General features: G+C 39.6%; 2 protein-coding genes across 2 annotated transcripts; one reads left to right on the forward strand and one right to left on the reverse strand.

The window, feature by feature from the left end:
* Positions 1-18,071: 18,071 nt before the first annotated feature.
* On the reverse strand, positions 18,072-211,451 carry parp8.L (poly(ADP-ribose) polymerase family member 8 L homeolog). The gene is made up of 26 exons (XM_041569417.1): positions 211,014-211,451; positions 210,151-210,205; positions 133,176-133,213; positions 123,427-123,513; positions 105,862-105,932; positions 90,349-90,426; positions 85,044-85,138; positions 82,029-82,089; positions 76,306-76,396; positions 72,328-72,394; positions 70,634-70,756; positions 67,383-67,938; positions 63,535-63,588; positions 63,332-63,427; positions 53,181-53,273; positions 52,049-52,174; positions 51,738-51,803; positions 48,608-48,675; positions 40,141-40,189; positions 37,913-38,025; positions 36,438-36,510; positions 30,050-30,119; positions 21,674-21,750; positions 19,966-20,035; positions 18,492-18,576; positions 18,072-18,405 (listed from the first exon to the last, which is right to left on the reverse strand). The coding sequence occupies exons 1-26, from the start codon at positions 211,102-211,104 to the stop codon at positions 18,303-18,305; spliced, it is 2,556 nt and encodes an 851-aa protein (XP_041425351.1). The 5' UTR covers positions 211,105-211,451; the 3' UTR covers positions 18,072-18,302.
* A 37,355-nt stretch (positions 211,452-248,806) lies between these two features.
* On the forward strand, positions 248,807-266,139 carry emb.L (embigin L homeolog). The gene is made up of 9 exons (XM_018266188.2): positions 248,807-249,053; positions 256,173-256,259; positions 256,483-256,657; positions 257,917-258,005; positions 259,564-259,691; positions 261,987-262,269; positions 263,241-263,274; positions 263,349-263,427; positions 265,402-266,139. The coding sequence occupies exons 1-8, from the start codon at positions 248,963-248,965 to the stop codon at positions 263,404-263,406; spliced, it is 945 nt and encodes a 314-aa protein (XP_018121677.1). The 5' UTR covers positions 248,807-248,962; the 3' UTR covers positions 263,407-263,427; positions 265,402-266,139.
* Positions 266,140-288,358: the final 22,219 nt, after the last annotated feature.

Genomic DNA, 288,358 nt, shown 5'->3' on the forward strand with positions numbered 1-288,358 from the left:
TTTTTTTGGGAAAAACTTCGAATCGAAGACTGAACTCTGTCTATACTTACCTATTTTATTTATAAAAGTCTCTCTGAAGGAAAGAAGGCCCAGTCCCATTGTGTAGGGGCTTCAGCACAACCAAAAGCTTTCAATTGTCAACTCTACTCAGAGGTTCTCTCACCACTGTACCATTATTCATTAGAAAGGGCTTTCCTATGTTTGCTAAGGAATAGTAAAGTTCTCTGCCATCCTTGTGTCCCCACTTACTCTACACTCACTGGTTTCAGTTAACAATTTCTAGGTGGTGTCTCTGAATACAGAAGCCTTTTTGGTCATTGTTTAACTGCCAACATTTGACATGCCTTTATTGTCTTGTAAGCCGAAAAAGTTTCAAGATGGTACAAATGGCACAAATGGTATGCCGCCACCACCAGATGCAGAGAATCGATGTATGTGTTAGGAATATCTACTGATTTGGCTGACAGGAGGCAAGGCGCTGTATAACCATTACCATACTTGACACATACTGTGTGCTTCAAACACAGGTTCAATTAACAAAACAAACAGAAAAAAACACACAGACCTCTGTAGAAAAGTGTAAAGGAGCAGAAAAAGGAAGTCCTTGTAACAGGCCCAGGGTCAGGGCTGGAAGCAGGAATCAAGTCCATATAACAGGCTGAAGGTCAAGGGCAGGCAGCAAACATATAGAGTCCAAAAAAAGGTCAAAACCGGAAAACCAGATCAGCTGAAACATGGGCAGGAGCAGGGTCACCGGAACAAGGTTGCAAGAACAGGAGCAGCATCAAGGTTTCAGAATCAAGAAAAACTGGTGGCCAGGGTCCCCTTACAAGTTAAAACAACCCATTCATGTCCACCCCCCCCCCCCACAAGATTAAAAAAAACTATTGGTGGTCAGGGGCCCCCATAAAAGTTAAAAAACTTAATTAGTGCCCCCCCCCTACAGGGTAAATAAATTGGTGGCCAGCCCCCCCCTTTACAACTTTAAAAAACCTCTGGTGGTCAGGATGCCATAGAAAATTTAAAATAAATGCTCAGCCTCCCCCCCATAAAAGTTAAAAATACTATTGGTGGTCAGGGCCCCATAGAATTTTTTTTAAAAATGTTGGTGGCCAGGGGCCCATAAATGATTAAATGAAGCATTGGTGGGCAGGGGTTTCATTTAAAAAAAAAAACATTGGTGTTCAGTGGAACTTAACTCAGGTTCTTCTTCCTTGTTATCGGTGATGGAAGCTTCTTAAGTTTTCTTTGACGACTTTTGGCTCCTTTCGTGGTTTTGTTGGGTCTTTTCTCAGCTTTGGCTCCATTCGCAGCTTTGGGTTTTCAGCAGTTTGGCTCTTCTGCAGTTCGGCTCTTCGGCTCCTCGGTACTTCCATAGTTCAGCTCTTCGGTAGTTCGGCTATCCGGGACTTCGGCTTGCAAGCTGTTAAGGGGGCCCAGCTAATCTGAAAGTGCAGCACAGCCAGGTCCCCCTTTGACCTTAAATGTTGCCAGACCCAGGACAACTGTACCCCCTTTGCCCTCATGATGGTGGCCCTTGGAGTGGATCAAGTAGGATTGACAGGGAGAAGGGTCAGACATTCCATTATGGTCAGGTTGATGCCTCCCTGTCTCCTGTGGCTCAAGCAGGAGGAGCAGCTGCCACTATACAACAGGTCCCTGGTTCAAAACCAGGGAGATCCTGACAATATGTTACATTCTTCTACATGCTGTGAAGCCCCCCATTCATGTATCCCCCATGGCCCCATCTGTGGTCAAAGTGTGCTGGCTAAAAAAATGCGGTACTTTAAAACCATCCTTAGTAAACTTTGAAGTGAATATGCTTTTTTAATCATTTTCATATTAAAATGAAACACGTCATACATTGGGTGCTAGCTATAGTTCCTTTTTCCTAAGGATGCATCAGACAAACCTGAAAGATAGTCTAGAGAAAGCCATGAAGGGCCCACATTACCATGATTAACAACTGCAGGAAATTGGTTCTACTCGTCATTTCTAGCGTACATCAAAAATAAGGTGCTCAGAAGTCAGCTCTGTATATCGCTACTATTCCTTTCATAGTTTTATGACCCAAGTGAGAACTGCGGCCTTAGCAATATGTAGAAAGAGAAAACAATCATATAAAGGATCATAAATTTATACGAGTTGGCCGCAGCGAAAGTGACAGCTCACAACTTTAAACTTCTGCAGCTGTGATGAACCGGGAATATATTTTACAGTTCTTGACCCGCGAAATCCATCCTGAAGAGCTTCCAGTAAAAATACTATTATTTTATTCCTGAGTTATTGTGGCTGTAATAATAAAGTATTCAATATCCTCTCTATTTGCTCAGCATTTCAAATAGAATTCCGTGTTTTAGTTGTGCTCTTTCTTCTATTAAATGACTTCTATTGCAGTGATTAAACTGTAGTATCGGTAGACCACAGGATGTTTGTCTACAATAACCTGTGAATTATTTCTGGAAGTTGACGTTGGCTGTAATTTTAATTTATTCCTTGTTGGCATGTGCTAAAGCAGAAGGTGTGATCGGTAATGTCCTAGATAGAGCAGAGTGTCCCGTTTTATGATGTTATAATTAATACCTCCCCCACTACCACCACATCTAAGTATTTTATTGCCTTGAAGTAAAAAAAAAACACACACAATCATTTTTTAATATTTTGTTTTAGGTATGAAAATTGTCAGCTAGAAACAATTTAGAAAATTGCCATTGCAGGGAATTTTGCAGTAGAATGGCAATACTGAATAATGAAAAAGTACTGACAGAAATAACACTGTCATGCCTATTGAGAAATAGAATAACGTATTGTTTTTATTAAACTCCATGATGAAGCCATCACAGCTTCGTTAGCAAATAAGTAGCACTTGGTAGTGAAAAATGTCTTTGACAATAACTTTTATTGACGAGTCAGTACCAAACTGTGTGATATGAAGTTCCTATAGTTCTATTTTGTATTTAAAGGGGAGCTACCGCGAAAATTAAAATTTAATATTAGCTTTAGCATACTGAAAAAAGAGATTTTCTAAATATAATCAATTAAAAATTCGGTAAAGTTTCTGAAATAATCAAGTTTATCTTCATTATTCCTCTCTCAGCGTCTGTTTTTCCTCATTGATAGTGATGGGCGAATTTGCGGCGAATTCCCGCGATTCACTGCCGGTGAATAAATTTGCGAAAAAAAAATCCGCCGGCGTAAAAAAAAATTGGACGCCGAATATTTTGCCGTTTCACGAATTTAGTGGGAAATTCTCGAATTTTCCGGCGAAACGCGCCAAATTCGCCCATCACTTTTCATTCTGTCTTCATTCAGTTGGGTGTCAGATAACTGATTCAATATATCTTATAGGGGGACTCTGTTTGCCTAGAACAGGGGTCCCCAACCTTTTTCACCCGTGAGCAACATTCAGATTTAAAAAGAGTTGGGGAGCAACACAAGCACAAAAATGTTCCTGGGTGGTGCCAAATAAGGGCTGTGATTGGCTATTGGTAGCCCCTATGTGGACTGACAGCCTACAGGAGGGTCTGTTTGGCAGTACATCTGGTTTTTATACAACCAAAACTAGCTTCCAAGCCAGGAATTCAAAAATAAGCACCTGCTTTAAGGTCACTGAGAGCAACATCCAAGGGGTTGGAGAGCAACATGTTGCTCACGAGCTACTGGTTGGGGATCACTGGCCTAGAAGATGTATTAGGCAGTTATTTTGTTAGATTGTGTTTGTACTGGAATCAGTTATTTGAGTGAGCTCTAATTCATCTGCTAGAAAGGAAGCCTATCCCCATAAGATATATTGGATCATTCATCTGACACCCAACTGCTGCATGAAGACAGAAAAAGGAGAAACAGATGCTGAGAGAGGAATAGTGAATATAAACTCGATTATTTCAGAAACAATGCAGAATTTTTAATTGATTGTATTTAGAAAGTTTCTTACTTCAGTATGAGGAAGCTTATATTACATTTTTGTTTTTGCGATAGTTCCCCTTTAAGTTCTATAATATTTTTGAGATTCGACCAGATTCTTTACCAGCAATCGCCACTTTCTGAGCTAACTCAGATGACAGGGCTGTAGGCAGTCAGGACCAGGTACGTAGATAGGAAACACCCATAAATTTTGTACAACACACAGGACAAAGGTAATATACATGGAATTAGTACTTTATCCTGCCATGTGTTTGTGGAGATATTATCCATTAAACTGGAACTCTATTTATCAACTTACAATAAGTTCTTGGGTTATTGAAGTAAAGGAAGTTAAAGAGAGCTGCAAAGGAAGAACCTGTGTTCTGTCTATTACATTAGAAAATCTATTCACTCCAACCTTTATAGATGACATTTCCAGCTAATTAACTGTATTAAAAACATTTTTTTATTTACCCAGTTTTATTTTTGCACTGAACTGTTCCTTTAAGGATGAACTTGGTGTTGCATTTATCCTGTAGTGTGTTATGTTGTATTATACACAGGTAAGGAATCCGTTAAACAGAAACCCGTTATCCATAAAGCTTTGAATTACGGGAAGGCCATTTCCCATGGGCTCCATTTTAATTAAATAATTCAAATTTTTTAAAATGATGTCCTGTTTCTCTGTAATAATAAAACAGTTCTTTGCAATTGATCCACACTAATATATAATTAATCCTTGTTCAATATAAAACAATGCTATTATTCAAGTTAATTTTACTATAAAGTCCAAATTTTTTGTGAAAAAAAACCCCTAGAATTTTTAGAAATGTATTAAACACAGAGGGTGTTAAAAGTCAGAATAAAAAAGTACTCCAACTCAGACCTGCCTAGTCAATGGGAGAGGCCCTGAAGATATCCTGATCTGCCCTGGGTTTCGTGCAACAATCCAAAGATTTTGTGGTTTTCTGGCAAAAATACAAAAAGTTTTCGGGTGTCTAATTCAAAAAATGTTTACGATTCAAATTTTTCAAGATTTTATCAAGTTTTTCCCCCGCACAGAAAAATTTCAGAAATTATCAAAAATTTTTGAATTGTGATAAATAATCCCCTTAATGTAGAAAGGATAAATCTATATCATACTTACAGTGATTTTCCTTTCCTGGCCATCCCCCTGGTCAGCAGTAACGATCGGGTAGCCCCACCCCCAGCTCTGTGTAGACATGTCCCCTAACACTCATTTAAATACCCCTCCTCTCCTACCCACTGTGTCTATGTACAAAGCAAGTGAGTAAGGGTGGGCATGCTGACCAGGGGGATGGCCAGGAAAGGAAAATCACTGTAAGTATGATATAGATTTATCCTTTCCCTGGCCATCCCTGGTCAGCAGTAACGATCGGGAAATACCAAAGCAATAAGGGAGGGAACAATATGCTTAATGAATTTAATTTCTGTTTGTAGCATTTTGAATAATTTTCTGGCCAAAAGTAGCCCTACTTTTGGCTCTTGTATCAACATGATAATGCTTTATAAAGGTATTAGAACTGGCCCAAGTAGCTGCTCTACAGATGTCATCTACCGAGACTCCTGCTTCTGCCGCCCAAGACGCCGCCATACCTCTTGTTGAATGTGGCCGCACTCTCTCAGGTGTATCCTTTTCTCTTAAAGAATAAGCCTTCTTAATAACCGTCACAATCCATCTCCTGAGAGTTACTGTGGAAGCCATCTCACCCTTCCTTGCTCCCACAGGAATCACCAATAGTCTGTCTGACTTACGAATCGACTCCATAGTCTCCAGGTAAGCTTCCAGACAACTCTTCACATTTAATGCCTCACTACATCTGCAACATCCGCTGGTAAGTATATTGGCTCATTCATGTGAAAACTTGAAATAACCTTCGGTAAAAATTCCAGGACTGGTCTGAGTGTCACCCCTTGAGCATTAAAAATCGTATGTGGAGAACGAGCTGATAATGCTCGAATTTCTGAAATTCTTCGACCTGAAGCAATGGCCACCAAGAAGGTAGTCTTTAAGGTCAAATTCCACAAAGAAACCTCTTCTCTCGGCCAAAAAGGAGGATTAGATAGAACATCCAAAAGAAGTGGCAAATCCCAAGGAGGAGCATATCTCCTTCTTGGAGGCTTAATTCTTACTACTGCTCTCAGGAATTGAATGATCAATGGTTCTGCCGACAAACTTCTCTGTAATATTGCAGACAACGCCGATATCTGTACCCTCAAAGTGCTAGCACTGAGACCCTTATCCAAGCCCGACTGCAAGAATTCCAAAATTTGTTTTATTTCCGTTTTATGAGGATCAATCCCCTTGAGTACTGCCCAAGATGAAAAACAGTCCCAAATGCTCTCGTATCTCTTAGAGGTGCTGCCTTTCCTGGATTTTGACAAGGTCTGAATAACTGCCTCTGAATAACCCTGCTCTCTCAGCCTGCAGAACTGAGTCTCCAGGCCGCCAGTCTTAACTGTCCCGGATCTGGATGAAGGAACGGGCCCTGCTGCAAGAGATCCTCTCTTACTGGTAATCTGAACGGATTCTCCACTGCTAATCTCACTAGAAGCGGATACCAAGGCCTCCGCGGCCATTCCCGGCAAGATCGCTATTACTTACATCCTGGAACAGAGAATTTTCTTCAGGACCCTGAATATCATTGGAAGTGGAGGGAAGACATATGCCCAAAGATTGTTCCAACTCTGAGCTAAAGCATCCACTGCTCGTGCCTGTGCGTGCGGAAATCTGGAATAAAAGTTCTTCACTTTGCAATTCAGTGGAGTGGCCATGAGATCTATTAATGGTGTTCCCCACTTTCTCGTTATTGAATTGAACACCTGACCATTGAGGCTCCACTCCCCCTGATCTAAGCTCTGACGGCTGAGGAAGTCTGCTTGTTGATTCAACACACCCGGAATATGCACCGCTGTTATACCCATCAAAAAGCTCTGGGCAAAACACATTATTGGCTCCACTTCTCTCATCATTGTTGGGCTCCTTGTACCTCCTTGATTCTTTATATAGGAGACCGCCACCATGTTGTCTGACCTTACACAGACTTGCTCTCCCAAAATGAAAGGCTTGAGAACCTGCAAAGCTTGGGCTATGGCCCTGAGTTCTAGCAGATTTGACTGTACATGTGACAGATCTTGACTCCAGACACCTTGGACGAAGTTCCCTAGGACATGGGCTCCCCAGCCCAGCCCTGAAGCATCGGTAAATATATCTATTTGTTGCTCCTCTCGTAAAGGCATTCCTCTTCTGAGGTTTGCTGGTGTCATCCACCACGACATTTGTTCCCTTACTTCTCTGGACAGGTAAATAGGTTGTTCCCAGTCCTCTATCCTCCTGTCCCATTGATCCAAGAATAGATATTGTATGCTTCTCATATTCCATCTTGCCCATTTGACCATCGGAATGGTGGATGTCAAAGTGCTCAGGAACCTCATAAACTGCCTGGCTGGAATCCACTGCCGTTGTCTTGTCAATGCTACCATCCTGGTAATCTTGAAAATCTTTTCCCTCGGCAACGGCAAACTATTGTTTGAGTTGGATCCAGTTGACTCTTCTCCAAGTTGAGAATCCACCCGAATCTTCGGAGTTCCTGCATAACCAGATCCCGATGACTGCTTAATGTCTCCGACTCTCTTGCTACTACCAGCAAATCGTCGAGGTAATGATAGATCTCTATCCTCATCCTTCTTAGTCTTGCAATAACTACTACTAAGATCTTTGAAAAAGTTCTTGGCGAGGTGGAAAGGCCGAACGGCAAGCATCTGAACTGAAAATGATGGTTCTGGTAGCAGAATCGAAGGAAACGCTGATGATCTTGCGCTACAGGAACGTGCAAATAAGCGTCTCTTAAATCTATAGAGATTAGCCAATCTCCCGGGTTTATTACCACTTTTCTCCATTTTGAATCGTCGAGGCTCTATATATTAGTTCAATCTTCTGAGATCCAAAATAGGTCTCATTTCGCCTGATGCCTTTCGAACTAAGAAGAGTGGAGAATAGAATCCCCTTCCCACTTCTGCTTCTGGCACCTGTATCACTGCCTGCTTCAAAAACAATTTTTTTATGTAATCGAGCAAAATACTTCTCTTTTGCTCTTCCAATGGTGCTGGAGTATCTACAAAACATCTTTGCATGGGTGTCCTTGAAAATTCTATTTTGTAACCTCTTACTACTACCGACGTAACCCATGCATCTTCTGTTTCTTCTGCCCAGACCCCCGCAAACTGCAACAATCTTGCCCCTACTGGAATCTGGACAGGCGTCTCCTCATTGCTGTTTAGACTGAATTTTTGGAGACCTTGTCTCCGTGGACTTGTTTCCTCTAAAAAAATTAGATTGTCCTGCCTTCCAAGAGGCGGCTCGAAAAAACTGTTTACCAGGTCTGTAGGTCTTCACCTCCTCTCTGCGCCTAGATGAAAATCTGTCCTGGCGTCTCTGAACATTCCTGAAACGCCTCGGTGTTTGGGGTAGAAAAGTACTCTTCCCTCCGGAAGACTTGGATATGATTTCATCCAGTGACTTTCCAAAAAGCATCTTACCCTCAAAAGGAAGCTTGCATAGAACATTCTTAGATGCAGTATCTGCAAACCAAGCCTTTAACCATAAGGCACGCCGGGCCGCTATTGAAAAAGTCATGTTTCTTGCAGCTAATTTTGCCAAGTCTACAGACGCCTCCAAACAAAAATTGCACGCCATCTTGATATCATTGAGCCACTGGAGAGCCTGCTCACTCACTGTTGCTCCCTCCAGAACCTGAATAGCCTCCTCAGACCATAAAGACATAGCTTTAACAACTGATATCAAGGCCACTGCAGGCCTACACATGGCCCCTGCCACCATATACGATTTTCTCAGTTCCGTCTCCATTCTCTTTTCCATGGGTTGTTTTAATGCAGACACATCATCTATAGGAAGTGCTGTCTTCTTAGACAAACGCGCCACAGGGGCATCCACTGTAGGTGGTGTATCCCAGATTTCTGTACATTCTACTGGAAAAGGATACATCTTTTCAAACTTTGGTTCCACTGGAACCTTTCTAGGACCCTTCTGCCACTCAGATGATAGGAGATCCTGAACTTCCTTATGCACAGGAAATACCTGTTTCCTCTTTCTTGGAATAAACAAGGAGGTAGATGGCTGTTCATCCTCTTGAATTACCAGCGTCTGTTTAACTGCCCTAATAAGGGCTGGGATCAGCTTCATATCAAATGATCTTTCTGATTCCTCCTCAGAAGAATCCATCTCTGAGTCCTGCACCTCTGGATCTGTCTCCCTGTGCCTTGGCGACCCAGTCCTATCACGTCCAGTAGCCTCCTTAATGCCTTGTGCCACTGCCTGTGAAATCCAGGACAGAATCTCTCCAGAAGATGGATCCCCTGGGACTGCGTCAGATTTAGCAGAAAAGGATTGAGATTCCTGAGACTGAGACCTTACTCTCTTCCTATAAGGGGAAGACTGCTCAAGATCCCCATCAAGCAGTTCCAATATGCATAACTTGCATAATCTTTTTCCTTTGGCAGCAGGCTTACTACAAGCGTTACACAGGCTGATAACTTCAGCTTCCACCTCAGTAACCGACTTTCTCTTGCCGGATGAATCTTCCATCTGCCAAAATATAATAACCCCCAGTCAGTGAATGAACACCTCGCTCTTTTCGCAGAACACTTACCCAACATGACTCACCTTACACCTGAGAGGCGGCTCAATTCTCGGCAGCCAGCTCAACTCACACCGCAGCACAGCAAAAGTTGCAGCTTAGGCGTAGGAACTGACCGCCGGCTAATCTTTTAAAGGTTCGCGCCGCGGGCGCCTAGGGTGACGTCATCGGAACGCAACCCGCAACCTCTCCGTCAGCAAAGCTGTAAACTCTGTCCCCGGCCGCCACGAGGGACCCCAGCTTGAGGAGGCGCTATGGCCACCAGCTGAGCCTCGGGCAGAGAGAGCGCTGAACTGTGCCCGGTATCCAGCCCAAACGGACTGAGTGAGTCATAAAGAAAAACTTTCTCTTACAAACAGAGGACACATCTTACGTAGCTAAAAAAAAAAAGACACAGTGGGTAGGAGAGGAGGGGTATTTAAATGAGTGCTAGGGGACATGTCTACACAGAGCTGGGGGTGGGGCAACCCGATCGTTACTGCTGACCAGGGATGGCCAGGGAAAGTGTATTTAATTAGCCTCTACAAACAAAATAATTGCCTGTGACCTGATACAGTAGAACCCTGATTTTATGTTTTTCTGAAATTGAAATAGCTTTACAAAATGTGTTTTCTTTTACCCATAAAACCTGGAAAATCAACCAGACACAGTATAGTAGCACACCCGTGAATTTAGAAACTAAGACCTACAATTGGCAATGCATTGGTATATAGAAGGGACTTCCATTTTCCACACATGTGGGATGCCATGACATAATTTTCTTGCCAAATCCCAGCACGGCACAATGGGGGTCATTTATCAACACTGGGCAAATTTGCCCATGGGCAGTAACCCATGGCAACCAATCAAATTGCTGCATTCATTGTTCTACTTGCAGCTGGCTTTAAAAAGCTAATTTCTGATTGGTTGCTATAGGTAACTGCCCATCTGCAAATTTGCCCAGTGTTAATAAATGAGCCCCAATGTCTTAGCAATGAACTGTGATGTCATCATCTGTGCCAATCCCTTCGAATAAGATTTTTTGATCTTATTAAATATCCTTGAGCATTGTTGTACCACATACATAGTTTTGATGGCTTACCTGACTAACTGTGGTTCTGTTAATGGTTTTATGGTTTATTTGTATAATAAATTAAAGTGGACCTGTCACCCAGACATAAAAAGCTGTACAGGTATGGGACCTGTTATCCAGAATGCTCGGGACCTAGGGTTTTCCGGATAACGGATCTTTCCGTAATTTGGGTCTTTATGCCTTAAATCTACTAGAAATTAATTTAAACATTAAATAAACCCAATAGACTGGTTTTGCTTCCAATAAGGATTAATTATATCTTAGTTGGGATCAATTACATGCTACTGTTTTATTATTACAGAGAAAAGGGAAATCATTTTTAAAAATTTGGATTATTTGGATAAAATGGAGTCTTTGGGAGACAGCCATTTCGTAATTCGGAGCTTTCTGGATATCGGGTTTGCGGATAAGGTATCCTATACCTGTATAATAAAAGTATTTTTAAATTAAACATGAACTCCAAATTCTTTTTTTTATTAAAGCGTTCACAGCTGATGTAAATGAATTTAAAAATCTCAGCTGTCAATCAAATATTGGCTGCCCCTCCTCTATGCCTTAGTCATAGAGGCGGGGCAAGCAATTACTTTCACTTTCCATTCAGCACTTCCTAGATGTCACTGCTCTCCCCACATTCCCTCATTCTCTTTACTGTTTAATTGTGTAACCAGGACATGGGAATGGATATCGGGTCCCCCATTCTGGTGCACAAACAAGATTTTGAGATGATACAAGGTTTGTCTTAATAAGTGTCCACAAAATGGCTCCTGCCTGCTTGTTATAATTACGAGTTCCTGATGGAAACAAGATTCAAATAATTTATACAGTGTAATTAAAGTTCATTTTGCTTGATTTACATGATAAAATAGAATTTGAAATACTTTTTTTGGTTGACGGGCCCCCTTTAACCCCCAGAATATGTATTTTTCACAGTTTGCCAATGTATTAAGGCCTCATACACACAGACATATTATGCATTTGAAGTACATTTGAGACAATGATTTGAGTGCACCTAAATGTTAATAGACTCCATTATATTCTGCCTGATTGTACTCATAAGCGTTCAGTCCTTGACACATGTTCAGAATACAGTTAGCGATGGGCGAATTTATTCGCCAGGCGCAAATTTGTGGCGAATTCCCGCGATTTGCTGTCGGCAAGTAAATTCGTGAAACCGCAAATATTCGTAAAAAAAATGGACGCCGGCGTCAAAAATGAGAATTTCGAATTTTTTGCTGTTTAGTGAATTTCTCGGGAAATTCACGAATTTCATGGCGAAGCGAAATGCCCCAAATTCGCCCATCACTAAATACAGCAGAACAAAAGGTTGCATTTGGAACTGACAAAAACACACAAGTGTGTTAAGAAAAACTGTAAAAGCTCTTATAAATAATAGAGAAGAAAAGTATGTAAGGAAAACAATATGGAATAAAAAGAAGCCATTTTCCCCCAAATAGCCATTTTTTATTTGTATTTTCAACCCTTTCTTGCATATAACAAAACAAGGAGAGAAGATCTTTTTATTGTACAAAAAAGATTACAAATGTGTTACATTTGACCGTAAGCACACAGTTCGGTTTTTATGTTGTTGTTTTTTTCAACAACGTTCTTAAGCTTAGCTTTAGGTTACAGGTCCACGGATAGTACCAATAGCTATAAAATTAAAATTGTACAGAATCAGTAAAGAGTTTGTTTCAGAAAAATATGTTTATCAAAATTCTGGAATCATTAAACAGGTTGCCATAAAATACTTTTAGAGCAGATCATTATTGTACACGGCTGTCCGACAAACATATGAGTACATGAATAATATATACATATGTGTGTGTATGACAGGGGCTGGTTGTATGACTTTTATTTGGATTAATTCAACTGCAGGAGGCTAATTCTTTTCACTGAAGTTTTAAGTTTTTTTTTCCCAACGCTGTTGCCATCTGTCCAATAGGCAAAATGTATTTGTAAGCGTTACAAAATATTGTCATTAAATGTGCAAGCCTACATAACAGTATTATCTTGTTTGCCCCAATTTTAGAATGAAACATTTTATTTTTATTCGTATCATTATTCCAGAAGGGAGCCTGACACCATAATATCCTGCAAATGTCCAAAAACAAGTGTTATTTCCTTTATGGAATCCTTAGAGGTCGAAAAAATGTTCTGAAATTTTTTGATGAACGCAAACATAATAATGTTCGTATTTAATTTGGCAATATTTTAAAGGCATAATAACAGAGAAGAACTCTAGTTCCCTAGATAGCTTATAAAATGGATCTTGTACATAGAGAAAACAATGATAGTGCCTATTTATTTATTCCCAGTCGTACCATGTATTAATATAGAATACCAGCTTTTCACTTCAAATGGGATAACCATCTAAAAAATGATTTCATTACTTTGTAATTAAAAAAAAAACAATGTCATTCTAGTGCTCCTCTTGACTATTTGGTCCACAGGTCAAATGGATGGAGATTGTACAAGGGACCACATATGTTATGGCTCTTCACTTCCTTATCCAACAATGCATCATCCACTGGATAACATGGTGAATCAAACTTTTCATACCAAGCAGATCTCCAAATTGATCAATATCTAAGGTGCATGAATAGCAGTCAGGATTTGGAGGGCCATTATACATGTATGATATTATTGGTACTGTATGTGTACAGCTTTACACTTCTCCAACCAAGGGGCAGATTAACTAAAGGGCGAAGTGGCTAATGCTAGCAACAATTCACTAGCGTTACCGCCCGAAGGGACATCGAGTGGTCATTCGCACTCTATCGTCAGGTGAATTTTCGCTCTGGCGAATGGACGTAATTTTCCCTCTGACAAATGGACTTGCCTTGACCAGCTCAGAAGCTAGATCATCCTCAATCTTCCTCAATCTTCTGTCACAGACATTATATTCTGTGAGCCAAAAATGCATCAAAGTTCAAAAAACGCTGGTGACTTTTTTTTAGTAACAGGCCTCCCCCATACATTTTCCAATATATGGAACTAACTTTACAGTGGCCCAATGTGTAGGGCATTAGAAGGAAGGAACAGAGGAAAAAAAGTTTGAATTTCAAATGGTCGAATATGGCTACTTCGACCATCGAATGGGCTACTTCGACCTTTGACTTCGGATCGAACGATTCGAACTAAAAATCGTTCGACTATTTGACCATTCGATAGTCGAAGTACTGTCTCTTTAAAAAATTCTTCGACCCCCTAGTTCACCACCTAAAACCTACCGAGGCCAATGTTAGCCTATAGGGGGAAGGTCCCCATAGGCTTCCTAACAATTTCCTGATCGAAGGAATATCCTTCGATCGATGGATTAAAATCCTTCGATCGAATGATTATTTCTTCGATCGTTCGATCGTAGGAATAGCGCAAACTCCTTCGACTTCGATATCGAAGGATTTTACTTCGACGGTCGAATATCGAGGGTTAGTTAACCCTCGATATTCGACCCTAGGTAAATGTGCCCCGTGGTTTAACAGTGGAAATGTTAAGTATTTGAACCAACATTGACAATAAAGGCGTCCATACAGCTTTAAATTTCCCGCCCTATGCAAATTGATCGCTAGCAAATTTTTGCTAGGCAGAAATAAACGCTAGCGCATCTCCACTTTGAAATGCTCCCAAGTAAGATTTAATTTCTGTTGTGAAAATCATGCTGTTACTAGACTCATCTAATTTTGTCAAGTGAATGGCAGTAGAAAAGAAGATGATTTTGTTTACCAAAATCTGAAATATATTTCAGATGTTTTTCAGAATAGTTTTGGCACCTTATTTGTGCTACGTTTAACATAACCAAACCACAAACCAATGGTGTAAACAATAATTCTATACCGTAATTTTGTTTCAAATTCAACTAAAAAGTTACCAAAAAGAAAGGTATGTGAAGTTTGTTTTAGCGTTTTGCCAATAGTCACTTTTTAATTGATCATGTTTGAGTTTTGTCGCTTTCTATTGTAATGTGAGAAGTTTAACTTGAGATATTAGTGCCACTGACATTATTATCCAGGCAATAGCAGTCCCAAAGATAAATAAAAAAAGTTTGAATAAGTTTTTGTTCATGTTACTGAGCACAAAACCAGATAAAATTCAATGGGGCAGATTTACTAAAGGGTGAAGTGTCTAACGCTAGTGACTTTTCAGCAAAAATTACATCCACAGGGACATCGGCAATTCATCACCTCAGACCAGGCGAACTGCTAAAATGAAGCTAGATCTTCCTCAGTCTTATGTCAGTGACATCATATCCTGTCTGCCGAAAATGCATTAAAGTTTGAAAAAATGCTGACGACTTTTCCTTTTTTAAGCGGGATTGGCTGCAAAAGACCTAACTTGAGCTTTTTTTGGGTTAACATTTTTCCCCAGAAATTTGAGAGCCATAGACCATTCATTTTACAGTGGGCTCATGTCTAAGGCATTATATGATCTCTTTTGTCTTTATAAAGGTTCCTTGGACGTTTGTAATAAAAAGTGGCTACTTCAAGCATCTGCACCAACATCTCTAATAAAGACGTCCATACAACTTTCATGTACCGCGTATTCAAATTGACCTAAGCGTAACATCACTAGCAACTTTTCAGTAGGCATAAACAAACGCTAGCAAATCTCTGCTATGAAATACTCCCACTGAAGAAGAATCACTAGCGAAAAGTCACCAGCGTTCGGCGCCCAGGACGATACTTCGGATTTTAGTGAATTAGCACCTGAAGTGGTAAGTGGTACAAAGTGTATGAAGCGGTTGATGGCGACAATTTGCCCTTTAGTAAATCTGCCCCTATGTTGGAGACAGGAGGATAATCATTTTACATGAGTTGAGTAAAAGAATAAAAGCTCTGTTGCAGTCCAAAGTTACTTAGATTACTTTGGTCTACAAGATGCTAGAGGTTAATTGTAAAGGATAACTAAAATCTTCCTACTGCAAATTAGGAACAGGTTGGCTACCTGTGCACATGCTCCTGCTTTGTGACCACTGCAAAGAAACCAGTGATGGGATGTGGCTAAATGTGGTGGCTGTTAGCTCTACTGTGAAGTGTCGGATGCTAGATGTCCTCACTGTATAATGATGGAAAAGCTACATTTTTGGGAGCCTGACTAATGCAGTTAATGCAGACGCCATACAAGTTAAAAATCTGAGGTGGCTAGCTTATCTTTTTTTCAAGTTTGCCATTAAGGCAAATGGGAATTTAATATTAGAATTGGCAAATCCCACCTCTGTTGCATTCAATTATATATATATATATATATATATATATATATATATATATATATATATATATATATATATATATATATATATATATAGTTTTTAAACCCGATCACTAGCATATTTATGTATTATTTATGAAAAAACTCAAGTCTCCTAAATATCTAATAAAGACTCTGTAAAAAATGTTAAAACCTTCAAAAATAAAATTGCTTGGATGTTCAAATTAAACATTCTGTCGACTTTAGATCGCCAAGAGGTGTTGTCTTAAAAAAAAATGACAGTTTTTGTTTGATAAATCTCAAAAGTTCAAATTTGAAAAACTTGAATATTTTTTGCCATGATTTTCCCAAACCAGGGATAAAAAACGCAATTTTGAATTTTGATAAAAACTTTGCATTGAGTGCAAATTAGTGCAGGATTTGATCATAATATATGTATCAGTTGCTGGTAATGATTAAAAGCAGTAATAATTCATGCTACTTAACACAGATAAATGTGTTAACATCAGGGAGGTTATTTATCAAGGTCCAAATTTTTGTATTTCTAACATAAAAATCCGATCAACTCCGATTGCCTGAATGGACCTTATTTATTAAGAAAAAAGCCAAAAAAAATTGGGTCGGGCAAACTTTGGAGCTTTCTATGAAAACTCCGAATTGTTCGGAGTTTTGCGCAAAAACTAGGATTTTTCCGTAGTTTTCTGAGTAGTTTTACATCAGCACAGGCACTGGGACCTTCCCCATTGACCTCTACAGGACCTTGAGAGCTTTTAGATGCCGGGGTTTCGGATTCTGACTTTTAAGACCATCAGGCTTTAATAAATTCTGAAAACAATTCGTAGTTTTTTTTTAAATCCAACAACCACAAATTATTAAAATTTTGGATATTCGGAGCATAATAAATAACCCCCCAGGATCAACATCTAGGGGCACATTTACCTAGGATCGAATATCGAGGGTTAATTAACCCTCGATATTCGACCGTCAAAGTAAAATCCTTCAACTTCAAATATCAAAGTCGAAGGATTTAGCGCTATTCCTACAATTGAACGATTCGAAGGATTTTAATCCATCAATCGAAGGATATTCCTTCGATTAGAAAATTGTTAGGAACAACAGTTCAAAATGTTCGATTCGAAGTCAAAGGTCGAAGAAGCCCATGTGATGGTCGAAGTAGCCAAAAAAAAAACATTCGAAATTCAAACTATTTTTCCTCTATTCCTTCACTCGAACTAGGTAAATGGGCCCCTTAGAAATATCTAGAAACTCAGGTCCAACTCATGTCAGTGAACTTCTCTTATATCTATAGTATTAGTGGCTTATACACATATATATTCAAATATCAGTAAGATAGGACATCTTTACTCAGTCTTTATGCCAATAGGAATAGGCAATAGGTCTTGCTGGTGATGGCATTTGTTTTATTGGCCAGTATATAGCAGAACTTTTTTTTTAAGCTGGTTTTGCGTTGGTACTGGTACTGGTAAATGTCTTCCTATTCAATAATATTTTAGCAACAAGTAGGAATATCTCTTCATTACATACAAGTTTGAAAAAAATACATATAAGACCTACTGTAAAAGCAGCTTATTGGCCCCATTATTTTTTTTTTATTTTTTAATTAAGCTAATTTCAGTAGTAAAGAGAAACTGTGATATAAAACAATGTGTAATGTACAGTGTGTGACTTTGCAAATAAATTGGCATTAAGCAAAAAATTGTATAAAAACCATAGCATTGTTAAGGAAATTGCTGTTCACAAACTATAGCAAGGACAAAAGAATTGGGGAAAATCCCCCTTCTATAGTGAATAAAGCGGGGAATCGATACTGTGTTAAATTGCAACAGATCTCTGATACTGCAGCAGATGAGATTAAAAAAAGTACAACAGAAGACAAAAAAAATCCAGAAATCCAGATGTGACATCAGACCCCTGAGTGGACTTCATTATATCCTGTACATGAAGCTTCGGGGCCATGCCAATACTGATATTTCTTTCTTAAACATCCCTTTTGTAGCAAATTGAGTCAAAACAAAAAAAATCCATACGTAAGATCAACGTTGCACATTTGGATTGAACTTCCAGATACACACAGCACAGAATACAATTATATTTTCATTGTTCAACCTTACCGTAAGTTCCATAAAATGTGATCTTATTGTACTTATTGCAAATTAAACCACAGTTAGAATTCAAATATGACTAGTAGTATGTAGCTTGATTAACAACTGTCATGTTGCTTTTACTCTCTTTAAGCACGGTTGCCTTGGTTGTATACACAACAATTCTGTTGCAACAAAGTTTGTTATTTTTATGGTCCATTAGTAAAACATGAGCTTAAATAAGTGTGTTTGTGTTTTCAGACCTTTGATAATAAATATATTTCATTTTTTTCCCCAGCACAAAGTCCAGCTTTGAGACTGCAAATTCTGCCACCGCTTCCTTTAGCCAGTAGCAGTTTGGTTGCCAATAACTCGAAGGATTTCTTTGTGACTGCTTGGTTCTTGTGTGTTAATACTTGTATCCCCAACTTGTCCATCCTCATACCTATGGCAACCATGAGAAATTGGAAGCAGTTTAATAATTGGACAAAATAAAACATTCATAAGGAGTATGCAGTACGAAATACTCACACAAAAAAGAATCTTGTACAGACATGATCGGTGCTGGGTACAACCCAGATTTCACCATGTTTGTGCAGTTCTGGTGAAGTGATGACTGCAAATCAAGCAAAAACAATATAGTAGTGTTTGTTAGTTTACCATAACTGGTCATTAATATTCTGCCTTATTTATATATTGCAAAGAGTTACAGTATTAAACCAGCAAAGTTGAGATAAGGAGTCATCAACATAAGAACTATTCAACATGCAAAATAAAAATTTAGGGGGTTATTTACTAAAACGCTGCCAACCATTTAGGGCGTTATATACTGGGATGCCCATTTATCAAAGTCCAAATTTTTCTCAATATTTTCAGAAAACAACTCCGACCAAATCCCTACCGTTTTTTTTTTTCCTAATTTATCAATACACTTTTAAATTTTTCGGGATTTTTCCCAGAATCGCTCAATTTTTCTATTTTTTTCCTGAAAATCCAGAAAAAGACAGATTTTTGGGCTATACCCACAAAGACCCCGATTACTTCAATTTGGGATACTTGCATTTCCTATTGACTTATACAGGACCTCGACAAGTCTGAGATGGCGGATTTTTGGATTCCGGCTTTTTGCAGCATTGTGGTATAATAAAACTCAAAAATTTTTAGTCATTTTCCTCTAAAAATTTGAGTTTTCTAGTGAAAAAAACTTTAATTTTTTAAGATTTTACCATTCAAACTTTAAAAAATAACCCCCCTATATGTTGATAAATCTACCCCATATATTTTGGCCTTTTATAGGTATGACCCTCCACTACAGATTATATATAAAAATTTGTAGTGGTTTGTACATTCGTAAACATACTGTTTTGTAGAAATTGCTAAGGTTTTGTAAAATTTACAGGTGGGAAATGTTCAAGAAAAATTGTATAATGGAATGGTCAGTATTACATTTCAGTGGTCTGAAAACATTATCTTGTCAGTATGGCTGATTTAAAAAATGCAGGTTAAAATGCTGGTCTTGGAAGATAATTATAAGCAGAGGTTATTACTACCAGATTATTTATTTGATTGGAAAATGCATAAAATTGTCTTGATTATTCTTTAAGGAAGTGAAAGTCAATATTTAATACAATTATGGCTACTACTGTAGTGAACTGTATTACTATGCAAGTAGGGATGAGCAATTTTTTTGCGTGATACACATTTGAGGTGGAATTCATGATTTTGGTGGTAGCAAAAAGTTAGAATGCTAGAATTCCGAAAAACACTTTTAAAGAAACCCATAAAAATCAGGCTGGAACACCTAACCTATTCATAAAAGGTAATACATGCACACACCCTAGTCTGTTAACTTTCTGCCAGTTGCTGTAAACAAGAACCATAGGTTTTATTGATGTTTTATAGAGAGAGAATATATTTCTTTGTAATCGACTTTCAAAATGTACATGTATATAAATTTTATTAAAATAAGTTGGAATTATGCAACTACTATAAAAGAATATCTTACCTTCACATAAGGCTATACATTTCAAGTTACGGCTTTGTAAAAATTGAGATTGTTGTCCTTTTTTCTGCGACTAAATCACAAAAGAGACAAATGTACAATTTTATTGAAAAGGTCCAGTTATAAGTAATAGAAAACAATTTAAAAAATAAATTATTAAATTTGACTGCTAGGACAAGAATTTCCATGTTAAAACCAACTGATACAGCTTTTATACTGATGAAAAACTTTTATGAATGCCACTTAAATCCTTATAAAATGTAATAAATTCACCTTTAATTTCCTCATTTTTCTAAGGGGCAGATTTATCAAGGGTCAAAATTGAAAAATCGAATGTTTAAATTTGAATTTCAAGATAATTTTGAGGGTTATTTATCAAAGTCCAAATTAATTTCAATATTTTTTGCTACAAACTCCGATTAAATCCGCTCAGGTTTTTTACGCTTATTTATTATTACATTTTCCCGAAAATTATGGGTAAAATTCAGATTTTCACAATTTGTTCGTAATTTTGACCTGGAAATTCCGAAAACTTCTGGGTATTGCACGAAACCCAGCACACATCAAAAAAAATCTCCCATTGACTTATATGCAACCTCGACAGGTTTGAGATACAGGATTTTAAAATTCAGACTTTTCCATCCTCAGGGTTTATTAAATTCTGAAAAATTCGTGATTTTTTAAAAGTCTGATTTTATAACAAAAAATTCACAAATTTTTCATGATTTTTGCATTCGGAGTTTAGTAAATAACCCTCTAATTGTACTTCGACTAGGGAATAGTCTAAATTTGATTCAAATTTGAAAAAGAGATTGAAAATTCGAATATCGAAATTTTTCATGTAATGTTTCTTTAAAAATTTGACTTTGACTATTTGACATCTAAATCCTGATGAATTGCTGTTTAAGCCTATGGGGGACCTCCTAGAACCTATTTGGAGTCCTGGTGGACTTTGAAAAATCAAAGTTTTTTTTTGAAAATAATTCAAATCGAATTCGATCTAATACGATCCATATGCGATTCGAATACAGCCTATTCACTCGAAGTTAAAAAATTCAATCTTTTTAATAAATTTCAGTTGGTCTTTTTTTATTCGAATTTCAAGTTGAAGTTGATGATGTTTAAAAAAACTCCTATCACCTCAAAATTTGACCCTTGATAAATCTGCCCCTAAGTCTTTCGGCAAAGTAACATGAATTCTTTTTTTTAATAGTATGTGAAATATTACATACAACCATGTTTGCCATTTTTGACATATGGAAATACCCTTAAGATATTATACTTTTAAAAAATGCATACCTTGTTACTGAAACACAATTTTAATGCTGCATCTCAGTGGGATCAGTGAGTGTGGCATGAACAAGGCCTAAAATAGTGGATGAACTCAGTGCTTTAGTCCTGTATTAGTATAAGGTGACAATATTCATGAGAACATGAGTCACATTTCCCATTTAAATCCCCCCTTTATCAGATAGATTCTTAAAAATTGCACTTCAATGTGACAGACAGCATTATTTAACTTGGACAAAAAAAATATTACAATGTTATGGTAGAATCCATTTGAAATAGGTCAATTTTCATACATTGTATTAGGATGCAACAAAGCAGAATAATAAAGTTATGGAACTGCCAAATCTGACCTTTACCATAATATAGATAAACATGAAGTCTGATATGAAGAATGTTAAAATCAAAGTCATATTAAAACTACCTGTACTGTACTACTGCTTTTGCTGCTGGATGGGGGATCATCCTTAGCTGACACTTTCTGTTGCTTCTTATTCATCCCTGTTCAAAAAAGCACAATTAGTCAGATACATTTAGTCAGATTGCAAGCCATCAGACAAGGGCAATGATTAGTGATGGGCGAATTTATTCACCAAGCGTGAATTTGCGGTGAATCTATGTGTTTAGCCGCCGGCGAATAAATTTGCGATATTGCTGCAAAAATATTCTGACGCAGGCAACAATTCTGCCGCTGGCGACAATTCTGATGCGAGCGACAATTAGAGGCACCTATAGGCTTTATGGGTGTCAGAATTGTCGCAGTTTCACAAATTTTTCACCATTTCGCGTGAAATTAGTGAATTTTTCGGCGTATCAAAACGGGAGTAATTCGCCCATCACTGGCAATGATAAAAGTTTTACATTTACAGACAGTGGCGTAACTATAGGTTGGCTTCCTCTATATCAGTGATCCCCAACCAGTAGCTCGTGAGCAACATGTTGCTCCTCAACTTCTTGGATGTTGCTCTCAGTGGCCTCAAAGCAGGTGCTTATTTTTCCATTCCTGGCTTGGAGGCAAGATTGGTTGCATAAAAACAGTCCACACAGGGGCTACCAATAGCAAATCACATCCCTTATTTGGCACCACCCAGGAACATTTTTCATGCTTGTGTTGCTCCTCAACTCTTTTTACATCTGAATGTTGCTTATGGGTGAAAAAGGTTGGGAACCCTTACTCTAAAGTATTAAAATCCCCGATCCCCACTGCTCTTCTCTGCACTGCACTTTAAATTGACGTGCTCTTGCACCTTGGTGAGGATACTGCGGGGGAGGGGGCATGACCAGCAGAAAAGGAGAGATAATGCGCTCCTCCATGGTCTTGTTTCGGTGCTGTTCACAAAATTTTAATTTGTATGTAAATATGAAGCCATTCTATAAGTAAAAGAAGAAGAGAAAAGGAACCTTGTTTTGTAACTGTATCAAACACTACACTTCTGTAGTTCACCCACTTCTCTCCACATATAGTTTCGGTTTGTTGTATAATTTAACAGGGGAATCCTTAATTGTTGCAATAATCCAAACCAAAACTATGTTGGTAATCTTTAAATGAACTGATAACACCAGATAAGAATGTTACAAAGTTGCTTGTTGTTAAAATCTAGTGAATCTGACTCTTTTCTGCAAAATATGACGAGTCATATGCAGTATTCACCTTCAAACACCTTTAACCAGTAATTCTAATAAAGAAAAACCTTTACAATTGGTATCGTTTGTTATTTTATTCCAGTTTAACCCACACAGTCGATAACCAATAGATTAGGAGTTCATTACTCCCTATTCAATCACTAGTGATTGAAGGTGCCATTTATCTTATGAGGATTCAAGTTCATTCAGAAAATTCAGTAGATTCACTCTCAGTATTTTTAACCAATTTAACCAATAAAAGGTTTACTATTATAATTCATTAATATAAAGTGACCTGTGCAATTAATTCAAAGTTGATTAATTCTTATGTGCTCTGATTAATAAAGTGCCATGTGCAATCGATTAATTCACCATTCCATTTAGTGATTTGTGCATAAATTAATTAAGATCTGAGAGCTAATCCTTATGGTCACAATTAAAAAAAAAAAAAAAAAACCCCTGGTTATCGATCTCTGATTAAAATTTGAGAAAAGTGAAATTGTATAGAGGGTGGAGTTGCTCCCAAGATTGTAACTATAGTTTTTTTCTAAGTCCCTAGGAGCACCACAAAGATGTAGAACGACAGGACCTGTAGGGCTGCGGTCTCAAAAGTACCTTTTCTAACTGTTTGAGAGAGGCTATCTTAACCTGTAAAACCGCAAACCCCACAGTCCTTAGAAAGGAAAATAGATAAGTAAAAAGAGTCTGAGAATATTAAAAGGATTTTAAATTCAATCCCGCCCCACCATCCGATGGTTCAAAGCTAAAAACAAGGAGACCGTCAGTTGCCCTGACGCACGTTTCGCAATTCACTTTTTCAAAAGGCAAAAGAATTGGCCGCAGTCAGGATGTGGTTTAAATTTTTGTACTTTGCTCTTTGTCTTGGGAAAGGGCTTGCCCAGTATAAAAGTTGTTATGTCTTTTGTTACAGGTTGGCCTAATATTGCGCCAAGGAGCTTCGTCCCCTCCTCCCAAAATGATTGTATTACGGGGCATGTCCAGAAAATGTGGAGCCTATTTCCCCACACCCTCTCCAACAAGTATCCGGATGATCCGGGAAAAATCTGTTCAGTTGTTGAGGAGTATGATACCAGAACATCAGTATCTTGTATATGTTCTCCTTCTGTTTAACACGTCACCAAACTTTTAGCAATCTGCCATATAGCACTCCATTCAGCCTCTGTTAATGGTTGTGGCAATATCTTATTCCACTTCTGCATGTAGGAGTGTTGTATTCGGGTCTACTGTAGTATTTTGTAAATCCTGGATATCAGGCTTTTTTGTGGCAAGCCATCCCTAGCAACTTTTTCGAATTCCGTCGGAACCGTGATTTATGCATTAGTGCTGTTTGGGGCAACAAAATATCTAATCTGGAGATATTCAAATAAATGTAAGCGCATTTGAGGAGCACTCCTAGCAATATCTGCAAAGGGCAAAATCCTTGGAGTATTTGGGTCTAATAGATCATTAATGGTATGTAATTTAGTTTCAGACCATCTGGAGCAAAAGTCAAGCAATTGACTGGATGGGAAAAAGGCATTATTGAGATATATCGTGTCCAATGGTTTATCGGATAAGAGTTTCAACTTCCATTTGAGTCTTTCCCATACTTGTAAAGATAACTTAGTAGAGGAAACAAGTCCTTTACAGGTAAGGTGGTTCTTGCCGGATTTCATATGAGTTTAAGTGTCCATTTCCGTACCATGAATTTTCACTTTGTCCCCATGTAGTACAGGGTTCCCAGTGTGACCATGCTAGTATTTGTCTCAATTGAGATGCCTCATAATATTTAGCAAAATATGGGACCCCCAGGCCCCCTTTGTCAGTCCGGGAAGTCATTATTTATCTAGATATCCTATGCCTAAGATTGTTCCAAATGTATTGGTGGCTCATGGTCTGGATTTCCTTAAGTGTTCTATAGGGGCTGCCATTGGTAGGGTCTCAAATAGATACAAAAATTTGGGTAAGATACTCATTTTCATGGAAGCAATTTTGCCAAACCAGGATAGAGAGTGTCCAGCCCACTTTGTCAATAATTTCTTCACCTTCTGAATCAGTGGGATGTAGTTATATTTGTATAGGTCTGTATAACAGGGATTCATCTGTGTCCCTAGATACATTATGGATGAGGTCTTCCAGTTATAATTAAAATCTGCCTTCAGGTATTCCAGACTAGCTGGCAGGATATTTAAGGACAGAGCTTCAGATTTACTCACATTAAGTTTGTGGCCTGAGAGTGCCCCATATTTCAGTAATATTGTATGCAAGACTATTTCTAATATAGCTCGCCAGTGGTTGAATGCTTATGGCATATAGCAGTGGCGACAGTGGGCAGCCCTGTCTGGTTCCATTTCTGATTGATATTGGTTTATTCGTTTGACCTGGTAGTTTCAGATAGGCTGGAGAGCTATACAAACTTCTAAGGGAAGTTAGAAAGGGGCCTGATAGATTAAGGTGTTGTAACAAAAGAAAAAAAGATAAGGCCAACTCAAGCGGTCAAATGCCTTTTCAGCGTCCAAACTTAAAACAAGCATTTGGTTGTCCCTCTTATTAGCCAATTCAATGAGGTCTACTGTCCTTCTAATATTATCTCCAGCTTGTCGACCCTGTGTAAAACCCACTTGGTTATTATGTATGATTCTAGGAAGGATTGGGGCCAGCCTATTTGCCAGTATTTTAGAAAAAAGCTTCAAGTCAGAGTTGAGCAAAGCAATGGGTCTGTAATTGGAGCAGAATCAAGAGTCCTTGCCCTCTTTGGGGATAAGAGTAAGATATGATGTCAAAGCGGTAGCAGGTATTGCTCTTAATATTCGTTAAATAAGGGAGTTAAATGTGGTACCAGGATGCGATAAACAATTTATTTAATAACTATAGGGTAGCCCATCTGGACCCAGTGCCTTCCCATTAGGTAAATGTTTCAGAGTTGTAAGGACCACTTCTGCTGATATTTCTCAGTTAAGGTGTTCTAGATCCTCAGCACTAAACTGGGGAATGTCCGTATTAAGCAAAAAGTCTGATAAGGCCATCTGAAAGTGGGGCTGGTCCTGAGATGGTTGATTAACATCTAAGTTATATAACTTAGAATAGAAATTCTGATATTGTTCTCCTGATTTGGGTTGTATGTTAATTGACCAGAATCTGTATGTATAGAAGTAATTCGGGTTTGCACTGTCTGATCTTTCAACTTTTTAGCTAATAACGTGTGCTGCTTATCCCCTTTTTCATAATATGTTTGTCTAGTCCAGATAAGCGCTTTTTCTACCGCTTGTTTATTGTTTAATGCCTGCTAATTCTTTCCGCTGGGTGGTTAATTGGTTCAGAAAGGTCTCTGTCTCATGGTCATTATACTGTTTTTCCACTTCCTTTAATTTTTGTTGTGATGTTAGTTGTGCTTGTGAGTATTGTTTTTTCTCATGTGAGGATAATGTAATGATATGACCTCTAATAGTTGCTTTATGAGCTTTCCATAGAGTTGTTACGGATGGGACCAATCCTTTATTGAGATGGAAGTGTGTGTCTATTAAGCGAAATGACTCTGAGTCATGAAATAGCGTCTCATTCAGCCACCAGTGAGGCTCTTTTGAGGGTAGCTTGGCTATGTGTAGAGTTAAACTGATCGGGGCATGGTCTGACCATGTGATTGGTGCAATATCTGTATTAAATTGCAAATGGAAGCATGGATGCAAAATAAATAAGTAATCAATCCGGGTATGTACTTTATGTGCAGATGAATAATAAGTATATTTGCGTTGGGTAGGATGATCCTCCAAGAGTCAAAAAAAGAGTTTTGGTGTATAAATTTCCTAAATTCTACAGAGTGGGCTTGGGTTGTATGGTCAAAGGATGGATGGGACCTGTCCATATGTTGTGAATAAACTAGATTAAAGTCTCCCCCTAATATTGTATATATCTGTGGGTCATATAGTCTAGCTTCCACTATTTTCTTTACGAATCGTATCTTGTTATTGTTAGTCATATATACCTTAATCAACTGTACAGGCAGGTCTGCATATTTAGCTTTCAGTATTATATAATAGCCTTCTGGGTCAGGAAGAGTCGTCTCAATTGTCAACGGGCAATCCTTATGTATCAATATGGCTACACCTGCTTTTTTTAGTTACACCAGATGCATAATATGCTGTGCGGTAAAATTTAGAATATTTGGGGACCCGTTTTTTTGAAAATGAGTCTACTTTCAGGTTCCTTATCTCTTTGATCACTAGGTACTTTTTTCCTATGCTATTTAAGCCTTTAGCATTTTTATATATTATCTTAACCATTATTAATATATTTCTCCATGGAGCAGTTATATGTCCTATGCCGTAGACCCTTAGACTCTATCAGGCTGAAGTCCCTTATCGCGAAAACATATTTTCATACAATTACCATGTAACATAGCTGGCACGCTTAAAATCAGTGTAGACATAACATAAACAATATATTTGTACATAGTGTTATTGGAAACAAAAAGCAATGGTAACCATAGCTGAGAGAACAAAAACAGCAAATAAAAATATATAAAAAAAATCCAAATAAGACCTGTGCGTATGAGTTGCTTGTTTCCCTTGTTCTTGAAAGGGAAAAGAGAAATAGTGAGTCTCAATGGGGTATTAGGGCTCACAACTTTCTGTACAGGCCACAAAAAATCTACTCCCTCTCAATTTGACCAGCAAGAGAGGAAAAGGGGCACAAAAGGCTCCTTAAGTGGGGGAGTAGTGGTTTCACACTTAGAAAAAACTGTCCGCCAATCCAGAGCTATCACCAGGACGTGTTCAAAGTCTTATGAATTGGTTGACAGGGGGTTTTCCAGCAATTTGCATTATTTTGGTGAAGGTGTTAAGACAAGCCTTGGTGAACGAGATGATCTTGAAGATTTTGACCACTGTGGACTCAGAGGTGGTTTAGCCTGCTTTGTTCTCCCTGCTGATTCAGGGTCTTCAGGCCGGAGGCCCAAATAATTTAGGAACCTCTTCCCATTAGGCGAGTTATGTAGAGTGTGGGTACTTCCCTTATGCATAACCACCAACTTAAATGGGAAACCCCATCTATGGGGAATCTTTTGGTTCCTCAGGGCTTGAGTTACAGGGCGTAATTCCCGTCTTTTGGCTAATGTCATTGGTGATAGGTCTGCATAGACCTGGATCTTAATATTGCGAAATTCTGCTGCATTAAGTGAGCGGGTTTTGTTTAGTAATGCTTCCTTACTTTCAATAGTAATGGAATTTAATCACATCCCTTGGAGGCCTGGTATCTGGTAGGGATGTAGCGAACTGCCGATTTGGTGTTCGCGAACGCCGTTCGCGAACACCGGCAAAAAATGCGAACGTTCGCGAACAGTTCGCGAACTTCGAACACCGCTAAAATCGTTCGATTCGAACGATCGAAGGATTTTAATCGTTCGATCGAAGGATTTTCATTCGAATCGAACGATCGAAGCCATTCGATCGAATGCTTTTCATTGGATCGAATGCTTACAATCATTCGAACGAATGGAAATCGTTCGATTTTTAGCGGTCGAAGGAATTCGAATGGTCGAACGATCGAACGCGAACTCAAACTGCGAACGTTCCCAAACGTTCGCGAACATTCGGCGGACGCGAACGGTCGAAGTTCGCGCGAACTAGTTCGCGGGCGAACAGTTCGCTACATCCCTAGTATCTGGTGGTCTAGTTGCTAAAGACCTGTGTGCTTGTTCCAGTCTCCATGATTCCAATGGGAGGTCTGGGCATAAGAATTTGAAAAAGTCCTGTAGGAAGTGGTACAAGTCTGCTGAGTTTATGCTTTCAGGGATTCCCCTAAACCTCAGGTTTTGTCTCTGAGATCGATTTTCTAAATCCTCACAGTGGTTTTACAACTGTAAAATCTAATCTCTCAGTGTGTTGTTATCCTCTTCCATATTTGCCACCCTCTGCGCTATGTCATCAGTGAATGTTTCTAACTTATCCGTACGTTCTCCCAGCTCAGATATATCCCGCTGAAAATCTTTAACAGCTGCAGAAATTGTAGTTTGTACTGCCTGTGTTATAGTGTCTGTGAGCTGTACTTGTAAGTGCACTAATTGTGTGTGCAATACCTGAGCGGTCAGCGGTTCATCTCCGGAGTGCATGTCTGGGTCCTCCGGTTGTGGGATAAGTTCACTAGAGTTCTCTCGGTCCTCCAACTGTATGTTTTCCGGTGAGGGTGGAGGAGATGGCCTGTGTCTCAACGGGTCTTTAGCTGTCGGAGAGGTTGCGGCGCCATCTTGCTTCGCACGTCTGGAATCCGGGCCTTGTGTGCGATGCAGGTATGGAGAGATCAGGGCTGGGCCATGCCGGCCAGGCGCCCTAGGCAAACAGCCGGTCCGACGCCTGCAAGCCACTGCTAAAACTGCTGCTCCCGTGGGGTGTGCATGCGCGAACTCCCACTGACGCTCTCGCGCGCATGCGCCTTTTGACGTTCGCACATATGCGGCAATTGATGTTCATGTGCATGCACGGAACCACAACTACGGAGCCAAATAGAAGATCATTTTGGAGAGAGGCGACCGGATATGGGGTAGGTGTCAGAGAAGGCATTTTCCTGGCGCCCCCTAGGTTTTGCACCCTAGGCACGTGCCTACTCTGCCTACCCCTAGTTCCGGCCTTGGGAGAGATCATGGTTTTCGGTTCCTTCTGCTTTTTCTTAACCATTGCTGGTGTGAGAAGGTTCCCCAAGGCAGTAGAGTCCCAGTCTATCTTGAGAAGTTGCTTATATAAAGCGAATATTCAGGATTTTTAGGTCCAAGGCACGGAGCTCTTAGGTATTGTGTGCATTCAGTTTCCTGGCTAGCCACGCCCCCCATTATTGCTACTTTTTATTACTCATCTTTCTATTCAGACCCTCCCCTAATTATATTCCAGTCACTTATTCAAATCAATGCATGCTTATTAGGGTCATTTGGACCCTTGCATCCAGATTGTTGAAATTGCAAACTGGAGAGCTGCGGAATTAAAAGCTAAAAAACCCAAAAACCACAAATAAAAAAAATGAAAACCAATTGCAAATTGTCTCAGAATGTCACTCTCTACATCATACTAAAGAAGTTAATTTAAAGGTGAAACACTCCTTTAAATGACTGATATTTTCATACCAACCAGATACCATTATAACTCTGGTCTTGCAATGATATGAAATAAAAAGGCATCCAGTCTTACTTTACCTGAGTAGCCAAATGATATGCTTGATAAAGGACTTAGATATATTCCATTTCCATACATGGCACCATGTAGCTAAAACAAAAAAAGCAGAAAAACAGTAAAGTTTTAAGGAAAAAAATCATATTATAACCAAAATTATCTCACTCTTGCTGCAGTTTTAGGGGGAAAAATTCTAGCTAAACTTAAATATATTAAAGAACATCATTAGAAATATCTTTATATTAATTATTTGTTTTAAATGTTTTTCAATTAAGGTATTTTGCCGGATAGGATGAAACACTATGCTCCAGCGCTTGTAATATTATGTGCATTTGCTTTTGCACATCGATATCAATTACACTCGGAAAATGACTCTTCGGGAATTCTGATGAGAGCTTTTGAGGATGATGATATCTGTCAAAATATATCTATAACTATTAAAATCCCTGACAGCAATCATGTTAATCTGTTGAAATTCTTCTTGTTTGGCTGGGGTTTTGATGATGAAGTCATGAGCAATTCTTCTGTAATGTTATTTGCAAAATACATACATAATGCTTCTATATTTGAGCATCAACTTGACATTATTTCCCATTCTGCATATGTTTTTTTTTAAAAATGTCTATACTTAAAGTGATACTGACACTAAGGGACACATTTACTAAGGGTTGAAGGGAATTTTTGAATTTAAAAACTTCGAATTTCGAACTAATTATTGGGTACTTTGACCATCGAATAGGCCTAAATTCGACTTTGATTCGATGTAAAAAAGTTCGACATTGAAAATCGAAGTACTGTCTCTTTAAAAAAGTTTGACTTCGACACTTCACCACCTTAAACCTGACAAATTGCTATGTTAGCCTATGGGGACCTCCTAGAACCTAGTTTTTAGAAGTCGAGGTAAAATCGTTTGATCGATCGATTAAATCGTTCGAATCGTTAGTTTCGAAGGATTTCATCGTACAATCGAATGATTTTACTTCGACCGAATATGGCCAAATTCGATAAAAAAACCTTAGACTTCGAATATCGAATATCAAAGTAATGCAATTTGATGGTCGAATTTCGAAGTTTCGACCCTTGATAAATCTGCCCCTTAAAATCTCCTTTCCAAAATATTAATCTACATTAAGGGGGTTGTTTATTAAACTCCGAATGCAAAAATCACGAAAAATTTTTGATTTTTTTAAATAAAATCGGACTTTTAAAAATCACAAATTTTTTGGGAATTTATTAAACCACGAGGATGGAAAAGTCTGAATCAGAAAATCCGGCATCTCAGACCTGTCGAGGTTGCATCTAATAGCAAAAAATTAATACCTTGATCAAATGTGGGGTGTTCCCAGATTTATTGTAGTGCTCCAGATATGTGAGTCATGTTCATGAACATGACTCACGTGTCTGGAGCACTGCAATAAATTTGGGAACACCCCACATTTAATCAAGGTATTGGCTTTTCATTTTTTTGCTATACGTATAACTGGCGATGGAGGAGGCCAGTACCAATACCTTTCCCCATTACCTTGTATTTTTGCATAGAGGTTGCATCTAAGTCAATGGGAGAAGTCCCAATGTACGCTGGGTTTTGTGCAATAGAAGTTTCGGAGTTTTCGGGCAAAAATCTAAGTTTTCGGGTGAAAAATCGGAAAAAGTTGTGAAAACGGATATAAAATCTGATTTTTTCCCGCAAAGCAAATATTCGGGAAAATGTAATAATAAATAAGCGTAAAAAACCCAAGCGGATTTGAACGGAGTTTGTAGCAGAAAATATTGATATTCGGATTTTGATAAATAATCCCCTAAAAGTTACATATAGGTCACGTTGATCGTTTTTTTGCTGACAGTTCTGCTTTTGTAAGAAATTATTACTTAGGGGCAGATTTACTAAGCACGAGTGAATAGTTCGAATACAAAAATACTCGAATTTCGAAGTAATTTTTTGGGTACTTCAACCATTGAATTGGTCAAATTCGATCGAATCGAACGATTCAAAGTCAAAATCGTTAGACCATTCGATAATCAAAGTACTGTCTCTTTAAAAAAAACTTCGACTTCAACTTCGCCAAATTCCACAGCACTTTTCTACGTTTTTTCGATCGAATAGAAATCCTTCGATGGATTGCTTAAAATCTTTCGAATCGTTTGATTCGAAGGATTTTATTGTTCGATCAGACGATTTTTATTTGATTGAACCTTTGATTTTACTTCGAGGGTCGAATTTTTAACCCTCAAAATTCGACCCTTAGTAAATCTGCCCCTAAAAGTTCATAAACCCGACTGTTTTGCCAACTTTACTGTCCCTTCTCAGTCTGTCAGTTAGAGATTCTAATGCTAACTGACTACTGCTGCACAAATATGGCAGCCCCTCATAGAGGAATATGGGGGTAAGAAAGGTAATGTAAAAGCATCAGGCATATACTTTTATGACAAAATTATAAATAGCATTCAAAGAAAATGTTATGATAGATATAAAAAAAAATGTAGCCACTTGTATGTTGATTCTTCCTCTTTGGATAAACCTCCAGTTAGAAAGATAAAAATATGAGTACCGTATATACTCGAGTATAAGCCGACCCGAGTATAAGCCGAGGTACCTAATTTTACCTACGAAAACTGGGAAAACTTATTGACTCTAGTATAAGCCTAGACACAACTACAGCCCTGTCTCCCAGCAGCGCACATTCTGCCAAAGCGACCCCCCCAGCGATCAACCGGACTTCTTTGCAAAGTTGACGGTGACAGAGAATTGCCAAATGGATTACTGTGTGCATTGTCCCACTGTCCCACTACCATGTGCAGAGGGTGATGTTTGATATTGCCATCACTGTTAATCTTTCGTATAACCAACAGAGGGCGCTGTGTGATATTGCAGTCACTGTTATTCTTTCATATAACCAACAGAGGGCGCTGTGTGATATTGCAGTAACTGTTAATCTTTCATATAACCAAAAGAGGGCACTGTGTGATATTGCAGTCACTGTTATTCTTCCATATAACCAACAAATGGCGCTGTCTAATATTGCAGTCACTGTTATTCTTTCATATAACCAACAGAGGGTGCTGTGTGATATTGCAGTCACTGTTATTCTTTAATATAACCAACAGAGGGCGCTGTGTGATATTGCAGTCACTGTTAATCTTTCATATAACCAACAGAGGGCGCACTGTTATTCTTTCATACAACCAACAGATGGCGCTGTGTGATATTGCAGTCACTGTTATTCTTTCATATAACCAACAGATGGCGCTGTGTGATACTGCAGTCACTGTTAATCTTTCATATAACCAACAGAGGGCGCACTGTTATTCTTTCATACAACCAACAGATGGCGCTGTGTGATATTGCAGTCACTGTTATTCTTTCATATAACCAACAGATGGCGCTGTGTGATATTGCAGTCACTGTTATTCTTTCATATAACCAACAGAGGGCGCACTGTTATTCTTTCATATAACCAACAGAGGGCATTGTGGGATATTGCAGTCTCTCCCCAAGTGTACTGTTGGTATAGGAATGATTAAAAGTGACTGCAATCTCAGCTACTCGGGTCGGGTACCGCTGACCCGAGTATAAGCCGAGGTAGACTTTTTCAGCACATTTTGGATGCTGAAAAACTCGGCTTATACACGGTACTCTGTTATAGTACAGTTCTTTTAAAGCCATTCCTATGTTCCTAAGTGTTTACAAAATGCCCTCACAAAAAATGAATATATGATAAAGAAGAATGGGAGATGTCCAGAAAATATCCTGATCTGCGACCGGCAGTTTTCCGGCATCAAATCCTAAAAAATTCATACGATTCAAAATTTTTTCACGATTTTAAAGAGTTCCCACATGGGAATTTTTGTGGAAAAATGTATTGATAATTAGGGGGGGGAAAATCTGTGTGGATTTTGAGTATTTTATAGAAAATTATTAGAATTTTTTTGGATTTGATAAATAATCCCCCTGGAGTCCTTTGGGAACAGAGGGAGTGGCATTAGGGTGCATAAACACTGAGCACAGAGAGAGAAAGGACTAGGGAGATCCATTGAGAAATACTGAGAAACACTGGAGATAGATACTCTGTGATAAATTACAAAATGTGCCTCAGTGCATCTCAACTCATTGGCATCATCCTCATTTAAGGAATTATGGGTGCAAACATGCAATTTACTCCTTTATAAACCTGGTCAACAATGCATCCAGAGCCACAGGTTTAATAGCAAAGACACAGCTTCATAATTTCCAAACTTTTAAAGCCTGTTTTGACGTTTTTTGGATCTTTTTAGAAAAACATTGTGGAACGTTACTGTTGAGGCTTAGCAGAGCAACCCAATGGAAAAAACATCCTAATAGTATTTCCATTATGTTGCTGGTTGGTAAACCTGGGGTTTGAACAAAGAGATTACTTAAAACTAGCTAATAATAGATAAGTAGATATCAACAGTATTGTTCATATAATTTTTATATTTATTTGTATAACTGAAAACTAAGTCCATGCTTGGTCACCTTTACATCTTTACTCTTTCAGATTTTGATGTAGCTGACTTGCCTACTTTTCATATCTCTTAGCTTTGCATTTCAGCTACTCCTTGGCTTTGAAATAATAACAGTCTCTACCGTCCTCTGCTCCACTGTTAAAACATCTGAAGTAAACGCACTTTTTGATGAATGTGTTCCCTAATGCAGATCGACTGGTATTATCAACAGAATAACAGACTGTTATATGATATTACACTAGGTGTTTAAATTTTCCTTCTTTACTTTGGAGAATAATGAGCAATGGTGTAGTTGTAACAATGGGTGCTAACAATCTACTCATAGGTTTCTTTGCCCTGCTGATACAAAATATGTAGTTGGTACTTTAGTTTACCCCACTGGGAAGAGTATTTTTTGCCAGATAAGAAATGTTATGTTCTGTGATGTGCATTGAGAGCAAGTCATTGCTTCTAGGCTTCATTTGTTCAGGGCAGGCCATGGCACACATGGGGGTAAGGGGCATTTTATAGTGCAGTGGATTTTAAAAGTCCACAACCTTCTAGACATTAAGAGGGTTATTTACTAAACTCCAAATTCAAAAATAGTGAAAAATTTGTAATTAAACCCAGAGGATGGAAAAGTCTGAATCAGAAAATCCGGCATCTCGGACCTGTCGAGGTTGCATACAAGTCAATGGGAGAAGTCCCAATGATATTTTGAAGTTTTCAGAATTTTCGGGTGAAAAAAACGAAAAAAAAAACAAAAACGTGAAAATCGGATGAAAAATCAGAGAGAATCGGATGAAAAATTAGAAAAATTTTTGAAAATTAGATTTTTCACAATTTTTCCAATTTTATTTCCCGCACACAACATTTACAGGAAAGTGTATACATAAATAAGCCCAAAAAACCTGTGCAGATTTGGTCTGAGTTTTTTTCAGAAAGAATTGAGATAAATTCGGACTTTGATAAATAATCCCCCAAATGTAGAGTTTTGTATCATGCAACAACCATGCTTCTGCTGTTGAAATTTGAATTCACTTTTTATGGTGCAAAAATGCTTAAATCACGGTAAAAATTCAAATTTGAATTTTGGTAAATTACCCCACAATCAACTAGTCACAGAGTATAATTAAAGACAAGGGGGACTGAAGGGAAACAGCAGAAGCATGGAATATATATATATATATATATATATATTATATATATATATATATATATATATATATATATATATATATATATATATATATATATATATATATATATATATATATATATATATATATATATATATATATGTTACTAGGGGTCATCTTTTTGTACTTATTTTATAGCTCTTACAGAAGTTGATCACAAAAATTCAGGGTGATTTCGAAAGTTTAGGTTGTCCTAAAAATCTAATTTAATATGAATATTTTTCCCCCTTGGTAAACTAAATGTAATCAGCAATTCCCTTGAAGCGAATGAGCAGAAAACACTTGGCAACTGGAAAACCATCTGGCAGTGAATGAGTTCAAAGGAGAATAATATAAAAATAAGGAATAACAAATATAATGCAAAGAAAGTGTGAAAGAAAGAATATTGAAAAACCTTCAACTGCAAGCTGTCTTGGCACCCATAACTAGCTGGCTACCTTCCTAAACTAATAAAGACCACCGTGACTTCCAAGTTCTTTTTATTTTTGCCAGTTTGACTATTTCCCAATCTACAGAGCTGAGTGAATCAATAATTTAAATACAGAAAGAAATATTGATTTCAACAAAATGGGCAACTGCAAACATTTACCACTATGGCTAAATTAAAAAAAAAGTAAACACCTTCCACTCTGAGCCAAGCTCAAGTTTGATATTCTTTTTGGAATATTCAGAACATTAAAGCCATTGCAGCTGTATTGGAAGCAGATGGCTGCAAACTAGGGAAACACATTTTCTTATTCCATATTCTTACCTGCAGTCTTGTATTGGAAGCAACAACTAAACCATTCCTCAATATCGAGTGCCAGTTTTCAATGTGCGAGCCGCTAGGATAGAAAACAGAAAGGTTTAAATTGTCGGCAGAGTTGTAGCTGACATGCAAACCTCACAGAGCTTAGGAAAAACATAACTGTTAAACTGACGTATTTATCCACCTGTGCAAAGAACCAATAAACCAATTAATGCTACTGGCTTAAATACTATCCCTGCTGTAATAAAATAAATACCTTGTAGAAAAATTAATCCTCCTACCCCCAAAGGGGAAATAAAGAAGGAAAAAAAAGGAGGGAAGGGGAATAATGGTGATGACATAGTTCAACTTCTTTTGACATTTTGGATACATTTTTCAAAAATGATAAAACATAATGCATCACAATGAAATCAAGTTGTGTTAAGAATTCATTTCAATATGCATTGTCTACAGACTTGACTTTAATCATGAACAAATAGTATCAAAAGTCTGTATATTATATTTACAATCAATGTTGGCCACTGTCCACTGCTTGCAGTTGCAATGACAGGGGAGCACTTTCTGCATATTAATTACACTTTATGGGAACCATTTCTTGCCCTTTAACAACATCGTTCGATTCGAAGGATTTTAATCCATCGATTGAACGATTTTTCTTCGACCAAAAAAAGATTGCAAAGCCTATGGGGACCTTCCCCATAGGCTAACATTTACTTCGGTAGGTTTTAGGTGGCGAACTAGGGGGTCGAAGTTTTTTTTAAAGAGACAGTACTTCGACTATCGAATGGTCGAATATTCGAACGATTTTTAGTTCGAATCATTCGATTCGAAGTCAAAGTCGAAGGTCGAAGTAGCCAATTCGATGGTCGAAGTAGCCAAAAAAAATACTTCGACATTCGAAGTTTTTTTCCCTCTATTCCTTCACTTAAGCTAAGTAAATTGGCCCCCAAGGGGCAGATTTATCAAGGGTCGAATTTCGAAGTAATGGGAGTTTTTTTGGGAGATTTGAAAAAAAGATCAAAATGTATTTAAAAAAATCTAAGTTTTCAACTTCGGGTGAATAGTCTGTATTCGAAGTTTTAGCGCATTTGATCGAATTCGAAATAAAAATTATTTGCCCCAAAAAACTTTTTTTCAAAGTCCACCAAATGACTCCAAATAGGTTCTAGGAGGTCCCCCATAGGCTAAAACAGTAATTCGGCAGGTTTTAGATCGCGAATGGTCAAAGTAAAAGTTTTAAAGAGACAGTAAATTTTGATATTCGAATAGGCACATTTTTTTCAAATTCAAATCGAATGTTGGCCTATTCGGTAGTCAAAGTACACAAAAATAGCTCGAAATTCAAATTTTTTTACTTCGAATTTTTACTTCTGCCCCTTAGTTATTAATTAGTGCCATTCAATTCCGAGTTGTTTTTTTAAAATAAAACAGACTCGATTAAGCAAGCTGAAAACAAAATTTACATATTTGCTACTTACTGGAATGCAAATGTGCTCCCGAAGAGTTTTTTAGCAGTTCTAAAATTTGATTCTTTGGCTGGTGGACTGCTAAGAAGGAGGAACTGGTGAGGGGTGTGCATAAATTTAAGTTGCTGTGAAACATAAAATAAACATTTCTCAGAAAGCAAAATCAACAAATCAACATTTTATTGAAAGAAGTATATATATATATATATATATATAGCCAGACTCATCAATGGAACATTAACAAGCATTGTTAAAGACAACACATGTTTCCCAGACTCTAGGCAGCAAATAAGCATTACAATTAAAAAGTAGTGTGAATTTTCCATATGTGAATACTTTTAGGTTCAAATTCTTCGTTTTAGTCTTTTTTTTGTGTTTCCTCAGACATTCAGAGGAAAGATTTACTTAAATTTAAATTAGCCTTAAAATTCATTGGGAGTGTTCTCCACCATAAGTTTGCAGGCGGGACAAACGCGTCCCCTCTGAGTCTGGGAATAGTGCCTTAGGTCTGAGTCTCCCATTTATTGCTTTGGGATCCCTAATGGACAGGCCTTAAATTTGGGACCCTCTTTTGTGTACTTTCTAAGTGAATTTGAATATTTTGGGTATAATGAAAAAATTCAAGCAACATTTGTTGACAAAATTATAAATGATATTCTCCATATACACTTGTGAATATAGAAGATTTGTTTGAGAAACTGAAGTTCTCCTGCTAACTCTCCCATCTTTAAATATCCTTCTCTGTATTCTATCTTATTGAAACAGAAAATCTGATTACAGCATTGTTTTTGCCTGGATCTTTAAATTTCATCAAATTTTAACAGATTTTTTGTGGAGTCTTCCTTCTGTAACAGAATATTTATTTTATACCAAAAACATCTTGGTATCCATGAACTGAACTGAATTGAAGCAAAGTGCAACCATCACTATACTTTTTTTAGTAGATTCAATGATTCCGTTTATAGTTCGAACCTTGTCTAGTACAGATCTTCATGGTTCAATATACTCACCGCTTTTTTTAGTTAACACTGGAAACATATCTCATGCATGAAAAACCTATTTGCTCATCCAATCCTTTCTAATACTTTCCCAGAACTCCTCTAATATTTCCATTAGTCCCCATACTATGTGCATTGTTGTAAGGACCTTACTGTATCTCTGAAGGGCCCAGGTTATTGACCTACTGACTTGGACTTGGACCTGGAGATTGAGCCCTGTCCACTAAGCAGAAGATGGAACTGCTGAAACTGTAGCATTTGTCTTATAATTATTATATCAACTTTTCAGTTACCGATAGAAGAACCTGAAATCATGGGGTCCCATTCTAATTAGTTGGCAAGACTCTACTTCTAGGGGGCATGGGTTATTGGTCCACTGCCTTCCTTGGATCTCGGGGTTGATCTTGGGGTTGAGCTCTGTTTGGAAAATGCAGAATTTGTCCTGCAATCATGTCAACCTTCCAGTTATAAATATTAGAACCCACATTTGTCTGTCAGTAGGGATGCCATACTACTTAGGTGCCAGGGTCTTCCCTCTTATTGACCCAAGTTATAAGTCTGCAAGCCTTGGAATCTCCTGGAGGTAGAACCATGCCCATTTAGTAGAATGGGCAAAAATGCTTGACCGAATCATAAAATCCTTTTATTCTGAGGCTCATGAATCTGCATTGTTGCATCTGTCCAGATCACCACTTGGACTGGGCACCTTACATTACTTCCCCTCCCCTGCTATCCCATAACTATAATAATTTCCATTTTAATGTTTAACAGACCACCATCTCCTTAAGATTTGTGGGCTCGGAAATATAAACAGATTTAATATTTAAATCATTTTACTCACTGCTTCAAAGTTATACATGGAAAAATGGCATACAAGGTCACCATGGGCAGAAACGGGTTTCAAAACAACATAAAAATACTCAATCTATCTACTATTGATTTTACAATATAAACTACAGATGGTGGAATGTGATAAGCGCAAGTGGCCAGGAGCTTCGGCAAATACATGCCAACAAATAAGCAATCATTCTCCAAGCGTCCGCAAACTTGTCTGAGCTGTAGCTTTCTGGGCTGTCACTAAAAATGCCAGCCGCAACAATTTATTTTTGCTATTGCTCTAAAATGAAATTTGCCTATTTAATAGCAAAAGAAAAAATCAAGGTTAAAAGAGAAAATATACATATTTATTATGTAATCAATTGATAGGGTGGATAATGTTTCCCTAGTATACTGTCTACTTACCCTGTTAACTGGCAGTTTCACTATATGCGATCTGTTACTGGAAATAACCCTGAATAACAGACAAGAAATACACAATGAGCACTTTCATTTTTTTTTTATTAGTGACTATATTTTAAGTTGTGTGTGTGCAAGTAAATAGTCTGCAGAATGTATTTGTTTTAACGCGTTGCCCACTAGGCTTTCTCATCGTCGGTGGTGTTGCTATAAATCTAAGGATGTTATCATGCAGGAAGAACTGCGAGAAATAATTAGCACTTCGGTTGATTAGGAAATCCTAATATTGCAGAAGGAGAAAAATTCCTTCCTAACTAAAAGATGCCAATCGGACCAGTCCCTGGATCAACTTGTACTATGAGCTATCTTCCATAACCCTGTATTCCCTCACTTGCTAAAAAGCCATCCAACCCCTTCTTAAAGCTATCTAATGTATCAGCCTGTACCACTGATTCAGGGAGACAATTCCACATCTTCACAGCTTTCACTGTAAAAAACCCCTTCTGAATATTTAGGCAGAACCTCTTTTCTTCTTATCAGAATGGGTGACCTTGTGTTAGCTGGAAAGACCTACTGGTAAATAAAGCATAGAGGGAGTAGTATATGATTCCCTTAAATATACATAGTTATTATAATAGTTGTATAATATAACCCCTTAAGCTCCTCTTAACCAGCATAAACAACCCCAACTTGGCCAGTCTTTCTTGATTAGTAATGGGCGAATTTATTCGGCAGGCGCGAATTTGCGGTGAATTCCCGCGATTCGCCGCCGGCAAATAAATTCGCAAAACTGCCGCGTAAATTCGCCTTCGTCCATTTTTTAGGACGCCAGCGCATCAAAAAAAACAGACGCCGGCGTCAAAAACAAGACGCCAATACCGTTTTGCGAATTTCACGGGAAATTCACTAATTTTTCGGCTAAAAGAAACGCGCCAAATTCGCCCATCACTATTCTTTATAACTTCTCTCTCTAATTCAATTATGACTTGTTTAAACACTGGAGATCTGTATGGCATATTCTAGATGGGGCCTTACCAGTACCCTTAATACCCATTAAGTGTATAGATGGCTGCATATTTGTATTTCCCATGTGCATGACCTTACATTTACCAACACTGAATCTCATCTGCCACTTAGCCACCCAGATTGCCAGTTTGTCAAAAACATACTGGATTGGATTATATTTAGTCAAACACATGTGCATAGCTCAACTGGTCAGCAGATGGACCAAGCAAATGAATCAACCAAGCTCTTAAATATGTTGAGAAAAAAGGGCAAATCAGACTTTCAGCATTACAATGCTTGATTACTAGCCCCATTGTAGATAAAAACTTTATTTTTCACTTCTTACCCTAAGACTGCACAGTCCATGGGAAGTTCAATTCTCCATGGAAATTGACAGCCAAACAACTGTTAAAAAATTCTAGTTAAAATGCTACACTGAGCAAATTTGATCATAAATACTATTTATAGATTGTTTCTCTACGAAGTTGCATATTTCCCTTTACGTGAATGGGAATGTAGGCTATCATAAAATACACTGTGACGTCAGCTGCTGTTGGCTTTCAAGGCTCAAATATAGGGATGTAGCGAACTGTTCTGCGGCGAACTTGTTCGCGCGAACATCGGCTGTTCGCGTCCGCCGCAAGTTCGCTAACGTCGCGCGACGTTCGCCAATAGGCGTTCGCGTCAAAATCGTTCGACCATTCGACCATTCGATCGCTAAAATCGAACGATTTTCGTTCGATTCGAACGAAAATCGTTCGATCGAACGATTAAAAATCCTACGATCGTTCGAATCGAACGATTTTCGGATGTTCGAAGTTCGCGAACAGTTCGCGAACTGTTCGCATTTTTTGCCGGTGTTCGCGAACGGCGTTCGCGAACACATACTCGGCGGTTCGCTACATCCCTACTCAAATACTGTTCATTAAAAATACATTAAGAGATATTGTAATGGGCCCGAAGGCGCAGCAGTAATAGTGCGGACCAAAGAGGAGACAAAACCAGGTTCGAAGTACAAAAAGGGTTTATCCAGAAGAATAGTCAGGGAGGTCAGTTCAGGCGGCAAACAACGGAGACAAGGAAACAGGCAAAGATCGGTACACAGAAAATCAGAATAAGAAGCCACACCCAGGAACACAAGTCAATGGAACCTATAATTGGGCAAGGAAGAAAAGGGCAATGGGGTTTAAATAGTCCAAGGCTTGGCGCCGAAATGTTGACGCGCTGGCGTCAGACGCAGACGCCAGCGTCCCCACGCTGACGCCCTGACGCCGGCGTCCGTTCCGTCGCCGGTGACCAATCCCAGATCGAGAAGATGCCGATGTCACAGGACAGCGCCCAGCAGGAGCCATGCGGTGGAGCAGAAGGTCGCCATCTTGGACGCCATCTTGGGTGAGTGTCATAGTTTCCATTACAGTACCCCCTTCCCTAGGGGGGCCTCAGGACCACCGGGACCAGGACGAGAAGGAAACTGTTTGTGGAACCTGCGGACAAGGATGGGAGCATGAACGTCAGACTTCCTCACCCAGGAGCATTCCTCAGGACCGAAACCTTTCCATTCAATGAGATATTGGAGAGCACCCCTGGAAAAGCGAGAGTCCAAGATTCTGCTAACTTCAAACTCCGAAAGATCATTGACGACAACAGGAGCTGTGGAAGAAGAAGAGGGAGAAGAGACTGCGGGTTTAAGGAGAGACACATGAAACACATTAGGGATCCTCATCTCAGGCGGAAGAAGAAGACGGACAGCCACAAGATTGATGACCTCGATGATGGGAAAGGGACCGATGAACTTGGGACCAAGTTTAGGAGAGGGAATCTTGAGACGAATATTTCGAGTGGACAACAAAACCTTATCACCAAGAGAGTAAGTTGGCGAAGCAATCCTCTTTTTGTCGGCAAATTTCTTCTGGGAAGAAGCACTTTTTTCCAAATTAGCGGCCGTAGCATGCCAGATGGCCATCATATGGGCTGCTTGATCATTGGCGGCAGGCACGTTGGTAAGTAGGAGGTCCTGAGGAAATGCCAAAGGGTTTAAACCATAAACACAGAAAAATGGAGACTTCTGGGAAGAAGAATGAAGGGAATTGTTATGGGCAAATTCCGCCCATGGAAGAAGGTCCGACCAGTCATCCTGACACAAGGACACATGACAACGCAGGAACTGCTCTAATGCCTGATTGACACGTTCGGCGGCCCCGTTGGACTGAGGATGGTAAGCGGAAGAAAATTGAAGAGAAATATTCAAGGCTTTGCACAGTGACCTCCAAAACTTAGACACAAACTGAGGACCACGATCAGACACGATTTCAGCAGGAAAGCCATGGAGACGAAAAATATGTTTGATGAAGAGTTCAGAAAGTTCCGGAGCAGATGGTAGTTTGCGGAGAGGAGTGAAATGAGCCATCTTACTAAATCTGTCGATCACCACCCAGATGACAGTGTGGCCGGAAGAACTTGGAAGATCGACAATAAAGTCCATGGCAAGATGAGTCCAAGGTCTAGAAGGGATGAGTAAAGGCAACAAAAAACCCTTTGGGGGAGAATGTCCAGACTTAGAAACAGCACAGGTGGAAGAAGAGGAAACAAAGTCCTTAACATCCTTCCTTAGAGATGGCCACCAAACCAGACGAGACAAAAGTTCAGTAGTTTTTTTAATCCCAGGATGACCGGCCTGTTTAGAATTGTGAGAATAAGACAAAATGGCAAGACGAAATTCAGGAGGAACAAAAGCTAGACCCAGGGGAGTCTTTTCAGGGGCAGAAGCTTGAGCGGAGAGTAGCTGAGGAGCACAGGAAGGAAACAAGGCTGCGATAATCTTGGAAGAAGGAACAACAGGTTCAGGGTCCTCGGAGCAAGAATCCTCAGGAATAAAGCTTCTGGATAGTTCATCGGCCTTCCTGTTTCTGGACCCAGGGCGGAAAGTAATGACAAAATTAAAACGAGAAAAGAAAAGTGCCCACCTGGCTTGCCGGGGATTGAGGCGTTTGAGGGACTGAATAAATTCGAGATTCTTGTGATCAGTAAAGATCGTTACCGGAACAGCGGAACCTTCTAATAAGTGTCTCCATTCTTCTAAGGCCAGCTTAACAGCAAGTAGCTCCCGGTTGCCAACGTCGTAGTTCTGTTCTGGGGAAGAAAATTTTTTGGAAAGAAAAGCACATGGATGAAGTTTACCATCAGAAGAAGATCTCTGAGATAACACAGCTCCAGCACCGATGTCCGAGGCGTCAACTTCGATGAAGAAGGGTTGAAGAGGCTCGGGGTGTCTAAGGATTGGAGCGGAGGAAAATGCTTCCTTGAGAGATTTGAAGGCTTCCAAAGCTTGAGGGGGCCAGTGTTGAGGTTTGTTTCCACCACGGATCAAAGCAAGAATTGGAGAAAGTCTGGAAGAAAAGTTTTTAATGAACTGTCTATAGTAATTTGCGAAGCCAACAAACCTTTGAACAGCTTTAACGCTGGTAGGAAGAGGCCAGTCCAGGATTGCGGAGACCCTGGCTGGATCCATCTTTTGTTGAGTCCTCTGTAGTCAATGCAGGGCCGCAAACTACCATCTTTCTTTTCAACAAAGAAGAACCCCGCTCCTGCAGGGGAGATGGAAGGACGAATAAATCCTCTCTGAAGATTCTCCTGGATATAGGACTTCATAGCAGAAGTCTCCGAGGGAGAAAGTGGGTAGGTGCGGCCACGGGGAGGCATGGAACCGGATAAAAGTTCTATAGGGCAAATGCCAAAACATCCTCCACATGCGTTCGATATAAAGAGAATGTATACAAAATCCTACTTAATTGGTACTACACCCCGGATAGACTCCACGCCATATACCCTACCACAACGGACAGATGTTGGAGAGGCTGCAAACAGCGAGGCACACTAGCACATCTCATGTGGTATTGTCCCGTAATCGTCCCGTACTGGGAAAAGATGTCAACACTTTTAAGCAAGGTGCTTTTTCGGAACGTACCACTTGATCCTTGGATATATATACTGGGTAGACCCCTCGAGGGGAATCCCAAGGCAGATCAAAGGTTAATGAACCACATACTGACAGCGGCTCGGAGACTTATATGTTCAAAGTGGAAACAAAGATTAGCTCCTACTATGACTGAAGTGCAAGATAAAGTGGAAGACATACGTAGAATGGAATATATGTCAGCGATACATAATCACAACACTTCAGCTTACGATAAGGTATGGACGAATTGGATATATCATTTTCCCAACATTCACACAACAGCATAGTCACTATGATCTTCCAGAATTTAGGGGCCCAGAGCGCCTATACAGCATGCGCAGTTTATGACTGCAGAATATGGACACGACTACGTTCTTTGATCAGGGCCTCTTTGCACCAAGTCCTCCTTTCCATTTTTTTTTTCTGCGATACTTTAGACCTATACCTCCTACCTCCATATCACTCTTTGACTGGTTTACCCAGATACCATACTCCAAACCTTGATGTGGAGTGGGGCTGCACCTTGTGAAACCTTAAGACACTATGCTATTATATTGTATTTAGTCAATCATATCCACAACCTTGCATATTTCAGTTTCTCAACTGTATAATGTTTTTTTTTTTTTTTTTTTTTTCTGTTTTCTTATGTTTCTTATGTTTCCTATTTTGTCCTACTTATTATTTGTGTAAAATTCATAAAACTACTTAAATAAAGAGTTATAAAAAAAAAAGTTCTATAGGGCAGTCGTATGGACGATGAGGTGGAAGATTGTCGGCAGAACTTTTATTGAAGACATCGACAAATGCTTGATAGGCAGAGGGAAGAGAAGGGTTTGAAGACACAGAAGAAATTTTAACGACAGGAACAGCGGGTAAACAGTTCTGTAAACAAAATGGGCTCCACCTGGAAACTTGTGTAGAGGCCCAATCGATAACAGGATTATGGAGACACAACCATGGTAGACCTAGAACAACTGGAGTGGAGGGGCAATCGATAAGAAGAAAGGACAGTCTTTCCAAATGCATAGTGCCCACCTTGAAAGAGAGTTCTTGAGTAGACTGCGAGATGATAGCAGAAGACAAGGGACGATCATCAATCGCCAGGACTCGAAGCGGATTCGCCAAGGACTGGAGAGGAATGGAATGGTTTTCAGCGAACACTCGGTCCATGAAATTTCCAGCAGCGCCTGAATCAAGGAAGAAATCTTTTTGGAACCAAACTGGATCTGCACTGGGAGGAGGAAACGTTGAGCAGAAGAATGGGGAGAACGACAAATCCCACCCAGGTAAGTCTCCCCAAACTTACCTAGGCTTTGGCGTTTCCCGGCTTCACTGGGCATTCATGAGCAAAGTGAGCTTTGCCCCCGCAGTAGAGACATAACCCCGCCGCCCTTCTCCGATTCTTCTCCTGTTCGGAAAGACGGGCCCGTCCGATCTGCATCGGTTCCTCTGCTGGTAAAGAAGAGGAAGAAGCAGAAGCCGCAGGAGTTGGAGAGGGCGAGATGTAAGCAGGATCGTAGAGCAAGGGTCTCTGGAAACGGGGGGCCAGGATAGGCTGAAATCGGGAATTCCTCTTGGAGCGTTCTCGATCTAGTTCAACCTGGAATTCCCTCTGGCGGGTATCCACCTTCACGGCCAGGGCGACCAGGTCCTCCCATCTGGAGGGAATTTCTCGGGACACCAGGTCGTTCTTTATCCGCATAGCTAATCCATTGTAAAAGGCTGCATGGTAACCATCGTTGTTCCAAGAAGTCTCCGCCACCAGAGTGCGAAATTCTATGGCATACTCGGAGACCGAGCGGACGCCTTGCTGCAGTTGGAAAAGCCTAGCGGAGGATGCAGTGGCACGACCTGGAGCATCAAACACCATACGGTGTTCTTGGACAAATGCCCTGGCGTTGTCAATCAGTGGATCCTCCTTTTCCCAAAAGGGCGATGCCCACTCCAAAGCCTTTCCCTGTAGACGAGTGATTATATAACCCACTTTGGCACGTTCAGAAACGAACTGACCTGGCAGCAGGGCGAACTAAATCTCGCACTGGTTGATAAAGCCCCTGCACGCTTCCGGATCACCGCTGAAAAGAGGTGGAGCAGGAAGACGCGGTTCAGAAACCTGGAGCGGAATAGGAATGGCCGGAGCAGGCACTACCGCAGGAGCCGCAGGAGACAGAGCAGTCAACTTCTCCAGAATCGCCTCAAAGGCCTGGCCAAAATGGGATTGCTGAGCTTCATATGTTTTCATTCGAGAAGCCAATCCACGAATGGCCCCTCCGACATCAAGAGGTGCTTGAGCCTCCTCCGAAGGGTCCATGGCCCAATTATACTGTAATGGGCCCGAAGGCGCAGCAGTAATAGTGCGGACCAAAGAGGAGACAAAACCAGGTTCGAAGTACAAAAAGGGTTTATCCAGAAGAATCGTCAGGGTACAGGCAAAAGGTCAGTTCAGGCGGCAAACAACGGAGACAAGGAAACAGGCAAAGATCGGTACACAGAAAATCAGAATAAGAAGTCACACCCAGGAACACAAGTCAATGGAACCTATAATTGGGCGAGGAAGAAAAGGGCAATGGGGTTTAAATAGTCCAAGGCTTGGCGCCGAAATGTTGACGCGCTGGCGTCAGATGCAGACGCCAGCGTCCCCACGCTGACGCCCTGACGCCGGCGCCCGATTCTGACGCCGGCGTCCGTTCCGTCGCCGGCGACCAATCCCAGATCGAGAAGATGCCGATGTCACAGGACAGCGCCCAGCAGGAGCCATGCGGTGGAGCAGAAGGTCGCCATCTTGGATGCCATCTTGGGTGAGTGTCATAGTTTCCATTACAGATATAGTGACAAACTGGGGCAGAAAGTAGCTTGCTACTAGAAACAGAATAGAGCATGCCACTGTAAAAGAAGAAAGAGCTGCACAAGTTTGCAATGGAGAAGAGGCCATTACTGAGCAAATAGATTCAGTATACATAAGGGGTCCATTTAATAAGCTATAAAGAAACCCATTAAGGTATCCTATGGTTAATATGCAGATGTGGAAAGGGTATTTTACTGTTTGAACAGTGAAGCTGTGGGACAGGTACAGTTAATTTTTAAGGAAGGACAGGGAGTATATTTATCTGATAAAGAAATAGAAAGTGATACAGCCAATCCATTGCCTAAATTAAAAAATCAATACAATTCTTATATAATGATTCTTTGACTGAGGAATCGTTTATAAATGGAATGTCTTTGATTGTGTTCAACTGGAAGACCCATACAATGATTGTAGTTCCTCTCATTACATTAATATAATCTACCAGTAAAGACTGAAAAATCAAAGATCATAACACTAAGATCATTACATTAATCAGTGGATTCATGGGCATGCTGGGAGCTGTAAACCAGTAAGAGCTGAAAGATCAGAGCAGGAAGACCCCTGATCTGCCCCTAACTGAGGAGCAATAAAGAAGAAAATGTGATATTCGTTATGCAGATTTTAGTTTTTCATGTGAAGCTTTTGTGTTTATAAAAAGGAAAACAAACCATTGCAGCAATGGATGGGCTAAAGGGTCTTGCTTGTCCATCTGCTTCTTAATTTCCAAATAAGGTGCCTAGGAAATATTCCAAACATATTACGTGAATAGACGCAGAGAAAAACATACAGACAATATAAAGAACATAATGTACTGTTTGATCCTTATTAGCAAACTCTTCGTACAACACAAACAGCCATGAATATTTAACAGTAATTTCCCAGCTGAAAGAATATTGACTAATCCTATTCATTTTGCGCTTAATCATGTGGAACGGCAACATTTGTTCAGCAGAGCTGTGTTTGCCGTTATTATGATTATGAGACATGCCATCATTTCCTAATTGGGATTACAGATGAGGGTCGGCCAAGAGAGGGAAGGTGGGTCACCCACTGGGTGAGGATAATAGAAAGAAGGGCCAAGGACAGCATGAAACTCAAGATACTTTCCTTTGCATTATACAGAACATAAATATTGCTCATTATTGTAATAAGGCCCATTTAACTGGTAAAGCATAATAATGTTCCTACTTATTTATATATGAATTAACCTGGGTGGCACATTTATTAATTTTTTAAAGGCACATATTTTTTAAATGGACACATGCAATTGCAATAAAAACAGAGCCACCTGATTTTTCTATCCCAATTTATAAAACTTAAAGTTGACAAAAATTTCAGATGACATTTTTTGGCCGTGATTTCCTCAAATGATGGGAAATAAATGTGTGCCTTGGTGTCCTATGTGGACTATATGAGTTAGTGATGGGCGAAAAAACTTTTTATTTTTGCAGATGGCAATTTTTTTCTTAAAATTTTGGTGTAATAAAATTGGCCCCATGGCTCCTTTAGCCTAACACAACAAAATAAAATTGTCACACATGACAAAAAAAGACGAGCAACAAAAGTAAATGTAATTTTTTCCTTCCCTTTCCTTCCACATCAGCCAGTTGGATCTGAGCTTTCTCACTGTCTGTATAAGCAGGTTCAGAGGTGGACATTAGTGTGTTGTTGGTTGTAAATAGAGTAGGAGTTAAGAGCGTTTTTTTTTTTGTCTTATTTAGCTTATTTGCTGCTCACTTGTGAGACCCAAGAGTTCTTGTTAGGGCTACGTTTGTTTGTCTTTGTGTTCATCCCTTGTGGGTACACACTACTGCTGAGGGATTTTTTTTTCAATTTAGTTTAGTGTTTTATTTTTTATTTATCCTTTCCTTCCCCAAACCCCTCCCCTTATTTTTTTCTTTTCTATTTTAGGTGCGGTCCAGTATAAAGGGCCATGGTAGAGGAAGGATGGGATGGGGGTGAGGGTGGGAGAGGCTGTGAGACCCAGGGTGCCGGCTAAGGAGGATGACAGCAGCATTTTAGGGGGGACTATGTGTTGTTGATGTTAAAAAGCTGGCCCCACAGAGGCAGAAGACCCCACCAACCACTACTAGGAGGGACAGGCAATGGGGCAGCACTGCACCGGGGTCCAAATGCTCTGGGGGTATGGGTGGGGACCAACAGTCTTTGCATCCCCAGCCCTCCACAGCAGGTAATTTCATACCTCCCAACATTTTGGATATAAAAAGAGGGACAAAAAGTTGCTGTGCAAAGCGTGACAATTTTTTTGACCATGCCCATTTTGTGGCCGCACCCCCTAATTACCATGTTCATTTTACAAAATTTGGCAGGTTATGAAAGTTTGGACATATTTCTGTGTTTTTTTCTCCAGTTATTACAATTTTGCTAATGATGGTGAATTGCCCTTTAAGCTGTGAGTCTAACTTTTCCCAAGGGACCTGTTATCTTATTGTTACAATTTACTCATTTGCTTATCTCAGAAATTGTTACAAAAGTATCTTATCTGCAGCTGTGGCTGTTCTGGGCTCTCTGCCAAAAGCCAATTAACTCAGAAACATTGTTTCTTTTTCTGCCTGTTCTGTGCAGAGAAAAACAGGCCTTTCCAGTACAAACGAGAGACTGCGGGTTGAGCTGTCAAAAGAGGGACTCTAAAAACGGGACAGTTGGGAGGTATGGGTAATGTGGTGGCCCAGTATGGACATTTTTCACATTCCAGACTGAGGACCAGGCAGTAGCAGTGCGCCACACCATCCAACCACCCCAGCTATTGTCTGTGGCTGAGAGGGGACAGAGCAGGAGGAGGGAGATGACATGAAATAAAGAAGAGGTTGGTGGAGGTCTGTCTAGGGTCCCACTAGTGTTGCTGCTGTTGCTACTAATGTTGAATTGTCAGAATTTTTTTTCCTTATGGAGATCTCTCAGGGGTCCCACTACTGTAGATGCTACAACTGCTGGATTGTCAGCAATTATTTTGTGGTGGGGGTCTGTCAAGGGTCCCACTTGTGTTGCTGCTGCTGCTACTACTGCCGCATTGTTGGCAAATTTTTCTGGTGGGGATTTGTCAATTCTGTCTGCCATTTGCTGTCTGTAATATGCAATTTTCATCTTGGTGGGGCCTAGATGTCAGTTAAGTTGGGTCCTACTCTCTACTCCAGTTTGTAGAAAACGTAGAGAAACCTGCATTCATACAAATGACTCCTAAAGAAATGCTAACATTTTTCAAAGCTTTTGTTGTCACATGCCTAGTGGTAATAGTAGTAAAATCCTGTTGCCTATAAGTGCTCTCTAGACACCTGCAATTATATTGGCATTCTCTTAAATTTAAAATCACGTCTCTATGGCTTTTGCGGTTATCTGTGGCCTATGATGAGACTACTAGTCAATTCCTGCTGCCTCTAAGTGCCATGACAGTTATTAAAAAGATACAAATTTTTGTATAAATGGAAAAAAAACACTGAACAATCTAAAAAAACAGCAAATGTCTCTTAAACCTCTAAAAATTATATTCTCTTTTGGACAATTACACGTGAACAAAAATCTGAGAGGTTAAAAAAAAGGTCCAATAAGATCCCATTGACTTCCAAGGGATCTCGACTGCTTTCACTTTTTTTTTTACTTTTGTATTGGAGCTTTTCATGGTTTTTTCAGTTAAGAAATTTAGAATTTTTAGAGTTTTAGAGAAATAAAAATAAACACAATTGTTTAGAGAAAAATATTGTTCATATTAGACCCCTATATATACACATTTCACAAAATATCTAATATTAAGTATGTGAAGTATACAAGACATTTACTCACTTGAGTCATTTCTCTGATTGAAGCGATGCTGTCCAGTGCTTTCATAACTCTGTCATAATTTTTCTTCTGTTAAACAACAAATGCAAATGGTAGAGATAAATAAAAACAAGGCAGAGGAAGAAAACTGCCTAAAATACATTGTGTTCTCTCCCACCGTCAATAATGAAATACTGTTGTTCTGGCTACATAAATGGAGTATGCATGGTGGTGGAAGAGATATAGAGATGTAGAGCAGCTGGACAATAGGCTTGAGCTACATCGGCCTTATCTGAGAAGATTAGGACATGTAATAATGATAATAATATACATACTCTTGGATTAAAGGCCAGTGCCTGAGGGTCATTAGGATCTACTACAGAAGGATATGGCTCGAAAATGACGACTTTCCTTGGAGATTCCAAAGCAGATCGACACATAGATACTAAAAGGTCTACCACCTGTAATAACAAGCAGAAAAACATTCTTTCTGGCTCAAGTTTAATACATCTGATCTGGCAACAGAAAGGGGCAGATTTATCAAAGGTCGAGGGGAATTTTCGAATGAAATAAATCTAAATTTCAAGCTATTTTTGTGTACTTCGACTAGGGAATAGTCCAAATTTGATTTGAATTTAAAAAAAAATGTGAAAATTAGAATCTAAAAATTTATCAGGTACTGTCTCTTTAAAAATTTTACTTCGACCATTCCCCATCTAAATCCTGCCGAATTGCTGTTTTAGCCTATGGAGTCAATTGGTAGACTTTGAAAAATCAAAGTTATTTTGGGGAAAAACTTCAAATCGAATTTGATCGGATGCGATATTCCTTCAATTTGTATGATTGGAATTCGGCCAAATACGGACCTATTCGATTGAAAATGGACCTATTCGACCAAAAAAAAACCTTTGACTTAATTTCGGTTGGTCTTTTTGAATTAGAATTTGAAGTTTTTTCAATTCGAAATTCGACCTTTCATAAATATGCCCCAAAATGTCCTGGGTTCACAAACCTAGAGTTTTATTCCTATGCAGCTTACAACACAGGAGTTAATACGTCTCTTATAGTTGAGTTTCTTTCTACCTCCTGTTCCAAATCGAGAGTAAAAACAAAATTTTTCTTGCCATTTATGAAACAATTTGGAAGAATTCTAGAGAATTCCAAATTTGTATGTTCATTTCTACTGCTATATATAAGGTTTTGACACTCAAAGAAGCCCATGTAATTTATCAAGAATAGTCACCTAACTTAAATTATCTCTTATTTGGAGAAGTAGGACTTCACTATTTTTCAAAAATGGGTGGCTAAGGATTTGTTAGAATGTTCTCTAGATATTCTTGGAATCCAAACTATAATATAAAAACATATTGGATATCTCAATACGTATTCCTATGATATATTGCATACCTAAAGTATTTGTTACGATAATGAGTAGTATTTATACATATTAAAGATTGTCTAAAATACCTGAGCGCCAGTTGCAATTTCATCTGCAGCTTCATTCATTACTCCTAATGTCTGGAAAGCGAATACGCACAGTTCTCTTTCACACACCGTGGGCTGCCAAAAATAAAACATTTTCAAATGAGTCAACTTTTGACAAAACATTCTATGAAAAACATATTGAACATTCTGACCTTTTTTCCCTCAGAAGGTCTGACTACAGATGGGGAAAACTTCATGGCACATGTGCTTCAGATGGCTCCCCATGTCCCTCCATTTCAATTGGTCACTAATTTCACACCTTCTTCATTTAAATGTTTGCTGTATTATGTCATGCCATGGTATTCCGTTTGAGCCGCATTATGTCAACAAAATGTCTGCACCATTTATATAAAATTAGAGACATTTTCATTTGTCTTGTAGATAACATTTTTAAAAAAAATCAGTTGGCTGTATTTCTAGAAGATATACTGTAATAGAGTGATAACCAGAAGTATTTTTTTTTACTTAGATTTTTTTCCTTTATTTATTGACTTCCAACATAATAAAGACATTGTACATATAGGGACCGATTTATCAAGGGTCGAATTTCGAAGTAATGGAAGTTTTTTTGAACTCCCATAACTTCGAAATTCCAATAATAAAAGACCAATCGAAACTTATTAAAATTCTAAGTTTTTAACTTTGCGTGAAGAGGCTGTATTTGATTAGTTTGAATCACAGTTTTAGTGCATTCGATCGAATTAGAATCAAAGTATTTGCCACAAAAAGCTTAGATTTTATTCCAATTCCAATTATTCCAAATAGGTTCTATGAGGCCCCCAAAGGCTAAAACAGCAATTATTGGTCAATTATTGGCTATTGGTCAAAGTTTTAAAGAGACAGTACATGATAAATTTCAATATTCGAATAGTCACATTTTTTTTCAAATTTGAATCGAATTGTGGCCTATTCGATAGTCGAAGTACATAAAAATAGCTTGAAATTCAAATATTTTTAATTTGAATTTTCACTTCGACCCTTGATAAATCTGCCCCATATTGCTGTGGTATATCATGGTTAACATTGTACATTTTGTTTTCAAAGCGGTATAATAGGTTAGATATAATACGCTAAGACATGTAGTTTTATCTACTAAATACCAGTAGATTACCAAAACTGTGAAGATAAGTAAAATGAAAAAATAAAAATCGTAGGAAAATTAAAAAAAAGAAAAGAACATTTTAAACTTGCCTACTTATAGAATAGAGGTACAATGTTCCAGTTTTAGGTACTGACCAATAGACTAGAGATTAGGCAATATAGAACAGAATAAAATAAAACATTGGGTCCAATGGATCTTTTGATTTTAAGGAAATAGAAAAACATCTGAATAGTTTCTATTATTTCACAGCGTCCATTTGTTATGATATTTGTGCAGAGACTAAATATTTTTACCCAGAAGTATTAGGCTGCAATAACATCCTGTATCACTTTTTACTGTAGCATTGTTATTTATCTGTATTCTCTTAAAGGTTGATTTATCACCATTCAAGATGAACATTTTTTTTGTTTAATTAAAAAAAGAAAAGTTTCCCACTCCAAATGATTTGTGAACTTGAACCTGCTGAGACCCTTTCCAACCAACGGACACCCCAATATTTGAAAAAGACTTCACCTTAATAGTCATTCAATTGCTTTATCACAAAATCTATTAGAGATGTACGATTTCCCAAAAAGTTGTTCATGTGTGTTTCCATTTGTGAATAGACATGATAAATAATTAAGAGCACTTATATCCAGCTTGGTTGACTGAGCAGACAAATAATGGGATAAGCTGCAAAATAGCTAAAAGAAGAAATGATAAATGAGCCAGACTGTATTTTTTTTATATTTTAGAGAAACGTCTTGAAAAGTTTTCAAAATATTTTTTTCATATTGCATGTTTCGAGTAAAATGTAACCATTCAATATTGTGAGTTTTTTGGCTGAGAATTACATTTTTCATTCTGCTTTCCATGTTTTTTGTTAATTAAGCTTTTTTTTTTAAAAAATCTTAGAAAAAATTAAACATAAGTTTTGCCATTTGAAATTTGTCGAGATGCAGAAAATGGTAAACAAAGGGGAATTTAAAAAAAATTATAAAAAGACATGGCACCAATTTTTTCCCTGGCCAATGCATTTTTATTTACTAAAGGAACTCCAACTTAGGTAAAACATACTGATTCACTAGGGCATCGGGGAGTGTCTAATAAATTGGCACCTTCAGTGAATGTAATAATAATATTGTAATAATAATAATAATAATGTGACTGCTAGTGATGGAAGAATCAAGACCAGGCGTGAATTCGCTGCAAATAAATTTGCAAAACTGTTGTGAAAATTCTCAGGCAAAAAAAATTTGGGCACGCGTTGAATAAAAATTGTTGCGCGTCAAAATTATTCGGACGCCCATTGACTTTAATGCATTTGGACAAAATAGACGCGCGTATAAAAATTGTTGCGGGCATCAAAATTGACAAAATAAAATAATTTTGACGCCCATTGACTTCAATGCGTTTTGTGATTTTTTTCCCTGTTTCGTGAATTTTTCTGGAAACTTACCATTTTTTTTGCTAAAGCGAAACAGGACAAATTCAGCCATCACTAGTGACTGCTACTGATTTCCATTAAAGCTTTTAATAGGAATGTATCTTAAATACATACAACTGGAAGTACCAAAAATCTTTTGCAGGCAATGTGTCTGTACAATTTGTACCCACATGATGGCACTGTTACAACAAACCAAAAAAGAATGCCGATTGCTCATATTATAGGAGTAGGACTGCTTCTCTGCAGTCATTTTTTTTTCTGGTCCAATTCATAAAATACTTTTGCAGTTGTTCAGCAATTGTTAAATGAGCTGTTTTATAATTTGAGGTCTGGTAAGCTGGTGAGACACAGTATATGCTGCATTGAATTCTGTATGAGAACAGAACAGGCACTTATATTAGTTGAAGGATTTACAGTACATGGCAGTGCAATTATGATGAGATTATACTAATAATCAGCTCTGTAGCATCAGTTTATGTGACAGACAAACTTAATTTTCTGCCTGATGATTTAAAAAGACAGATTAGGACAGATACTCCTAACAAGATCCAAGATGGGGGGACCTCCTGTGAATATTTTAGAGTCCTGGCTCATGCCTGTTATAGAGAAAATTAACTTTTAGGCTGGTTCAGTAGGTTCAGGATAAAAAAAATATGGCGCTTCTAGCAATAATCGTTTTTAGTGCTGTGTTAGTGGGTACCAATACATAACTACTGCATTAGCACTACTCATATCTTTTTTTATTTTATTTGATTTTCACATTAAACAATAGAAATCAATATGACAGCAAATATTATGCAGACTAAGAAGACGAACCACTACTCATATAAAAACAGTGGCCCTCGTTTACTAAGATGGCAGGTAGTGGCGTTTGCCCCCTCCCCATGTGCAAAAACAAAAGAGGGTGACCTAAGATTTCACAATGTACTGTTGCCCTGAGTTATGTGTTTGCTTCAGAAACACTACTATAGTTTATATAAACAAGCTGCTGTGTAGCCATGGGGGCAGCCATTCAAAGCTGAAAAAGGGAAAAAGGCTCAGGATACACAGCAGATATCAGATAAGCTCTGTAGTATACAATGGGATTCTTCAGAACTTATCTGTTATCTACTGAGTATATTATTCTTGAATTGCTGCCCCCATTGCTGCACATTAGCCTGTTTATATACACTATAGTTGTATTTCTGAAGCAAACACACCATTTTACCAGTGCAGAGCAACACTTTATTGTATTTTTATAAAACACTTATTTTTTTAAAACACTTTATATTTTTTGTGTTACTATTCCTTTAATATGCTGCACCTCAGTTACAGGTAACACAAAGACAACCTTCCATATGGTGGTTTAACAAACATAGTTGCAGGCCCGAATTTGTGGCGAGGCCACAAGGGCCCAGGCCTAGGGCGGAAAATTATTAGTTGCGGCATGCCGCTCCCAGCCACTCTATGGGGAGCACTGTCTTTTAGGTAAACTACGTCAAGGGGCAGTTTTATCAAGGGTCGAATTTTGAAGTGTAAAATACTTCGAAATTCGACCATCGAATTGAAATACTTTGACTTCGAATATAGAAATCTAAGTATTTTTCACCGAATTTAGACATCCTGCGATCAAACGATTCAAACGATTTTAGCGTATGATCGAAAGATTTTACTTCGATGTGTAAAGACTTAGAAAATGGTTGTAGAAGGTCCCCATAGGCTAACATAGCACTTCGGCAGGTTTAATTTGGCGAAGTTTTTTTTAAAGAGACAGTACTTTGATTATCAAATGGTTGAATATTCAAACTATTTTTACTTTGAATCGAATTCGAAGTCGTAGTATCCTATTTGATGGTCGAAGTATCCAAAAAATTACTTCGAATTTCAATTTTTTTTACTTCGAAAATTCCCTCAAATTCACTTCGACCCTTGATAAATCTGCCCCCAAATGTATCAATTTCGTTCTTCATCACTTGGACTTTGTGTTTCAATTTTTGAGTTGATTTCATTCCCCTAATATGGACTCTAACTTTTAACATTTTGCAAATGGATTACAGAAATTAATTTTAGACCAGGAATCTTTGTAATATTTTTTCACGATATGAACCATGAACTTTGAATTCATAATATTACTATTTTGATTGTATTAATTCACATGCACTGGTTTTGTAATTGAATTCTATTACACTAATTGGTTTCCCTTGATCCACCTTGATCCACTATGCTTGACAAAGGGGCAGAGCCCGAAACGTTGCACGTCCGCAGTAAAAACTTTTACAAGGGCTTGCCCTGCAATTACATGTCTCGTGTGCCCGTGTGTTTCTTTATTACTAGTACTTGGAGTTTGCCGTATCCTCTAAACACTGGGCACCAGGCTTATCTTTAGTATCTGCACAAAGGGTGTGCTAGTGTGTTTTCTATTAGATGCACAATTTCTGTGCCAATCTAGAAAAATCCTGCCCAGTTTTCCTAATCTAGAAAACCTGGCAGGCAGTATTGACCCAGGCCAACCTTCCAAAAACAGCATTATTCGGGTCAAAACTGGACAGATGTCTACCCTACATCCCACACCACTTACCCATCCCTCGTAGTGTACATAAAAAGAACTATTTCAGCTGATTACAGTTCTATTACTAGGAGATGTTACTGTAATGACTGATGGTTGGCCCCCTTGTCCATACCGGCCTTGGACAATTTGCACATTTTGCTCATTCATTAAAGCACCGCCACTGATATATTTTTATAAAACCAGAAAGAGAAGGCAATGTCTCCTATTACCTTTTAAGCTCTAATGGATTAAAAGATTCAGTGCTACTATTAATTCTTGACCTTGCTTCACGCTCAGGAAAATGTGTATAGCAGTCTCTCCTGAATATCTGTACCTCTTCATTCTGCCAGACAGATTCCTGGCATGTGCCACCTGTTCTGAAAAGATGAATGTTCTGGTGTTTCACTTGTTCCACTTTCTAACTTCAGAGCTTGATCTCTTTTTCTACTTCATAACCTTATGACTGATTCTTTCATGGTGTGGTTCTTTATAAATCAACCCTCGTTCTCAGTCTCTTTCCGTTTCTATATGTGAGTGTTTGAAGGGTTCATTTACCAAGTGGCTGTAAAGATGTGGTTTTTGTTTTTGAAACCAGTATTCTGCTGGGGGGTTCAGCTCCTAAAGCCCCTTAAGCTCTACAGACAAGATTAAGCTTGCAAACAGCTACTTCAGAAGGGAGCACAGGAGATATCCTTTGGACTAATCATCCTACCCATATACCGTGTTACTTAAAGAACACAAGAAATGACTACAGCAGCAATGGATACTAGTATCCTAGTAGCTAGTATATACTTGGTACATTTTTTAGGCAAATTTCCTGATTTAAATTTTTAGCAAATCTGTTTTCACAAAGCTTTTTTTCACCCTGAAAAAATTACAAAAAACAGAAAAAAACTACATTGTTTTGCGTCTGAAAAAATGTCATTGTTAGAATTTTATGCAAATACAATACCTATTTTCCCCAGCCTCTCCAAAATGTCTGCCCGGTGTTTTCCGTAGGAAGAAATTACCAAACACACGAGGGCAAGTGTAACGGGCTCGTAACGGAAGGTCCCCATAGGCTTGGCTAACTGTTTTTGATCGAAGGATATTCCTTCGATCGTTGGATTTAAATCCTTCAAATCGTTCGTTTCGAAGGATTTAATTGTTCGATCGAAGGAATTATCCTTCGATCGTTCGATCGAACTATCTGCGCTAAATCCTTCGACTTCGATATTCGAAGTCGAAGGATTTTAGTTCCTAGTCGAATATCGAGGGTTAACCCTCGATATTCGACCCTTAGTGAATCGGCCCCCAACTGTGATAAATTATTCGGTAATGGTCATTTATATTTATTTTAATATGTTTATAATTTAACTAATGTATTCACTGGTTTTAGGATTTGACTGTTTTATGAGTATTAAACAACTGGATTTCACAAGGAATTGGATATTTTTACATTGGACATTACACGGAGCTTTGGTTTGTTTGGACGTTTTTTTGACATAAGGACTATAAATGAAAAAGAACAAAATAAGAAAAAGACAACAAAGTATGATATATTATGGACTCACACTGATTGGCACTTAATGTTTAATAGTTTGGATTATAACGATATGTTGGTACACTCTAATCTGTGGGGCCGATTCACTAACTTCGAGTGAAGGATTCGAAGTAAAACAACTTCGAATTTTGAAGTGTTTTTTGGGCTACTTCGACCATCGAATGGGCTACTTCGACCTTCGACTTTGACTACGACTTCGAATAGAAGGATTCAAACTAAAAATCGTTCGACTATTCGACCATTCGATAGTCGAAGTACTGTCTTTTTAAGAAAAAACTTCGACCCCCTAGTTCGCCATCTAAAACCTATCGAACTCAATGTTAGCCTATGGGGAAGGTCCCCATAGGCTTGGCTAAATTTTTTTGGTCGAAGGATAATCCTTCGAATCGTTCGATCGAAGGATTATTTCTTCGATCGTTCGATCTAACTATTTGCGCTAAAATCCTTCGACTTCGATATTGGAAGTCGAAGGATTTTAATTCCCAGTCGAATATCGAGGGTTAATTAACCCTCGATATTCGACCCTTGGTGAATCGGCCCCTGTATGTCTGACAAAGGGGTCCACCCCCGAAACGTTCACTGACGTGAATAAACATATAGGGGTTCACCCCGCTACACTTGCCCTCGTGTGTTTGCTAATTTCTTCCTACTATTATAAGAATTTTCCCATGTATTTTGTTTTTCTAGAAAAAAATTGACTCCTATGAAATTGGCAATGTTTCGGCATCAATTTTTCAAATTGTTTTAAGTTTTCGCTAATTCTTCGGCAAAACGAGCTCAACGCAAATTACCCATAATGATGAGCAAAACAGCCTCAATTTGCTTTGCTAAAAAATTTGTGTGTGGAAAGATGAGTGAAATGGTGAAATATTGCCAAATGTATTGGAGCCAATGGCCATTTTTTCTCATGGTCAATGCTTTAGTGGATTTTTTTCTCTGCATATTTTCTTACTACAAATGCATTGAAGTCATTGGGTATTTTCTTTTCAAACCAAATATGCTGCAGTTAGTCTGGGATTTTCCTGTAGTTTTTCCCACAAAAAAAACTTTTTTTTTTATAGTAAAATGCATGACAAAATTGTAGCACAGTGTTAGGCCAAAAAAATGCTCATCCTTATTCATCTGCCATAGATCATACAATATGGCACTAGGGGGCAGATTTATTAAGGATCAAATAGTATTTTGATTTGTAATTTTGGTCAAAACACTCTAATTCGGATTGGGAATAATCCAAACTTGATTCAAATTCAAGATTTATCAAACCTTGACCCTGGGAACAATTTGAATTTGACTATTCACCATCAAAAACCTGCCGAGTTCATGTAGAAGTCAATGACAGAGGTCCAGTGACCCATTTGAAGATGTTAATAGCCTTTCTAACATCAGGTTTTTTTCTGAGAAAAAACTCAATTCGAGTTTAGTCAAATTTGAATCAAATTTGATTCGAGTTTTTGAGTCGGTAATATTCGTTCGAGTTTTAGACGTTCAAATTTTTTCTTAAATAACCTCCCATTCGGATTTCAAGTATATTCAAATTTATTAGAGTAAAATAAACTTCACTTGAATTTGAAATTCCACCTTTGAAAAATGGGCCTCCCAGTATGGAGTGCTTACTACTAGGGATGTCGTGGACTGTTCGCCCGCGAACTAATTCGCGCGAACATCGACCGTTCGCGTCCGCCGAATGTTCGCGAACGTCGCGCAACGTTCGCCAATTTGGGTTCGCCTTAGCTGGCGCTTATTTTTGCCCTCTCACCCCAGACCAGCAGATACATGGCAGCCAATCAGGAAGCTCTCCCTCCTGGACCACCCCCACACCCCCTGGACCACTCCCCTTCCATATATAAACTGAAGCCCTGCAGCGTTTTTTCATTCTGCCTGTGTGTGCTTGGAAGAGCTAGTGTAGGGAGAGAGCTGTTGAGTGATTTGAGGGACAGTTGATAGTAACTTTGCTGGCTAGTAATCTACTTGATACTGCTCTGTATTGTAGGGACAGAACTCTGCAGGGATTTGAGGGACATTTTAGGTTAGGTAGCTTTGCTGGCTAGTAATCTACCTTCTACTGCAGTGCTCTGTATGTAGCTGCTGTGGGCAGCTGTCCTGCTGCTGATCTCTCATCTGCTGACTGCTGCCTGTAACCCAATAGTCCTTGTAAGGACTGCTTTTATTTTCTTTTTTGTTTCTTTACTTTGCTACTATAAGAGCCCAGTGCTATTAGTCTAGCTGTGTTGGGGAGTGGGACTGGTGTGCTGCTCCTCCTAGTAGTTCACCACTACCAGCACCAACCAGAGTCAAAATTGTTACAAAGTATCTTATTTGCACCTGTTAGCTGTTCTGAGCTCTCTGCCAAAAGCTAATTAAGTTAGAAACTGTTTTTTTTCTGGCTGTTCAGTTCAGAGAAAAGAGGGACTGGCGTGCTGCTCCTCCTAGTAGTTCACCACTACCAGCACCAACCAGAGTCAAAATTGTTACAAAGTATCTTATTTGCACCTGTTAGCTGTTCTGAGCTCTCTGCCAAAAGCCAATTAAGTTAGAAACTGTTTTTTTTCTGGCTGTTCAGTGCAGAGAAAAGAGGGACTTTCCAGTACAAAAGAGGGACAGGGGGTTGAGTGGTCAAAAGAGGGACAGTTGGGAGGTATGCAAGTGCCACCTAGCTGTGTGAGCTTTTTCACATTCTGTCTAAATAACAATAATAATTCCGTGTCCATAAACATCACCTGAGTGATGTTTTTACAGCAGCAATAATATATTCCGTATCCACTACTGTATACGTTGCCCTTGCAGGCATTGTTTGCCCAGTCTTTAACCAAGTGCCACCTAGCTGTGTGAGCTTTTTCACATTCCGTGTCCAGAAACATCACCTGAGTGACGTAGTGTGATTTCTGCCCTTTACAGCACAAAACGCAGCGCTGTGTCAACAATGTATTTTTCAGATACATTTTTGCCCTTGATCCCCCTCTGGCATGCCACTGTCCAGGTCGTTGCACCCTTTAAACAACTTTAAAATCATTTTTCTGGCCAGAAATGTCTTTTCTAGCTTTTAAAATTCGCCTTCCCATTGAAGTCTATGGGGTTTGCGACGTTCGCGAACCGTTCGCATTTTTGGACGCATGTTCGCGAATATGTTCGCAAACATTTTTTCCGCCGTTCGCTACATCCCTACTTACTACCAGTGCTACAGATTTTACATTTTGGAGTTCTCCAGCACAATAAAAGAGCACTGTCATGGAAAGGGTTAAGGAATATTTTAGAAATAAAGAAACCTGAAATAAATAACACCAGGGGGTGTTTAAAGACATTGGAAATATAGTTGCTGCTAAAGGGGAGGCATTTATTTCCTGTACACTACTCTTCAGGCTTCCTATCTGGTAGTCTATTAAGAACACAGCAGGGAGGCTCTTGTTCACAGAATCAAAAGGTTGGCTGTCAACAAAGTACAGTTACTAGTTAGAAGACCTAGACACATTTAAAAAAAAAGCAAACAATTGCACGAAAACAATAAGGAAACATTTATGAGATGGTAAGAATCACTCACCCTCAGCATTGGTCCATTTTGAAAGACATGAGGTTCATCACAAACCACACAATATTCATTTAAGACAGGTATTCTCTGTTCTGCAAATTCTATTGTCTGGAGAAATAAAGAAAACATTGATTAAACTGAAAATACTAAAACCTGACTCAAAACTAAAAAATAGAGGCTTGTTGTATTTATTCAAATCATTACTAATAACCTACCTGAACTAGAAAGCCGTGACCTCGCACCGGAGCATTTTTTGCACCATTGTTTGGCTAAAAAAAAAAAATCAATACACATATCACAGTTTTAATATTTTGCTTCTGAAGGAGAATCATTTTTGCAAATTAGACCTAAAAAAATGAACTACACATTTATTTATCTTCTCTTGCAAACGTAATTCCTCTCGATAAATCTAGACATTGATTTTCTTGATGGTACTGTATGAAGAAAGTAACTGGGAAACCATTGGGTGCCTATGTACAATATCATCTCATTGATCTTTTGTTCAATAGATGATGTAACAGAAGAGACAAATGGAACAAAACTGAAAAGCAGGTAAATAAATAATAAAAGCCCATAAATCAGGCAAGAAACCAACAAAAGTACTTGGCAGGAAAAATATAGAAATAAAACCTAGTAGCTTTGCTTACAAAGCATATTTCTTGTAGAAATTACAATAATTTTGGCTGCACATACTTTTTCCTGGCTAGGAGACAAGGGAAGATTTATTAAAGGTCAGATTAGGGATTCCTGACATTTTCATATCTGAATTTTATCACCGTTCTAAACACTTTCCTGACTATCAAGGAATTGGTCTATTTATCAAACATGCCCAACTTAATTTTTAACAAATGCTTTGCCAAAGAAACTGAATTCGATTCTTGTCTATGATCTGTCAACTTGTAAGGCAGTGCTAAATACTATCCACTTAATAATTATAATAGTGTACCAGAAAATATGATGATTTGAACAGTATGATGTATTGTAAACTGAATGGTACAGGTAAACATGATCTAGAACAGGCAAAGATGGAACAAGAAAAATGTCCTGGGTTTATATAAAAGCCATAATAGAAAACTATATGATTCAATTTCTAGTTCAATTTTTTCATTTTAAATGTCATCAGGGAAAAAATTATATATAGGAAAACTTGATCATGTTCAAGATGTAGGGGAGAATCCAATCACAACAAAATTACATTGTTGCATTCATTAAAAAAGTAGACTTTTTCTTTTAAAAAAAAATCTCAAATTGTAAAATATTGATTGTTAAAACTACACTTTCCACTGACATCTACAGAAGTTGCCAGGCTTTAGTTGCCAAGTTTTGTTTTTTGTTTTTCCTTTGAATTTTTTTGATTGATAAATCTTGAAAATTCAAAAAAAGTTCAGAAAACTCAATTTCCCCCAAAATGCATGATGCTGTTTTTTTTTTTGCCTTGATTTTTGTTTGAAGAACCAACTAAAAAAAAAGATTTGCCAAGTACAAATAAGTAAAGAAATGTTTGAGTTCTGAACATCTTTAAATGGGCAAAAACACCTGTGTCCACCATGAACCTCTTGAATGATAGTTGGTTTAAAATTGTGTTCTGAATACGCTTTCAATTAAATGATTTTTTAATATATTACAACTAAATTGTACAAGTCCTGCAAAGTTCAATTATTGACTACCTGGACTCCAGGCATTTGAATGAGAAGTTTATTATATAAAGGAATTAGTTGGGATCAGTGAGATAAAAGTTAGTACAGTACTAGGTACATGTCCAACACGTAAAAGCTATGGACTTCTAAGAAAAATAATATTAACCTCAATGTTTCATGATTAAATTTGTTGCTTCTTCAAAATCTCAGTCTCATATATCAAGGCCTATTTATTGAAGGTCAAATTTTAGTGGTATTAGAGGTTTTTGAAACCACAACTAAACTCACTTTCTCTAAAACAATGAATGTCATGAAATCGCCCAGAAAAAACCCTCCAAAAAAAAAAAAACTTGAACACTATGAAGGCTATTAACATCTTCAAATTGTCCAAAGGACCTCTGCCATTGATTCCTACAAGACCTGGGCATGTTTCAGATGATGTATTTTCAGATTCAAGCTATTTTCAGGGGCGGGGTATAATAAATCTAGAAAAATATGAGTTGTTTTTTCTTAAAAAAACGAGAATTAAATTTTTTTAATCCGAAAAATAGATTTTTGACCAAATAAATAACCTTGAAAACTCAAATTTTCATGGTAAATAGTGATGGGCGAATTTATTCGCCAGGCGCGAATAAGTGGTGAAATTCCCGCGATTCGCCGCCGGCGAATAAATTTGCAAAACTGCAGCGATAATTCGCCAGTGAAAATTTGCCGGCATCAAAAAAAAAATGGACACCGGCATCTGGTTTTTTTTTGGACGCTGGCACGTTTTCACCAGTGAATTTGTGGCAGCGTCAAAAAAATGGACGTTGGCGTTGGAAAAATGAAGGATGAGAAAGGTGGCACAAAATGCTATGGGAATCATGCTAGTTAATTGGTCACCTACAAAAAGGTAATTCAAAGAAGGTGATAAAAAAGGGAAATGCTTGGGGAGCAATGTCTTTGCATTATTTTTCCCTTATCCTTGTAGCTGCTGGGGCCCACAATACACAATTGTACTGCACTATAATCTCATCTCATTGTCACCATCAATCTTAGCTAAAGAATGGAAGAACATGCCAGGCAGAGGACAGGGTAAAATAGGTATAAATCAGTGCAAGCCAGACCCTTAAACTGATCATACTGGGGCTCATTTATCAACACTGGGCAAATCTGCCCACGGGCAGTTACCTATAGCAACCAATCATGATTAGCTTTTTAAAGCCAGTTGCAAGCAGTACAATGAATGCAGCAATCTGATTGTTTGCCATGGGTTACTGTCCATGGGCAAATTTGCCCAGTGTTGATAAATGAGCCCCACTGTTTTTCCTTCTATGCTAATGGAGATAAGTTAGGATACTTGTATTTCTGGGGGCAGAAACTTATGAAAAAGTTGTTCTAAAATCAGACTACCTTGGGAATCTGTAAGTATTCTGAGACATATGTCTCCTGGCTGTGGGCCACTCTCTAAGGAAGAATATAGGAGTAGTGATGGGTGAATTTGCGGCAAATTTGCGTGAATCGCCGCCGGTGAATAAATCGGTCGGGAAAATTCGCTGTCGAAAATTTGCCGTCGTCAAAAAAAAATGGCTGCCAAAAAAAAGGACTCCGGCATCAAAAAACGGATGCCGGCGTCAAAAACGAGACGCCAGTGCCTTTTCGCAAATTTTTTCACTAAATCCTCTAATTTTTCTGCACAAATTCGCCCATCACTATATAGGAGTACCTGAACAGCATAATTAGCTGTGTTTATTTACCATCTCATAGTGCTGCCTGTACTCTGTACAAACGTTGCATTAATATAAGCTTATATCTGTGGCAAGTACTTAGTTATTCATTTCCCTGTTGCACTCAATATATAAATTATACAACAGCTGATAAAATGAATGCATCGATATATAAAATGGACTAAAACACTCACACTTTGAAGAAATCTCATGCTGATTTATAGCATTCAAACCCCTGCCTGTTAAAATATTTCATTCTGATTTAATCCGATTAAAGGAGAAGGAAAGGTTAAACCTAAGTACGGTTCATCAGAAAGATCTATATAATTACACTAGTAAACCCTCAAAGTAATGCTACTCAAAGTCCTCTGTCAAAAGAAGCATCACATTTATTTCCTCCTTTTGTGTACACATGGGCTTCTGTATCAGACTTCCTGTTTTCAATTTAAACCTCCAGGGCTAGGGCTTGAGTATGCTCAGTTTGCTCCTCTCCCTCCTCCCCTCCCTGCTGTAATCTGAGCTCAGAGCTATGAGAGAGCAGGAAGAGACTGAGACAGGAAGTGATGCCACAGCAAGCTAATATGGCAGCTGCTATCTTAAACAGAGACAGTGTCTAGAGCTGTTTATTCAGGTATGGAAAAGCATTGTTGTGGCTAATCTATTGGCAATAAATTCTAGCAGCAGAAATTAAACAAAGAAATCCAATACCAATATACGCACAGCAGCTTGTGACGACGAAGCTGGCGTTAAGATACCAATCAGCCCTGAGGTAAGAGAGAGCCTCCTGCCCTCTGCTATAGGTTCTTTCAAGAGGTCCATTTTGGATGATTTAGGGGCATTGGAATATGATTTGCTGAGTAATTTGTGGTTCTTAAGTCCATCTAATTCTTCCATGCGAAGATTACTAGAGTAAGACCTGCTTAACAGTTTATGGGGCTTCAAGGTGCTGTTGTGCTCACATCTGGGATCTCCAGAACAAGAACGACTTAGCAGTTTATGTTGCTTTACTGAGATGCATTCCTCTTGCTTAATGGCTGTCGAACAGGGGCGGTTCAAAAGTTTGTGTGATTTTACACTAATTGTCTGTTCAGCTCTAGGATCACTTGACAAAGAACGGCCAAAGTTTCGGTGGGATTTTGTGTTACACACGTCGACGGGTTTCACTGTGCTAGAACAAGTCCTTCTCAGAAGCTTGTGAGTCTTTGAGATCCCATCGTGTTCAGACTTTAGTTTTACTTTACTTTTCCCACACCCAGGAGGAGGATAACTAGGCGACCTGCAAAGAAGCAATTAGTAAATATACTGGAATAATTACATTTGAAAGAAATCATTTTTATACATAATTTTGAATGGAACATTAGCGTAACCCAACAACAGAGTGTATGGACAAGCTATTGGTTTGAATCATTGGATTTGATCTGGATCAAGACAAAAACTCAAACAGATTGAAAGCAACATGGTCATACAAGCAGATCTTGGCTTGGTCTCCGAATAATCTAATCTTTCTTGATCCTTCCTGCCAAGTGGTGGGCTAAACCAGGATTACTACATTTTCCATCAAACAAGACCATATATGCACAGATCATTTCAATTGTTGACCTTTCCACATTGCCTTAAAGCTCTCAGACAGCCCCATTCCAATTTCTAAAGAAGTGGAGATCATGTTGTCTTAGAACAATCTGATAACATCTCAAAGGGAAGTAGCTAATAGATCAAAATCAACACAGCTATTGAGGGGAGAGACACACGCTCAGATTCAGGGGTGTTTAGTCGCCTGCCGATAAATCGCCTCTTCTTCGAGGCGACTAATCTCCCTTAATTGCCTCCTGCCGACTAGAATGTAAATCAACGGTGGGATGGCACTCGGATCGCTTCGTTTTCCAAAGTTGCCCAAAGTTTCCTTGTGAGGCAACTTTGGAAAACGAAGTGCACCTATTGCCATCCTGCCGGCGATTTATATTCTAGCCAGTGGGAGGCAGTTCCGGGAGATTACTCGCCCCGAAAAAAGAGTAGATTTGTCGATGGGCAACTAATCTCTCCGAATTTGAGTGTGTGTCTCTGCCCTAAAGGGACAATTCTAAGCAACTTTTCAATGGTTGTTCATTATTTATTTGTTTAGAGTGTTTTTATTTATTTGCCTTGTTCTTCTAACTCTTGCCAGCTTTCAAATGGGGGTCACTGACCCCATATTGTTACTGCTACTTGTTATTACTCATATTTCTATTCAGGCCTCTCCTATTCATATTCCAGTCTCTTATTCAGATCAATACCTGGTTGCTAGGGAAATTTGGACCCTAAACACCGGATTGCTAAAATTGCAAACAGGAGAGCTGCTGAATAAAATGCCAAATAACTCAGAAACCACAAATAATAAAAAATGAAAACCAATTGCAAATTGGCTCAGAATATCAGTCTCTACATCATACTAAAAGTTAGTGAACAACCCCTTTAAGCATGTTGGGGGAAAAAACTTCTTTTCTATATCTGCATATAAGTCAAATTGTTTTTTAAAAAAGACTGGAACATTAGCCACATACATTCCCCCACAACTGATTCAGTGCTGGTGGGTTATCCCACACTGTCCCCCATATTCTTATGCTGTTGGCTCCAATGTCTAGATAATGTTTACTGTATATCTATAGCTGGGGTTGAAGAATCCTCCTCTGCATTATGATTGACTCATGTAAAATGTACTATGCGCTCCATGATTTTTCGTGCACTGATTTCACCATTTGAGTGGGCACACACAAGCATATTATTTAGAGGGAAAATTGCTTGAAACTCAAGCATCCAAATCTGCAAACATGCTGGCACGTAGCAGCAATTGACAAAATACCGTTTATCTTTGGAAGGAAAATAAAGAAGACAGCAACAGAAAAGAGCTAACAGGTGCAATAACTCCAAAAACACACAGGACCTCATTGATCAGTTTGGGTAAAGTGGAAAAAAGGCTAAAATTGCACCTGCTACAAAATAACCATTTGAATGCTCAAGAATTTGAGTTTGAATTAGATTTGAATGCTCAAGGGTGCAATGAGTACCATTGTATTTAATGTCTGTTGGTCAATGACATGTATAAAGTACAGGATTTCCTTGTTCCCTGCACTCACCCAGCCTGGCAACTTACAGTATTTCCATTAATAAGTGCAAATGGTGCTGGTTGCAAGTCAATTTGGGTGCAACCCTTTGCTTAAGATGTTGTAATGCAAGAACAATTGTGCCCAGTTTTGCACCAACATTATTTAAAGGAAAAACATAGGGGATCATTTACTAACAGTGGGCAAAATTGCATTAGACCAGAAACTCATAGCCAAAAGATAGTTCAAAATTAAGTAATTCTTCCTGCAGCAGTAAGTGAGCCCCTACAGTCTCTATTTGTATTTTAACATTATTGTTCTACTAATAGCTTATGAGCACAATAATACAAGGGGATTTCTCACACTAACCCTATTAGGAAAGCCCCATTCAATTACTACTTTCTGGGACTTTCTTATACCACAAAACAGCTAAATGGGACAACTGTCTTTCCTGTAAGATTAACGCTATGCTTACTAGATTTCTTTTTGGTGGATATATTAAGGGGGTTATTTACTAAAACTTGAATTTCTCTGGTTGGCCCTTTTTGGGGCAAAAAAATCGAATTTTTTTGTGGAAAAAAAAAGATTTATTATACCCTGATACTGCAAAAAGCCAGAATTCGAAAATCGTCCATCCCAGACCTGTCGAGGTCCTGTATAAGTCAATGGGAGAGACACTAATCTCAATTTGAAGTTATCGTGGTTTGTGCAGGGTTTAGCCAGAAAATCCCAAAAATTTGAGTTTACTCTGAAGTTTTTTAATTAATAAGTAAGGTCAAATCGGGCATGGGAGTTTGGTCATCTTTTTTTTCCAATAAAATAATTGGATGAATTTGGAGTTTAGTAAATAACCCCCTAAGAGTGCATAAAGAAAGGGCATAGAGGATACATTACCTGCGCAATGTAGAAAAAATGTGCAGAGGGGACTTCACCTTCTTATCAGATACTTTCTTGTGCGAACAGTTGGATTTTTCTTTACTCTGTTTCCACTGCTGAGTTACAAATGTCTGCATGATTCTGCATAAGCACCAAAAGCAAAGATCATATTTAGTTACTAGGAAAGCATTTCTACAACGGGAACGTGGCCTTTACTCAAAGAATGCGGCACTCCGGATGAATATGAGGAGGTTTATTGTAGCATATCAAGGTAACAACATCGCCTTACGCGTTTCGGGAAAACATTCCCTTAATGAATGCTTTCCCGAAACGCCTAAGGCGATGTTGTTACCTTGATATGCTACAATAAACCTCCTCATGTTCATCCTGAGTGCTGCCTTTTTTGCTTATTTTGATCCATATTACAGCCAGAACTCTGGTGGCTGAGCACACGGAGCTTACGGAGCAGATGGAAGGGACATGCCGTGGTGGGGTGAGTCTTGAGCGGTCATATTTCCATTGACTGACCTTTACTCAAAGAAGCCCAATCAGCTATAAGATGCGTAACTCTGAGCTGACAAACAGATGTCTAGCAATAATGGGAGCTCAGCACATACTGGAGGAAGAGGAAATGTATTCATACTTTTGAAAATAGTGCATTATGTCTGTATGTGTATGGAAACCTGCCAATCTCAAGCTATATCAATGCACTATGGATATCAGTCTGTTCAGGAATCGGACAGGATTGAAAATGTCACCATGATTACCAATACATTGTGAAGAAGATGAAGAAGTAAAGAGGAGCCACAATGCCTCTTCCCTTCCTGCTGTTCATAATCTTTGCACAAATGATTGGAACAACACGAAGGTGGCCACTCCATGTGTGGCCCATCATACATTTTCCATCTGTTTGCCCCTTGCACTGATTGGGAGAAGACCAAAGTATGGCTGCCTTTATTTCCAGAGGTTCTCATTCTTCCCTGGTAAACATTTATTTGAGAGATTATGAGGGTGGCAAACCAAACGACTTGAAACCATCTTACTCAGGTGTTACATGTGAAGTGTTTCTATAGGTAACAAGAAGCCTCCACAGTGGAACCTAGTTTCATAAAAGGATCAACTACATGAAGGGTAAACATGTACTGATTGTAAGGGTAAACGTCTTCTGATAATGAGGCATGGACTTTTCGGAGTAGATTATATGATTGCTTAAAGGAACAATAACACCAAAAAATAAAAGTGTCAAAGTAATGAAAATATAATATACTGTGGCCCTGCACTGTTAAACTGGTGTGTTTGCTTCAGAAACACAACTATAGTTTATATAAACAAGCTGCTGTGTAGCCATGGGAGCAGCCATTCAAGCACAGGAGACACAGTAGATAGCAGATAAATTCTGAAGAATCCCATTGTATACTACAGAGCTTATCTGTTATTTGCTGTGTATCCTTTTTCAGCTTTAAATGGCTGCCCCCGTGGCAACACAGCAGCTTGTTATAACTATATAAATTATAATTGTGCAAACACACCAGCTATATCAGTGCAGAACAACTTTCATTTTTTGGTGTTACTGTTCCTTTAATGAAAAAAAGGGCTAAAGCTGGATCAACCAAAGCATGTAGGATGACCACAAGGTAAGAATGAGGTTCCAGTTATGATTTCACAAATAGCTAATGAAAAAAAGGACACATAATTGTTAAGAAAAGTCTTACTTTTTCAGCTGATGCCCCAAGCCAAATTTTTCCTTGGTGGAAATTTGAAACACATCCACTGTAGGAACTGGAAAAACAACAGAACATTGCATGAAACAACTAAGAGCATTAGTAGACAGGATACATATTTTATGATTTTATTAAAATGCTACAATCAAATTTTGGACCCTGCTTGATATCCATTTTTAAGGAAATGAAGAGATGACAATGGAGCTTAAGCACCAAACCTTCTGCTAGTATATTCTGGCTACAAAATGTCCCCAAAAAAAAACAATATTAGCTATTTTTACCCATCCAAATACAAACAAATAATAATTACAAGCAATAAGGCATATGGCACTTGTAGGGGCAGATTTATCAAAGGTCGAAGTGAGTTTTCAATTAGAATAAAAATTTCGAGCTATTTTTTGTGTACTTCGACTAGGGAATAGTTTAAATTCGATTGAAATTTGAAAAAGATTAAAAAATGTGAATATCGAAATTTATCCTGTTTTGTCTCTTTAAAAATCCAACCATTTGCCATTTAAAACCTGACAAATGACTGTTTTAGCCTATGGGGGACCTCCTAGAACTATTTGGAGTCAATTGGTGGACTTTGAAAAATCTTTTTTCTGAAAATGTTTTGGGAAAAACTTTGAATCTAATTCGATCAATTGCACTATTCCTTTGATTCGTACGATTCGAATTTGGGCAAATACGGACATATTCGATGGAAAACAGACCTATTCGACCAAAAAAACTCAGTCTTAATTTAGGTTGGTCTTTTTGAATTAGAATTTTGAAGTTTTTTCAATTCGAAATTCAACCCTTGATAAATATGCCCCGTAGTATTTTCAAGAAACAGTTATCCCCATTCCCCAGTCATGCTGCCTGCCATTGACTTGAATGACCAGTCTGACCACCAAGTAGTCAAGGAAGTTGTCAGGAGAAAGAAAGAGGCTGCTCTGATGTTCTTCTGCTTAGGAAAGATTTGAGAAAGATTTCTATTTTTTTTCCTAAGCAGAAGAACATCAGAGCAGCCTCTTTCTTTCTCCTGACAACTTCCTTGACTACTTGGTGGTCAGACTGGTGGGAAATGACCAGCAGGTGGCGCTGTTGTAACAAAACTCATTCATGTTTACAGCACATGTATCCTTGTGTAATATATTGGAATTAAAAATAAATAAATAATGAAAGTATATTGCAAAAGTGCCTAGTATAGCACCCTCGTTAATTTTACATTCACTTGTTTTTAAGGTTTACTTATCCTTTAAAGGTCATCTGAAGGTCAGAACTAAAATTGGTGCACAAAGTTAACTGGAGACACCATAGCTATTTCCCTTTATAGAAATCCACCCATAATGTTGTCATTGTGGCTGGAACTAGGGTTAGGCAGAGTAGGCGGCTGCCTAGGGCGCCATCAGTGAGGGCGCACTTTAAAAAGCATTTATGTTTTTGTTTGTTTTTTTTTTAAAAAAAAATAATTTTTAAGCGATTATTTAATTATTTTTTATCATTTTCATGGCACTCTGGCCTGGGGTGAAACCTCCTGCCTCCTGGCACTTCCGCCCACCCTCTCCCTCTTGTCGGCAACTTAGTACTGCAGCTTAAGAGCTGCCTGGTGGGGCATTGTGTCTTGCGTCTCACACACGTACGCACGTCACTGACGTCGACGCAGCAGAGAGTTGGTGGACAGGCGCGTTGGTGTGGCTCAGTGCTCACAGCCTTGCTCACTGTTTGCAGGCACTGAAGATTGGATTATGTTCTGTGAAGGTTCCTGCTGCTGGCACAGCCAGGTACAGATTTGGGGCCATTTTTTTAATGGTCTAATTTATTTTTGGCAGCTGCTGGCACAGGTAAAAATTAGTGCCAGGGGCAGTATGATGGCTGCTGGACCGGGGGGTGGCAGTAGTATGATGGCTGCTGGACCGGGGGGGGGGTGGCAGTTGCAGGTTGCTGGAACGGGGGCAATATGATGGTTGGCTACTGGCACAGGTACAGATGGGCAGTATGATGGCATATGATAGATAGCTGCTGGCACAGGTACAGGGGGCAGTAGGGATGGCTAGTGGCACTGGTACAGGGGGCAGTATGATGGATATGACTAAAGGATTGGCTGAAAACTTTGCAGCTACATATTAAGCTACCTCAAAAATGGGAGGGCTGGCAGTGTAAGGGTTATCTCATCACTGAGGAAGTTTTAGCTTATTGCACTTTTCTCATAGGAGTTGTGTTAAAAGTAAAATCTTGTGGCCATTCCAGTATTGGTGTTAAGTGATCCCTTCCAGTGCCGTAACTAGAGGCGGGAGGGCATTGGTGCGTGACGCGCAGCCGGGCCCTGCCCCCCCCTCCGTACACGACGGATTTCACTGGCGAGTGGGCTGCCGGGGGGCCTGAGGGGGTGCGGGCCCTGGTCCGCTCGCACCCCCTGCTCCCCCGGTAGTTCCGCCACTGAACCCTTCATTTGCACTTTGTTTAACAGGATCGAATTATCCCATTGTTTTGTTTTTCTGAGAAGGGGGAAGGGAAAAAATGCTCCATCAAACATAATAAAATATCATTCATCATATATTACAGTAAGACTGTCTGCAAGTCTGCCCCATACCCACTATGTGGCAGATTTATCAAAGGTCGAGATGAATTTTCAAATGAAAAAAGTTTGAATTTCAAGCTATTTTTCGTGTACTAGGGAATAGTCCAAATTCGATTCGAATTTGAAAAAATTTGGAAAATTTGATTATAATTCCATTGAAATTTGAAAAAGAATAAAAAATTTGAATATCGAAATTTATCATGTACTGTCTCTTTAAAAATTCGACTTCGACCATTCGCCATCTAAAACCTGCCAAATTTTAGCCTATGGGGGACCTTCTAGAACCTATTTGGGTCAATTGGTGGACTTTGAAAAGTTTTTTTTTGGGGAAAACTTCGAATTGAATTCGATCGAATGCGCTATTCCTTCATTTAGAGCAATTCAATATTGAACTATCAGATCGAAAACGGACCTATTTGACCCAAAAAAACTTCGACTTAATTTCGGTTGATCTTTTTGAATTCGTATTTCGAAGTTTTTTCAATTCGAAATTCGACCGTTGATATTTATCAAGGGTCGAATTTCGAATTGAAAAAACTTCGAAATACGAATTCAAAAAGATCAACCGAAATTAAGTCGAAGTCACACTCCCTTCCCAAATGTGAAGGGAGTGTGACTGTGGTATTGCAGCTATAGTAGGTAGATGTGGTGCCTATAGTAACAGTGGGAAAATAGTCTCTGGGAAGGGACTGTGGCTATGAGATAGCAGGTATAGTAGGGAGAGATTGTTTTATGGGATCTCTACGTACAAGCTATGAGCAAACTTAGGAACAGTTCCTGCTTAATTGTACTTACTACTTGCGAATACCTATACTGGCATAGTCTTATGGGATCTCTCTGTACAGGCTATGAGCAAACATAGGGGGCAGTTCCTGCTGAATTGTGCTTAGTACAGGGGAATACCTATGCTTCCATAGTTGTATGGTATCTCTCTGTACAGGCTATGAGCAAACTTAGGGACTTTTCCAGCTTCATTTTGTTTAGTACAGAGGAATATCAATGCTGCCATAGTTTTATAGTATCTCTCTTTGCAGGCTATGATCAAACTTAGGGACTGTTCCTGCTGAATTGGGCTTAGTACAGGGCAATACCCATGCTACCTTGTTTTATGGAATCTCTCTGTACAATATGCCCCTAAATCTCAAAGCAATAGCTATATAAGAGCGTTCATCTGATATAATACATCATCCAGTTAAATTCAGAGAAACTGTAACCTTGAACCATGAACCAAAAATCCCTAAATTGTCTCCATGGTCTGCTTTAGGTCCTACATGGAAAACAGGTGGCAGTAATAAAAATATTGAATATTTTCCAATGCAGTCCTACGTCTTTAGCTTAGCATTACGGCAGAAATCACTTGTTATTTATTTCTGTTCAAAATAAGCATGAGAAGCGCTGGTGCTTACCTGGGCCATTTAAATACTGAGTCAGGGAACAATGCAGACGCACAACTATAGGCTCTGTACGGATGACATCCCAAGCAACAGCAATTTCTTCCTGGTGAAGAATAAAAAAATATGGTAATTATTATTTGTAGTCAATCCTTGAATTTTCAAAAGAATAAAAATAAACAGATACCTTTACCTTATAATAAGGTCCCTTGCTTTTAAGACTTGCCTGTAAATTTAGTTATTCAACACTTGCTCTCCCATTATTGCAATAGCGGGTGTTATTTCCACAAGGGGTTGTTCACCTTTAAATTAACTTTTAGTATGATGTAGCGAGTGATATTTTGAGACAATTTGCAACTGATTTTCATTTTTTATTATTTGTGGTTTTTGAGTTATTTAGCTTTTTATTCAGCAGCTCTCTAGTTTGCAATTTCAGCGGTCTGGTTGCTAGGGTCCAAATTACCCAAGCAACCATGCAGTGATTTAAATAAGAGACTGGAATATGAATAGGAGAGGCCTGAAAAGAAAGATGAGTAATACAAAGTAACATTATCAATAAATGTGTAGACTTAAAGAGCATTGGTTTTTAGGAAGGGTCAGTAACCCCCATTTAAAAGCAGGAAAGAGTCAAAATAAGAAGGCAAATAATTGAAAAACTATAAAAAAAGAAAAAAAAGAAAAAATGATTTTCGATTAAAAAGTTGCTTAGAATTAGCCATTCTATAACATACAAAAATGTAACTTGAAGGTGAACTCTCCTTTAAAGGGACGTTTGTTAACAAATATTTTGTATGCATAGGATCAGCTTAGTACCCATGCAAATACATATATCTAAATATAGGTTTTTTTGAACATTAAAAACATATATTTAACATTAGAGGGCAGATTTATCAAGTGAAAATTCAAATTAAAAAAACTTGTGTAATTCGAATAGGGAATAGCCCAAGTTCGATTCGAATTTGAAAAAAAAATTAGAAAATTTGAATATCTAAAATTATCATGTATTGTCTCTTTAAAAATTTGACTTCGACCATTCGCCATCTAAAACCTGCCGAATTGCTGTTTTAGCCTATGGGGGACCTCCTAGAACCTACTTGGACTCAATTGGTGGACTTTGAAAAATCAAAGTATTTTTTTTGTGGAAAACTTCGATTCGAATTCAATCAAATACGCTATAACTTCAATTCGTATCAAAAACTGACCTATTTGGCCAAAAAAAACTTCGACTTAATTTCAGTTGGTCTTTTTGAATTCGAAAGTTTTTCAAATTTGAAATTCAACCCTTGCAGAATTAGCAAGGGTTGAATTTCGAGTTCATGAACTTCTAGGAACTCCCATGAACTCGAAATTCAAAAAAAATGACCAATTGACATTTAAAAAAAACAAAATCGAATTTTTCAAATTCGGGTGTATGGGATTGGCCCACAAACTCGAATCCAATTCGAATTGAATTTGATTCGAGTGTTTTCACCAAAAAAACTCAATCTTCAGGATGTCTCCAAACAATTTCAACTTGATTCCAGGACGTCCCCCATAGGCTAAAATAAAAATTCAGCAGGTTTAAGCAGGCCCGAATTTGTGGAAAGGTCACATATAGTGATGGGCGAATTTATTCGCCAGGCGCAAATTTGCGGTGAACTTGCGTAATTCGCCGTCAGCGAATAAATTCGCGAAAATTTGCGAAAAAAATTCGGCGCCGGCGTCAAAAACGAGACGCCGGCACCGTTACGCGAATTTTTTGCCGTTACACGAATTTCGCGCGACGGAGCAAATTCGCCCATCACTAGTCACTTAGGCCCGGGCCTAGGGCAGCAAAATTTTAGGGGGTGGCATGCTGCCCACATTGGTTCAAAAACATTGGGGATGTGCTGGAGCTACAATCATTTTTTAAATTTCCTGTGCGCCAATGCCCATTGCTCCAGTCCAAATGGGCGACAAACGGCAGTGGGCCTAGGGGCGCCCACTATGTAAATCCAGCCCTGGGTTTAAGGGGGCTAATAGTCGAATTTGAATTCTTAAATAGCCGGTACCTATTACGTTTTGAAATTCAAATTAAACTTTTTTTAAAAAATCAAATCAAATTTTAACTATTCCCTAGTGGAATTACACTGGGGGGTAGATTTATCAAGGGTCGTATTTCGAATTAAAAAACCGTCGAAATTCGAATTCAAAAAGACCAACCGAAATTAAGTCAAAGTTTTTTTTTTGGGGTTGAATAGGTCCGTTTTTGATCGAATAGGTCCGTATTCAGTCGAATTCGAAAGGAATAGTGCATTCAATCTAGTTCGATTCAAAGTTCCCCCCCAAAAAAACTTAGATTTTTCAAAGTCCACCAATTGACTCCAAGTAGGTTCTAGGAGGTCCCCCATAGGCTAAAACAACAATTCGGCAGGTTTTAGATGGTGAATGGTCAAAGTCAAATTTTTAAAGAGACAGTACATGATAAATTTCGATATTTTTCAAATTCGAATCGAATTTGGACTATTCCCTAGTCAAAGTACACAAAAAAATAGCTTGGAATTTTTTTGCATTTGAAAATTCACCTCAACCTTTGATTTAATCTGCCCCTAAAATAAATTTTCAAATTTGAAATTTGAACTCGAAATTATAATTTTTACTTCGACCCTTAAATCTGCCCCCAAGTGTTCACCTATAGTCCTTGTGCAGGCTTGGAACTAAACATATTATGGTTTTTCAAGTTGGAAATTGAGCCAAGTGGCCAAGTTAATGTTTCTGTGCCATGTTAGGAGAACAAAACAAGCTTCAATTGAATCAGCAGCTCAGCAATGAAAACTCGAGGGGGGTGTTGATAACCCCAAAGAATCGCTTTACCCAAATAGCAAACAAAGCATCCCATGCTATTGTGTAGTAGACAATAACAATATAAACATGGGAGATGAATAAAAATGATATATGCCCGCATTAAACGCGAACAAAAACATTATCAGCTAAGTGTAAAACGCACATTAACTGTAATAATCCAATGCCCCAAGGCTTCAGTACAAATCTGAAAAGCCTCTGGTTCCTGCTGATCAAACAGCAAATTCAATGACACTCAGAAAATCAATGCTAATTATTGTCATTACAATAATTGCTACATGTCTGATGCAGTCGTTTTTTTCTTCCGAGCTGGTTCAGGGCTTTTAGTGTTACCATTATGAGATGTTAACACTAGTTTTATTTCAAACGTAAAGGGGAAACTAGGACAAAAGATGAGTTGAATGTGGTTTGCCTTAAATAATCTCCTTTGTAAAGAAGTAATGTGGTCAGATCTAGAAGCAACCACCGTGGCCATTGAAATGAATATAATACTGCTTTTCCTTAGTCAGCTATGACCTGGCAGGGAACTGTTCTGTACAACATAAAAGAACCGTCACACTAGGGCTCATTTATAAACACTGGGCAAATTTGCACCTGGGCAGCAACCCAGGGCAACCAATCCGATGTCTGCTTTCACTGCTCAACCTGCAGCTGGCTGCTAAAAGCTAATCACTGATTGGTTGCTATGGGCTATTGCCCTGTTGCAAATCTGCCCAGTGTTTATAAATTAGTTCTACTGTATACAGAAGTAAAAGGAAGTTCTGCACACTGTTCTATTTCATATAGTTGGAAAACAGAACAAAGTGCCATGTCATACAAAGTATGAGATCGGTTATCAGGAAACCCGTTATTCAGAAAGCTCCGAATTACGGGCTCCATTTTATCCAAATAATCCAATTTTTTTAAAAGTGATTTCCTTTTTCTCTGTAATAATAAACAGTAGCTTGTACTTGATCCCAACTAAGATATAAATAATCTTTATTGGAGGCAAAACCAGCCTATTGGGTTTATTTCATGTTTACATGATTTTCTAGTAGACATAAAGGAGAACTAAACCGTAAAGTTAAAAAAACCCTACCCCCCTACCCTACACAGACGCTCTCTCCCTCCTCCCCCCCCCCAGCCTAGCTGCTACCCCGGGCAAATGGCCCTTAATCTTTACTTAATTCTGTCCAGCGGAGTTCACGGGCGCCATCTTCAGCCGCTTCAGTAATCTTCGGAATGAGACAAACACTTTGGCAATTTTCGTGAGTTTCGGTGCATTCGGCAACACCAAAAATTGTTCCAACTGTGCATGCCCCAATATGCCGGCATCATTACCGAAGAGAAGAAGATGGCTGCCGTCAACTCCGCTAGACAGAATCTGCATGGAGGGTTAAGTAAACAGTTAGGGGCATTTTCCCCTTTTGGTACCCCAAATATTGATAAAAATAATCTTAGACATTTATTTCAACTGTTTCCCTCAAGATGTGTGACCAAAATTGACGAACACAATCAGATTTAACTGGAATACCCCCTTGTTTTTAAACCAAGCAGGCTAGCGTTCAGTGGTCTGTTAGAAAAGTCTTCTACATTCAGAAGAGGGTCTGTTGAGAGCATTTGAAGGCAATACATTTAAAAGCAATAAACAAGGACCTGTTATCTAGAAAGCTCGAAATTACGGGAAGCTCATCTCCCACCATCTCCATTTTAATCAAATAATTCCGTTTTTTTTAATTGTTTCTTTTTTTTCCATCATTATAAAACGTTACCTTGTACTTGATCCTACTAAAGATATCACAAATCCTTATTGGAGGCAAAACAATCCTATTGGTTAATTAATATTTAAAAAAATTTTTAGTAGACTTTTTGTATGGAAATCTAAATTACGGATAACAGGTCCCATCTCGGTATTTTGGCTGTATACATTATAGTAGAAGTGATGTATCCTTGATGCAACATAACCATTTCAGACCAACTCTTAACACTGATGGATACTACACAGGGGGCTTCTAGAGCTTCCTCCAACTCATTGTCTGCCAAATGTAAAATACATCTAGTGATGGGCGAATAAATTGGTCTTGCACGAATTTGCGGAGATTTCCGTGTTTCACCGTCGGCGAATAAAATTGCGAAACTCCATTGAAAATTTGCCAGCGTCAAAATATTTTGGACGTGCGTCGCTCGCATCAAAATCGACGCGCATCAACACTATTCGGACACCCATTGACTTTAACACCTGCGTCAAAATTGACATGAGTGACTTTTCGGATGCGCGCCCAAAATGTGGGTGTCAATTTTTGAGTTTTACAAATTTTTCAGGAATTTTTTGGTGAAGTGGGAAAAGTTCGCCCATCATTTCATAGCTCCCATTTACTTCTGGAGTTTTTCTTCTGTTTTATAGTTGCTACTAGTGATGGGCGAATTTATTCGCCAGGCGCGAATTCGCGGCGAATTTGCGCGATTCGCCGCCAGCGAATAAATCTGCGAATCTCCTGCGAAAATTCGGCGTCGGAAAAATGGGCGCCGGCGTCAAAAAACGGGCGTCGGCGTCAAAAACGAGACGCCGGCGCCGTTTCGCGAATTTTTCGGCGAAGCGAAACGGCGCAAATTCGCCCATCACTAGTTGCTACCTTGTACCCCATATTCCCTTTCTTTACACGCAGAAACACTCTTCTAACTATACACTGAAACAAACAACAGCTAGAGGATAGCAGTCTCTACAATATTAAAGAAAATACTATTAGGGTTGTGGCCAGATGGGATTTTCTCATTGTATTTAATAGCTCAGACTGATATCATTTGGGGAATGCTGTAAGTACAATGTGCAGTAGAGACTATACCATTCCTGGAAAGCAAGAGGTTCCAGTGCAAGGCATATACAGATAACACCCCGTGATATGTAAAAAACAAAATACCCCAAACATTTTATAACTTACATCAAGGAAGCTAACATCAATATGTAGGTCAATATCTACATCATCGATTGCTCCATATTCCCTGAAAGACAGAACAACACAAAGTATTAATATTAGTCACCATATTTAAAGGAGAGCTATCATTGAAATACTATTTTACTTTAAGCTTCATCATTCAAAATTCTGACCCATTTCTGAAATAAACAAGATTATCTTCACTATCCCCCCCCCCCTCTCAGCATCTGCTTCTCTTCATTCTCTCTTCATTCTCTCTTCATTAAGGAGTTGGGAGTCTGATTTTTATTGTTAAATGCAACATATCTTTGGGGGGGAGCTCCTTTTGACTAGAAGATATAGCAAAATTCACTAGAAATCTTGTCTCTCTACATGCAAGATTTGTGCCAGTCAGGTATTTTGTCAGATTTTGTGCTGGAGTCAGTTATTCGAGTAAGCTCTAATACATCTGCTAGGAAAGGCAGCCCCCCTATAAGATATATTGGATTGGATGAGTGAAGATAAAATTTAGGAAACTGTACCAAATGTTTTATATTTATTTATTAATTATATCATTAATTATATTTAGAAAGTTTCTTTTTTAGTATGATGGAGCGTATATTACATTTTCATTTTTGCGATTCGTACGAATGCCATGTGTTATTGTTAATATTAAAGCACAATAAAGAATACATGTATTCATTTAACCAATGGAGCACAGTCGGAAAATGCTGATCTTATGATTTACAGATACCAAGTCAGTGAAAATGTAATGTGTTCTGTGTCACTTTCATTTTTTTCCTTTCATGCCAAAGCTCCATGGAAATACATGAAAGGGCTTGTGAGTCAATCTATACTGGTATCTTTTTTTCTGAAGGATCAACTGTTTTAACATATAAATGCAACGCATGTTGATATTTTCCATTAGCTTTAGTAGTTACATATATTTATATTTGCTGCTTATATAAGCAATGGCATAGGCATGCAATGCACTTTACATGTGTCTAATCCAAACAAGCTACATGGTTCTAAAGCTGGCCAGACACAGGAAGATCTGTGATGTTGCCACATTGAGGTGACCGATCCGATCGTGGGCCCTAGGGCCCAACAATCAGATCACAATGCAGTCCATACAGGTGGTCGGATCGCAGGACCACATCAGCTGACAGATGCAGCCGGAATCCAATGGGATTTTTTAACCTGCCCAATCAAGATCTGGCCAACTTTCGGCCAGATATCAATCGGGGGAAGCCCGTCGGAGGGCTCCACACACGGGCAAATAAGCTGCGGACTCGTCTCTTTTATCGGCCCGTGTATGGGGACCCTTAGATAAAGAAATAGCGGTAATTTAAGAGGGAAAAGCAATTCTTTATCTTCAAATGTGATGAAGTGTGATGGGCGAATTTATTCGGCAGGCTCGAATTCACAGCGAATTTCCACATTTCACCGCCGGTGAATAAATTTGCCGGCGTCAAAGTTTTTTTTCCACCGGAGACAATTCCAACACCGGCACACAATGAAAGGGACACCCATTGACTTCAATGCGCGTCAAATTGTCGCTGGCGCCGGAATTGTCGCCTGTTTGCGAATTTCTCAAGAAATTCACAAATTTTTGGGCGAAGCGAAATGGGACAAATTCGCCAACCAAGAACAAAGTAGCACAAAGATGAGTGGATCACTGGTTGAGTTTAAAATATGTTTTGGTGCATCTGTTGACTTAAAACATTTATGCCTATGGACCGGCAGCATTTAAGGGGAGAACAGTGACTGTCCAATGCTTAAAATAAATTACTTGGATGTATGGATGAGTTATAGATTATGTTCTAAGAGAGGAGCGTGGGCAACAAGAAGACTGGGAAGCAGCTGGGTGAATTAGTCCTGAACGTTATCATGACAATTTGAAACCCCTCTTAGGTAAATGAATCATCTTTCACCACTGAAGGGACCAGAATATCTCCCATTAATGCCCTTTGGACTTTTATGGAACCATCAGCCCCACTGTAGTGGTGTAATGTGAAGGAACAAAAAGATCAAGGCTTGCAGCAGAACATCGGTGGCTTGTCTACACATGGACTATCTGTCACTTTAGGTAAAGCCACTTTAGTGGAAATGACCATTATGAATATATGCTTAAAATGTTACCAACATATTGTGTTAAATTCTGAATCAAATTATTAAAAAAGCATATTTCTGAGGTCTGTTTTGTCTTCCCTGGTAAACATACTGTGTTATGGGCTATGTCACAATTACAAAGGCCAATTTAAAGCTGACCTTTGGATGGGGTGGCACAATTTATGGAGTCGTACTTGCTGGTTATGCAAAGTTGCAGGGCTATGGTTTCCGCTTTAATTCCAACCAGGGCACCATCTTCAAATGTATTTGTACAGGTATGGTATCCATTATCCAGAAACCCATTATCCAGAAAGTTCTGAATGACAGAAAGGCCTTCTACTATAGACTCCATTTTATCCAAATAATTCAAATTTTTAAAAATGATTTGCCTTTTCTCTGTAATAATAAAACAGTACCTTGTACTTGATCCCAACTAAGATATACTGTAATTAATCCTTATTGGAAGCAAAACCAGCCTATTGGACTTAGTTCATGTTTAAATGATTTTCTAGTAGTGTTAAAAAGTTAAAATGGAATATCCGGAAAACCCCAGGCCCTGAGTATTCTGGATAACAGGTCCCATACCTGTATTGTATGTTCTTCCATGTTTGGAAGATTAACTTTCCCGTGACCCTTCTGTGACTTGTGGGTTGTAATCTCCTCTATGGCTGGAACTACGTGTATGTGATACTCTTTAAACCTTTGTGGAATGTGTTATCAACCTTATTTTCTATATTACTATGTTGTGCTTAGAACTTGCATTTACATATTGTCAATGTTTTTGTGGCCATTTGGGACAGTTTATCAAACCCAAGTAATATAAAAGCTAGTATTGCTCATGCACAGTTATTCGTGATCACATAAACAAAATTATGCCTTAGAAATAAATTCAGCAGTTTAAACAACCCTGTTTATAACGTAGAGAATTACCTGAGAGAAACAGCACTGAGCCCATAGATCTCTCTCACCGCTGCCAGGTCAGCTTCCAACTGGGGGTGCTTGTGCAGTTCTCCATCATAGCTCACCTGCAGGTTGGGAGATAAATACCAACTGAATTCACAGGATTCTATAATAACTAAATCTTCAAGAAAGACAGTAGCTAAAAAAAGCTTTCCTTTATACAAGAGTGTTTTGTAGAATTTAGAAAGAAACATAAAATACACATGCACAAATATATATACTGTATATATAGATGTAGATATAGATGTTTGATTTGTTTCACCAAAACTCCCAGTGTTGCTGGTCTTTTTGAATGCTATGGCCTTGAATATATATATATATATATATATATATATATATATATATATATATATATATATATATATATATATATATATATATATATATATATAGATACCACAATCAATTTGAGTAATATAAATGATGAAGAATCAGCACACTCTTGTAAAGATGAATCAAGTGTTTTTATTTGTAACACAGCATTATGTCCAACGTTTCAAGGATCGTCGATAAAGGTCCCCAGGTGGGCCCGAAACGTTGGACCTAATGCTGTGTTACAAATAAAAACACTTGATTCATCTTTACAAGAGTGTAAAGATCTTATATAGTGGTTGGAGATCTGTTCTACTCTGCAAGTGACTCCTAAATGAAGGGGGCTGTTTAAGAAATGTAAATTTAAAATTTATGGAATTTAAATTTGCATAATCAAGTTGCTTGGAATGCACATTAGTCACTTCGGTTCCTTGGGCTGAATATATGTCTCACATGAGGAATCGATTTATAATTAGTGGAAACTTGTATATCACAGACGAAATTACATTTGCAGAATTCATGCAGATCATATAAAAAAATATATGCAACAGATAGTTCGGTTCTGTGAGCATCATATTTAAATAAAGTTATTGTCATGTGCCCTGAGTCATGGCCGGATATACATAGCGGGCTCCCCTAGGCCCACTGCCGTTCGTTGCCCCTGTCCCCTCCCCTTTATTTGTGCAAATTTTCATCATCTGGACAGGAGCAATGGGGATTGGCGCACAGGAAATCTAAAAAATTATTGTATCTCCAGCGCATCCCCAGTGTTTTTTAACCAATGTGGGTGGGTTGGACAGCATGCACCCCCCTAAAATCCTGCCACCCTAGGCCCGGGCCTAGGTGGTTTTTCCACAAATCCGGGCCTGCCCTGAGTGATACATAAGGAGTCATAACGAGATCACTGGGTGTTTCTTCAATAATCAGATTGTGTCGATTAATGAGAGAGAAAGACGGGAAGGGATCGATAGATAATTAGATAGAGAGAGTGAGAGATGATAGATAGAGAGAGAGGGAGAGAGAAATGGATGGTGATAGATAGATAGATAGATAGATAGATAGATAGATAGATAGATAGATCGATCAGATCAGATACTTGAGATATCTCTAGTATCAACCGATATTAGAAAAATTGTGCTGGAGGAAATCAATTCACAGTATATGTATAGTCACAAATAAAAAAGAGAAAGCACTCATAAGTCCCACAGTATTTTCTCTTAGAAAAGATGATCTGCACAAGCTTTTGGAAACTCTCCTGCGATAGGTGAAATAAGGGTGGGTTGCCAAAATGTATTTTTTATGTAATATAAATGAATCAACAATTAATTCAGATTCACATTACATGGCAGCACCAGCGACATCCCAATTGTGTAAAGGGGTTGAGTTAACTGTTAGTATGATGTAGGGAGTGATAGTCTGAAACAATTTACAATGGTTCTCATTTTTTAGTATTTGTGGTTTTGGACTTATTTTGTTTTTTTTATTCAGCAGCTCTCCAGTTTGCAATTTACCAAATTGCCCTAGCAACTAAGCATTGATATGAATAAGAGACAGGAATATCAATAGGAGAGACCTGAATAGAAAGATGAGTATTAAAATTGTAGCAATCACAATAAATTTATAGCCTTACAGATCATTCTTAGAGATGAGGTCAGTGACCCCCATATGAAACTTGGAAAAAAGCCAGAAAAAGGCAAATAATTAAAAAACTATAGAAAATAAATAATGAAGACCAATTGAAAAGGTGCTTAGAATTGACCATACTAAAAGCTAATGTAACTTCACTTTCTGCTAATGGGCTGATAGCTTCCCTTATGCTTAGCTTCTCAACAGCAGCTCAGAACACACTGAGCATGTGCAGTGCCACTGACACTTAGAAGGCGTCCCTGAGCTGATACTGACCCGAAGTTCAGTATATATAGTATAGTATTTCTAGCTGTCGTACAACATAGTTCTCCATTTAAGCAGAAATTTAAGACTGTGACACAGATAGCAAGTTGCTCTTAGAGTCAAATTCCCACCTGATTTATTTAGAGCTGGAGCTCAGCCGCATAATCCTTGCACATTTATGTACCTTAATCGATAATTTATAACTTTCGAGTCGATATGCAGAAGATTTCATTAGAAATGCATTACAGCTACGTTCAAACATAACTCACGTGATAAACCCTGAAGGCTTATATCATAATTTTAACAAAATAATAATTAAAAATGCATGTGCTTTGAAAATGGCTTTATAAGTGCTTTAACATTGGCAGTAATGTGTAACTTACTTTTAAGAGAGTAGGAAAATGTAATGGCATTGGATTGTGTACAGTAACAAGCTGTAATATGCAAGGACCTCTGGGATTAGCCTTGGCTGGTTCAGAGCTAGTGATGGGCCAATTAGGGCCGTTTCACTTCATCGAAAAATTTTGCCAATTTCCCATGAAATTCGCGAAACGTCGAAAGATTCGCAAAACGGCGCAGTTTTTGACACTCGCGTCCATTTGTTTTTTTTCATGTGAAAAATCCAGAAAAATAGTGAAAACCTGATTTATTTTCCCGCAAACCAAATTTTTTGGGAAAATGTAATAAATAAGAAAACCCAAGCGTATTTGATCGGAGTTTGTAGCAGAAAGTGTGAGATAAAATCGGACTTTAATAAAAAACCCCAAAGGCTAAGAATATAACATACAGTATCGATGGTGGTTAGGTGGGAAGTTTAGTCTATCCAGGTTTAACCATTCAGAGGTAGATGTCCATCAACACCCAGAGGCCCATTTACTAAAGGTCAATTTTTTGTGGTTTTTGAAACCACGATTAAACTCTAAAAACACAAATGCCATGAAAGTTATTAAATATTCGAATAAAAAAAGTACAAATGAAAATTGCTGTCAAAAAAGTAAAAAAAACCAAATTTTTTGTGAAAGAATGAAAAATTTTTTTGACAATGAACATGTTCATCTCCAAAAACCTCTAAAACCAAGAACGAAAGGCTGATCTTTGCAAGAAAAGACTGGCCCACCGGGATACCAGGAAAACTCCCGGTGGGCCCAGGTGTCAGTGGGCCCTCATGCTGCTAAACTTTTGGCCTATTTTATGGCCTTTCCCTATTCTATGAGAACAAAGAGGCTAAATAGATGTAATAATAGATTATAGTATGTAAAGAAAACAAAGTAGAAGAATAGAGGTTGATTGAGGAGATAAAGAATATTAGTACTGAGAGTGGGCCCCTGGTCTAAGGTTTTTCGGTTGGCTCCTGGTGTCCCAGTCCGACACTGGTACTTTTGTATGCGTAAATTTTGTAGTTTTTACACTTGATAAATTACGAAAAAAATAGTTGATTAAGTAACTATAAAAAATTGTGTTCGTTTGAGCTAAAAAGTGCAATTTGGAGAAACAAACGTTATAAAAACTTTCATAAATGGACCCCCAGGAGTGTTGAAGAAAGAAAAGTGTTTTTGCATTTGGGGGTGCCAAATGTTAGGCACAGTATCTAGTATTGTGCAAGTAAGCAAGTATGAGCTAATTATAAGGGCCCTGCTCCTGTAAGTGCCATAAAAGATAAATAATGCTTGAAACCCAGAGATATAGAAATTGAACAGAAAGCTGACCAGGGCAATCACATCAGAGATCCTGAATGGAGCTCCAGTAATTCGGGCATCAGTTAATTGCTTTGGAAATACTGTGCGAGGTCAGGAACCTGCAATGAAATATGGTATGTCCACTCAGCACTTCCTTCCTAATAGCAGGGAATGAAGCTACAGTCAGACCACTAATACTGACATCTGTAAGGGCAGAGACACATGTGGAGATTCGGGGAGATTAGTCACCCGGCGACAAATCACCTGTTCTTCGGGCGACTAATCTCCCGAACTGCCATCCCGCCTGCTAGAATCTAAATTGTTGGCGGGAAGGCACTCAGAGCACTTTGTTTTCCGAAGTTGCCTGAAGTTTCCTTGTGAGGCAACTTCGGGCGACTTCGGAAAACAAAGTGCTTTGAGTGCCATCCCGCTGGTGATTTACATTCTAACTGGTAGGAAGGCAGTTCGGGGAGATTAGTCACCTGAAGAAGAGACGATTTTGTTGCCAGGCGACTAATATCCCTGAATCTCCACGTGTGTCTCTGCCTAAAGGGATTATTATTATGATGCTAATTGCACTGGATTTTGTGCTGCCATGTAGGAATTATCTGTATTAATTACTAATCAGCCTTATATTGTGACATTTCTATTCTATGTGTACTGTATATTGTGAGTGGGTCCCTAAGCTCAGTAAGTGACAGCAGCACAGAGCATGTGCAGTGAATCAGCAGAAAAGAAGATGGGGAGCTACTGGGGCATCTTTGGAGACATAGATCTTTACTCCACATTTTCAAAAAATGATTTCCTTTTTCTCTGTAGTAATAAAACTGTAGCTTGTAATTGATCCCAGCTAAAATATTATTAATCCTTATCAGAAGCAAAACAATCCTATTGGGTTTATTTAATGTTTATATGATTTTCTAGTAGACTTAAGGTATGAAGATCCAAATTATGGAAAGATCCATCTGGGAAGACCCCAGGTCCCGAGCATTCTGTACAACATAACAGGAATTGCTCGACCAGGTTGTGATTTTCTTGATTTCTGAAATCCGGTTCCCAAACGTTATGTCCTCCGATAAAGTGAAGTTACAATACTAATATAAATATATTAGGGAACAGATACACCAATGCAGGAACTATGCTGCTACATTATTTATTTAACACAACATGTTTCGAGCTGTGGGCTCTTTCTCATTCTGGATAATAGGTCCCATACCTGTAGCAACACAAGAAGGACACTTTTCTCAGTGGTGTAATTTTACCTCTTCTCTACACATCTGTGACCCTGCAGTGATTTACTTTTGTGCTAAGTTAGAGTCATGGGTCTCTATTCTTCCATGTTGTGTGCATTTTTGAATTATATGCATCTATTGGCTTATGTTTATAGTTCAGCTCACCTGCCCTCCGTAATAAAACTCCTCGGAATCATTGTCTCCCTCTGAATCTTCTTCCACTGCACTGCTGTGCCTGGATTCCTGGGGATGGAACACAACTCACTTAGTATCTTGAAAGACAGATCATTTTTATAACCTTTACATGGTCATTTCAAAAGCATGTCCCAGTGCTGCGTCGTAATGTGCAGTATGTTGCAGTATTTTTTATGTTGCATTGTTATATAGTGAATAAACTACTCTTATTGTAAAATATAAGGATATTATAAGTTACAGAGGAGTTCCATGACCATATAAAAACACGGGGAGAAAAGTTGAGTGTTTTTATACTGGTCATGGTAAATTCTAATATCCTTATATCTTGCAACAATTAATTATTATAATACATACGTTTCAGTGAGTCATGTGACAGAAATGACACCACTAAGCTCCGATTAAAACAGATGACATAATTAAGCACTGATATAATTTACAGGATATTCATGGATCTTGTGTATTATAACAAAATAAAATTACTTTTTTACTCTATTACATGTTATTCATTCAAGGGCTTTAAAAGGCTAATTGAATGGCATACTCTTTTGTTTCTGCTACAATGCCATGACAAGGGGAGTCTTAGCTGAACCTTCGCCTAAAGACTATCCACCTAATCCCTTTGTTGAATAATATAATCTCCCCAAATCTGAGCGTGTGTCTCTGCCCTTACAGTTCAGAATCTGCACCTGAATGACTGAGCTGCCAGACTAAAACAGGGACATTCAACTTTAAACTTAGATTTTGGAACAACGGTAAAAAATTAAAAACGGAAAGTCATTAAAAAAGCTCTTTATTTCTGGAGAACAATCTGAAAACAACTGAACTGAAAAAGTAATTGGAAGGTGAACATACCCTTTAAAGATGAAACAACTTTTTTTAAAACTTGCAAAATTGAAACCTATAAATTAAAGTCATCCTTTCTCCTAATTAGCTTTCAAAACCTGGATGGTGATGTTACTGGGACAGAAAAAAGACCTTAAGAGGCAACCTGATGAAGTAAGAGCAGGGCATGGGGATTAATCAGGCATTTTGACAGGGTTTTAAAACTCGGAGATGGGCACAGGTATAGGACCTGTTATCCAGAATGCTTGGGATGTGGGTTTTTCCATATAACAGATCTTTATGTAATGTTAGACCTAATTTAAGACCTTAAGTCTACTAGAAAATCAGGTAAAACCCAACAGGCTGGTTTTGCCTCCAATTAGAATTAATTATATCTTAGCTGGGATCAAGTACAAGCTACTGCTTTATTATTTAAGAGAAAAAAAAAGTCATTTTTTAAAATTTGGATTATTTGGATAAATTGGAGTCAATGGGAGATGGTCTTTTCGTAATTCAGAGCTTTCTGGATAACAGGTTTCCAGGTAAATGATCCCACACCTGTACTAGCAGGGGTTTTATTGCTTGGGAAAGTAAATAACTACTGCTGGTTGTCTACCTTGGATTCCAATCACTGCTGTGACAGTAACCTTGCATTTATGGAATTTATTTATGACTGGATAGGCTGGTGTGCTAAGGAGTTCACAATTTCTCCCCACATAGAACTGTCCCCAATCTCAGCTCAAAGTGTCCTTGTTTGCATATCTTAAACAAGATACAATCATAATCAGGTTCATAACTGTATCAATGTCATACAGCAGAATCAGGTGTAACACTTTGCTCCCCATATGATATAGATTTACTCCTGATAGTAACATTTGCACCAATATCTTTGCTTAATAATGTACTAGGTTTAACCGAACTACAATTTTGAAGAAAATTTACCTCTGCCATAAAAATAAGACAAACACATTACCATGCTTTAAATCAATACCTTTGTAGGAACGTCAAGAAGATATTTAATCTTTTACTGAATTTACAGAGTAAAAGGCAAACTTGGAGTTTAAACGCACAAAGGTCTGTTTAACTAAGTCAGCTAAAAACCTGGTTCTCCTTCTCGCTGTGTTGTCCTCAAGCAGAGACTTAATGGGGTTCTTAACCAGTGATGAAGAGACCCAGGCTCAGTTATTAAAGTATTCACTCACGCAATCTCATTTAAAATGCAGCCTTCACCTTGCGCCAAAAGATTTCAATTTCAATCAAATTAAATATTAATAACAATGGAGCTGAGTTCTCCCCAAGCACAGACCAAACTGCAGAACATCATATTCAATTCTATGTTACATTTCAGCCATATTTCCAAATACTTTCAGGTTCATGAGACCTGAAACAAGCGCACACACACACATACTGTATACAGCTGGTGTGTGCAGTTCAGTTGCATTTCCATTAAAACTGAATGACATTTTAACAACACACAGGGCTCTCTTTAGTGATACTGAGGCACAGAAAAAATAAATGTTGCTACCCGCGATTTGTAAATTACGCCAGGGAAAACGGAATGCAGAGATGCATTGCACTGAGTTCCGCCGGTGGGCTGTAGAAACTGGTTGGATTGGTTTGTAGCCAATCCCAGTTAGGGCTCTCTGACTCAAAGACAGCCTAGTTAACTACCCTCTATCTACTAATTTGGATGATCTAATGTCTATTGCCATCCAAGTAGATATAAGACAGAGGAAGAGAAGGGATGAGAAGGGTACTTCCTTTCCTACTGGGTTTAGTAAGGTTAAGCTATCTAACCTCTCAGTGCCTCTACCTCAGGAGGAACCCATGTAACTGGGCATCACTCATTTAACTCTTGAGAAAAAGGCCCGCAGGCGGTCTCAGGGTCTGTGTATTTACTGTGGGGAAAGGGTCATTTTCTTAACCAGTGTCCTAAGAGGCCGGGAAAACTTCAAAGCCTAAATGGAGAAGGGGAGCTCCACTTGGGTCGAGAAGTTTCCTCTCCCCAATTTTCCTCTAGGATCATGGTATCTGTTAATTCAACCTGGCCTATGGACTCTGTTAAGGTTTTTTACTTTTGTAGATTCTGGGGTGGCGGGGAATTTTTTTTTTAGCAGTAAGGTTTAATATTCTTTTAACTTCTTTATGTCCTCCCGTGAGAATCTTAGCTGTTGACAAAAAGCCTTTGGGGTCAGGTTTGGTAACCAAAAGACTGCGGTCTTGTCTATGTGCACTAACAACTTGCACTCTGAGGAGTTATCCTTCTATGTCATCGAGGGTTCTTCTTCTTCTCCTCTAATTTTAGGTTTACCTTGGTTATGGGTACATAACCCACATATTGATAGGGTAACTGGGGAGATTCTTCAATGGGGTCAAAAATGTAAGGGCTCTTGTACTAGTGTTCCTCAATTGTTGGCAGTCACATCTCTAGAAGGGGTTTACCTGCGGCTTATGCTGATTTCTCTGATGTGTTTTCTAAAAAATCCGCAGAAACTTTATCCCCACATAGGCGTTATGACTGCCCAATTGACCTCATTCCTGGGTCTACTACCCCTAGAGGGAGAACTTATCCTCTTTCTTTGCCCAAAGCCCAGCAATGAAAGAGTACAAAGAAAACCTCAAAAGAGGTTTCATTAGACCCTCTAGTTCTCCTGCTGGTGCTGGGTTCTTTTTTGTGGGCAAGAAGGATGGAGGACTTCGCCCATGTATTGATTATAGGGGCCTTAATAAAATTACCATCAAAAATCGCTATCCTCTTCTGCTGATTTCAGAACTATTTGATCAGGTCAAGAATGCTACTATATATTTCAAACTTGATCTTAGAGGTGCATATGACCTCATTCGTATCGGGGAAGGGGATGAGTGGAAAACGGCCTTTAACACCAGGGATGGCCACTACGAATATTTAGTTATGCCATTCGGTCTTTGCAACGCCCCTGCACTGTTCCTGCAGTGTTTGTCAACGGCATCTTCCAGGACCTGCTGGGGTTATTCGTAGTGGTATATCTTGACGATATTCAAATATCTTCCTCTAACTTGTGTGACCGTCAAAAACATGTCTGGGAGGTGTTGTTCAGGTTAAGGAAGAATAATGTATTTGCAAAACTTGAGAAATGCACCTTTGAGGTTTCTTCTGTCCAATTTTTGGGGTTCAATATCTCTGGTAAGTGTCTAGAAATGGATCCTGGGATGGTTAAGGCCATACTGGACTGGGCACAGCCTCTTTCTTTACGTGCAACCCAAAGATTCTTAGGTTTTGCTAATTATTATCGTCAATTCATTAAAAACTTTTCTTTGGTGGTGTCTCCTGTCACGGATCTAACCAAAAAGGGTGCAGATCCAAGTATGTGGTCTCCCGAGGCTATTCAAGCTTTTGAATTTCTCAAAAAAGAATTTCTGTCTACTCCCATTCTCCGTCACCCTGATACCACTCTTCCTTTTATTGTAGAGGTTGATGCGTCAGAGGTTAGGGCACGAGCGGTCCTTTCTCAAAAACATCCGATAACCAATCAAGGTGCATCCTTGTGCATTCTTCTCTAGGAAATTTTCACCTGCCGAGGCCAATTATGACATTGGGAATAGAGAATTGTTGGCTTTCAAATGGGCCTTTGAGGAATGGCAACACTTGTTGGAAGGGTCTAAACATACTATAACAAAAATCTGTTGTACATCGAGTCTGCTAAACGGTTGAATCCTAGGCAGGCAACATGGGCTTTATTTTTTATCCGGTTTAATTTCTCCCTCACATACAGGCCTGGTTCCAAAAACACTAAGGCAGATGCACTCTCTAGGAGTTTTGAGTCTAATCTGTCTGAACCTGGTGAGTGTGTTCCCATCATTCCGGGTGAGCAGATTGTGACAGCTCTGGAATCAGACCTTGCCACACTGTTGTCTTCAGTTCAATCTTCTGCCCCTGTAGATACTCCCTCCGGGAGATTATTTGTTCCTGAGGATTTAAGGGAACAGGTTCTGGGTGAGGCTCATAATTCAAAATGGCGGGACTTCCTGGTATTTATAAGACTGTGTCTTTATTGTCTTGCAATGTGGGGTGGCCTTCATTTAAACAAGATGTCAAAAATGTTGTTAATTCTTGTCCTGTCTGTCAGAGGTCAAAGTTTTCTAGGAACCTGTCACAGGGTGTAATGGAATCTACTCCAAATCTTCAAGATGGCGTCCAAGATGGCGACCGCCTGCCTCACCACATGGCTCCTGCCGGGCACAGGTCTATGACCTCATCTCCTTCCCAGTCCAAGATTGGTCGTCGGCGACGGAATGGACGCCGGCGTCAAAATCGGGCGCCGGCGTCAAGACGTCAGCGTGGGGACGCTGGCGTCTGACGCAAGCGCGTCAAATTTTGGCGCCAATCCAGGGACTACTTAAACTCACTTCCCCTTCCAGTCCTTGCCCAACTATAGGTTCCTGCTACAGTGTTCCTGGGTGTTATTATCTATTTTGATTCTTGTGTACCGATTCCTGCCTGTTCTTCGATTTTGCTTGTCTTCTGCCTGGTCTGACCTTTTGCCTGTATTTTGACGATTCTTTGGATAAACCCTTTTGTACCTCGAACCTGGTCTGGTCTCCTCTTTGGTCTACACTATTACTGTGCCTTCGGGCCCGTTACAGTATAGTTGGGCCATGGACCCTTCGGAGGAGACTCCAGCTCCACCTGATGTCGGTGGTGCTATCCGCGGTTTGGCTTCCCGCATGCAGTCATACGAAGCCCAGCAGACACACTTCGGTCAGGCTCTTGAAGCTATCCTGGACAAGTTGTCGGCGTTGTCACCTGTGGCCCCGGTCCCTGTGGCCATTCCTGCAAGCCCACTTCAACCTTCGGAACCTCGCATTCCTGCGCCTCCCCTCTACAGCGGCGATCCTGTTGCATGCAGAGGTTTCATCAACCAGTGCGAGATCCAGTTCGCCCTGCTGCCAGGTCAGTTTGTATCTGAACAAGCTAAAGTGGGGTACATGATTACTCGCCTACAGGGGAAGGCTTTGGAGTGGGCATCACCTTTGTGGGAAAAGAGGGATCCTTTGATTGACGATGCCAGTGCCTTCATCCGTGAACTTCGGGTTGTCTTTGATGCCCCTGGCCGAGCTACGGCATCCTCTGCTCGCCTGTTCCAGATCCAGCAAGGCACTCGCTCTGTTCCGGAGTACGCCATTGAGTTCCGCACCCTAGTGGCGGAGACCACCTGGAACAATGATGGGTACCATGCCGCCTTTTACAACGGCCTAGCCATGCGGATCAAAAACGATTTGGTCTCCCGGGAAATTCCTTCTCGGTGGGAGGGTCTGGTGGCGTTGGCCATAAAGGTTGATACCCGACAGAGGGAATTTCAACTCGAGCTCGACAGAGAGCGTTCGAAGAAGTATCCCCGGTTCCAATCCACCCTGGCTCCTCGCTTTCAGAGACCCCTACTCTTCAATCCGGCTCCTGCTTTCCCCTCTCCTACTCCTGCGGCTTCTGCTTCATCTGCTCCATCTACTGAGGAACCCATGCAGATCGGACGGGCTCGTCTTTCCGAACAGGAGAAGCTACGGAGAAGGGCTGCCGGCCTATGCCTGTATTGTGGGGGCAAATCACACTTCGCCCATGAGTGTCCTGTGAAGCCGGGAAACTCCAGCACCTAGGTAGGTTTGGGGAGACCTATCTGGGTGGTGTTTGTCATTCTCCCCAACCCTCTATTCAACGCTTCCTTCTTCCGGCACAGATCCAATTCGGTTCCCAGAAGATCCCAGTACAAGCTTTCCTGGACTCTGGTGCTGCTGGAAATTTCTTGGACAGAGTTTTTGCTGCTCGCTATGCGGTTCCTCTACAACCTTTGGCTTCTCCTCTGCGAGTCTTGGCTATTGATGACCACCCTCTGTCTTCGGCCATTATTTCTCAAACCACCGTCGAACTTTCTCTTAGAGTGGGCACCATGCATCTGGAGAGATTGGCCTTTCTAATCATCGACTGCCCTTCAACTCCACTTGTTTTGGGGCTCCCCTGGTTGTGTACCCATAATCCAGTCATTGACTGGACCTCCGCTCAAGTCTCCCGCTGGAGCCCCTATTGCCAACAGAACTGTTTGCCTGCTGTGCCCCTTATCAAGGTTTCTTCTATTTCTCCCAAGTTGACCCTTCCGTCCATCTATCAAGATTTTGCTGACGTCTTCAATAAGGGCTCTGCAGAGATTCTTCCTCCTCATCGACCCTATGACTGTCCAGTCGAACTTCTTCCTGGTTCCATGCCTCCCCGGGGTCGCACCTATCCTCTTTCCCCCCCTGAGACGGCTGCCATGAAGACCTACATTCAGGAAAATCTCCAAAGAGGCTTCATCCGCCCTTCTTCCTCCCCTGCTGGTGCTGGATTTTTCTTTGTCGAAAAGAAGGACGGAGGTCTGCGACCATGCATCGACTATAGGGGGTTAAACAAAATCACCATTAAAAACCGTTACCCTCTCCCCCTAATCTCCGAACTCTTTGATCAGTTAAGAGGGGCCAAGATCTTCACCAAGCTGGATCTTCGGGGTGCCTATAACCTCATTAGAGTTCGTGAAGGGGACGAATGGAAGACCGCCTTCAATACCCGAGATGGGCATTATGAATATCTAGTCATGCCATTTGGACTATGTAACGCCCCCGCGGTCTTCCAAGAGTTCGTGAATGATATATTCAGAGACCTGTTGGGGCAAAGTGTTGTTGTCTATCTGGATGACATTCTTGTCTTTTCCAAAAATCTCCACGAGCATCGCTCCCAAGTGAAGGAAGTTCTTCTTCGTCTAAGAAAAAATAATCTCTTCGCTAAATTGGAAAAGTGTTCGTTTGAAGTGTCCTCCATCCCTTTTCTTGGGTACATCATCTCCCAGCAGGGTTTCAAGATGGATCCAGCCAAGGTTTCAGCAATTCTTGATTGGCCCCTCCCCACAAGTGTCAAGGCTATCCAGAGATTTATTGGCTTTGCCAACTATTACAGACAATTTATTAAAGGTTTCTCTTCCAAAATCTCTCCTATCCTGGCCCTCATCCGCAAAGGGGGTAAGCCACAACACTGGCCTCCTCCAGCCCTGGAAGCCTTTGAATCCCTGAAAACTGCCTTTTCTTCTGCACCTATTCTCAGACACCCTGATCTTCTTCTTCCCTTCTTCCTCGAAGTCGACGCCTCAGATGTGGGAGCTGGAGCTGTCTTGTCACAGAGATCTTCCTTGGATGGGAAATTGCATCCCTGTGCATTCTTCTCTAAGAAGTTTTCCTCCTCCGAGCAGAACTACGATGTGGGGAATCGTGAGTTATTGGCAGTGAAACTCGCCCTGGAGGAGTGGAGACATTTACTGGAAGGATCCTCCATTCCCGTGACCATCTTTACAGACCATAAGAACCTCGAATTTATCCAGTCCCTCAAACGTTTGAATCCTCGACAAGCCAGATGGTCACTATTCTTCTCCCGTTTTAACTTCGTCATCACCTTTCGTCCTGGCTCTAGAAATAGAAAGGCTGATGCTTTGTCTAGAAGTTTTATCCCTGAAGTTCCCTGTTCCGAAGATCCTGAACCCATTGTGCCTTCCTCCAAGATCGTAGCTGCCCTATTTCCCTCCTTGGCCTCGCAAATCCTTTCCGCACAAGCTTCTGCTCCGGACAATATTCCTCTAGGGGTTGCCTTTGTTCCTCCTGATTGTCGCCAGTCTATTCTATTCCAGGCTCACAGTTCTAAACAGGCTGGTCATCCCGGAGTAGAGAAGACTACCGAACTCCTTTCTCGCCTGGTGTGGTGGCCATCCATGAAGAAAGACGTCAAAGACTTTGTTTCTTCTTGTACCATCTGTGCCATTTCCAAGTCTGGACATTCTCCCCCTAAAGGACTCCTTCTTCCATTACCTATTCCATCTCGTCCTTGGACTCATCTTGCCATGGATTTTATTGTGGAACTGCCTGTCTCCTCCGGTCACACTGTCATCTGGGTTGTCGTTGACAGGTTTAGCAAGATGGCTCATTTCATTCCCCTCCACAAACTTCCCTCTGCTCCTGAACTTTCCAAGCTTTTCATCCATCATATTTTTCGTCTCCATGGGTTTCCTGCCGAGATCGTCTCTGACCGTGGCTCACAATTCGTCTCTAGGTTTTGGAGATCCTTATGCAAAGCTCTCAACATTTCTTTACAATTTTCTTCTGCCTATCACCCGCAATCCAATGGAGCTGCTGAGAGAGTGAACCAGGCGTTGGAACAATTTCTTCGCTGCCATGTTTCCCTGTGCCAAGACGATTGGTCGGATCTCCTTCCCTGGGCTGAGTTCGCCCATAACAACGCCTTGCATTCTTCATCACATCAGTCCCCTTTCTTCTGTGTCTACGGTCAGAATCCATTGGCGTTTCCCCAGGATCTTCTCCTCACCAATGTTCCTGCCGCCAACGACCAGGCTGCCCACATGATGGCGATTTGGGCTGCTGTTGCCTCTAATCTACAGAAGAGCTCTCTGATCCAAAAGAGGTTTGCCGACAAGAAGAGGATTCCTGCTCCGCCCTATGCTCCTGGTGATAAGGTCTGGCTTTCCACCCGTAACATCCGCCTGAAGATTCCTACCCCAAAGCTTGGTCCCAGATTCATCGGTCCCTATCCTGTCATTGAAATCATCAATCCGGTGGCGGTTTGTCTTCAACTCCCCCCAGAGATGCGGATCCCGAATGTCTTCCATGTCTCTCTCCTTAAGCCTGCTGTGTCTCTTTCTTCTTCTTCTTCTCCCCCAGCTCCAGTTCTGGTTGACAATCACCAGGAATTCGAAGTGAAGAGGATTTTGGACTCTCGTCTTTCCAGGGGCACTCTTCAATATCTCATCGAGTGGAAGGGGTTCGGTCCCGAAGAGTGCTCCTGGGTCAGGAGCTCAGATGTCCATGCGCCCATCCTGGTTCGTAGATTCCATAAATTATTCCCTCTCTCCCCTAGACTCGGTGGTCCTGAGGCCCCCCCTAAGGAGGGGGGTACTGTAATGGAATCTACTCCAAATCTTCAAGATGGCGTCCAAGATGGCGACCACCTGCCTCACCACATGGCTCCTGCCGGGCACAGGTCTATGACCTCATCTCCTTCCCAGTCCAGGATTGGTCGTCGGCGACGGAATGGACGCCGGCGTCAAAATCGGGCGCCGGCGTCAAGACGTCAGCGTGGGGACGCTGGCGTCTGCGTCTGACGCAAGCGCGTCAAATTTTGGCGCCAACCCAGGGACTACTTAAACTCACTTCCCCTTCCAGTCCTTGCCCAACTATAGGTTCCTGCTACAGTGTTCCTGGGTGTTATTATCTATTTTGATTCTTGTGTACCGATTCCTGCCTGTTCTTCGATTTTGCTTGTCTTCTGCCTGGTCTGACCTTTTGCCTGTATTTTGACGATTCTTTGGATAAACCCTTTTGTACCTCGAACCTGGTCTGGTCTCCTCTTTGGTCTACACTATTACTGTGCCTTCGGGCCCGTTACACAGGGGTTGCTAAGGCCATTACCTATGTCTAGCCCATCTGTCTATGGATTTTATTGTTGACCTCCCTTCATCTCAAGGGAAAACAGTGATTTGGGTGGTAGTGGATAGGTTCAGCAAAATGAGTAATTTCATTTCCCTCCCACACCTCCCATCTGCTAAGACTTTGGCTGAGTTATTTATTTCTAATATTTTGAAATTACATGATTTTCTGGTCAATATTGTTTCTGATAGAGAGGTACAGTTTGTTTCTAAATTTTGGCGAGCATTCTGCTCTCTGGTTGGGATTGATTTGTCTTTCTCTACTGCATACCACCCTCAAACCAATGGACAATTGAACAATTCTTAAGGTGTTATGTGTCTGACAACCAATCCTCATGGGCTGAATTATTACCCTGGGCAGAATTTGCTTACAATAATGCTACTCATGCTTCTACTGGTTAATCTCCGTTTTTTATTGTTAATGGTTTACATCCCAAAGCATTTTCTTTTTCTGGTTCATTATCCTCTGTACCCTCTGTCAATTCTTCTGTTAAACAATTTGCCAAGATCTGGTCTGGGGTTCACGACTCTCTTTCTGCAGCTACAGCCACTCAAAAGAGGGCAGCTGAGAGGTCTCATAGAGAGGCACCCAAATATCATGTAGAAGACTCAGTATGGTTATCCACAAGAAACATCAAACTTAAGGTTCCCTCACTCAAGTTGGGGTCCAGGTTTATTGGTCCATATCCCATTACTGAAATAATTAATCCTTCTTCTGTTCGTCTCAAACTTCCTGATAAGTTCTCTAATTCTTTTCATGTCTCTCTGTTAAAACCAGCCACACAGGTGTGTCAACAGTCTTTTCCTCCCCCAGTGTTGGTAGAAGGTCAGCCTGAATTCGTAGTCCAAGAACTCCTTGACTCTCGCATTGTGCGGGGTAAGTTGCAATATCTTGTACAATGGAAGGGTTACGGCCCTGAGGAGAATTCTTGGGTTCCTGTTTGTGATGTAAGGGCTGATCGTCTCAGGAAACAATTTCATCTTAAATTTCCTGAGAAACCTGGGGGTCCAGTGGCCCCTGCTCGAGGGGGAGGTAATGTGAGGGCTACTCACCCTGGTAGTCTAGTAGGCAGGCAGGGAAGCCCACCACGCTGGTCTTCTCCTTCCAATGCGCCGGTTTCCTAGTGCGTGCGAGGCGCACCTCTGCTAGTTTTATAGGTGCAGTCGTGCTGGCATAATGACACCAGCGCGCAATGGTGCGAAAATTGGCTATAAAAGGGATTTTTTGTGTGTAATTCTTTGCCTGTTATAGGTTTTCTCCCAGTGAGTTCCTGGTGCTTCTGTGCTATTTAGCTTCTGTTTTTTGATATCTGATTACCTGTTGTGACCCCTGCCTGTTCTAAGACTATCCTGACTTCTGGAATCCTGACCCTGCCTGGTAACCTACTCTTCTGTATCCCTACCCCTCTGATTGATCTCCTGGTTTGACCCTTGCCTGTCTGACTCTGCTTGTACTCTGCCTGCGTCGAACTAGCCTGATTGACTACGCCTTGTACTGCGACCTTCTGCCCAGAGACTTTGCTTTACCGTCGTGCACCTTAGCTCGTCCAGAACCCTTCGCTTGGCACGTCAATTAATAAGACCTGGCAGCATCCGATTAGCCAAGGGCTCCTCCTGAGATGAAAGGCGCTGTTAAAGGCAGAAGCAAGAGCCGAGAACAGGGTGCTTAGCATTGGTTCTGGATTTAGGGTGCCGACCATGACACTATCCCACAGTCACACTCCCTTCCTAGAGACTATTATCCCCACTGTTACTATAGTCACCATCTCTCCCTACTATACCTGCTATCCCACAGTCACACTCCCTTCCCAGAGACTATTATCCACTGTTACTATAGACACCATCTCTCCCTACTATACCTGCTATCCCACAGTCACACTCCCTTCCCAGAGACTATTATCCAACTGTTACTATAGGCACCATCTCTCCTTACTATACCTGCTATTCTACAGTCACACTCCCTTCCCAGAGACTATTATACCACTGTTACTATAGGCATTATCTCTCCCTACTATACCTGCTATCCCACTATAGTACTATACTACTATAGGCGCGGCTTATACCTGCTATTCCACAGGCCTAAGTTAAATTTAAGGAAAGCTACTGCAAAAAAAGTGAAATAATTAAAAAATCCCCAAATCACAAAAATAAATGACTAATTGCAAATTAAATGTTAAGTTAATGTTACCCTCAGGCAACCCTTTAAGGGCTAAGGAAATCATACTCTTACTGGATCCGGCTTTGACAGCTCTGTCAGCACTTTATACAAAGTGTAGTATAAAATATAGTATTGTATAAAGTGATGCAAGATCTTTTGAATTTCCTCTAATTTCCTCTTGGAGGTTTCAGCCATATGTTTGCTTTTATTGCTTTGTTAGACCAACTCAAGCTAATTGCTAATTGGTTGCTATGGGTTACTACATTTAGGCCACCACCAATACGCTACTTGTAACCATATAAGTACAAGATTTTGGGGCAGAGGGACACCTTGATCACTATAAATATTGCTTATGAGGGCACATAATTCCAAAATGGTAAGTTATTGTATATACCTCCCCTTTTAACTGCAATAAGGTTCCTGTGTTAAAAAGGTTTTTCACCTTTAAAGGTGAAGGAAAACTACCAAGGCAGTATATTGCCAATAGATTAGCCTCAACAGTGCAAGCTAGAACGTCATTTTTATTCTTTAGAATACTTTACCAAACCTGAGTAAACAGCTCTAGACACTGTCTCTGTTTGATTAGGATAGCAGCTGCCATATTGGCTTGCTGTGACATCACTTCCTGTCTGAGTCTCTGCCTGCTCACTCATAGTTCTGAGCTCAGATTACAGCAGGGAGGGGAGGAGGGAAGGGGGAAAGGAGCAAACTGAGCATGCTCAAGTCTTAGCCCTACAGGTTTAAGCTGAAACACAGGAAGTCTGATACAGAAGCTCATGTGTACACAATAGAAGGAAAGATCTAATGTTTCTTTTGACAGAGGACTCAGACCAGAATTACTTTGAGGGTTTACTGGTGTATTTATATAGACCTTTCTAATAAATCTTAATTAGTTTTAACCTTTCCTTCTCCTTTAATTAAACTTTTAGTATGATGTACTATGACAATTTGCAATTGGTTTTCTTTTTTTATTACTTGAAATTTCTGAGTTACTTAGCTTTTTATTCAGCAGTTCTCCAGTTTGCAATTTCAGCAATTTGGTTGCTAAGGCCCAAATTACCCTAGCAACCATGTATTAATTTGAATAAGCGACTGGAATATGAACAGGAGAGGCCTGCATAGAAAGATAATTAATAAAAAAGTAGCACTAGCAATACATTTGTAGCCTTACAGAGCATTTGTTTTTTAAATGGGGTCAGTGACCTCTATATGAAAGCTAAAAAGAGTTGATAGAAGGAGGCAAATTATTCAAAAACTATAAAAAAAGAATAAATGATGGCAAATCGAAAAAATGCTTGGAATTAGCCTTTCTATAACAGACTAAAAGTTGAATTAAAGGTGAACCACCCCTTTACCTCCTTTACCTCCTTTACCCCGCACCTTGCATCCCACATTTTTTCCCTTTTGCATCATTTTTGAATTACTTGAATTGAGCCTTAAAGCTAATATACACATTATTTCTCCCTGCTTTTTAATGCTAAAAAACAAATTGTCATTGCCATTAAAGCATGTGTCAATAAAGGACTGCTGTTATCCAGAGAGGAAGCAGAAACTGCCTAATTTAGGTTTATGACTCTATTAAATCTCTGGGTTTATAGCTGCCCAGTTGCTGCCTGGAGGCTAATAACAACGCTGCATTTGGAATTGTGGGTTATGAAAGACGGTTTTGCCCACCATATTTGCTTTGTACATACTTTCCAGAGAAGCAAACCTTTTTATAAGGATGAATGCCCAGGGCCCCAAACATTTTGGCAAATTACTGGGACAAATTTACTAAAGGGTGACTTTTCACCTTGGAAGGCTTTGCCACACTTTGCCTGACTTTGTTAGGTGCAAATTCGCTAACACTGCGCTTATTCACTAAAATGCGAAGGCAGCCGAATGCTGGCAAAGTTTCGCTAGCGTTAATTCTTCAGCACGAGCATTTCATAATGTTCATTTCTGCCTAGTGACTCTTACACATAGGTCAATTTTAATAGGGCGGGTACATACAGGTCATATATATATGTCTTTATTAGTGATGTTGGTGCAAATACTTGAAGTGGCCACCAAAAATATCCAAGGAAGCAAAATAAAGACAAAAGAGATTTTCTAATGCCCTAGACATGAGCCCACCCTAAAACAAATGTGGCATGCCCCTCAAATGGACGAAAAAAAGTTAAAACAACATTTTTTTTACAGTCAGGGGTGCTTCGCCAATGAGGCGAGTTGAGGCTGTCGCCTCAGGGGGAAGCGCCCCACTAGGTACCAGGGGCAGCAAAAATGCTGCTCCTGGTACTTTAAGAGTGAATTTCGGGGAGAGGGGGGGCAGCAGCAACTGCTGCTGCCTCAGGCGGCGGAGGGGCCAGGATCACCCCTGTTTACAGTTACAACTTTTAAACACAATCCCACTTTAAAAGATGAAAAATCTAGGTTTTTTTATTATTTTTATAAGATTTCGTAAGATTTTTATAAGATTTCGGTATGCCGGATATGATGTCACTGACATAGGATTGACATAGGATTGAGGAGGATGTAGCTTCATCTTATCAGGACTCCAGGTCTAAGCTGGCAAAGCAATCTCTGGCGAAAGGGGTAACTGTCAGGGGCTTATTGGCTCCCGCCAGGGAGTAGTAAGGACCAAGGAGGAAGTTAGTCAGTTCAGGCAAAGTATTTAATCGGCCATGGTCGGCACCATCTTGGATGCCCCGCTGGAGGAGACGCACCGCTGGAGAAGACGTCGAGAGGTAAGGCCCTGCAGATGGTCTTTCTGGTGAATTTTTGCTATCAATGGCCATTTCTCCCTTTAGTAAATAAGCCCCATATCTTTATGGTTCAACCTAAAACTCTTCAGTTGCACTTGCATGTCGGAGGGTGCTGGGAACCATACATGAACAACAGAGCACTAGTTTATATGAACAATGCTGTTTCATAGCTCCCCAGCCCTGTATAGAAAGGATTTTTCCAGGGCACAATTTGGTTTTCCCTTTTATTCTTCGCTTTGTAATAGAACATGTAGAAAAAGCAGTACATTACCTCTCCATTCTCTTTCTGTAGCCTCGATTTTATTGATAAGCTGTTGGTGATGTCATTGGACTTCCTTAACTCTGGAAGAAAAGTTCAGATCACGTTTAGAATGAGAATGCATTTGCCTCGCGCCTCTAACCAATATTATTGTGCTGCACAATACGACTGAATCTTAATGTTATGCTAAATGTATTGCGCATAATTGCTTATCTGGTTTTCAAGCCTTTTTACAACATTTCACAAGCTTTGCAGCCATAGTAATGTCACTAAACATTGCCTACTGCACAATAGGTGTTATTTTAATCATTATGGGAGTAAAGTCATTATGGATGTGCAACAGATCAAATTCCCTACAAACATACAACACTGATCAATGCACACTCCCTGGCTGCATGTTTTATCAGAAATTCATTGTGTGCATTTATTTTCATTTTCAGGAACAGGGATTTTGAGTTAGAAGTTTATGATTATAAAATGTACGTGCCACCATACTTTATCTAGGTAAATCCCAAATTGTTATATTTGTCAAAAGCTGCCACCTCCCTGCATGGTTGTACATCCGGCAGCCCCTGGAGTCAAAAAGGAACGTGGAGCACCAGGGCCATGGCAAGGATAAGAACTAAAGCCTAACTAAAGATGTAGCTAGAAATGTTGTTCATTATGTTTTGAGCTTCTGTACCAGCCCAAGGCAACCACAGCCCTTTAGCAGTAAAGATCTGTGTCTCCAAAGATGCCCCAGTAGCTCCCCATCTTCTTTTCTGCTGATTCACTGCACATGCTCTGTGCTGCTGTCACTTACTGAGCTTAGGGACCCACTCACAATATACAGTACAAATAGAATAGAAATGTCACAATATAAGGCTGATTAGTAATTAATACAGATAATTACTACATGGCAGCACAGGAACCAGTGCAATTAGCATCAGAATTTAATAATCAGCCCTGTAGCATCAGCTTATATTACAGGGGAAGCTCATTTTCTGCTGGATAATTAGTGACGACCCCTAAGCTTAGCTTCTCAACAGCTGCTCAGAGCCCACTGAGCATGTGAGTGTCACAGACACTTTCCAAGATGGTGACCCCCTGTGACAAGTTTGAAGTCCTGGATCATTGCTGCTATTGACAAGCTGAAACTTTAGACTGGTGCAATAAATTCAGTATGTAAACTATGGCATTTTTGGCCATATTCATTTTTAGGGTTTAGTTCTCCTTTAAGTGTAATGTTATTGGTTGACATGTTAGTTGTATGTATGTATATGTATGTATATTTTTATTTGTAAAGCGCTCCTTGAGGGCAAAGCACTGTACAACAAAACATTAAATTAGTAGTAACAAACAAGGGGTCATTGGAATAAAAAGTAACAATAAGTGCATTATAAAATACAATTCACAAAAATATAAAATATAATTACAATGCAGATTAAGTGCTCAGTGTCAAGGAAACAAAAGGCTACAGGACCCTACCCCGTAGGGCTTACAGTCTAAATGGGAGGGTAACATACGGACACAATTCAGAGGGGTATTAAGGTGCTGGGGGTTACAGTTTGTTACACTGTTATATAAGTGCCAGTTCAGGTGTTATCCAGGTGCTCCCAGAGGTAGTCTTTGAGTTTTGTTTTAAAAACACTGAAGGAGGATTCTCTCCTGAGAGATTCAGGAATTTCATTCCAAATATAAAGAGTCGCAAGAGAGAAGGGTTTGATACGGGAAACAGCAGTAGTAGTGGGGGGTACTACCAAGCGGTTGCTCTGAGAGGAGCGGAGGTTTCGGGCAGGAACATATAGAGAGACAAGAGATGAGATGTAGTTAGGTGCAGAGGAATGAAGGTATTTAATTTAATTTTCTGTTGTAAAAGTTTCAATAAAAAACATAAAAACCCTTACTTTGGGTAACAATGGAGATGATTTGGGTGGTGGGGGTACTTCAGTAGATACAAGACAAACAATGGCCCTATCATCTTGATAAAGGGCCATTGTTTGGCTTGAAACGTTGTAACTGTCCTGATCATTAAGCCCAAGAAAAGCAAAATAAAGGCTTTTTAAACGGATATTCCTGTTGGTGTGGTCTGCTACAGTGTGTGTGGATATTCAGAGTTGGTTGGAGTGGACACCGAATGACATGCACCTAACTACTAAATGGGAGATTTGAGTTCCTGGTGAGTGCTAGCTGAATTGTTTTATATTGTGAATATTTTGCTGTACTTCAGTAGATACAACCAAAGTGATAATGCTCTAAAGGTCCCATACAAGATGACCAAATCGTCAGCTTATTGGTCCATGTGTGGGGCACTCCGATGGGCCCCCTAGGGTATTGCCGACCTCAATGTGGGCATATCGGAGAGAGATATGCTCATTTTGGCCAAACAAGTGGATCTCCCTGTGTATGGCTACAGTGGAGGGGTTAAGCACAATGCGGGACTAGCCTCAGAATTTCTGATTATGGTGGGTAACACAAAAGCAGCCTTCAGTAGCTATTTTGGGAGATCAATTTTGGCTAGCAAGACTGTCCCTAGTCCAACAAAGCTTTTTAGACTTTTCTATCAGTGCTCATCAGATTTTACATGAATCCATTCTGCTTCATAATAATACAAATACCTAAATAGGAGGATATGGCACCTCATATAGGCTCATTTTTGCCTCGGTTCTAGTCTTGTGGCATTGGGTCAATTTCAGGGCTGTATTTCCGTCCGGTGCCACCCTAAAAACGTTTAATGTTTTTAAAATGTATTTTGTCATATAGACACCCAAGGTCCATCCCCCTAAACCTGCCACCCTAGGCACAGGCACTAGACATAGGCACTTGGTGCATATATATATATATACAGTGGCGTAACTACCGGGGGAGCAGGGGGTGCGATTGGGCCAGGGCCCGCAACCCCTCAGGGCCCCCCGGTAGCTCACGTGCCACGATTCCCGGCGGTTCCGGGAGTACGGAGGGGGCGGGGGCCCGGCTGCGTGTCCCGCGCCAGGGCCCGCCCCCCTCTAGTTTCGTCACTGTATATATACACACCTCTAGCCACATTAACACCAAATATACTGACTTAACCAACAAAAACACACTCACAAGAATTCACAAGGGTCTCTTTAATCCATGAAGTAAGTTGCAGAAAAAAGAAGGAAGTTAAAATGTGACTGATAATAAAAATAAATGCTGAGCGAAAGTTGCTCTGAGGACAAACTGATAGTGAGACTTTCAATTGGAATAAGCGGCTCACATCAAGATATAATTGATAGGGGCTGGAGGGAGAGAGTGGAACCAAGCCAGAGTCCCGCTCACACGCCGCCACTTGCTTTTAAGACTGAAGCCTTTTTAGTGCCCGTACATTAATTTTATCTCCCTCCTGCCAAAACCACTAAAGTATCAGGCATCTTGTCAATGTTTTTCACTTTGTTTCCCAACAGAATGACACTTTCGAGCTTCTACCCATAATATCAAATGTGCTAAAGGCAAATATATTATCCAGGCAGATTTAGCGGATGTCTTTCATCAACTCAACTGCGAACTTGTCACTGGCCACGATTCCTTATATTCTATAAATATCCATTTACGAACATAAATGCAATGAGCAAAGTAAAAAACTCCACAATGGAGTTTTTCCCCCATAATTTTGCATCCACCTTAGTTGCGCCTTAGATATGTGAGAATTTTGTGTCCGACTGAGATACTTTTAGTCTGTTATAGAATAAACAACTCTTAGTAACTAACAATTGGTCTTCATTTTTTATTTTTTATAGTTTTTAAATGTTGTGCCTTCTTCTTTGGACTCTTCAAGCTTTCAATGGCGGGTCACAAACCCCAGAAGCCAAAAAAAAAAAATGATTTCTCTGTGAGGCTACATTTATATTGGATTACTTATCTCTCTATTCAGGCCTCTCCTATTCTTATTCCAATGTCTCACACACACCACTGCTTGATTGCTAGTGTAAGTTGGTCCATAGCAACCAGGTAGCTGCTGAAATTCAAATCTGGAGATTTGCTGAACAAGAAGCTAAATAATTTAAAAAAACATACCTAATAAAAAAGAAAGAACAAATGGGGCAAATAAAGTCTTGTGTTGTATTAAAAGGGGCATTGATTCACGGCAGGAAGGGGTCATTCTTCCATTTTATAGTTGAATGCGACAAGATTTTGCAAGTGTTTGAATGTGTGGTGAAAAAGACAGATGCGAGTCAAGTATAACTCCTAGGCAGCGTGCCTGTGTGGTGGAATGAAAGGTGGTGTTGTTTACTGTGAGTGATATCTGAGGGACAGGGGAAGATCTTGGAGGAAATATGATGAGTTCTGTTTTTCAAAGGTTCAGTTTCAGGTGGTGCTGTGACATCCAGGAGGAGACAGCAGAGAGACAGTCTGTGACTTGGGAAAGGACAGAATTAGAAGGATCGGGAGTAGACATGAAGAGTTGGGTGTCATCAGCATAAAGGTGATACTAAAGTCCAAACAACTGGATAAGTTTTCCTAGTGAAGTTGTATAGAGCGAGAACAGCAGGGGGCCAAGAACAGAGCCTTGAGGAACTCTGACAGATAGAGGGAACATAGTAGAAGTAGAGTTAGAGAAGGAAACTTTAAAGGAACGGTCAGACAGATAAGATGTAAACCATGAAAAAGCAGTGTCACAAATGCCAGCTGAGTGTAAAATGTCTAGGTAGAGTGTGTGGTCAACTGTGTCAAAGGCTGCAGAGAGATCTAGAAAGATAAGTATGGAATAGTGACCTTTAGACTTTGCCAGTAGAAGATCATTGGTTACTTTGGTGAGTGCAGTTTCAGTCGAGTGTGATGGGCGGAAGCCAGATTGCAGGGGGTCAAGAAGGGAGTTGTGAGTGAGATGCTGGATCAGGCGTTTGTAAACAAGCCTTTCTAGTAATTTGGATGCGAATGTAAGAAGGGAAACCGGACGATAGTTAGCGGGAGAGCTGGGATCAAGGGAAGGTTTTTTGAGGATAGGAGTGATTAGTGCTTGTTTGTATAAGGCTGGAAAAGTACCAGTAGAGAGTGAAAGGTTAAATAGGTGGGTAAGTGCAGGAGAGAGTGTATCAGAGATTGGGTGGAGGAGGCGAGAGGGTATGGGGTCAAGGGAGCAGGTTGTGGGTTTTGAGCAGGCTAGAAGTTTGATAACTTCATCTAGTGTTGCAGGGGTGGAGTGCAAAGTAGATGTGAGTGGACTGGTGGTGAGTTAGTTGTCAGACGGTATGCTCAGCTTAATGAGATCGATTTTTTCATTAAAGAAATGAGCAAGGTCTTGGGCAGTTACATTAATGTTTGCAGGAGGTGGAGGGGGGCATAGGAGTGAGTTAAATGTGGCAAACAGTCGCTGCGGGGATATGGGATAGGGTAGATCCCATATCAGTTGTCACCTGATAATGTCAGTTTAGTTTATATTCATTTCTTTTTTTCTGAATTGATAATGTGACTCGCAAAGAATTGAGAATGTAGGTACAGAACCTAAGGAGTAAGTCAGGGCTGGGGTACCTGTTAGGGAGTATTAGCCAGTGCTAGGACTACAAGATCCACAGCAATAATCTTCTACCTCCCTTTGAAAATTGAAGAAGAAGGTGAATTATTAAAAAAAAAAAAAATGATGAAGACAAATTGCTTAAAATTATCCATTATATAACATACTAAAAGTTAACTTAAAGGTGAGCCACCAACCTGCAGCTTTTGTCAGTAGAGTCCTGGGAGATGACGTTTTAGAACAGATAATAGGCTGAAGGGCACCAGGCTCCTATAAACGTTATGAGGGCATTAACTGGCAGGGTAACAGAGACTTAAATGGGTGATTCATCTTTAACCTAACTTTTAGTATGTTATAAAATGGTCAGTTATAAGCAATTTTTCAATTGGCCTTCAGTATTTATTTTTTATAGTTTTTAAATTATTTGCCTTCTTCTGACTCTTTCAAGCTTTCAAATGGGGGCCACTGACCCCATCTAATAACAAATGCTCTGCATTGTTATTGCTACTCTTATTCAGGTCCTCTCCTATTCATATTCCAGTCTCTTATTCAAATCAATACATGGTTGCTAAGGTATGGCCCTAGCAACCAGATTGCTGAAATTGCAAAATGGAGAGCTGCCACATAAAGCCACAAATAATAAAAAATGAAAAAAACAAATTGTCTCAGAATATCACTCTCTACGTTATATTAAAAGTTAACTCAAAGGCGAACAAGCCCTTTAAGTCTCACAACTACCAACTAAGCTGTTTCTACCGCCTACATTTGCTTTACATTTACAGACCACAAAATATTCCCCCTTATCTGGTTACGCCACACCTAGGGGCAGATTTATCAAGGGTCGAATTTCAATGTAAAAAATACTTCGAAATTCGACCATCAAATTGAAATACTTCGAATTCGAATATCGAAGTCAAAGTTTTTTTCAACGAATTTAAAATCGTTCGAAACGACCGATTCGAACGATTTTAGCGTACGATCTAACAATTTTACTTTGATGTGTGAAGACTTAGAAAATGGCTGTAGAAGGTCCCCATAGGCTAACAAAGCACTTTGGCAGGTTTAATTTGGCGAAGTTTTGAAGTCGAAGTTTTTTTAAAGAGACAGTACTTCGATTATCGAATGTTCGAATATTTGAACGATTTTTACTTCGAATGGAAGCCGAAGTAAATTCGAAGTCGTAGTATCCTATTCGATGGTCGATCTATCCAAAAAATTACTTCAAATTTTGAATTTTTTACCTCGATAATTACCTCGAATTCACTTCAACCCTTGATAAATCTGCCCCCTAAAGTTGGACAAGAATGAAGCCAGTAAATTGTATCTGTGAACGGCTTCTAAATAACCAAATCCCTAGTAAAATGAAAGCAAAACTATTTGCCAATGCATTCTCTAACGACTTTAAGGGCAGAGACATACGTGGAGATTCGGGGAGATTAGTTGCCCATTGATAAATTGCCGCTTCTTCGTGCGACTTATGTTCCCGAACTGCCTTCCCACTGGCTAGAATCTAAATCACCGGCGAGATGGAACTCGGAGTGCTTCATTTTCCAATGTCGCCCGAAGTTGCTTCACGAGGCGGGCGACTAAATCTCCCTGAATCTCCACGTGTGTCTCTGCCCTAAAGGGGAAGTCTTACTCAGAATGAAACAACGTAAAATGTCTTTGAATAACATTGTTTACATCGTGCTAAAAGTACATTTCAAGGTGAGCGACGCCTTTAATGATCATTTCTCCTTTGATAGAATAAAAATGCCATTTCATTCTCTCTCTCTCTTTTAAGAGAAAACAAGATTGTTCTAAATAAAAAGCTCTTCTGAATTCATGCCAGATCAAGATAAACACATAGGATAATCGTTGAAGAAAACTGGAAAAATACAAAACACAATCATGTTGAGAAAAACAATGGAGTTTAGGGTTAGGCAATAGCCTGCATTACTCACAGGGCATGTTTTTGAGCAACAGCAAGATTGTACTTCCTATTCTTTTCATAAGCAAGCAAACAGCAGTGTTATTGTCCTTAAACATTTTTTTTTTAGTTTTGGTAATTGTCAGTTTAACTCTCCTGCACAATTTTCCTATGCATGGCTTAAATATAGAAATTTGATTAAAACATAAGCAGGGCTGTTAGAGAAATCACTCACCTCGGAGTTTGTGCTGATGCCAGTTTAAAGGCAAAAAGCCAAGACCATAAGGAATACAGATGGGATTTCTATAATGGAGGCTGGCAGAGAAAGTGCAAGAGGGCGAAAGCTAACTGCTCTTCTTGTAGATAAACTGCTGGCCTTTCCCGGGCAATACCATTCAAGTGTTCCATTTCAGATACAAGCCTGTAATAATGTTTTAGGTCAATCGCCCGGGAGCTCAATCCTCAAATAATAAAACTTTCTCTAACCCTCTTTTCCCTTTAGTTTCTACATGTGTAAAACTCTGCCCAGAAGTGTGATGTTCTAAAGGTCTTTAAAAGAACAGTAATCAAAATACAAGTGTTTTAAAGAAATAAAAATATAATGCTGTGTTTCCCTGCACTGGTGAAACTGGTGTGTTTGCTTCAGAAACACTACTATAGTTTATATAAATAAGCTGTTGTGTAGCAATGGGGGCAGCCATTCAAAGGAGAAAAGGCTCAGGTTACACAGCAGATAAACTCTGTAGAACATAATGGTGTTATCTGTTATCCACTATTTAACCTGTGCCATATAGACTTTTTTCAATTTCCGCCATTGCTACACAGCAGCTTGTTTATATGAACTATAGTAGTGTTTCTAAATAAAACACACCCGTTTTACCAGTGCAGGGCAACACTAAATGACACGTTCATTACTTTAAAACACATTTTTTGGTGTTACTGTTGCTTTAACTTTGTCTGGAAGATGAATAGCCATAGCATATATAAAGAGTTAAGTAGCTGAAAAAAAAAATGCTGAATGATCTGGGAAGCTCTAAAAATGTTTATAATTTTGGGCAATTAAAAGCAAAAAAAATCAGAAAACCTCTAAAAGTCTGAATGGTAAAAAAAAAAGTTCTGATAGGATCAGTGCAGTTCCCAGTGACTTCTATAGGACCCCGACTGCTTTTACTTGCCAAAGTTTTGTATTCGAGTTTTTCGTGGTTTTTACACTTACGGGGTTATTTATCAAAGGTTGAATTGTAGAGTTTTATATACCTCGAATGAACTCAAATGAACTCACAACTCCAGTTTGAAAAAAAATGGAAAGAAATCGAATCAGCGAGTTTACAACCCGAAAACTCGAATTGATCAAGTTTTCGGGCAAAACCCTCCGAAAAACTCTGAATATCATGAAGGCTAATCTTCAAATGGTTCAAGGGACCTCTGCCATTAACTCCTATATGACCTCGACAGGTTTTAGATGGTGTATTTTCAGATTTGAGTTATTTTCAGGGTCGGGGTATAATACATCTTGAAAGATTCTAGTTTTTTAAAAAAAAAAACCCTGAAAATGTGAATTTTGACCAAAAAAATCAACTCAAAAACTTGAATTTTTGTGGATATGGTTCTTTGCCACCATAAAAGAGTGTAGAGTTTTGAAGACCAATGTCATGTAAAGTCTTATGCCTCTTTTTTTGTGAACCAAATCTTTATGGCGGATAACCACTGGATTATACCTATTCATGAGTCAAACAAGATGTTTATATTGTGCAAAAGATTGTGCACAGATTTATGCTACTTTTACACAGTTTTCGTGAGAATGTACCATGTCTAAATTAAAGAGTTTATCTTAGATCACTTCTCATAAAACAGCAAGAAACTTCATTTAGGTCATTACTAAAAGCACACGCATTTGCTGTCAAGGGCTTTGCTTTAATCTACACCCACACATCAGTGTCTGCTGAATAGTAAACATATGTCTGCTCTACTTAAGCAAAGGGTAACAAAGCAGCTTTAAAAATTACTATTAAAAGTTTGGGGATCAGGCCAATAGCTGAAGCCCAAAGTCTGTATAATAAAAGGGGGGGGGGGGTGACACTGAAGCTAAAACGGATGGTTCATAGATGATACAAGAAGAAGCCTCTGCAATCATCATCATAATCTTAAACTTCCTATGATATAAAATATTTGAGGTTTTATGTCCTTGACATTAAACACTAGGATCATAGAAGTCATGTGGCTTCTCTTTCTAGGGCATCTGGAGACTTCTCTAGTCTAGGGCACGATGATTTCTGCTCTCACAACAGATTTAAGCTTTTTTTATTCTGTTTTTTGGTATTTATAGTGTTTTAAGGGCTTAATTGGAGGAGTCCAACATGATAAACCAAAGCTTCAATTTATAGATTCAGGACACCCTGATCTCAAAACTTAGAGGGAACATGGGGAACCCAACTCTTTCCCCACAGCAAATATTAATATACAGTTTAAATGTAATGGGATGTTACATTTCATATGCGAGACTGAGTGCTTTAACCCAAGGGATTACAGGTGACCCCTCTCATTCATGTTGCCCTACCTCACTCAGCATGATATAGGGAGAAGGGTAGGAGATTAAAGTCTCCATGAAAAAGTCTCCGTGAATAACTGAAATAAGGGCACCAGACTATAAGTCATATTGAAGGTTATCTGCTGTTAGATTGCCTCCCAGCAGCTTGCACTCGCTTCAGCAGTGTCTCATCCTTCCTTGAGCTGGGTGACATCTGCACCCCACCCTTCTCCAAGAGCTGGTTGCCAATCAGTAAATGTGTGTTTGAGAGGAGGCAGGCAGTGCCATTGCACAACACAGTGAAGAAGAGTCATTGCTGCTGTATTTGCACATTGTTCTGGGCAATGGTCACCTACACAAAATAGGTGAGTGTTAAGGAAGATGTCTGGCTGGTTTCGATTTCCCTTAAAGGGGATGTAAAGGCAAAAAAATAATATCCAATCTTTACTTTCTTTAATGAAAAAGAAATCTATCTACAATACATTTCAATTAAAAAATGTGTACAATTTTTATAATAACCCTGACTGTATGCAGTGAAATTCCTCCTTTGTTTTACTTGCTCTGACTGCTGCAGATAGGAAACTTCAGACGGTCCCTAACTGCTCTGCAGGAAAACGATCATACTTTCAAACAGCAGGGGGAGCCCCTCTCACCTTACTTCCCTGACCTCGAGCAGCTTTGTTTGTTTCCATATAAAGCAGCTGGCGACTGTGTAGAGATTTATATCCACAGAACAACTTGTCTGCATATTCTGTTTATTCTGTGTATAGGCTTCTATGGCAGAAATTATTTGACTTGTGCTGTTTTGATAATTTATGACAATCCCTAAATTTAGCCTACCAACTGTAGCCCAGAACACACTGAGCATGTGTGTAGTCTTGGTCTTGCAAAGATGTTTAACAAAGTTACAAGATGACAGCCCCCCCCCCCCGGCTAGCTGTGAAAGCATTGATTATTTGTTTTATTAGGCTTCTGGTGCAGTAAATTCATGTTTATATTTAGTATACAAAATACAGCATTTCTAGCATTATGCTATTTTAGACTTTAGTGCCCCCTTTAAAGCCCTATGATATTTATTATCCAGTCCAGTGCTTGGCTGCTAGGGACAGTAACCCTAGGAAAAACAGAGCTATTTCAATCCTCATATTGAAGAGCTGCCTAACAACAAACCCACAAAAAATTATAATATTGGGGTCATTTACTTATTCACATGACCCCAATATTATCATTTTTTTGTTGGTGCAATCCACCATGTTTTCTGCCTTGCTGAAAAATAGCCCCTTTGCTCCAAAACCTGAATATAGTGCTACCTGCATTTGGCAGCTCTGTATTCATGAGGGTTCGGCAGGGGGAGGCAAGGAGATGTCCCCACATCCTGCATCCCACCATTCAGTGCAAAAGGATTTCCAAGTGCAAGTATTTTTTAAAATGAGAAGTTCTGGTGCACCCCTGGGGTCAAAGTTATTCACCCCTATTATCCGAATAATATTCAAAGTCACATCTTTAAGTTATATTAAGGGAAATATCCAAATATCCAGTTTCTTATAGCCTTGCCATTGGGAAATATGCGTGTGCCCAATAGTTTTACTTTATAAAATGAATATGCTTTGTTCTCAAGAGCAGCATTCATAGATATGTATAATTAAGAGCCAGTTGAAGCAGGGCACCAGATGACAGTGAAGCTGATTGTAATGAGAATGAAGATGATGAACACTTGTGGGTGATCATGAGAACAAGTCTGAGACAGACTGCTTGCAGCCCAGGTGCTCAGTCCAGATGCTATTTTTAGGCTCAAGTTAAGAACTTCCTTTGCTCCTCTTCTGGAAGCCACAAAGAGAACACCGGGCTGTAAATGCAATAACTCCCCACGCGGAAAACAAATAGAAAGGAAATACGTCTGTAAGAATCTCCATCCCTCTGCTAAAATAGTCAGGAGCGATGGCAGTCACTATTTAGACGGAGCCAGAAAATTCTCATTTTAATCTGAATGGGCGGCTGCCTTATTTGGCATTATATGGAATCATTTACAAAAAAAGTAATTTGCAACTTGACGTTTATTGCTATCAATAAATAATATTTATGGAGATAGTGGCGGCAATAACCTACTGATTACATGAGCAATATCCAGAGCCGCATAGGATTGCAGGCTCCGACCAGATTCTCTGTAAAAATGAAAACATGGTCCGCTGGGACAGACTGCTGAAGGACACACACAACTAGTCCACTGTATCAAAGTTATGTCGCTTAGAAGGAACTGCCAACTTTTTTGGTTTTATTAAAAAAAATTGGCAATCTGGCCATGATTTACTAACATGGTCATCATTTATTTATATAGCGCCAACAAGATACACTTTACCTTGGTTATAACAAACAGGGAATAAATGGTGGATAACAAACAAGGGTTTACAGATTACAGGGCCCTAGAAATTAGAGTTTACAAACTAAAGGTTAGGGTACAATTGAGACATTAGAATTTTAGAAACAATTTTGTGATTTATGATTGATTCATTAAGGTACAGTGAATAAGCTTCTTTAAACAGGTGGGTCTGAAAGTTTGAAAGTTTGAAAGTTTGGAAGGAAGGAGAAAGTCTGACAGCTCAAGGCAGAGAGTTCCAGAGGAAAGCAGAAGCCCTTCAGGCCCTCATTGGCTCACTCCAGGCAGAACACCAAATTACCCTAGCAACCATGCATTCTTTTTCAATAAGAGACTGGAATAGGAGGAATAGAAAGATAAGTAATAAAAAGCAGCAATAGCATTACATTTGTTGCCTTAAAGAGCATTTGCTTTTTTAAATGGGGTCAGTGAACCCTATTTGAAAGCTGGAAAAAGTCAGAAGAATAATTATAAAACTACAGTATAAAAAAATAAAAATAAAGACCAACTGAGAAGTTGCTTAGAATTGGCCATTCTATAACACACTAAGAGGGTTATTCACGAAAAATCATGAATTTTTCGGAATTTATTAAACCCTGAGAATGGAAAAGTCAGAATATAAAATATTAAGATAAATTCAGACTCTGATAAATAACCCCCTAAAAGTTAACTTAAAGGTGAACCACTCCTTTATAAAGGAATAGGCTAATGGAATTCCACAACAGAACAATATATTCAGGATCGAGAGTAGCAACAAGAACGGGGTTCTCACACTTTGGCAACAGTTACAAAGACACCTCAGCAGTCTTCCACTGAAACACACTTGTACCCCATGGCCTCCTGTCTCACCCTGTAGTGGAACTTCCTATCTCAGGCTATGGACTACATCTTCCCTCCATCATTGAACGTTTCCAAGACAATGGTGGTGGCTCATCTCCTACTTTTCAACCTTAAGTTCTCACCTGACACCTAGGGGGCAGATGTATGAAGGGTCGAATATCGAGGGTTAATTAACCCTCGATATTCGACTAGGAACTAAAATCCTTCGACTTCGAATATCGAAGTCGAAGGATTTAGCGCAAATCCTACGATCAAACGATCGAAGGATTATTCCTTCGATCAAACGATTAAATCCTTCGAATCGAACGATTCGAAGGATTTTAATCCAACGATCGAAGGAATATCCTTCGATCAAAAAAACTTAGGCAAGCCTATGGGGACCTTCCCCATAGGCTAACATTGACTTCGGTAGCTTTTAGCTGCCGAAGTAGGGGGTCGAAGTTTTTTTTAAAGAGGCAGTACTTCGACTATCGAATGGTCGAATAGTCGAACGATTTTTAGTTCGAATCGTTCGATTCGTAGTCGTAGTCGTAGGTCGAAGTAGCCCATTCGATGGTCGAAGTAGCCCAAAAAACACTTCGAAATTCGAAGTTTTTTTAATTCGAATCCTTCACTCGCGCTTCATGAATCGGCCCCTAACTTAAAGTCACCTTCCCTGGACACCATCTCATCCTACTATACACACTTTCCCATAGTTGCAGCCCCCACCTCTGACAGTCAATTTGACCTAATAAACCTAATAAACATACTTTCTTCTGACCTTGTCTTGCTTTAATGCTCTCACTTTCCCAGAATTCCACAGCTGCAGCCAGGGGCGTAACTACAGAGGAAGCAGACCCTGCAGCTGCAGGGGGACCCAGGAGGTATGGGGCCCCATGAGGCCCAAATTTCAACATATATAAGTAACACAGGACAACCTCTGGATATGTTTGGCGCCCATAAAATAATTTGCTGTGGGGCCCAGTAATATCTAGTTATGCCACTGGCTGCAGCCCTTACCCTTGAGACCATGAAGCTTTATTATACACACCATCCCACTGTTACAGCTCTTTCCCTTTACATATCCCGTCTCAAAGGAGCTCAATACAATGGCTTTTAGGTGGCCATTGATGTTCAGATAATAACGTACAAATTCGTACAATATTCGGTGTGTGTATGGTGGGAAAAGAGCCGACCAAATGGGCAGAAGACTTGGATATCAGTCGGCTCGTCGATCTAGCTGGTCGGAAAATTTTGATGGGGCACCTTTGAAGGCACCCAAATATTGTTAGTGCTGAATTGGCAGATACAGGTAGAATTCTATTGTTTCTATCTGTATATCTGACGATTCAGCTCTACAGGTGTATTTAAAACATACAATCTTTCGTTATGTAAGTCTATGTTCTATGTGATCTTTCGATTCCCACTAACTTCATGATAATTTGACGGATTGTTTGGATTTCGCTAAAATCAGTCGTTCACCAAAGAAAAATCTTTGCGTCTATGGGTACCTTTACTCTCCCATTGCATGCAACTTTAATTATCATTATTATTAACATGTATTTATAGAGCGCCAACATATTGTACATTGTTGTAGAATAAATGCGTTTATACAAAAAAATCACATAGAACATAGAGTTACATACATAACTACCGATACAAAAGGCGAGGAAGGCCCTGTGCAAAAGAGCTTACGATCCAAAAGGGATCCCACAAACATTAATGCCTGTTAATACCCCCAAACAACAGTCCTATTAATCCACATGTCCCCCATACAATGGTGTATCAAAGTTCTGAAACGTTTGTTTCCAGACTATTGCATAGGAACACAATGCCTCCGTCTGAGATACAGTGTTATAAACTGGGAAGCTTGTGCTTATAATCACATGACTTACATTGAATAAAGGGCACAGCGACATAATGCAATTAGATAGAGCAGCAGACAGTGAGAGACGTCAGTGCTATTCCCCATCGAATGCAGCATTTACAAGCTTCATGCAATTCCTTTCTGAAGGCAGTTTCCATAACAATGTAATGTTCCTGCTATGTAGCTATACTTAGCAACCTGGTAAATAACCCCAATCATTTTAAACAAATAAAACCTAAAAAGGAAATATCACTTCTATAAAGCATGAGATTCATTACCTGCGTTTCTTGGGACCCAAGGTTTCCCAGATAAAGGGGTATTTCTGTAATTTGGGGCATAAAACCTTAGGACTCTTTTGCCATCAACATGGACAGTTATCTGCCTTTATTTATAAACAGGTATAGTACCCATTATCCGGAAACAAGAAATAATTACTGGAAAGCCATCTCCCATAGACTCCATTTTAACCAAATCAATTAATTTTTTTTAGAAATGATTTCCTTTCTCTCTGTAATAATAACAAAGTATCTTGTATCTGATTCTAACTAAGATATAATTAATCCTTATTGGAGGCAAAACTATTTTATTGGGTCAATTGAATGTTTAAATTATATTTTAGTAGACTTGGGGTTTGGAGATCCTAATTTCAGAAAGATCCCTTATCCGGAGGACCCCAGGCCCCATACCTGTTATGCAGATGCAGATTATACATCATTCCCTGCCCCAGTGGAATTTACAATCTAAGTTACCAAACATATTCACGGGGTCCTATGCAGGACACAAATTATAATTGAATTCAGGAACCTAGAGCTGACGTTTGATATACAGGAAATGACAAGTGGGGGTGTGTCAGGAAATGGCCGTGTGACATGGAGCCAATTCATTGGCTAGTGAAAATCTATACACCATTCAAATGAACCAATCTTCCAATTAGGTGTTTACATCAGGGATGCACCGAATCCAGGATTCGGTTCGGGATTCGGCCTTTTTCAGCAGGATTCGGATTCGGCCGAATCCTTCTGCCCGGCTGAACCGAATCCAAATCCTAATTTGCATATGAAAATTAGGGGTGGGGAGGGAAATTGCGTGACTTTTTGTCACAAAACAAGGTAAACAAGTAAAAAATTTTCCCCTTCCCACCCCTAATTTGCATATGCAAATTAGGATTACGATTCGGTTCGGTATTCGGCCGAATCTTTCGCGAAGGATTCGGGGTTTCGCCGAATCCAAAATAGTGGATTCGGTGCATCCCTAGTTTACATAAAACAGAATATTCCTTGATTTAAATCATAAATACTACAATCAATACTCGCAACAATGTAGACATAGTGTGATAAAGAGAGCAACCAAAAAGTGCCACTAAAAGTAATTAGACAGTGTCCACACATACAGACCCAAGTGGAATCACAACGGACATAGTGTATAAGTAAACAAACATAGCCGAAAGTGAACCTATGTGTTCTTTACTTCCACAGTGCCAGAGCCAGAGCGCTGTTAAAGTCCTTTAAATGCGTAAGTGAGCTATATTACCCAACTATAAACGATCATCCTTACGCATTTAAAGGACTAAACGTTAGTTTTGTGCCCACATTAAATAGATTGTTTCTAGTTATAAGACCTGTGAGGGCTCCTTCTTGAGGACTATATATAGAGAGATGATTGCCCTGAGGTTCATCCAGAGATGTGGCAGAGGTGAAGTGGGATGCCTGCCAAGTCTGTCCTAAGGGAGTGTCAGCCTGTGTAAAGCTGCATGTGATGTACCTTTATCCTCTAACCCCTTGTGATGTGAGTAAGTCCTGAGGATGTTAAATAAACCTTTTTGTTCTGTTTTACTGCAAGAACCTTCTGGCGCCCATTTTTTTTCCTGTTTTATTGCACAGTAGCCTTTGGGAGTTGTAGTTACACTACACCACACCTTTAATCTTCCATGTAGCGAAGGCTCTGGCCTGAAGTGTTAGAGTCACTTGTAACCCATGCTCTAGTGCAGTTGCTGGTAAATTAACCCTGTATGGCCCAAGAAGGTGTTACACACACATATATATATATATATATATATATATATATATATATATATATATATATATATATATATATATATATATAGTGACTAAAGTACCCCCTCTTGTAAAATCTAAGTATATAAATTCCATAAGGTCATGGAACTCCGAGGTAACTTATAATAACCTCATGTTTTGCAACTGGGGTACTTTATTTATAATACACAAGTTTTAGTGAGTCATGTGACAGAAATAACATCAGTCAGAACTCAACGTTTATAACTGATGACATCAGAACTCACTGTTTATAAGGATATAATTTACAAGATATTCATGGCTTTTGTGTATTATTTATATATCTATATATATATCTATATCTATATATCTATATATATATGTATGTATGTATGTATGTGTAAATATATATATATATATATATATATATATATATATATATATATATATATATATATATATATATATATATATATATATATATATATAAGCCCTCACTTGTCCTTTTAATTGGTACATCTCCTTTCATCATATCTTCCATTAATTCAATTTCCCATGCCCATCCTTAAATACTTATATTTGCTCTCTCTCTCTTTCTCGCTTGCTTTTTATGTTACCTGTAATTCTGTGAAAAATGACTGGAATAGGTTCTGTTGTAACTAACACATCTTCATCATTTTCCGAGCTTGATACGTAAGTGTTATCTGTAGAGAAGAAGAGACGAAAATCAAAGACACGAACATGTATCAGTTTTATTGCTCTACAGGAAAGAGACACCACTGAAATAATAATAATCAAATGTTCTGATGCAGAGTTTAACTCGTATCTAGCCAGCGCCACAGGTTCATGTACGGGATCTGTTATCCAGAATGCTCGGGTCCTGGGGTTTTCCAGATAACGGATCTTTCTGTAATTTGAATATTCATGCCTTAAGTCTACTGGAAAATCATGTAAACATTAAATAAACCCAATAGGCTGCTTCCAATAATGATTAATTATATCTTAGTTGAGATCAAATACAAGGTACTGTTCTAATTAGCCTTAAGGTGCTATAAGGAGAAACCTCCAAAAGTTGGGAGAGGGTATTTGGGCATAACTGGGCATGTTTACAATAATGGCTCTGCAATGTCTAAGGGATGCTTCATTCAGAATATTATGTAGACGGAAAATGCCTCCTTTGCCCTTTTAATAAAGCAGCCCAGTTCCTGGGATATGTGCCTAGTAAAAAGCCTCTTATAACTCATATTGTAAATAACTCCCAGTTATTACATTCATTTACATGAATTCACTAAATTAATTTTCTCAATGCCAGCGTCCAACCCTGCCAGCAAATACAGAACTGGGGTCTCTGCTGAATCTAAAAAGTACATTCCCTGATAGTGTTAAATATGTGCTTCAGTCTCATTTCTTGTCTTGTAAGCCAAATAACATTTTTAATGCAAAAAAAAAAAAAAAAATGATTCATTGTGATCTCGGAACGAAATAATCTGATTTGCATTTCCATAGTAACTGGTTCTGACATTTCTACTGCAAAGATAAGCGATATACAGAGAGTAGCTTAATAGTACAACCAGTACAGGAGCAGGGCGTATTAGTTAGAGCGACGGGCGGCTAATAATAGTTTGTATCTCTATATAACTTGCCAGCTCCTTAACTATAGGCAGGAGTGTGAGACCCGTAGGTGACATTTAACCATGACCTAGGAATTAATGTTGCACCTGCTAATTGCACAAGTGCAGTTGCCAATAGCAACCAATTTAAAGTAGACCTTCCCCCCCCGAGAAATAATTCCAAATCCTATATTATTACCTTAGTCAACCAAAGTAAACTTCACTTGCACTTCACAATCAAATCGAGCAGGCAGGTGCCCTTTTGTGGACACTGTTATTAAGGCAAGCTTTGCATCATGCCAAAATCTTGTGCCACAAGGGGGGACCTGATGCCCCTGCCAATGCCCTGACTACACAATTAGACAGTGAAGAGCGAGGGGGGATGTGGGAAGGGCAGTAACATGAAGCCAGTGTAGAATGAAAAGTGAAAGCAAGTGCCTGCCTCGTATCTGTGCCTGAAGCATAGAGGAGGGGCAAGCAATATGTGATTGACAGCTGAGAATTATGTTACAGTTATGGGTGTATTAATAAAAAAATAATAATTTGAGTTTCATATTTAATTTGAAAAAGACTTTTATTATACAGCTTTTTATGTCTGGTCAACAGGTCCCCTTTAAGCAGTCAACTACAAGTTACAAATTGAAAGGTGAATATCTAATTGGTTGCTACTGGCTATGTAATTAATATATCTGTAACACCCCTAAGAATGCAATAAATATAATCAGCCACTCACCCCAACAAAGAGCCTGGATTTCTATTGAGTTGCAGGGACAGTAACAGAACTACATTTCCCAGCATGCAGCAGAGCTCAAGGACAGCATGGGCCTTGGGACTACCAATTATGAGAAAGGGTGCAAAATGCTTTGGAGGAGGGACTTTGGGGTAAAGGAGAGACTGACTTTGGGGTAAAGGAGAGAGCTGTGGGACAGCAGGGAACATCAGACTGCTGTGTGTCTCCTGTTTTGGAGAGAGAGATCTGCCAGTAAGAGAGAAAGCCACCTGCAAAGATCCTGAACCAAGGAAAGCTGTCTGGCTGTTTTCTGAGAAAATGCCAGGCTGGAAAGCTGCACATACGGAATGCATTTTAGCAGCAACGTAACTAGAGGGGGCGGGCCCTGGCGCAGGACGTGTAACCAGGCCCCCGTCCCCTTCCATACGCCCAGAATCCGCCCGGAAACATAGGTGCGCGAGCTGCCGGGGGGCCCTGAGGGGGTGCAGGCCCTGGCCCAATCGCACCCCCTGCTCCCCCGGTAGTTACGCCACTGCATTTTAGAACATCCTGCATCAAAATACATCTCCTTACTGCGATGTCCTATACCTTCGGAATGGCGCATCGGTTGTTTTTACCGTCACTCATCATCCAAATCCGCAATCACACCTCTGTCATCCACCCTCCCTTCTCAGCCGTCAGTCATACGAACTTCACCCTCAGCCAACCCTCAGTCTTCTGCCCTCAGCCCTCCATCCTTCTCCTTCCGCCCTCATTCCACTGCCTTCCGTCCTCATTCTTCTGCCTTCCGCCCTCAATCCTCTTCCTTCAGTCCTCTTCCTTCAGTCCTCTTCCGTCCGTCCTCGCTCACCACTTTAGAAACTTATGGATGAGACTGTTGGCTGAAAAGAAAGATCTGAGGGGGGAGTGCTGAGCAGCAAGGGCAGAGGGAAGAGGGCGGAAGGAAGAGGACTGAGGGCAGAGGATGGAGGGTGGAAGGCTGAGGGCAGAAGGCTGAGGTCGGAGTTCGTATGACTGACGGCTGAGAAGGGAGGGTAGAGAATGGTGGTGACGGTAAAAGCAACCGATGCGCCATTCCAAAGGCATAGGACATTGCATGTATTTCGCAGTAGTATGTCCTAAAATGTGTTCCGTATGCACAGAGGTCCAGGTGATTACACTGCTGGAGGTCAGAGCTGCCTGCATCATCTCAATATCTGCTTATATCTGCTACTCAAGTGATCCAGTGATTTAGTATATAATGCACCTTTCTTTTTTTTTTTTCTTCCTCTTTAGCATACCTCCAGAATGTAAGGGGGATCTGGCACATTATGGAATGTATTGGCATAACTGGGCATGGACTAGTCACAACTCATAGAATTTAATTTTCCACAAGAACCTTAAAGGAGAACTAAACCCTAAAAATTAATATGGTTAAAAATGGCATATTTTACATACTGAACTTATTATACCAGCCTACAATGTCAGAATCTCAAAAGCAGCAATGAACCAGGACTTCAAACTTGTCACAGGGGGTCACCATCTTGGAAAGTGTCTGTGATACTCACATGCTCAGTGGGCTCTGAGCAGCTGTTGAGAAGCTAAGCTTAGGGGTTGTTGCAAATTATCAAGCAGAAAATAAGGTTTGTCTATAATATAAGCTGATGCTACAGGGCTGATTATTAAAAGCTACTGGGGCATCTTTGGAGACACAGATCTTTACTGCTAAAGGGTTGTGGTTGCCATGGGCTGGTACAGAAGTTCAAAACATAATGTACAACATTTCTACCTACTTCTTTAATTAGACTTTAGTTATCCTTTAAAGTATAAAAAGGACACAGTAGAACCTGAAATGGAAGTAGTGAAAAACCATTGCAGCGGATTACTATAATGGTTCAGCTCTTTTACATTGTTGATAAAAGAGCTAATGGGGGACCATGGGAAAACTCCCCCTGTGCCAATTCATTAAAAGCAGCACTGTTCCTGATACCAAAGAATTTACCTAGAGAAGTGCCTCTTATAACTCATATTGTCTACTTGAGTAAATAATTCCCATTCATTACATTCATTTACATAATTTAATTAAATTCCTTTTGTTGATGCCACTCAGGAATGCAAAGAAGAAGCTATTAAAGCAGCTCGCACTTCAGTAGCGTACCCCCAATTTGTGAAAAAAAGCCTATTGACTCCAATCCATTTGGTGTAAAGAAAAAACACACATTGACTTTAATGCATGTAGCAAAATTTATGCAAATTTTCGCCATTTTACAAATTAATAAAATGACGAAATCACTGGCTACGTCAACATCATTTGTGCTGCCCATGAATTACATGAATTATTGAAGCACGTTCAGAAAGTCTAGCGCTCTCCCAATTATAATTGTCCTGATTATAAACAGCAAATAATAAAACATGTGGACTAATGTATTTTCCACTGTACTAATATGACATTGAGGGGCCGATTCACTAACTTCGATTGAAGGATTCGAAGTTAAAAAACTTCGAATTTTTTTTTGGGCTACTTCAACCATCGAATGGGCTACTTCGACCACGACTATCGAAGGATTCGAAGTAAAAATCGTTCGACTATTCGACCATTCGATAGTCGAAGTACTGTCTCTTTAAAAAAAACTTCGACCCCCTAGTTCGCCATCTAAAAGCTACCGAAGTCAATGTTAACCTATGGGGAAGGTCCCCATAGGCTTGGCTAACTTTTTTTGATCGAAGGATATTCCTTCGATCGTTGGATTTAAATCCTTCGAATCGTTTGTTTCAAAGGATTTTATCCTTCGATCGTTCGATCGAACTATCTGCGCTAAATCCTTCGACTTCGATATTCGAAGTCGAAGGATTTTAGTTCCTAGTTGAATATCGAGGGTTAATTATATAATATTCGGCCCTTAGTGAATCGGCCCCTAAAAGAACAATTTACTTCCCATTCACCATATTATATATATATCTGAAGGGGCAAACATAATTAAACTTGTATTAAACAGTATTAAACAGTATTTTAATTTGCTTGCAATGAGCACCAAACACAAATGACATGGCAAATTACAGAAAACTTTTCTTCTGAACAATAATATCTCTGTTCCAGATAATATAGCAGATAGTTTAGCAGATAATACACTATAGCAGGACAGAAACATTCAACTGCAGCTAGACACTCTAAAAAGTAATCAGATTTGTTAAAGGGGGCTATGAAGAAATATATTTCTACATTAATAAGTGCCCCGATCATAGAGTTACCGATGATCATAGAGTTAATGATGATCATAGAGTTAATGATGATCATAGAGTTAATGATGATCATAGAGTTGCTGAGTATCATAGCGATGATGTTAAAACAGTTTTAAGTTAATGTTAACGTTAAATGATATTTCCAGTTGTTTCACCTGACTGACTCCTCAAGGATCTTGGTGCCCTTTGTCGGTATGCAGTCTATCACTGTGAGCTGTTAGTGTAAGATTACCCGGCAGACTAGGGGGACAGGGACACCTGCCACTTCCATTGCGGGGTTGCCCACAGCCTCCTCACGCATTTCAAGGATGTGCAAACTTTTGTTTCTGCTACGTGTTGCATCGCAACAATGCAAAGATACAACGTGATGACATCATCTTGGCTTAAAATTTGATATTTAAACCCGTTCCTAGCAGAGCTTCAGTGCCCGTTGTAGGTCTATGTTTCATAGTTCCTGGGTGTACTTTCTATTGCGTTTCTGCCTGGATTGACCCTTGCCTGCCTGACTTTGCTTGAACTCTGCCAAACCGACCCCTGCCTGCCTGTCTGACTTTGCTTGGACTCTGCCAAAAAATTACCCCTGCCTGCCTGACATTGCTTGAAGTCTGCCCAAACCGACCCGTGCCTGACTTTGCATGAACTATACCAGGACCGACGCCTGCCTGTCTGACTTTGTTTGAACTCTGCCCAGACCGACCCCTGCCTGTCTGACTTTGCTTAGACTCTGCCCAAACTGACCCCTGCCTGTCTGACTTTGCTTAGACTCTGCCCAGACCAACCCCTGCCTGTCTGACTTTGCTTAGACTCTGCCCAAACCGACCCCTGCCTGTCTGACTTTGCTTAGACTCTGCCCAAACCGACCCCTGCCTGTCTGACTTTGCTTGAACTCTACCCAGACCAACCCCTGCCTGTCTGATTTTGCTTGAACTCTGCCCAAACTGACCCCTGCCTGTCTGATTTTGCTTGAACTCTGCCCAAACCAACCCCTGCCTTTCTGACTTTGTTTGAACTCTGCCCAAACTGACCCCTGCCTGTCTGACTTTGCTTGAACTCTACCCAGACCGACCCCTGCCTGTCTGACTTTGCTTAGACTCTGCCCAAACCGACCCCTGCCTGTCTGACTTTGCTTAGACTCTGCCCAAACCGACCCCTGCCTGTCTGACTTTGCTTAGACTCTGCCCAAACCGACCCCTGCCTGCCTGACATTGCTTGAACTCTACCCGGACCGACCCCTGCCTGTCTGACTTTGCTTGAACTCTACCCGGACCGACCCCTGCCTGTCTGACTTTACTTGAACTCTGCCCGGACAAACCCTTGCCTGTAAAGTGACCACTTGTGTATTCGGCCTAGACTGTTCATTCCTTCCTGTAATAAGAGATATTTTTTTGAACTTTTTATACAATGGTGGCTCGGAGTAATACTTCAATAAAAAGTTTTGTAGAAAACAGTCTTGTAGGAAGGAACTCTTGATCCTAGTTTTGTATTAAAGAGCTTTGTAGGAAAGAACTGTTGAACTCAATTACATAATATGACTTCTGCTATTTCCTAATGTAGTTATGACTTCTAGAAGTTCTCATTGAAGCTTCAAATGCTAATAGCCGTGGATAAGCAATTGATGTACGTTTGAATTTAACAAACTGCATGTATAGCCATGAACAACATCTCTATGGTCTAAATAATATTAGAATTCCCTGACCCGACAAGAGCTTTTGGATATCGGTTTAGGATTCATCCCTGAGCTTAGTAGAACACCCGATGCTATGCGGTTGATTTGGCCGGCTGGAAGTGTTCACCGCAGGCTGCGTAGAGACCTCAAACAGAAGCGAGGGGTACGAGGAGGGCTAAGAGCTAAGCTAAAACCACACCGGCTTTCTCTACCCAGCATTTTCATCGCTAATGTGCAGTCACTGGCGAATAAAATGGATGAGTTGCGACTTCGGATCACTTACAAATATCTGCGGACTGAATTGTCATGGTATTCACAGAAACAAGACTACACAGTGGAGTGCGCGATGATACTATCGAGCTTACTGGATACTACACTTTCCAGGCGGTTAGAACAGCAGATGAATTATATATTTATATATATTGCATTTGCTGCTTCCTGCACTACTGATTGGATGCTAAACAACATATCGTTACCCTGTATTTATACATGTGTAATGACAATAAAGTTGGATCTAATTTAAGCTCCAGTCCTCTGATGCCCTTAATTAAGGCAGTTAGAAAGTAACCCATGGTATAACTAAGAGATCTCTGCTGGAGGGAATTCTTCAGCCTTTCACTGTGGTGTCCATCATGTTGGTTATTAAGTGTACCAGGTACCTTGGGTTCACAAGACCTTCAGTTCATGGTTCACAACTGGTGCCCAATTTTATTAATTGTTTAACTGTTACAGCATCTCAGGATACAGGCATGGTCCCATCCACATGAAAAGGCTTACATATTGTGCATCCCACTGTTTGGCACTGTCTGTTCTACATATACAAATCCCACTAATCCTGTATCTGTTGTGTTTCTTTAACAGAGCGGCACCCATTGTGTATCTTTGGCAAAATGGTAAAGAAGATAAAGAATATGAAACAAAGAAAACTAAGAAAGAAGGAAAATGTCCAAACATAAGAGAAGAAGACACCATAGGGAGAGAATAAACTTGGAACCAAAGTAGGGAGCTTTGAGGCTAAGGCCACACTAGGCGACTGGGGAAACTTTTGCGCTGGCGTCTATGGGGAATCGTGAAAAATCGCCAGCGTAAAAACACACGCGGCGATCTTTTCTCTACTGTCGCTCGAAATTGCCTCGCTAGGCGATTTCGAGCGACAATAGAAAAAAGATCGCCGCGTGTGTTTTTACGCTGGCGTCCCCATAGACGCCAGCGCAAAAGTTTCCCCAGCGATTGCGGCTTAAAAGTCACCGCGAGTCAAATCGCGGCGCTATCGCCTAGTGTGGCCTTAGCCTGAGATGATTTAAGTTGAAGAAAATATAGGAACAAATAGGTAAGAGAAGAAACCAGAAACTCATAACTCATATCAACCCTCGATATTCGACTGCCGAATGTAAATCCTTCGGCTTCGAATATCGAAGTCGAAGGATTTAACGATATTCCTACAATTGAACGATCGAAGGAATAAACGTTCGATCGAACGATTAAATCCTTCGAATCGAACGATTCAAAGGATTTTAATCCATCAATCTAAGGATTTTCCTTCGATCAGAAAATTGTTAGGAAGCCTATGGGGACCTTCCCCCCATAGGCTAACATTGGCCTCGGTAGGTTTTAGGTGGCGAACTAGGGGGTTGAAGTATTTTTTAAAGATACAGTACTTCGACTATCGAATGGTCGAATAGTCAAATGATTTTTAGTTCGAATCGTTCGAGTCGTAGTTGAAGGTTGAAGAAGCCTATTCGATGGTCAAAGTAGCCATATTCGACCATTCGAAAGTCTAAGTATTTTTTCTTCTATTCCTTCACTCGAGCTACAAGTAAATGGGCCCCTAAGAGTTCTGGTGGGCTCTTGACCTCTTACTCTGGAACTATTAATTAGTAAAAGATTTTGAGAAATCTTTTTTTTTTAGTCCATACAAGTTTTTAGACTTGATTGACCTCATTATCTATGTTCCTGCTGTTCCAGGTGAATATCCACAATTAATCTCTTACATTGCATCATGTTTCAGAGCACAACCAATGGTAAAATAAGGGGTTTATTTATCAAAGTCAGAATTTATGTCAATATTTTCTGCTACAAACGCAGATCAAATCCGCTCGGGTTTTTTACACTTATTTATTATTACATTTTCCCAAAAATTTGCTTTGCGAGAAAAAAAAATCAGATTTTCACGAATCTTTGGGATTTTGTATCCGATTTTTCGGATTTTTCACCGGTTTTCATGATTTTTTCAGATTTTTCAACCAAAAAGTCAGATTTTTGCCTGGAAGCTCTGAAAACTTTGTGGTATTGCACGAAACCCATCGCACATAATTGGGATTTCTCCCGTTGACTTATATGCAACCTCGACAGGTCTGAGATGCCAGATTTTCTGATTCTGACTTTTCCATCCTCGGAGTTGAATAAATTTGGAAAATTTTTTGATTTTTTAAAAGTCCAATTTTATTTTTAAAAAAATCACGATTCTTTTGTGATTTTTTCATTTGGAGTTTAGTAAATAACCACCTAAGTGTTATCACTCTCTTTTAATAATGTATTTTATCTAATTTAAATTATTGTGAGAAAGTATGTTTTTCATGAGCGTCAACATACTGGCCATTATCCCTAACATATTAATTCATCAAAAAACTTTTGAGAATATCACACCACAAGGCAGTGTCCCCCCAGTCTGCCTACCTCATGTCTGCTACTCCCTCCTGACGCGCTTCATGCTATTGGGTGTTCTATCAGAGGATGATACCTCTTCTGATGAAGCACCCAATAGTGTGAAACGCGTCAGGAGGGAGTGGCTAACCTGAAGTAGGCAAACTGGGTGAGACACTGCCTTGTGGTGTGATATGTTGAAAAGTTTTTTGATTTATGTGATATATATTTTTATGGATGAAATGTTTTAAGGGAGATACTGTGCATGTATTAAATTTATATGTAACACATGGTAGTGGACTCGTGCATAGCTCTCACTATAAGATAAAAGACCCTAAAAGACTGCAGAGCAGGGCGGGGGCTGCTAAAATCTCTCACTTCAAGTAAGCCAGCAGCATGGTGTGCCCTGAAAGCCAAAATGAATTTTTTGTGAAAGGCTCGAGTTATCAAATCAGATTACGTTTTCATTTGAAAGTAGAATAGAAAAGGTTGCTGTACCTGGATAGTCCTCAGAGACGTGAACTGAATACGCAACACTGTAAAACAGAAAGAAGATTAATCAGTACAAAATGCATTTTATAGACTGCAACAGGCAAATGATAATTATTAGCACAGTTCCATATTAGACACCTTTGGAAAAATGCAGTTCACGCTCAGCCTAGTAAAAAATGCTACAGTGTGTCCTGATTAGTGATTGACAAGGCTGTTGGAAGTGTCCGTTTTTAATCTAGCATATTATGCAGAGAAGGGGTGCAGTCATTTCTTACTTAGAATCACTGTTATTTGATTATCTTTATAGAATCAATTCAGCTATAATGTCTGCTTAAGGATTTTGTATGCATTCGTGTCTTCAGAATCACAGTGGATGTTACTGGAGCCCACAGCAAATTCAATTTAGAGTCCTAAAGTATTAATAGGTTTGACCTATTCTACCAATATTTATGGAAACTGCTCATTTGTTAGGGCTTTACTGGGCCCTCTACACTCCTGGCCCCCCTGCAACTGCAGGGTCTGCTTCTGTGTAGGTACACATCTGTTCTTCTGCATAGTCCAGGAAGCCATGTTAAAGGAATTGTTCAGTATAAAAATAAAAACTGGGTAAATAGATAGGCTGTGTAAAATAACAAATGTTTCTAATATAGTTAGTTAGCCTAAAATGTAATGTATAAAGGCTGGAGTGACTGGATGTTTAACATAATAGCTAGTGATGGGCGAATTTATTTGCCAGGCGCGAATTTGCGGCGAATGTGCGCGATTCGCCGCCAGCGAATAAATTCGCGAAATGCCAGCGAAAATTTGCGGAAAAAATTTGCCAGCGTCCAAAAATTTTTTTGTCGAAAAAACGGACGCCAGCGTCAAAAACGAGACGCTGGCGCCGTTTCATGAATTTTTCGTCGTTTCGCGAAATTCGCTAATTTTTCGGCGAAGCGAAACGGCGCAAATTCGCCCATCACTAATAATAGCCAGAACACTGCTTCCTGCTTTTCAGCTCTCCACTGATTGGTTACCAGGCAGCTTTTGAATCTGAGCTGAATGCTGAGGATCAATTGCAAACTCACTGAACAGAAATGTACCATGTGGCTCCCCCCTTCAAGTCACTGACTAACTCAGAGTTAGAGAGCTGAAAAGCAGGAAGTAGTGTTCTGGCTATTATGTTAGACATCCAGTTACTCCAGCCTTTATACATTACATTTTTGGCTAACTATATTAGATACATTTTTTATTTTGCAAAGCCTATCTATTTACCCAGTTTTAATTTTTACACTAAATAAGGATTGTTTTACTGTTATATTATTACAGAGAAATGTATTCATTTTGTTAAAATGTAATTATTTAATAAAATGGAGTCTATGGAATATGACCTTCTGGATAAGGGGTTTTAAGATAATGAATCTCATACCTATACTTTTAATGCAATATAAGTTAAGCAAGGCTTACCAATTTTGGAAAACAGAGGTGTAACCACATACCGCTAGGCCCCCAAGCAAAAAAAAAAAAAACCTTAAGAGGGGCCCAACATGCACAGCAACCCCCAACCTGCCTCCCCATACCTGCCTACCTGCCGCCCACTACTTGCCCTCCAGTTTTTATCTCTCCCCACCAGTTCTCAATAAGGAGAGCGGTTGGGGAGGGGGAACTTCCATGTAACTTTAGACGAAGCAGACCCCGCAGTCCATGCTCCCCTGTTCCACAGGGCCCCAGACCAAAGATTCTGCTTCCTCTAAAGTTACACCACTGGTTGAACCAGCAAGTCTAATCTTCTATAGAACCACTTTGTGTCATGGTGTGGCCCAGAACAGCCAAAGGATTTAGAACCATAGTTAAATGTTAGAAAGGTATGGGATCCATTATCTGGAAACCCATTATCCAGAATACTCCGAATTACGGAAAGACCATCTCCCATGGGCTCCATTTTATCAAAAAATACAAATTTTTAAAAATTATTTCCTTTTTCTCTGTAATAATAAAACAGTAGCTTGTACCTGATCCCAACTAAGATATAATTAATCCTTATTGGAAGCAAAAACAGCCTATTGGGTTTATTTAATGTTTACATGATTTTCTAGTAGACTTAGTATAAAGATCCAAATTACAGAAACATCCCTTATCCAGAAAATCCCATGTCCTGAGCATTCTGGATAATAACTGTACTTGATCCCAAGCACATTGGCCTTATTTAATGTCTACATGATTTTATAGTCGACTTATGGTTTGAAGATCCACATCTTGGAAAGATACATTATTTGGAAAGCCCCAGGTCCAAATCATTCTGGATAACAGGCCCCATAGCTGTGCTAACTGATAATGCTCTATGTGATAAAGAATCATTATATGGTAACCTAAGCTAGCTAACATGAGTAACTAATGCTTCCATTGAACATGTAGTGAAATTATTAGACCCTATATAATATGTGTGTCATGCCTTAAACATGGTTATACCCATAGCTAGTTTGTCAAGCAATGGGTAATGTCACCCAAATGCCAAAAACTGTGCTGGTTTCTGTATTGACATATTATATTTTGATTGCATTTATATTAGGGATGCACCGAATCCAGGATTCGGTTTGGAATTCGGGCAGGATTTGGCCTTTTTCAGCAGGATTCGGCCGAATGCTTCAAATCCAACCCCTAATTTGCATATGCAAATTAGAGTCAGGAAGGGAAATCACGTGACTTTTTGTCACAAAACAAGGAAGAAAGAAATCTTTTCCCCTTCCCACCCCTAATTTGCATATGCAAGTTAGGATTCAGTTCGATATTCACCCAAATCTTTTACAAAGGATTCAGGGGTTCGGCCAAATCTGAAATAGTGGATTCAGTGCATCCCTAACTTATATACTTTATTTTGAGCTTTACCTAACCAATGCTAGCAGAGAAAAATGCATACAGAATATAATGTTTCTTATTGCAGCTGACAACAATAAAAACTATTTGCGAAACGGATTTTTGTTAATTCTGTTATCTTTATGCCTTTAAATACTGCCCATCAGATACACAGCCATCTATTACATACAGTATAAACCTTTATTGCCGAGCACAGGCAGAGATGGATATTTACGTTTGAATAATGATACTCAGCAATGCCTACGCCGATAGCAATTTAAATGGCAATAATCGCGGCGAATCTGCGGAATAAAATAAGAGTTGCTTCTGCCGTAAATATACTTTACTTGTCATCAGGGACTTCCTAATGCTTATTTTAAGGGATGAATCTTTCTGTGTTCAACTTTTATGCGAGTCACTTAATTTTCCTAGCAGATCTCAAATTATTCAACGGTGATGGCCTTGGTAGCATGACAAAGTGCCCTGTGGTTTGGGAGCGTGACAATTCCTGAGCTTCATAACAGGTATTTTTTTAAAGCGAGAGATCCTCAAACATAATGAGAGATTCAAAAGGAAAAACTAATCAAGTGACACCGTCATGGGAAAACCGCAACAGTCCCCATGCTGAAATAAGATATGTTTTATTATTCGATACAGCAATACATTTTGCATTTACATTCAAAAGTTATTTCTTGATAAATATGAGCAGGCGTTACATCATATGGTACAGGTATGGGACCTGTTTTCCAGAATACTTTGAACCTGGAGTTTTCCAGATAAGGGATCTTTCTGTAAATTGGATCGTCATATCTTAAGTCTACTAGAAAATCATATAAACATTAAATAAACCAAATAGGTTGGTTTTGCTTCCAATAAGGATTAATTACAGGTATGGGACCTGTTATCCAGAATGCTCGGTACTTGGGGTTGTCCGGATAACGGATCTTTTCATATTTTCGATCTCCACACATTAAGGAGCAGATTTTTCAAGGGTCGAAGTGAAAATTAGAATTAAACAAATTCGAATTTTGAGTACTTCGACTAGGCAATAGTCCAAATTTGATTCAAAATTTATCATGCACTGTCTCTTTAAAAATTCGACTTCGACCATTCGCCATCTAATACCTGCCGAATTGCTGTTTTAGCCTATGGGGGACCCTCCTAGAACCTATCTGGAGTCAATTGATGGACTTTGAAAAATCAAAGGTTTTTTTTAAAAACCTTCAAATTGAATTCGAATACGATCTTACTCTGATTCGTACGATTCTAATTCAGCCTATTCACCCGGAAAAAAAAACGTTGATCTTTTTAATACATTTCGGTTGGTCTTTTATATTTAAATCTCTAAGTTTTTTTTTATTCTAAATTCAACACTTAATAAATCTGCCCCTAGATTTACTAGAAAATCATGTAAATGTTAAATAAACTCAATAAAATGGTTTTGCTTCCAATAAGGATTAATTATATCTTAGTTTGGATGAAGTACAAGCTACTGTTTTATTATTACAGAGAAAAAGGGAAATCAGTTTAAGAATTTTGGATTATTTGATTATAATGGGGTCTATGGGAGGCAGCCTTTCCGTAATTCGGAGCTTTCTGGATAACGGGTTTGCAGGTATCGTATCCCATACCTGTAAAATAATTTAATCATTACCATGCTATTCTCGTTAGAATATATTAATTAATAGAACTATATACTGTAGCCTGTTCAGAACAATATCAACCCATATGTATTATTGAGCCATTTGTTGGAAATTAATATAAATGTAAACCCTATTTATTTTTTATTTTTTTGTGGTTTCGTAACATTTTGTAGTATAAGCCTTAAAATATCCACTTTGAAATTGGTTGGTGCTCCGAATTAATGAACCCCCCCCCCCTAATAGTTTCAACAAAATGTATGTAAGAATCTAAAGGGTAGCCAATAGTGATGGGCGAATTTTTCCCATTTGGTTTTGCCAAAAATTTCAAATTTCAATAGGGATCCAAATAGTGTTGACGCGCAACGGTTTTGATGTGACTTTCCCGACGTGCGTCCAAATATCTTTGACGCCGGTGAGTTTATTCGCTGGCGGCGAAACGCGGGAGTTCTCTGCGAATTCACGTCTGGAGAATTTATTCGCCCGTCACTACTAGTCAAAACTGTCCATGCGAATGTTGCCATGCGAATGCTGCTCCAAATCCTACAAATTTTTCCTCTCTTGAGTCTCCCTCCAAGGAAAGATGTCAAGGAACCTTGCTACTTAAAGGGGTTGTTCACCTTTGAATTAACTTTTAGGGGGTTATTTACTAAACTCCGAATGCAAAAATCACGAAAATTTGTTGTTTTGTTTTTTTAAATAAAATCGGACTTTTAAAAAAATCATGAATATTTTCGGAATTTATTAAACCCCGAGGATGGAAAAGTCCTAATCTGAAAATCCGGCATCTCAGACCTGTCGAGGTTGCATATAAGTCAATGGGAGAAGTCCCAATGATTTTTTGATGCGCGCTGGGTTTTTGGCAATACCCCAAAGTTTTCAGGCAAAATTCAGAGTTTTCGGGTGAGACTGGAATGTGAATAGGAGAGGCCTAAATAACAAAAGCTATTGCTTGTAACAATCATAGTGTTATGCTATGGCAGGTCATTTTAGGGAGATTTGTCTACAGCAGTAGCTCAGATTTAGGAGTTGTTCACCTTTGAGGTAATTTGTAGCATGAAATAGAGAGCTATATTCTGAAATTTTGCAATTGTTTTTTTATATGGAATATAAATAGGAGAGGCCTGAATAGAAATATGAGTAATAAAACGTAACAGTAACAATACATTTGTAGCCTTACAGAGCATTTGTTTTTTAGATGGGGCCAGTGACCCCCATTTGAAAGCTGAAAAGGGTCAGAAGAAGAAGGCAAATAATTAAAAAAAAAAATAATAATGAAGACCAATTTAAAAGTAGCTTAGAATTGGACATTCTGTAACATACTTAAAGTCAGCTTGGTGAACCAAATAATATCCTACTCGCCTCCATACTAAATTTACACACAATTTTTTTTGTCCCTCTTTTTATTTCCAAAATGTTGGGACGTATGTTTCTGTCATGGATATACGTGAAACAAATAATTGCAAAGGCCGCATTTTGTATATATCTTGAACCTAGGCTAATGATGGCCTCATCAAGCTTTGAAATTATTACTCGAAAAAAGTATTGTTACTAATTGTAAAAAAAACAAACATTTTTGTTAAATAGCATAAAATAACATAATAAAAAAAAATGGTACATACTGAGCCTCAAATACGCGTAAAGTGGACTATTTGAGGGTCAGTATGTACAATTTTTTTGTTATGCCTATTTAATAAAAATGTTAGATTTTTTTATAATTAGTAGTTTACTTTTTTCAAGTAATTATTTGAGAGTGCTTTGGGAACTGGGGGAAAATCCTGGAACTTCTATTGCTCAGTGTGGACTGGCAAACTAGACTCCCCCTACATTAAAGGAAAACTATACCTTATTCTAATTAATTCCTTGGTCGGATTGATTGTGGGTGAAAACATAAAGTACCTAATAATACACTGTATCATAAGGCTATTAATTTGTGTGGAGTATTAATTGTATCAAGTATTTATTAACCCTTAAGTTAAAGTATAATCAATAGAATAAATTTTATAGCACTTGCACTTTATTGTAATCTTATTTTGTTTAAACCTAGCACATTATTAATTTTATTGGTTAGTGATTGCCTTCAGCAATCACAAAATACTTAATAGGTAGTTTAACATTTGAGGAACTGCTGTACAAGTGGGAGGCAATTGGGGTTCTTTTTCTCTTGTTTATAGAATTAAATGAAATCACTGACTTAGGTCAGACCTCTGCCTCCGCCGTGGGTTTAAATTAAGTTTAAAAGGATCACCTTGTTTTTGTATAGGAAAACTATACCCCCAAAATGAACAGCTGAGCAACAGACAGTTAATATCATATTAAGTGGCATATTAAAGAATCTTACAAAACTGGAATATATATTTAAGTAAATCTTTCCCTTTTACATCTCTTGCCTTGAGCCACCATTTTGTGATGGTCTGTGTGCTGCCTCAGAGATCACCTGACCAGAAATACTGCAGCTCTAACTCTAACAGGAAGAAGTGTGAAAGCAAAAGACAGAACTCTGTCTGTTAATTGGCTAATGTGACCTAAATATGTATGGTTTGTTTGTGTGCACCATGAATTTAAAATGGCAATTTTCTATTTAGGATTACCCAATGGCACATACTACTAGAAAAGTATATTATTATGAAAATGGTTTATATACATGGAGCAGGGTTTTACATATGAGCTGTTTTATGCAATATCTTTTCATAGAGACCTGCATTGTCTGGGGAGTATAGTTTTCCTTTAAGGTATTTTTCCTATTAATGAATGGACTTGAATCAGTCCATTCTAAAAAAACCCTCTTATTTGGCGTCAATAGGGCTTATTATTCTAATAAACAGATGGCATGAGCCCATAGGAAGAGTCTGCTTCCCCTTTGAGTCTTTCTGGCGTCTGCCTGAATTCTGTTGTGCTGTGTAAATTGCTAGACACGTACAGCGTGTGAATTTAACTGAAGGATTCATTTTCTCTCGAGAAGATTGAAAGCATTCCAGCGTAGCAACTGCGCGTAGACAATAACTTATTCTCCGTCATTAACTTACACTGGCACGTTATCACAATATAATGTCACCCAGTCATGAAAACAGCTTCCAATTACTGACTTCATAAAGCTGGAATGAAACATTAGCGCTTGATCTTTTTATTGTTTAGGCAAAAAAACAAAAAATGAAAGTGACGTCGTTTCAGCCGCAGAGTTTTAAAAAGATTAGCAAAAAAAGATTAGCTTTATTTGAGCTGTGTTGGCTGGGTCTCTACAAGCAAAGCCTCAGTAGATCAACGGATGGGGAATGTTCTGTTTATTTGTCTTTTTACAATATATGAGCCAAGGTCTCACTGTAATACTAATTAGTACAAAAATACATACATACATATACATAAATCATAAACTCATTTATTAATATATATATGTGTATGTAGCTACTTGTTTGCTATTCGTATCGCTTTCCTATATTCTCGACAAAACAATAACAAGAAGATAGTATAAGGGTGATACCTTTATTGGCTAACTAAGATAACCATGGCAAGCTTTCAGAGCGTTTTAGTAGTGATATTCAGCTTATAAAAGGAACTAAAACGCTCACACAGGCAACTTCGGGCGACTATGGAAAACGCATCGCCCTGTGTGCATTAACGCAGGCGACTTTTCATTATAGCCTATGGGAAAAAACGCTGAGGCAGTTCGGGAGATTGTCGCTCAGAAGACGAGGCGACTAGTCGCCAGGCAACAAAATCTCCCCGAATCTCCTCGTGTGAACTAACCCTTATACCAAGTATGGGATCTGTTATCCAGAATGCTCGGGACCTGTGGTTTTCCGGATAACAGATCTTTCAGTAATTTGGATCTTGATACTTGTCTACAAGAAAATTATGTAAATAGTGATGGGTGAATTTGTCCCGTTTCGCTGAAAAAATTTAGAATTTACAGCTAGATTCATGAAACGAAAAATCGCATTGAAGTCAATGCGCATCAAAGTAATTTTGATGCACGTCAATTTTAAAGCCGTCAACAATTTTTATACACGTGTCTATTTTGTCCAAATGCATTAAAGTGGACCTGTCACCCAGACACAAAAATCTGTATAATAAAAGTCCTTTTCAAATTAAACATGAAATCCAATTTCTATTTTTTATTAAAGCATTCATAGCTGTTGTAAACTCATTTAAAAATCTCAGCTGTCAATCAAATATTGTCTGCCCCCCTCTATGCCATGGGCATAGAGGCGGGGCAGACAATTACTTTCACTTTCCATTCAGCACTTCCTAGATGTCACTGCTCTCCCCACATTCCCCCCCCCCTCGTTCTCTTCATCGTTTAATTGTGTAGCCAGGGCATGGGGATGGACATCAGGTCCCCCATTCTGGTGCACAAACAAGATTCTAAGATGATACAAGGTTTTCCTTAAAAACAGTGTCCACAAAATGGCTGCTGCCTGCTTGCTATCATTTTGAATTCCCAGACTGAAGGAAACAAGATTCAAATACTTTATACAGTGTAATTAAAGTTCATTTTGCTTGACTAATGTGATAAAATAGGATTTTGAATAATTTTTTTGGGTGACGGGTCCCCTTTAAAGATAATTAAGTCAATGGGTGTCCGAATAATTTTGATGCATGCCCAAATTTTTTACCGTTGAATTTTCGCCGCAGTTAAAGGCATAGGATCTGTTATCCGGAAACCCGTTGTCCAGAAAGTTCAGAATTACAGAAAGGCCGTCTCCCATAGACTACATTTTATCCAAATAATCCAGATTTTTTAAAAACGATTTCGCTTTCTCTCTGTAATAATAAAAAAGTAGCTTGTACTTGATCCCAACTAAGATATAATTAATCCTTATTGAAAGCAGAATCAGCCCATTGGGTTTATTTAATGTTTACATGTTCTTCTATTAGATTTTAGGTATGAAGTTACAAATTACAGAAAGATCTGATATCCGGAAAGCCCCAGGTCACGAGAATTCTGGATAATAGGTCCCATTTAAGGAACCTATTTAAGGGAACTATTATCCAGAGTTCTCGAGAATTCTTGTTATTTAATGAAAACATTAAATGACATCAAATAAACCAATAGACCTGTTATCCAGAATGGATCTTTCCACAATTTGAATCTTCATACAGGTATGGGATCTGTAATCTAGAAGCCCGTCTAGCGTTCCAAAGGCTCCAAATTACAGAAAGGCTGTCTCCCATAGACTACATTTTATTTGAATAATCCAAATTATTAAAATGGATTTCCTTTTTCTCTGTAATAATAAAACAGTAGCTTGTACTTGATCCAAACTAAGATATAATTAATCCTTATTGGAAGTAAAACCAGCCTATGGGTTTATTTCATGTTTACATGATTATCTATTGGACTTAAGGTATGAAGATCCAAATTATGGAAAGATTTGTTATCTAGAAAACCCCATTTCCCGAGCATTCTGGATAACAGCTACAATAACTGTACTTGATCCAAACTAAGATTATAATTAATCCTTATTGGAAGCAAAACCAGCCTATTTGGATTTATTTCATGTTTACATGATTATCTATTAGACTTAAGATATAAAGATTCAAAGTATGGAAAAATCTGTTATCCGGAAAACCCCAGGCCCCGAGCATTATGCATTACAGGTCCAATACCTGTACATGACTTTTGTTACTAAGAAGTGTCCAAACAAGAATAGATAGACCCCAAGATATAAATGTACAGACGTTAGGTTTTTGGTTTGGATCCAATGGATGAGGATTTTTTTATCCTCATTTTCAGGTCAAGGCAGAATGTTCCAATTAGAATTGTACTTTTCTATTTTTACACAATGTTGTTTAAAGCACAGAGTGTACTAGCATATATACATTTATATACATTTTAATGGTTTTTTGCAAGATACATAAACAATATAAAAAATATCTAACCACAAATCTAAAAACCATAGGCTAGTACTAGAAGTGACTAGACTGCTCTTTTGCTTATTAGAGACTAATCCAATATGGATGAAAACCAGCACCTCCGAGTTACTGGAATCCAATGATTGGATATAGATCCTTAAATATTGTGGTAGATATTCTGGGTAGGGAAAATGGCAATATCACAATCTATCAAACTAGAATAGAAACTTTTACAAATGCTGCCATAAAGTATGGGTTCAATGCAAGGTTCATATTGAGTTGGTTAAAGTACTGAACTTCCCCATGGTTGCCACCATCCTGCCTCTTCTGATGAATGGTGCAGAACTGCACTTACTGGCATTGGAGCACCCTCGAGCTACTTCCAACCTGAACCTAGCAGGGGCTTCAACCACCATATTTTATATATTTTTTTAAGCCCAAGCAATGACAAAGACTAAGTACAACTCTACATAACCTGGCCTAAAAGGCCTTAGATGAAGCAGAGTCTTCAGTTCCACCTTCATCCATGGACTAGGGTTCCATTTATCCCGAGAATCAGTTTGCCGCAAGTCTAGAGGAGTCGCTTAATCCATCTCCCTCATTTATCTGCCTCTCTCTCCAGCCAGGTTTACAAGAAGGATAGAAAAGCAAAGGGACCTCTGAAGATGTCGATCGGGCAGGGCTAAAAATCCCGTCAGATTGTGGACCGCATCTGTTCGTTGATCTGGTCCTCCAATCCGACCGCCCGTACTGCTGCATTATTATCCTTAGGGTCCAACGATCATATTAATCCGATATCGTCCATCACAAGTGGGCATATCTGGGAGAGATCCGCTCGTTTGGCAACAAATGAATGGATCTCTCTGCATACGGCCACCTTAAGGCACAAAAAGCTTGGGCTCTATAGTTGCCCTATAGCCGGAGGATCAAGTGAGGTCGGGCCTTTCTTTTGGGCGGTGGTAGAACTCCCACTGACAAGAACAGGTACTGCACTTAATCTTAGCCAAAACCATAAATACTGTAATAACAAATAGTATTACATCACAAGCCATAAATAGCATGTTTTAGTGTCGGTAATGGAGAGGACTTCTGGGATTTGAAGAATATTTTTGATATATTTCACTGCAGCACCAAGCTTGACCTAATGTCATAGGCAGCAAAGCTGGTGAAGATGTTGGTGCTGTTCTTTTGCTGTTTATGTAGATATAGATTTTATATATTTTATTTATATTTTTATATTTATATTTATATTTTTTATAGATTTATATATATTTTATTTTTTATAAGCGATTTGAGACATTCCAGGTGGATATACCAGTCTGCAGTGGTTGCTCTGAAATGATTCATAAGTTAAACTGAATGAACGCCGCTCCCTGACTGCTCAGTTCATCTCAATGACCTGTCAGATCGCTGGCCTGTTTCTGCTCATAGATGCAGACAAATGTAAATAAGCATTTATACATGTATATTGATTGCCTGTCAAATATAGTTTGTGTAAGACCCACTACTTCATGGCTAATGACGTTAAATAGAAATAGAAATAATATTGGGAACAATACACAATACAGAATGTACTTGATATACACAACATGGAAAAATGATCATTCAATAATCCCGTTGGCCATCATTACTATTCCTAAGGGTTCATTGATTAATCCAAGTGCAAAGTTCAGCAATCAATGAAATTACCATGTTTTTAATTAACTTTTAGTATGACATCGAGTGCGATATTATGAGACAATTTGCAGTTGGATTTCCTTTTGTATTGTATTTTGTAGGGATGCACTGAATCCACTATTTGGGATTCGGCTGAATCCCCGAATCCTTGGTGAAAGATATCAAACCGAATCCGAATCCTAATTTGCATATACAAATTAGGGACAGGAAAGGAAAAAGTGGAAAAAAATCTTCTTTTGTGACGAAAAGTCACGTTATTTCCCTACATGCCCCTAATTAACATATGCAAATTAGGATTCGGATTGGGTTCAGGTAGGAACAAGGATTCGGCTGAATCCTGCTGAAAAAGGCCGAATCCCAAACCGAATGCTGGATTTGGTGCATCCCTATTATTTTGAATTTGTGCATTAGTTTGCAATTTTTAGCAATCTGGTTGTTAGGGTCCAAATTACCCTAGCAACCATGCATTGATTTCAATAAGAAACTGGAATGTGAATAGGACAGGGCCTGAATAGAAAGATGAGTAATAAAAACTAGCAATAACAATACATTTGTAGCCTTACAGAGCATTTATTTTTTTGGATGGGGTCAGTGACCCCCCCCCATTTGAAAGCTGGAAAGAGTCAGAAGAAGAGAAAAAATTAAGACCAATTGAAAAGTTTTATTCTATAAAATACTAAAAGTTACCTTAAAGGTAAGCCACCTCTTTAACCACAATGAAGATTTTTTTCCCAGTGCAAATTGCATTGGCATTAAGTGTGCACAAATTGCCTAATTTCTGGTGAATTAATGATCATTATGATTGGTTTAAGGGGTACTATTAAGGGTTTGTGGCTGGTATAGGTGGGTTAATCACCACTGCACACTTTTTTCATGTAAGCGGTGCTTGTAGCAATTTTGATGCCAATTCTAGGGAAGCAATGCATCATGGGATATTTAGGACAGTGTCGGACATGGGTGCCCAGGCTGCACTGAGACTGACAAAAACCTATTAACAGTCTCTAATAACCCCCCCCCCCCTTACTCCTTGAATACCTTATACACCTGCCAACTGGAGTAGAGGTGGGGTGCCCAAACTTCAGAGCAGGCCTTGACTGTTTGGATAAAATGTAATTATACCATCACACACCTGCAAGTCACTTTCACTGCAGTGGTGCTGACCACTTGGAAACAGATTCACACACACAAGATTATGCAGTCGAGGAGTGACCCTTTTTATAGTAAAGGTATAAGATCCCTTATCCGGAAACCCGATATCCAGAAAGCTCCGAATTACGGAATGGCTGTCTCCCATAGACTCCATTTCATCCAAATAATACACATTTTTAAAAATGATTTCCTTTTTCTCTGTAATAATAAAACGGTAACTTGTACTTGATCCCAACTAAGATATAATTAATCCTTATTGGAAGCAAAACCAGCCTATTTGGGTTTATTTAATGTTTAAATGAATTTCTAGTAGACTTAAGGCATGAAGACCCAAATTACGGAAAGATCCATTATCCGGAAAACCCCAGGTCCCGAGCATTCTGGATAACAGGTCCCATACCTGTACTACCAGAAGTATCATTCTGATATTTAGATACTTCTGGTAGCATAATAAAAGGGGTCAACCCCACGACTGCATAATCTTGTGTGTGTGTGGATCCGTAACGATTGCTCTTGATTGATTGGACCCACCAGGTTTCCTATCAGTGTCCCACTGGGCCAGTCCTTCCCTGAATTAGGAAATGAGTGCTGGATTTTGTTGCATTTCTTTTGATGGTCCAGTTCCCATTAGGCTCACAGTGTAATGTACCCCTTCTTCTCCTTGTTCCATGGTGAAGTGATGGATTCTGGGACTTAAAGTGAAAGGAAGTATTTTTTTTTTGTACCTTTATATACTTTTGGAATTGAAAGGCTGAAAAGCAAAGGCAATCTCATCTACAAAGCTCTAAGGCAGGAGTGATTTGGTCTGGGCAAATAACGTCGTACTGGGAGATGTCCATCAATGACCCTGTTACAGAGGCAGAAGCAGCTGTTTTGTATCTATTCAGTGTTCCCAACAAGAAGCAGTGCCTATTAATTATTCAGCAGACAGATGTAGCAAGTCTTATTCTTCATAACTTAGTTAGACACACAATAAAGCCAGGGGACCTGTTTGCATTAATTTGCAGTCAGAAAACGAGCTAAGAAACGCAGAGCAGGAGAGTGCAGGGTGTGTCGCTACATCTGTAAAATGGATACTTTAACATTATTCATTTCATATCTGAGGAACTCTATTGCATCGTTGACATGCTGAATATATGTTTTCATCCACCCCTTTTGGTCTTTCTCCATAAATTTAGATATGAGATGTCTGCTGCTGGGTTGAACGCTTTGATATGAAAAATCAGGACTGGATCATGAGCAAACTGGACCGGCTCAAATCCATTAAAAGCTCCATATCTCTACGGGCATTTGTTAGGGCAAAGAAGAGCTGACATTCAGAACAGTGAAGAGAAATGAGACACAACCTACTTTCCATGCGGTTGGCTGGAATTCCTCCAAATGCAACACTTTGTGGTTTAGAAACATGTCTTTGCGATGGTTTATAAGAAAAACCAGACTACATTAAGAAAAAATGGTATTGTTTCTGCATCAAACGTGGATTCAGGTGCCCCATACTTCACATGCTCTGAAGGACCACAAACAGGATTCAGGAGACAAACTGGACACATCTACTTGTTGTAGATTTGTAGGATCGGAATATTTTATTTTTTTCTAAATATTCAATTAATTCATATATATTTAGAGTGCTCATTTATGACTGCAACCACAGTTGTGGATGAGCTAAAAGCAGTTGAATTGACAACTTTCATTCTAGGCACTTGCATCCAAGAAAATACTTACTAAACAAGGGCACAATTCAAAACTTGGCTCAATGTTTTTTTTACCCACAAAGCAACATTGTATTGAATAACCTCAGCATAACGAAATAAATGACCTCGAGTAAGCTTGCTGTATTCTCAACAGTCTCTTCTTACAAAAGTGACTAAATCAGAACCACATAAACCACATAAACCACAACCAGTCTGCAGTTGTCATCGCAACTACACGAACAGGAAGATCTGGCACAAGCAGATATGTTCATCATGAGCAATGTACTGAAGTTGAATGTGACATTTAACTAGAGGAGAACACTACACAGACAGTGTTATACTGCAAAGATTTTCATTGATGGCATGTTTTGGGCATCGATCTTTCTCAATCTTTAAAAATGCCTGTGTTGTGTGGTCCACTACACTGATGTATTGAATTGTGACGGCAATTGTGTGGTTTAGGCACCAGTAGAGGACAAGTCACTGTTGGTTTCTAAACCAAGAGTGGAGGGCAGCTGGGATCTTAGTAACGTGGGGACCTTGTTTCATGCAGAGGTTCATTTCACACATATTTTATTACATGTATGGGACCTGTTATCCAGAATGCTTGGGGCCTGGTGTTTGTTGGATAACAGATCTTTCTGTAATTTCGGCCTTCATAGTCTACTAGAAAATCATGTAAACATTAAATAAACCTAATAGGCTGGTTTTGCTTCCAATAAGGATTTGTTATATCTCAGTTGGGATCAAATGCAAGGTACTGTTTTATTATTAAAGGGAAAAAGGACATCATTTTTAAAAATGGATAAAATGGAGTCTATGGGGCGAAAAGTCGCCAGCGACTGCTTTGTACCCATCGACCACACTTCAGCAGGCGAAAATTGGCTCAGACAATGCTAATTTACTAAAATGCAGAGTTTTGTCGTGGGTGCCGAACACTGGTGACTTTTTGCTAGCAATTCAAATCGAAGATGTTCTACCGTATATTCGCTAGAGGTCTTGCGCTCAGGTTAATTTGCTTTGCGTACGGCGGGAAATTTAAATTTGAATGGACGTCTTTATTTTATATGTTGCAGCAAATACATTACATTTCCACTGTTAATTACCCATGTCCAGGGAATCTTAATAAAGACATTAGAGTTGTTATAATGTCCTAAACATGAGCCCACTGTATAGTTAATGTTCCATATGTTTGGGGGAACCCGGTTACCCAACAAAAAATTTGAAGGACTTTTGCAGCCTATCACTCTGAAAAAAGGAAAAGACGTCAGCGTTTGTTAAACTTTGATGCTTTTTCCATTAACGAATGGATGCTCTGGCGAACATCCATTCGCCAGAGCAAATTGTCGTCTGGCGATAGAGTGCAGATGAGCGCTAGCGTCTATCTCTTTCAGCGTCTGCGCCCGTTAGTAAATCGCCGATGTCCCTGCGGGTGGTAACACTGGCGAATTGTCGCCAGCGTTTGCCTGTTCACCCTTTTGCAAATTTGCCCTATGGGAGAAGCCATCTCATAATTCTAAGCTTTCTGGAGAACAGGTCTCAGGATAACAGACCCCGTACCTGTATTACTTGTATTGTATGCCGGCACCATTTTATTACTAAGATCACTTATAGGTTTTCTAATTCCAGTACGATAGCTAAAGGTTGCGTTTAGCCAAACAGCTTCAGACAATGGCAAATGGCTAAATACTATCTGATTGAAAGGAACCACAATAGTCTCTCTCTGGCACTTATGAACCATTTCCAAACTATTAACCCATGTGGATATATCCTTATGTCTGATAAACGTTCGTTCATTGCAATCTATTCGATTCGAATGAAAAAAAGTTCGAATTTCAAAGGTTTTTTTTGGGTACTTCGACCATTGAATAGGCTACTTTGACCTTCGACTACGACTTCGACTTTGATTCGAACTAAAAATCATTCAACTATTCGACCATTCGATAGTCAAAGTACTGTCTCTTTAAAAAAAAACTTAGACTACATACTTCGCCACTTTAAACCTACAATGTTAGCCTATGGGGACCTTCCCCATAAGTTTTCTAAGCTATTTCTGATCGAAGGAAAATCGTTCAATCAATGGATTAAAATCCTTCGAATCGTACGATTCGAAGGATTTAATCGTTCGACCGAATGAATTTCGAAGTATTTGCGGTAAATCCTTTGACTTAGATATTACTTTTCACATCAACTAAACAGCCGATTGACATGGCGCGAAAAGTGTCAGAATGATCCACACATGGTTCAAAAATCACTTGGTTCGTACGACTTTACCTTTGCTTCTGTGGCCAGCTTTAGGCTCTTGTAAGCCCTCCCTCACCTTGATCTATTGTAAAGTGTTTGTTTTTGACACTTGAAGTCCCCCTGCTTTCTGTGGTTGGTATTGCATAGAGAACTATAGGTAAAATCAGTGGGGGTGCCAAAATGTTAAGTGTGTTAATGTGTGTGTGTGTGTGTGTGTGTGTGGGGGGGGGGATATGCGTATACTAAAGGAATATAAATAAGCATAATATTTACTTCTAAAATACTACTTGGAGGACATGAGGATGCTTTTTTTACAGGAATGCATCCGTTGTTTCTGTTAATTAGTCCTTACAAAACACGTCTGTTCAGAGGGCCATATCTTGCGTGCAGCCCTTGTCCAATAAGGTAGATCTAATTGTACTGTATGGACCATCCCTCTGTTAGAAAAACATCCCCTATATCAGGGATTGCCAACTTTTTTACCTGTGGGCCACATTCAATTGTAAAAATAGTTGTGACGCTATACAAGCATGAAAAATAATTAAATGGGGTGCCTAAATGGGCTGTGATTGATTATTAGGTAGCCCCTATGTGGACTGGCAGCCTGCAGGATTCTCTATTTGACCTGGTTTTCATGCAACCGAAACTTGTCTCCAAGTCATTACAAGGGGACTCCTCAATTGACCCTTCGCCCTCAGCCATCCCACTGAACCCCATTGTTACATACCTAAATGAAACACCAGGAGCCAGAAATGGGGTCAAATGGCCATAGCATTTATTCACATTTTATAAAATAATTAGGACCTTGCCAGCCTCACCACAAGGCAATATTCAAAGCCCGAATTCCATAACTATGCTCTGCTGTTCCTCACTGAAGACTTGAGAACAGCACTATGTCCACCACTAAATATTAGGCTGCCTCTACTTACAGAGAGGATGTCCCCAAGCTACAAGCAGGAGCTGCATCTTCCACCATGATTAAAGTTCAGCAGTCTTGCTGCCGCTCCTGAATCTGCTGTGTGCCAATGATAGAAAATCCCAAGCAGGCTGTCACCTAGCACAGGCAGTAGAAGCTTCAGTATCAATCAACCCACCGTGCGGTCACAGGAGAGAACCTCCTTTTCCTCTATTCTAAATGTACCTGTGCAGTACTCTGGCAAGGTCCTACTGCTGCTGTGACAAATAAAACTTAAAATACATTATCATATATCCACTGTATTGATCCAGAGGCAGGAAAAAACCCAGCCTGAAGTCAGTGCCAATTATGCCTCAAGAGGGATGTTTCTACCTGCTTACAAGATAAGGAAGTGAACTTTTTTTTCCCCTGACATCACCTCCCTCTCTTTCTCTGCCCCCAGCCCAGCTTTCCCCTGCCTTGACTCATTCCTTCTAACCCAATCACAGCTACATCTGATTCTGCCAGTCTTTAAACATAAACCAGTATAATCTGGCTACTGGTCATTTGGATCCCTTGTTATGCAACCCCTGCATTTATATAATAAAATAAAATTAAGTACCTGATTTGAGGCCACTGGGAGCCACTGTGATACAAATGTGATATGGCAGGCCATGTATGAATCTGAGTGTGATCAAGTGCATTCAATATGGCTCCTTAGTTGTAAAATGGATGTACTGATATTAGCAGGAGACCAAGGAACAACCGGAGTAGTATTAATAGGAGACCAGGGAACAACTGGAGTTGAGTTATTCAGTCATTAGCAGGAGAACAGGGAATAGCAGGAGTTAAGGTAATAGACTTATAAACATATAAATATGTTTATTAAGGAGGAAGCTCATATCTTATTCACATAGTTATAATCAAAATACACAGCAATTATACACAGCAATTTTTCATTCACATGGTTATTTCCATTTTCATGGTCATTCTCATGGCCATGTCCTGGGCATGTAGCCATTATTATTATTATATATGTCTATGTGTAATGATTCAAGCAGCACTCCGATTATGGAGAAAAAATTGGTACTTTATTCGTGCCTCAAGCTAAGCGACGTTTCGAGCTTTTCCAGCCCTTTATCAAGCTTGATAGAGGGCTGGAAAAGCTCGAAACGTCGCTTAGCTTGAGGCACGAATAAAGTACCAATTTTTTCACCATAATCGGAGTGCTGCTGAAGTATTTTCTTGTACGTGAACCAGACCTGGGCAGACAGGGTCACAGACGGCACCCGACGCTGCAAAGAGCAGTGAGAGTGGGTGTGTGTAGCACTACTTTGTGTTTTTTGGATTATGTGTAATGATCTATTACTTTGTTATTGTACCAATATAAAAAGGAGCTCAGCTGGGGGGGCTTCGGGACTTCATCTACAAGCAGACGTGTTGTGTAGAATAATTGGTCTTGTAAGGACCATTGGCCGATTGATGTGCTCTGGGAGTCGCTGTATTTGATTTGGGCCGGGTCCCCCAGCTGATGTTCCTCTCAGAAGTCTGCCAAGGGAAGCTCGGCTAGACGTTGCGTTGTCTTCAATCGGTATTGTATTACTTTTCTTACAATATATTATTCTGGTTTAATGATGATCAATGTGTGTGTGTTTTATTTCCACCCCTATATTTGATAAGTCTACTTGGGGAAGTGCTCAGTTAGACATTTAGTTTGTGATAAGTCTGCCAAGGGAACTTGTAGCAACATGTTGCTCATGAGCAACTGGTTGGAGATCGCTGCCCTTTACCACCATTGTTTAAAATATGTGAGTTTTGCCTAAAGTTTGATTTGTCTTCAGTGTTTTGACTTGATTCTATTATATATGTAGCACATTTGCTAAATCCATTCCAACCAATTGCAGTTCCTCAATTAACCTGGCAAATTCATTCTAGAGCATTTCCATGTTAAAGAAATGAGAAACAGGTTTCCATTCCTTTATTACAATACATGAAAGTCTATTACCTCTGACAACCCCATCTGTGCTATTATCCGCAATCCAAATACAGGTGTGATATCTACTTATGTTTTATTATCAATCTGTATGCATTCCTCTTTATCCTCCTCAGATCCAATAAGCTCCTTTTTTTTTTGTCAGTCTGAACTAAAGATTGTCATTCTTATTTTACCCATCTGGAATATAATATATTGCCCAGCTTAGGCAGTGCCTGAATGCTCAGGAACCAATTTATTCAAAAAGATATAAAGCTTCTTCTCCGGGACAGAAGAAAAAAAATCTCTGAGCTCAATAATAATGATACCGGCACAGTCAAGCTTGAGAATTGTCTTGCGCAGAAGGTAACCGTCACATTAGGGTGTTTTAAAAATGTTTCGCTTAATGTTTTCCTTTTATGGAATGGATTTATCAGGCTCTGGGTTCTGCCACTTGTTAAGAAAATGTCCTGGATATAATAACAATGCAGATAATGACTATCGCATATCAGTAAATACTGCACTTCCTCAATGATCAGTCAAACCATTTCATTGAATGGAGAGGAAGTAAATAAGACTGATGTACAAAATGAACCCAGTTCCCCATTAATAAAATAAGGATTCAAATTTTAGAGTATATTACTGATCAGCATCATTCTGGAAACAATGAACAAGGAAATGGACTTCTGTATTTTCATTTTTGATTATTTAAATGTCTAAAAAAGGTGGCTTCAGTTTAAGTCACTGAAATAAGACATTATTTGTGAATGGTTTTCTTCTCTATAAATAAGTACATTGGTATGAAACGAGTCAGGCATTTTTAATGTCTGATATTTTATTCCTGTTATGATGTTGGTCCAGTATGCAAGTTTTTTGCAAATGTGCTGGCTAAGGGCTTGGGGCTCTGGCACCTGGACTACAATATGGTAAATTACCAATTCAATATTTTCCATACTCCTAAGACATTTCCTGTACGCATCCCAGTCCCGGTGGAATATCACTGTCAATTAATTTCTGTAATGGAATCAACATTTGGATTTTAGAAGTCACTTGAAAAGGATTCGGGCATGTACGCCTGGGTCATTACAATTGTAGTGTGGATGTAATTTTTTGGGAGAACTTTACATTTTAAAGGGATACTGTCATGTTGAATTTTTTTTTTATCCAAATGAATCAGTTGATAGTGCTGCTCCAGCAGAATTCTGTACTGAAATCTGTTTCTCAAAAGAGCAAACAGATTTTTTTATATTGAATTTTGAAATCTGACATGGGGCTAGACATATTGTCAATTTTCCCATATTGTTTATCCCACTTGTGCTCTGATAAACTTCAATCACTCTTTACTGCTGTACTGCAAGTTGAAGTGATATCACCCCCCTCCCTTTTCCCCCCCAGCAGCCAAACAAAAGAACAATGGGAAGGTAACCAGATAGCAGCTCCCTAACACAAGATAACAGCTGCCTGGTAGATCTAAGAACAACACTCAATAGTAAAAACCAATGTCCCACTGAGACACATTCAGTTACATTGAGAAGGAAAAACAGCAGCCTGCCAGAAAGCATTTCTCTCCTAAAGTGCAGGCACAAGTCACATGACTAGGGGCAGCTGGGAAATTGACAAAATGTCTAGCCCAATGTCAGATTTCAAAATTGAATATAAAAAAAATCTGTTTGCTCTTTTATGAAATGGATTTCAGTGCAGAGTTCTGCTGGAGTAACACTATTAACTGATGTGTTTTGAAAAAAACATGTTTTCCGATGACAGGATCCCTTTAAGCACAGTTTTGGGGGCTGAGATGGAGCAAACCTCATCTACATATTTGTCACTGTCACTTATTACAGTGCTAAAATGCACATAAAGTTGCACATATTGATTGATGCCACTGATTATAAGGACATCCAAACATGCTACTTGCACTTCCATATAGATTCACTTAACACCATTGTGTCTGTCCAGCCCCTTCTACTGAACTGTATGAAAAGATTTCTGTTGATACTGGGAACCCTGGAGCTACCGGCATTCAGGTCAAAAATCAAGCAGGGACAAACCATTGCTGAATTTATTTGCCAGGTGCAACATTTCGGGGTCAAGCTTGAACTCAGCAAGGGTTTGTCCCTGCTTGATTTTTGACCTGAATGCCGGTTGAATTTATTATACGTACTGTTGTTGGAGGATACCGAAGCCTTCTTCACCAGGCACCGGGCTTGCAAGCTGGTAACAGTAAACTAACCATTCAGCTACCACCACCCTGGACATGATGGTAATACCAGGATTGTGAAGCACAAGAAAATCCAGATTGACCAATTCACCTGCCTTCCTCATTAAAATCAGTACAAATAACAGAAAAGTTAAAATGATTTCATTGATCGACTTCTTTAAAGAAAGTAGCAGAACCTTTAAAAGTTCACATTTTTTGCAAAAGAAGGGAAATTAGCAAGCAAAAATGGAAAGTGTAAAAAAACAGTAGAAGCAGAGAAAGCCAAAAACAGGCAGAAGGTTTTAAAAATAATGTACATAGAGCCAACCTAGTGTAAATTTAATAAACAAAGAGGTTGCCATCACTCTTACATGCACATTACATGAACAGTATGGCTGCCCTCAGTGCCTTCCTTACTGTACAATCAAAATGGGGCTCCTTTCCTGTAACATAGTAACATAGTAAGTTAGGTTGAAAAAAGACACACGTCCAAAAAAAAACTTCATCTGAAGCCTCTCCAATTTGCCTCAGAGGGGAAAAAAATCCTTCCTGACTCCAAGATTCAATGGTACCAGTCCCTGGATCAACTTGTACTATGAGCTATCTCCCATAACCCTGTATTCCCTCACTTGCTAAATGCCATCCAACCCCTTCTTAAAGCTATCTAATGTATCAGCCTGTACAACTGATTCAGGGAGAGAATTCCACATCTTCACAGCTCTCACTGTAACAAACCCCTTCCCAATATTTAGGCGGAACCTCTTTTCTTCTAATCGGAATGGGTGCCCTTGTGTCAGCTGGAAAGACCTACTGGTAAATAAAGCATTAGAGAGATTATTACAGGTATAGGATCCCTTATCTGAAAACCCGATATACAGAAAGCTCCGAATTACGGAATGGCCAAGTTTTTTAACCAAATAGTCCAAATTTTTAAAAATGATTTTCTTTTTCTCTGTAATAATAAAACAGTAGCTTGTACTTGATCCCAACTAAGATATAATTAATCCTTATTGGAAGCAAAATCAACCTATTGGGTTTATTTAATGTTTAAATGAATTTCTAGCAGACTTAAGGCATGAAGACCCAAATTACGGAAAGATCCATTATCCAGAAAACCCCAGATCCCGAGCATTCTGGGTAACAGGTCCCATACCTGTATATGATAACCTTTAAATATTTATACTAGTTATCATATCACCCCTTAAGCGCTAGAAATGACTATTTATTTCTATAAAGTCAAAGATTTGATGAAGCTCCACCCAGTTGAAAGACATGCTCATGGTGGATGGAATGTACAGTTTGGGAGCAGTCAAGTAAACACAATCCACATTTAAGCGCTGCAGCTCTATGGCCAACCCAACTGGAGCTCACTGTGTACTGTAAGAGACATATTACTGAAGGGTCATAGGAAATATCATAGTACAGGTATGGGATCTGTTATCCAGAATGCTCGGGACCTGGGTTTTCCGGATAAGGAATGTTTGGGTCTCCATACCTTACATTCACTAAAAGATTATTTTAAAATTAATTAAACCTAATAGAATTGTTTTGCCTTCAATAAGAATTGTTTTGCCCCAAATAAGTACATGGAACTGTTTTATTATCACAGAGGAAAAAGGAAATTTAAAAAAATTAGAACTATTTTATTAAAATGGATTCTATTGGAAGATGGCCTTCTATTTGGAGCTTTCCAAATGAACAGATCCCATACCTGTACTGCTATGCAAATCGTACCTCCAAAACAAGAGAAAGCACAATGTTCAGCTGCACTGTACTGTATATTCCTTTAGGTTTGGCATCCTATGGTATCCTTTGTACACCCACTAACATGTCTTGGTCTATACTTGACAAATAGTAGAAGTGAACACATGTAAAATGATCTCAGCAACCAAATTCATTAGTAAAGTTGCAGAACTTCTAATGGGTATGGCATGTTTATTCAAGATTTACAATTATAGAAACTACAGGTCGTATCTCTGTATTGTTTGGCCAAAGTATAGTTGCCTTTGTGTTGTCAAGGGAAGTGTTAGAGCACTTTATTTTATTACATCACCACCAAGATTCTTTTCAACCCCAGTCGTCCAAAATGTACTACTGGTCTGGGAAACAATCACAAACAATTAGAATGTCAAAAAAGTGGATCTCTGCCTAACTTCGCCAACTACTTGATGGGCCAGATCAGGCTGATCTGAATTTTGAAGGCGATGTTGTGCAAAAGTGTGACATCTAGCATGTACGTTAATCCCGATACAAACATTTTAAATGTTGCATTTCCAGCATTTGTTGTCTGATACATCTTCATTTTATATAGTAGTTCAGCAGATCTTTCCCATAACTTTTTCCTAAGCCTTAAGGGGTGATTTATTATTAAAGCTTGTGCCAAATGAGCAGGTCCAGCATGAGGTGCCACCTCAAGATTATTGCCTTTAATTGCCTGCTTTCCTCAATCACATCCCTTTCTATGACTGGTAACATTATTTGGGCCTGTAGGGCAATTGAAGTAGACAATAAAGTAATGTGCCTTGTAACAATATCACATTGAGAAAATTCTTCCGGAAAATAAAGGTCTAGTTCTCTGGCTATGCTTCATTTTACTATGATAACAACCGTGCACTCTTTAGCATGAACACATTGCAAACTGTGCCCAAGCTAAACTTCAACTCAGGACTCAGAATCTGCCATCAAGACATTCCTGGTTTAGAACTAGGTATGGCCTTGCATTTGCTGTCAGATTCCCTAATTGTTGATCCACAGGATGGTGTATTGGTTCAGGTTTGCCATCAATGATAATGACTTGTTTTATAGATATAGGAGTTCCTAAAAAAATAGTTGAAACTTTTTTTAAGTCCCAAAAAAAACACTAGCGTCTTCTCCTTTTTTCAGTGGGATAGGCTGAAAAAAGCATAATTTTTTTGGGGGGGTAACCAGCTTCCCTCCTACATTTCCTAACATATGGCACTATAAACTATGCACTGGGCTCATGTGTAGGGCAATATTACAAATTTTATTAAGGTTTCCCAGGCTAGTGTAATGTATTTGCTGCAACATATACGTCCATTCAACTTTAACTTCCCGCCGTATGCAAATTAGGCAACGCTAGCATAACTTCGCTTCGCTTGGAGCAGTAACGCTAGCGCAACTTCGCCAGCATTCGGCACCCTGGACGCAACATCGGATTTTAGTAAATTAGCATTGTCCTACAGTGAAGGAAAACAGTGGTTAGAAATTGAACAAGTGATGCCAACTTGCTATGGTCTCGGTCTACCTTTCATACCCAAAGAAATCTCATCCCATCCTGCAATCTCCGCCATGCTGGCTTTCTGGTACAAACATAGAACTAAGCACAATTTGATGTCAGAATTACCAGATATCAAACCTTTGATACAAAACCCAAATTTCCCCCCAAGTCTAGACCCCAAAGCTTTTGCAAGATGGGGACGAGTTAGAGGCAGGAATACTAGACAAGTCGACCCACATCCATTGGGGCCCACATCCAAGAGACCCTTGGTGTTACTATCAACTCCATAACTTTTTTAATTCATTAAGTCTCAACCAAGCAGAACCCCAACCGACCGTTTGGGAAACCATATTAGATCTTAATAAACCACCGGATAGACCTATCTCTTCAACTTATAAAATGTTACTATCAAACAAAACCTTATCTCACCCAAATTATTTTGAAGCTTGGGAAAGAGAACTTGGAACAACTTTCCCCACTGGGATTAGAAGGAGAATAATGACCAATGTGCATAAAACTCCTAGAGCCTCACGAGTAAGGGAAATGCTTTATAAAATTACGACTAGATGGTATTATACACCTGAAAGGCTACACAAAATTTTCCCAACAACATCTGAACATTGCTGGAGATGCAAATCAGGAGGTGGGATCTTACAAGCACATATGGTTTACATGACCAGTTATAATTCCCTACTGGAGAAAAGTTTGCAATCGGATTACTAAATTAACAGGCACTAAATTGAATTACTCTGATATTAATATGTTACTATTTTAGTACGATACTAAACTAAATTTCATGATAACAGATAGGCTTACCCTCCACCTATTACACACAGCTATTGCTATGATTCCCAAAAAATGGAAACTGACGACTGCCCCACTATAAATTGAATGGTGTAATCTTGTTGAAGATACTAGGAAATTAAAAGAAATCACGAGTATCCTTCATAATTCCATACCTCAGTACAATTTGGTATGGAAACCTTGGATTGACTCTTGGAAATTAATAAATTGAGTGCAATGTCCCTACTAGTTATCTCTATGATTCCTGACTATTCTCTTGGATGTTCTACCATTCTACCTATAATAGTTTTGGAAAAGCAAATTGTGTTTCACAGGTTATGTAGAAATGGCTCATTGTTTTCCTTTGTAAATTTAAACATGTATCTATTTTGTATCAAACCTGGTACCCCTCCCCCCTTTTTTCCGTTCTGTACCCCTCCCCCTTTCTTTCAAAATCAATCAAAAATAAGATTTGGAAAAAAAAAATTAGCATTGTCCTGGCGGATCTATAAAAATTTGCAATGTAATATTCTTCGTTAGGCTTTTATTGCATTGCGAACCTTAATTGCTTATTGAGAACCTTTAAGACCTGCTCTGGAGTTTCGTTAACTATTTTGTAGCAAAAAACAGTTTGTGGTTGCAAAATTTTATTACATACACTACTGAAGAAGAGGCTCTTAAGGGGTGATATGATAACTATGTATAAATATATAAGGGGATCATATAATAATCTCTCTAATGCTTTATTTACCAGTAGGTCTTTCCAGCTGACACAAGGTCACCCATTCCGATTAGAAGAAAAGAGGTTCCGCCTAAATATTGGGAAGGGGTTTGTTACAGTGAGAGCTGTGAAGAAGTGGAATTGTCTCCCTGAATCAGTGGTACAGGCTGATACATTAGATAGATTTAAGAAGGGGTTGGATGGTGTTTAGCAAGTGAGGGAATACAGGGTTATGGAAGATAGCTCATAGTACAAGTTGATCCAGGGACTGGTCCCATTGCATCTTGGAGTCAGGAAGGAATTTTTTCCCCTCTGAGGCAAATTGGAGAGGCTTCAAATTGTTTTTTTTTGTCTTCCTCTGGATCAACAGGCAGTTAGGCAGGTTAAAATAGAGTTAAAAGATTGAACTTGATGGACATGTGTCTTTTTTCAACCTAACTTACTTGATAACAAAGCATATTACATTCCCCCCTTATGAGCGCTGAATGAACTTTTTCTTTAAAAGAGGGAAAGTATGTCTTTATCTAAAGTCTGACGTGTGATCAAATTTAGGTTAAGGATCAAGGACAGTATATCATGTCAAAATTATATGGGCGTGCACTTCCATCACAAATGAACCAGGTCTTCAGGCAATTATGGTGCTATTTAAGTCTGCCACTTTCTTCCCCCTCTTTTGGATCATTACTTTACTTTGGTGATTTAGCACTTGTATCTTTCTGTCCTGATAATATATAATGATCTCCTGGTTTGGTTACACTGACTTGTTTTGCCTGCCACCTGCAAGACCTTTTGTCAGCTTTATGTATTTTTTATGCATTGACTATTTGCCTGTTACACAGACTTGCCTTCCTCATTATAACTAGTACTGTATATCTACTGTCCTTAAATCATTTTGTTGTCACTAAACATTGTTTCCAGTCTCCATCCAACTGCTATCCTGACAATTGTATGTTATGAATCCCGCCCCTCAGTGCCCCACATTAAAGTACAGGGAAATGGGAATCAAGAAAGCCCTGCACTCAATGCTTCTTACTCTTAGGGGCAGATTTATTAAGGTTTGAATGGTAAATTCGAATGTTCAAGTTGGATTTTTGGTCAAAACTCACAAATTTGAGTTGGGAATAATCCAAACTCGAATTCGAATTTGAGATTTATCATACCTGGACACTGGGAACAATTCAAATTTGATTATTCGCCACCTAAAACCTGCTGAGTTCATGTAGAAGTCAATGGTAGAGGACCAGTGACCCATTTGAAGATTTTTCGGAGAAAAAACTTGATTCGAGTTTAGTCAAATCTGTTTCAATTCGAGTTTTTGGGTCGGTAATATTCGTTCAAGTTTTACATATTCCAGTTTTTTCTTAAATAAGATCCTATTCGAATTTTGAGGTCATTCAAGGTCATTTGAGTTTGTTTGAATTAAAAAAAAAACCTCTAACTTTGAACCTTTGATAAATCTGCCCCTTAGTGTATGATTTTTGTTTTCAAAACAATGAAACACATGATTCTGTAGATACATGCCATCACCCAAGGTCCTCATAGCACATAACCCCCAACGTGTACTTTCCCTAGAAAATCCCTTATAACACAATTGCCATTTAATGCAAAGATCCTGGAGCGTAAAACAGTGCAAAAACTATTGGTTCAGAATAAATCTGAAAACGACTGGATGTTTGGTTTGCTTTATGTCTTTTGTACTAGGGGACAATCCAACTGAACTGAACAAAAGTTCTTAATATGAACCCCAACCTGACAGCAATTTAGGAGAAAATATGGGTTGAAGACTTATTGGATCTCATCCGATGGCAAGGTAGGGCAAGGCTTTTTAGATGACCTCAATATTCTTGGAAACTTATCAGGATGAGTAATACAGATTTAGGTTTATGTTTGTAACCAGTAAAAAGGGGCTTGAAAGGTATCAACCAAAGGAACCACCAATGTTCCACAATCCATTAGACTTTCTGCCAGCTAAACTACAATTCTCACTCATCTAGCTTAAGTAATACATAAATCATAACCAGTAAAATAACCAGGAGGCTTGGTCATCTGATTCGGACACCCTGGTCTAAATTCTCCCAGAGATAACATGAATTTATTCTTTTGTTTAGGAAGCCTGACACCCTATTCTGCTGCTCGCTGCAGTTTTGAAAGCCACATCTCTAGAAGGACATCAATAATTTAGACCAAATTCTGAGAACTACTTAAATGAAAAAAGGGCTGTGTAATAAATCATATCAGCCATGAGTAAAAGTCTTTAATATGTATAAAGTACATGAGAGAATAGAACGTGTGACAGAAGACATCCCAGTGCGTTCTGAAGGCACAAAACCATTTCCAAAGAATGATGAAGACGAAAACAAGATTTAGAGTTAAAGGACTGAAGACTTTGGCACTCTATGAGAACACAATGCTATCCTGAAAGGAGACGTTGTATTACATCACAGCTTGTGGTCCAGCATAGAAAGTTTAATTGTACCAGTCATAAGGCTGTTTTCACAGTGGGCATATATTGTTTTTGAAAATGACTTCCTTGTTCATCCTGTATTCGGCAAGTAATTAAAACATTTTTAATGTTAATATCTTAAGTTTTGATGGTTAATAACTTTTTCAGTGTATTGTGTTGGCTGAATAATAATAATACATCAGGATAGGGCTCATAAAGATCCATTGAGAGACTGCATCTAGCCTCGGAGGGTCAGCAAACAAGATCATGATCTGTGAATATTGGAACCAGGGAAGAGACTGTACTGTGTACAGAATTATTGCATTTATTCCCATGATACAGGGCTGGACTGGGATTCAAAAAAGGTCCTGGCATTCTGGTACACAGAGACCCAAACAGCCCCCACCAGCCCACTTAATAGTGATTTGTTATGGCATCTTACAGCAGCCCCTCTGGCATTTGCCAGAACCCACAGTCCGGGCCTGCCATGATAATATTCTCTTTTAATGATTCTGAAATCACAAAAACTACTGCTACTATAGGCACCATCTCTCCCTACTATACCTGCTATCCCACAGTCACACTCCCTTCCCAGAGACTATTATCCCACTGTTACTATAGGCACCATCTCTCCCTACTATACCTGCTATCCCACAGTCACACTCCCTTCCCAGAGACTATTATCCACTGTTACTATAGACACCATCTATCCCTACTATACCTGTTATCCCACAGCCACACTCCCTTCCCAGAGACTATTATCCACTGTTACTATAGACACCATCTCTCCCTACTGTTGTCCGAACACTGTTATGCCACAACGTACTCGCTTCCCAGGAGACTATTCCCAATGTTGAATAGGCACGAATTCTGCTACTAGCACTGCTATCATAGCCCGTCCTTCCCGATTAGTACTATTAATGTCACTGTTTTACGTATAGGCACATCTCCCTACTATAAGACAGTGCTAATCCAGCGATGGGTGAATACTCAGCTCCAGAAATATTTATCAGCACATGTTTAAGTGACATACGACGCAGGACATCGTCTGATCTTACTATTGCCTGCTCTCAAGTGATGCTCTTCTTCAGAGACTTATTGAATGCTGTTATATACGAACAACGGAATCTCTATCTACTATACAGCTGCTATCCAAACGGCAGGCACTCTGTGCCCGAACGAGAGCCAGAGATAGATTATGCTTTGGCACCTGTTACTGGTATACCGGAGGATCGTGCTCCCTTTAACTACATAGAGACTGTTATCAAGACCAATGTACTACTCCTTCAAGAGACTATTATCCCACTGTTACTGATAGGCCACCATCTCTCCCTACTATACCTGCTATCCCACAGTCACACTCCCTTCCCAGAGACTATTAATCCCACTGTTACTATAGGCACCATCTCTCCCTACTATAGCTGCTATCCCACAGTCACACTCCCTTCCCAGAGACTATTATCCCACTGTTACTATAGGACCATCTCTCCCTACTATACCTGCTATCCCACAGTCACACTCCCTTCCCAGAGACTATTATCCACTGTTACTATAGGCACCATCTCTCCCTACTATACCTGCTATCCCACAGTAACACTCCCTTCGCAGAGACTATTATCCCACTGTTACTATAGGCACCATCTCTCCCTACTATACCTGCTATCCCACAGTCACACTCCCTTCCCAGAGACTATTATCCACTGTTACTATAGGCACCATCTCTCCCTACTATATCTGCTATCCCACAGTCACAGTCCCTTCCCAGAGACTATTATCCCACTGTTACTATAGGCACCATCTCTCCCTACTATACCTGCTATCCCACAGTCACACTCCCTTCCCAAGCTCTCCATTATTTTAAATTCTGAGCTTGTAAACTCCTATGTCAAAATGGCACACACTGAAGAATTTAACTGTAATTAAAAGTAATTGAAATGAGACATGGCCGCAGAGATTAGTTACAAGCAGACCAGCACTTAGAGAATATAAACTATTATAGGTCCAGGAATGACTGTGCAGCTCTCGGCATCCAAGTAATGAGGCACCGCATCAGGTGCATGGTCTGCTGAGATTGCAAAAACAACAGATCAGAAACTGTTATTAAAATAAGATTTTAAATAAATGATGAAATAAAATGCATCCTGTAGAGCAAATGGAAAGTGGCTTTGCTTGCTGAGCGTTCTGTCTCTTCTTTCTTTGCTGTGAATATGCAGTAACTGCACAAGAACCCACAGATCATTCTACTAAGCATATAGACACCAGTGAAAGAACTCTGAATAAGATACAAGTTGCTGCTATAAAACATGCTTACTATGGGATGTTCACAGGCATACACAGAGCCTTAAAAATGCTAGATAAAAAAAAGATATTGCTGAAGAAACATTATAGGGCTCATTTTATAAAGAAACTCTGCAGGGTCCAAAATTGCCTTCTGCATGGCCCCCAGGCCAGAAATTAGTTTATCTGGTGTTTTTAGCATATTAAATATACAGTATTTCAGTGAGGGATTATAATTAGTGATGGGCGAATTTGCGCCGTTTCGCTTCGCCGAAAAATTCGCGAAATTCGCGAAACGGCGAAAAATTCGCGAAACGGCGCCGGCGTCTCAATTTTGACGCCGGCACCCGTTTTTTCGACGCCGGCGCCTGTTTTTGACGCCGGCGAATTTTTTCGGCAAATTTTCGCGGGCGTTTCGCGAATTTGTTCGCTGGACGCGAATCGCGCAAATTCGCCACAAATTCGCGCCTGGCGAATAAATTCACCCATCACTAATTATAATGCTTATTTTGCCTGTGCGTGATTTTCCATTCTACTGAAATGAGTGACACACAGAGGGGATGCCTGGGTCAGAATGATTAAACTGAAAATCAGCGGCAAATTATGGGAGCAAAGGAGAGTCAGTCATTCAGAAAGATCACTCCGCTTTCTTTTATTTCATGTACTGGGTAGCACAAAGCACACTAGGGGGCAAATTTACTATAGGACGAAGTGGCTAAAGCTGGCCATAGATGTTGAGATTTTTAAAAGATCAGATACTGATCGTGAGACCACGATCTTCTCAGAACGATCGTACGAATTGTCCATCAACTAAAAAGACCAATTTGCCAGGAAAACAAAGGGGAGCTGCCTGCTTGGCCCTGCAAACATAGATAGATTGCACTGGGACCGACAACGATTTTTTGGCCTGGCCGATCAATTTCCTGACAGATGTCGGCCGAAAAATCGTAAGATTTACGATCGTTTGAATCCCACTAACCACAAGATAAGTTCGGCAAGAGGAATCGTCGCGTCTATGGGGAGCTTAACGCTAGCGACTTTTCACCAGAGATCACATCCGCAGGGAAATCGCCAATTCACTAACAGGCGTTGCTCCTCAAATTTAGTAAAGTGCGGATTTTACTGAACGTTATCTCTTTCACCAGAGTTGACTTTGCCACCTCAACCAGGCGAAGTGCTTAAAAGTAGCTAGAACTTCCTCAATCTTCTGTCACTTACATTATATCCTGTGTGCCGAAAATGCATGCAAATTCAAAAAAAAAAACGCTGGCGACCTTTCCTTTTTTCAAGCGGGATTGGCTGCAAACTTTTTGTTGGGTAACCGGTTTTCCTAACATATGGAACATTCATTTTACAGTGGGCTTGTGTGTAGGGGCATTATATTAACTCTCTTGTCTTTAATAATAGTGATGGTCGAATTTCGCGGGAAATTCGCAAATTTTCCGGCAAAAGGCACCAAATTCGCCCATCACTATTTATTAAGGTTCCCTGGACATTTGTAATAAAAAGTGGTAACTTGAACCATTTGCACCAACATTTCTAATAAAGACGTCCATACAACTTTAAATCACCCGCTGTATGCAAGTTGACCTAAGTGCAAGATCACTAGCAAATTTTTGCTAAGCACAAACGAATGCTTGCGCATCTTCACTAAGGAATGCTCGCACTACTGAAGTAACGCTAGCGAAAAGTCGCCTGCATTCGGCGCCCAGCAACTTTGCATTTTAGTGAATTAGCGTAGTGGTAGTGAATTTGCACCTGGCGAAGTGGTGTGATTTACAAGCACAGTGGGTTGAGTCTAAAACCACTTTCATTAAAGGTATTTGCATTAAAATGTGCCCCATGAACTTCCATATTGTTGCGGTCAGTCCTTCCATTTCACATTGGGCTCTGCTGTTCTTATTTACACAGGGCAACCCCCGGAGCTACCGTCATCTTCTGACAATATGTGCAGCACACTTGCACCTTATGTATTGGGTGCAGACGTCACTCACACAGCAAACACTGGAAATTACTTTGACTTTGAAAATAGTCAGCAAAATACCGTCCGATTTTTCAAGAAGAGCATGGGTAGTTTAGTCATTTGGGCAAATTTTACACAACTGCAGTAGGCGCATTGCAATTGTGTAGAGAGAATTGCTGTCTTGCAACGTCTGCAATGACACGGAAGTACAGGGGAAAAGTGCTGCATTGTTGGAAATTGCACTTTGCTCACTGCGTCTAGGTATGTGATTGCACCCAAATGTCTTTGCTTACAATCCCCATTGTTGCTCCAAAGTTGCACCTTGCACCCTGAGATGCAAATCTCTCAGTATGCAGTACAAGTATGGGACTTGTTATCCAGGATACTCAGGGTTTTCCGTATAATGGTTTATTTCTGTAACTTAAGTCTACTAGAAACATTAAATAAATCCAATAGGATTGATTGCCGGCTATAAGGATTAATTATATCTTAGTTGGGATCAAGTACAAGGTACTGTTTTATTATTACAGAGAAAAATAAAATCATTTTTAAATTGATTAAAATGTAGTCGGATCTTTTTGGATAACAGGTTTATGGATAATGGATCACATACATGTACATACACTTGCCAGCATTCGATATGAGACAATTTTTTTTTTGTTGCGCATCATTTTTGCCGCAAACTTGTCTATGGGCATTTCTTTTTGTGACACCTTGTTTCTGCTTTGGAGCAAAATCACATGCATTTTTCACTAATACACACATAACCTACATTGATAGATAAACTAGGCTACAACTTCTTTTTCAATAGAAAAACTTAAAAACTTGTGATTTTTGACATTACCTCTGGTCAGCTGGTATCTACTACTACACTTAGGGGCAGATTTATCAAGGTTCGAAGTGAATTCAAGGGAATTTTCAAAGTAAAAAAATGAAATTCAAAGAAGTTTTTTGGATACTTCGACCATCAAATAGGATACTACGACTTCAAATTTACTTCAACTTCGATTCGAAGTAAAAATCGTTCGACTATTCGACCATTCGATAATCGAAGTACTGTCTCTTTAAAAAAACTTCGACTTCAATACTTAACCAACTTAAACCTGCCGAAGTGCTATGTTAGCCTATGGGGACCTGCCAGAGCATATTTCTACGTTTTTGAGTTTCGAAGGAAATCGTACGATCACACGATAAAATCGTTCGAATCGTACATTGGAAGCACGATCGGAGTACGATCGTACGATCATACTATGATCGGGATACGATCATACGATGAATAAAATCCTCTGACTTCGGATTCGAATGTCGGAGGATTCTATTCGATGGTCGAATTTCAAAGTATTTTCCACTTCGAAATTCGACCCTTAATACATTTGCCCCTAAGTAACTATGTTGTTGTTGAAGCAAAAAGTATCTATAGTGGTGAATTTTTAAAAATGTTTGCCATCGGTGGAATACTGAAGTTTGGGCAAATATGTACATGGCAAATTTTTTTGCATATAACTAGAGGTGAATGTTTGCACCGGAATGATTAGAAAGCAATGAGTTGTTTTCTAGCATTTCCAATTGTCTTTAGCTACTAGTTAATGTTGGGAGTGGAGCTTGTGACTTCCATACACATGCATTTTAGATAAATGGTGGGATAACTCAACAGTCTTTTCATGTGTCATGGTTTAAATATCCTATAGATGAATAATCACAACTATTACATTATAACAACACAATATTTAAGAAAATAATTTAACTGTAATAGAAACATGGTACAGGTATAGGATCCCTTATCCGGAAACCCGATATCCAGAAAGCTCAGAATTACGGAATGGCTGTCTCCCATAGACTCTATTTTATCCAAATAATCCAAATTTTTAAAAAGGATTTCCTTTTTCTCTGTAATAATAAAACAGTAACTTGTACTTGATTCCAACTAAGATATACTTAATCCTTATTGGAAGCAAAACCAGCCTATTGGGTTTATTTAATGTTTAAATTAATTTCTAGTAGACTTAATGCATGAAGACCCAAATTACGGAAAGATCCATTATCTGGAAAACCCCAGGTCCCGAGCATTCTGGATATCAGGTCCTATACCTGTACTGTGAATAAATCCCAGCGGAAGGAGGTCCTGTAATTCATAGCTGTGATATTGGTAATATTGGAGCCAGCACTTCATGAGGGAACTGCTTTCAGATAACTACTATTTATCCTACTCAATGTAATTGAAAGGAGTCGCAGTGGGACTTGGATTTTTACTTTTCACGGCTGTTCTCATATGTTATCTTCTGTCAGGCAGCTGTTGTCTGATTACCTTCCCATTGTTCTGCTGATGGGCTGCTTGGGGGTGGGAAGGGAGGAGGGTAACATCGCCCCAATTTGCAGTGCTGCAGTAAAGAGTGACTGACATATATCAGCTCACAAGTCACGTGACTGGGTGCACCTGGGAAACTGACAAAAAATGTTTAGCCCCATGTATGATTTCAAAAGTTAATATAAAACAATCTATTTGATCTTTGGAAAAACAGATTTCAGTGTAGAGGTCTGCTGGAGCAGCATTATTAACTGATTCATTCTGACAAAACATGTTTTCCCATAACTTTGAGATCCCTGGAATAAATTAACATCTACGTCATTAAAGGAAAGTTGTGCAAGTATTTCTTTATTGACCTAATGAGCATGGATATGTTAATTGTATTTAGCACCGCTTACGTAGAAGAAGGCATTTGACCATATGAAAATGTACTTAAACTCATATTAACCGAGTTTAATTGTATGAAAGTACATCTCAGACATGTTTATTAATAGCAAAACTGAGGTGGCACTATGGTCTGCTACAGAAAGCTCTTTGCTGAGATCAGTGATGCATACATTCTCTCATTTAGTATTATGTTTCTCTGCTCACATTTGGAAGCCTGACGTCAAGAACCGATGTCTTGGTCAGCACATAAATCACTTGCCTTTCAATTATACTTCCCCATATATACTGTATGCAGCATCACAAGTTTTCACTAGGCCTATGACTGCCATAAATACTGCTTCCTGCACTGAAGGTCCAACTGTGCTGCCATTTGAGCATATTGTATCTCCATGTTTTTCAGACCGAGTGCCAAAATCACTAGAAATCATGAGAACAAATTCCCTGTGCACTCAATTTATTTAAAGGGATGGTTCACCTTTGAATTAACAATGAATACGTTATAGAATTACTAATTCTAAGCACTTTTTCAGTTCACCTTATTTGCCTTCTTCTTCTGAATCCGTCTAACAAACAAATCCTCTGTGATGCTACACATTTATTGTTATTGCTACTTCTTCATAGACGATTGTCTTTATCGCTCTATCTCTCTCCCTTCAAGTGTTCCTTTCTTGCTTCTTCTAATTTACTTTTTTTATCCTATTATTCCTATTCACTAAAATTAAATTATTTATTTTGTTTGTTTTTTATTTTTTGAGAATGGACAGCTATGGTTCCCAATTTTTCCAGTATATTTTGCTTGTATTATGTAGTATGTGTGTCATCTCTTCCATTTTTCCCTGTAATTTCTGGATTTGCTCTAATATGAGAGAGTAAAGGCTCCATTACTAAAACAAAAAGCAGTGGTGATAGGGGACATCTCTGCCTTGTTCCATTGAGTATATTCACAGGAGCTGATAAGGAGTCATTTACTTTTACCCTAGCGTACGGTTCTTTATATAATGCTAAAATTATAATCAGTGCATGGTTGCTAGGATAATTTGGATTTTAGCAACCAGATTACTGATATTGCAAACGGGAGAGCTGCTGAATGTAAACAGCCCTTTTATTAATATCAGTGTTGTACTGGCATACCAGCTGTCCATCAGGAGACCTGAGTAAAGGGCCCCAACACACACAACATCACCAGCACATAGCTTGCTTCCCCACCACTGCCACACTACTCGCCTGCTGTCAATTACCATCCAACTGCCCCACTCAGAATATCACTTTCTACATCATACTAAAAGTTAATTTGAAGGTGAACAACCCCTTTATCTAGCAAGAACAACAAAAACAAAGAGAGGGCAAAAGACTCATTTGACAGACCACAAAGAAAGAACATATACTGTATATATCTAAATATCTATATATATGTATATATATATATACATATATATGTATATGTATATATCTATATATATATATATATATATATCGAGAGAGAGAGAGAGAGAGAGAGAGAGAGAGAGAGAGAGAGAGAGAGAGAGAGAGGGAAAAACAGGGAAAAAACTTGCACTCACAGGTCTTAGCGATGAAAATATAGGTGTTTATTAGCAAAAATTACTAATGAACACCTATATTTTCATCGCTAAGACCTGTGAGTGCAAGTTTTTTTCCCTGTTCTATATCTCTACTTTGGCTTTAGCACCCAGGCATCTGTGACTACTACACGAGTTTTGCTGGCTTCTCCAGACTCTCTCTCTCTCTCTCTCTCTCTCTCTCTATATATATATATGTATATATCTCTCTCTCTATATATATATATAGAGAGAGAGAGAGAGAGAGAGAGAGAGAGAGAGAGAGAGAGAGAGATTTTAACTTGATTTTAATAAGGAAAAGAACATCACAGTACAATGCAGTCTGTAGGTTGCTGCAATATGCAACATCAGTATTTTAGTCCCTCCTTCCCTGCACGGATTTCAAACGATGCAGAAAGAGAAGAACTGTTAACGAGCTGGATTTCAGCATAGAAAATGGCATTTATTCATCAAATGTTGGTTTGGAAGCCAGAGTTACCCCTTAACTTAAAGGTGAACCACCTCTTTAAAGACTTTTTGCATACAAAGTCACATGACTCTTTGCTAGCTGGACAATTACTACTTTACATATTCTCCATCAGCATCTGGAAAAGCTATTTTGTGTTCCAATAACTGTAATAGGTGACAGATAGGGGTTCTCATAGGCTGATTAAACCAGCTTTGTCCCAAAAAAAAAGAACATCTGTAGACGGATTATTATGTTTGTATCACCAATGCTCTGCTCCAACTTGCCTGTTTCTATTTACCCAAGTGCTGAGCTGACTACACAGTGGACCAATACAACCGCAGAGGAATATTTAAATATCTAATCAACACTTCTCCTTTTAGAACAACACTGATCTGCATGAGCAAGTTAAATGTGTTTGTTACGTGTACAGAAATAACCAAGGGTTTGCCTTCCGTCCTAAATTCAGTCCTGTCAGCTGATGATTAATGATCCAAGTACGTAATAAAGCACTAAGCACATTGCAGAAACTCAGCTCCGAGCAATGGTCTCTTAGACGCCCAATCATGCCGTTTCTCAGAGAGATTATACAGTACAAGAAGTGAGCAAGCTGCCAGCTAAATGCAGAACACAGGCCTATTGAAGGCAAAGGCTTTTTGCTTGAATGAATTCATGACTGTGACTACAAAGGGTGAGGAGTTCTTTCCTATAATTCTATTTAATTAAGGTTAAGCAAGTATGTTTTTCCTGCCAGTAATTTTCCAAAACTCTAATCTAATCTATTTTCAGCTAAAGGGAGGTCTACTACATGACTGCAAGAGGGTCACAATGTTCATATTTAACAAAACAATTACATACACATAAGAGGCACATTTACTTAGGGTCAATATCGAGGGTTAATTAACCCTCGATATTCGACCGTCGAAGTAAAATCCTTCGACTTCGAATATCGAAGTCGAAAGCATTTACTGCATTTCCTACGATCGATCGATCGAAGGAAAAATCGGAATCAGAAAATCGGAACGATTCGAAGGATTTTAATCCATCGATCGAATGATTTTCCTTCAGAAAATTGTTAGGAAACCTATGGGGACCTTCCCCATAGGCTAACATTGCACCTCGGTAGGTTTTAGGTGGCGAACTAGGGGGTCGAAGATTTTTTTAAAGAGACAGTACTTCGACTATCGAATGGTCGAATAGTCGAACGATTTTTAGTTTGAATCGTTCGATTTGAAGTCGAAGTCGTAGTCGAAGGTCGAAGTAGTCAATTCGATGGTCGAAGTAGCCAAAAAAATCATTCGAAGTTCGAAGTTTTTTTTATTCTATTCCTTCACTCGAGCTAAGTAAATGTGCCCCCCACTGTACATACAGGTTTCTGTCTACTTTAAGATATTATTAAAGGTATGGTTCAACATTAAGTCGATTTTTAGTATGTTATAGAATGGCTAATTCTAAGCAACTTTTCTATTGGTCTTAATTTATTATAGTTTTTGAATTACTTGCTCTCTTTTTCTGACTTCAGCTTTAAAATGGGGGTCAGTGACCCCACCAAAAAACAAATGCCCAGTAAGGCTACAAATTTAAAGTTATTGCTACAGGTATAGGAACCATTATCCGGAAACCCGTTATCCAGAAAGTGCCGTATTATGTAAAGGCTGTCTCCCATAGACTCCATTTGATCCAAATAATCAAAATTTTTAAAAAGTATTTCCTTTTTCTCTGTAATAATAAAACAGTATCTTGTACTTGATCCAAATAAAGGTATAATTAACCCTTATTGGAAGCAAAACCAGCCTGTTGGGTTTATTTAATATTTACATGAATTTCCAGTAGACTTAAGGTATGAAGATCCAAATTACGGAAAGATCATTTATCCGGAAAGTCCCAGGTCCCAAGCATTCTGTATAACAGGTTCCATACCTGTACTTTTTATCACTCCTCTTTCTATTCAGCCCCTCTCCTATTCATATTCAAGTCTCTTATTCAAATCAGTGCATGGTTGCTAGGCTCTAGCAGCCACATTGCTGAACTTGCAAAGTTAAAGCTGCTGAATAAAAATCTAAATAACTCAAAAATCACAAATAATAAAAAACGAAGACCAATTGCAAATTGCCTCACAATATCAAAGTTAATTTAAAGGTGAACATCTCCAATAAGAATAGTTGAGTAGACTTGTCCTGTGAGTACTCTGTCCACATTGGGCCTTATTTATTAATGTGAGAAAAGTGTGAGTTATACATTGGTACGGTGTAATTGTTGCACTGTTAAACACACACACAATGCAATAATTCAACCTTGGATCCATTAATAAATAGTATAATATGTTTAAGGGAACACTATCTGTTATTAAGGGGGTCCATGGGCACATGGAGTAATTAAATACTATGCACAGGAACAATGCTCAATGGGAGTCCTGCATATATTCCTAGTAACCCCACTGCAGTGACCCCAATTGCTCCATATTAATAGACACAACTGGTGCTTTGGTGTATACTATATGCATATAATACACAAAAGCCATAAATATCTTGTAAATGATATCCTTATAAACGCTGACTAGTGATGTCATCAGTTATAAACAGTGAGTTGTGATGTCATTTCTGTCACATGACTCACTAAATCTCGTGTATAGTAATAAAAAAAGTACCCCTTGTTGGAAAATATGAGGATATTAGAAGTATCCTCGGAGTTCCTTCGGCCTCATGATTTATATGGGCATGAAACTCCTCGGTGACTTATAATATCCTTATATTCAGTGTTGGAGTGGGACCCCAGGGGCCCATCCAAAAACCTTAGACCAGGGGCCCACCCAAAAACCTTAGACCAAGGGTCCACCAAAGAACCATAGACCAGGGGCCCACTCTCTGTACTATTATTATTTCTCTCCTCACTCAACCTCTATTCTCCTAGTCTCTATTCTTAACATACTTTAATCTATTATTCCATCGATTTAGCCTCTTTGTTCTCAAAGAAATAGGAAATGGCCATGAAATAGGCCAAATATTTAGCAGCACAAGGGCCCCCTGACACCTGGGCCCACCGGGAGTTTTCCTGGTATCCCGGTGGGCCAGTCCGACACTGCTTATATTTTACAATAGGGGTACTTTATTCATTATATAAAAATCTTTCCCTGTATGTAATAATAGGTTGCTATGGGTTACTGCTCCTGGACAAATTTAGTGTCTTATATTAACATAACCCCATAAGTATGCAAATGTCTGCTCCTTTAAATAACTGGTAGGATTAAATATGAGAACCTTATGCAATACAGTGTGAATTTAAATTTGCTGAACAATTGTCTCTTTAAAAGCAAACGCAGGTTTTGATTTAGAACTCATCTTCCTCCGTGGGGTATTGGCCTGACATCTCCATAACTTTCTGTGTGCTGTTTGCAAATTTAGAATGCATCTAAACTAGCCGTATGTGGGTCAAAGGAAAACAACGGAGCAAATATAGCTGGAGAAAACCTCCAGATCGCCAGTTATAGGAACAGCAGGACAAGGAGCAATAACTCAATTGAGAGTCTCTATACGATGAGGATAAATGTGCTACATTAACAGGACCTGATATGTTACAGAGCGCAAGAGACGTGTATTTTATTTTTATTTTCAGCCTCAAACAAGAAAGTGATCCAGGTACCAACATCATGTCATTGCAGTACAGAGCAGGTATTAAAAGAGGTTCAACAAAAGTGGGGGCATCACACAAAATGCATAATATATGGTTTTTACACTTCCCAACCAATAATGATTATTTTCCAGCCTCACATGCCTCGTTCCCCCTCTCCCTTTTCTGGTGCCCCAGTTCCCAAAGCCATTTGTGCCGCTCTGGAGTGTTTGAGGGAGGCTGCACAAATGAAGATGGGCTTCTTTTCTACTGGGGACTTCAGGAGGGACACAATTCTTAACGGATAAAGAGCTACAGTGGCCTTGCATGGTTACAAAAGCCAGAAACATAAAGTACAGCAGTTCCACATACAGTGCCACACAGAAGGTTACTGGTTAAATTAAGGAATATTGGCCTGGAACACAGTATTTGTACCTGGATACAGAACTGGATATTATAAGTGGTGGTGAATGGAACATTTTCTAATTGGACCAGTGTTGTTAGTGGAGTACCGCAGGGCTCTGTACTAGGTCCCTTGCTTTTCAACTTGTTTATTAATGACCTGGAGGTGGGCATTGAAAGTACTGTTTCTATTTTTGCAGATGATACTAAATTGTGCAGAACTATAGGTTCCATGCAGGATGCTGCCACTTTGCAAAGTGATTTGTCTAAATTGGAAAACTGGGCAGCAAACTGGAAAATGAGGTTCAATGTTGATAAATGCAAGGTTGTGTACTTTGCCAAAAATAGTATAAATGTAAGTTATACATTAAATGGCATTAACTCAAGGGAGAAAAACATATTTTGCCCCTTTATAGCTCCCTGGTAAGGTCTTACCTGGAGTATGCAGTGCAGTTTTGGGCTCCAGTCCTTAAGAGGGATATAAATGAGCTGGAGAGAGTGCAGAGACTAAGTGCAACTAAACTGGTTAAAGGGATGGAAGATTTGAATTATGAGGGTAGACTGTCAAGGTTGTTCTCTCTGGAAAAAAAATGCTTGAGAGGGGACATGATTATTCCTTACAAGTACATTAGAGGGAATTATAGGCTGTTATCCTATAAAATGGATCACCGCACCAAAGGCCACTCTTTTAGACTAGAGAAAAAGAACTTTCATGTGAAGCAGCATAGGTGGTTCTTCACAGTGAGGTTGTGAAATACCCTGCCGGATGATGCTGTAATGGCTAAGTCTGTTATTGTCTATCTTTAGACTGAAGGGTCCGAGCAGGGGCCAGAACTAGGGGTAAGCAGAGTAGGCACGTGCCTAGGGCGCAAAAGCTGGGGGGCACCAGGCATGTACCTCCTCTGTCGCCTACGCCACGTCTGGTCCCCTCTCTCCAACTGTCTTGTGTAATTGTGCGTCCATTAGCACTTCCACGCACACGCGTCGCGACCGGGATTTTGCACATGCGCGCCGTGACTGTCCAGCGTCTCGACCAGCCAGGTTGCTTAGGGCGCCTGTCCGCCCTAGCCCGGCTCTGCGTCCGAGGCCCACTGGAGCTTTCTTATACAGGCCCCCCACCCCCGCTATGGGCCCCCTTGCCCCAGCCGCAACCCCCCCCTCCAAGCCCCTCTCTTCAACCTTGTGTACCTGTTCTCTTGATCGGGTCCAGAGAAGGGGCGAGATCAGAGGGTGAGGTGTCCTGCCGGCCCAGTCTGACCCTGTTACTGTGGCTTGGATGATTTTTTGGACAAACATAATATCATAAAATCTACAAATGGTATAGATCTTAGTATATTTAATTTAAAATGTATGGAGGGGTCAGTGTGAGTGTGTGTGGGCACAGGGTTTCATTTGGAGGGGTTGAACTTGATGGACTTTGATCTTTTTTCAGCCCAACTTAACTATGTAACTATGCAAGTTCCAGTCTGTTGAGTTTTAGTTCTCCTGAAAAACCAAGACCACAGAAGCCATTTCCACATATTTGTTGGTGTTTCTCTGCAATGTGGACATGATATGATTCCTCTTCAGCAGCGACTTCATTTTATCTACAGCCCCTACAGACCTTGCTTGAGAAGTAATCAAACCACTCTCTTCAAACCACAGACATCTGTAGTTTCTTCTTATTAAACTTAGCTCTCATAGGGATCTTTCTGAGAAGCTGCCTTCAAGCTCAGCAAATTGCTTTGAATGAATTAAAAGGCAATGTTACCCAGAACCGCTCCCGCTTAAAAGTGGCAAGCCTAAGGTAAAAAAGCATATAATATTCTATAATTATTTACCTTTGAATACATTTATCCCTGAACCTTGAACGCTTAAACATATTCTGACTTTAGCCAAATAAATTTAGAAAATCATCTTAAAATATGGGGGGGGGAAGCTGCATTATGGGTAAAAAACAAGGTGATTTTCAACCAGAAATATATATTGCACGCTGTATCGCATTGGTAAACTCCAGAAGCTCCTTCCTCTTTTATGTCTGAAATTATGTTGTATTTCCTTCTTATACTTTACTTTCAGAAACCTTTTCAAACAACCCACAGACCATTGTTGAAAATAAATAAATAAATACTGCTGGAAATAATGCTGGATAAATCCAGTGATAAGTTTCCTTCAAATATGAGTTTCTACCCCTCAAGGGACGTTCAGTAATTTAGTAAAACAAAATAAATATCCTTCATTAGCCATCGACTATCTTCATTATGCAGGCAAGCTAATTAAAAAATGTACTTTGTAACTGTGCTTTAGTGTCAGTGTGCATACTAGCAGAAACAAATATTTATGATTTCTTAATGTTTCCATTTGAGTAGAACTAATTAGAAACATATTTGGACAAGGAGCGGTTCTATAGAATCCGTTTTACCAATGGGAATTAGAGAATAGCCCATTAAAACCAATACAAGATAGAGGCTGTATGTGCCGGAAAAAGTTGCCTTTCTTAATTGTCTCCCACAGGTGTATTTAGTGCTTATAAAAAGGTTGTTTTGCCACTGGCCTGTATATTTCTGTTCCCTCTCAGTTAATGATTTTTTTTAGTTTCGGTAAACTTAATGAATAATAATCTGTGGTCGGCCAGATGTTGTGCAATAATACTGGGATTATTAACCCCACATCGTCTTCTTTGTTGGAGCACAGAATTGTTCATTCATGGGCACCCTTTCAGCCTGCTTTAGGGCTCTTACTGACGAGCATTTTTACCTGCGCTCCCCTGCGTTCCGTTTTTCTGCGTTCAGCCGCAGGGGAGCGCAGGAATTGACGCATTACATTTTTTCCAATGGGGCTGTACTCACACAGGCGCGTGTAGGCGCCGAACGCAGGTTGAGACGCAACATGCTGCATTTTTCCTGCGTCTGTGTGAGTACAGGCTCATTGGAAAAAATGTAATGCGTCTATTCCTGCGCTCCCCTGCGGCTGAACGCAGAAAAAACAGAACGCAGAGGAGCGCAGGTAAAAACGCTCGTCAGTAAGAGCCCTTAGGGTTCAGGCTTCACCTCTCTGATACCTCTGCCTCTTGCCCTCCAGCACATATGCCCCTTCATGTGAGTAGAGTACAAAGGACAATGGGATCCCTTACCTTTTACCTTACCTTACCTTTTATAGAGTAAAGAATACCCATAATATGCCCCAGCCAATAGGAATACAGCCTTCCCACAGGACAGAGGTTCAACTTCAGGGAAGGTTAAAGCTTTACATCCCCTACAACAGGGGCCCCCAACTTTTTTTTTTAGTGAACCACATTCAAATAAAAAAAGAGTGCAATAAAAGGGATGTGATTGGCTATTTGGTAGCAACATGTGGACTGGCAGCCTGCAGGAGGGTCTGTTTGGTAGTGGATGTTGTTTCTATGCCTCAAAACTTTCCCTAACAGAGAACTAAGCCCTAAAAATGAATATGGCTAGAAATTTATATATATTGAACTTATTGAACCAACCTAAAGGTTTAGCATCTCTATAGTAGCGAGATATCTACAGGCCTTCAAAGTTGTCACAGGGAGTTTCCCATCTTGGATTTTGTTAGGCGTGCACATGCTCAGAGTGCTTTGAGAAGTTGTTGAGAAGCTAAGCTTAAGGGTCATCACAAATCATCAGCCTTAGCCTTACATTGTGACATTTATATTATATATATTCAATATCTTGTCCATCGACCCCTAAACTCAGTAAGTGACAGCAGCACAGAGCATGTGAAGTGAATCAGCAAAAAAGGAGATGGGGAGCTACTGGGGCATCTTTGGAGACACAGATCTGCTCAAGGGCTGTGCCTTGGGCTGGTACAGAAGCACAAAACATAATGTACAACATTTCTAGCTACTTCTTTAGTTAGGCTTTAGTTTTCCTTTAAAGCCAAACATTCAAAAATAAGTAACTACTTTGAGGTTCCTGTAAGCAACATCAGATGGTTCAGCGAGCAGCATATTGCACATGAGACACTGGTTGGGGATCACTGCCCTACAGAAGCATAAAATATTATTTTACAGAAAGAGTGATTTATAACTGTAGGCAGCACAGTGGTTCAATGGTCAGCACCAACCAGGGCACCGGTAAAAACCAAAAAAGTTGGAATGTGTCTGCATTCCAAAAATATACAAAAAGATTAATTGGCTTTTGATAATAATGTAGTTTGTGTGATCTTAGATTGTAAACGTCACTGGGTGGGGGACGATTGTGAATGGTGTATATGTATGGTATGGGATAGATGCAATGCAATTTTGAACTCTTAAAACTAAAATTAAGCATTTTGTGAGTTAACAATTTTAAAAACATAATTTCAAGTTATAAAAATGCACAAAATAAAATAGTAATGAAGGTGTTGGTAGACTTAGGAGAAGGAGCAGGACCACGTGAACAAAGTCAATAGTTTTTTTTGGACCCAGTAGTATTATGGTCTTTCGGAATTATATATTCATGACTTTTTCTTGGATTAAGAAGTTGATTATTTCTCTAGGGTGTCCAGACTAAATGTCACCTTCCAATTGATCTATTCGCATGCCTGAATAGACTCTGTCATCGTTTATTCTCCTCTGGAAGAATTTTACATAAGGCAGTATTTTATTTCTTTAGTGTCCCAGCTCCTGGATGTAATTTACCCAGAGGCCATTATTCTTCTGAGTCATGTGCATTGTGAAGGATAATATAAACCCATGTTCAGGAGAGGTGTTCTCTCTTGATTGAATTGACTTTTACCTAAGATGCGTGTAAACTAAACTTGCGGTGATTTCCTCTTGCAAATCCACCCAAGGGGCTTCCTGCAGGAACTAGTCAGCAGCTATGTACCATTGTATGTATCTGGGGTTAGGAAACCTTAGCTAAATCAGCATAGCACAGGCAGGCTGAGTAGTCACCTTTTCCCAAACACTCAAATAGCATATAAATCAAACGATTCTGGGAAAAAGTCCGTAAACATCGGACGATTCAGGTTTTTAGCTCGATTTCATTGGGTTTCTTCCCGATCTGATTCATTCGATTTTTTTTTTTAATTAATAAATATGGTCAAATAGGGGATGGGAATTAGGTCATGGTTTTTGATTGATATAATGAAGATCTCAGCACCAGCAGAGTATGGATTTTGGATGATACTGTATACATTGGAGTTTATATCTTTGAAAAAACAATAAACCTAACCAAAGATAAGCAGCCTGTAATATATATATGACTTATATGTCCAGTAATCCAGACAAAGGCATCTTTTCATGTCTGAACCAGGCCAACTGAAAAAAACCAGCAGCTTATACACGATGGTTTACAGGACTGCCCTTGATTCAGTACCTATAACCCAGGCACAAATAGTTAGTGGAGTAGGTATAATGCTTGGCAGATGTAAAGGGTCACTTATGAATGAATGCAGTGCTCAAAGTGCTGTGGTTTCTACCCAAAAATGGCTGAGAATGGAGTTTCATCTGATACAATTGCACCTGATTTGTCAGAACAAATGCAACTGAGCACGTGTGTAGGATTGGATCACGTCTGGCGTATGGTCGTAACATAGCATTACCATGTGATTGTTTTGGTGCAATTCTGCTGCGTTTATTGACCCAATCCTTTGTGGGAACACTGGAATTACCATCACATTCAGGGTGTTAATAGCTCTAGCGTTCCCCAGCATCAGTAGAAGCAGTTGTACACCAGTGCTGCAGTCCATCGTGGGCTATACAGTATGCTAGGATATATTTTTAGACTGACCACCCAAGAGTTTAAATCAAAAATGGAGATCCAAGACTAAAATCCCTTTATGGATTTATAAAGACACTACCGCAACTAAATTGAGGGTACTTCAAGGAGTTGTTCACCTTGAAATACATTTTTAGTATGCAATAGAGACTGGTATTCAGAGACAATTTGCAATTGGCTTTCATTTTTGATTGTTTGTGGTTTGTGGTTCCAGAGAGTATGGAATATGAATAGGAGAGGCGGTGGAATGGTGGAGGAGTAATAAAATGTAGCAATAACAATACAATTGTAGCCTTACAAAGATGAGCCCCAGAAGAAGGCCGCAAATAATTTAAAAACTATTAAAACAAAAGGAAACATTTAGACCAATTGAAAAGCTGCTTAGCATTGGCCATTCTATAACATACTAAAACTACTTAACTTAAATGCATACAAATGGTATTGAACCCCTTTGTGCTAATGATAAAGATAAGGCCATGTGTTGAGTTCCCTTACATAGATTTTGGACTTCTATGAGAAGGTCTAATATCTTAGGAGCAGATGTGGAGCAAAGTAGAGCTGAGGGATCCCCTATTTATTTTTGTGGGACATATACCTAAGCTCCCCTTCATACAAAGAACATGGCCAGCTCTAAAGTAGTTGGTGATGTAAATAGAAACCAGAGTACTGGGTCCATCCCTAAGCTATTCAGTGGTGGTGCACCTGCTTTCCACTCTGAAATTGTCATATACTGTACAGTTCAACTAAATTGCACACACCAATAAATATATTGACTTGTCTTTATGTGACACTGAGATTAGTTCAGTTCAGAGGGATGTCTGTGCAAAGCAGGAGATAAGTATCTGCAGAAACATCATTAAATCTGTCACTCTTATAGCAACAGGTATGGGATCTTTTATCTAGAAACACAATGTCCAGAAGGCTCTGAATTAAAAAAAAAATCCTATTGGGGTTTTAAGGATGATCAATACCTTATCCTGCAATTCGCAAGTCCCAAAAATTCTGCAAATAAAAAGATTCCATACCTGTATAAGAATAGATTTCACTCTGCATTTTCACTGTTCCTGTATCATAATTGGTATCTTCTCAAAATACAGCTATATTCAGGATTAGCACTAGGGATGTAGCGAACTGTTCTGCTGCGAACTAGTTCGCGCGAACTTCGACCGTTCGCGTCCGCCGAATGTTCGCGAACGTTTGGGAACGTTCGCATTTTGAGTTCGCGTTCGATTCGAATACAAGTCGTTCGACCATTCGACCATTCGAATTCCTTAGACCGCTAAAAATCGAACGATTTCCATTCGTTCGAACGATTGTAAGCATTCGATCGAATGGCTTCGATCGTTCGATTCGAATGAAAATCCTTCGATCGAATGATTAAAATCCTTCGATCGTTCGAATCGAACGATTTTAGCGGGTGTTCGAAGTTCGCGAACTGTCCGCGAACGTTCGCATTTTTTGCCGGTGTTTGTGAACGGCGTTCGCGAACACCAAATCGGCAGTTCGCTACATCCCTAATTAGCACTTAAAAGCAATTAAAAGAAGTCGTTTTTAGTAGAGCCGCAGAAGTAGGGAAAATATTCCTTTGTAACTTCTACAAGATTTCTTCAAGGGGCTTAAACTAGCAGTTCTATATAGAAAAGCATTAAAAACAAGTTATTTACAACTATAAAGCTGCATTTTGAATACCATGGTTCTAAAAAAAAAACAAAAACATGCTAGTATCTATCAAATATCACTGCCGAAAGATAATAAGCTGCTTGGGTTTAATAGGGATCCCATTGCCTGCCAGCTGGTGGGATGAGGCTTTGAATATCAGTGCAGAAGAGAGGAGCGTAAAAGAGAAATTGGAGACAAAAATTGACATGAAGAAAAGGTACAGGTACTGAGGAATGTATAGCTTAGGGCCAATTTACTGGATATAATTGACTACAATCAGTTTGCATTAAAGTAGACTCTAAAGCTGGCCATAGATGCAAAGATCCGATCGTACGAATCATCGTACGATCGGACTTTCCCATCTCCCGACCCGCCACTAACCATTCAGATCAAAGTCTTACCAGTCAGATTAGTTAAAGAACAGATCAGCAATGTTCTGCCCCTGACAGCAATCGTATGATATCTATGTCCAACCAAAGCTAGTGACAGTCTCCCACTGAAAATCGTACGATCGGCAATACATGCAGAGATATTATCGGCAGCCGACAGAAATTTTCTAACCTGTCCTATCGACCAAACGACCGATCTCCGCCGGACGAAAAATGTCGGGACTCTCCACACACGGTCCGAATATCGTACGAATCCTCGATTCGTACGATCAGATCTTTGCGTCTATGGCCAGCTTTAGAGCTACTAGAGCTAAATAAATAATTAGGATTTATATTGAAGGGTTGGTGTTCATGTGTATTTTCTTTAGACTCATTTACTACTGCAGATTTTTTAGGCAGCAGTATAAGTAAAGGAGTGGGTGTCAGAGGGAAAAAAAACAGTGGCCTAGATCTTTTTTAGTATTCACAGATGGAGCCAACTCTACAGTAAAAAGACATTTGGCTCAGGCTTCTCTCCATGTTGTCACCATGTTATTCTAAAGTCACCATGTCACACCTTTCCCTTTTGAAAGAAACATTGTGACAAGAGCATATGTGTCTTTTATTTTATTCGTTTATATTTTGGGGTGTGATTAGAGCCAGATCAGCAGATAAATTTGGGTTGTTACAGAAACGTTGCTATTGTTTGAAAATGCAGCAAAGTCTTGCAAATGTTGAAAAACGTCATTGTTAGTAGCTCTAGGGCACATGAGACACATAGGAGTAATGTCATAAACGTTGCAAAGTTTGGACCTGTCTAGTAACTAGTGATGAGCGAAACTGAAAGAGTAATGGTTACCATAAATACCCCAATTGTTAAGGACTCACCAAGTAGAGGTATGGCTTAGGTGCTTCAGCCCCAGGCTCTCAGCTCAAAGGAACAGACACAAACCATGTAGAAACAAAAGAAGGAGGGTGTAGGACACACTGGAGGCCAAATAAGTCATTCCAAAGTATTAAAAAGGAGAATACTTTATTTAACAATCATCTCAAGCCTTACGCATTTCATGTTTAGGTGACACTTAATCACAGACTCCATGTGATTAAGTGTCACCTAGACACGAAACGCGTAAGGCTTGGGATGATTGTTCAATAAAGTATTCTCCTTTTTAATTCTTTGGTCTGACTTGGTTTGGCCTCCAGTGTGTCCTACACCCTCCTTCTTTTGTTGCTGCATGAGCGAATCTGACCCATTCGCCAAAAATTCGCAAAATGGGGTAAAAATTCTATAAAACGCTTTGAAGACAAATTTTTGATGCGCGACAATTATTTTCACCCATTAGAGTCAATGGGTGTCATTTTTGCTCCAAAAGTTGGTGAAATTTTTTTTATTGGACTCATAGCAACCAATCAGATTTTTGCTATCAGACTACATAACAGGTAAATGCTACCTACTGATGGGCTGTTTGCTGCTCAGGCCAACAATTAGATAGTGGTGGAGGCCAATGACGAGATGATGAAGTGCTTACCCCCAACAGAATTTTATATGAAATTTTCAGCCAGATATCTGTCGAGAAGGAATTTGGGTTGCGCTGAAACACAGGCAGATTAGCTGCTGGTCTGAATTAGGTAGTTTGATTGCAGTTTGATTGCCATAAGTGACTGTAGCTTTTCCACATCTGCCTCTTAAATTCCCAACATTTCTTGGGCAAAAAATTGAATGGTAAATAAAGCAATATCGGCTCCCAGAAGAAACGGTTATTGTTTGTTTAGTGGATTAAGACCTCTAAAATATGTTTCTATTATCCATGACACGCAATCCCTTGTAAAATCAGCATATTGATTTGCACATGTCAGTGTCACTTTCAAAGAGCTGACAATTTAGCAGAGAGAATGCCCCAGGGAGGCAATAGGAATACACGTCCAACCTCTGGGGATAACTACTGATACTGAATGGGTCTCCTGAGACCACAGCTACACAATGCATGGCTAATCCATAAGGAAAGGAACACTGAAACTCAGCTTCGCTGCACTTCACACATCATAGAGCTCTTTCGCACTCCACCTTTATTATGTCTTTTTATCACTGTCACGAGGCTGCACGAATTTATGGCAGAACTAAACACATTTCTAGAAAAAAAAAAAATCATAAAAGCTAAACGTTGTTTGCTATGAAATATGAATGTCCTTTTCCTTGACTAAAATACAATGCATGGTGTAACGGCTTTATTCTGCAAGGTGGAAAATGTAGATTTCATCCCAAATGCCCGGAATGCCCTTCTATGCCCTACAGAGGGAACTTGGCACCCCTTCAAAATGACTGCCTTTACAGCATATGATGTATTTTGGGCACAAAGAATCACTTTTCATTATGAAGTTTTATTACATATTGTACACTGCACCTTGGGGCAAACTATACATGTGCAATACTTTTGCACTTAATATTTTTGGAGATGCTGAAAAGGAGATGCTGTATGCATTGCATATATTTCTTCTGTTAAAGAATTTAATTGCAGTCCCTTATCTGAGTGATATTTCACATGATGCAAGTATTCAGTTCAGGTTGGGATGTCAATCCCTATGATAACCCGGCTAGTAGGTCCCATGGACATAGAAGGGGCCTCCTTCCTACAGGTTCAGAAGGTAGTTGGGCACAGTATATATAACTTATGACATGGACAGCATCAAGATGGCAAGGGGACTATTGAAATATTTTTTCAAACAAAAACAAAGAAGATTGGCACTCTAGGACACATTGATTTATCGTAGTTAGCAAAGCTTGCTACAGGAAGTCATTAACCTGACGCATTTCATGCAAAAAACAGAGGGGGGTAGAGACTAAAGTGACAATGAGGAATTCCCGTGGGTCATTTTGAAGTGGCCGCAATTGTTTTTTTCTGGACTACTGAAATACTTTTGGCATACATTGGTCTCTCCACCTTGGGATCCAGGATAAAACTTTAAAACTGAAGAAGGCCAGAGCTTTTAATTAACAGATACAAATACATACCAATTTCTAAATCAGTGGTTTACCTTACATTGAACCACTGTGTACCCAAACGTACCCCCCTTAAAGAATGCTTACCTAAGCATGCACCTTCCAGAGCTAACTGACATGCCAGCCACCAAGTGCCACCACTTTTTAGGGAGCCCAATGATCCATAGCAGAGTGTAGGAAGTAGGGCATGGCAGGGCTGGGAGGGCACCCCTATCTTATCCATGGGGGGTGTGGATCAGTCAGTTTGAATGAGCCAGCATAGTGTGGGGGGAATGGTTGTGCAAGGTGATGTAGGCCTAACCTCTTCAGCTGATGCCAGACAGTGGGAGGAACAGCAGCTCCCTTTCTATGAAGTGGGGTGTGGTTTGTGTTGCAGTTGGAGGAGGGTATCTTTACTTGGAGCCCCAGGGGAAGTTAAATAGGGTATTTCACAAGGAATGTAAGACGCTTGGCAGACCTGGGGTCTTGTTGGGAAGGTAGACAGTCTTGCTTTAGGGCTGGGGAGAAAGGAGGCAGAAACCAGGCTTTGAATTTGGGAGCAGGGGCACTCCTCTTGGTGTGTGTAAGTCAAGATTTTGGTTTAAAGGCGAAAGAAAAGCTAAAATAAAGTTAATCTCAAAGTGTTGACCATGAAAAACAAATAGCTTTACCACCAAGCATTCCCTCATTATTTTTTACATCAATCTTTGTGCTGCAATAGTTTTTTACAAAAGTTTAAACATGTATATAAAGGCATACCTATGCTGCAGTCAAGAAACCTTGTTCAATAGGGCACACGCATGCACAGTACTTCTCTGCCATGACCTGCGCATGCGCACTAGGCTCCTGTGTGTTCCCTGCGAAGCGATAATGTTGAGGTCACGTGATACCTCCATTCATCATCGATGACTTCTCCGCCTCTTTTATTCAGACACCAATCACGCTCCTGCTTCCCTGTTGCTTTGAGACACAGGGAAGCTTTGAAACTCCTGCGCTCGCTCTGGATTTAATTTACAGTTTATCAGTGAGCTCAGTAGCTGAGGAGTGGAGCAAAAATATAAAACAAACAATCCAACATGCGTGCGGGTCCGTCTGAGGTCTGTAGTAATGCATTATTGAAAAAGGAAAAGACGCATGCCTTTATTTTTAATATATACTTTGTCCTCTTTTTTCCGTCGCGAGGGTCACGGAGACGCATGCGCAGTAAAGAGGAAGCGCAGGGCAGAAGTGATGTGCCAACTTGAAAATGGCGGCACTAAACTGTGAAAAGGGGTGAAATTTCCGAACGCTGATGCACAGAAGCAACAGCAATCTCAGAGTTTTTACTGCAGCGTTTCAGGAGGGGGCCTGATGGAAAACATATTGAGGGTAGTTTTGTTTTTTTTTGTTTCCTTCTCCTTTAAGAAAATTTGTATAATACAAATGGTTTTGTTACAGTTTCCCATGTTAATTTATGTTTTGTTTTAGAAATAAACAATTGCAGCCTTCTCTTTCCAACCAAGGTGTCTGGGAGTTTTTAATTTGGGGGTTAGGTGGTAAGAAGTTAAGTCAAATGGGGAGGAAGAGGGGTGAAGTCTCATGCCCACAATAAACCAGTCTCAAAACTCAGTCAATCACATAGGGGCACATTCCCCAGGCTCGGGTGAATGAATAGAGGGAAAAAAGCTTGAATTTTGAGTCGTTTTTTGTGCTCCACGACTATCGAATTGGCATAAAGTAGAATGATTCGAATAGATCGAGCACAAAAACGATGCGAATATTCGCCCATTCGATAGTTGAAGTACTGTCTCTTTTAAAAATCATTTGACTGCCTACTTCGCTAGATTAAACCTACCGAATTGCTTTAAAATGCCTATGGGAAAGTCCCATAGGCTTGTTTTCTAAGTTTTTGATCGAATAAAAAGGCATTCGATCGATCATTTGATCGAATGAAAATCCTGAATATTCGCCCATTCGACTATTCGCCAGCGTGTAAATTCGCCCGAATTCCCTATTGGATTCTATTCCCCAGTCGAATTTAGAGGGATTTAACCCCTCGAAATTCCACCCTTGATACATCTGCCTCTTAGTATACCAATCAATTACCTTCCCACCAACCAAAATTATTTTTAACCTCAAAGAACTCAAAGGGCAATTGGAGGGATGCTGCTACTTTATGGAATGGCTGCAATCCTGTCAGTCCCATCTATAGTTCATTCTCGAAACACAATAGATTGCCATTTCCCTGCATGTGTCAAATGAAGAAATAGCGTGGGATCAAGGAAAGAATCCCTTTACAATTGGTAAGGAATCATAGAACCAAAGGTAAAGTGAAAATTAAGGTTAGAAAGGATGAAGCATTTATAATATTTCGATTTTGAAAACTTCTGCAGACGCCCTCAGGTACTCCTAATCTCAGGAGCAACCCAAGTATTCTTTTAATACTTACTGGGATAGGAGATGAATCTTTAAAATAGATTCTCATTAGCTAAGTCATTAGGTTTCCAATGTTAAGGTCTCCTATCTTTGTGCATATTTGCCAATATTATGAGCTTCTATATGGAATATTTCTGTATTAGTTTCATAAACATTATGGCTGAACAGAAACACTAGAGATATATTAATGGGTTCTAGAGAATGAACGGGAAGGTAAATGCACCGTGTAAAGCACTTATAACAATGTCTGTAATTAAATTTTCAAGTGGAAAATGAGTGTAAGACTGTTAAACCTTATTCCGAACTTTCATTAACACTGTTAAATTACTGTAAGTCCATCTCCATCTGTGAATTTGCGCGATTTGCCGCCGGCGAATAAATTCACGAAACGGCCGCGAAAATTCGCAGGTGTCAAAACAAATGGACGCCGGTGTCAAAAACGAGATGTCGGCGCTGTTTAGTGAATTTTTGGCGTTTCGCGAATTTCACCGGAAATTCCCAAATTTTGGCCAACTATGCGCATAGCCAATTTACAAACTCGCTTTTACATATTTTGGTGGTGTTGAAGTTCGGGTGCAATTTCCATGATCTACAAGTGTATCACGGACCCACCTTTTTCAAAGAAGACTCATGTAAAGCTTTCACTTTACAAAACGGGGTCATTGTGAACCAAAAGCAGCATGAGAGCCTAATTTTGAATATTAACCAATAGGCTAAACATCACTGATCTATATGATTAGCATCCTTTTTCTATTAATGTACCAAGCTTAGGATCAGGTATGAGACCCACTGGGTTTTCATGAAGTTTAATAAGGAAAGGACTTGATTATTAAACAAATCTCTATGACCCTTTATCATCTACTAGTAATAGCTTTGGTGCCATCAATATCTAAAATTCCCTATAACAGGGATCCCCAACCTATTTTACCCATGAGCGATTTTTAAATATAAAGAAGTTTGGGAGCAAAATAAGCATGATAAAAAGCTCCTACAGGGTGTCCAATAAGGGCTGCAATTGGCTATTTTCTAGCCCCTATGTGGACTGCAGTGCAGTGCACATGTTCTTTATGCCTCCAAAACTTGCCTCCAAAGGTATTAACACCTGTGCGGGGGGGGACAGGGAGGGGGGACTATGCAGTGTAAGAGATAGGGGTTTTCATTAGTTTGGGGGTTTAGTTCTCCTTTAAGGTTTGAAGATCCAAATTACAAAAAGATCCGTTATCTGAAAAACTAGAGTTCTCAAGCATTCTGGATAACCGGTCTCATACCTGTACCATATTCCATCCATTTAGGGGCAGATTTACATAGGGTCGAATATTGAGGATTAATTAACCCTCGATATTCGACTGCCGAATGTAAATCCTTCGACTTCGAATATCGAAGTCGAAGGATTTACAGCAATTACTTTGATCGAACGAAAAAACGTTTGATCGAAAGATTAAATCCTTCGATTCGAAGGATATTAATCCATCGATCAAACAATTTTTCTACGACCAAATAAAACCTTAGAAAGCATATGGGGACCTTCCCCATAGGCTAACATTGAGGTTCGGTAGGTTTTAGGTGGCGAAGTAGGGGGTCAAAGTTTTTTTTAAAGAGACAGTACTTCGACTATCGAATGGTCAAATATTCGAACAATTTTTAGTTTGAATCGTTCAATTCGAAGTCGTAGTCGAAGGTCGAAGTAGCCAATTCGATGGTCGAAGTAGCCAAAAAAAACATTCGAAATTCAAAGTTTTTTTTTATTCTATTCCTTCACTCGAGCTAAGTAAATGGGCCCCTAAATAAAATGAGTATTCTCAGACTGTGAATATATTCAATATAGAGTTTACAGTTTTACAATACTTAACATTTCCCTTTTCTTTTCCAAATCCCTAGTTTTAAAGACTTTATCAGCTAAAAAAGAAAAGAAAAAATCTCCTACATTAGCCGACGAATGCACTTGGCTGGCTTCACAAATGTTAAAGTGTCAGTGGGTCTGGAATGCAGATCAATCACTTGAAAATCAGTGGCATTACATCTCAACCACTCCTTGAGCCTGCACAATTGGAATTAACCACTTGGTCTCGCCTGATAAATATTTCACTAGCAGCTATTCCGTTCTGCGACCCGGCAGCAGGCTTTAAATCCCAAACAGACTGTAAATACATCATCAAGAATCTATTTGCTAATCCCACCGCTGAATGTTTTTTGGAAGTGGTATATAAACAGTGATTTAACATATTTACGACTTAATTCCACATTGAAACAGTCTCATATCCACATACAATGTAGATGTAAAACCACAATCCTTAAGTAAAGGGCAGTGAGATAATGCATATGAGTTATCCACAGGGGCCAAAGCATCTGTCAATATCCAAAATCAAGTATACAGTATGTCCCATGCACTGAAATACACATATATATAAATATACAATATATAGTGAATAAAGTACCCCCTATTGTAAAATATAAGGATATTATGAGTCACGAGGAGTTCTATGGAGGTCATGGAACTCCGAGGTTAATTCTAATTTTCCAACAAGGGCTACTTTATTTATTATAATACAAAAGTTTTAGTGAGTCATGTGACAGAAATGACATCACTACTCCCCGTTTATAACTGATGACATCACTTGTCACCGTTTATAAGGATATAATTTACAGCATATTCATGGCTTTTGTGTATTATAAAGACTTCCCTATATACAATTTCCAGAACTAGTCACGTAGTTATTAAAGGGGTTGTTCAGCTTTTATTTAACTTTTAGTATGATGTAGAGAGTGATATTCTGAGAAAATTTGCAATTGTTTTTTATTTTTTATTATTTGTGGTGTTTGAGTAATTTAGCTTTTTATTCAGCGGTCCTCCAGTTTCAACAATCTGGTTGCTAGGGCCCAAATTACCCTAGCAACGATGCATAGTTTTCAATAAGACGCTGGAATAAGAATAGGAGAGGGGCTGAATATAAAGACGAGTAATAATAAGTAGTAATAACAATAAATGTGTAGCCTTACAGAGCATTTGTTTCTTAGATGGGGTCAGTGACATCGATTTGAAAGCTGGAAATAGTCAGAAGAAGAAGGCAACTATAAAAAATGAAGGCCAACTGAAAAGATGTTTAGAATTGGCCATTCTATAACATACTAAGAGTTAACTGAAAGGTGAACCACCCCTTTAATATTCTTTTTCTGTTTTGTTTATTTTAAATCTGTGAATAATTTAGGAGCACACAATGATGCTTTTTTTTTTCTTTTGCTACTGTTCTTTTGCTACCTAAAGGTGTACAACCACTTTAAAGGGGAACTTTTACATCAAGTTTAAAATGTAATATTAGCTTCATCATTCTGAAATAATAGTTTTTTTTTAATATAATCAATTAAAAATGATGTAAAGTTTCTGAAATAATCAAGTTTATCTTTACTATTCCTCTCTCAGTATTTGTTTCTCTTCACTCTGTCTTCATGCAGCAGTTGGGTGTCAGATTTTAACTAAATAACTAAATTTGGCACAAATTCTGCATGTAGAGAGGCAGGATTTCTTCTACATCTTCTAGACAAAAGCAGCCCCCCCCCTAAAATTTATTTTAGATCTGTCATTCAAAATCAGACATCCAACTCCTTCACGAAGAGAGAATGAAGAGAGACAGAAGCTGAGAGTGGGAGAGTAACTTGATTATTTCAGAAAAGGGTCAGAATTTTGAATAGATTTCATTAAGAAAATGTATTTCAGTGTGATGAAGCTTATTTTAAATGTTCATTTCCCTTTAAGAAACATTGATCTGTATAGAAAGGCATCTTCTCTTTTCATCTGTTCCTTAATATTGCCTAATATCCACTCCCAAAAATGTACTTCTGTGTCTCTCTCTCTCTCTCTCTCTCTCTCTCTCTCTCTCTTTCTATCTCTCGCTCTCTCTCTTTTCACTACTTCCACCTGCTTTACCTACGAGTGGTTTAGTAGGTGTGTTGTTCCCTGAACACGGTGTTCCTGTTATCTACTGTGTTTAGACATGATTTTTTGTCTTGCAAATTTGAAGGGCTGGTTCACCTTCATGTTAGTTTTTAGTATGTTATAGAATGGCTAATTCTAAGCAATTTTTCAATTGGCCTTCATTATTTATTTTTTTATTGTTTTTGAATGAATTGCCTTCTTCTTATGATTCTCTCCAGCTTTCAAATGGGGACCACTGACATTTAGGGGCAGATTTATCAAGGGTTGAAGTGAATTCGAGGGAATTTTCGAAGTAAAAAAAATTCGAAATTCCAGGTAATTACTACTTCAAATTTACTTCGAATTTGATCAAAGTAAAATAGTTTGAATATTCGAATATTCGATAATCAAAGTACTGTCTCTTTAAAGAAAACTTCGACTTCAATACTTTGCCAAATTAAATCTGCCGAAATGCTATTTTAGCCTATGGGGACCTTCTCCAGCATTTTTCTAAGTTTTTTGAAGTCAAAGTAAAATCGTTTGATCGAACGATTTTACTTCGACCGCAGAATACCCAAATTCGAAGAAAAAAGTTTGAATTTGATATTCAAAGTATTTTTTACTTCGAAATTCGACCCTTGATAAATCTGCCCCTTAAACGACAAAAAGGTTACCAATAGATTGTTAGTGCTACTTTTTATTACTCATCTTTCAATTCAGGCCTCTCCTATTCACTTTCCAGTCTCTCATTTAAAGCAGTACATGGTTGCTAGGATATTTTGGATCCTAGCAACCAAATTGCTGAAATTGCAAACTGGAGAAAAAAAAAGATAAAAAACGCAAAAGCCACAAATTATAAAAAATGAAACCAATTGCAAAATGTCTCAGAATATCCCTTTCTTCATCATACTAAAAATTCATTTAAAGATGAACAACCCATTTAAGGTATCTGAAAACTCCAGCATTTCAATCAGGCTTAGTAGAAATGTTAAAGGGGTTGTTCAACTTCCAATCACTTTTTGTTCAGTTGTTTTCAGATTGTTCAACATTAATAAAGACTTTTTTTTCAATTGTTTTCCATGTTTTATTTTTTCCAAAATCTAAGGGGGTTATTTACTAAACTCCGAATGCAAAAGTCACGAAAAAGTCGTGTTTTTTTTTTTATAAAATCAGACTTTTAAAAATCACAAATTTTTTGGAATTTATTAAACCTTGGGAATGGAAAAGTCCGAATCGGAAAATCCAGCATCTTAGACCTGTTGAGGTTGCATATAAATCAATGGGAGAAGTCCCAAGGATTTTTTGATGTGCGCTGGGTTTTTGGCAGTACCCCGAGGTTTTCTTAGTTTTATGTTTGGCAACATTTTCAGTTTCTGGGTGAAATTTTTTGGGATTTTTTCCCGCAAACAAAATTTCGGGAAAGTGTATTAATAATTAAGCCCAAAAAACCTGTGCAGATTTGGTCTGAGTTTTTTTCAGAAAATATTGAGAAAAATTCGGACTTGGATAAATAACCCCCTAAATTTAAAGTCGAATGTCCCTGACTCTGGTGTTTCAGTCTGGCAGTTCAGTAATTCAGGTGCAGATTCTAAACTGTTACAATTTGCTCCATTAGTTGATACATTTCTCAGCAGCATCTGTGAAATATTATTAGCTGTCTGTAATGAAACTCGGGGATTCTGCTCAGCAGGAACAACAATAAGAAATGTATCAACTAAATGTATCAATTTAAACAGTTTACAGGGTCGGCGACCCCCCCTCCCAGGGCTGCTTTAGAAAGAAGTAAGAAGGTGAAAAATTAAAGGGGTTGTTCACCTTTAAATGAACTTTTAGTATGATGTATAGAGTGATATTCTGAGACAATTTTCAATCGGATTTCATTTTTTTTTTTAGTTTTTGCGATTTTTTAATTATTTCGCTTTTTATTCAGCAGCTCTCCAGTTTGCAATGTCATCAGTCTGGTTGCTAGGGTCCAAATTACTCTACCAACCATGCATTGATTTGAATAAGAAACTGAAATATGAATAGGAGAGAGACTAAATACAAAAATGGGTAATAAAAAGTAGCATTAACAATGCATTTGTAGTCTTAGAGAGCATGTGTTGGGGTCAATGACCCCCATTAGAAAGCAGGAAATATTTAATAGAAGAAGGCAAATAATTCAAAAACTATAAAAAATAAATAAGGAAGACCTATTGAAAAGTAGTTTAGAATTGGCCGTTCTATACCATACTTAAAGTGAACTCAAAGGTGAGCTACCCCTTTAATATTAGAAAAACAGTCGCAAATAGAAAACAGAAAGCAATTTGAAAAAGTCTTTATTTCTGATGAACAATCTGAAAACAACTGAATAAACAAAAGTGTTGGCAGGTGAACAACCCCTTTTAGGGATAGTTTACACAAGGCAACTTCAGGCGACTATGGAAAACGAATCACCGCGTGTGCATTAGCGCAGGCGACTTTTCATTATAGCCTATGGGAAAAAACGCTGACGCAGTTCGGGGAGATTGTCGCTCAGAAGACGAGGCGATTAGTCGCCAGGTGACAAAATCTCCCCGAATCTCCTCGTGTGAACTTACCCTAAGAAGATGCAATGTTTTAGATTGCAGCAAAAAATATTTTTTTGACAAAAGTTACAAGTACCTGAACTGTTATATCCAATGGTCACTTTAATCTCTTAGCCCATATTTTCCACTTTCATAAAATACAAAAAGGAGACACTGCATTCCACAAAGTCTCGTTTCAGCTTCAGAAGGAAAGATTTATTTTTACTTTCTCTTTGCAGGAAATGTATTTCTTTTGAGCTGAGCCTTCTACTGGCAATAATCGTCCTGAAAATGAATGACTCATGGGCTTGTTTGTACAACTGAACAAACTCACAAGAATCACAGTAGGAGAGCACACATGAGTTATTATCACAGCGTTCTGTGTAGTGTACAAGATATAAGTATCCTTAAATAATAATAATAATAATAATCATAATAATAATAATAATAATATCCTTGATAATTTACTAAAACATACAGTTGGGGGGGTTATTTACTAAACTCAGAATTAATGTGGTCGGGCTTTTTGGGGCAAAACTGAAATTTTTCTTTTTTTTCAGAGATTTATTAAAGCCCGATGCTGCAATAGGCCTGAATACGATATTCCACCACCTCAGACCTGCCGAGGTTGTGTATAAGTCAATGGCAGAGGTCCCTATCCTATTTGGAAATTTCTATGGTCTCTGCCGGAATTAGGCAGAAAAAACATTTCTGGCTTTTCGGCCAAAAATCCGAAACCAAGCGATTCGGGGAAAAACCCTAAAAAAAAGTACGATTTGGATTTTCATTAGATTTTTTCTAGTTTTTCCCGAACCGATTAAATCAAGCTTTTTTAATAATAAATAAGGTAATATCGGGTATTAGAGTTTGGCCCTGATTTTTTTATTAAAATAATTAGATAAATTCAGATTTTAGTAAAGAACCCTCCCCATATCCTTAAATGCCACTTAGTGATGTCACATGTTATGCTTAGTGATTACTGATGGGGGAATAAATTCACTGTGAATTTCCACATTTCGCGCCAGGAATAGTGTTGACGCGCTGCGATTTTAACGTGAGCATCTTTTTGGAAGCGCTGCAAAATTTTTTTGAGGCAGGCAAACTTTCGCCAGCGAATTTTCAGAAATTCGGCACAAATTCGTGACAGGCGAATTTATTCGCCCATCACCAGTTATTGGTTGTTTTTTTTTTATGACAGCACTGCTGAATATGTTGGATCTTTATATATATATGTAATATGAATACAGTTGAACTTCAGTTTGACATTTCTCAGGGGACTGAGCCAAAACAATGTAAATTCCAGGAAAACACACAGTTTGCCTGATGTAAAGGGGGTCTAATGTAATAATAATTAAAGCCTAAAAATGACTACAAATGCTACTTACTGTACCAGCAGAGAGGTTTAGCTATCCTATAACAATATAGATCTGGCCATAGGAGCTGGCCATCTTGGATCAAGTTAGGACATCGGTATAGTGTCATTGACGCTGCACATGCTCAGTGTGCTCTAGGCTTCTGTTAAGAACCTAAGTGTTGGGGATCTTCAGAAATCATCAAGCAGAAAATCAGATATTTCTGCCATAGAAGCTAACAGGGTTGTTTAATAAATTCTGATGCAGAATTCACTGATTTCTGAGCTGCCATGTAATGTGAATTTGAATTAATCAGGCTTGTATCTGACTTATATTACATATATATATATATATGGGCATATACAATTTATATAGTTATTTATATACTGTAGAAGAAGATGGAAATCTACTGGGGCATCTTTAAAATTATTGAGCTTCTTTGCTAAAGGGTTTTGAAGCCAATAGCATAAATGTAGCATTTCCAACTTACCCCTACTTTAGCTTTAGTCAACCTTTAATAAAGCAAGTAACACCAAAATGCAGTGATTTCCATTGAACTTTATACAGAATTTGCCACCTGCAATCCAACCCATCCTCCCAATAGAATTAGTAATGACTGGCTAGGGGATACATTTTTTACTCTTGAAGGTTCATGGAGAGTCTCATTTGAACTAATTATATTTGAGAGGGGGGTCAGGCTGTGGTCGGATACCTCGGTCTGTCTCAGCAAGCGTGAATGATGTAGATAATGTAGAAATACTTTGCAGTGACACATTTTCTTGACCTTTTAAAGCAGTATTACTAACTGCAAGAATAGCACAGCAAAGAAAGGTGGGAAGAGAAAATCTATAAATGTAGTTCCTAAATAGAACTGGAATCTGCCTGTAAGTAAATAATATATGTCTGTGCAGTCATTAAGAGGGCTCTACTACTACACTGGTGAATCAGCTTCACGAATCAAAATAAAATAAAAACTTCAGTACATTATTAGTGATGTGCAAATTTCTCCCATTGCGCTTCGCCGAAAAATTCGCGATTTTCCTGCGGAATTCACAAGACAGCGAAAACTGCGCTAAAAATTAGTGAAGCTTGAAAATTGACGCCGGTGTCAATTTTGAGCGCGTGTCCGAAAAGTCGCTTGCGTCAATTTTGACGCCGGCGTTAAAATTAATGGGGGTCTGAATATTCGTGACGCTCTGTGATTTTGATGCGAGCGACTTTTCGGACGCGTGTCCAAAATATTATGATGTCGCCTAATTTTCGCGGGAGTTTCGCCCATCACTATACATTATTATTGGGGGGTATCATTGGAAATAAATGAAAATAAGCTTTAAAAATACTATATATACTGTGTGAATGTGTACGGTGGTATCGCAGGCACTCCCTCCTAATTGCTATCTCTGATGGTGCAAGGTGCCCTGATGCTAAATATTTTTACCTAGATACAGTATGTCTTTTTTATTATAAGGAGGTTAGTTATTAAAGTCCAAATGTTAAAAACTAGAAAAATTTGAGTTTTTTTTACTATAAAATCCGTATTTCTAGTGAAATTTTTTTTTTTCGAGATTTACTATACCTGAGGCTGCAAAAAGTCTGAATCTGAAAATCCGCCATCTCAAACCTGCCGAAGTTTTATATAAGTCAATGCGAGATGTCCCTATCCTATGTGGAAGTTTCTGTGGTCTGCTCTGGAATTAGCCCAAAAATCTGACTGTTTTGGAATTTTCTGGAAAAAAATCTGAAAAATTCAGGCTTTTCGGGGGGAAAAGCCGAAACAAAATCAAGCAATTTAGGGGAAAAATCCGAAAAAAATGCACAATTTGGGTTTTTGCTTGATTTTATCAAGTTTTTCCTCAATCTGATTAAATCCAGAGAGCTGATTTGATGCACAAAGCAGCAACATGGGTGCAAGTAGTTTACAGACTGGCAGTAAGTACAGGGATGTGTTATGTTTGCACCCTTGGTGCTCCCTTTGTGGCATGTCTGAATAGCTTGCAGGTTAGGGTGCATACAAGGGATGTTCCAACCCAGCCTACCCCTCATGAATATAGACTTGTATCCATGGGAGAGGTGCAGGTATTTGTGTTTCAACCTTGACTGCAAAGACCTGCTCCTTACGGTGCAAACTTATGTGTAGGATGCAGAGAGCAAAAGACACAGCTTTGTATATATTTTTTGCACTTTCACTCTGCCTCATACTTTGTAAATGAAGCCCAAGCGTTAATATCATAAAGTTTACAATAGATAGAGTCCCCAACAGAAACTGATCAGCTGGTAGCATTTACTGATCAAATGTTTGCAGGGTTCTGAGCAAACTTTACTCCTTTTATTTATTTTGCATTTAGCAGACTTATACTGTAGCATATGTAGCACAAACATAATTTTAGAATGTCAAGGCAGATGTCAAGTAAAGGCCTGTGCCCCTCTTTTAATTCCTAGTGGGGGCAAGTGCCTGGCAGCAGGGGGGTATTTTTTTTACATTAGGAACATGGTCGTTAGAATCATGTCCTTGACAATCTCCTGGCACAGCCAAAGTTGTTCTTAAATGGCTTTGATCCACTTGGGGGGCTTATTTATCAAAGTCCGCATTTACCTCAATATTTTCTGCTACAAATTCTGATCAAATCCGCTCGGGTTTTTTAATACCTATTTATTATTACATTTTCTTGAAAACTAGCTTTGTGGGAAAAAAATCAGGTTTTCCAAATTTTTTCAGATTTTTCATCTGTTTTCACAGGTTTTTTTTCAGATTTTTCACCCGAAAACTCCGATTTCTTATGCTTTTTGCTGAAAACTTTGGGGTATTGCACAAAACCCAGCGCATATCAAAAAATCAATGCAACCTCGACAGGTCTGAGATGCCGCATTTTCAGATTCAGACTTTCCATCCTCTGGGTTTAAAAAATTCTGAAAAATTAAAATTTTTCATGATTTTTGCATTCCGAGTTTATTAAATAACCCCTTTGGTGTAGGTGCAGCAATCAGCTGTGTCAGGAGTTGGCCAAGCATTTACTCCTAGGGCACATTTACTAAAACTCATATTAATATAATTTTTTTATGAAAACAAATCTGACCAAACTCCCTTCCAGCGACAAAACAATACGACAAAAATCGAGCGTCAATTCGAATCACATGACCGATGCTCTGAAAACGTATCAAGTTGCCGCTGTGAAAACTTGTCTTTTTCAGGTTATTAGACGAAAACCCAGAATTTTTCAGATTATCAAGCGCAGATCATGATGTCAGAAAACAACTTCAGGGACATCTTCCATTGACATTTACATGACCTCAACAGGTTTGAGAAGGACTATTTTTGGATTCAGATTTTTAGCAGCTTTGGGATATAATAAATCTCTAAAAATTGTAGTTTCCCCCCACCCCTAAAAACCTCAACCAGAAAAAACTGAGGTTTAATAAATGGGCCCCTTAATGTAGTACATAACCCTAAAGCCAGCCACCCATTAGGTATGGAGGTATAAAAAGACATGAGACAAAACACATAAAGATCTCAACTAAAGACTATAAATCCCAACAATATTGTTTTGACTGAGGCAAAAATTAACATTTATTAATAAACACTGTGAGAGTAATGTAACAAAAAAAAGGTAAAATGTGTGCTACATTTCTAGTAAGCCCTAGTTACACTATTCAGGTGCTTTAAAACAAACATTTGATTAGTTGCCATGGGTTACTAGACCTGGGCACTTTCTTTTACAGTAAAACCCTACTGTAAAACGAAATCTTAAATCACCAGTTGATTGCGGTTTGGGTAGCTGTAATACATATCCTGGTAGCACTATATAAATAGTTACACATACATTAAAAATATACTATTACAGATTATTTTTCTTTGAGTCTTAATATTTCAATATAGCGTTTACAGGCCCTAAGGGAAATTAGTTATTTTTTCTTGCAAAAAGCCTAATTCACGTTAAAATTAGCTTTGAATATTCAAAGGCATTCTGCAATCAGTCTTTCTGGTTCAAATAATTAAATTTTTGTTCTATATCTCCAAAATTCTTAAAGGGGACCCGTCACCAAAATAAAATATTCATAATCATATTTTATCACATCAATCAAGCAAAATGAACTTTAATTACACAATATAAATTATTTGAATCTTGTTTCCTCCAGTCTGGGAATTCATAATTATAACAAGCAGGCAGTAGCCATTTTGCGGACACAGTTATTAAGACAAGCCTTGTATCATCTCAGAATCTTGTTTGTGCACCAGAATGGGGGACCTGATGTCCATCCCCATGTCCTGGCTACACAATTAAATGGTGAAGAGAACTGGGGGAATGTGGGGAGAGCAGTGACATGTAGGAAGTGCTGAATGGAAAGTGAAAGTAATTGTCTGCCCAGGGCATAGAGGAGGGGCAGACAATATTTGATTGACAGCTGAGATATTTAAATGACCTTACAACAGCTATGAATGCTTTAATAAAAAATAGAAATTGGATTTCATGTTTAATTTGAAAAGGACTTTTATTATACATCTTTTTGTGTCTGGTTGACAGGTCCACTTTAATTTTAACTGCTGTCTGGTTTATAGGGCTTAATTTAGTAAGCAGGAAGTAGGTTAAAAGTCAGCTTGATAGATGAATAGGAGAGGGTCTAAAAAAACTGAAATTGAGCCCTTTTGTAAATACAGTATGTTATTTGTTTGCCTTGGTCCTACCTTTATAGTCAGTTTGTCATCAAGTATCTCCTGTGCACTGCCATTGGGTCGGGCTGACTTTCAAAGCTACAGTAACTAGATGAATACTGTAGTTGTGACAGACAGTTGAGTGCAGAGAATTAGACTCCACCTTAGAATGGAGAGGGAGTCTCGGGGGCAAAGTGTCAGGTTTTGGGGTATTTTAACTTTTTTTAATCAAATTGGAACCACACAATCCCAGGCCATTGTTATGTATGGCATGTAGTGTTTTTATTATTCAGAGGTGTTAAATCATCCAATACTGTTAAGAGTGCACCAAGTTTAACAGCCACTCTCTTTGCAGAAAATTGGAATTCATTATAGCTTATGTTGCTTATAAATGTCATTTGCATTGGTGCAATTTTGAACTTTGCCTGCTGTATCTGCAGAAATATAAAAAATACTTTAGGCTATATATCTTTAATTAAATGCAGAGTAAAAACCTTCAGTTTGATGCTTACAGTCTGCAACAGTGGTGTAATTACCAGGGGTGTAGATTTTGGGGAGGAAGATTACACATCCTGCACTAGGGCCCACCGGTGACTAGTTGCACCACTGATCTGCATAATGTTCCTTCTTAGCAAAATAATGTCACTAACAATCTGCACAGTGTATCTTCCTAGTGCTTTTTTTCAGAAAGGAAGGTGGACATCTCAAAAAAACAACTAATGTAGGGGACCCAAAGGATCAATCCTCCCCGGGAAGTCTTGTGTCTATGCTCTATGGGAGGGAGGCTTCCCATTGGCCTAAATGTTTTGCAGGAAGTTCTTGAACTTTTTATAAGTGGGGAGGAGTACGCGGCTCACTATGTTTGGTTTCTGCCAAGTACAAGGGGTGGGTGTGCTGGGAGCCTGGAGAATAAGGCTCTAGTATGAACTTTTAAGCCCTAAGGTGACCAAACATGCTAGGAAAGTGCCAGGAAAGTCTGAACCAAAAGCATTTTTAAGCATAAATCAAATCCGATGCCGTAGAATAACTCACCAAAATAGAAACATGGCCCAGGTGCTCCAGCCCCAGGCCCTCAGCTCAAAGGAGCGGACAATCCATATGCAGAGAATAAATGTTGGTGCTGGGCACACTGGTAACTCACGTATAGATCAGACCAACGTTTTGTTGGTCTGACACTTAATCATAGGCTTGAGTATTTACAAACATACAACAGTATTTAAAGGCTTGTTGATTGGTTGCCCAGCCTGTAAATACTGTTGTATATTTGTAAATACATGGCCCGGCACCAACATTAATGCTCTGCATAAGGAAAGTGCCAGGAACCCAGTGAATAAGATAAAAAGGTAGTGGGAGTCAGTTTTATCATAGAATTCCCCTTGACAAAGGCTTTAGTGCCAAAACATTCATTCTCATTTTTTCCCCCTGTGTGTCTCTTTTTGCCTTGATCTTGTTACTTGGTGGTATTTATATATTTCTGCTAATACTGTTGTATTTGATATACCAGCCTGTCTGATGTAAAAAAAAATGTTTTTGCCATTTACTATAAAATACATTTTTTTTAATACCACCTTTGTCTACTAAGTCTCATTGAGTGTGCAACCCCTCTCCATTTCTATATTCAGTTTTATCATAGCACAATCCAAGGAGATTGTGAGATACACAGGCCACCTTAGGAAGAGGATCTTCTGCTCCACCGAGGAGAAGTAATGGGAAGTTAGAACACTGAAGATGACAAGAAAGAGACTCAGGCTATTTTCTTCCCTGAGAGGTTTCCACTGGAGGGGATTCAAACTTAGGCGGATTTTCATTAAAGGAGAAGGAAAGCTACGGAGCCATTTTATTGCCAATAGATTAGCTGCAATAGTGCAAGCTAGAATGCAATATTTATTCTGTAGAATGTTTTACCATACCTGAGTAAAAAGCTCTAGAAACTCTCTGTTTGTTTAGGATAGGAGCTGCAGTATTAATGTGGTGTGACATCACTTCCTGCCTGAGTCTCTCCCTGCTCTGGGCTCAGATTACAACAGAGAAGGGAGGGAGCGGGGGAAGAGGAGCAAACTGAGCATGCTCTTGCCCAGGGCAATGAGGTTTAAGCTGAAGGCAGGAAGTCTGATATAGAAGCCCATGTGTACACAATAGAAGGAAAGAAATGCAGTGTATCTTTTGACAGGGGACTCAGAGCAGCATTACTTTGGGGGTTTACTGGTATATGTAGATGGACCTTTCTGATAAGGCTTACTTAGTTTTAACCTTTCCTTCTCCTTTAAGGCTAAGGGAGGCTAAGCCTCCCCAAACCTGTTTGCCTAAAAAAATTTAAATTTAAAGAATAAAAAAATTAAAATCCTCTGACTGACCAATGTGTCTATTTGAGCGTGTCTGGGGGAGGGGCAAGGGGTGCTGCTTGGGATCAGGGCCAAGAGACAAAGCAGCTGCTAATCCTCCACTGCTTGTCTGGTATGTGGGGATAATTTCATTTTTACATTGCACAAAAAAATAAATACTATCAATGGTCAATGGTAGTTCCACTGATCTATTCAGGTAGGTATTAGCTGAAGGTGTGATGCAGCCGTTATGGAACCATTGTGACCAGATCTCAATTTCACACCTGTGTGCGTTTCAACACCTACATGAATAGCTCAATGGAACTATTGTGATTGGATATTGGTGAACGTTTCCTGAAAGGGGTTGTTCACCTTCCAAACACTTTTTTCAGTTGAGTTATTTTCAGATTGTTCACCAAAAACAAAATCTTTTTCTCAATTGCTTGCCATCTTTTACTTTTTGCTGTTTTCCTAAAATTGAAGTTTAATTTTCGTGTCTCGGGGGGTGTCAAAGTTGGCACCCTAAATACAGAACAGATACCAAGCACCCTGGTCTCGTCTCATGCTTCTGCCTGTAGCAGCCGCCTTTGGGCTCGGGAAGAGCTACTCAGATGCCGACAGGTCTTATAACGAGAGGTGCAAGGCGAGGAGTTCTGGACAGGCAAAGGGCACAACTAAATGCAAAGACTTTGGGCAGAAGGTTGTGGTACAAGGCGTAGACAGAATCGTAGTCAGATCAGGCCGGGTCGGGGCAGGCAGAGAACAAACAAAGTCAGGCAGGCAAGGGTCAAAACCAGGAGATCAATCAGAGGGATTAAGCAGAAGAGGTAGTCGGATTTCAGACAAGGGTCAGGATACAAGAGTTCAGAATCGTCAATAGCCAGGCAGGGTCACAACAAGGAATCAGGATCAGAATCAGAATACAAGCTCAAAGCACCACAGGATAAACCAGTAATGGGCAAGGTCCCACAGCCCTAATGAGCCCTAAATAGTGTTCAAATTTCGTGGCAAATTTCTGCACCTTTAAATTTCGAAGAGGCGCACCGCACGCGCCCTAAGGAACCGGCGCTGAAGTAGCAGGGTGGCGCGGTCTTACATAGCGACGCGGCGGGCTTCCCCGCCGAGGGGACAGCAGGCGTCCCTGCCGTCCACCCACTAGACCACCAGGTAAGATTGTTACAGGGGGTTTCATTGTGGCTGCTCAGTGATCCAGGAGCAAATTCTGAACGGTTACAATTTGCTACATTTGGTTTAAATATTTCTATTAGCAACTATTGTATCAATTCAATTCACCTTCCTCTGGATCAGTTAACAGATCCATTTGGCTATTTTCACCTACAAAAAAATGTTGTGTTGGTGTTGAATGCAAGTTTTTTCTCAACCTCATCTATTGTTATATTGTGTTACATTGAAACTGCAGTAAAAAAAAGCAGCCACTGTTCTTTGCAAGGGGACCAGAATATATCCGCATTATACTTTCTATGTATAAGATCTCCCATAAATGACAGTTAACACATCCCTTGTGTTTTGTGTGAAAGTAGACAAATGAACATGGTTTAATGATAAACAACCCAATCTTTAGCCCTGATTTCCAGTAATGTGGATGAACTGAACTTTTTCTATCATTTTGATAATAAAAGAAAGTAATCTGGGCTTTGTCCATGTCAAGTGAAAAATGACTTAGTACTTAACCATGCAGCGTGTGAGCCCATCAGTAAGTAACGCTTAAGAAAGCCCATGTTTTCCTGCTCTGTAGGGTTGCAAGCATGTTATACAGTTTGTTGTTTATTATAAACAATCTAAGAGTGCTTTAAGCATAGCAGCTGTGCTCTAGTTATGACCTTATTGATATCCGGAGTGAAGTTAGAGCGTGGTTATTATCCTACTGTGCTTCAGAAAATCATTTTATGTTTGTTCTGCTGCTTCTTTGGAAACACCTGCTCTCTATAACTCCTAGTCAATACCATAAAGTCTGATTCTGAAAGAAACATTGTTTATTAAATTACAAATGCATCGAAGGGTTTTTATGTTTTATTATTGAAAACGTTACAAGAAAACCAGCACATCCGTCCATTCTATAATCTTCTGCAAGTTCCTATAAATTCTGACTAACCAGGTGCCTGCGCAAAGTCAAACCTGTTCTTGCTGGAAAATAGTTCCATCGATGACATGCCACACACAAAAAATAACTATACTAGCACATAAAGCCCCTCTGTGCTGCTACTGGCCACAATATAAACAAAGACATATGTTTCACTTCTTTTTCTTGGGCCTGATGGAAAATGTTCTCCCTATTCTACCCCAGAATGACCAACAGGCCAATACTGGAACCTTGCTAAATTTGTTGCCTAAACTTTAAAATCTCAGAAAGGTGATCCATTGGGCGGCGCTCGATTTCTCCTCCCTTCCTTCCCAATAGGAGATAGCCAGGGAGGAGAAATCAAGCGCCGCACGATGGATCATTGCCGTGTCGCCTTTTCTAAAGAGGAGCGGAAGCAGAGTTTTGGTAAGTTATTTCTTAATAAAGGCTTTGCGATTTTTTTTAATTTGTTTTGGTGGGTTTTTTTTCACTCCAACTTGCAGTACAGCAGTAAAGAGTGACTGAAGATTATCAGAGGACAAGTCACATAACTAGGGGGCACCTGGGAAACTTACAATATGTCTAACCCCATGTCAGATTTCAAAATAAAATATCAAAAAAATCAGTTTGTTCTTTTGAAAAATGGATTTCAGTGCAGAATTCTGCTGGAGCAGCACTATTAACTGATTCATTTTGAAAAAAAAAAAATTTTTCCCACGAAATTATCCCTTTAAGTCTTTATTATAAATAAGGAAGAAAGATAAAAATCCAGATAGGCCAGTATTTTCTTTCCAGAAAAAGGTGACAACTCTAAGGGGCCCATTTACTTAGCTCGAGTGAAAGAATAGAGGAAAAAAACTTCCAATTTCGAAATTTTTTTTGGCTACTTCGACCATCGAATGGGCTACTCCGACCTTCGACTTCTTCGACTTCGATTCGAGCGATTCAAACTAAAAATCGTTCAACTATTCGACCATTCGATAGTCGAAGTACTGTCTCTTTAAGAAAAAACTTTGACCCCCTAGTTCGCAACCTAAAAGCTACCGAAGTCAGTGTTAGCCTATAGGGAACTTCCCCATAGGCTTTGGTAGCTTTTTTGGGTCAAAGAAAAATCGTTCGATCGATGGATTAAAATCACAGCATAAAACCATGGCTTCATTATTGAAATGGAAAACATGTATTATGATGCTAGAGATGCTGAATTGCTCATTTACATTAACCTTAAATGTTGGATTCTTTGGAGAATTCCTTCCTATTACAGGTATTGGATCTGTTATCTGGAAACCCGTTATCCAGAAAGGTTTGAATTATGGGATGTCTCCCATAGACTTAATTTTATCCAAACAATCTAATTTTTTTTAAATTATTTCCTATTTCTCTGTAATAATAAAACAGTACTTTGTACTTGATCCCAACTAAGATATAATTAATCCTATTGGGTTTATTTAATGTTTAAATGAATTTCTTGTAGACTTAAGGCATGAAGACCCAAATTACGGAAAAATCCGTTATCCAGAAAACCCCAGGTCCCGAGCGGAAACAGAACCAGCCTATTGGATTCATTTAATGTTCAAATGATTTTAATAGGCTTAAGACATGGAGATCAAAATTATGGAAAGATCCCTTATCCCAGGTCCTGAGCATTCTAGATAACAGGTCCTATAACTGTATAACATTCTTGTTTAGTGCAAATATTTATCCTGACTGTCAAAAGTGCAAAGTACATGCTTCCTGTTAGGCCTTGTCATGACTCTATTTCATTTATCCCACTTTGTCTTGCCCCTTGTATTCCCACAATAAGAAACATAAATGCTCCACTCTCCCGTGGGGTTCCCAGCAAAAACAAGGAAAGGTCAGTACTAATTGGGCGCCTGCTCTCTGGATTAAGAGGTATCACTTTGTACAATTCAAAAGCATTTTGCTTTTTTCCAGAGTTCTGTACATAATACAGGTAAAAAATAATATTGTGATACAATACAGCATCATTAGGTAACTGGATTTTACCAAATCATGGGACCCTAAGGGTTCTTATACAGCATATTCGATTGTATACAAATTGAAATGCACTCTGAATCCATCAAAACAATATTTTGCATTCACATTCGAATTTTATGCGTTCAACGTGCATTTTTGTAATTCATTTTGAATTTGAGCTAAACACATAAATATGGAACGTCTAGGCTTTAAAACCCAGCTCTGAATACTTGTTGGTGCAGAATAGAGTGGAATCAATTAGCTCATGCATATAGGTGCATTCAAGCCTGTGACTCAAGTGCGTCATAATGGCAGAGGTCTAAATGATTCTCTTTCGATTGTGCAGCCTCAGATGCCTCGAACCTCTTTACAACCACAGTTCTTAACCCTTCCAAACAGACTTGGGTTTCTTATATTTTATATCTTAAATACAATTGTAGCATGTTCTAGAGTGACAATCTAAGCAATTTTGCAGTTGATCTCAGTGGTGCATATGGGCCTTCAGCCTAAAGCAGGTGACCCTCACCCCCCCAGTTCTCAGACTTGCCTGCACCCATGGATAAAGTCAGCTGCACTATGTGCCTTGTGCCACCCTATGCTAGCAAGTAAGGTAAGTACAGGGATCCCTTTTCCTCCTCTTGTATTCCTGCCTTGTGCTTTGTCAGTAACAAGATAAGTAGGGCCGTGCCAGTGGATGCCCATGTACTGGCTATAAACTACATTGCACACATCAAAGGGCACAATCCATTGTGTAACTGCAATGATTTGTGCCTGAGACCAGCGTGGTGCAAAAATACACCCCACTGTAAATATGACACCTGTCAGTCTGTGCTCATATATAATCTGGTTGCTAGGCAAGGTTGTACTTGTTGGTGTGGGGCCTACAGAAGGACAAAGCATACACTGCAGGATCCTGTTATTTATGGAAACGATCCAAACTATAGTCTTTCAGTTGCTAGTATATCTAATATTCATATTCATTTAGAAGAGGCTTCTACAGTATTTCCACTGTTACTATAGACACCATCTCTCCCTACTATACCTGCTGTCCCACAGCCACACTCCCTTCCCAGAGACTATTATCAACTGTTACTATAGGCACCATCTCTCCCTACTATACCTGCTGTCCCCCAGCCACACTCCCTTCCCAGAGACTATTATCCACTGTTACTATAGGCATCATCTCTCCCTACTATACCTGCTATCCCACAGTCACAGTCCCTTCCCAGAGACTATTATCCACTGTTACTATAGGCACCATCTCTCCCTACTATACCTGCTATCCCACAGTCACACTCCCTTCCCAGAGACTATTATCCCTCTGTTACTATAGGCACCATCTCTCCCTACTATACCTGCTATCCCACAGTCACACTCCCTTCCCAGAGACTATTATCCCACTGTTACTATAGGCACCATCTCTCCCTACTATACCTGCTATCCCACAGCCACACTCCCTTCCCAGAGACTATTATCCCACTGTTACTATAGGCACCATCTCTCCCTACTATACCTGCTATCCCACAGTCACACTCCCTTCCCAGAGACTATTATCCCACTGTTACTATAGGCACCATCTCTCCCTACTATACCTGCTATCCCACAGTCACACTCCCTTCCCAGAGACTATTATCCCACTGTTACTATAGGCACCATCTCTCCCTACTATACTTGCTATCCCACAGCCACAATCCCTTCCCAGAGACTATTATCCCACTGTTACTATAGGCACCATCTCTCCCTACTATACCTGCTATCCCACAGCCACACTCCCTTCCCAGAGACTATTATCCCACTGTTACTATAGGCACCATCTCTCCCTACTATACCTGCTATCCCACAGTCACACTCCCTTCCCAGAGACTATTATCCCACTGTTACTATAGGCACCATCTCTCCCTACTATACCTGCTATCCCACAGTCACACTCCCTTCCCAGAGACTATTATCCCACTGTTACTATAGGCACCATCTCTCCCTACTATACCTGCTATCCCACAGCCACAATCCCTTCCCAGAGACTATTATCCCACTGTTACTATAGACACCATCTCTTCCTACTATACCTGCTATCCCACAGCCACAATCCCTTCCCAGAGACTATTATCCACTATTACTATAGACACCATCTCTCCCTACTATACCTGCTATCCCACAGTCACACTCCCTTCCCAGAGACTATTATCCACTGTTACTATAGGCACCATCTCTCCCTACTATACCTGCTATCCCACAGTCACACTCCCTTCCCAGAGACTATTATCCCACTGTTACTATAGGCACCATCTCTCCCTACTATACCTGCTATCCCACAGCCACACTCCCTTCCCAGAGACTATTATCCCACTGTTACTATAGGCACCATCTCTCCCTACTATACCTGCTATCCCACAGTCACACTCCCTTCCCAGAGACTATTATCCCACTGTTACTATAGGCACCATCTCTCCCTACTATACCTGCTATCCCACAGTCACACTCCCTTGATGCTACTGTGTTAAATAGTGTTAAGTGTTAAATAAAGATAATTATTGAGAAGTTCCTTAGGCAAAATATGATGTGGACTGGGCAGTATTCCTATCCTTAACATTACCTTGGACAGCTTGAGTGGTTAATACAATTAGCTTAACATATCCCTTGTTTTGCTTTCACGCAGCAACCTGAGAAGAACTAACACCATGGCAACACAACCAAATGCATAACATGGAGGAACTCGTTTAAAGGGAAAATACCTTTTGGAGCCGCCTAGGAAAGTAAAGGTGAATGTGGAGTCCGAGTATCTGAAATCTAGGGAAATAAAATGAATTATTAGATGACAGGGTATTGTGTGGCCTCTCCCCAGTCTTACACCCACCCTCCCCGTTTCCCTAGTGATGATGTCAGCAGGTTCTGGACGTTGAAGCTGCAGGAAAACCCCCGTTTCAACAAGTGCAAGGATGCCATGGCAACCGGAGGGATTTCATTTGCCAGTGGATGCAGCGGCACAGCTGACCAGTAGTCTCGCTGAAGAACCCAATGTACAAAAGGGAGAATCCACCGGCATAGCTTCCCCCTTCCCATCTACTGCAACCAATACGCAAAGGCAAGCATGATGGAGGAAGGGGGATTGTATGAGGCCAGTTAAACATTTCCTAAGCCCTCATTTCCAACCCATGACCCCGGTTGAACTACTGATCCCAGCATCCATTAATAACCTTTGGCTGTCCATGGATGCTGGGAGCTGTAGTTCCACAGCAGCAATTAGACATCTCAGGCTTATATGTCTATTTATCTGATCTCAGCAGGGACAAATATTTATTCCAATGCTTTCCATATTGACATATAATCATTTCAGTGCATATTCCCCATGCTACAATACCCCTACCTGATTTTACTATGGGACGGCATTTGGTGCCTTCCACCTGTTCATCTACCCCTATCAAAATGCTCTCTTAATATACAATATTTGGTGTCCAATGTGCTTTACTGTTGTACGTTAGAACAATACTTGAATATTAAGAGGGACAGCTTAAGTTTCTCAGCAAGCCTCGGCCCACGTATCTGTCCCCATTTCCCAATTCCCCCCAACCCCAAATAAAAAGCTGGGGTAACTCACCTGAAAACAGGCAGTCCTTTTCCGCCTTGCACTTTTGGATTACAATGTCAATATCTTTCTGAATCCTCTCTTGCCTTGAACACATCCCCATGAAATAAATCCCTGGGAAAGCAGCCCTTTTTACCCCCCAGTTCAATATTTAATGAAATATTTAAAAAAATAAAATAAAAATAGAGCCAGATAGATGTCTCTGTTTCCAGGCAAGGCAATTCCAAGATGTTGCTGCTGCTGCTGCTGCTGAAGAAGAGAAGGGTTTCTGCTGCTGCTGCTGTTGCTGCCACTGCTGCTGCCGTTCTCTTACAATTTCCTTTGCTGACAATAGACTAGAGTTGATGAAAACCACCCCCGCAGGCAAATGCTTGTCAGTAGCAATGCAATAGAGAGAGAGAGCGAGAGTGAATAATAACAATAATCAGCAGCTCACAGTAAGAGGGCGAGAGAGAGAGAGAGCGGAAGAGAGACAGGGCGAGAGGTAGAGTGCAGGCAGCAGCAGCCAAAGAGAGGGAGGGAGAGCTGCGAGCTGACTAGGAGGCTGCAGCTTGTGGATGTACAGCCGCAAAATCACTCTGGAGATCCCCTCAATTCACACACACACATATATATATATAAGAACAAGCAGAATAGTTCTGAGCACACAGCCTGTCTGTAATCACACCCACAATGTGGGACAGGCACCGAGCATGATATGTGTGGGAATACACTCTACACTCTGACTCAAACACAGCTGAGAGCATATTAGACAGACTAACTAGCCAAGCTATTTAATAAACACAACAAAATGATAACCTGACGATCGTATAATACACAAGAGCTATGACTGTCCTGTAAATGATATCCTTATAAACGGTGCTTAGTGATGTCATCGGTTATAATCAGTGCTAAGTGATGTCATTTCTGTCACTGAAACTTGTGTATTACCATAATTAATATGCCCCCTGCTGTAAACTGTGAGGGTATTAGAAGTCACCTAGGCGTTCCATGACTGTATAAAAACACTCGGCCTTCACCCTTGTACCCTTATATGGTCAGGGAAACTTGGTGACTTTTAGCATCCCTATATTTTACAATATATTATATTATATATTATATTATTTTACAATACAATATTTTAATATATATATATATATATATATATATAGTGCTTGGTGATGTCATCAGTTATAATCGGTGATCCGTGGTGTAATTTCTGAGTATTATGATAAATAATGTACTCCCTATAGTAAAGTGTTTGGATATGAAAAGTCACGAGGCATTCCAGGACCTGTAATAATACACTCGACCTTTGGCCTTTATGTGGTCATGGAACTCCTCTGTGACTTCTAATATGAGACCTGTTATCCCGAATGCTTGAGACCTAGGGTTTTCCAAATAATGGGTATTTCCGTAATTTTTTTTTCATACCTTAAGACTACAAAAAAAAACCATTTAAATATTAGTTAACCCCAATAGAATTGTTTCCCCCCTCCCCAGATTAAAATGCTTTCTGGATAACGGATCATATACCTGTATCCTAATATTTTACCATAGGGGATATATTATTCACTATATACATGTTGTTAAGTGGTGTTCTGTTATAAACTATGAGGTCCCTTCTATCAACTCAAACTTGAGCATATATTAAAAATACCCTTACAAACCGAAAAATATGCATTTATTAGAAATAATGCGCCCTTATTAAAAATGGATTGTAATCTTCAGTGGCGGACTGGCCTGGCGGCAAACCGGGAAAAAACCCGGTGGGCCCCGGCCCAGACTGGGTCCTAGATTGGCCCCCAAACAAAAAAAAAAGTGCGGCACAGTGTGCTTACCATTAGCGCAGGTGCATGGTTGGCCTTTTGTTCACGCATGCGCAATGTAAGCCTGTAGTTCATGCATGCGTGCAGTGCGTCATGCGCGCAGGGGCCCCCCCGAGGTTCAGGTTCCAGTGGGCCCTGATTGTGCTATTCCGACCCTGGTAATCTTGGAAGGGAAATTTACAGTTGTTGATCTACAACTCACAGAATCCTTTTTACAAAGACCTGTCTTTTTTTGGAGTCTATAATTCAGCACCATCCTCCCTAAATCAGGACTATATGCTGTAGTATAATTTCCTATAACTCTTACACAGTATATTTTGTTCTTTGTATTTCATTTGTCTTTACATTTTTCCACCCTACTGGGTGCCCAGCAAATATTGTATCTCCCCTACTATGCACCTATCCTGGTAACTGTCACTTTGTCCCTGGTACACAATTCACTCAGTAGGGCATGTGTTGGGTTCCATGTCATGTAATTCTAGGAGCTAATCATAGGATATTTAATAACCCAGAACCCAGTTACCAAGTAAGTGGAAGGGCAATCTGGATTGGAAGTGTGACATGGGGGTTTGGGGCAAACTGGCATTGATCACTGAATTGAGGGCATAGCCAAGTGTATGTAAAACAGTGAGAAGTGCCACATTTCCAAGGAATATCATTCCAGCCTTAAATGATGGCTTAAAACACTGGAAATTGACCTATTTTATATATTGAATTTGCTCATTAATGAGAATACTGCTTGGTGTGCTTCCCTTATCTTTACCTTTTCTGGAAAAAAATACCAGCCTTCCTATATATTTAATTTTTTTTCCTATCAATAACATTGGGATCAACCATCATTTTTACCAGCCAGGTCGGTGAAATACAGACCAGGTGGCAACCCTAATGGTTAGACCTTGGGTTGTCACCATTTCTACAAAGCGCTTCATGCCTGTTCTAGAATGAATTTGTCATTAACTACAGCCCTCAGCTCTATGACCACATTATCCACAGGCAAAACACATCCAGTCTGTTTTAATCTAGAATTAAGTGATGGGAACATAAAGCACTTTTTTGATTGGGTGCAGGGAATACAGAATGCTCTATGGCTGCTTTTATCCTATACAGTACAGGAAGTATGTAAAACAGCAGAGACATTTAATATGGATTGTCGCCCTCCAGTGGCTGGGGGTAAAACTACAGTCTGTGGGATGTCGGTATACTGCAGCACTTGTTACCTCTTTGATTAATGCGCTAATGCTGGAGCGTCCCTAATATACAGCCAATAAATGGTACAATCAAAGTACCTACCAACCTATCAAAGTATAAGCAGAAGAAGATGGTCCTAAAATATTTTGCTGAGGGCCACAGATACATAAAGAACAGGTAAGAAAGAAGTGTATTAACAGATGCTAAATATGTAGTTAGTGCTGCAGGTAACTGGGAGTTGAATTTCATGCCACAAGGAAGCGGGAAGAACTACAATTTGCGACTGGGGCATTCTATAAATATTTGTGGCAAATTTGCAGTGAATTACTGAGTTACTCAGTAATTCAGTAATTCGCCGCCAGCGTCAAAAAAATCTGGACCTGCTTTGAAAAAGTCAATCGCATCAACACTATTCAGATGCCCATTGATTTTAACACTGGCGTCAAAATTGACGCGTGCATCAAAATTCGAGCTTTGCAATTTTTTTTCGCTGTTTTTGAATTTCACTGGAAATTCGCGGGAGAAATTCGCTCCTTAACTACCAATTGGTTGTATTTATAAAGGTGCAAGAGAAACAACCAATCAATACAATTTTCTCTAATTTGCTCTACTATAACATGTATAATGTGTATTTATTTAAAGGAATTTACCCTACCCCCCCCCCCTTTTTGACATGAGTTCATTCAGTTGGGGATGTATAAAAGATCCATAAACAGAAACTATTTTTTTATTTGTACATAAATGCCTGGGGTTGCCAACTGTCCTGTTTTGACCGGGACAGCCCATTTTTTTGAAGGGCTATCCTGGTCAAAACTGCCTGCCCGGTTTTTCAAATTAGGAAAACCGGGCAGGATTCTCTGAGATTGACGCAACGATCATCAATGATCGGTCATAGCCCACCCTAACGTCACATTCCGCCCCCGCTATGTCATGGCCCCACCTGCACCGTCCAAATTTAGTCAAGAGGAAAGGTGGCAACCCTATACATTTCACTGATTAAAGAGAAACCATGACAGTCAGTCTATTCCACTGGAACCAGTTCCTCACCTCCCTTATGTAACCTCTTCATCAACTTGCTCCATTGTGAAGTGATGGATTCTGGGACTTTAAGTCCCTGTGCTTTGCACAACCCACTATGGAAAGCAAAGAGACTTCAAGTCCAAGAATCCATCACTTCACAATGGCTTATGATAATTTGCACTAGACCAATGCTGGTTAAATGTTTTCTGATAACCTCTGGCACCTCAGTCCAACTCTGGGGCTCAGCCTTCCGTTTGGACATGCGGTTTGTGTGACACCTTTATTTTGTGTAAAAATTCTTTACATAGGTCTCTAGTCTATAGTACCAAGTCCCCACTGCCCATTTAAAGGCTAAATGTGCAGCCTAGGATGGCAGAAGGGCCACAGTACAGACCTCAAGATTGCAATGGGCTGGTAAGAAAGGAATGGCTCGGTTTTAAACCACACTGCCATCATTCCTATATTATATATGGTAGCAGCAATTTCCCTTTGTAATAGAAAGAACGGCTGAATATCCATACAGGAGCTCACAGAAAACAGAAAAATGGTAAATACCTGCAGTTTATATCTTCTGATACGATGAATTCATATGAATTGGCATCCTCTTGTATATAAATAACAGAATTCTCTGAAAAAACAAGTTCGATAACTGTGTTCTTGCTTGTTTTTGTCTTCTCTTTATCTCACACTTGATTCATGAACTTGCTAGATTTTTTAATTGCCACAAAACCTAACCCATGAGAAGCTATGGGAGAATCCCATTAGTAGGGACATATTCGTTTATCATTGTTTCCATCTTCATCCATCATTCTCTTGTTTATCCTGTCATCAAAAGCATTGAACCTGGATGGACTATCGGTATAATAACTGGTTAGCATTTGCACAGGAGAGAAAATGCTTTGTTCATGGCTATGAAAGGAGATGGTGTTTATGCAGAGCTGCATAGGAATTTTCCACAGTATGTGTGTGTCCCTTTCTGCACACTGAACAATTACGTTCGACATGGGACTTTCAGGAACTGTGTCTATTCAATAGGGATTCTCTAAAATGGCAGAGTAGGACCTTATATCAGAAAAAGTAGAAGCTCTGTAATGTTTACAGACCAGCGGGGTATAGTGGGGCATGACTTAATTCACTCTGCAAGATGGCCAGACAATTTCTTATGGCAAATATCCTCAGTGTTGGACCAGGGTGTCCAGTGCCCACTGGGAATGCCACTTCAGGGGCTCCCTATCACAGTCGTGAAATCCTCAAGCCAGTCTCCACACCCCAACTTCCACACGCAATAGTGGGTGGGGCTGGAGCACCCAAAGTTCCTGCCAGGGATTGGGTCAGGGCCCACCAGGAATTTTTCCAGCATCCCACCAGCCTAGTCCAATCCTGAATAACCTTGTTAAGGTCCTATAATAAGGTCCCTGCTCATCTTAAAATCAAAAATACAGAAAAAAATGGATGTGCTGAAGCCCAAATGCTGGTTACTAAAAAATACATTCACATTCAAGCAAATATTTACCATAGGTCTAAATTTCAGTGCCTTCATTACTTTGAAGCACTCACCCAATTAATAGGCAGGTTTGGGTGCCCCAAACCTTTCGCTTGAGACAATTGATAAATATATCTTGGAAATACAGGCCACTCACCACTCCAACTCGGTGATCCGGGTGCAGCTCCCCAAAACCCTAGCAAGGGGAGACAGTCAACGATGCACACTACCAGGCTTTACATAAAGGTTTCGGCCAATGAAAGTCACCTATAGAGTTAATCCAGCATTGGGCTGGACCTGTTCAGAGTTGGGAATGGTAAATTGGTTACTTTTCCAAGTAAGTTTCCCTGGCTGTTCTTGACTAGGGGTGTGTAGCTGTTCCTAATCTTTAAAAGGGGAGTCATTTTGTGATTAGGTCTTTTTGGACACCACTTGAGCAGGGGGTGGATAATGCTGAAGAGCCTAAGGTGGAGGTAGGCCTCAGCAAGAGTAGCTAACGTTGGAATAGATTCTGTTGTAGCTCAAAAGTGCTATGGATTGAGAGATTCATGCAAGTAATCAGCATAAAGATAATCACAGACACAGAGAGTAGTAGAGTGGGGCCAGGCAATAGACTAGAGAGTATTGATTCCATCTAAAAAGTAGCCTTCCACATCAACTATTGGGATCGTAGCCCTTCCCAGTGGCTCAGTCTTCCCCCTGCCCAAGTGCCTTGTTTATAAAAATATGGGAACCTTTTTTTTTCAGTGTGCATCTTTCCCCCTCCTCGTGTGAGTGTGCGTGCGCATTCATCGTAGTGCTGGAGAACTCTGCGTCCAATTTTGGATGCGTGTCCTGAAAAGACGTTTGCATAAATATTGATGCTGGCGTTATAGACAACAGGCGTCCGATGCGCGACCATTCTGACGCAATCGACTTTTCGGACGCGCGTAGAAAAGACCAAAGACTCATTTAGGTAAATTTATCAAAGAGTGAAGTTCCGCCACTAGAGTGAAATTCCGCAGCTCACAATTAATTTCTATGGGACTTTGAAAGGCATATTTATCAATGGGTGAAAGTGAAAGTTCACCCTTTGATAAATACTCCTTTAAAAATACCATAGGATTGAATGGAAAGTGGCGGAATTTCAGTCTAGTGGCGGAACTTCACTGTTAACTTCACTCTTTGATAAATATAACCCAGAGTGTCACAAGGCAAAGTTGCTGCACCAGCTGCTAAAATATAAAACTGAAGTAGGTCAGACACCAGGCCGGTGATTACTCTGCTACCGAGAGCAAGTTCTGCTTATTGTTGTAATATCTTGCTCTATATGCTAAGCTTTCAAACCCACTTGCTCAAAATATTTCTGGTACTGCTGAAACATTGGCAGGTAAATAAACACAAAGCTCTCTTTTGTTGTTTCCTTTTAGAGAATAAAATTAGACATGAAAAAAAAATAGAATCAGTGTCCATAAAAAAAAAGCAACATTTTGAAGAGCAAGCTGTTGGGGACAGAAAAATACAATGTATGTATAAGATGCTGATCCACTCTGAAACATAATGGAAAATGAAACTGATCCTTGTATGAGTGTACTTGTGACCCTCCTCCTGCCGGCACCAATACAGCACTTTATTCATGGGGAAAACAGCATAGACCTGCACATACCTACTAACATTTAAAAAATGTAACCACACCCATTTTTGTGGCCACACCTCCTAATTGCGAATATATTACCTAATTTCCCCAGAGTCTCTCCTGATAGTCGATGCCTGGTGTTGGCTGGAGGGGTCGGCACCTCTCCCAATCGTATCTATAGAGAAAATTAGCCAAACAACACAAGCTGGTGTAGCGGGGATCTCCCCTGCAAGTTTATTTAGTCAAGTGATGTAACGTTTCGGGGGCGTGCCCCTTCATCTTTGTCTGATGAAGGGGCACGCCCCCGAAACGTTACATCACTTGACTAAATAAACTTGCAGGGGAGATCCCCGCTACACCAGCTTGTGTTGTTTGGCTAATTTTCTCTATACACACCTCCTAATTACCATGTTCATTTTACAGTTCATTTTACAAAATGTGGCAGGTTATGGAACGTTTGAACACATTTCTTAGGGTCAGGTTTTATGTATTATTATAGTTTTGCTAATGAAGCTGAATTGCCCTTTAAGCTGCAGTTTCCCCAAGAGACCTGCTTCTCTTTAATTGTTACAATTGTTTCTTGGCTTATCTAAAATTTAAACAAATGTATCTAAATGCACCTGCCATGTATTTTAGGCTCTCTGCCAAAAAAAGCCAATTACGTTTTAGAAACTTTGTATCTTTTTCTGGCATCAGTGCAGAAGATCAAAGAGAAAGTCAGGACATTTCAGTAACAATCCGGGAGTGCGGGTTAAGCTGTCAATATCTGGACTGTCCCACGAAAAAAAAACGGGACAGTTGGGAGGTATGCTGCGGCAATGCAAGAAGAGCATAATGTGATATGCAAAGTGCACAATGAGTGACAAGAAGCACATAAAAATAAAGGACACAATCCATGTGATACACAAGTGAAAATGAAAGACCAGAAAAAGGAGGATTGTGAGCAGTGACTGATTAAAGAGATGTTGGGGGCCCTAGGCTACATCTAGACACAGGACCCCCTTCTAGGCTACTGCTGGGTGAGGCTGCATTCAGATATAGGCACACGTTCACCCAAGCTCTCTACACCTTGCCTGCCTAATCTCCTACCGGACCCGGCACATAAAAATAAATATTAGAGAACAAAAGAAGATAAGAAAATAGAAATATTAATTGAAAAAAAAATGCTAGATGGGCCTCTAGACTATAGCCAAGAGAAGTCTGTGCATTAATCTGCCCCTGGTTGTGAATTCAAACAATATTGGACATTATTATCCATTATTTTTATAGCACCTACAAGTTCAACCCCTCCAAATGAAAACCCAGCATCCATACACACCCCTCCCTACTTTCACATAAAGTATATATTCTTGAGCTCTTTATACATCATACACATCATCCCTGCCTCAGAGGAGCTTACAGTCTAACTCTCTATCCCACGGAAACTGGAGTACCTTGAGGAAACACACAAACTCAGATAGTGCCGTGGTTGGAATCAAACCTAGGATATCAGCGCTTCAAGACAGCAGAGCTAATCACTGAATCATATTTGAGTCATATTTATAGCCTTAACATTAACTTGATTGCCTTCCAGTCAAAGACACTCAAATGTTCTGCTGATTTTGAAACTTTCTTAATCTTTTGCTCAGTGAATGTCCCTTTGTTACTGACAAAAACAAAACAGAGACACATCTACAGTATATAATAATAGTGAATACATGGTGGTCTGAGTCTCCTCTTTTGTTTGTTGTTTTTATCTTTGCATGGAGGAGAGAACAATGTAATTCTGTACAACGATATAAGGATAATGTCCCAGTTTTTCAGTCTGCCAATAAATGCTCTGAAAAATCAACAGTGGCTCCAGGTGCAGTCACATTTAATGTTGATTTTCAGCCGAGAATCAATCCAATGTTGAATAGCCTAATGCTAGAGGACAGAACAAGTAAAACAATTGTATGACAATTATATAAACTTGTATAGGACTGGTAAATAGTTTCCCCTTTTTTATTGTGCAGTCCCCTAAAGATTGGCCACTAAGGGACCCCATAGTTGATAGAGGAGATAATCTCCTTTTCCTGGGTCAACTTATGACCTTAAGAGTTCCCTAGTTTAGCCACAAAGTGGCTGGATATATATATACATGGTGGAGCCCACAAGGGTTCAGGACTATTTGCCAGGGACTCACTGATAAGAGAAGGGAGTCACGAGTGGAACTCTAGATTTGCTGGATTTAGTGAGTTGTGAGCCATCTCCTGTTATAGGTCTTTAGGTTAGCTCAGGAATATTTAGCTAAGTAATTTCAGGTTCCACTAAGGCAGTGATCCCCAACCAGTAGCTCGTGAGCAACATGTTGCTCTCCAACCCCTTGGATGTTGCTCCCAGTGGCCTCAAAGCAGGAGCTTATTTTTGAATTGCAGGGTTGGAGGCAAGTTCTGGTTGTATAAAAACCAGGTGCACTTTCAAACAGAGCCTCAATGTAGGTTGACAATCCACATAGGGGCTACCAAATAGCCAATCACAGCACTTATTTGGCACCCTAAGAACATTTCTCATGCTTGTGTTGCTCTCCAACTCCTTTTGCTTCTGAATGTTGCTCACGGGTGAAAAAGGTTGGGGATCGCTGCACTAAGGAATGATAGAGGGACTAGGTTCTTCCTGGTGGCATTTTTACCCAGAGGGGGAACCAGTGGTAATCTTAAAGGCCCCCAGAGACGCAAAGATTTTTCTTTGATGAACAACCGATTTTAGTGCAATCCAACCAATCCGTCAAATTATCGTGAGGTTAGTGCGTATCGAACGATCGTGCATCTAAAGATTTTTCATCCGACATCGGTCAGAAAATTGATCGGCCAGGTTAGAAAATTTTCATCGGTCACAGTGCAATCTATGTATGTTTGCAGGGCCAAGCAGGCAGCTCCCCTCAGTTTTCCTGGCTTCAACTAGACAACATTGCTTGAAATGGTCTTTTTAGTTGATGGACAAATTGTACATTTAAACGATCGTTTCAAGATAAGCTTGGTCTAACGATTAAAAGAACTTTTAAAAATCTTTACATCTGTGGCCAGGGGCTACCTGGGTTCCACTCATGGCGGAGGTTCAAAGAAAACAGAACTCTAAAGGGCAGATTTATCAAAGGTCGAGGTGAAGTTTTCAACGTGAAAAACGTTGTATTTCGAGCTATTTTTTGTCTACTTCGACCAGGGCCACCAACAGAAATCACGGGGCCCCGTATGGCAAAATTTCTGGGCCCCCCTGGTCCCCACCCCCAAAAAAACATTTGTGGTCAGGGTTCCCCCCCAAGATAAAAAAAATCATTGGTGGTCAGCCCTCTCCTATAAATGAAAAAAAAAACATTGGCAGCAGGGCCATCCATACAAGTTTTAAAAAAAATCATTAGTGGTCAGTGCCCCCCTCTATAAGTTAAAAAAATTCATTAGTGGTCAGAGCCACTTCTTCTTTTCTTCTTCAGCTTCTTTGGTTTCCTGTTTCCCATTTTTTTCTGTTTGTTTTCCATTCTCAATGAGCTGCAGAATCGGGTAGGGTGGGTGGAGCTTCTATAAATCCCGGCAGATCTACACAGGATTGGATAGGCTTAGCCAATCACCATGCGGCTCTATGGGAAACTACAAATAGTTTAGAAACTGGGGAGGGGAAAGACATGTAGCAGAAACTCTGCCGTCCCCACCTGATTCTACAGCTTCCTGAAAGCAGTGGGGGCCCGACTACACAGTGAGTACAGTGGCCGGGCCCCCCTAAGACCCAAAAAATCACCGGGCCTGGGACAACTGTACCCCTAGTCCCCCCCTGATGGCGGCCCTGACTTTGATTAGGGAATAGTCATACTTTGATTCGAATTTGAAAAAACTTCGAAATTTTTTAGCCTATGGGGGACTGCTGTTTTAGCCTATGGGGGACCTCCTACAACCTGTATGGAGGCAGTTGGGGGATTTTGGGAGATCGAAGGTCGAGGTTAAAAAAACTTAGAATCAAAGTACAATCAAAGTACGATTCGAAGTACGATTGTACGATTCGAAGTAGGCCGAATTCGGCCCACTTCGACCCCAAAAAAACTTCGACCTCCATTTGATTGGTCTTTTTGAATTCGAAGTTCAAAGTTTTTTTAACTTCGACCTTTGATAAATATGCCCCTTAGTGAATTGGTTGATCCCTCCCTAAGTGTTCCATGAAAGTGAATGTTTGTGAGTATAAACAGACGGTCCAATATTTGCAACCTATGTGATCTCCTTTGTGTATTGTTCTCAATAAACGAGTTCTTGTTAAGTTACAAAAAACACTGGCACCCATTTCCTGAAATTATAGTTTCACAACACCCTGCCTCTACTTGCGAGGGATCACGTCTTGGAACCGAGAGTCTCATCTGGGTAAATATTTAGTAAGCTATTTCCATTTTACCATAGCCTTACACAGCTGCTAAACAGCTCTTTGGTACAATTAGTCAAATGGAAATTCAGTGCTGGGCCTTGCAGGCGCCACTTGCCTAGTTAAAATATATAATAAACATATAGTAGGATAAATGCATTGTAAATAAGGTATCTGCTGTTATATGTAGTTCTGCATGATTTGTTTGCACTGACCCTTTTTTGAAATGATTCATTCCAGGACAAAAAGGAAATAGCTAAATCTTAACTAGGGATGGGCGAATTTGACCCGTTTCATTTTGCCAAAAATTCACGCCGGCGAAATGACGCCGACGCCCATTAAAGTCTATGGGCGTCAAAAAAATTGTGTCGCACGGCTACATTTTTTTGACGCGCGTCTTTTTATTTTGACGCACAATGCCATACAAGTCTATGAGCGTCATTTTTTCAGCGAAACAAGGCAAAAAAATTCGCCCATCCCTAATCTTAACCTATAGGTAAAAAATGTTGTTAGCTCGGTTCATAAATCTGCACACAGTTCTTATAAAATAAGACATCTGATTTGTACATAGGGGTACATTTACTTATGTGCGAATTTTCGCATCGTCTCTGCCTGAATTTGAGCAACTATGTCAGACTTATATCAGCGAAAGAACGCTGGGGTACTTTTGTCAGCGATGATTTTATAACAAATTTTCTCTAGTGTTACTTTCTTCCTAGTGAAACGTCATTAACTTATTTACGCTTACGTAAATTTTACTTCAATGGGTATCCTATGTATAGGGATGGGCGAAATTTATCGCCTTGTTTCGCTGCAGAAATGACGCCCATAGACTTGTATGGCGTCGTGCATCAAAAAAAAGAAGACCGTCAAAAGATTTTTGATGCCCATAGACTTTAATGAGTGTCGGCGACATTACACTGGCAAATTTTTGGTTAAACTAAACGAGTCAAATTTACCCATCCCTACCTATGTATGCATTTATTGGTGATGTTGCTGAAATTGGCCACTTTTTATTAAAAATGTCCAAGGAAACAAAATGAAGATAGAGATCCTCTATTATCCGAGACATGAGCCCACCCTTAAACAAATGTGGCAAGAGCTTCAAATGTTAAATACAAGTGTAAATAAGATATTTTTAACAGTTACAACTTGTAAACATACTCCCACTTTAAATATAAATAAAACGCCAGCGTTTCGTACTTTTTGGAACACAGGATATGATGTCTCAGACACAATAACGTTGAGGATGTAGCTTCATTGTATTAATTCGCCAGTCAGAACCTGGCAAAATAGATTTTGGTGAAAAAGTAACAAATTTAAATTTTCTCTCTTTGATAAATTAGCGGATTTGCGATCGTTCGCCTGAGTGAAAAGTTGTCTGGTAAAAAGCAGCAAAAGTTCTCCAAGGACTATTCACTAGTGAAGTGTGTTACTCGTCTTTTAGTATAAAGGCAATGTCGCTGCGAATTGTCTTTTAGAGAAAATTTGGCAGAAAAACAAAACTCGCTTTTTAGTAAATGTGCCCCAAAGTTTTTCTTATTCTATTAATATACCTGTACCTTATATTCACAATTTCTACTAATTAATTCTTCTCTGCACTGGTGTAAAAAACAAAACAAAGTACTATTGTAAACACTACACTACGATCCAGATACCCATTATCCAGAAAGCTCCGCATTATGGAAAGACCATTTCCCATAGACACAATTTTATTTTTTGTAAATGTCCTTTTTCTGTGAATTAATAAAACAGTAACTTGTACTTGATACCAAATAAGATATAAGTAATCCTTGTTGGAAGCAAAACCAGCCTATTGGGTTTATTTAATTTTAATTACAATTGTTTAATTTGTTTATTAGATTTTTTAGTAGTAGTAGTTTAAAGTATGAAGATCCAAATCCCGGAAAGATTTTCACATTTTTCACATTTAACCTAAAACTTGTATTTCTACCAGACGCTGTAACAGGAAGTGGTTGCTTCCTGCAGAATAAAAATAACTTCTTATCAAGATCTGTTTGCATTTTATTATCTTCTTTCTAGTTCTTTACCTTTGTTGTCCTGGAGGCGACATACGGTTTCATAAATCACCCAGGTAGGATCACAAGCTGTATTATATTTCTAAATAGAAATTGTCGTGTAAAATGACTGTGACCGTTCTGTAAATCTCTCATTATAATGGATTTTTAAGGTAGGTGTTTTACACATCGAGCATTCAAGAAATTAGAGGCACATGTGCACTCTTCTAGAGCAATGCTGGACAATGGCAGGTTGGATATCAAGAAAATCAATGGTATTAAGGATGACACAGCAGAGAAATCAAGGTAAGAAGAGATAATTCTCCACAAGAGTTTCCAAAGACAAGTAAAATAAATTTGTTTTGAAAGTGTAGGGAACTGAAGGTTTAGTTACCCTTTATTCAGGCAGTCCCTTAAGTTTTAGATAGCGATGGCCGAATGTATTCACCAGGCATGAATTTGTAACGAATTTCCACGTTTCGCCGCCAGTGAATAAATTAGCGAAAATTTGCTGTGTCCAAAAAATGTGGACAATTTAACCCATGCCCATTGACTGTAATGCGACTGGACAAAATAGGCGCATGTCAAATTGTCGCAGGCGTGACAATTGTCGCTGGCGTCAATTTTCCTGCCCACGAATTGACGCTGGCATCAAAATTCATGCTTTATGAATTTTTCGCCATTTCGAGGGAAATTCGTGAATTTTTTGATTTTTTTGGTAGAGATGAAGAATACGTAACAGCTGTCTTAATGGAATCTGTATTGCTGCAAAAGCCCAGAGTCCTGCAACAGATGGAAATTATGCCACAGATGTAGGTAGGGAGATCGGAGCATAGTAGATGTAGTAGATGTAAGAAACATACCCGGCAGGGACGCCTGCCGCCCCCTCGGCGGGGACGCCCGCCGCGTCCTGCGGTTTCTGCTAGGCCGCCAGCGCATTAGGCCGCAGGTGCCGAATCTCTAAGGCATGCGTGGCGCGTCTCTGTGGAATTTATAATGACGCCAGCGCGCAATGGTGCAAATCCTGCACAGTATAAATTGCCCATTCTGTCCACAGCACCTTGCCCGTGATAGAATCTTGATTCTAGTGGTTCCTGAAGCCTTGTGCTGTCTGTTCCTGCAAACTTTATCTGTGATTCCCGGTTTTGATTCCTGCCTATTCCTGACTATTCTGATATCCGAACTCTGACCTTTGCCTGCATCTTGACTACTCTTTCTGCCTGACCCCATCTGTTTGATTACCTGGTTTTGACCCTTGTCTGCCTGACGATTCTTGATATCTGCCGGCCTCGACCCAGCCTGTCTGACGATTCTCTTGCCTGCTCCATTTGTACCTTGACCTTCGCCCAAAAGACTCTGCTACCAGCCGTGCCCCTTTGCTAGCCAGAACATCTCGCCTTGCACCTCTCGTTAAGTCCAGGTGGCACCCAAGTAAGCTGAGGGCTCCTCCCGAAGCCCAAACGGTGGTCACACTACTGGTGAAGCCCAGCCGAGACCAGGGTGCTTGGCACTTGTTCTGGTATTGGGTGCCGGTCATGCCAGTAGAGTAAGATAGAGGCAATAGCTACTCTCTTGGACAGGGGTCCCCAACCTTTTTCCACCCGTGAGCAACATTCAGATGTAAAATGAGTTGGGGAGCAACACAAGCATGAAAAATGTTCCTGGGTGGTGCCAAATAAGGGTTATGATTGACTATTAGTAGCCCCTTTGTGGAATGGCAGCCTACAGGAGACTCTGCTTGGCGCTATACTTAGTTTTTATGCAAATAAAACTTGGGAATTCAAAAGTAATCACCTGCTTTGAGGCTACTGAGAGCAACATCCAAGGAGTTGGGGAGCAACATGTTGCTCACGAGCTACTGGTTGGGGATCACTGCTCTAGGACAACTCTGACCTCAGCTATCAAGCTTGGCTTAGTCCTTTATGTCTATGTTATTTAGCACCTCAATTCACCTATCCAAAACTGGTCTTCAGCCTTGAAAACACTACTTCTGGAGGCACACTTTCGTGAGACATTGGGGGAAGTTGCAATAGAGTCACTATCAGGTCAGATAACATATTTTATCTCTATTTCAAGTCCAGGGAAAGTACAAGACCAAAAGTGGTTCGTTTAGAAATAAATCTGGTCTTTCTTAACTGTTTTTAATGAGGTTACCACTAAGCTACAAGAATTCAAAGTAATGCGAAATGTAACATTGTCGGCAAAAGCAAAGGTTAGACAGTTGGGAAACTGGGCAGCAAACTGGAAAATGAGGTTCAATGTTGATAAATGTAAGTTTATATATTTTGCCAAAAATAATATAAATGCAAGTTATATACTAAATGGCAGTGTGTTGGGAGTTTCCTTAAATGAGAAGGATCTAGGGTTTTTTTTCTAGATAATAAGTTGTGTAATTCTGGGCAGTGTCATTCTGTGGCTACTAAAGCAAATAAAGTTCTGTCTTGCATAAAAAAGGGCATTAACTCAAGGGATGAAAACATAATTATGCCTCTTTATAGGTCCCTGGTGAGGTCTCATCTGGTGTATGCAGTGCAGTTTTGGACTCCAGTCCTTAAGAGGGATATAAATGAGCTGGAGAGAGTGCAGAGACTAAGTGCAACTAAACTGGTTAGAGGGATTGAAGACTTAAAAATGAGGGGAGACTGTCAAGGTTGGGGTTGTTTTCTCTGGAAAAAAGGCACTTGCGAGGGGACATGATTCCCCTTTACAAGTACATTAGAGGACATTATAGACAAATAGCAGGGGACCTTTTTACCCATAAAGAGGATCACAAACAAACAGAGAGCTTCTAGAGCTTTTTACTCAGGTATGGTAAAGCATTCTACAGAATAAATATAGTGTTTTAGCTTGCACTATTGTGGCTAATCTATTGGCAATAAAATGCCTCTGTGGCTTTCCTTCTCCTTTAATGGCAGATATATGGGCTGTGGGTGAGTAAAGGGAGGCTGTATGTTGTAGCTGACTATGGTTGATGTAAAGGTAAGTAGAATGTAAGAACTGTATAAGTGCAGGTTTTGGGAGTGTAGGATGAAACCTGAGTACCTGGAGAAAACCTGCACACGCACAAGAAGGACATATAAATGCCTTCCAGATAGTGCCCAGGCTCTAATCAAACTTTTTGACCCAGCACTGCAAATCAGTAACTGTAATTTCAAATAGCACCACTGAGTGGCCCATTTATCAAAGGTCGAAATTCAAATTCATGTGAATTTTTTTTAAATCGAACTAAAACTTGAACGAATATTACCGACCGAAAACTCGAATCAAATTTGACTAGGGCCCGCCCCCACCTAGTTCCGTTATTGTCCACAAGAAGAAGGGAATGGAAAGATCAAAGCTGGTCCAATCAGAAGTAAATCCATCAGCTGTTACTCCCTTGGAGAAATCTATTCTTCGGAGGTATTAAAACCTGAGTTAACTCTTCTAAGCCTCAGCATGAAAAAATTGGCTTGGTTATATTCAACTTTTGACTTTATCAGTGGGTTCATGGATATTTAAAATTATATCTAGTTATTACGTTCAAAATAGTGATGGGCTAATTTATTCGCCAGGCGCGAATTAGCTGTGAATTCCCACGATTTGCCGCCAGCGAATAAATTCATGAAACCGCAGCGAAAAATTTGTGCGCTGGGGTCCAAAAAAACTGAGCGCCGTTTAGCGAATTTTTCATCATTCCGCGAATTTCATGGGAAATTCGTGAATTTTTCAGTGAAGCAAAACACCCCAAATTCGCCCATCACTAGTTCAAACATACTTTGAGCTGCACCATCAGTCACACAAACTCACCCCATCCTTTAGTAGAACATCTCACAAATGCCCAAAAGGCGATGTAACATTTTTGTGAAATGTGATGCAAAAGGGCACTGAGTACAAATTAGAGTGGTGGCCATAAACATTGAGATCCGCTCTTTGGCGATGTCAACAAACGAGCGGATCTCTCCCCGTTATGCCCACATTGAAGTGGGCGATATTGGGCTGATCCGTTCGTGCACCCTAGGGCCCAACGATCTGATCATAATGTATCTGAAACGGGCGGTCAGATTGTGGGACCGCATAAACGCACAGATGCAGCCGCGATCCGACGGGATGTTTTGACCTGCACGATTGAGATCTGTCCGACTTTCGGCCAGATGATCGGATGGCCCGACACACTCGGTCTGTCGGCAGCTTTTATCGGCCCATTTATGGGGGCCTTTAGGCTTGGTCACATGACTCCTGATTTCAATAAATACAATGACTCTTTTATTATCTCATGGAATAAACCCTTCACGGCTTAATAGGACTAATGGCAATGGCATAAAATACATGAATTTGAATAATGACTTCAAACTAACAATGACTTCATCATCCCTAAATAAAAGATTAATCATAATTAAATCTTATAAAAGCTTTGCAAGGAGCTTCTGAGTACGATTGAATCCCTCAGTTATTATATTAATGAATGGAATTAAGATTAATTGTGTCACATTCTTGTAGAACAAGAGCACACAAGGAGGAAATCTGTAACGTTTCCAAAAACTCTACAATCCTCTGGGTTATCAACCTAAAGTGGCCCATCCTGTCCTTCCTCAAAGGGCATGTCTAACCAGAAAATATATTTTAAATCATAAAATTAATTGTAATTGTATTTGCAGATGAAAGATGAATTTGTTTATCCCTTTCTGTCCTTTGGTTCTGACCAGAACAATCTTGCAGAGGTCGGTGCTCCAGGTGTATTCTGCAGCTGACTTCTACTTTGCTTCAGGAGTCAGAAGCAGGAATGCAGAAAGTATAAGAGACAAGCTTTTTATTCAGAAGCTCTCCAGTTTGCAGTTTCAACAGACTGGTTGCTAGGTCTGTAACCATACACTGATTTGAATAAGTGACCAGAATATGAATAGGAGAGGCCTGAATAGAAAGATGAGGAATAAACAGTAGCAATTACAATACATTTGTAGCCTTAAAGAGCATTTGTTTTGTAGATGGGGTCAGTGACCCCTATTTGAAAGCTGGAAAGAGTCAGAAGGCTAATATTTCAAAAACTATAAGAACAATAAATAAAGAAGACCAATTGAAACGTTGCCATTCTATAACATACTTAAAGTTAACTTAAAAGTGAACTACCCATTTAATAAGCACTGCACGGCTAGGTAACAGATATAAGGTGGGATTACACACAAGCACATGTAATAATAGTTTTAATGTGGAAACCATCTGAAAAACTGGTAACAACAGTGTCCAACTGGATCCTAATGATCGGTGCCATGTGCGCAGTATGTTACTGAATATTGTGCCTCTATATGGGAACACTCATTCCAAGTTAACACACAATAATGTGTGGCATTAGCACTGCAGCTGACAGACAGTAAATGGCAGTATCACTGCAATCTGTACCCCAATCCAATGAAGTACAATGCAAGCATGATGGGATCTGGTTACTAACCGGCAGGTGCCAGAGAAGTGCCATATATCGTCCTGTTGGTCCTATGACTTCCACCACACTGCAGGGGAGGGCACGAGGTCTCTACACAGCTGCACTTCAAGTTGCATTCAAAAAAATTGGGCAGGTTTTGAAAGTCAAAACCCGCAGCACTTTCCAAAACTAGCCCAAATCCGTACGTTGACAGGTTTGGACTTTTAAAACCCACCACTTTGTTTTAAAAGTAGCCCAATTTCGCTATAAACCCGCCAACCTGGCAACCCTGGCCAGAACACTACTTCCTTCTCTTGGTTTCCACTAATTGGTTACCAGGCAGTTACCAATCAGTGACTTTAGAGGGGGCCACATGGGTCATAACTGTTTGCTTTTGAATCTGAGTGTCATGTCTGGTATCCCAAAACCCAGAGCAAACCCCAAGGTCCCGATCTTGGCTCACTCTTCTGCCAATAGCAAAATCCTTTGGCTTCGGGAGGAGCCCTCTGCTACTTTGGTGCTGTCAGGACTTAAAGGAGAAGGAAAGGCTAAAAGTAATTAAGCTTTATCAGAAAGGTCTATATAAATACACCAGTAACCCCTCAAAGTAATGCTGCTCCGAGTCTATTGTGTACACATGGGCTTCTGTATCAGACTTCCTGTTTTCAGCTTAAACCTCCAGGGCAGGGCTTGAGCATGCTCAGTTTGCTCCTCTCCCCCTCCCTCCTCCCATCCCTGCTGTAATCTGAGCCCAGGGCTATGAGTGAGCAGAGAGAGACTCAGGCAGGAAGTGATGTCACACCAAGCTTATATGGCAGCTTCTATCCTAAACAAACAGAGACAGTGTCTAGCGCTGTTTACTCAGGTATGGTAAAGCATTCTGTAGAATAAATATAGCGTTCTAGCTTGCACTATTGTGGCTAATCTATTGGCAATAAACTGTGGGTTTTGGATGATGCTAAACTCCTTCTGATTGGCCTTTTGTCAATAACCCCAAATGAATATTCAAGCAACAGATAGTTTATATCAAATTAAGTGGCATATTAAAGAATCCTACCAAACCGGAATATATATTTAAGTAAATATTGCCCTTTTACATCTCTTGCCTTGAGCCACTATTTTGTGATGGTCTGTGTGGTGCCTCAGAGATCACCTGACCAGAAATACTGCAGCTCTAACTGTAACAGGAAGAAGTGTGGAAGCAAAAGACACAACTCTGTCTGTTAATTGGCTCATGTGACCCAATATGCATGGTTTGTTTGTGTGCACCGTGGATCGTAGAATCCCAGGAGACGGTCCTTATTTTTTAAAATGGCAATTTTCTATTTATGATTACCCAATGGCACATACTACTAAACAAGTATATTATTATAAAAATGGTTTATTTACATGAAGCAGATTTTTACATATGAGCTGTTTTATGCAATATATTTATATAGAGACCTACATGGTTTGGGGGGTATAGTTTAATTTAAATAGTGTGCTTTATGGACTGTCTCATTAGCTTATGATTAAGTGCCCAGAAGGGGCACGAAACACGTCAGGCATTTTTTTGCAACACAATAAGATGTAATACTTTTGTTAAGAAAACTTTTTTAATGCATCATTTTTGACTGAAACCAAAAGGCATAAGCAAATACTGCTTTCAGTTCTATATACATTTAAAAGAAAAGACTTCTGTAATGACCGTAGAGTATATGGGGAAATTACTTTTATTTCATAAGGGAAAAAAAGTAGTTTAGATGGATATTCCCTTTTAATGCTAAAGTGCAGCGGATATTTCATGGCTTTTGATGCTACGTTATTTGCATTTGTCCAGGCTTCGTTTGGCAGCAGCTTATTTAGCTTATTATTATTGACATTATAAATACTTGTGCAATAAGCCATTACGACACTGGGTGGCAGCAGCTGAGAACTATTGGAAAGCAAGAGTAAAATAAAATATATTCAGCAGCCCATATAATACTCCATGAAATGTTATTTTGTTAGTTATTCCCATCTTACATTTGCACACGCAAAAGAAGTGGCTGAAATACAGATGAGATTCCCAAAGGGTTTAGACGGCGTTACTAAGGGACCGATTTATTAAACCGTGTCTTTTTCAGGTCGGGCTTTTTGATGCCAAAAAATCTGAAAGAATCAAAGACCCCATGAGGGTCTCCAAAACAAATATAGCAAAAACAAGGAACGGACTGCACACTCGATTTACAAAAATCGATAAGAGTCAAGAAAAGTTTATTAATTAAAAAAAGGGGGGGTTACAAAAATTACATAATTGACCATATCCAGCAGCCTTTTCTTTCTTCATTATTTATCATCTGTACCCCTGAGGAAGACCACTATGGTCGAAACGTGTTGGGTTCAGCATTTATTTTTGTAATTTACGTAACCCCCCTTTTTTTGATTAATTAACTTTTCGTTATGATTTTTGTAAATGGAGTGTGCAATCCTTTCCTTGTTTTTGCCTTCCTTATCGCTGTCAAAAGGCATCCGGTGGCAGTGATGTATGTGGCCCCTACACCCCATTTTATTTTTATGGGTGGACGAGGGAGGTGGCAGTTATCTTAGGGTCAGTCAGTAATTTGGCATAATTAGTTAGGGCCTGAGCCTTACTGCCTACTTTTTGTTTTCTTTGTGTTGTTATGGCCAGCTGTCTCCCTCAACAGACTTTCCTAAGGTGGAGGTAGTTTTAAAGGAAAACTATACCCCCCTAACAATGTAGGTCTCTATAAAAAGATATGGCATAAAACAGCTCATGTGTAAAACCCTGCGTCATGTAAATAAACCATTTTCATAATAATGTACTTTTTTAGTAGTATGTGCCATTGAGTAATCATAAATAGAAAATTGCCATTTTAAAAAATAAGGGCCGCCCCCTGGGATCGTAGGATTCACGGTGCACACAAACAAACCAAACAAATCATACATGTTAGGTCAATATTTACTTAAATATATAGTCCAGTTTGGTTTTAATACGTCACTTAATATGATATAAAGTATCTGTTGCTTAAATATTCATTTGGGGGTCAAGTTTTCCTTTTATAAGCGACAGATGTTATTTACAAAGTGCAGGGCAGGAGGCAAATACCAAAAAAACAAGTGCAACCCCTTCATGTTTCTCACACTTTACACCTTTCCCTTCACCTCTGCAAATTGCTTCAAAAATAGAGCACAGACCCCTGGTGTACCCCAGCATTAAAGCAGTGCATGTGTTTGGCCTACTTTAAACTTTGTATTTACTGCCTTGGACCCACTGGAGCTGTGTTCTGCACCTACAGTACTAGCAGATTTCTTATCCGGCGCTAGGTACACTGTGTAGAGTGTAGCCAGACCCCTGTCGGTCTTTGCTTTAAAGGAGAACTAAACCCTAAAAATTAATACGGCTATGAATGCCATATTTTATATATTGAGCTTAGTAATGATTCAGGCCTTCAAAGTTGTCACAGGAGTTTCCATCTTGGATTTTGTTAGGAGTGTCTGTGACAATGCACATGCTCAGTGTGCTCTGAGCAGCTGTTGGGCAGCTAAGCTTAGGTGTCGCGGTAAATCATTAAATTAGTTTTCCATTTCATATAAATTGATGCTACAGGGCTGATTATTAAATTTTGATGGTAAATTTGCTGGTTTCTAAGCTGCCTGGCACCAATAATTATTTACTATTCAGCCTCATATTGTGACATTTATTTTACAGTATCTAAATTCAGTATAGTGTGTGTTGTTATCAAAGCTTAGTAACTGACAGCAGCTCAGAGCAGGTTGCCTTGGGCTGATAAAGAATCCCAAAACATTATGTACAACATTTCTGCCCTGCTTCTTTAGTTAAGTTTTCTGTTAAGACTTAAAATATGGTATACTTTGCCTTTAAAGAAATGTACATTTTCTTTACATTTACTGGCAATATGCAGACACTGTAACCTCAATTCAATTGCTAGGTAACCGCTGTTAACTTTTAAATCATCACAGAAAGTATTATATCCCAGGTTACACAGATTCTCTAGCATTCTTGTCAAGAAGAGACGACAGATGGCTTTGCTTATATTCCCTTGGGGCACAGTGTTAGTACTGGTGTCGGCTATAATTACAAAGCAGCATATTGTGCCCCTTTTTCTTTGTTTGGGAGATTTACATATTTTTGGTGCATAGCAAAAATTATTTTGGACCTACTTGTTAAATAATTATCCTCACAATCTTGCTCTTTGGCCCCTTTCCAGCCTGTAACTGACAATATAATCTGGTAAAAAAAAATTATTTCTTATATTTTGTTTCAGTCGTAACAGTCATCACAAATTCTGGCTTCCAATCTGCTGCCCTGTTGCTATGGTAATCAAGCCCTAGCAACCAGAGAAATAGTTACCCTAGCCTGACAGCTGCACAAAAGAATATAAATAATTTTAAATATGAAGAATAATTGAAGATTGTCCAAGAATACCCTTGCCTTCGTCATACTAAACATATGTAACTTATTGTTCTTGTTTTTGTAAGTTGACCTTCCTGATGTCTGATGTATTCATAATGATGTCTGTGTTTAGTTGCCCTTCTACAAAGCCAAATATTGGAGTGATTGTTGGACCTTTTAGAGACATATTTCCAGAATCACAGAAGTACAATTAAGGGAGCTTTGAGGCCTTACAATTTTGGACCCCAAGTTGCAACAAGATTTTAGAAAGGAGATTTAAAGGTCCCTTTTTTAGTAGGTACAATTAGTATGACTTACTCCTTCCTTTTATACATGGTGGTGTTCATCTCATAAAAAATATCATGAATGGGGACGACTCAGATAGGGTTGCTATTTGCCAGTAAATTTCTAATAACTCTTGTTCCGCCTCTGGCCTCCCCCCAATGCCACTACAAGCTTGGCCTCTTCTCCCTGCCCTACTCAACAAATTTCTGCACAATCACCCCTATCCTGAACTGAGAAAGCCAGTCAGATCATTAGTGAAATGTCTTCAAGAGAAAAAATATGGCAAGTCGATATTACTATCAGGGATCCCCAACCTTTTGAAACTGTGAGCAACATTCAGAAGTCAAAGGAGTGGGGGAGCAACACTGGCATGAGAAATGTTCCTGGGCTACCAAATAAGGGATGTGATTGGCCATTTGGTAGCCCCTATATGGATTGTTAACCTACATTGAGGCTCTGTTTGGCAGTGATTTTTAAACAAAAACTTGCCTCCAAGTCTGGAATTCAAAAATAATCACCTGCTTTGAGGCCACTGGGAGAAACATCCAAGGGGTTGGAGAGCAACATGTTGCTCACAAGCTACTGGTTGGGGATCACTGCTATAGATATACCATGATCTGGGTGAGATCCCTATCCAACCATTTAATTCACTGTTCTCTGCTTTTCTGTCCCACCCCTCCGCTATCTGTATGACAGTGAAACGAAGAGGCCTCACTTATAGTATAAGTGCAAAGTGCAAAAACGAGGTGCAGTTCACACTTTTTCCCCCAATACAACCTGTTGGAACTAGTTAGAAAGTACTGCACTATTTCATAAAATGGACATCACAAGTATGGGCCATGGGTGTATACTGTTAGACCCCATAACATGTGTTTCAGGGTGCTGCACCTTGCACCTAACTGAAACAAGTGGCACATTCCTTCTCCTGGGAAGCAATGTATTTTGTATTCTCTTCATTGCAGTCAGTTGTTTACACAATGTAACATTTTTAGGACATAAAGTAATACTATTCAGCTACAATACAAGTTGTTTGTCTTACTGGTAAGTTGTTTTAATAAGTTCCTAAACCCACAATGTGCTTTCTCTCTTACCCTCTATTGTCGCTGCAAGGATGGCAAGTGAATTATTTATGGCTTGCTATAAATAATTCTATGACAAGGTTGGCAAGGTGATTGAATGCACAACGTACTGCCTCAAGTGTTCTGGAATATCTGGAAACGTCAAAGTGGTCACGGTGTTACCTGGTGCTAAAGAGAAATGTCTGACATTCATTAATATGCATAGATACCATCATCAAAAAGTGTTAAAGGAGAACGAAAGCTCTTTTTACTTGGGGATGCCAAAGGTTAGGCACCTCCAAGTGATCACATGTACTTACCAACCTGAAACCCCGGGCAGGTGCACATATTAGGAGAAACCTGCACCGGCCCAGGATTTTTCCAAAAAGCACCATGGAGCGATCCTCTTCCTACTTCTTCTATCTATAAATTTCCCGGTGCAGACGCATGAGCAGTAGAATGAAATAGACGACTTCTTTGTTAAAGTTCGGCTTTTAGCGCATTTTCTACTGCACATGTGCAGCCGCAAGACAAAAGAAGAAACCAGAAGAGGATTGCTCTGTGGTGCTCACTGGAAGAATCCCGGGCCAGTGCAGTTTTCTTCTGATAGGAGCACCGACCTGGGGTTTCAGGTAAGTAAATGTGATCACTTGGTGGTGCCTAGCTTTAAGTAAAATATTCATCAGGACAGCACTCTTTTATGCCAAAAAGTTATTGATAATGTGGTGGCTTGGGGTTCAACAGAGCTGGCCTCAGGCTGATTGAATCTGTTAGTTGTCTGCCCTCTCTCGAGTGCTTGTTATAGTCTTGCAGGAAGAGATGTGATATCACTCAATATTAGTTTCGCCCATAGACTCTAGTGGGTGAAAAAAATTACTGCAAGACAAAAAGAATTTGACGTCCATAGAATTCAATGCATTTTGGTGCATTTTTGAAACGGAAACGGGTCAGATTCACCCATCACTAAACATTATATGAATCACACTCACAGCCCCCTGGAAATCACCCATGTTGAAGTCATGTGCAAAGCTTGGGGTGGGGGGCTGTACCTCCATTATGAAATGTTTGGGGACCACAGTGTTTTGAAATGATTGGAGGTTACAGTGTGACATAAATTGCTTAGGGAAAGATTTGCCATAAAATACTGGGGGCAAATGGATCAAGGGAGAGAAATGAACAGACAGTGGTGTAGCAAAAACCAGAGTAGATCAGCAGGAGAGAGGGAGAGGCCAGCACCTTCTGTCCATCCTGTCTCAGAGTCCCCTTGCCCTCCACGTCTATGGGGAGCAGTGGGGCACCTATAAAGAAAGAGGACCCTGCATTTGGGGGGTCATGGGACAGAAGGGCCAAGACTGTGGATCTGCTTTTCGGCAGGCTATTTCCTTTAACCTTTTGTTTGGAGATTATTAAGGTGACACTTTTTCCTTTGCTTGAGTTGTCACACATCCCCCTCCAGAGCCGCTTCACCAGCATGAGCAGAAAGGGAGAGGGGACAAATGATCAGGTGGGCCGAGTAGAATTTTTGAAATCTGGACCTATCTAAATTTTTTTTGCAGTGGAGCTAAGCACTGATGAAGAGCAACCTAAATGGTCCAAATCCTGTCCCACCGTTGATAAGACCAACCCTAAGATTCAAAGTCTGAACTTTGGGAATAAAGCATTTATTTCGATTAAATTTGCCTATATTGGCTACAGGTTGTCCCTCAAATTCCCTAGCCAAATCTAGTAGTAGGTGGTGTCCCGGTGGTGGGGATTAATCAATTATTCTTAAGTTGTGAAATGCTATTTCTGAAACATTTTGCAGAATTGTATTCACGTGTTTTGCTTTATGGTCCTCCTTTGCTCTTGCTGTTCTACTTAGACTAGAAAGTGCTGCTACATCACATATTGTATCACAGCGATAATAATAGAATACCCACATGTATGATATCTTACCTTATCATTATAAGCAGATAACCTATGGAATCCTGGCTGGTCAGCAGAAATTGCTACAAAGCTTCCCTGAAGAACTTAAAACATATTTTAACCTAATTACAGTAAATGTTTAGTGCATGCTTCTATTTCTGGAAGTAAGGTAGGTGCCTGCAATTCAGTGGAAGGGACAGATAATAGATTTTGTGCTCAGTTTCTAAAGTGTTTAGTGTAGGAAGGAGTTAGACTTTCAGGACAATTGTTTTAGATGTTTCATAGAATTTAGATAAAAGGGAGTAAGAAAACTGGATTTTTTTTATCAATAAATCCTTGATGAACCAGCCCAGATTACCATGGGCAATCTGGGTTGACTGACCCACAAGGACCTGGGGCCAACTGGGTTTTTGTCCCGCCAGCCCAGTTTGACCCTGGGCTGAGAATACAAACTCCTGAGGTTCAACCAGGAGGAGCACTGGTCAGTAAACACGAGGCTCCGTTGCTCAAAATTGGAGATCCTAAGCAGTGCCAGAAATACTGAAAGAGTCAATGGAAATTAGAGTGTGGAAGACTAGTAATAGGGGTGAGTAGATTATACTGTCATGATCGTAGATCGTAGAAATTTTAAGGGGTAGTATACCCCTGCTCAACAGGAGTTCAATTAATAGGGCATGTTCTTTGTTCTTCCTTAAGCTAAATAGGCCAAACAGGGTCACTAACACTACTCCATGTTTGAGAGGTAGATCTTTGGATAGCAGCATACAGCCCCTCCCTCCACACCTTTGGTATGACTGTTTTGGCTTACAGATAAGCAACAGCTGGGATTTTCTTCTTTTCAAGAACCAAACATGGAGCAGCTTCAATCTTCCTGTTTATCTCAAGAAATCACAAAAATGTACAATAAGGGCAATGGCACATGGTAAGATTTGCCACCAGCACGGATGAACCAGCGGTTAGCCATTAAGATCTAAATCACTCAGTGCCTGACCTAACTGGGCAAGTGTTTTTTTTATAAAAATATTCTTGGTGCAATCAATACCAGAAGACTAAGACCACTGTCACACCCAACCAATAGCAAATAATGGAGAGGATCCTGTTTAAACTCAATATGTTATTATATCATTAAATTCTAGTCATTGAAAATCCAATGGGCTGAGACACAGAGGATATATGAAGCTCACTTAAGTTTAACAAGGTGAGAAAAACCTTTCCAATACGCAAGCAACCGCAATGTGCCGTCACTTTCCCAAGTGCCAGGTCAGCTTTCTCTAAATAAAACTGCATAAGTAGGTTAAAGACAGACACAGAAATCTATGTACGTGTTAGTTTGACTTTAACGGCACAAAGATGCTTCCAACAAAGCATATAATCATTGTTATACATATTCAACACAATGTACATTTTATTTTCCTGTAGATCTATGTCTGACCTTTGGGTGCTGTTAATAATATCATAAATAATACAACACACCTTTTATCTTTCCAGCTATTTATGGCTGACCTTTGGGTGCTGTTGCTGAAATAGCATGTAAAACTGCACATATTGCACTTCATTCAAAAGAAAAATTTAAAAAGAGGGTTATTTACATATACTGGTGATTACCGAGCATAGTAGATAAAGGAACAAGTTCATGGTAAAAGAAGAAAAAAGCTGAGTGGATGACATTCATTTGTATAGAAGAGTATGTCACATGCCTACATTTTTCCTCCTGTGTCTTTCTCTCCTCAGTTGTTCCTTTCTGTTCATCTCTCTTTCCCACCCACACCAGTTTCCTTAACCAAAAGCTTTGTCTCTTTCACCCATTTCTCCAAGCAGCAGACCATATTATTTGTAAAATGACCAACTGCAAGAAGTATTTGTTCAGTCAAACCTTTGACCTGGTGCATCACCTATACCTGTGGGTTGTTTTGTTGGCGTAGGGTATCCCAAGTCAATTTATTAAATGGCTACTGGGAAGGAGTGCTTTTCTTTGATGAATGGTTGGTGTGGTGCCAGATCCTCATTGGAGGTCAGGATGAGGCAGCGTTCCCTGCTCAATTTGCTCCTCTATGTTTTTGCTTTTGACCCATTTTTGAGGAGGATAAACTGATCTGAGGGGGTCTGCATATGACCAATTTAGCAAACAATGTTTTAGTTTGGCTTTTCAGCTCTTCTGCGGTGGGTGTCCTGGCAGTAGGGTTGCCACCTTTTGCAATTTTTTTTTCCGGCTGGTGGGGGGCGGGTACAAAAAGGGGCATGGTGTGACATCAAGGGGCGGGGTTGTGATGCAAAGGGGCGGGGCCACGTCGCTCCCAGGACAAAAACCGAAGGACAAGCTAAGTTTACAGGGGATTGGGGGGCGGGCCGAGGGGTCTTTTTAAGGGTATTACAAATTTACCGGCAGCTACATTGCCGGTAAATTTGTAATACCGGCCCCGGCCTTGGCAGGTGTTTTACCGGCTAGGCCAGTAAAATACCGGCCGGGTGGCAACCCTACCTGGCAGGGTGGCCTATTCTGAGGCTTCTAGGTCAGCCACCAGTGTCAACAAACAAAATTAAGGTAATATTTTCAGGGGGATGCAACAGCTAATTGGGTGAGATTATTGGTTGCCAGAAATGCAAAATCGCAGCACTGGTCCAAATGGCGACTGATTTGTGAGGAAACGATTGTGATGGTCAAGACTTACATTCTCTGAAGTTTACCTCAAGTTTCACAAGCTTCTCCTTTCAAGGAAAGCAAGGTGTAATTACTACCACCTAGCCCAGGCAGAAAAATAAGTGCCCTTGGGGTCAGTTTTTGAAACTCAATTGTATTTATAATTGGATTGCTCTGTTTTTTTAGATCAGTTAAGGTTTCCATAACTGATCCATTTCCTGAAACTGGCTTATTATATTCATGATGTCAAGCAAACCAACTTGGTTGTGTTTGCTTTCAAATACCCCCCTCCCCCAAGGAATTGTTACTGCAAGAATATCAATGGTCAGCCCAACAATTTTACGATTACCATTGTTCATACCATAGTTGCAGAGCTACACCAGCTTAACATTCCTTTCCAATATGGGGATAAACTACTGCCTTTTATAAATCTATGTGGGGTTCTGTCTCTTGATGACTTTACTATGAATGCTTTATTTACCTGGAACTATACTGGGACTATTCCATATGGTATCAGCACATTACAATCTCAACCAGGTTTATCCTTTTGGATCTGGAAATCAACCCTGTAGAACATTTGTAATCTAGAACTAAGTCTCAGGTTTCAACAGCAGGATATTTGACCTTCAGACTTGGATGGCAAAACCTGGTTGTCCTCTATCCTCTTCTTCTCCATCAACTTGTTTGATTTGATCCTCCAAAACATATCCAGGCAAGGGTGTAAATTCTGATTGACAGCATACAGCAGGGGATCAAACTGGAAAAACAAACAGAAATGAAAAGAGCATCCATGAGCTAGAAGTGAGCAGGGAACAAAGACCAACACATACAGGGATGGCTGAGACTGGTTAGGGCAGTGGAGGAGCATAAGGCAAAGGAAAGAATTTCAGTACCACAACAGACAGTGTATAACTTTATTTGTAAAGCGCTGTTAAGGAGCCACAGCACCGTAAAATGCATAAAAGTACAATATAACTAAAAGTACAATATATATAAAAGTACACACAGGGAGGAAAAGTCAGACAATAAATACAATAAATATATGCAGTACACAGAGCTCATATAAGGACATTGAGCTTAAGTGATATGTGATATGAGACACAGTAGAAATGAGGTCCCTGCCCCGTAGAGCTTACAGTTTAAGTGACTTACAGTATGGAGTCTGCACCTCCAGTATACACAATAGAAAACCAGGTACAAGGCAGCTGCAATCTACATGCTACAAAAAAAAACGTTTGAATTGCAAATATAACTGGATCCCTGATTTATTCCTTTGCCTTTTAAAGCTCTTTGGCTTTGCCAAGTTGTATGTTGCCTGTAAATAAACAGCTCATGGGAGGCACGGGGTTGTTCACCTTCCATACACTCTTTTCAGTTCAGTTGTTTTCAGATTGTTCACCAGGTATAAATACTTTTTTCAATGACTTTCCATATTGTATTTTGACTGTTTTTCCAAAATATAAGCTTAAAATCTATTGTTCGTGTCTCTGGAGTTTCAGTCAGGCAGCTCAGTGATCCAGATGCAGATTCTGAACTGTTACAATTTGCTCCATTAGTTGATACATTTCTCAGCAGCATCTGTTGGAATATTTATGGAAAGCATTTTAGGACATTCTCAGTGGCAATCGTTCTCCTGCATGCAATCTCCTAAGGTAGATAAATGAAGCATTGCCTGCTTTTTCTCTCACCCACCCTGAAAGGCAGCAGTCGCACCTCCATCCTGGGTCCTCGGTCCTCCCTACTCAGCCTTCAGCTGTCAGCTCTTCTCAGGTATCAGCCATCAGCCCTCCCTCCTCAGACTGTAGTACAAACTGTCTCCATCCTCTGCCCTCCATCCTCAGCCATCAGTCTGGCTTATTTTGTAGACAGAAATGGTAACAAAAATGATGCAATACTATTTTATGCCAATTGCAGTACCAGTGCGGTTGTTTATTTAGCAAATTGTGAATGTGGCCTACAATATGAATGGAAGACGAGGAAATTTGGAATCGACCCTTTTGAAGAAGGAGACTTTTTGGATATTAACCTTGGGTACTATTTCACCCAAAGGGCTTTAATAGAGAACGGAAACTAAATTGTTTTGTAGAATGAAGTATTTATATACATTTCCTTTCCTAGCCTCCATGGGTTTATTTATTCATTTATTTATTTATTTATTCTTAATATACTGCATGTGGTATGTTTTTGCATATATATTTATTTATTTATCCATTTATTTATTTATGAAATTTGCTGTCTCTGTCCTTTTCATGAAATATTGGGACATATATTGTCTTCACTGTATGAATGATATCATATATCCTTGATTCATGAATTATTGATTGGTTACGTGACTTTTTAATTATATGTAACTGTGCACTTCATTGATTTTATCATTATAAACAAGGGGTGCCAATAGGAAACCAGGAATACTGAAACAAGGACAATCTAAATTTACAACACCACTTGAAGTGAGATACCAGTGAGGACCATACACATATGAACTGTCTGATGGACGCATATGGAATGCAAGTCATCTTGCTCCGGTTAGATATGACTTTGGAGAAGCTCCATTTGATGGACGTTTTCCTACTCCTGATGCCAACTGTAATAGGCCTGAATAAAGTGAACCTATAAGGTGTACTGAGAGAATCAGAAAACTACCTGCATGGACCCAGGACTATGTGATGTGAATAATGCATAATATAGTTTTAAGATGCATTGTTGTTGTTTATTACATTTGCCCAAATGCTTTCCTACTATAGGGGGAATATGTGGTGTTTATACAAATAGATTTCATTATGCTCAAGATTTATACTGTGCATACTTTCTTTATAGCTTGTGGTGTTAGAGTTGCTTACTGCTGGGTAATGGCTGCATGAGCCTGCTAATAAAGCACTGTTATACTCTACTCATCCTCGGCTACCAAAACATAACAAATTTTTATTTAACTTGTTTATTAATGACTTAGGGGAGGGTATTGTAAGTAATGTATCAATGTTTGCAGATGACACAAAACTATCCAGCCCAATTAATTCCATCCAGGATGTGGCATCCTTGCAACACAATCTGCAACGGGCAATCTGGGCAGCTAAGTGGCAAATGAGATTCAATGTTGATAAATGTAAAGTCATGCACCTGGGATGTAAAAATATCCACTTATACCCTTAATGGGACTGCACTAGGCAAATCCATAATGGAAAAGGACCTTAGAGTCCTTTTTGTCTTATTTTTATAAGTTCAGTATATTCCCATTATATTAAAAAGTTATTTTGTTCTCACTTTGTGGAGCATTGTGACCCAAGTCATGAATATTTATTATGTGTTTATGCAACAAGATAACATTATTGAAGTAGAAAGAAAACTCGTTGCAATAAAAGAACAGGAAGTCTGCTTATACCAACTGGGCAAAAATAACATATGTAGTTAAAATAAGAATTTTCTTTCTTGGGATGTTCTAATGCATTAATCCCCAACTTTTTTTTTTTTAAACCCGTGAGCCACATTCAAATGTAAAAAGAGTTGGGTAGCAACACAAACTAAATAGTTCTTGGGAATGCCAAATATGGGCTGTGATTGACTATTTGGTAGCCCCTATATGGACTGTCAGACTACAGGAGACTCTGTTTGGCAGTACACCTGGTTTTTATACAACCAAAACTTGCCTCCAAGCCTGGAAATTAAAAATAAGCACCTGCTTTGAGGTCACTGGGAGCAACATCCAAATAGAGAATGAAGGAAAAGTAATAAAAGGTAACCAGAACATACGATCCAGGGTGATATACAGATTATTATTACTCCAGTACAGCAATACGTACATTACCCTTCAGCTTCTCTCTCTAACAGTGGACAGTAAATTGGTTTATGGTTGTTGCATAGGATTAAGTCATTTATTCTGATGAATTCTATTTTCATATGGTGAGCCTATTGAGTGGTTCATGATAATATTCTCAGTTCAACCAAACTTTTTTATGCAGGGGTATAGCACCATGAGGTCCTCTCCTCCATCTGTTTTATCTCTCGTATGCAATTGATGACCTTCTTGGTGGGTTATTGTCTTTTATTTGGAAGTGATAGTCTAGCAGTGGTTTAAATAAAGTTTAGCAGCTATTGCTCTTGCAGTGGAATATCGGTGTGGGGTTTACCTAAGATAGCGTTGATAACATCAATGTAAAGCTCTGCAAACAAACTGTTGCAATCAGCTCTTGAAAGGAGAACTAAACACTACAAAATAAATACGGCTAGAAATGTCATATTTTATATGTTGAAGTTATTGATCCAGCTAGGCTAGTGCCTAGTAGGGGCCTTCTATCAGGGGTTCAGCTCTCTATAGTAATAATGGTCCATCCCTTTAAATTTGTCACAGGATGATTATTAAAATCAGGGATGTTTATTAAACTCTGATGCTAATTGTGCTGGTTTCTGGGCTGCAATGTAGCAGGAAAACACTTGCCCATGTTCTTCCTGTCTCACACAGGTGACAATTCCCTCCCATTCATGTACAGATAATGTATCCTCTCCTTCCCATTTTATCATATAGTTCTGCTTATGGAATGGGTCTCCTCCTATGGTGTTGGGGAGGGAGTGAATATTTCATATCAGAGGCATTCAGAGCCTTTTGAGACAACCTGGTGATGCCTAATCATTCAAAGGGATTTCCAGAAGGTATATTTACATATGGATAATGGTTTTTGCTTGAACTATCCACACTGGTATGGTTATTTCTCAAATTGAGATTCTAGAACAAAGAATGAAGTCACAAAAGTAACATATCCTCTATCTGATAGACTTGTGCGCTAGACTGCAGAGCTCACTGGTGGTAACAGACAGAGCCAGGCCAAATGTTAAAGGAGCCCATGGCAAGCTGCTACTCCACCACCACCTTGGCATCCACCCCTGCTCTGCAACTCAAGCCACCAACCCTCCCAATTTATGAATTCCCCACTTGTACCAAGTGCCACATTGTGATGGGCCCTAGTCACATACCTCCTCTGCCTACCCCTAGATTTGACCCTGGTAGCAGAAATTAATGGGGATGTAAACAGGGCCGTTTCTACATGGGGTGGTACACTTATCAAGGGTCAAATTTTGAATGTATGGGAGGTTTTTAAAAACTCCCATAAATTAGAAATTTCACCATAAATGTCATAGAAATTTATTATTAAAATCAAATTTTTTAAACTCGGACGAATTGAATCGACCTGAAAACTCTAATTGAATTTGATTTGAATTAGAAAAACTTGACTCGAATTAAAAAAAACTTGAATGTCTGGAAAGCTGCAAACATCCCTGGACCTCTCCCATTGGGGCATATTCACTAAGAATCGTAGTTGCGCCAGGCGCAAATTCGCCGCACTTCGCTACACTTCGCCAGGCGTAGTTTCGCCAGCGATCCACAAATTCACTAAAATCCGAAGTTGCGCACAGGGGTAGCGTAAGTTTGCGAAGTTGTGCTAGCGTTAATTTGCCAAGCGAAGTTTCGCTAGCGATGGTTAATTTGCATACGGCGCCAAATTCAAATTTCAATGGAGGAATACGTATCAGCACTACAAATGCCTAGAAAACCTTCAAATAAAAATGTTATTTTGCCCTACACATGTGCCCACTGTATAGTTAAGTTGCCATGAGTCAGGAAATGTAGGGGGGAAGGAGGGGAGCCCCAAAAAAATTTTCAATCTTTTTCAGCCTATCACCCATAATATAAAAAACAAGCCAGCGTTTTTTGAGACTTAGAAAACATTTTCACTTTTTTGGAAGCAATCCCTATCTACTCTATTGCGCTTCGCCTGGTCTGAGGTGGCGAAGGAAGTCTAGCGTAAAAGGTGGCGTTCAGAACAATGCGCGCGTTAGAGAATTTGCGTAGTTTCGTTCGTTGCGAAAATTCGCCAGGCGTAAGGGTGCGAAGTTACACTAGCGAAATTGACGCTAGCGTTCGGCGCTTCGGCGCTTAGTGAATTTGCCCCATTGACTTATACAGCAATTTGGCAGGTTTAAAGGAACAGTAACACCAACAAATTTAAGTGTTTTAAAGTAATGAAAATATCATGTTGTATTGCCCTGCACTGGTAAAACTGAAGTGTTTGCTTCAGAAACACTACTATAGTTCATATAAACAAGCTGCTGTGTAGCAATGGCGGAAATTGAAAAATGGCAAAGTATTACTTTTCAGAAGGGACTGTATCTTTACTTTCACTTTTAATGCTTATTTGACCAGGGTCTGGTAGTAGTGATCGGCGAAATTGTCCCGAAATTCGTGAAATGGGCGAAAAGTCCACGATATGCAAATTCTAAATTTGGGGGTGTCAAAATGAAAGCCCGCAAAATTAACGCTGGCTAATTTTTTAATTAATTGTCGCCAGTGTCGAAAACTTTTGACAAATTTTCACAGCAATTTTGCGAATTTATTAATGTGGAAATTCGCCGCAAATTGTCCCGCCTGGCGAAAAAATTCACCCATCACTATCTGGTAGTACAAATACTGTCAGTTTCATGCTAAGGAGGACCAAGGGGTACAGTAGCCCAAGGCAAATATCTCTTGTGTCTATATTCAGCAAGAAAATGACTCTGATTAAGTGCCGAGTTTTTAGACATGAAATGCGTAAGTCCAGCTGCACAATCTGTACCACATAGTGGGGCTCATTTATCAAAACTGGGCAAATTTGCCCGTGGGCAGTTAACTATAGCAACCAATCAGTGATTAGCTTTTTGAAGCAAGCTGCAAGTAGGACAATGAATGCAGCAATCTGATTGGTTGCCATGGGTTACTGCCCATGGGCAAATTTGCCCAGTGTTGATAAATGACCGTGTGTCTTAATAAAGCTGCTTTTATGAAATGAAATTGGTTCTCCATGGAGGTCCGGGACATCGCCGGAGTATGCGGGAGTTTTTCTTGCGGAATGTACCAGTATCGGTGTGGAGTGGCCGACATCTCGCGAGAGCAGCGTCTGGATGAGAGGACACACAAGCCGGGAGAGCTCTGATGCCGGCCGCATTTAATATAAATATTTACGTGTCTATGCCTTCATCTTGCCTTCACTTGCCCACGTGCTCCTCCCCACCTGCTTTGCAGCAAGTACCAGAATCCAATAAAAGATAAAGCAGATGCAAATCCAGCAGTAGAGAGTGATAAATCACCCATTCAGTAGCATTGTGCTAAACTTCAATCCATAGTCCATTAGCATTCCCCTCACCCATCTCAGTCTTAGTCGAATAAAAAATAAATTATATAATAATAAAGACATCCGAATGTTGCTGTTTAGGTCCTAGAGTACTAAGTGGTGCAAAATCCTTCTCCTAAGTTATCAGTTACAGGGGATCATAGTGCAGCCTGCGCTTTAAGCTTCCTATACATCGGGATATCTGCTCGTTTGGTGACTTTGAGGTGGGCGTCGATTTCAGGCTGATCTCATCATGGGCCCTAGGGCCCAACAATCGAGAAAACAATATAAGAAAACATTATACAGGCTTTCCTCGATGCAACAGGATTTTCAAACCCGCCCAATCAACATCTGCCCCACTTTCATCCAGATATCATTTGGGGAAGCCCGTCAGAGGGCCCCCATACACTGCCCAATAAGCTGCCGACTAAATCTGTCGACAGTTTATATCTGTCCGTGCATGGGGTCCTTTACTCCTTGTGCTGAAGTTGCAAGTAGGGCGCATTTCTCCCGTTTTGCTTTGCCGAAAAATTTGCAAAACAGTGAAATCGGAAAGTTTCACAAAAAAAACTTGAAATTCTGACATTTTTCACGAAAAAATTGTGAAATTGGACATTTTCACGAAAAATCATGAAAATCTGAAATTTACGCCTGTGTCCAGGCATTAAAGTCAATGGGCGTCCGAATAGTGTCGACGCGAGCAACTTATCTGAAAAGCAAATTTATTCGCAGGCGGCAAAACGTGGAAATTCGTCACAAATTCGTCCCAGGCGAATTTATTCGCCCATCACTAATTGCCACCTTTTCATAAATTTTTTACAGGCCGGTGGTGGGGTTGGGAACAAAAAGAGCAGCCGTGACGTAAAAGGGCGGGCCATGATGTAAAAAGAGGTGGAGCCATGGAACGTGATGGACATAAGGCGGAGCAAAGCTAGGTTTGGAGTGGGCTAAGGGATTTTGTTAAGGGTATTACAAATTGGCAACAAGGGTTTCCGCCTTTTCTTGAAAAAAAATACCGGCCTTCCTATATATTTATCTTTTTTCCCTATTAATAACATTGGGATCAACCATCATTTTCACTAGCCAGGCCAGTAAAATACCGGCCGGTGGCAACCCTAATGGCAAGGTCCAGCACCATGAGCACTTGCTGCCTGTCAGGGTAAATCAGACATCCTGCAGCTGTCACTGAACTACAACTCCCAGAATCCATCTGCTGTGGCAAATAACAATATAATATAAATATATAATATACTATAATAAGATTAATGATATAGTGAGAAGCCACCCAGGACTATTCTAAGCCCCTGTTAGGGGTGTCATGTCCCCCTGTATAATAATATTATAATATTATAACATCAGGGATGTGATTAAAGGAATATCTTCTCTTATACAAAAGGCGCAGATAAAGTCATAGGCGCAAGGATGGGGCAAATGGGTAGGAAAAAGAGAAATAGAGTCTGGGGGGGGAGGTTGAAAGACAAAGGGACAGAGAGAGTGAGAGGAATCAGTTTGCCCTGGTGGTGCAGGAGGGAAGCCGGGGCCACAGATACTGTAGGTGTTTGTCAGTCACATCCCGGAGCCCAGAGGAGCGCGCACTCATTGCAGCTCAGCAGCGCGACCCCGTCCCACTGACACATCTTTATCCGCACCCGGCCGGACTATGCGCCTCTCCTGCATCTCCCCTGTAATAATTGCGCTACTGTGCGGCCTGCTGCCTCTGGCTTCCCCCGGGAACGCGGAGAAATGGCCCGGTAAGTGCCTTTTACCTTCCCTCCGTCTCTCCCCGCACTTCCCCGCTGACCTTCATCGGCTGAAAGGTAAAAGGAGGAGCAGCCGCTGAGCGCAGTGCGCAAAGTTTCCAAGGGTCGCTGCTGGAGGGGGTCGCGACTTGGGTTTAAAGGGAACCTTTAGTTTAGAATCCGCACCGTGTTGCAGTTCAGCGTCATGGTGACCGTATTTATTATGGGATGACAGTGCAAGTCGTGTATTCAGCCGCTGTATGTAAATGAATGAGCAACTGCGCCCTGAGTGACCTTCCAGGGAAGCCTCATATATAATCATATAATATAATAACCCTACAACTCTCTTTAGTTACTGGTTTATATTAAATGTATTTGATGAATTATAAGGACACCCTAAAACAGCATGTGGGGACCCAGTCTGTAATCATGACCCCCCAAGACTAGGAATAATGGCTGTACATGAGAGTCAAAATAGAATTGATACCTCTGGACGAAATGGTAAATATTTGATACCATCTGTATGACTCCTATTTCATTCTAACCATGTACAACTTAAAGGGATACTGTCATGGGAGAAATTTTTTTTTTTTTTCAAAACACATCAGTTAATAGTGCTGCTCCAGCAGAATTCTGCACTGAAATCCATTTCTCAAAAGAGCAAACAGATTTTTTTATATTCAATTTTGAAATCTGACATGGGGCTAGACATATTGTCAAATTCCCAGCTGCCCCAAGTCATGTGATGTGTGCCTGCACTTAAGGAGAGAAATGCTTTCTGGCAGGCTGCTGTTTTTCCTTCTCAATGTAACTGAATGTGTCTCAGTGGGACATGGGTTTTTACTATTGAGTGTTTTTCTTAGATCTACCAGGCAGCTGTTATCTTGTGTTAGGGAGCTGTTATCTGGTTACCTTCCCATTGTTCTATTGTTTGGCTGCTGGGGGGGGGAAGGGAGGGGGGTGATATCACTCCAACTTGCAGTACAGCAGTAAAGAGTGACCGAAGTTTATCACATGACTTGGGGCAGCTGGGAAATTGACAATATGTCTAGCTCCATGTCAGATTTCAAAATTGAATATAAAAAAATCTGTTTGCTCTTTTGAGAAATGGATTCAGTGCAGAATTCTGCTGGAGTAGCACTATTAACTGATTCATTTTGAAAAAATTTTTTTTATCCCTTTAAGTCTTTCCTTGTTTTTATTTTGTTTTTTTTTTCTCTTATGTTTTAAACCGTGTAAATCTAAACCCTCCGATTGACTTATTGACCTCAATAATATATTATTCTGGGATGTCCTGTGACCTTCCGGCAACGTCTTCAAGGCCACAGGTTGGACAGCTGTTAAACTTATATAATATCTTCTTTGTGCTTTTATATTATGCCCCAATGGGGGATGAAGGGAGGATGTAAAAAAACAAAACAAAACAAAAAAGATGTGATGGTTTAAGTAAAGCTGATTTGAGCATTTTTGCTTTTTTTACACCACTGTTTATGCAGATTTATTTGATGACCGAATCCCAAAATAGTGGATTCAGTGCATCCCTACCCTAATGGTCAGGGCAAACGCTCAGATTTTGGGAGATTAGTCGCCTGGCGACAAATCTCCTCTTCTTCGGGCGACTAATCTCCCCAAACTGCCTCCCGCCGTCTAGAATGTAAGTCGACGGCAGGATGGCGCTCGGAGTGCTTTGTTTTACGAAGTTGCCTCATGAGGAAACTTCGGACGACTTCAGAAAATGAATCACACAGAGTGTCATCCTGCCGGCGATTTAAAATCTAGCCGACGGGAGGCAGTTTGGAGGGATTAGTCGCCCTGAAGAAGAGATTTGTCGCCGGGTGACTAATCTTCCAGAATCTGAGCATGTGCCCTGACCCTAAAAACTAAAAGTCAAGTAACTGAGTGAAACTGATTAGATGTTTGCTGTCAGATAATACATGTTACAGGTTGCTAGGGGTTACTAGACCTGTTACAAACATTGTGACTTTTGTTATGTTAAACCATGTTAGCCTGGCTTATAGATAGAGTGACCTCTAGGTGCCAACCTCTCAGCATACGACCCTTCCTGCTCACTGCTAGGGATGTTGCGGACTGTTCGCCCGCGAATTAATTCGCGCGAACATCGACCGTTCGCGTCCGCCGAATGTTCGCGAACGTTGCGCAACGTTCGCCAATTTGGGTTCGCCTTAGCTGGCGCTTTTTTTTGCCATTTCTCCCCCAGACCAGCAGATACATGGCAGCCAATCAGGAAGCTCTCCCTCCTGGACCACCCCCACACCCCCTGGACCACTCCCCTTCCATATATAAACTGAAGCCCTGCAGCGTTTTTTCATTCTGCCTGTGTGTGCTTGGAAGAGCTAGTGTAGGGAGAGAGCTGTTAGTGATTTGAGGGACAGTTGATAGTAACTTTGCTGGCTAGTAATCTACTTGATAACTGCTCTGTATTGTAGGGACAGAAGTCTGCAGGGATTTGAGGGACATTTTAGGTTAGGTAGCTTTGCTGGCTAGTAATGCCACCTAGCTGTGTGAGCTTGTTCACATTCTGTCTAAATAATAACAATAATAATACTGTGTCCGTAAACACCACCTGAGTGACGTTTTTCAAGCAGCAATAATATATTCCGTATCCACTACTGTATACGTTGACCTTGCAGGCATTGTTTGCCCAGTCTTTAACCAAGTGCCATCTAGCTGTGTGAGCTTTTTCACATTCCGTGTCCAGAAACACCATCTGAGTGACGTAGTGTGATTTCTGCCCTTTACAGCACAAAACGCAGCGCTGTGTCAACAATGGATTTTTCAGATACATTTTTGCCCTTGATCCCCCTCTGGCATGGCACTGTCCAGGTCGTTGCACCCTTTAAACAACTTTAAAATCATTTTTCTGGCCAGAAATGTCTTTTCTAGCTTTTAAAATTCGCCTTCCCATTGAAGTCTATGGGGTTCGCGACGTTCGCGAACCGTTCGCATTTTTGTCCGGACGTTCGCGAACATGTCCGCGAACATTTTTTCCGACGTTCGCTACATCCCTACTCACTGCCACCCCCTTTGTTCATTGCCACTAGCCCACACAAACTCAGCACTGTATGTAGATTGCCGTCCAGCTGATATCTGAATATTTGACAGGCACAAATTTATGTGCAATGTCATTGCTGGTAAGTTTGTAATTACCCATAGTCTCCTCCCTTCTTAAAGCAGCGGTCCCCAACCTTTTTTGGCCTGGGGACCGGTTTAGAGCCATATTTTTTTTTCAAGGACCGGGGGAGGGGGTCGGGAGGGGCCGGCGTCCAATTTGTGCGTCACGTTAATTGTCCCCTAGGCTCGGTGGCCCAGTTCAAGACTATATTGGGCCACGGAGCGGCAGTTGGGGACCCCTGCTCTAAAGCATGTCACTGCTACACCCTCCCCTCTCAGATGACTTACATTTCCCCAATCTGCGCATTTCACCACCCCTGATGTGATCGACCAGCCGATTACCTGCCCCTGACATTACTGACTTGCCCATTCTCTGCCCCTGTGACATGATAAAGCACCACCCCTAATATTCTGCCGCCCTGGGCTCAGGCCTAGAGCCCAGCTCGCACTGGAGGGGGGTATGCGGGTGGGCGCTAGGGCCCCGCATCCTCGGGGCACCCGCAGACTAAATTCAGCATTGCAGAGGGTACGAAATATGTATGGTGGGTTTTCAGGGGGTCGGTATGTAAATATGAGAATCTAATACATTTTTACTTTTATGGACTTTGAGATACAGCATATTTTTGTTAATAATTAGTCTATTGTGCTTTGGAGATTGGGGCAAGATCCAGGGACTTTATTGCTGATTAGACTGGCATACAGACTCCTCTAGCCTTGCAAATATTTTGCATTAGGTTGTGCAAAGGACTCAGTTTTCTCCCCCTCAGTTTTACCCATGGCATCTTCCTACCTTTAGTTCTGTCCTTGTATTATCCCATAACATTCAAATGGTTTCCCTAGTTATGGACCTCAGGACTCAACCAACAGAAGTTCAGAATGCCAAGCCTTTCTCTTCATGTACAGATACATATACTAAGTCAGTATAAAACTTTGCCTGACTTTCCTTCCATGGTCAAGAGTAAATACCCCAATATTGGTAGGAAGTAGATCTCACTGTTCTTATTTGAAAGATATTCAAGTGCCAGATTTTCCCGCTGAAAATGGTGGCAGTGAGTGATAAAGTGGTAGGTTTTGATAAAACTCTGGATGCCCTTCTAGTCCAAAGGGAGATCTGTAATTACTAGGGATTTTCCTTTGCAGAGCAACAAATGCTGTATGCGCAGGAACATTCCTCCTTTCTCTTTCAGTCTGACCACCAAGTAGTCAAGGAAATTGTCAGGAGAAAGAAAGCGGCAACTCTGATGTTCTTCTGCTTAGGAAAAAAATTAGAAACTCTTCGCCGAAGAACATCAGAGCAGCTTCTTTCTTTTCTCCTGACAACTTCCTTGACTACTTGGTGGTCAGACTGGTGGGAAAATGACCAGCAGGTGGCGCTGTTGTAACAAAATTCATTCATATTAACAGTACATGTATCCTTTAATACCTTGGAATTAAAATAAATTAAAAATAAATAGGTTTACTTATCCTTTAAAACATTTTGTGCATTACCCCCCTGCAGTTTAAAACCCCAAACATTTTTGGGGGGGAATACTATAACAAGAGGTAAAAAATCTGCACCAGACAAAGATACCCATAGCAACCAATGAGCTGTTAGAATTTACTAGAGTTGGAAATAGCGTGTGCTTATTTCACAAAATAACATTAAGCTCTCTTCCCTGTAAAATAATGTTTCCTTAATTAAATAGCAAAAAGTGTCCTTGAAGCACGAACAGCTGTTGCAACTTAATTGAATTCCCTTATTTATTATTAAACGATAGTCACTCACATTGACACGCCAATACATGCAGTTGCCATCATGAAAGATGTTCAGAAAAATAAACTGCTGTGTGCGTCTATAAACTGCAATGTAAAATAACAGTCCCTCATTCTTATTGGCTATTTTAGGATCTTTCTGATTAAGAGCTGATACGTGTATTCATTATGGAATGCAAGTGGATTAGAGATGTTATAGATAAATCTGTATATACACATACGTATATGTTCTTTCTTGTCTGTCAAATGAGTCTTTTGCCCCCTCTTGGTTTCTTGTTCTTGGTAGTTAAAGGGGTTGTTTACCTTTAAATTCACTTTTAGTATAGAGAGGGATATTCTGAGACAATTTGCAATTGGTTTTCCTTTTTTATTATTTGTGGTTTTTGTGTTATTTAGTGGAGATCCACCAAATCCACTATTTTGGATAGCCGAACCGAATCCGAATCCTAATTTGCCTATGTAAATTAGGGGTGAGAAAGGGAAAACATTTTTTACTTCCTTGTTTAGTGACAAAAAGTCACGCAATTTACCTCCCCACCCCTAATTTGCATATGCAAATTAGGATTCGATTTCGGTTCGGCCGAATCCAGGCTGAATCCCGAACCGAATCCTGGATTCGGTGCATCCCTATTATTTAGCTTTTTATTCAGCAGCTCTCCAGTTTGCAGTATCAGCAATCTGGTTGGTAGGGTCCAATTTACCCTAGCAACCATGCATTGATTTGAATAAGAGACTGCAATATGAATAGGAAAAGCCTGGATAGAGAGATGAGTATTAAAAAGTAGCCAAAACAATACATTTGTAGCTTTATGTAACATTTGTTTTTTAAATGGGGTCAGTGACCCCTCCCTCCCTCCCTTTGAAATCTGGAAAGAAACAGAAGAAGAAGGCAAATAATTCAGAAGAAGGAATAGGACCTTTTATACAACATTGATAATCCCTAATATCATCACCACTAATGGTGCATTATCTCTACAATCCCAGGGTAATAATCACCAACTGGTAGGTTACATATACCTTACCCTCTAAAATCACCCCACTTGAAAGCTCTAACCTTTGGCCAGAGTCTAATTGGTCAGTGTCAGGTGCCTATTGGTTCCTAGCGTAGAAATCCGGACCAAGGAGGAAGCTTCAGGATAAAGTTCAAGTTTGCGGTAATCAAAAGGGTCCAAGAGTAATTGTAGCCAATTCTAGGCAGTAGTTCAATTGGCAGACAGCAAAGTGTCATGGAAACAGGTTCAGGCAAGAAGTCCAGGAATATAATCTGGAACAATTTAGGAACACCCAGGAAACAAGCAGCAATTCCTTTAATCAGGTATTAAACCCGTGTCCTAGAAGTCCTTTTATTTTCAAAATTCATGTGTGTGATGTCATTGCACCGGCGTCAAGGTGCCGGCGTCAGCCCACGTGGGTCATGGGCGCTGTTATCTTGGATGCGATGCTGCCGAAGATAGGAGCATCAACGGGTACTACTGACAGTCAGGACCTCTGAAATTGTTGGTGGTATCAGTCATTTAGTTATAATTTCAAAAAGATCGAGGACATCAAATAAATATTCACCCCAAAATTACAGCCTAACTGATGTTCAAGCTGGGCTTTCAGGGGTATATAGGGGAGTGAATTCTGCCCAGTTCTTATTGCAACAGACCTTCAGACTGAGCCCCCATGCCATGGCTCCAAGCTGCTTGGGGGGCCAGTGCCACAGTTTAGGGACTTTTACAGAGATGGAATTATTACACAGAGATGCCTATCTATTATCTCCAAACAAATTTAACTAGAGCTGGTTTCTCTAGATGTTTATTGGGTTTCCATGCTCCCCTAAAGGATACGCTGGACTTGAGCTTTATCTGAATTATGGTGGGGAGAGATGTACTGCACGGACATGGATACGTAGACATGCAGAAAGGTCTCTGAGGAAACTCAGCCACACACCAAAAAAAAGCTATGATCCTGTATATTGTCAGTTATCGGAATTATGGTCTTCATCAAGGTGCCACCATCACTATTGGTTCCTGCATGTCCAATGTTTAATAGTCATGAGAAATATGATGGCAAATTGAAACACTGGCATTGCCAAAGGCTGTTTTTAATTGTTATCCTTTCATAGAATTAATTTATTGGGCACATTCATCTTAGGGAAATGACAGCTGTTGGGGATCTGTTCTTTCTGTATGTAACTGTATGTCAGCTGAGACTGATGATATTAAAAATTATTGTTTTTTTTTTTTTTTAATCTTTCTCTTGTAGCTCAGAGCATAACTCCCAGTGATCCTGAAGAAAATGACAGAAGCATACATAGCAACACAGTCACTAAGGAGACTATTGAAATACCAGGTACCAGGGTTCTTTAACTTATGATTGTCTCTATTTTGTTTTGCGGGTAGGGGACTTTATTTTAATTTAGAATCTTAGACCTCCAGAGTCTATGTGATTTATATGTGACAGTTCCGACTCATGAGCAACCTTATGACTGCAGCCTTGGTGGTATTTTAGAAGCAGGGGATAGGCTGGAGGTAGATATACCCAGTACTTAGTGTATGTTGTTCCCCCTATGTAGGCTGGTCATCAGAAACGAAGAAGACGAAAATATTGATCAGCAACGCTACAAGCGTGAGACTAGAATGCAAACTCTCCAGTGATTCTGGTGATTGTGACGTCGCCTGGCAACATGGAAGTGAAAAGTTGCTTAATGCCACTAATACATCAGAAAATAAATGCCACACAGTCTATGAGTGAGTACAGTGTGCTTTTGTGTTTAAATAACAGGTCCTGGAATTATATGTCAGCAATTTTTATGTTTTCTTGATTTTTTTCTCTTCCCCCCCATCCTCTTGGTGCACCCTAACATCTGCTATTAGGTTCCCCTGCTATTGTTCAAATTGCTTCTACTGCCTTTTGTATTATCTTAGGAAAGCATGCCCACCCATCTCCCATCGTTTGGGAAAATAATGTGCTGTTATTGACATTATAAGAAGATGCTGTTCTTGCTCAATTTGTGCTTGCACTGCTGAACTTTTAGATTACGGTCAATGATTTTGCTGTTGCTATAACTCACCTCATCTGTTCATATTATATGTTATAAAATACAGTGTCAGCCTTTGTTCTGGAGATGATCCCTTTAAGTAATAGGCATGTCCTAAATTCCTGTGTCTAAGGAGTGAGGCCTCCTTAAAGGAGAACGAAAGGCATAAATAAAATTCAGAAGCCATGGAGAAGCCTCTGTCCCCAATCCTGAATGGTACAACTGCACCCTCTTCAACACTGTCCCATTTTCGTTACCTGTGTAGAAAAACTATAGTTGCTTGGGAGGGTTGAGGGCAGCTCAATCTTCTCTCGCAAGTGATCCTAGATGCACAAAATGTGCAGTTAGAAGTCAGGCCCACTTCACTAACCCAAAGCATCCAATCATCATCATTAGCTTTGATCAAGTACTGCTAGCTTTGACTTCTGCATTGTCTGTTACTACACAGTGGGCCCTACCAAGTCATGTCAACCTGACTCACCAAACACCTGGTTAAACCCAGTTTCAGCACCATGATTTAGGTTTTATTGGCATTAAGAAGGTAGAAAATATCAGACTGGTGCTCAACTTCTTCAAATAAAGTACCAGCCTGGGGCACTGCACCACCACATTGTCCTGTGTGCATTGTATCCCATAGTACTATAGAAGCTTGGTACATGTGTGGTCCAAAAATGGTCAAAAAAGTACATTAAATTATGGAGTGTGGGATATGAACACCTGGGACATTAGAATAAGATGGCATCATGGCTGTTTTAGCACTCCGCAAGCAGGACTTTGACTGGTATGTTTTTTTGAAGGAAAGTAGTGTCAGGCTGAGGTAGCAGAAAATTGACTAGAATCACCAGGGGACATTGATTGTAACTTTCCATCTCTTTTAAGTAAAGCAATTTAACCCCCAACGTATAAATGTTTGTGTACCTACAAACTATACAGCACTCTTATTTTACAAAACATTTTTACTTTGTTTAGATTCCAATTATCAGACCCTACAAAGATTGGAACCTATAGCTGTATTTTTAACAGAAGTTCAGAAGTTAGAGCTGAGTTTCATATAACAGGTAAGAAGCAACATCATATTTTATGAACTGTGGTTCTGATGGGAAATTGTGATTTCCTTACTGGGAGCTAGGACTAGTGAACACATGTCACTCTATCTGAAGTTATAGCTGGACTATTGTAGGTTTCAAAAATGCTTTGGAATATAGGGCAATACTCAGGATGAGATAAATTTGAGGCACCTTTAAAAAACAAAATAAGCCTATTTATAAAATGAAGAATTCTATGGCATCATCAAAGCAGTGAAATTTATGTTGTAATGTATTTATTTATATAGAACCACAAATATACAGCGTATTTAACAGAGCATAAACACAAACGGGGTATAGTTATTATAAATTAGACAGTGAGAATACGTATTTAAGGGCTAGGTGTTGCAATGCACAATTGGAATGGGTTACAGGTCATATCTTACAAGAAGACAGAAAAAACAAAATGGTTAGGGGAACAAGTGCATAGGTTAAGGCTTTGTTGCTGAAGAGCAATATTAGCTATGTCCTTTGTCTAGAAAGTTATTTTTGAGGAGCTTTGAGAACAGAGTTAGTGTGGAAGCTTCCCTGATATAAGATAGTAAAAATTTCTAGAGGTATGGGGCAATCAGGGAGAAATGTTTAATGCATGACTTAAGATGAACTGTAAGATCAACACATTGTACTGACCTGAGTGCAGAGCCCTGGAGAGAGTATATGGGGATATATACGTGCAGATATACTGTATAGAGAGGAGCAGATGAATGCACGACGCTGAAGGACAGGATAAGAATTTAATACCTAATGCACCACTTGAATGGGTCCGAGGAGAGAGACTTTAATAGTGAGATGGTGAAGAGTGATGTAGATGCAGGTGAGATGATTCTGACAGAAGCATTAAAGGAGAAGGAAAGTCTTCTTCCACTTGGGGGTGCCAAATGTTAGGCACCCCCAAGTGCTTGTATATACTTACCTGAAACCCCAGGCTGGCGCTCCTATCAGCAGAAAACTGCAACAGCCGGGGTTCTTCCAGCGAGCACCATGGATCGACCCTCTTCCCGCTTCTTCTTTCTTCAAATTTCCCAGGGCAGACGCATGTGCAGTACAACGAAATAGCTGACTTTATAGTTAAAGTTCGGCTTTTCGCTCTACTGCTCATGCGCATTGCGAGAATAAAGAAGAAGCCGGAAGAGGATTGCTTTGCGGTGCTTGCTGGTGCAGTTTTTTGCTGATAGGAGCACCGGCCCGGGGTATCAGGTAAGTATATACAAGTGATATATTCCAATAATCTATCCTGGAGACGAGAGACCAATGTCCTGGAAGAAAGACATAAAGAAGGGACGTATGTTTGCAATGTCCAAAAATGTCCTGGTCATAGATCCAGTATGGACTGAGAAAGTGACATCTATACAACCTCCTTGGGAAACTGGATGTAGGGTGACGTTGTTTACTCTAATGTTAAATGAAAGGAGGGGGCCAGGTTTGTTGGGAATGTGAGTAGTTTGGTCTTGGATGCATTAAGTTGGACACACAAGATGCTATGGCATTTTATGAGCAATCACCTTACTAATCCATTTCCACTATATTTTAGTACCTCCAGTAAAGGGTGCAGACAAACCCTTCGTTACTTATAACGGAGATTCCATTGTCATGAAATGTGATAGTTCCAAGTACAACCCAATAGAATGGATCTGGTACAAAGTTAACGAAAGTGAAAAGGTAAGATGGGGAATCAGTGGCTTTACGTTCCACACAATCAAGGTTTTCGACATTTATTTCTAATTTATTTAAAATTTCAGCCCTGTGAGGGGGTCTTTTATTATTCACATATTGTTTTCATGTTTGGAATGGATCATGTCATACGTTGTACAACATTCACCAGTCCGGTGTTCCAGAAAGTACTTTTAATTCCAGGTCTTTAGTCCTCACCTCAATCCAATGAGTTATTTTTGCCCAGAACATCCTCAAAGGAGCAGAAATTGAACAGTCCAAGACTCTGATAGACCTGTCAGACCAATTCTTTCTTTTTTTATTAATGTAAGTTCCTAAGTGGAATATGCTGAAAACAATTTTGGCTGTGTATGAAATTGGCCGTACACTGGCCAATATTAACTCAGCAGGCTATAGGCCTGTGATGGGTCTCCACAAGCCTCCATGTGATTTGATTGTTGTCTTCAAACAACTGGATTGCCCTTGAACCACAGCTTGGGCATAGCTTGGCTAGATTGGGCAAATATCTTCTCATCTGGTGAGTTTATCAGGACCTACCCAATAATGCCCAGCTTCAGTTTTAGAAATGGTGCTTAACTGTGCTAGCCAGGGCAACTCCTAAACATTATGCGGTACACCAATAAGGCATTATTCAATATTCTTAGTCTAAGACCAAAAACGTCATGAGAACTTACACTAAAGAAAGAATAATGATGAGATGTCCCAACACCAGACTTGTGAAAAAAGCTCTCTTATTAATTTCTTACAGGTTAAAACTACGCAGCATAGTAATGCCTATCATCAATGACGGAAGTGCCCAAAAATGGGTCAGGCATGGTATGCTGCGTGTTTTTAACCTGTAACAATAAAGAAGAGAGCTTTTTTCACAAGTCCACTGCTGCGGCATTTCATCATTATTCTCCCTGTATGCAACAAGTCTGATTTTCACACCCGGTTGGCTTACTGGTGTTATACAATGAGAGGTGAGTGGGAGCAGTACTTCTTTGTACACTATAGAACACCTCCAGTCCACTGGACAATATTTCTTATAAAATGTTTGCTTGCTGCCAGCTACACATATTATGCTAGTGCCAGGTGAGCAATAGAGGCACCACTACTACTACTACTGCAGTGAGGCTTAATGCTGAGAGCCACCAGGGAGCATCAGTGGTAATACCATGGAGCTCAATAGATGGCATGCAACCCATGGTATTGTCATGGATGCTCCCTGGTGGCTCTCAGCATTAAGGTGCACTGCAGTATTAGTAGTAGTGGTGCCTCTATTGCTCATCTGGCACTAGCATCATAGTGTATGTGTAGATTGCCGCAAACAAATATTTTTTAAAGGGATCCTGTCATCGGAAAACAATTTTTTTTCAAAACGCATCAGTTAATAGTGCTGCTCCAGCAGAATTCTGCACTGAAATCGATTTCTCAAAAGAGCAAACAGATTTTTTTATATTCAATTTTGAAATCTGACACGGGGCTAGACATTTTGTCGATTTCCCAGCTGCCCCTGGTCATTTGACTCATGCCTGCACTTTAAGAGAGAAATGCTTTCTGGCAGGCTGCTGTTTTTCCTTCTCAACGTAACTGAATGTGTTTCAGTGGGACATGGGTTTTTACTATTGAGTGTTGTTCTTAGATCTACCAGGCAGCTGTTATCTTGTGTTAGGGAGCTGCTATCTGGTTACCTTCCCATTGTTCTTTTGTTTGGCTGGTGGGGGGGAAAATGGAGAGGGGTGATATCACTCCAACTTGCAGTACAGCAGTAAAGAGTGATTGAAGTTTATCAGAGCACAAGTCACATGACTTGGGGCAGCTGGGAAATTGACAATATGTCTAGCCCCATGTCAGATTTCAAAATTGAATATAAAAAAAATCTGTTTGCTCTTTTGAGAAATGGATTTCAGTGCAGAAATCTGCTGGAGCAGCACTATTAACTGATTCATTTTGAAAAAATTTTTTTTCCCCATGACAGTATCCCTTTAAGAAATATTGTTCAGTGGACTGGAGGTGCTCTTTAGTGTATGAAGAAATGCCGCTCATCTTATAACCCCAATAGGCAGAGTCTCCAGTAAGATGTCCAGTTGCAGAAGTCACTTGCTCTCTGCATGCTTTTCATAACTACACAGTGTAGCAACATCCTCATTCATTTAAGTGCATTCAATAAATCATGCTGTGGACTCTCAGATGTATTGTGGATTAATTTGCAGCACTGTAGAATCTATCTACATACTGTACATAACATTTACCCTATCTTGACAAACTGTAGTACATTTATATCCCCGTCTTTTACCCTAGGTTCAATTAAATATGTCTCAAGGCTCAACCAAGTATGTTCTTGAACACAAGCGAGCCAATGAAACGAAGCTGCACGTTTCAGACCTATCTGAGGAGGACGATGGGACCTACATTTGCAAGGCTGTTTTTAAAGTGGGAGAAAGTGAAGGCCACGTCAAGCTTAGTGTTCTCAGCTACATGGTTCCTCTCAAGGTCTTTTTTATAATAGCAGCTGAAGTGGCCGTCCTGGTCACTGTTATATTGATCTATGAGATGCAAACCAAAAAGAAACAATCTCAGCCAGGTGAGAAATCCTACATTTATTCTACGTTTAGATATTTCAGGTGGAACGTTATCAAACAATAGTTTCTCAAGATCAAATGAGTCTAAAATATCCTGCAAGGCTCTTCATTGTGTAGTGATGCCAGTGCATGAGCAAATATGTTTAAGGAAATAATTTCCAGCAAAATAGCAACCAGTTTAGCGTTGACTATCCTCATTCCAATAATCAAGAGTTTTGATGATAAAGCCATAAACCTAAGTGGTTGTCCATCTTTGAGACCTCTAATGCTGTCTCTCTGATGGTCTTCATTCGTTGTATTCCCTAGAACAGACCACATGCTTATACTGGTATCGGCTCCAATTCTGTATCAAACAAGGAAAAGTTGTGCTCACCACTAATTTTTAAAACTATTAGGCGGGGGTGCGATGAGGCTGTGACCACAAAATTCATATAGACAAATACAAGAGGTCCTCTGCACTCAATGGGATAATGGGTTGAGTGCAGAGGACCTCTTGTATTTCTCCAATTCTGTATACCTTATTTTACTCATGTCTCTATCTTTGAGATATACCCATGGCTTGGCATAATGCTGTGTTTTTCTTTTGTTTTGTTTTGTTTATTAAAACTAATAAAAATGCACCTTTTAAAAAAAAAATTGCATGTACACATTAGTAAATATTGACCATTTACATCTTTTACTGTAAGCTGCCATTTTGTCATGTCTGTGTGTAACTCACTAATCACCTGGCAGGGCTCTGTCCATTCATTGGCTGATGTAAGCTAGCATGTATGTGTGCTCTAGGTTTGTCTGTGAGCACAGTGCCTCATACGAGCCAGATGGAGGGATTTATACTTAGCAGCGTTATGGGATTATTCAAATTAGATTGGAAAAGCATTTATTTCAAATTAAGAAATATGTGCTGTGATATCATTTTCCTAGACACCTTTAATAGTTCACGTCTAGTAATGTCACGATTTTGTTTCTTTTACAGAAGATCAGAATGACACGGAGCAAGCGGAGAACCTGTGAGTGATCTTCTTCAGATGATACATACTATGTACTATAGACTCTTTATTTAATATTTATATTTCCATTTCAGAAAATCAGAGGAAAGCGATAGCGCTGAAACCAGCACTGCGAGGCAACGCAAAGTTTAACCCGCTGCATAAAATATAAAGGTAAATTAATTGTTCCTTGTGAAAAGCCATTCTGAATCAGGGATAGAATGCAAGGACAGCCATAAGGATTGTGTGGCGCAGAGGACTCATTTGCCAAGTGCAAATTCCCATGTTTTTTGCACGCTTGCACCCTACCCTGTCCTTCAGGGTGCTTAATGGAGCACAGAGACTTGCCTCTGCCTCATGAATAAAGCACTGCCTTCCTTTACATTGTACTACGGTGCCCTGACTTACAGTCTGTCCTATGTGAGGGGCTAAGTACAGGGCTACATTGCACCATCCTTGAGGTGCAGAATCCATTTTAGGAGACACATTATCATTTCTGATAAACCAGTTTCAATAGGATTCTGTCCTGATTTTTATGGTGCACTTTTTATTTCTAAATTACACTGTTGACATTACAAATTATCCTGTCTACCATATAAAACTGATTATTTTTTTTAGTTGTAATATTGGTGTGTAGGCAGCAATCTCAGGTCATAATGTCTGATCCCGAACTCTCAGAAAGAGGCAGCAATTCACAATGGAGCTGATTTCAGATAAGTTATTGCTTCTCCTACTCAGTGTAACTGGAGGAGTCACGGCATGGGTTTTTTACTATTAAGTGCTATTCTTATAGTACCACTAGGTGGGGTACGTTTTAGCAGTGTAGGAGTCAGGGAGCTGTTATCTGGTTACCTTCCCATTGTTCTGTTTTTAGGCTGCTGGAGGGGAAATGGAACAGGGTGATATCACTCCAACTTGCAGTGCAGCAGTAAAGAGTGACTGAAGTTTATCAGAACACAAGTCACATACTAAGGGCACCTGGGAAGCTAACAACATTTCTAGCCCATGGCAGATTTTAAAATTAAATGTAAAAAAATCTGTTTGCTCTTTTGAAAATGGGTTTCAGTGCAGGATTCTCCTGGAGCAGCGCTATTAACTGATGCATTTTGAAAAAAAAAACCCACACTTTTCCCATAATACTATTCCTTTAAGGAACATGGTGATACAAGTAGTGTGGCCTCACATTCCTGAGTTCTTGTGTCTGATTTAGTGAACAGTTTGTACATTCTCATCTTGTTTAATGGGTTTCCTTCAACACCCCAAAAACATACAAGGGCTCATTTATAAACACAAAAGCTAGTTTGCATGCCAAACTGAGCACACACTGACTCCCATACATGCTCATTTGCTTTTTGTGGGGATCACCAGTAGTGATGTGTGGATAGGGATTTCCTGCCACCCACCCGAACCCGACTTCCGGGTTCCTTTTATAGACTCGCGCTGCTCCACGATTACGTCACAAAAGCAGTGGGGCGAGCAGGTGCAGCATCTATAAAAGAAGAACCCGGAAGTCGGAAGCCGTCACTGCAATGTGGTGGGCGGGGAGAGCAGGAGAAGAGCTCAACCTGCACCTTCCTGCCATCCGCGAAGAGTAGAGCGACCTGCCCGCCACCCGCGGTTATCGGGCCAGCCTGCACATCACTAATCACCAGTACTGCAGACAGTCTGCTCTGATGAATTACAGCCAGTGGCATACATTTCTATGGCATGTGTATGGCTTGTCTGGCCTTTGAACTCCATCGGCTTGTCTTAGCACATTAACTTTGCCCATTTTAAGTGCCATGATCCATCAAACTTAAATGTAGATACAAAATAAAAAGGACGCTACTGGAGTGTCATGCTATAATATTCATCTTATATAATATCCTTTAAGGACAGCTTAAAGATAACATAAATATATTTTATTTTCCCAGAGGAGTAAACTGATATTGATTTTAGAGGAAATGGCCATAGCTAACAGCATGTCATCTGCTGCTGTTAATTTAATTAGAACAGAACAGAACATTCTGAAATTATCTGCTGGACAGAACATTCTGAAATTCTCGTCTCAGAATATACATCGTTTTGGAAATTGTTGGTCTCAGCGACTGTCTGATGCCTCTGGAACCTCGTTTAATAGCAGCTTTGTTTTCCTTTTTGTCTCCATAGAATCATCTTGATAAGGAGCCTTCAGTCAGATGGCAATACTGTCAAATACAAACGACCCTCTACTTTCATAACTCAAGTAATTCCATGTATTGTAAAGAAATCCTGGATGATGAGGTTACCAGATGCATTACCTATTCCAACTAGCCTTATTATGCATATTCTTTCTCCTTGGCTTTATCCATGTATATGACTTCAGGGTTAGAGCTCTTTTATGCATTCTTCTTGTATATAGTAGCAATTATACTAGTTACTTACATAAATTAATTATTGAAGTACAGATGGAACAAACTTCAATGATTGAATGTGGTGCACCTTTCATTTCAGTATAGCTCTGTGTACCAGATCTTCATTTAAGACTGGTCTACCTATAGCTTTGATGCTTACACCCTGGCCTCACCAAGGGATGCTTTCTTCATAGTGTAACTATAGCAAGGTGCATTAGTAAATGGATACTTTCTGAACCTCCCAAGGTATGAGGTTTCAAGATAGTTTGGAAATAACTGCTTTATAGGTAAATTGCTCAGGAACAAAGTCAGCATTGACACAGCTTAAATTGTGTGTGAGTTCATGTATGTTATCTTATTATTTAATACACATCAAACAGCTCTGTATACTGTGGTTTTGTAGTGAGGCTACTATCTCATGAACTTGCAACTTTTAAAAATGCAGCTTCCTCCCTCCCTCCCCTCCCCTCCCTCTCTCCCCTCCCCTCCCTCTCTCCCCCTTCATCCCTCCCACTCTCCCTTCCTTCCTATCTTCCTTCTTATGTTCCTTCCTCTTTCTTTCTTTCTTTCTTTCTTTCTTTTTCTTTCTTTCTTTCTTTCTTTCTTTCTTACTTTCTTACTTTCTTTCTTTCTTCAAATGATGAGAGGGCTGTTTTCAGTTAGCTAGGTTTATATTATATACAAATAATGAATAAGTACTGTTAATTACATTTCCCAATTCATTTTTCAGAACAATTTTTTTGAGTAAATTTTGGTTGAAAAGATTATCTTTTTTTTTTTTTAGCCAAAATTCATTCTAAGAAAACGAAAAAGAAGACTTTCTTACAAAAGTAATTGGAAATGGAGTATTAATTATTGATTGAGAAAAAACAAATAATAATCATGATTATTTTTGTTTTTATTATCTTTTTAGTGACAATTCACTCAAAAAAAAAAATAGTTAAAACTACTTATTATTATTAAAGCAAAATCTGGGCCCAAAAAACAATCGGGAAAACAATCGGGAAATGTAACAAAAGTTTTTCATGAAATAATATTAGATCATAGATTTTAAATACACAAAGAATTTGTGATTTTTTTTTTTTTAATTTTTTTTTTATTTTGAAATTATGACACTGCCTGGCAATCCAAAAACAACAAGCAGCATTTAAATTGTCAAATACTTTTTGTTAAAAAAAAACCATATATTGTATTGCATTGTAAATCTTTTTTTCCAATGATGACATTTATTAAATACCCCCACTTCAGATTATGAGTAATTTATTTGGGAATGGGGCTTTAACACTAGATCCATTCAGATGGAGCTGCCGAAACACATTATTGATGCAACAGTGGCAGATAAATGAAATTGTTCTTATATTTCTCACAGTTTGGGCTTTATTAAAGCTCCTGTCTTTGGAGATAGCACTCCGATTAAAAATACATCATTGGAAAATAGCAATAACTGACTTTTGTTTTCATTTATTTAAGATGAAAGATTTAATTTTTGTGAAACGTAATAAACGCAAACCTCGCCTTGTTACCAAGAAGATTGTGTCTTGTTAATTCTTCCTAAAATCCAATAATAACAACAATAAAGAGAATTATATTTAATTATAGAGACATTATTAAAATATTTATATTTCTGGGAAACCAGGTATACTGTCATTTACATAGTTTGTTGAGATTAATATAATAAGACACTTCTGTTGGCTTTCCATATTGCTTCTGCCACAGTCTCTGGAGATATGTGACCAAATATGTGTTTTCTTTTCATTAATAACTGGTTTATTTATCCAGGCGCATCCATTATGGTTCATTTTGCCACTGACTATTCCTGAAGGCTTTGTGAGCTTTTCATTGGGCAGCCTGAGCTCCATTATAAGTCACCGGCTAATACATTTTTGATGCATGTAAATCAAGGTTTTTCACTTGGCTGCCTTATCGCATTCTGTTAGGTTCAGATGCACATGTCCTATCTGCATTTTTCATTATCATTTTTTTCTACACAACATAAAAATCCCAGATTTTTGTCCACCAAATGGAGTTAAAAAAATAAAAATATATATATTCTATGCTTTTATAAATTCTGGAGATTTATAAAGCAATGTGTCTTCCACCAGATGGTCCAAAAATTAAATAACTGTATAAATCCTGAGTTGAAAAAAGTATTTGGCATCACTTGGGGTAATATAAGAAGGGCTGCCACCTTTGGAGGCCTCCCAGTCTGGGAAGGGGGAGAGACTGTGATGTCATAGGGCGGGTCTGTGACTTCATAGGGCAGGCCGGCGACATCACAGGGCAGACTGGTTTGCAGGCATGGGGCAAGACTATGACATGTCGATTACTGATTGGCCAATTGTCTTGTTAATCTAGGAGAATCCGGGCAGGCAAGGCAGCCTTTCCGAAAACTGTGGCAGTCCTAAATATAAGTCAGAAAATTTGTACCCCGTAGAGCCATTTTTAATGTGATCTCTCAACCTAACCTTTCTTTTTCCTTTTGGCAACCAGCACACTCAGTGCTTTGTGTCCCAGATTGATAGCAGGAGAAACAGCTGATCAGCAACTCTGTCTAGACAAATACAAGATTCCTCTGCACTCAACCCATTATCAATATATGTAAGACAGAGACATTTTGTGCATACTGCTACTGAAAAATGCCTTACCCTTTAAACAACACAGGGATTGTTTGTCCATATATTGCAATATATTTAAGCTGGCCAACTACGTCAAAGTCATCCCATATCTGGCCAGTCCTATGCTTAATTTTCATCTGATTCATTAAGAATTCTATGGTTTCATTATACATTTTATAAAAGGGACGAATATGTTTTACCTGCAACTTACTTGCTGCTTTCAAAGTAAAACTCCCAAACTTGGCTGCCCTTTTATTAGACACCAGTGGGATCACCTGACTATAATTGGGAAGGGTGGGAGCTACAACATGGAGCTGGTCACTGCTCCTGTATAAACTATAACAAACAAGGGAAAGTTGTGCTCACCACTAGTTTTTAAAACCATTAGGCGGGGGTGCAATGAGGGTGTGACCACAAAATACATATAGTCAAATACAAGATTCCTCTGCACTCAACCCATTATCAATATATTTAAGACAGAGACATTTTGTGCATACTGCTACTGAAAAATGCCTTACCCTTTAAACAAAACAGGGATTGTTTAAAGGGTAAGGCATTTTTCAGTAGCAGTATGCACAAAATGTCTCTGTATAGTTCTACAGGAGCAGTGACCAGCTCCATGTTGTAGCTCCCACCCTTCCCAGCTATAGTCAGGTGATCCCACTGGTGTCTAATAAAAGGGCAGCCAAGCTTGGGAGTTTTACTTTCGAAAGCAGCAAGTAAGTTGCAGGTAAAACGTATTCGTCCCTTTTATAAAATGTATAATGAAGCAATAGAATTCTTAATGAATCAGATGAAAATTGAGCATAGGACTGGCCAGATATGGGATGAGTGTGACGTAGTTGGCCAGCTTAAATATATTGCAATATATGGACAAACAATCCCTGTTTTGTTTAAAGGGTAAGGCATTTTTTAGTAGCAGTATGCACAAAATGTCTCTGTCTTAAATATATTGATAATGGGTTGAGTGCAGAGGACTCTTGTATTTGTCTTTATGTATTTTGTGGTCACAGCCTCATTGCACCCCCTCCTAATGATTTTAAAAACTAGTGGTGAGCATAACTTTCCCTTGTTTGTTACAGCAACTCTGTCTATCAGGATAACGTTCATTTAACTAATTTCTATAGATATTTACATGAACAAAAATGTATACACACTGTATACTCCTTTTCTCTAAAACCACGAAGCTCATGAAAGTTATTAAAAGATCCGTCTATAAGTACGTCAATTGGACAATTACTAGTGAAAAAAATGTGAAAACCTCTGGTCTGGCTAAAAAATGGTCCAATGGGATCAGTGCATCTCCCATTGACTTCTATAGGACCTCGAAAGCTTTTACTTGCTGAAGTTTTGTATTAGAGTTTTTCGTGGTTTTTTGCTAAATCTCAAATTTTTAAAAACAAATTTGTAGAGAAAAAATAAGATTTGTGAAAACAATAGAAATCAGAATTGGAATAAATTGGCCCCTATGTGTCAATGACACAAGGCTATTACAGTAAAAGATAAAGAATCAATTTAGCAATATAATCAGCCGCTGGCCAAGGATACATTCATTTCTGTATTGAGCTGCTCTTTCAATACATTAAGACGAAGCAGAAGTGGAAATTAACTTCTCAAAGGAATAATCGATCGTTGTCTTTATTTTTAATTTGTGGACACACTATAAGGTATTGCAGTGAATAGGGAGACGGGGAAATATGTTACAAGGAAATTGTTACTCCTTAATACCTATTTGACATGTCTACGTGACCGAGGATGTAACAGTAGCAGTTGCACTTGGTTGTCTTTTATTAGTGGTAGACAATATTACAAGGCAGATTACAGGAGTAAGATCTGTTGGACTCTCCAAAATCAAGGATTTTTGCTCATCCTCAGTAGTCTTGTATACAGCTACTTTATATACAGGTATAGGATCCATTATCCGGAAACCCGTTATCCAGAAAGCCCCAAATTACGGAATGGCCATCTCCCATAGACTCCATGTTATCCAAATAATCCTATTTTTAAAAATGATTTCCTTTTTCTCTGTAATAATCAAACAGTAGCTTGTACTTGATCCCAACTAAGATATAATTAATCCTTATTGGAAGCAAGACCAGCCTATTGGGTTTATTTCATGTTTACATGATTTTCTAGTACACTAAAGGGGTTATTTATCAAAGTTCGAGTTTATCTCAATATTTTCTGCTACAAACTCCGATCAAATCCGTTTTTGCGCTTATTTATTAAATTTTCCCAGAAATTTGCTTTGTGGGAATAAATCTGATTTTCAATTTTTTTCGGATTTTTCACCCTAAAACCCAGATTTTTGCGTGAAAACTTTGGGGTATTGCACGAAACCCAGCGCACATCAAAAATTCATTGGGACTTCTCCCATTGAATTATATGCAACCTCGACAGGTCTGAGATGCCAGATTATTTGATTCAGGCTTTTCCATCCTCGGGGTTTAATAAATTCCGAAAAAGTCATGATTGTTTAAGTTAAGTCCGATTTTATATATATATAAAAAAAAATCACGAATTTTTGGTGATTTTTGCATTCGGAATTTAGTAAATAACACCCAGACCCAAATTTCAGAATCATCCATTATCCAGAAAACCCCAGGTCTCGAGTATTCTGGATAACAGTATCTCTTTTTAATAGTTAGTTGTTACCGCTGCATTTTAAAAAACAAAAATTCTGGTAGCCCTAATCAATATATCCCTGTATCTCATGGGCTGATCAAATGTGTTCACCTCTATCGAGGCAAAGATGTCCATGTTGTCTATTTTCTGTTTAGAAATTTAGCAACATGTCGCCACCTAGTGGCTGGCATTGAAATGATTCCATAACTAAAGATTTGCATTCTTTGTATTCTTTTCTTCCACTAGTGATAGCGAGTTTCTCAAAAGTGCTTTCCATTTGGCAAATCAGCCTTAAAGCATGCAAATTAAATCAGTGACATTAGTATTTATGTAAAACCCGTAGGCAATGCTGACTAAGGAACTATCAATGATATTTGTGTCTAAACCAAAGAGGAACTAACAGTCTGATTCATAATGTTGACAAATGGACATATTAGGAACCATTTTCCATGATTAAAGTCACAATGATTCTTTGGATATTTTGAAGTACAGAAAGCATGTTTCACCCATGTTGTTTTTGTAAAGGAATAGTAAACACTGAACCCCCACGTGCTCTTTATTACAGCCAACAGGCTAAGGTCAGCCAAATTAATTTAATGAGAAAAGAAATGTCTTGTGATGTTGCTCTGCTGACATTCATTTCTTGTCTGTTCTAAGCAGGTTCACATCACAAGACCTTTTCTTTTCTCAAGTAATCAGTTTTCAGCTGATTGTAGCTAGTTGGCCAAAACCACCAGCAACTGGTGCTGATGTTTCAAATGAATTGCATTCATTTAAAACGGCTAATATCTTTAAAAAATTAATGCACACAGAATTATTGCTTAAAAAGTGTTTTTATGGGTAATCTTTTCTTTAAATATTTGGTTGAACCATGAACTCAGCCCTGGATCTGGTGTATCCCTGTTTTAACTATCCCTTTTACCTTAAAGTTATATGTTGCATGTGCATTCTATACTTATATATTATACTATATTTATTAAAGGGCGAATGAGTGAATGCCACTACTGTGACTGACAGCCAGAGCAATTGATATCATAGCCTCCCAGTGTTTACTCACTTATATTTACTTATGTCCTGTAGGAGGCACAACATAATCCACTGTGTAAACATGTTCTATACATCACAGAGCAGCTAGATTATTAATACAAATGCTACAATATAAATCCCTTGGGCTATTAAGGATTATGAGATGTGTGAGCCATAGCAAGTGTATTGTATATAAAAGTATAGCTTGAGCCCAGGCCTGTTCCTTTGCAGATAACAATCCCATTGGGAACATCAATACAGATAACATGGAACAAATGTGGGATTAAATGAAATGATTCTCAAAATACAAGTGAAATAAATATAGTTTTTCACTCTTTTGGGCTTTTTCATACATTTAGGCCGTGGAAGACTCTGTAACGTAGAGCTCAGTGTACCATTGTCCTGTTGCCTTCAGAATCTCTGGCTGTTTTTAACCTTAAAGGATAAGTAAACCTTTAAAATAAGTGAATGTAAAATTGATGATTGTGCTATTCTAAGAAGTTTTGCAATGTACATTCATTATTTATTTTGTTTTTATTCCTAGATATTAAAGGAGAAGGAAAGCCAAAAAAATACTTAAGCTCTAAGTGTTGCCAATAAATAGTATATATGTTTACCAGCAAGCATTCCCTCATTAGTTTTGCCCTTAATCTTTTTGCTGCAATGTATTTTTTAAAAAGTTAAAACATGTATTAAAAAGCATACCCTTGTTTCTGTCCAGAAAACCGTCTGGATAGGGCACACGCATGCGCAATAGTTTCCAGCCGTGCCGTGCTCATGCGCACAAGAATCTCTTGTTACGATGACTATGCTCCCCCTGCCTCATAAATTACAAGCTGACCCTCTGCCCCGCCTCATTAATTACAAGCACCAATAGCCCGTGCAGCTTCTTCGTTGCTAAGAAACTATCTTTGAAGCTCCTGCGCTCGCTCTGCTTTTAATTTACATTCTGTCAGCGAGCGAGCGCAGGAGCTGAGGAGGGGAGCTTAAAAGAAGGCAGCCAGCACGCAGGGGGCGCATGTGCAGTAAAGGGCGGAAGTGATGCTCATTTTGAAAATGGCGGCGCCAAAATGTTCACAGAGCCGAAAGTTCACAACGCAGGTGCACAAAAACTGCAGGGATAAAGGAGTTCTTAATGTGGCGTTTCAGAAGGGGGCCTGATGGCAAACCTAATGATGTAGGTGTCATTTTTTTTGTTTCCTTCTCCTTTAAGGGATAAATGTACTGTTAATTTGAAAGAATTTTGTTACAACAGCCCCATCTGCTGGTCATTTTCCCACCAGTCTGACCACCAAATAGTCAAGGAAGTTGTCAGGAGAAAGAAAGAGGCTGCTCTGATGTTTTTCTGCTTAGGGAAGATTTGAGAAATGTTTTTTAATTATTTTCCTAAGCAGAAGAACATCAGAGCAGCCTCTTTCTTTCTCCTGACAACTTCCTTGACTATTTGGTGGTCAGACAGGTTGGAAACTGACCAGCAGGTGGTGTTTTTGTAACAAAATTCTTTAATATTAACAGTACATGTATCCTTTAATATCTTCTATAACATACTAAAGGTACTAAAAACGTAGAATTGATCACCCCTTTAACACCTTTGTCTGTGTCTGTTTCCCATATACTGTATATTAGTATTATATACTTTATTATAGAGCTGATCCAGACCAACCTAAAATGAGCCAACGCAGGGTTCTGCTGTCATATACAAAACTTTATTATATTGTGTAAATATTTTTAGTAAGGATGCACCAAATCCGTCATTTTTAGATTTGGAGGTACACCTGAATCCTGAACTGAATCAGAGCCCTTTGCAAAATTTAATGCTAGAAAAATAAAAACAATTGCATCAACTGTAATTCCCCAGTTTTGAAGTGACATGGATTTTAGCATTCCAATTCAGTTCTGCAGAACACTTAGGGTGAGGTCACGCATGGCGTTTTTACGCAACTGAGCATTTATACGCACAAAATTAAGCCATATTGAAAATAATGAAATACGCACTATAGCAATTTCCACGGGGCGCTTGCGAGCTCCGTCATGCAATGCCAGTATTTGCCTATAAGCCAAGGAAAGGCCATATTATTGAACTCTATGGGATCGGTAGGTTTGGAAATACACTTCGCTGAAATACGTAGCGTATTTTCAATATGGCAGTCAAACTCTCGTAAGATGGATAGCACATATACGTATTTGCCGCATTGTATGCTGGTGACGTAGTTACGCTGCATATTGACGAGCTACATTTTTCATGTAAATTGCTTTTCTGCTTGGCTTTTTTTCACAAAAGTTTAGTAAAATTGTGGAATTGTGGGCAACGTGAAAAACCAGAAATGCATGTTGGGAAAAGAAAACTACAGGCTGAAAAACACATATTTTCATGCGTGTGTGGTTTCATTGGCGTATTTACGCTCAACCTCGCATTTTTAAAAATGCGACGTAAAAACGCCACATGTGACCTTGCTCCTAGCTCCAAGATTTGGTAAATCCCTGTATGAAGTATCTACATGAAGCACGCCCAACCTGAATACAACCAAAGGACATTAAAGGAACAGTAACACCAAAAAATGAAAGTGTTTTAACATAGTGTTGCCCTGCACTGGTAAAACTGATCTTTTTGCTTCATAAACACTACTAAATTTTATATAAATTAGCTGCTATGCAGCCATGGGGGCAGCAATTCAGTTTGAAAAAAAAGGAGAAAGGGCACAGGTTACATAGTAGATAACAGAAAAGCTCCCATTGCATCCTGCTGACCTTATCTATTAGCTGTATCTGCTATCTATACCTGAGCTTTTCCAGCTTGAATGGCTGCCCCCATGGCTACACCTATTCCATGTTTTTTTCCCATCTCCCTGTTGTACAGTGTAAGGCAGGGTTTCTCAACCTTTTTTTACCCGTTAGCCACATTCAGATGTAAAAACAGTGGGGGAGCAACACAAGCATGAAAACTTCGCTTGGGGTGACAAATAAGGGCTGTGATTGGCTATTTGGTAGCCCCTATGTGGACTGGCAGCCTACAAGAGGCTCTACTTGCTACTATACTTGGTTTTTATGCAAAAAACTTGCTTCCAAGCCTGGAATTCAAAAATAGCACCTGGTTTGAGGACACTGAGAGCAACATCCAAGAGGTTGGCATCATGTTGCTCACGAGCTACTGGTTGGGGATCACTGGTATAAGGTATTGTAACTAGGAGACCTGATTTGAAACATCACTTAGACTTCTTAAAGTTAGTACTATGATGCTCCTTCGGCAGCTTCTTGGGAAGAATAAGTTAAAAAAAGCAAAATGCTCCACAATGGCTTCATATTATAGTCTATATAGGAAGGACTCTGCCTAAGGCACATCAGAATTAGTTTTGCAGGAGACATCCCTGGTAATTCTACTTGAGTATGTCTTAATAAAGATCTCATAAAGGCTTGAAATGTTGTTCATGTGCCCAAAACATTTCATAAATGCATTTATTGCTGTCCTTGGGGATGTACATCCCTTGTGATTCTCCTTTCCTACTCATATGTGTGTGCCTTAGGCCTCCAGAAGATGTAGACAGATATATAACATGAGCAGGGTTGGATTGGGGAAAAACCTGGTGGGCCCTGCTGGCCAGACCTGCTCCCCACAGCTGGCAGTTGGCTTCTTTCTCACGCTCCTTCCTGACCACTCCCTCGCCCAATCACGTGAAGAAATTATGCGCATTGGCGAGGGGGACAGAGTGAGGAACCATGGTGGGGGGGTGCTGATGTGGCAGCCCCAGTGGGCACAGATCCCCCAAGTCTGTCTATGAGAAGGTCATATTGGAATGTCCAGGGTGCAGGAGCCTAAATTTAAAAGTGCTAATGACCAAGGATGACTTTGGTATAGTTAGCCAGCTTGAATATATGTGGACAAACAATTCCTGTTTTGTTGAAAGGGGTGCTTATATTTGGTAGCTTAATGCATAAAATCTTAATTTTTTGATTATTGATGAGAACACAATCTTCACTAAGAACTGAGAAATGAATGTATTGATGGGGCTGCTATCCCTAGTAGACAATAACCACATACACATAAAACTCTCCGACATTGTGCTCAACGGAGAAAATCCACTGAGACTATCTTCCACCTTCAATCATGAATTTATTTCGGTACACATAGTGGTGGCAGATGTTGTTACTATTCGGCACTTCCTCAGAGCTCAATAACCAGGCAGCCGTAACTCTATCTCAAAGTTTATTGCAGAGAGCGATGTGGTTGGGCAAAGCACTGAAATAGTTCTCTGCAAAGAGGGAGGGTAACTCAGTACCTTTTTTACCTTCTTACATACATATGACCTATTTTACCATTATACAGAAAAGCAGACGTAGCCAATCAACTATTATTATTTTTAGAAAAACTGTGAAAACGTCCACCAATCACAAAGCATAAAAACTTGTGGTTTTCTAATTTCTTGCACCATATGCCTTTAGAGATGGGCTAACAATCCTTATATGGCTTTGACTTTGGCTCTCTTGGCTGGCACAAAACCTGTGGGACCCATGGGTTTTCTTACAGGTCAGACGGCTTCAAGCCAACAAATTTTGCCTTCCTTCGGTCATGAGTAGGTGGTGGGCATGGCTCTCAAACGGATCCAGCCTCAACTGGCGATTCCCCATCAGCACTTTGATTTATAAAGGCATACTCCACCTGCTCTAGTAACGACAGAAATAGCAGGATGGGAAGTGGATTCATATATCATGGCACAGGGTGGGCCAGTTTGGGTTTGGGTAGGGAAACGATGACTTTCTGTCTGGTGTGGAAAGGCAACTTGTTCACCACCACATGATCACATAGAACTACACCTGCATCATGGTATGATGCCATCAGGGTCGGACTGGGCCGGCGGGATACCAGGAGAAAACCGATCCCTCATGGACCCCCTGCTGACCCAGACTTGCTCTCTAATAAGATGGCTTCAGCGCATCCTTGCGGCGCATCTTCAGCGTGTTCATGCATGTGCGCCACACCTCGTTTGTGCTGGCGCAGAGAGTCTTTTGGGGCAGGGAGATTGGAGGTCGGGAGGGGGTCCCCAGTGACTGCCAGAAGGGACCTTCCATTGCAGTCCCGGCGGGCCCTTAATGCGCCAGTCTGACCCTGGATGCCATTTTATTTGTTCCTTGTTTCAATCCCAACAAAGATATAATTAATCCTTATTGGAAGCAAAACCAGCCTATTGGGTTTATTTAATGTTTACATGATTTTCTAGTAGACAAGGTATGAAGATCCATTATCCGGAAAACTCCAGGTCCCAAGCATTCTGGATAACAGGTCCCATACCTGTACTAACTTTCTAGCCTAGAAAGTGTCTTTGCTGGGGTCTTTATGCAAAACATTTAAGCATATTTCAAAGTCCTTTCTTGAAGAACAATGACCAGATCAGATTTACCAGTGATAATTTTGCACCCCAGATCAGCAAAGAACAATGCAAGTTTTGGCAGTCTTGCTACATTAATGGGCATACATTATGTTTTTGCCAGAAAATAATTTATGGGACCTATTATCTAGAATGTTTGGGACCTGGGGCTTTCCAAATAACGAGTCTTTCCATAATTTGGATCTTCACATCTTAAGGCGACTAGAAAATCACATTATATAAACCCAATAGGCTGGTTTTGCTTTCAATAAGGATTAATTATATAATAGTTTGGCTCAAGTACAAGTTACTGTTTTATTATTACAGAGAAAAGGGAAATCATTTTTAAAAATTTGGATTATTTGATTATAATGGAGTCTTTTCAGTAATTCAGAACTTTCTGGATAACGGGCTTCCAGATAATGGATCCCATACCTGTATTGTAAATGTGCTGGAAAAATCTGATTTGTTTTATTTTCAGCTGTCAGACTATATATCCTAATGCACATGGGCCTATCTGCTTTCTTCCAGTCATGTGATACTGTCTCCGTCTCACCTGTAAAAGAGTCAGCGGTATAAAATATCCATGTTGCGTTATACTGCAAACAGATGCCACATGATTCATTTACTCCGACGGTGGAAACCGTTTGCGAATTTTATAGTTTGCGCCAATGCGCAGTAAATGTAATAAAACTTCTTACTGAAAAAGTAGTTATGTTTGTTCCAAAAGATTACGACACCTTCAAGCACTTCTTAAGAGAGCGCAATTAAAATTCGCAATGCAATAACAGTTTAAGGAACAATATTACATTGTGGATTTTTATTCTTATTGGTGCGAATTGCGACTTTAATTACATTTCCCAGTAGATCCTTTAGCCATCATTTTCAGATATATATATTATATATATCGTATACCAGTGTTGGGGCAGGCAAGTGAAATGTGTCTTCGAAGTGTCCAAGATCCCTTTTCTAGGCTACATCATCTCCCAAGAGGGTTTAGAGATGGATCCAGCCAAAGTGTCTGCAATTCAGGAGTGGCCTCTTCCATTGAGTACCAAGGCGATACAAAGATTCATTGGATTCGCAAATTATTACCGACATTGCTCTCATCCGAAAAGGGGGTAAGCCCAACTTATGGCCCCCTTCAGCTGTAGAAGCATTCCAGTCCCTGAAGGATGTTTTCACCTCTGCCTCTGTCCTTCGACATCCAGATCCGGTGTTACCCTTTTTCATTGAGATGGATGCTTCTGAAGTTGGAGCTGGCGCTATCCTGTATCAAAGACATCCCGCTGATGGGAAATTACACCCTTGTGCTTATTTCTCCAAGAATTTCTCTCCAGCAGAGCATAATTACGAAGTTGGGAATCATGAATTCTTGGCAGTAAAGCTTGCTCTCAAGGAGTGGCGTCACCTCCTTGAAGGGTCTTCAATCCCAGTCACTATATATACTGACCATAAAAACTTATAGTTCATACAGTCTCTCAAAAGGTTCAATCCCTGACAGGCAAGATCGGCTCTTTTCTTTTCTCGTTTCAATCTTGTCCTGACTTATCGCCCAGGCTCCAAGAATCGGAAAGCTGTTGCTCTATCCCGAAGCTTCACCCCGGTGGATCGTCTTCCTGAAAGGCAAGAACCAATTATTCCTCCTGCCAAAATTATTGCATCTCTGTTCCCTCAATTTGCTGAACAAATCTTGGCTGGCCAGTCTCCTGCTCCTAGTGATACCCCCATTGGAATGGCGTTTGTACCTTCTGAGCTTCGCCTGCCCATCTTACAACAGACTCATTGCTCCAAGCAAGCTGGACATCCTGGTCCTGAAAAGACTCTTGAGCTGTTACGACGTCTAGTCTGGTGGCCGACTATCCGTAAAGACCTCAAAGACTTTGTTGCCGCCTATACCATATGTGCCACTTCCAAGGCTAGCCATACTCGCCCTAGCGGGTTATTACAACCTCTACCCATCCCCTCTCATCCATGGACTCACTTAGCAATGGACTTCATTGTTGAGCTTCCTCCCTCAAGAGGCAACACTGTGATCTGGGTGGTTATTGACCCCTTCTGCAAGATGGTACATTTTATTCCTTTGCGAAAACTTCCCTCAGCGGTTGAATTATCCCAGCTTTTCATTCAATTCATTTTCCATTTGCATGGCTTCCCAGCGGAGATAGTCTCTGACAGGGGTTCTCAATTTACAGATAAATTCTGGCGTTCCTTATGTAAGGACTTGGGTATCACTCTTCAGTTCTCCTCTGCCTACCATCCCCAAACCAGCGGAGCGTGTAAATCAAGCTTTGGAGCAATTCTTGAGGAATCATGTCTCTCTTTGTCAGGATTACTGGTCTGATCTCCTCCCGTGGGTGGAATTCGCTCATAATACTGCTTGCCACTCTTCCACTGGAAGGTCTCCATTTATGACTGTGTATGGACACCATCCTCAAGCCTTTCCACAAGACTTTGCTTTGTCTGACGTCCCTGCTGCAGACGATCATGCAGCCCATATGTCTGCTAATTGGGCTGCAACCAAATCGAATTTGGAAAAGAGTGTTCTCGTGCACAAGACTTCTGCAGATCAGAGCCACAGGCCCTCTCCTCCATGCAAAGTTGGTGACAAGGTCTGGTTATCCACTAGAAACATTAGTTTGAAAGTGCCTTCTCCCAAATTGGGCCCATAATTTGTTGTTCCATTCTCCATTGTGGAGATTATTATTCCCGTGGCCGTTAGACTTCATCTTCCCCCTGAGATGCGAATTCCCAATGTGTTTCATGTCTCTCTGGTGAAACCAGCAATTTCCATTCGCTTCTCTTCTGATCAGTCTTCCCCTTCAGCTATCTCTGTGGACGGCCAACAAGAGTACGAGATGGAAAAGATCTTAGACTCCAGAATCCCCAGAGGTTCTCTCCAGTTCCTTATTAGGTGGAAGGGCTTTGGTCCTGAAGAATGCTCTTGGGAGAAACACTCCGATGTCCATACCCCTCGCTTGGTGAAATTATTCTACAAACAATTTCCCCAGAAGCCAAGACTCGGTGGTCCAGTGGCCCCCCTTTGGGGGGTACTGTCAAGGCCACTGGAGCGCTCATCGTCGCGTCTTCTCCAGGCGGTGGAAAATCCAAGATGGCGGCGTCCAAGCGTTCCACGTGGGTATGCTGTGGCGCCGGTGCCTGTTCTGGATTTTGACCCTTCACTGCCTGCCTTGTGAACTCTTGCCTGTGACCTGACTACGACTCCTGATTAACCCTTTGGCTACCACGACTTGGACTTCTGCCCCTGGTCCGGACCAATGCCTTTGGGAGCTACTAGGCCCCCTGACAAACCCTTGCTTTTAAACAGGGATTGTTTGTCCATGTGCAATATATTTAATCTGGCCAACTACGTCAAAGTCATCCCATATCTGGCCAGTCCTACTCTCAATATTCATCTGATTCATTAAGAATTCTATTGCTTCATTATACATTTTATAAAGGGACTAAGTTTTACCTGCAACTTACTTGCTGCTTTCAAAGTAAAACTCCCAAACTTGGCTGCCCTTTCATAATATACAGTATATATGTGTGTGTGTGTGTGAGTCTATGTATTACAATAGATTGTAATATAGATTTGTATAAATGTCCTTCAGTGATGTATCTATTAACTGCAGAGTTTAAATGAAGCCCAGTATTTGCAGTACAGGAGCAGCAGATGGCACCAGAGGATTTCCTTTTAAAGAATCATATGACAACTACTCCTATTTATACTTTACTGTCAGTTTCACTTGTACTCTGACTGTTCTCACTGTAACACAAAGGTTCTATTAAATCCTAAATACTCACAGTACTTGATGCCAGTGCCACTTGCCTTACTGAGGCATTTACTGGTTGTATTTCTGCTACTAGGGGGGTTCTCATATGTCTATTTTATTATTGGCTACAACTGGCTTGCTGAGGGTACTACCACTCCGCGGAGGAATTACACTAACGTTTTGCTTTAGAACCTCTGTGTCACTTCACTGGGCCCCCCTTGCTTCATGTATATGTCCTGTTGTTGGTTCAGAACATTGTTCTCAATCACTAGAATTAAATTAAATGGATAGTGATGGGCGAATAAATTCGCCAGGCACAATTCGCAGCAAATTTCCGAGTTTACTCCCACGAAAATTCACAAAATAATTTTTGGAGGCGCGTCGGAAAAGTAGCTTGCGTCAAAACTGGCACGCGTCAACACTATTCGGACGCCCGTTGACTTTAACGCCGGCGTCAAAATTGACGTGGCCATCAAAATTTGAGTTTCATAAATTTTTCACCTTTCGCAAATTTCGTGGGAAATTAGTGAATTTTTCGGCAAATCGAAATAGGAGAAATTCGCCCATCACTAGAAATGGAAATCCTCCAAACATATGTAAATGTAAAGAGCTCTTCCAAAGAATTACATTTACATTATTCCAAAAAAAACAAAAAACTGCCACCTCCTGTCTATTTTGGACCCAGTCAGCAGAAAATTAAGCTAGAGAGAGAAGAGAAAACTCATGTGACGTTGCTCTGTTGGAAAAGGAAGTTAGTGAGCAGAGAAACATCATCAGACGTTTCTCTGGTCAGTTCTAGGCAGAGCAATATCACAAGGATTTCCTCTTCCCTCTAACTTAATTTTCTGCTGAATGTATCTGCTAGGCCAAGAGGAGCAGTATATGGGGGTCATGATGTAGTTTAACAAAAGTGTTTCTTGTGGAAAAAAAGAAGCAGCCAGTGACAGTTCATCTTTGCTTACGAGGATAGTTGCCGAGCAGAAGAATGAGCAGTCTGTTTCAGACTCAAACCATGATCACTAACCAAGAGCAATTAGTAAATGAGCTGCAGGATGTGCCTAAAAGGAACTGTCAACCTGAAGGACAGGTAGGAGACAACAAAGGGATAACAAATTGGCTCTAGGTGATTATCAATGCATAAACTAGTGCTTGTTGAATGTGCTCTAATGTTTTATATTTAATGAGCTTACCTAGCTTGTTATTGTGCATTAAGTCAGGTCATGTACTGCTCAAAGCTTCATCTTTAGAAGTTTTAACAAAAACTATTACATTTATCCTGCCATATGTTATGGGGTATTATCTATGGAATTCACACTGCATTTATCCTGCAGTTTTCTGGTATAATAAACATGGAACTGAAGCTACGTGTTCTGATGTATTATAAGTGGAAATTACGCTACATTTATCCTGCAGTGTGTTATGGGTTACTATACATGAAAATGACACAATGGGGGTTATTTACTATAATCCGAATTTATCTCACAATATTAATTAAAAAAATCTTGATTAAACGCTCATGCCCGATTTATTCTAGCTTATTCATTAATAATCACACTTGATTTTATAGAATCTAGTGAAAACCCGAATAGTAAAAAATATTCAGGCTTTTCTCCTGAATTTCTCAATTTTTTTAGAGTTTAGAGAGGATTTTTGGGCTAAACCCAGCGCAGACAATGATAACTTCAAATTGGGATAGGTGCCTCTCCCATTGACTTATACAGGACCTTGGGGGTCTGAAATGGCGTATTTTCAGATTTTGACTTTTTGCAGCATCGTGGTATAACAAATCTTGAAAAGTTTGATTTTTTTTCATGAAAATTTTTAGTTATTGCCAAAAAAAGCTCATTCAGAAAAATTTGAGTTTAGTAATAACCCCCTATATGTATCCTGCAATATGTTCTGGGCTATTATACATACAGTAGAAATGACGCTACATTTATCCTGTCATATGTTGTGGGTTATCATATATGGCAATTACACTACGGGGCACATTTACTTAGGGTCGAATATCGAGGGTTAATTAACCCTCGATATTCGACCGTCGAAGTTAAATCCTTCGACTTCGAATAACGAAGTCGAAGGATTTAGCGCTATTCGTTCCATCGAACAATTAAATCCTTCGAATCGAACGAGCCGAAGGATTTTAATCCATCGATCGAACGATTTTCCTTCGATCCAGTGTCGGACTGGCCCGGCCGGAAACTAGGAAAAAACCCGGTGGGCCCCGACCCTCATGGGCCCCCGCCTGGCCAGACCCCTCTTCTGATATAGGAATGCTAAAAAAAAAAGTATTCTTTCGGCGCCGCGCAGAGCCGTCTGTCCGCGCATGTGCGCATTCATGCGTGTGGCCCGATCAGCGCCTCACAGTCCGACCCTGCTTCTATCAGAAATTGGCTAGAAAGCCAAAGGGGACCTTCCCCATAGGCTAACATTGATGCTCGGTAGGTTTTAGGTGGCGAAGTAGGTGTTGGTTTTAAAGAGACAGTACTTCGACTATCGAATGGTCCAATAGTAAACGATTTTTAGTTTGAATCGTTCGATTCGAAGTCGAAGGTCGAAGTAGCCAATTCGATGGTCAAAGTAGCCAAAAAAATACTTTGAAATTCGAAGTATTTTTTATTCTATTCCTTCACTCGTGCTAAGTAAATGTGCCCTACATGTATCCTGCAATGTGCATAGGATTTCTTTATCCGGAAACTAGTGATGGGCGAATTTATTCGTCAGGCATGGATTTACAGCCAATTTTTGCCTAAAAATTGACGCACGTCAAAATTATTCGGACGCCCATTGACTTCAATGCATTTGGACAAAACAGTACCGAGTATAAAAATTATCGCTTGTGCAAAAATTGTTGTGCATCAAAATAATTTTGACACCCATTGACTTCAATACGTTTTGTAAATTTTTCTGGCGTTTCTCGAATTTCTCGGGACAGATTTGCCCATCACTACTGGAAACTCATTATCCAGAAAGTTCCGAATTACGGAATGAACATCTCCTATAGACTCCATTATAATCAAATAATCCAAATGTTTCTGTGTAATAATAAAACAGTAGCTTGTACTTGATCCCAACTAAGATATAATTAATCCTTATTGGAAGCAAAACCAACCTATTGGGTTTATTTCATGTTTACATGATTTTCTAGTAGACTTAAGGGGGCAAAGTGACTAACGCGGGCGTAACTTCACTAGCGAAGGAGATAGACTCTAGCGATACTTCGCTCCCTGGCGAATGGAGGTAACCACGCAAATTCACTGCGGATTTTACTGAACGTTACCTCTTGCGCCAGACTTGCCTTCGCCACCTCAGACCAGGCAAAATGCAATAGAGTAGATAGGAGTTCCTCAAAAAAAAAATTTCAAAGTCCCAAAAAACACTAGCGTCTTTTCCTTTTTCAGGGTGATAGGCTGAAAAATAGCGTAAATTTTTTTTGGGGTGCCCGGCTTCCCCCCTACATATGGAACATAAACTATACACTGGGCTCATGTGTAGGGCAATATAACAACTTTATTTTATTTTATTAAGGTTTCCCTGGCTTGTGTAGTGTAATGTATTTGCTGCAACATGTACGTCCATTTAACTTTAACTTCCCGCCGTATGCAAATTAGGCAACGATAGCGCAACTTCGCTTCGCTTGGCGCAGTAACGATATCACAACTTCACCAGCGTTCGGCACCCTGGATACAACTTCGGATTTTAGTGAATTAGCATTGTCCTGGCGGATCTACGCCTGGTGATGTGTTGCGATTTGAGCGAAGCCGTCGCTGGCGAATTTTCAGAGGTTAGTGAATTTGCTCCAAGGTATGAAAATCCAAATTACGGAAAGATCAGTTATCTGGAAAACCCCAGGTCTCCAGCATTCTGGATAACAGGTCCCATGCCTTTATTATAAATGAAAAGTACACTGCATTTATCCTGCTATGTGTTCTGGAGTATTGTACATAGAATTGAAGATAGTTACAATGTGTTCTGGGGTATGATATAATGCACATGGAAATAACACTACTTTTATCCTGCCATAAATTTGGAGATATTATACATACATGGAAATTATGCTAAATTTAATCTGCAATGTGCTCTGAGGTGTTCTACATAAAAAGACACTGCATTTATCCCGCTGTATGTTCTTAGTTCTTATACATGGAAATGATACTACATGTGACCTACACTGTGTTCTGGGGTATTATACATGGAGTTGACACTACATTTATCCTGCTATGTGTTTGGGGTTATTATACATTTATTTGTTCTGAGGTATTATATATGAAAATTACACAGCATTTGCCTCAAAGCTCCTCTTTTGTCAAACATCTCTTTTACTATTTTTATTAGTTTAGGGGGCGAATAAATTCGACAGGCCTGAATTTGCGGTGAATTCCCGAAACTGGTGCGGAAATTTGCTGGCGTCAAAATTTTTTTGAAACCGTCACGCATAAACGTTATTCGGACGCCCATTGACTTTAATGCTGACGTCAAAAGTGAAGCGAGAATTAATACGGGCGTCAAAATTCGTGTTTCACTAATTTCGCAAAGTGAAATGTGACAAATTCGCACATCACTAATTCTTATGAATTATTTACAGTTGAGACGGACAGTATACTAGCTGTGTAACAACCCCTCGATATCTGCACATCTTTTTTTTTTTAATTTAGCTAGAATTAGATATACTTTTAGTTTGAGGTCTCTTCGTTTCTTGACCCATCCCACTGTCTTGTACAACTACATGTTATAGATAGTAGGTAGAATCTAATCTGAGTTTTATTGTAAGGTCTAATGTAACACACGTCTATTCACTTGATCTGGCTAATTTTCCATGGCGCAGGGAAATGCAATTCTAGTTGTTTAGGAATCAGCCTCGGACGCATACCCGGCATTCTGCTACAGGATGTTAAACACGCCAACCTTCGTAATTTAGGAACAGAAAAAATATCAAGTATCGAAGTCATTTGTAATTAAACCAAAAGAGCACTGAAATGGTAGCAACAATATCAGATAGCTAAGGCACACTCATTTACATTGAACAAGATAGGCTTGAATTCATCATGATATCCAGTTTATATTATCACATTCAGCTTTGTTATCTAACCCTAAACCTGATGTTTTGGGAATTAATTTATAAAAGCAATGTTTCGATTGATGTTCTACAGCTATCCACATACATACAGGTTCTCCAGAGAGTCTATTCGAATGGATCAGTACACTCCCTGGTCTTGGATCAGTCACAATCCATTATAACCAGTACGATGAATACTGGTTATACATTTCACTATTAAATTAGAAATATATAAGAACTCCTTTGCTTGAATAATTGCCTTAAAAAAGCATCGATATATACCGTGTACATATACAAGTATGAGACCTGTTATCCAGAATTCTTGGAACATGGGGGCAAATTTACTAAAGCGCAAAGCGCCTAACGTTAGTGCAAATTCACCAGCGTCATGTCATTTTGTTACTTCACCGATTTACTAACGGGTGCTGGCGTAAATTTGCTAGCGAAGTGGACCTACTCTAGCGCTACTTCGCACCCTTACGCCAGACGAAGTTGCGCTTTGGCGAAGGGTCAATGTAACTACGCTAATTCCCTAACTTGCGCATTTTACTGAACGTTACCTCTTGTGCCAGGCGAAGTGCAATAGAGTAGATAGGCATTGCTTCAAAAATAGTTGAAATTTTTGAAATTTCCCAAAAATCGCTGGCGTTTTTTCCCTTTTTAAGGGTGATAGGCTGAAAAAGATCGTAAATTTTTTTGGGGGTACCCTCCTTCCCCCTACATTTCCTAACATATGGCACCTAAACTATATAGTGGGCACATGTATAGGGCAAAATAACAACTCTATTTTATTTTATGAAGCTTTCGCAGGCTCGTGTAGTGTAATGTATTTGCTGCTACATATACGTCAATTGTACTTTAACTTGGCGCCGTATGCAAATTAGGCATCGCTAGCGTAACTTCGCTTTGCTTGGCGAATTAACGCTAGCGCAAATACGCTACCGTTTGCCTCCCTGAGCCTCCCTAATTTAGTAAATTAGCGGCGCCCTGGCGAAACTTCGCCAGGCGAAGTGCGGCGAAGGCAGCGCTAGCGCATTTTCGCTTCTTAGTGAATTTGCCCCATGGGGTCTTTCCGCAATTTGGATTGTCTTACCTTAACTCTACTAGAAAATCATGTAAACATTAAATAACCCAATAGGCTGGTTTTGCTTCCAATAAGGATTAATTACATTTTAGTTTGGATTAAGTACGGGTATGGGACCTGTTATCCAGAATGTTTGGGACCTGGAGTGTTCTGGATAACAGATCTTTCCATAATTTGGATCTTTATACCTTAAGTCAAGGTATAAAGTAATCAAGTAAACATTAAATATACCCAATAGGCTGATTTTGCTTCCAATAAGGATTCATTATATCTTAGTTTGGATCAAGTATAAGGTACTGTTTTATTATAACAGAGAAGAAGGAAATAATTTTTTTAAAATTTGGATTATTTATAAAAAATGGATTCTATGGGAGAAGGCAATTCCGTAATTTGGAGCTTTCTGGGTAATTGAAGACCATGAACATTAAGGGAATCTTTTTTTTACTTTTTTCTCTACTTAAAGTTGAAGAATTTCATGAGCTGTTCCTCACACTATATCTAATAATAATGAGTGGCACCAATCCCTAAATATATACAGGTGCCAATTTGGAATGGAAAAAGGAGGCTCATGCATTTGGTAAAACATGCCCCAAAAAATGTGTTGCTTTTAAGAAGGATCCTACATAGGATATGAGCAAGACACAAATTAAGATCATGAACACTAGTAGGTAAATGCAGTAAATCTTTCAGGTCTCAAAGTGAAGAACTCACCAGTTTAGAGAAGGGGTCAATGTGCACCACCCTGAACCTTCAGCTGAGGGAGCAGATAACCGTATAGAGAAATTGAGCAGGCACTTCCAAGGACCAATCTTCCAGGCAGGCTTTTCAATTAAAAAGAATTTTATTAATTCAAGTGCACTATGAGCAAGACACAACCATGATGTACTGGGTAATATGGAGGTAATAGGAAACCAATGAAAGACATTACTAAGGTGCAAACCCTGCAAACATTATTGAATGGATTATATAAAAATTTTTCATCATAATTTTTAAAACACCGTCTTTTAAGGACCTTGCAGCACCCTGCTGCCTCCCATTGTTTTGAGTTGGAAACCAGATACCAGCGATCCACTTTTTTAAGCAGCAGGCCAAACAGCAAGAACTTAAAGTGATGGGAAGACATCACAAAGAATGTTCTGCCCAGATAAATTATCTGTGGTGTGATTTCATTCTTCCAAAATCATCAACTAA

This window comes from Xenopus laevis, chromosome 1L (assembly GCF_017654675.1).
Source record: "Xenopus laevis strain J_2021 chromosome 1L, Xenopus_laevis_v10.1, whole genome shotgun sequence".
NCBI lineage: Eukaryota > Metazoa > Chordata > Amphibia > Anura > Pipidae > Xenopus > Xenopus laevis.

Excerpts from the sequence above, each read along its gene's own strand:
- parp8.L (XM_041569417.1), bottom strand. The coding sequence starts at position 211,104 with ATGGGGATGTGTTCAAGGCAAGAGAGGATTCAGAAAGATATTGACATT. Across the intron at positions 63,428-63,534 it reads GTCACGGCTTTCTAGTTCAG|ACAATAGAATTTGCAGAACA; the intron begins GTAGGTTATTAG and ends TTATTTCTCCAG. Across the intron at positions 18,406-18,491 it reads TGTACAAGATTCTTTTTTGT|GTATGAGGATGGACAAGTTG; the intron begins GTGAGTATTTCG and ends TGGTTGCCATAG.
- emb.L (XM_018266188.2), top strand. The coding sequence starts at position 248,963 with ATGCGCCTCTCCTGCATCTCCCCTGTAATAATTGCGCTACTGTGCGGC. Across the intron at positions 256,260-256,482 it reads GGAGACTATTGAAATACCAG|GCTGGTCATCAGAAACGAAG; the intron begins GTACCAGGGTTC and ends CCCCCTATGTAG. Across the intron at positions 259,692-261,986 it reads AAGTTAACGAAAGTGAAAAG|GTTCAATTAAATATGTCTCA; the intron begins GTAAGATGGGGA and ends CTTTTACCCTAG.